This window comes from Ammospiza caudacuta, chromosome 4 (genome assembly GCF_027887145.1).
Source record: "Ammospiza caudacuta isolate bAmmCau1 chromosome 4, bAmmCau1.pri, whole genome shotgun sequence".
Classification (NCBI taxonomy): Eukaryota; Metazoa; Chordata; class Aves; order Passeriformes; family Passerellidae; genus Ammospiza; species Ammospiza caudacuta.
In genome coordinates this window covers 23,732,319-24,019,989 of record NC_080596.1, presented here as the reverse complement: position 1 = coordinate 24,019,989, position 287,671 = coordinate 23,732,319, and the positions used below count along the sequence as shown (strand labels likewise).

The 287,671-nt window shown below is 42.4% G+C and overlaps 5 protein-coding genes across 6 annotated transcripts in view; 3 read left to right on the top strand and 2 right to left on the bottom strand.

Moving 5' to 3' along the window:
- Positions 1-9,409: 9,409 nt before the first annotated feature.
- NKX6-1 (NK6 homeobox 1) lies at positions 9,410-12,015 on the bottom strand. Its single transcript, XM_058804144.1, has 3 exons — positions 11,406-12,015; positions 10,577-10,749; positions 9,410-9,661 (listed from the first exon to the last, which is right to left on the bottom strand). The coding sequence occupies exons 1-3, from the start codon at positions 12,013-12,015 to the stop codon at positions 9,410-9,412; spliced, it is 1,035 nt and encodes a 344-aa protein (XP_058660127.1).
- Positions 12,016-27,481: 15,466 nt separating this feature from the next.
- On the top strand, positions 27,482-56,643 carry CDS1 (CDP-diacylglycerol synthase 1). Its single transcript, XM_058803163.1, has 13 exons — positions 27,482-27,672; positions 35,644-35,771; positions 38,758-38,854; positions 42,026-42,123; positions 42,427-42,566; positions 44,107-44,165; positions 46,504-46,586; positions 48,040-48,127; positions 49,097-49,165; positions 50,088-50,240; positions 50,772-50,891; positions 52,672-52,775; positions 53,925-56,643. The coding sequence occupies exons 1-13, from the start codon at positions 27,595-27,597 to the stop codon at positions 54,052-54,054; spliced, it is 1,347 nt and encodes a 448-aa protein (XP_058659146.1). The 5' UTR covers positions 27,482-27,594; the 3' UTR covers positions 54,055-56,643.
- Positions 56,644-78,889: 22,246 nt separating this feature from the next.
- Positions 78,890-231,639, top strand: WDFY3 (WD repeat and FYVE domain containing 3). The gene is made up of 67 exons (XM_058804209.1): positions 78,890-79,080; positions 110,990-111,084; positions 129,498-129,708; positions 136,280-136,403; positions 144,073-144,182; positions 145,229-145,390; positions 146,467-146,659; positions 149,029-149,215; positions 151,883-152,049; positions 154,619-155,086; positions 156,441-156,539; positions 158,699-158,892; positions 161,034-161,491; positions 163,416-163,499; positions 168,767-168,944; positions 171,554-171,768; positions 172,926-173,038; positions 174,406-174,637; positions 176,176-176,276; positions 177,057-177,275; positions 179,391-179,572; positions 180,596-180,827; positions 181,450-181,610; positions 182,792-182,903; positions 183,318-183,508; positions 184,974-185,126; positions 186,726-186,799; positions 186,902-187,063; positions 188,443-188,537; positions 190,630-190,750; positions 191,517-191,734; positions 194,379-194,614; positions 195,843-195,977; positions 197,076-197,255; positions 199,240-199,473; positions 200,856-200,955; positions 201,641-201,801; positions 202,362-202,591; positions 203,447-203,556; positions 204,417-204,599; positions 205,504-205,661; positions 206,509-206,586; positions 207,311-207,538; positions 208,324-208,377; positions 210,194-210,362; positions 210,539-210,702; positions 211,471-211,619; positions 211,882-212,002; positions 212,341-212,426; positions 212,700-212,780; positions 213,182-213,236; positions 213,588-213,707; positions 214,400-214,517; positions 215,647-215,753; positions 216,281-216,434; positions 218,004-218,095; positions 218,422-218,634; positions 220,348-220,495; positions 221,309-221,463; positions 221,748-221,906; positions 223,210-223,389; positions 224,411-224,593; positions 225,222-225,318; positions 226,347-226,676; positions 226,870-226,981; positions 227,313-227,510; positions 228,026-231,639. The coding sequence occupies exons 3-67, from the start codon at positions 129,529-129,531 to the stop codon at positions 228,144-228,146; spliced, it is 10,584 nt and encodes a 3,527-aa protein (XP_058660192.1). The 5' UTR covers positions 78,890-79,080; positions 110,990-111,084; positions 129,498-129,528; the 3' UTR covers positions 228,147-231,639.
- A 2,709-nt stretch (positions 231,640-234,348) lies between these two features.
- On the bottom strand, positions 234,349-253,378 carry PPM1K (protein phosphatase, Mg2+/Mn2+ dependent 1K). Of its 2 annotated transcripts, none has more exons than XM_058803898.1 (7): positions 253,311-253,378; positions 249,883-250,391; positions 249,244-249,344; positions 241,150-241,315; positions 240,497-240,641; positions 239,536-239,670; positions 234,349-239,058 (listed from the first exon to the last, which is right to left on the bottom strand). In XM_058803898.1, the coding sequence occupies exons 2-7, from the start codon at positions 250,320-250,322 to the stop codon at positions 238,927-238,929; spliced, it is 1,119 nt and encodes a 372-aa protein (XP_058659881.1). In that variant the 5' UTR covers positions 250,323-250,391; positions 253,311-253,378; the 3' UTR covers positions 234,349-238,926. The 2 variants fall into 2 exon arrangements, with proteins under 2 accessions (XP_058659881.1, XP_058659880.1); XM_058803897.1 differs by lacking the exon at positions 253,311-253,378 and adding an exon at positions 250,549-250,648.
- Positions 253,379-282,655: 29,277 nt separating this feature from the next.
- The window catches only part of LRBA (LPS responsive beige-like anchor protein), a 370,657-nt gene continuing 365,641 nt past the window's right edge, over positions 282,656-287,671 (top strand). The window contains exons 1-2 of the mRNA XM_058804238.1: positions 282,656-282,843; positions 283,160-283,627. Of these exons, the coding sequence (XP_058660221.1) occupies positions 283,409-283,627 (219 nt within the window). The 5' untranslated portion in view covers positions 282,656-282,843; positions 283,160-283,408. The remainder of the gene's footprint in view (positions 282,844-283,159; positions 283,628-287,671) is intronic.

The window sequence follows — 287,671 nt, the reverse complement described above, 5'->3', positions numbered from 1 at the left end:
CAAAAAACTGAAGTGAGCTTCTTTATAAGCTTATTGATAAGCTAAGATGACTGGAAAGTCAAAGTCCTGTGAAGGAGCAATCCATGGCATGTGTCTGAATCACCTGCACTACAGGGAAAACAGAAGTGGGGCAAGTGCTCATTTGGATTAATGCTGATGGAAATATTGGGCAAGAATTTGTCTGGCCCAGTCAGCAGCTAGCTCTGGTCTGCAAAGGGTCTCAGGGCAAGATGAGAGCCTCAGGGTAGTTCTGGGGAGAGAGCATGAGGAAACAGTGATGTAGCATGCAGGGATAGTAGGACACCAGCAGCATGTACCAATCATACTACTTTAATAAAGCAATACATGTAACATAAAATGCTGTTTTAATAAAGCAATACAGTTAAAATACAGGGCAAACCCCAAATGCTGCAAGAGCAAGTCTCTCTCCTACTGATGTTTTATGCTGTAGTTGGAAGCTATGAGAGTTGGAAACCACTGTATCAAGACAGAAAAATATATACATAAAATAGCTTGGAATTTGATGATTGTGTTGTAACTTAAGTAACAGAACAACCAGATTTAGGAATTGAAGGCTCTCTGAAAAATATGTATTGATACAGCCTTGCTGCCTTTCAAGTGAGCAGCCCAAGGGAATGAAACTCTTCCATATAAAACTGGTTGAATTATTCATTATAAATAAATTATCCAATAAATGTAGCCCTTTCAGTGATCATAAATAACTAACAACCCAGTCCTGATTTGGGTAGATGTTTTTGGCACCCATAGGTATGTGAAGAAGGGCTATTTCCAGGCAGTTTCTTTTGAGGGTACCTCACTAGGTATTGTGCCATTCACACTCTCTTCTTTTAGATGAAAATAACATTAGTGACCAGGTGCTGCAAACTGATAATTTGGGGTTTTCATTGTTTTGTTTGGCACATAAGCTCCCCAGCTTTCTCCTCTTCACTTCTTCCCCCGGGTGACTTGCCTGGTGCTCCAGCTTGCCTGTGTCTCAGTATCTCCCAGCCCTCAGATGGCTTCCTTTCCTGGTGACCCCAGTCACACTTCCATGGAGAGTCAGACTGGGGGCTTTAGAGTGTGTCCTAGTGGTCTTGGGCAATTGTTTTGGTGAAATGATCGTATTGGAAGCATAAGCCACACCATTATCCCTGTGCGTCAGTGATTCATCCAATACCTGTAGTTTAATAATCAATACAGACCTTACTTCTGGCTTGATGTTCTGGATTGATTTTTATGTGTTGAACTGATTAGGAATTTTCACTCCAGTGCAAGATTTTACTGGAAAAAATATCTATCAAGCCATATTTTTCTCCTAGGAACCATAATTTGGGTTAAGTTCTCCCACAGAAAGTGTCTATGAAGGAGATTGGAATTATGCATCCAGTTTGGGAAGACATGAGGGATAAGAATCTTGATCAGCTAGAGGCCCATCAGTGAGGGTATTTTGCTAAAAAGAGGATATCTCTGCCCAGCTCTGGTGTAGTTGCTGACTCAAAGCTGAACAGCTTCATCCAGAGAGAAGTGCACACCAGAGTACCCTGCAACCAGGGCATTGCATGGGGGAAAGGAGACACAGGCAGAGGTCTTTGCTTTCCCTCACAAGGGATAATGAGGTTCAAACCAAGGTCTCTCATTTCCGTAGTCTCTTGTATCTGGATTTCTTTTGGGAAAAAAAAAATCTGGATTTTTCAAGTGCAGGGTACAAAGTATTATGAAAGCTCACAAACACTTCCAGATCAGAAGCTGCCTTTCCATTTGGCTCAGCACTGCTAAGCAAAGTATGGTGGAGTTTTCCAAATGAGGCTTGTTTTCTCTGTGAGCTGGCAATATCAGCCCAGGGAAAGTGCCTCACCATCCACGAGTCCTGCTGCCTTCAGTGATCACACATCCAGCACGCACATTTGGACATTGGGGCTGGTGTTCCTCAGGGCAGAGCAGTGCAACCCTGGGCTCCCTGTGAGGGGACAGAGGAAAGAGTAGCAGGAAACCCAGATGCCCCATCCTGCAAATAAAAAAAAGAGTTCAAACAAACCAAGAGCTGTATTTATGCCTTGCCAGTGTAACTCCTGTAACTCGATTTGTGAAACTGACAGCAAGATTTCGTCTCTGATACATACCCTATATCCTTATCATAAAGGGAGCAGTTAAGATGTGTGTAAAAAACCTCTGTCCTCATTAAAGTTGAATATAGTCTATTTTTGCTTTAATGCAGTGATCTAATTAACCTTTAGCCAGAATTAAAATGACCTTGAATTGGCCTTGTGACCTCCAATGCTTAATGTTGTTAACTTGAAACAAGCTTTTTGGGGTGGTCAGAAGCAGCATCTGTTAAAATGGCCAAAAGGTCGAATCCATTTACTTAAATACACCTCCTGCACACATTGCTGGTGGCTGTGCTGCCTGCATTTATAAAGGGCACAGAACACCTGCCTTTGAGGGAAAAGGGTAGTTTATCTACGAGAAACCATGTGAGGAGGGTGAAAAACGGCTCTGAAGGTGTGTTTTCACCATCTCGTTTTATTTTCTTGAGCAGTAAGCTGCTTCGGGTTTCCCTTTAAAGTTCTGCTAGGTGCAGATGATTACAGTGTGGGAAATGCTGCAGCTCGGTGGGCTCTGCAGCTGAGATTTCTGTTTGCAGAGGAACGTGTGAGGCCGATGGACACTTATCTGGGGCAGGTGCAGCAGCAGCGTCACGTTTTGGGCTGAGGTTTAGGTCCCACTGGAGTCCAAGAAATACGCGTTCATGTTTAAAAAGAAGGAGATGCTCAGTGTCTAAGAAGAAGTAGATGCCCAGCAGACTTCCTGGACCCCAAGGTCACTGGTGGGAATTACTTTAAAAAAAAAAAAAAAACAGAACCAAGCCACACTGTCAGGGCGAGGAATTTCAAAGGCAGCAAGTAAGGGTTTAGATGAGAACAATCGGTTCAGGCGCCTCCTCTGGCGGATGCTGAGGCCCTGGGACGTTCTGTACAGGAGTTGTTTTAGCTCCTGGCAGTGCCACGGCCGGGCGGGGTCCGGGCTGGGGGTGATGCCCAGCGAGGCAGCGGGGTCATCCCTCCCGCCACCGCGACAGCGACACTGCTGAGGGTAACGCTGTCGGTGTCGCTGTCGCCGTCCCGATTCCCGGAGCGCTTCCCGAGGCTGCTCCCTCCTTCCTTGCCGGCTGCTCGCGGCGCATTACCATAGTACATTAACATTTGTAATGCGGCCATTATTTTACATAATCGATATCATCAAGTTCCTTTTCTTGGGAGCCCTCGTGTTTATTTACACTTATTCCACACACGTCAGTTCCCATCAGGAGCAAAACCGATTTTCTTGTCCTACATCTGCTCTCGGGATAGCCTTAACTCACCGTAAATCCATGGGCGCTCCCGTTGCCGTGAGCCCGGTGCGGTGCGAGGGCGTGGGAGCGCCCCGGCTCCTCCGGCCCGACGCTGGAACTGGGAACGGGGCGGCCGCGGTATTAGTTGTTGTTATTATTGTTTATTGTTATTTATTTTGCGGCAGTTTCTGTTTATGGCGTGATGCATTTGAGCCCAAACACATTAGGTGCATTATTCATTGGGTACATTTGTCAGAACATGCATGTGTATAAAGAACTAATGATCCATATTAAATTAATGACGCTATAAAAAAGAAAAATACCCCATACATGGAGTTTATGACGGCAACTCCCGACTTTGATAAACCATCGAAAAGACTTAATCAGATGAAGCATTGGACTGTTCCGTCTCCAAAATTACATTTCTCGAAATGTGCTTGTACACAATGTTGGTTTTATTAAAACAAATTAATTCAGTCATTAAGGAATCATACGGCAAGTGTCTCATAAGTCAGGACCTCCAGTGTAACAAATTGATTAAATGACTGTGTAATAGTCTCTTTAAACAAATCTAGTGTAACAAGTTAATAGATCTGCTCAATTACCATGCTGGGGTGATGAGGATGTGGGCAACTCTCTCATTAAATCCGGGATAGCCTTGGGGGGTGCGGAAGGGGCGGTGCGGAGCTGCGTGTCTGTGGGGCAGCGCTGCGCTCCCGCAGTCCCGGCCAGGAGGGACCGGGCAAGGAACCGGAGCCGGAGCCGGGCGGGGATGGCTGCGGGCTCCGGGCAGGGCCGCCCCACCGTCGAGCCGGGGGGCTCCTCCTGACACCCCAGAGCCGGGGGCGCGGGCGGAAAATCTATTACCCCGCTGCCATTTTGTTAAGTGTTTGCTCCCCGTTGTGACCCCGCCACTTTATCTGTTGATTTTTATTTTCTGAGTGCATGTTGCCCATATGTTACTCTAATAGTTGCTATAATTCTTGAGCAATAGGGCTCATATTTTACTGAGCTGAATTAAAAAGAATGCACTTTAATAAAAAACCCGAGCAATACACTAATGGCTTGACATTGATGTATTTGCATAAAGATGAATTATATGGGCTCGCTTGACACGACTTTTAATAAATGATCGAGGACGTTATTACAGGGATGCACTTGCGTGTGCGGAAGCGGGTTATTGCCGCGGGGCCGGTGCCAGGCGCTCCCCGCAGCCTCGCGGCCCCGGAGGGCAGCGCGGGCACTGACCGGCCCTGCCGAGCGCCTCCCGCCAGCCCCGGGCCTCCGGGCAAGGCCTGAAGCCCCGGGGGATGCGGGGAGGCGCGGTGCTGCCTGCTCGTGCCCTTGTATCGATAACTTTGTTCTTATCAACCGCGCTCGCGGGTGCGGTGCAGGCTCGGTGCGGTGCGGGGTGCTTGGTGCGGGTGCCGTCCATCTCCGTCCTGGACTGAATAGCAATCATTATCATCTACAACCCTAAACTCACCCTCCTCAACTTCTACCTATACGCTGTAACAACTGCAACCGTTTTCCTCACCCCAAACACAATCAAAGTCCTAAAGCTATCTACCCTAATAACTGCATGGACCAAAACTCCGTCTCTGAACGCAATACTACTCCTAACGCCACTCTCTCTCGCAGGACCCCTCCCCTGACAGGATTCCTGCCCAAATCCTGGATTTGGGGAACCCAGGATTCCTGCGGGGTTCTCGGTGCGGGTACAGTGTGGGGTGCTCGGTGCAGTGTGGGGTGTGGGGCGCTCGGTGCGGGTACGGTGCGGGGTGCCCGCTGCTCCCCGCGGCAGCGCCGCCTCCTCCTGCCCGGCAGATGTTTGCATCCCTCACGGAGACTCGCAACCGCTGCTGGAGACAGCTGGCAAACGCCGCCAGAAACGCGTGTCTGGGAAATACCTATCGGTGCAGAAGGTAAAGGCGGAGCTGCAATTAGGAGGGAGCAGTTCATCTCACTTTTTAATTTGCGGCTGGCGACGCCGGCTCTGAGCGGCGGATCCTCACAAGCGCCTCTCCCAGCGGTCCCTCTGCCCGCGGCCGCGATGCTGGAAGGGACTCGGGGTGTCCGGGCCGGGGTGAAAGCCCATCGCCCTCATTTTAGCGCCCGGGTTCTCTGGCCTGATGGACGACTCATGTCCCGAGGCAAGGAGTGCCTAAAGCAAAGCCTCGGGACGGCTGGCAGGGATACAACGAAAGTCTTGCACGAAATAACATCACGGCAGCAAACGGAGGGAGAGCGGAGGGGAGACAGCGAGCGTGTTATATGGGAAGCGTTAAAAATTAATAGCACAGAGAGGTGATGGGAGATAACGGGATTTCAGGAGCTCATCACAGGGGACCACACGTGAGGGACAGAGCGGGAGAAGCCATCACTCGCTGAAATGGTCTCTCTGTCCCGCGTGGCTGCCGGTTTGGGCGTCCCCCTGGCAGGGTGTAGGCATTTCCCTCCTCGCTGCCTGCGCCGGGAGCTCTGTCTGGGAGTTGCTGTCGGGATGAGAGAGCCCGCAGGCCTCGGGGCTGTGACAGCGCTGCTGTAGGGCCTTGTCCGGGACCGGGTGACAGCGGCCTAAGTCCTGGGCTTTCCCCCAGCGCACACGCCCCGGGTAGAGCGACCCCTTCGTTACCCCGCGGAGAGCAGAGAGCGGAGAGCTCTTCCTTTTCCCCCTCCCTGCCAGCGGCCACTCCGGCCGTGGGCTTCCCCTTGGAACCTGTGTCCCCCTGTGGCACCGCGGTGCGGATCCTGCCCACGTCCATATGTCCACATCCATATGCATGCGTCCCGCGGGCAGCAGCTGCCGGCCGGCAGTGGGGTGCGGGCGGTGGGGTGGCCCCGGCCCCTCCTTTGCTTCCCGTACCTCCCTTGCCTTCCTTCTTCCCTCCCTCCCCGCAGTCTCGGGGTGCCCACGGCGACTGCAGGGCGCGGAGTGGGGCCGGCGCCTGAGGCGCTTCTACGGGGAAGGAAATTTTTTCCCCTGTCCGTGGTGACGCTCGCTAGGGCTGGAGACGGACCAGGCGTTGGAAAAGTAGGGAGGATGCTTCGGGCACTCTGGGATTGCACGGCCGGGAACTTCTCCCGCGATATCTTCTGCACCCCAGAGAAGGCACATGACAGGGACCGAGGCAGGGTAAACCCAGCCGCCTCTATTTCCCCCGAGCCGGGAAATCCCAGAAACAGCTGCTTTTATTTCCGTTGAGCCTGGAAGTCCCGCGTACGGAGGGGAGTGGGGTTTAGAACCGAGGGCCCTGTGACGGAAGGGAAGGAAAGGCAAAAGCTGTGTGGGAAGGGAGCTGTCGGGAGCGGCCCGCGGTGCTCGCTCACGGCTCGGGCAGGGCCCTCCCGCCCCGCTCCGCGCCCGCCTCTCCCCACGCGTGTGCGCAGCTGCTCTCTGCCCGCGGGGCTTCGGCCCGGGCCCGAGCGAGGGGCGGCTGCCGGGGAGAGGCTCCCATTCCCCATGGACGCGGCTCTGCAGCACTTTTTAAATGTCGTTTTCGCGGAGTTTTAACAGTTCCGTCACAAATTCCTGCCTGCACGAAGGACTGAGCCGAAAGTGCGGCGGATCTCGGCCAGGCCCCCGCGCACGGGGGGAACCTCCCGCCCCGTGAAGCCAGCTGACATTTGTCTTTTAATTGTTCACCGTGCTGTCCGTGGCAGCGATCCAGGGGTTAGCTATTGAATCTCTTCCTAAAAAGTCCTTTCCTGGAGGAGAAGGAGCCCAGCCGGCTTTGGCTTCCAAAACATGTCCCGAAAAGGGGGGGCCGCGAGCTCGTGTGAATCCCCTGCTCTTTCTTCCAGCGCCCCAGACAAAACCAGCCCAATCAAGCGGACAGCGCTGGGCTCTTTTCCCCGCGATTCCACTTTGACGGTGCCAACTGCAACTGGTGGCCAGCTGGGTCTCTGTGCAGGAGTAAATTAACTGGAAAGCCTCAGTCGGTGCTGCGGTGAACTGGAAAAGGGGCCGGGGGAGCGCTGGCGGCAGCCCGGGACGCACGGGAGGGCGCGGCAGGGCCGGGCCGGGCTGCGGGGAGCGGGACCGGCCGGGGAACGGGAACGGGGCCGAGGGTGCGCGGGCAGAGAGCCCGGCCCGGCCCCGCCCCGGCGATCCGGACCCCGCCGTGTTCTGAGTTCGCTCCCGCCGCCCCGCAAAACCCGCGGGGATATCGCAACAGGGCCGAGGCAGCTCCCTGGCGAACGAGCGGCCCTTCCCTTCCTGCCTGCACAACCCGTCGGGAAGGATGGGCTGGGGGGCAGTGTCGGTGGGCCATGGGCAGCCCCGGCAGCCGGGCAGGGAGAGCCGGGGCAGCCGCGCCGGGGCAGCCGCAGAGCGCCGGGCTCCCTCCCGCCTCCCGGCCCCGGCATTGTGTGAGCCGAAAGATATAAATAAAACCCTGTTCTACCTTTTTTTCTTCTTCTTTTTTATCCTGTTTAGAAAATTATCCCCAAATAGAATAATTCATTTATTTATTTATTTCCTCCAGAATAGCTGGCCCTTTTTCTCTCTCATATCTGATATGATATGAGACCGATATCTGATATGGTATGAAACCGATTCTGTTTGCTCTGCTGGTCCTTGGGAAGAAAAAAAAAAAGAAAAAGAAAAAAAAAAGAAAGCGATGTTTCTGGACTGTTTAGATATGGAAATGATCGCGTCCGATAATGAGTTTCAATTTAAACCAGTTCTGGTATTGCGTCTGTTTGTTCTAGACACTTAGCCGGGCTTTTATTTTATCCACTGTTTTCTTCTTGGAAAGCGGTTTATTTCCCATAATAATGGTAACACTCTGCCGTTAATAAAGCCCTGCATCGCCCGCCTCCGAGAAAGTTGAAACAGCCTAATTTAGGCTGAGTGGCCGGGTGGAAGCTACCTGCCCGCTCACGTCCCCAAACAACCACGGCTTATTTTATTTGTATCCGTCTTGAGTTCCCACAGCAAAATAGTCAACTTCCAATTAACAAAAAAAAAAAAAAAAAAATTAAAAAAGCGCTCAAACAACAAAAGTCTTCAAACAAACCAAACAACAACAAAAACCTTACTACTGAGAATCAACAAAAATTATCTCTTCTCTTCTTTTCCTCCCCTTTTCCGTGGTTTCATTATTTAATCTCTGATAAAATGAGATTATCTGTACCCTTTAGTGAAGGCAGCAGACGTCTTTAAACTGGTTTAATTGATTTATCGTTTTGTTGTTTTGTTTGGTTTTTTTTTAACAGAAAGTGCATTACATTTAACTGGTCTTGCAAAGGGCTTTTCTTCTCTTTACAAACCGAATTATTTTTAATATAAATTAATAAATGTTAAGATGCTATATCACGATATATCATCGTTATTAGCTTAAAAAAAAAAGAAAAACAATTTACATTCTCTAGTATTTCGTATGATACAAAAGAAAACACACTTTAAATTCAAATACAGCAACTAAATGAATTTTATACTTTGACTGACAGTGGTTGTGACAATTCCCACCAGCTACTTTTTCAACGCGCGGTTGATTGGGAACGGTGTAAATGAAAGCAAACTCTGTCTCTCCGCCCTCTCCCCCCCCACCCCTCCCTCCCCTTGCACGACGACCGCAACAGAAAGTGTTTCAAAAATACTAATAAATAGCACGCGGGGCCGCCGCAGTTTCGGCCCGAGGGAGGCACCGGCGGCGCCCACGGCGGCGTTTCCTCGGCGGTGCCCCCGGTGCTGCCGGAGAGCGCGGGGCGGGCGGGACGCTGCGCCCTCGGCCCCCGCTGTACAAAAGACAACAACAAAAAAAAAAAGAATGTATATTACATTTTAAATATTCACAGTAAGGAACGCCTACGGTCGCGGTGACTCACGGTTTATTTACAAAGAGCCGGCAAAGCCGCCCGGCCGGAGCGGGGCCGGGCTCGGGCCAGCCCCGCCGCTCCGCTCCGCCCGCCGCCCCACGGCAACAACGCGCGGCGCGGGGAGCGGGCGCGCCCGCCGGGCCCGCCGGGGCCCGCAGTCCTCTCTGCGCTGCCTCCGGCGTCTGCTCCTCCTCCGGGCGCGTAGAGTCTAGAAAAATAGATCTGTACATCTCCGAACGCGGCGGAGGGCGAAGCAGGCTAGACGGAGGCCTCCCCCTCCGAGGGATGCAGCAGCAGCCCGCCGCCCCCCGGCTTGTGTTTCTTCAGGAGCTGCGTGATCTTCTCATCGTCCGAATTGGGGTCCAGGGGCTTGTTGTAGTCATCGTCCTCCTCCTCGTTCTCCGAGGCGCCCTTCAGCCGCTCCGTCTCCGAGTCCTGCTTCTTCTTTGCCGTCGCCATCTCCGCCGCGTGCTTCTTCCGCCACTTGGTCCGTCGGTTCTGGAACCAGACCTGCCCCGCCGCCACCGTCAGCATCAGGGCAGGGCCACCCGCGGCGGCGGCACCGGGCTGCTCCCACCCCCGCCGCCCGGCCCGTGCCCATCTCCCCATCCCCGGCGTGCGCAGCGATGCCCGCTCCGCCGCCCTTGGGGCGATTTCCCCACAACGAAAGCGGCCGATCCCCGCCGCACCGCGCTCCCGGCCGCCGCCCACACCCGGCCCGAAGCGGGCCGACAGCCGCCCCCAGCTCCACCGAGGCTCCCTGCCATCCTGCCTGGGGCGGGGATACCCACATTTGGGGCCGATGCCTTCCCCAGCCCTCCTGCCCCGCCAGATGTATTTACTCTCCGGCAGGGCGCTGCCAGAGCAGAGGGGCATTTTCATTGTAGAAGCTGCAATAATTTATTCGCAGCCATCGGGACGTATTTGCCGTGACAAAGGAGGCACTGCAGATCAGACTGAAAGCGTGAGCACCGCCGAGGGGCCCCTCTGGCCCAGTCCACCAAGCAAACGCCTCTGCGTGTTCTCGGGGGGCTCAGCCCGCTCTCCCAACCCGTCACACCTCCGCTTTACCCAAAACACAGAGTTTTAAACCAAAACGTAAGAGTGCGGGCGCGGCAGCGCGACGCCCTAACATCCCCCTTTCCCGGCTTTCCCAGAATGCTGGCCACCCCCACGGTGTTCAGAGCTCCTCAGTCTCGGTTGGGTTTGTTTGGTTCAATTTGATTGGTTTTTAAAATGCTTTAAAACTACTTTCTCGGCCCCGTAGTGAGGTGATAAGGAGAGAAATGCCGGTGGTTGCCGGGGAAGCCCTCGCCAGCCCGCAGCATCTCCGGCTGCTTCAGACGGGACCCCGTTTCCGCGGCGGGGCCCTTTTGTTCCCCGCTCCTCCAGCCCCGCACCGCTCGGTGCTCTCGGTGCTCTCACCTTTACTTGGCTCTCCGTCATCCCCAGGGAATACGCCAGCCGGGCTCGCTCCGGGCCCGCCAGGTATTTCGTCTGTTCAAAAGTCTTTTCCAGAGCGAAAATCTGCTGGCCAGAAAAAGTGGGTCTTGTATGTTTTCTCTTCCCGTCCTTATCCAGCAAAATTGAGCCTTGATCTGGCGAAGGGAGGGGGGGGGGGGGGGGGGAGAGAAAGGGAAGGCAGGGACAGACAAGTTAATCTACGGATTTGGGAAAGCGCTTCACTCCCAAGCGGCCCCAGGGGACGGAGGGGTCTCTACGCGGGGGGTAAGAAAACTACTGCCGAAGCCAAGCGACTGCTCTGGCCTCTCGGCTCGCCTTGGTTATTTTTCCTTTCAGATCAAAAATCTGAGCAGGCAAATGATTTGGTTTTTTTTTTGTTTTTTTTTTTTAAAAAAAAAAGCCGCGGCCAGTGCGAGCGGGTAGTAGCATAAAGTCCTGCTCGGGGAAAGTTTGTGCGCGCCCCTAAAGCCAACCCCGGCCCCGAGAGTGCCCAGCAGCGACGGCGGCAGCGCGGATAATTTCCCCTCGGAGGGTTTCGCTTTTCGCCGGCGATAATTGGCGATATATTACAGAGTTTTGCGCTGACCGAGGGGACGGAGAAAGCAAAATCAACTTAAGAAACGAAAACAAAAGAAATCGAAGCAAAGCCAGCCCGCTCGGCTGCGGCCGGGCCCTGGGCAGAAAGGTCTCAGAGCGATGCCAGGGCGCTGGGGCTCCCTGGCACGGGGAGCGGATCCCACCGGGGCTCCCGCGCCCTCTCCCCCCCTGCCCCGCCGCGCCGGGTACTCACGGGGGGCGCAGGCGAGGCGGGCGTCCCTCCACGGCGGGCTCTGCATCACCCCCGGCCAGAAGATGGGCGTCCGGCCGGGCAGCTCGGCCAGCGGCTTGGGGTAGCGCCCGGCGGCCACGGCGGCCGCGGCGGCGGCGGCGCCAGGGCTGAAGTAGAGGGCGGGCGGCGGCGGCGGCGGAGGGCTGAGGCTGCCGAAGCGGGGCAGCCCGGCCAGCAGCCCGGCGGGCGCCGCCGAGGAAGCGGAGGGCGAGGCGGAGGCGAGCGCTGCGCCCGGCAGGGGCATGGAGGGCCGGCTGAGGATGTCGTTGATGCCGTGCGGGGTGGCGGCCGAGAGCTGCGGCGGGGCCGTGCCCAGCGCCGAGAGCCCGCCCGCGGCGGCGGCGGAGGCGGCGGGCGCCTTGAGGCCCGGGGAGCCGAGCGGCGGCGAGGGCGAGGCGGAGGCGGGCGAGGCGGAGGCGGAGGAGGAGGAGGCGGGCCCGGCGGGCAGAGGGTACGCGGGGTACAGCGGTGCCTTCATCTCGGCCATGCTGTGCAGGGCGGCCAGCGGCGGGCTGCCCAGCAGGAAGGCGCCCTGCCGGGGCGCGCCGTCCATCTGCCCCAGCGCCAGCATCCCCGTGCCGCCGCCGCCGCCGGCCGGGGGCGGGGGGCCCGGACGGCCCCTAGAGCCGCGGGGCCCCGGCGGCCGGCCCGGGGGTGCCGCCCGCACCGGCGACGCGCATCCAGCCCGCGGGGGCCGCCGCCTCTAGCGGGGAGCTACGCGCCCGAGCGGCGGCCCCGCCGTCCCGCCGGGCATCGGGGCTGCGCCTCGGCGGACGCTGCCTGCCGGGGCGGAACGCGGAGCGGCGGTGCTGTCGGACACGGCGGCTGTATACGCGTGTGTGTGCGCAGCGGCCGTGCCCGCTCCGATGGACCGCCGGCGGCTCACAGCGGCGCGGGGGCTGCGCTCGCCGGCCCTGCCTCCTCCGCGGCGCCCCGCATCGCTCCCGGCGCGGTTCCGGCGGCTCTGTCGGGGCTGCGGGCGCGGCTCGGGGCGCACTGCCGCGCCGCCCCGCTCCTGCCTCCTTTAGCGGGGGCACGGCCGGCAGCGGGCGCGGCGGCGGCGGCGGCGCGGGGCGGGGGCGGGGCGGCTGCCGGCCCTGCCCACCCTGCCCGCCCGCCCTGAGCCAACTTCGGGCTCCCCGGCTCCCCTCGCCTCTTCTCCTGGCTTTTCTTTTATTTTCCTCTCTTCTTCCTCTCTTTTTCCTTTCCATTTTTCTTTTCCCTCTTTCCTCTTCTTTATCTTTTCCCTTTTCCTCTCCTTTTCCTCTCTTTCCTTTCTCTTCTCCTTTCCTTTTACTTTTCCCTTTTGTTTTCCCTTTTTCCCCTCCTGTTTCTTCTCCCTCTTTTTCTCCCTTTTGTTTTCCTTTTTTGCCTCTCATTTTTTATCTTCTTTTTACCCTTTCTTTCTTGCTGTCCTTTTTCCTTTGCTTTTTCCTTTCTCTTTTACGATTTTTAATTGTAATTTTTCTGCATTTGATTTCTTTATCCTTTACTTTCTCGTTTCCTTTCCTTTTTCATTTTCTCTCTCCTTCTCTTTTCCTTTGCTCTCTCTCATTTAATTTCTCTGTTTTCCCCCATCATTTTATCTTTCTTTCTTTCTTTCTTTCTTTCTTTCTTTCTTTCTTTCTTTCTTTCTTTCTTTCTTTCTTTCTTTCTTTCTTTCTTTCTTTCTTTCTTTCTTTCTTTCTTTCTTTCTTTCTTTCTTTCTTTCTTTCTTTCTCTTTTTCTTTCTTTCTCTTTTTCTTTCTTTCTCTTTTTCTTTCTTTCTTTCTCTTTCTCTTTTTCTTTCTTTCTCTCTCTCTTTCTCTCTCTCTGTCTCGGGAGCGACTCCAGAGCGCAGAGCCGCCCGAGTCCCGGTGGGGCCGGGCCTGCCCCGGTGTTTCCTTGGGATGCGGGAGGTGTGAACAGCCTCGGCCCTTCCCGCACGCTCTGGCCCCTGTGGATGCTCTCTGTCCCCGCTGGGTGCGGGTGTTGCTGCCGCCGGGCCCGGGCCCTGCCCGGTGCTGTGCCCTCGCAGCCCCGATACCAGCGAGCCCCTGGGCACCTCTGCCCGGCACCCCGGCTGCTCACGGCAATTCCCGTAGCCTAAGGGAAAAAAACCCCCATTTGTCCCGTAAAGAGCATTCCACGGAAGAGTGATGCAAAATCACCCTGAGCAATTTTTACCCTGTGCTGTCTGTGCCCGTGTGTTGTACCTGTGGGGAACTCTATTTTCCTCGAGCGTGGAAAAACGGGATGATGCGAAAATTAATTTTATTTTAATTACGAATCTTAGCTAAAGCGGAGGCACGTTGGTCCTCTACCTGCAACGATGTTTCCTTCTATTTCTAAATAATCCCTTGTTGCTCTGAATTGTTTTAGTTTGAATTATAAATCTGCTGCATACACTTGGAGGAAGGGCGCATAGGGTCTTGCCTCGCCTTAACTTTGGCGCAGCCACACGAAGGGCACCGCCGGGAAGCTCGAGTTAAACCTCCGAGTCAGAATTTCTTTTTTTCTTTGTCCTCTTGTCACTTCGCAAATATTCTAAAAGAAACCCTAAAAGAAGTGTTTTCCTGCTGGTTGCGGAGGAGCCGGAGGCGCTCGGCCGCCTCAGCCCCGCACGGCCCCGCAGCCCCGGCTCAGCTCCGGCAGCGGCAATGGAGAGGGGGAGCCGCCTCTCAAAGGGAACGATTTGCATCTGAATTCAGGGGGAGAGAAATGCTAAACCGCTTTTGTAAGTGCTGAGGCAGGCGCGGAGCGGCCCCGCTGCGTGTCCAGCACCCAAGGGAGCCTCTTTTCCTCCCTCCTGCCGAGGACACGGCGCGGGGGCAGGGGCTCTCCCCGGCCCGGACCCGCTGCCTCCCTCCCTGCTCCAGCGCCCCAAGGGAGCTCTGCCAGCGCCGGGCAGCGGCGGCAGCTCCGGCCGCGGGTCCGCGCTGGGGCGGGGGCAGCGGGCCCTGAGCCCGCAGCGGGTCCTGCCGGGCCGGCCGAGCTGCGGCACCGCCCGGGGCTCTGCGGGCCCCGCCAGCCCCGCGCTCGGCCCGGCGGTACCGGCGGTACCGGCCCGCTCCCCTCGCTCCGCGCCCCTTTCCCGGGAGTTCGCCGCCCGGCACCTCCCGGCTTGTTTTCCAGCGGAAGCAAAACAAAACAACCCCTCCAGCACAAGAGCTTTTCCTCCTTTTCTACTGCAAGAAACTGATGGCGTATTGAAAAAAGAGTGTTTATTTGGGGGTCTCCTCGTGCAACTTCTTCCCTAAAGAGAGCATCGCAGGTGGGATGGTGCCCATAGGGCTGCCCCTGCGTGAGAAATGGATACAAAGGCAGACACCAGAATTACCTTCTCTCTGATTTTAACGACCGAAATATTCGAAAATATTAATATTTGGTTTCCTTTTCCATGCTCAGCTTCTGTTTTCCCTAAGCTAGGGCAGTCAGCTGAAGTAGTGAGGCAAAGTAACTCGGGAGGCGGCCGGGGCTGAGCAGAGTGTGGGACACACCGTGAGCACCCAGGGAGCGGCGGGGCTGAAAGCCACCCCAGCAACAAACTTCACTAAAGGGCGAGCAAGCCGCAGCCTGCAAACACCGCAGCCGAAGCACTCCTTGAGCAATGGGGCTGCTGACCGGACCCGCTGCAGCCTTTGGGGCTGCTCACCAATGCCCGGCTGCGTTTCACCACTTCCACGGGGTCTCATCGCAAGCGCTTCGCCGCTTCAAACAGAGCAACCACCAAGGAGAGCGGGGCCGAGCGGCGAGCCGGAGGGTGCAAAGCGAGAGGAGAGCAGCTCCCTCAGAATCCCTCAGAACCCCATCGGGGCCCCGGGAAGCCCGCGGAGCCCCGGGGACGGAGGGCGGCAGGGACAGCGGGGTCCCGGCTGCCAGGGGCGGGGGCTGCGGGCAGGGAGGGGCTGAGCTGCCATGGCCAGCCCGGCCTCCCCGGGAGGCAGTAAGGAAGACGTGAGTATGGATTCACAGGTACGCAGGAGAAGCGTTGTCAAAAAAAAAAAAAAAAAAAAAAAAAAAAAAGAAAGAAAGAAAGAAAGAAAGAAAGAAGCAAGCTGTTTTGCTCGTTCGAGGCTGAAGAAGTACGAGTACGAGTGCTGGAGCAGCTATGGCTCCAAAATTCACTCAAAATTCACTTCCACCAGAATGGTCCCAGTGTATCTGAAAGGGAAAGAATACCCCAACCAAACCATAAGAACACCTAAAATTAAAAGGTCGAACGTGCTTTGGCATTGCAGGGTCAGATGTTCCTCAAGCTGCCGAGACAGAGCCCGCACTGCAGCATCGTGCGGGGTGCTGCCCTCGAGGAAGGGCTGCTCTGCCCCACAGAGCTCTTCCAGCCCCCAACAGCAGAGACAGCGAACCCCACCTTGCCCGGCTTGTTCCCTAATAAGTCATCGTGGCTGTGAGAGGAGCCTGTCTGAACTAAATGAAGCAGTCACTTTATTTAGCAAATAAAATATTTTGCCACTACCATATGTTCCTCATTGCAAGCAGGCAGCCCGTTACTTTCCCAAAGTGGTGGATGGGTACATAGACACCTTTTTGTTGTAGCAGCACTGTAAAGCCTTTGAATCATTTGTCGTCTGCCCTACATCGTGGGAAGGAGCTGAGCCAGGAAAGCATAATGTTCTTCTGGGCGCTAATTCGAACTCTTAATCAAGATCTGATTACCAAAAAGGAAGACAGAGCATAAAAACGCTATAAAGATTGAATTTTTTTTTTCTATCTTGGCCATAACTCACCCCACAAATGTGTCCATTATGACATTCACTCTAGAGGAAAATTGTGATGTTGTTGCAAGATTCCCTACAGCGGAGCTGCTGCCAATGATGATGAATAATCTCGGTCCATATGCTAGCTCTATACATCTCTACAGCACCAGCCTGCTCTCATCCTCTTCCTGCTTCCTCAAAAACACGGAATATTTGAAGAACAGTAAAAGTTAATTAAAAATAGTTAATAGGTTAATCAGACTTGGTCTTATATTTATCTAATGCAGAGCACTGATTCTTTAGTGATGTAGCCTGAGGCATTACCACGAGCCAAGAAAATGAATCAGACATTTAATGGAGATGTGGAAACGGAAATTTCTTGTAAGACTACAAAATCGGACGCCAATAATACACTAAAATATAATAATTTTATCATTAAAATTCCACGCATGAAATGCCATCCTGTGTCCTCTTGCTAGGTGATAAACTGAGACAAAGCTGGCCAAAAGAATTTTCAGGAGACGGTCCTTTGGGTACATCTCACCTGCTTTTTGACATTCTTGTTGCAGAGTGTCTGCCCGCAGACCTCTGGTGACAGCTTAGGTCAGAGGCGTCGCTTAGCGGGAGATGCCACCGCGGGCTCCCTGGGCTGCCTGCAGAGTGCCGAGGACCACGAAACGCTGCCAGTTCTCTCTGGGATGTGCTGGCCTCGCCCTAGGGCCGGCACCGCTCTGCGTTACTCACGTGTGCCCGCGCAGGAATGGTTTGTGCGGGCAGCGCTTTCCCTGTCGGGCGGTGGCGATGCTGCGGGCTCGGCCCTCCCGGGCTCCCGGTCCCTCCTGGGGACGCGCTCCCGTCACTTGGCCCCGCTGCGCTCCCAGCATTCTGCCCCAATTTCTCTTTGCATTGACACTGAAGCGTACCCAGAGTAACTGGGAGCGGAGGCTGAGTGTGAACGGGACACGGTCATTGCCTTTTAAAAACAGCTGCAAAGAGGAGGGTGTCGCAGGCTGCTGCCTGCACTCACCTCTGTTACCACTTCAATATTTCTTTTGCTGTTCTTAAGTGAAATGCTCAAGCATTTTCCGTATCCTCAGGGACGCAAAATATTTTTCTCGTTTCTGGAACATTGAGAATATTTGCTGCTGAAACGGAGTAGTTACATTTACTTTTGATTTGTGATCGTTGGTTCAGCCTGACCCCTGCTGGGGGAATCTAGGAGGAGAGGATTACAAGCGCAGAGTCTCCATCCAGAACCCACAGGTTCACCCGAGACCATTCCTGTTCCGAGACCCATTCCCAGCCCAGACCCATGCCCTGCTCAGGCCCTGCCCACACTGCACTCTCCCCTCTGGGCAATACAAACTTTACCTGAAGTTTGTCCGGCTTCCACCTCCAGGACCTGTCACCACCTCCACTCTTACACCACGTTGTAGGAACAGCACACATCGATTTAATGTGGCCACGGGGATCTCCTGCAGGTGCACCCACCTCCCTGCTGGCATCCTGCCTCCAAAGCCCTGTGGCATTACTCTTTACTTGCCCCGCACAACAGATTTCTCAACATTCCCATATTTGTGTATTCCCGTGTGGTGCCCCTAAACACTGCAGCCAGCACAGATGTGCCCGTGATGTGACCTGGCACTCACACAAGGCATTTCCCTCTGACTTGCTAAGGACCAAAGTGCTTATGGTAGGGATGGCCCCTCTCTCCACCTGGGAGCAGCAGCAATGGGACTGCTGCTGCCTCTGCACACCTCAGTCTGTGCTGTGGTGGCTGGTGAGGGGCCTCATTCATTTCCAGCTGGGAATTCTGTGGGGACTGGATGCATGCAGCCAATCAGCCCCAGGCAAAGAAACTATTTTGGAAGCCTGCTGCAAACAGTGATGCCAAAGTGTACCAGGTGTGCAACAGCAGGGGCAAGAAACACCGGGGCTCCATCCCCTTCATTCATCTTTGCCTAAGGGCTGTGAAGGTGCCACTCTTCCAAAGTTACCTTCCTTTTCCCTTCCATTGAACATTGCTGCACAGAAACTTCCCACTCTGCAGTGTGTGTGCATATGAGATGTGGATAAAGACATCAATTAAATCCAACAGAAGTTCACCCATCATCCCCCAGCCCTGGCTGACCAGTTGAACAGGACAGTGAGTGCCCCCACAACAGCTGGATATGGATCCAGGTACTGCCCTGGCATCCAAGTGAGGGATTTATTGATGTGGATAACCACATATACTCTATGGCTAAAACTAATGTCTGGCTTTGCTTCAGTTCCATATTAGCAGCAAAAATGTATGGAAATCTAATTGGCAAAGCTGGACCTTTTATGCAGTTTCTTTCACTCTGTGAGACAAATCTATGTACACTAGGCCATGGCTGCTATTGATCTTTGAGCAGCCCCACCACGGAAATCAGCAGTGAGAGCTTTGCTTAGGAGCTGTTGGCACAGCGTGGTCCAGTGTCAGGGAACTGAAAATCATTAAACTGATGATCTAAATGGGGGTGGGAGGGGGAAAGCAGTGCGACGGCCATCACTATGTGCATAATTTTATGATTCTTAGAAAATCATATTTCAGCATTTTCCATCACATCAAAGGCTGACAGGGTCTCATTGATTAGCGGATTCAGCCCAAAGGATGGAGAAAACCACTGATAGAGGTATACTCCGTGTCAGTTTCGGTGTCACAGAAACGAGCCGAGGAATTTGGGCGGTGTCGGGAGCACGGGGAGCTCGGGGAGCGGGGCTGGGACGCGGGGCTAGGATGCTGGGGCCGGATCCCGGCGCTCCGTGCTCGCTCCGGCAGCTCCACCTAGCGCTGGCCGGTGCTGGAAACCGCAGCAAGGCACAAATCAGTTCGTGCAGTCAGGAGGGAGAGTGTGCGTCTGCCTGCCCCATGCCAGGAGTGGCTGTGGTGCGGCAATGGAAGGGGCAGGAGCATCTCCCTGGATGGGTCAGGGCTGGAGCTTCCACTGCTGCTTTTGGTGTGCAGAATTCCTGCCTTTGGAGCAGAACAGCCTGGAGCAGAGCAGCCTGGCAGTGCACTGAGCAGCAGGAAAGAGTTACCTCCCTCCCAGCCCTACAAACTCCAGCTCACTGGCCCCAGCAGCAGCCTGGGGGTTTGTTAGAGGTAATTAACAAGTTGAGTTATGTTTGTTAGAGGCAATTAACAAGGTGAGTGCTGTGTGCTACAGACTGAGGGGATGTGGTGGCTTCTGTCGGGCTCCAGCCCGTTCCCTGGCAGAGAAGATGAAGTGCTGTTCGGCAGGGGCAGCAGGCTCACAGCTGGGGATGACCCGGCGCAGGGAAGCACAGGATGGCTGGACCTGCTCTCCAGAGGTGTGAAGGAGCTGCTGAGGAAGCAGGAAAACCGCTGGTCAGGTTTTTCTGTGAGAAGCTGGATCCTTAGGGGAACTGTTCAGTGTTTTAGGGGTTTTTTCCCCCCTTGCTTTTCCCTCTCTAGTGAAGGATCAGAAATGTAGACCATTAAAAAGCCTGCATCCAGAAGGGGCAATTTCCTACTGTGAGAGTTTGAATCCCAGTTCTTGCCTCGGTTTGCAGTGGTAATGTCAAGAACTCCTGGGATAAAGCACACTCCTGTTTCTTGCCCCACAGAGGAAACTGTCATTTTTCTACATGTTTCTCAGTCCTCTCTATCAGCTCTTGCTCTGATTACACTCACACTTTCCTTTTCATCTCTCACAACCAGTGATGTCAAGTCATGTTGTGCAGCTTGCATCAACCTCTAGTGGCACTGGGGACAGGACAGCAGGGAATTCCTGGCTGTAATAAGATATCCAGGTAATTTCTTCCAGTACTATCTTTGGCTATGTGACATGAGGGCGTGAAGGATGCTGTTCAGAAAGCACCATGCTGGTACAGCAGCTGGCTAAAACCGAGTCTTCTTGTGCTGACACACAGGAAATTTCTTTAGTTTGCAATTACATGAAAAAAAAATTACCTGGATCAGAGAGTGAGCCTGAGGATATGGTTCTGGACTTCTTTCTCTTGTTTTGGCTTCACACTGCAGACTTTAGGTAAGCAGACATTTGTCTGGCACAACAATAGAAGCAGCAGAAAGCCCCTTGCTATTGTTGCTTTCCGTTCCCATTTTGGGTCCTGCTCTTCTGGCAGTAGCTCACTGCGGACCAGCCACTTTGGTCACAGCCCCCAAAAGAGCTAAAAATGCTAAAAGGTGGGACTGATTCTCTTTTGAGCAACCAGTACCCATTCCTCCTGGTGTTGCAGACCCCTCCTTCCTTGTGATCAAGGCAGACATCCAGCTGGGGGCTTGCGGGACAGGCAACACTGATGGAGCCCAGGTGCCTTTGCCCATTTAGCACACATAGCAAGTCTCTAGAAGAAGCTTTCCAGGATCAAGTGCTTTCCCAATAAACCTGGCATTTTCAGATAAGAAAAAGAGGGATAAGAAGAACTTCCCGGGAGCTGCTTCTGCATGTGCTGGTGACTTAGGGAGAAGAAAAGTGATATCAGAAATGGGAGTGCTATGGCAAATATCCAAAAGTCACTGGTCAAGATTTATTGAGAGGCTTTCAACCACAAACCTGGAAACACAAAGAACAAAAGAGAATAGGCCACAAGTCTCCATCTTTTGAAGCTCACTTTGTCTTGACTCTTTAACTACAGGGAAGATGCTTCTTTCAACAGGTATCCCCCTAGTAAAAACCTCAGGATCTCGTGTAACACAGTTCCAGTGCACAGGGTTTGGAAAAAGATGAAAAAGATGTATAACCAGCAGGTAATTTCTAGGGTATTTTTACCTAGAATTTTTACCTAGTATTTTTATACCTAGTATTTTTACCAGCTATACCACTGGAAGGCAACTTTCAGAGAATGCTCCTAAGTGAATATGTAGGAACACCTTTGTAAAGTACAAGATGTACTTCAGTCTGAGGACTACCACAGCAAAGTGGCAGCAAACCAAGACTTTACAGGGCAACCTTTGCAGATTGTGACTGTAATACTTGGCTTAATTGCATCCTGTTGGCTGCTCACCACTTATAAAATACACTCTGAGTGGGCCATAATGCTCCTCCTGTCCCTTGAGATAAGATAGTTAGATGGTATTGCTGGCAAAACAGAGTGATATTTCATAAACTGCTAAAAATCAATGGTGATATGCCTTATCATACCTTAGATGAACTTTTCTCATGAACTGAAATGTAATAGAGTGGGTAATACAGGAGCTCAATTAAATGAAATTATATGGAACGTATAGAAAGCAACACAAAGAGGAGGGGAGCAAATCCAGTGACAGAGAGCAGAGACAAGTGCAAGCTGTGCTCTGTGCACCACAAATCCGGTAAACAGTAAATACCTCCTGTGGAAGTTACTCTAACCTGAGGTTGGGAGATATTGCTGAAACTGTCAAAGAGCTTTTGCCTTGGCCTAAAATGGCAAAATTCCCACAGATGGGACCAGGGCTCAGCCTCATATCTGGCCTGTGGGGGAGCACGTGAGTATTGCCAGATGATAAAATGGGGATTGCTCATAGAGTGGTAGGAAAGCACTTTCCCTGAGAGTCTGTCCATCAGAGAGCGTCGTGGTCTGCTCAGTTACACAGGAAAAGCCAGAGTGAGCTGGGATTGAGGAGGGCAGTGAAGTTGGGGCACAAACATTGCTGCCTTGACCTCATACAGAAGGGATTATCTCTTGCAGCTGGCTGTGAATTGCAGGCAGTTGTGGTGTTAAGGCTGGTGCCAGCCCTATATGTGTTAACATAAATGGGCTCCACCTCCAGGGAAACCGCTGGGAAGTGGCACTGGGCACAATTTGCTTGGCCAAGCTTCTCCTGACAAGGAGGTGTTGCCAGACAGAGTGATGGGAGCTGTGTAGGAGGCACCCACTCTCCTCTTCCTCCTGCCCTGCCTGCTGCAGGCTGTGTGTTGGGGCTCCTGACCGTGTCCTGTGAGGGATGGGGTGTCCCTGCACCCCCTGAGTCTCCCCCAGGCTGGTACCTGAAGGGCTGGGGAGCTGCTGTGCATGGGGTCACCTGAAAGAGCTGTTGTGTATCCACTGAGGCCCTTTAAAAAGCACCTTATGCAACTTTTTGAACAATGGTTTGCTCTTCAGTCCTGCCCAAGGGACTTACCCTTGCCCAAGGGTAAGCTAGTTTCTCCAATTACTTTAGACTGAATTTGTTGGGGAACAGCTGATTCTGCCAGTGCTACATTTTGTGGGACTTGGCTAGAATGGAGCCAGCTCCTTCATTTTCTCTGGCAGCCACCTGTGTTTGACAGAGTGGTGCCATTTGTCCCTTTAAACAATCCAGTGGTTACCCCTTTAGCCTTTCCCAGCTGGAATTGTAAACATACAGTCCTTACCCCTGCCAAGTCTGTTTCCTCATCAGACTTGTCTCCACCTTTTTCCATGCCCACATCTCCTTGCAAAAAGAAGAGTTGCAAGTTATGGCATTCCAAAGGGAGGTTTGTATGACAAGAAAGAATCTGCATGGGTAATATAACGCATAGTGCACGTGTGATTGCACAAGGAGGGTGTGTTGCAATTTCATGGCATGTTCAGACAGCCTCAACAAGCTCAAGAATTAATTTCACGTCTAATGCAAACACGGCAGCAGCTTGCCAAGCACCCACCACAAATGCACAAATGAACCCTGGTTTGGTTTCTTTGTTTTTTTTTTGGAAAGAGTATGACCATCCCTGGGATTATGATAGGAATAAAGGCAAAAGGATAACTCAGTAGCTGTGCAATACTCAGTCAGTTGGACCAAACAGAAGGTGACAGCTGCCTAGGGCAAAGGTTCCTGCTGCCAGAACTCTCACAGTGGTCACTAGATTGTGTTCCTCAGACTCTAGTGCATAACTTGGAAATAATGAGGTCAGTTTGTTTTGTTGCTTTGTTTTTACTGGCATACAAGTGGCCTATTTTATAAAGTTCAAATGTACAACTAATAAGCAAACAGTCGACCACAAATGCCACAGACTATGAGGTTTTTATGCCAGACTAGCAAATGAAAACAGATTACACGACATATTAACTAAACACAAAAGAACAATTCAGTGCTGTCAGTAGATTTAAATTACTAAAATATAGATATGTATGCTCTCTTCAGGATGCCTTGGCAAAGTATCACTGGCTTTTGACCCCTGTTAAACCCAGTAAGACAGTATTACAGCTCATGCTCTATTCATTAAAGGGGGGGAAGCAACCTCATACAAGCCCATGTTTCAGTGCAGCTTTCCCTTTTTTTAGCATCTGAGTCTAGAGCCTAGAGCTGGAGGAGGATTCATCCCAGAGTGTACAAGTTGTGTAATAATGAGCTTCTGACCTGGAATTTCAGCTTTAAGCATATCCTGAGCACCTGGGCTCCCATGCACTGTCTCAAGGCAGCACCAGGCAGTGTTTTGCAGCTCTTGGTTTCGTCAGGGGAGCACAGGGTATTAATAGCTAGACTTGTGTTTGGAGAGCAATCATACAGCCTGATTGAGGCTGTTGTATCGCTGTTTCCTCTGCTTCTTTCTGACTTGGGGTTATCCTCTTTCAAATGATTTAGGGATGCAAAAAAAAAAAAATTGATTGAAAGCAGTGCATTACAATATTGTTCATAATTGATATTATTTAAGAGGATACTGAACTGTTGCTGACAAGGCCTAACATTGCTATCTGTACTGACCAGTAGGTATCAACATTTTCCACTTGTCTCACTTCTGTGCATTAGTAGGAATCCATTAAAAAGAAACCTCAGACCCTGCAAACCACTTCTGTTTCTGAGACTGCTGGCAATAGGGATCCTCAGTGTTACAACTGCACATGTGCCTTTCTTTCCAACACATGTTTTGAAACAGATACTTTCTGTTCCCCAGGTTCTGAGCAGACAGGGAAGCAGTTCCCTCCATTTCCTTCTGCTGCTGCAGCCATGAAGCAGCTCCACTCTGCCCCTTGCCATGCAAGGGCCTTGCTGCTGCTCAGGGCAGTCAGCAGCAGCTCTGTGCCCACTGCCTTTCCAGGAGCGTGGATGCAGCTTGTGTAAGGGCTTATATAACTCCTTTAATGTCAGGGCTCTGGTTCTGTGTCTGCCTGCAGAAAACTCCTCCTTTTGTACGCAGGTCGGGGCTCAGAGCAGAGGCAGCTCCGGGCTCAGACAGCAGCAGAGGAGGCAGATCTGCCTGCTGGATAACCAGGGTGCAGGGCAGGGGGCAGCACAGCGGGGCAGGTGATGTGTCCTAGCTTGGGGCAGAGGGGGAAGTGCAAGGATGTGCTTGTTAGAAGCTTCCCTGTGCTGCAGATAATGTTGAGTCGGTAGATGAGGTTTGGGTTGTGTACTGGCAGCTTTGAGCCACTAAATTCATGAGGGAACAGAGCAACACAGAGCAGCAGAAACCTCTGAGGCCTCACACCTCAAGACACTGAAATCCATCCAGGAGAGTTGATAGTATTTGAATATCAGGAGAGTCATCAGCTGACATGCTAATCCCTCTGTCCTGGGAGCACATGGAAGTTTCTGCCACACATTGTGAAACCATGCCTAGTCACAACATTTGCAGAAGTGATGTTACATTCCAGCCAGTGTAGTTACTTGCCCCAAAGGAACCTGAGTAACAGGGTGTTGACTTGGAAAATTCCCATCCGACCAGTCTAACCAGGTACCAGGCTCCCATGGCTGCAAGGCGCTGCAGCTGAGAAGCAGGACAACCACACTCCCATGATCTGCTCCATCCATAAGCCCTCTGCCCCACAACTCTTCTGGGAGCCCCTTGCCTCTTTCCTCTGAGGTAGAGAGACTTGAAATGCTTTGCTGTGATACAACTGTTTTTGCTGTCCCTTCTTGCACTTCTGAGCACTCTGTGGGTGAAAAGGTGGATGACAGGAGCAGGAACACCCAGTTGGGAGAGAGGAGCGAAGCTGGGGCTGGATTCCTGCCTGATCCCACTGGGGCCTAGTCCTTGTTTTTAATTTTCTCTCTCCCAGTGGCCCTGCCCAGAGGACTTCACCCCTCATCCCACAGTCACCAGTTGTTCACTGCTTGCTGTACACTGACTTATCTTCTTGAATTTGCCTTGCCTCTGCTCATTAATATGCATTGACTACTTCACCTTTTCCTTCTTTGACATTATTGCTTCTTTTTTCCAACACACCATTTGCTAAACAAATATTTTTTCTCCTCTCAGCTTTTCTAAAAAAAATTATCTTTCCCTTTACTGTTTAGGTTAGGGATGGAGCACAGATGTAGAAGAAATGGAGGTCCTTACTCTTCTCCTAGATGGGATGTGAAGATCTGCCTAATGATCTTTATACAGGTATTGAAGGATAGTCTCTGTCTCATTGACCACAGAAAGGTTTTTCCTGTGGCAAAAGAAATCTGGTCATTCTAGCCCTATATTTTTCACTTCAGGTTTACTAGGAAGGGCTGTAACAAGGCATGTACTTGTTCAGCTAGACCCAGCTGCTCCACGGTGCAAACAGGGCACTTGGTGTCCACCCCAACCCAGGCTACTGAGGAACATGTGGGAGCTGCATGCTGGGGGAAACAGCCTGGATGTCTGCTCCACGTGCTGCAGCAGCCATGGGAAGTGAAGGGGTGGGGACCAGAGAAACCACTCCTTATTCTCTCTGCACAGAGAAAATAAACGTCTATTCTTTCCCCCCTGACAGCTCCTCCCATCTGCAGGGCCAACAGGCTAAAGGCACATCTTGCACTTGGAGTAAGGGAAACTGGTTTCTTCTGAGAGCTTTGCTGGAGGAACACTCACAAGGGAAAAGTCAGTAGGGGAAATATATTGAAAAAGGAGAGAGTGGAAAGGATGCTTCATTACTGATCGGGGTCCCCTCTGCTCACCTTGTATGGTTTGGGTTTCTGACCTGCTGGGGATCTGTTTCTCACCCTCTCATACTCTGAGCAAGGAGAGCTGAAATTTTCCAACTCAATTTACCCCATTTCACTTATGGAGAAATACATCAAAATTATACTTAGGAAGAGTAAAGTGTTGGATTGGCCCGGCCGTATGGCCACATCACTGACCTGCAGTGGGCTGCTGCTTTCACCTTTCACATTATCTCACCAAGGGACATGATGCCAGAAACTGCCTCTGTAGCCTGTCGGGCCTAGCTGTGGGTCTCTGCTTTGCCTTGTGCTGGACCAGCCCTTCTCTTAGTAAATTTCTTCAGTTTTTTGGGGGATGCTGCAGACATACTACCCCCTGAGACTGTCTGCAGTGCACAGGTAAAATCTTTCACATAAATGGCTGTTTGTCTGAAATACTGAGGTGTGCCCACTTCCTGGCAGAAAGACTGGAATTGTTTTACTAATGTCATAATCCGTGTCCACCCACAGCATCAGCTCTGAACCATGATGTTTACCTTAAAAACATACCAAGCATACTTTTGGAGGGACATAATAATAATCTTGTTTATGTAATAAAGCTTAAAAAAAATGAAACAAAACCAATTAAGGTTGGTTAAGCCAGTCACCATAAGGACAATATAAATGACAGCAGGAGTGGCTCAGCACTGCTTCACAGGAGGTGCTGGCCCTGTGTTTGCAGGCACAGTGAGCTGGTGTGTGGACATGGAAGTGACATCTGGACTGCATGTCTTTGTGGGAATGCTCCCCGGCAGCCAGCTGTTGGCATGGCCAGGCTGAGAGTGGCCATACAAAACCGGTGGAGTGGCACAAGCACCGATACAGGGTGCTGCGGGAATTCAGCACTGTAGCTGGCCTTGCAGAGCGCTTTTCTCCACTGTGAGCTCCTAGTCAGGTGCGTTTCGTTTCTGTGCACTCTGGTGGCACCACACTTGGCAGGGCACATGGCATGGTAGGGCAGGGACGAGCCAAGCACCTGTCCTCATAAAGGGACACAGAGCAGGTGGCCATGAGTATCCCAGAAGGAAACAAAGCACTCTACCGAAACCCGCGGGGCTGCAGCACGGGCGCTGATGCGAAGTTGCCACCGGGGCTGCCTGGCGATGCCCGTCCCGGGCTCCCGGGGGATTCCCGGCGGGCTGCAGGCACGCAGCGTCCCGCGGCCATTCCGGCATCCAGGAGAGAACAGCCCGGAGCTCCCCGCCTGGGTCAGGCTCTTTGCGGCGCCCACCGCACGCAGCGGGCCGGGAGCCCCGCGGGCCGGGCGCTCATTGCCCGCCCCGGGGGCGGTGCCGGCGGCGGGGGCGGAGCGCCGGGCGCACCTGAGCGAGCGACGCCGCCCGCCCGCTCCGCCCCGCCCCAGCCGCGGCCGCGGGGACGCGGGGCTTCTCCGCTCCCGGGGCGCCGGTCCGGCTGCGGGCCCGAGCTGCGGCGGCGTCCGCGGCTGGAGCGCCGCCTCCCCGCTGGTGGGCACAGCGCCGGGCTCCGAACGGGAGGCGGAGGAAGGAGAAGCGGCGGGCGGGCTCCGCGGCGCGGCCTCCGCGCCCTCCCCGTCCCGATCGCGGCCCCGGCTGCGCCCGCTCCCGCCGGGTGGGCGCTGCGCTCCCGCGGCGCGATGTCGGCGCGGCGGCGGCGGAGGGCGGCCACAGAGCCGGAGGAGGAAGAGGAGGAGGAGGAGGCGGGTAGCGACAAGGTGAGAACGCGCGGGGGCGGCGGCGGCGGCTTTTGGGGCAGGGGGGCAGCTCTGCCTCCGCCAGGGCCCGGACGCGCCGCCCGTGGGGCTCCGCTCTCCCGGCCCCGGCACCAGGGACCCTCCCGGTGCCTCCCGGGCTGTAACGCGGCCGCGCTCTCGGGCGGCGGGAGGAGAGAGAGGGCCAGGTGCCAGGTTAGGGGGTGTGTGCCCACGCGTGTTTTACCCCATTGCCGTTCCCTGTGGCGAGACCGAAATGGGAGCGGCCCGGCTCTCTCCGGGCCCGCAGCGAAAGCCCAGCGCCGTGGCTGCGTGTCGTGTCTCACCTCTCGCCTAGGGAGCGGATGGCGGGGTGTGACCCCAGCGCTGCTGGGCACCCCCCGGCCGCTCCCTCGCACCCCTCATTCCCCCCGCCCGCTGGGATGGGGAGGAGAGCCGGGGAGAAAAGGTAAAACCAGTTGGTTGAGATAAGAACAGTTTAATAATTGAAATGAAATAGTGGCATTAATGAGAAGGGAGATGACAAAAAGGTGTATAAAACCCAAGGAAGTGCAAGTGGCGCAGAATGCAGTTTCTTCGCCACCTGCCCAACAAGGAGCAGCAATCAATCGGCCTTTCTCAGCCAGTAACCTCCAGGAGAGCCTTTGGCCAGGTCGGATCAGCTGTTCTGGCCCCTCCTGGCTCCTTGTGCGCTTCCTCACTGGCAGAGCACGCGAAACAGAAAAGTCCTTGACTTGGGCTGAGCAGTGCTCAGCGAAGCCAACACATCAGTGTGTTATCAACGTTATTCCCCTGCTAAATCCAAAACATAGCACCGTAGCAGCTACTAGGAAGAAAATTAACTCTATCCCGGAGAAAACTGGGACACCGGCCCAGGCCAAGAGCATGCTTCAGTGTGGTTGGGCCAGTCCAGTAGCACTGGAACTAACTCAGAACAGTGATCTGCTCCATTTAAAGGCTGTGTCAGCATTTCCTCAGCAACTCTTTCTGCTTTATGGCCTGTTAAGTGATAGGCATTCACCTCTGGCCTGGAAAGGACTTACAGTATGACATTTCTGCTAAGGCAAGAGGTTTTTGAAATACTAAGTCTATGCATCAGGTTCATTACAGTGGCAAAACAGCCACAGTGCTGTTCTTTTGTTTGCTGTGGAGTTAAGGCTTATCTCTACAAAAGTTAGGCACATCACCACATTACAGTTGCCAATTGTCTGAATAAAATGAAAGAGAAGGTCTCATTTGGGTAACTGGAATTGAAGTTAAGAAACAAGCTTTCTGATGGCTAAATTGAGGTAGCAATACTGTGTTTTTACTTGAATCAGTAGGTGCTTAAACTTGCATGGGTGTCGATGATGTTGCAGAGTGTGTAGTCTGCCTTAGGCATTGTGGCAAGGAACTGGAAAGTGAAACTCAAGACTTTTTATTCCATGCTTTGGTTGCTTTAATTCAAAGCCAATGAATTTGCAAATTTGTAGTGCTGTGCTGCCTTGAGAGCTGTGATCACATAAGATAGTGTTTAGACTATAGCTGTGCACATTATTTCTCTGTAAATGAGAATTAAATTTAAACATGATTTCTCATCACAGTGTGCTCCAAAAGCTGTTTTCCTGTGGAGATACTCTGGTTTGCTTTATTTTGCAGAGTAAGTTTATTTCTGAGGTGTGCAGTGAGTTGCCTTCAAAGAATTCTTGCCATTCAAAGCCTCTGCTACCCAGACCTCCAAAGGGTGCCTTTAATCTTGGTTTACCTGTGTGATTTTCAGAGGAAATGCTGTTCTTACTAACAGGCCTACTGTGGCTTTACTCCAGTCACTCAACAGCTTAGTGTTTCACCCCATTTCAGATGGTGTTGAGCAGACAGGAGGCTGGTGCTGTGTGTGCAGCCAGGATGCTGGTTACAGGAGATAGATTTCAATGTGCATACATTTGTGTTCACATGAACAGCAGATAGGGAAAGCCTTTTCCACTGCACAGGAGACTTTCTCATGGGTTATTTGTGGGACCCTCTGTGTTCCCACTGGAGTTGTTGAACCCATCTGCAATGTGCCCAGCACTGGTGACCCTTGTCGTGGCTCACAAGTGACAATAAGGATTGATTTTACATATTAAGTTGGCTTTAGTGCCATTGGTAACTGCAGAGATAAACCAGTATTTTGTACTGAGTTTTCAATCAGTGGGTCACAGTTTGGGACTCTGTTTTGAATATGAGCACACACATAATATCTGCTGTAGGTGATTTGATGAGTAGCATCTGGTCATCAGGATTCACAGGTGTCACATTATACAGCTTCCTAGATGGTTATCACTCTGCTCTGTCTCTTGCCTGGACTTTACAGCAAGTGGATATTTTTATTGTCCTCTGGCTATTTTGAGATGACCTTTTTCGTGTGGTGATCCTGTATTTGGACTCAAAACTGGTTCTTTGGCTGATAACTACTCAAGATAGCCATGATTCAGTGGGTTTGCACTGCTTTCTAGAATGCAACTCAGAAACATCACCCCCTTCATCACTTGTAATGAAGGAGAAAACTTGTTTCTTTGGGTTGTATGTGCTTTTTTCTGCTTCTGATCTTGTTGGCCCAAATCAAGCCTTCCATATACATAAAGGCAACATGCATCTTCTTTTGTCTAAGTAGAGAAGCCCTCTGTGTTTATTGAAGAGCTCCAGAAACACTAAATACGTTTGAAGGTTTTTCTGAATTCTACTTTGAGCCCTATTTTCAGCATGCTCTCTGGTACTTTCCGTGTTACACTTACTATGTCCATAGATGCTCATTTCCTACTGAATTTAAGTGAAGCCATTGGGGATTTTCTTCCTCATTTGCATGCCTTTTGTCACTAATTTGAAACAACTGGTAGCTATTTCTATATTGATGGAGTTTCAAAGGAAAGTTCAATTCCTTGGTTTTGTATGAAGGAATATGATATATCCTTTGTGAAAGCTTCTTGAAGTTCCCAAGCTCTGCAAGTCTTAGGGTCTCCACTTGCTCATTAGCTTATTGAGCTGGTGATATTTTGCAAAATTGCTGTGAACATGCCTTTGCTGTGTAGGGCCCTGCAATTCACAAGTTTGTTGTTTTCTTTGTACTGTCCTGTGGCATACAGGAGTGATGTTTTGGTTGTCGCTTTCTTACTTCCTGCTCCTTGCCCTGGCTGCTCTTTTCCCTAAGAATGTCTGGTCAAAGTGCCTTCATAAATACTCTGTGAGCATTGGGAGAAAGGGGAATGACTTGGCATTCAGATGCTGATCTTCATGTGTTCATGATTCTTTTAAAATTTCAATTGTTTGCTTTTTTTGCTAAAAAGCAAGGGACAGTGCTTTCAAATGCTTCCAAAAAATTAGCATATCCTGGAAGAAATCGTACAGTTATTCTTCTTTGTACTGTACAGAGTTGTCAGAGTAGGACAGGGAGGGGGAATTGTGATTGTATTGCATTGCTGGCTGTTAATCATTTATAACTACAAGAAGCTTGGAATCACTGAATGCTGTTTCTCTTGTGGCATTGAAAAAGCTGTTTCTGTTCCATGGGACAGCCCTTCCAAGGAATCAATTGCCAGATAAGTTGTTCAGACCTGTGAAGCTCAGTTTGTCACTTGTATCTTTAATGTCCAAAAGCTCAGAAACCTCCTGGGAGATAAACAAAATTCCTGACTGCAGTATAGACTATTGTGGATCTGTCTGTCTGCCATGGATCACTTCGTTACTTCATTGGGATTAAGTCTCTTGGAGTACCCCAAAAATGTATCAGTTTAATTTTCACAGAGAAGTCTAACCTCTATGCTTTCTGCTACATGCATGGTAATAATAATCAGGGCAGACTATTTCCAAGCATCTGTTTTCTTGGAAATGGTGGCAAATTAGTACTAATGCAGAGAGCGAAGGGTCTGTAGTTTCCAGTTACTGATTCAGTATGTGCAGGCTCTCACCTGAGTTTCTGCATATGCCAGGCTTTCATAGTTTGGAAAAAGAGGTTTCATTATTCAGGATCTTCTGGTACTTTGATATCTTGGCTTCAGAGGAAGGTATCAAAGTGCAACTAATTAAACACTCCACAATGTGCTCTAACTGAACTATTGACTTTACTATGGAACTTTTGAGAGAGACTGCAGAAAGATCAAAGATGGAGAAGAAAACATACTTCAAGTAGTACTTAGACTTATAAAATGACAATAACTAAATACTTTTGCTCATTAACTTTTTCTCATAAATTGTTGGACAGTGGCTTCATTTTTTTAGTTGCTCTTCCTGGGGATGTTACATCCTCAAAGAAGAACATATTTGCTATCTATTTAGGAGTTTCTTATGGTGTCCTGGGAAAATGCCATACAAGAGGAACATTGCAAGTGCCTTTGTAACCAGAATAATTCTGGTGCGTGGTTTGCTTGGCATGTATTAATTGCAGTGGAGGGCATGTGGTACAAAACAGCACTTCAAATGTGTGGCCTTTTAGATGATGAAAGATGGATTTCTCTCCATGACACACAGCTGTATTTCATGAGCTGTTGCAAAATAGTGGGCAAGCAGAAATCCACATGGACGCCTAATTTATGGCAAGATGTCACATGTTCTGAATTCCTGGTATGGAGGCTCAAGCTCTTGACTGGCTGGGTTTCCCCCTTTGTATGGCCAAGTATTTGTGTTCTTGTAGAGAAGATTTAGCACTAAGATGAAAGTCTTGTCTTTTGAGAATACTAAACTTAGAGACACTTTGTGTGTGAATCAAGCAGGCAGGAGTGGCACACTCTCTGTAAATAAATAAACAGTCCTGTGACCAGCAGTTTGAAAACTCTAGAAAAAAATCCAAACACCTTGGATAAAACACTTAATTTGGAGTGGGGTTGAAAGGTTTCCTAGGCACTTAGGACAGTACAACCTGTGCTGGTCTCAATTAACCTTTGTAAACCTCCTGAATACCTGCTCACAGTGTGAAACCCACAGCATTTCCCACGGACCTTCACAGGTCCTTGGTGTTACTGTGTACTGAGCTTGGCCACATCTCAAATCTGAAGGGCTGCTTGGGTTTGTGCTGAACTCCAGAACTGCTTCTACAAGGTCAAGCTGCAGTAGTAAGGCTCTTGATTTTGGGGTTTTTTTTTTTTTGGAGTGCTTTTATAGTGATTAACTTAGTGTTTCCTTCCATAATGATTGTCGTTATTTGTGGGTATAAACTGGAATGTTTGTAATCAATCACATAAAATAGTTTAGAAAATTATTAGCAAGGAAGTCTTGTCCCCCAGTGATGGGGTTCTAAGCACTTAAGGATGCAGAAGACAATTAACTAGATTTTAGTGAGCTATGTCCTCTTTGGCTCCTGAGTTTACAAATTAAATGCCTCATTCAGGAAATTGTTGTGGCTGTGATAGCTGTTAACTGGAAAATAAAACATTCATAGTAATTTTTGAGGTATGTTGCATGGGGAAGTCGAAGATAGTTGAGGTGTTGATTCCCCACCCCAGTGACTTTAGTAACATAAGGCAAAAAAATTGCACCAAGTTCTAAGCAACTTTGGGTTGCACCAGCCAAACTCTCATGAGCTGCTGAAAGTCACATGAGATAAACACAGGCCCCTTCTTCCAGCTGGTTAGATACACTGAAAAAAGCTGTGCACTTGTGAATTCAGATGTTAGAAGTAGCAAATTTAAAGTATTGCTGATAAAAGATCAGAAGGGCAAAACTAAGGATGTTTTTGTTCGTTTGTTTGTTTAAACACAGTTGTTTTCTGCAACACCAAAGTGGAATAACAAAGTTTGGGGATATTCTTAGTTCTGAGTGCTTAGAAGAGAGAACATCTCTGCCATCTGCAAGCAGGGATTAATATTAAAGACGCTAAGTCATGGTCTTAGGGCCAGGATTACTGCCCGTCATCTGCGCAGTGAGTGGTGTCTTGTAGCACTGCACAGACAGCTTGCTGCACTCCAGAGCAGGTCACAGGAGTTGAAATATGGCTTTTGGAGAGAGCTGGGATCCCCTCAGTTGCATCTATAGGTGGTTTCCTAGGCAATGGTGCAAAACTGTGAGAAACATCTCTGAATAGCAGGGTTGTGAGTGTGGTAATGTTTTATTTATTTATGTGCTTTTTCAGGTGTTCTACAGACTTTCTGAAGTCCGGACCAGAGCTTATTTGCTCTTGTTACTTGTATTAATTTTAGGCAGAGTCTGCCTAGTTATTCAGCTGTGGGGTTTCACAGTCTGGGGAAGCACTGATCCCCTTTTTGAAAGAAGTAAATGGTGTAAAATTGATGGTTTCATCTAGGGCATGTATGTAGTACACCAAGTGAATGAGAAAAAACCAGGCCTAACTTTAAAAAAGAGAGGACATACCTACCCACTTGGCTTGTGCATGTGTGCAGTGCAAGCACACTGTCTCAGGTTCTGAAAGGTCAAAAGCACAGTCTTAATGGGAAGGGTGGTGATTTTCCTCTGATCAGTGTCCCCGGGGAGGGTCTGAGGTTGGAGCCTGCTGCAGCACCCTGGTCAGCTCCTGACCCCCGGCCCCTCCACCGCTGCCTCTGCCCAACCCCGGGTGTGGGCTGGGCCCTTGCCTTTGGGCAACCAGCTTTGAGAAACTTTATTTTCTGCCTCGTGCTGTTTGCAGGGGCCAGGCACTGGGACTGAGCTTACACCGAGGTGCAGCCGCAGGGAAAAGGCCATGGATTATAGACAGAGTAACCACGCTGGGCGTGGGTGGGGTGACTGGGGGTGTAAGCGCCTGAATTCTGTGCTGTCTTGTAGTGGGGATGCAAGAGAGGGTGTACCTCTGATGGCTTAGAAAAAGTGACAAAAATACTCAGAACAAGGGAAGAAAGTAACATTGTTATGGAAGAGTAGGAAAGAAAAGCAGAAGTTTCTAATTAATGGAAATAGAGGAGAATGGAAGTAAGGAGAAAGAGCTGAGATGAGGAAGTTGGAAAGAGAGGGAGATGGGCAAATAGCATATAGCAGTGGAGAAGAAAGTTTTAAAGCACAGTTACTTAACAGTCCCCAGAATGACTAAGAGCTGATGAACTTGAGGCACCCGGGCAGGCTGGAAGCTGTTTGAGATTGTAAGAAGGTGAGCAGAGTCAGGGAGGTCAGGAGGAAGTTCAGGTCTCTAAAGAGCCAGACACTGAGCTAGAGATTGCTCTCTGCGTTACTGCTGTGCAGATTTCCAGCTCCCTGGAGCTGTGGTGTTTGCAACTTTACAATGACTGAAGTCACCCTTTGTGTTGGCTTTAACTGAGGGAAAATTAGTCCCGACATTGTGCTCTGAGAGTTGGTAACAGTTTGTGCATTGACACCAAAATATGTAGCACCTGTTTTGCATTTGGGTTAGACACGCAGTCTGTTTGGATGACGTCTTCTCTAGCAGTCCTCAGCAAGCACTGAAGAAAGAATTACAGTGTTCTAGTCATACACAAAATTATTTTGAGTAATACTCTGTCCGTGGGACACTCCGTCACTTCACAGTTTGGTTTTGGATTGTTCTTCTCAAGCCTGAGGTTTCAATGTACCATGTATAAAACTGCCAGCAGCCTCTTCTTTGTATAAAGGGACTGTTTTTTCACACATTACATTTTCTATTGTTTCTTCTTAATGTGACATTTAACTTTCCCCTTGTTCCATAGAAGGGTAGTTTGAGATGTAGATGAGGGAATGTGTAAAAGGCTTGGGGATTTCTGGTGAACTCCAGTATTCTGTCAGCTGAAGTATTTCTGGAAACAAATATCCATGAAAAAGTAATGCCTAGAATGGGAAGCTTCTTGAGTACAGCAGGTAATGTCACAACATCCAAGTACAGGCCTTCCTATAAACATTTACTGGCATACATTTGTCTCTTACATCTACAGTTTCACTAGTACACCATTGTTGTCTTTGAGAAGGTAATGCAGATATTATTGGTTCCTAATGTTTTACTCAGAATACTGTTTTCTGACAAAATATCTGATAATCTTTAATTTTTTCTGTTTTCTGATAGTTTTATTTTTCTTTTTGTGATAGGAAGTGGATTTGGAAGAAAGACTTCATGAGTTGGACCTTAGAGGTGATTCAGATATTCCTGATGTTCCTCCACCAACAGACAGCACTCCAGAAATCCTCAAGAAGGCTTTGTCAGGCTTATCTGCCAGGTAAAGTGAAAGAAAGATATCTCAAATTTAACAGCTGGTGGCTAAAAGTCTTACAGATTATGTTGGAGTTTTAAGTCTTACAAATTGTACTGGAATTTTAAGTTTCATATGGTAGATGTGAAAATTTCAAGGATAAATTGTTGCTGGATATTATTGATTTATTTATGCTTTGATAGTCCCTTCAGTAGACTATTTTTTGCATACACCTGTGTTTACCCATTGCATGCTTTTCTAAATGAGCACAATTTATATAAATATCTACTGAGTCTAAGCAGTTGCAATAACATGGCCTAAAGAATTTAAATTACAGAATTATTATTTTTGGAGGTTGTAATAAACTGATATCCTACCTCCAAGATTGAGAGGTGGATTGGTTTATGAATGAAAAGATGTGTAAATTCTCAACATAAGGTTTGCTAGATTCTTGTGACATTTCCACTTCTAAATAATTTACTGTACAGTTAAATACATCACAACTGATATGTCCATACTTTTTAAAGCAATACTTTTTTTTTTCTTGCTGTTTCTTTTCAAACTTAAGTTTCTACCTCCATCTTCCCAGGATCTTGATGGCCATCAAATGTGAGGGGATGTGTATATGTACAGATAGACAGATAGTCGTGTGGATGTGCATATTCATGAAGGCTGTTGGATAAAGTTCCTTGTATAATTTTTATGCAGTCCCTTTACAACACCTGATCAGTCAAATGCTTTAGGGGCAAGCAAGTTGCATTATGGTTTTTTCACCGACGCAACAAAAGAGCATTCATGTGATAGATATAAAAAAAACTACCTACTAAAATGAATATGGGTGTCATATTTATGTTATGCTCAATATAACAAATTAAGCAATATACAGTGTATATTTCAGAAGCAACTTCGGTCTTGCAAGAGTCAGAGAAGGATCTCTAATCCAGACTATAATTAAAACCTTCCAAATCCTTGTAATAAAACTGGTCTCCAGCAGATATCTCCAATAGCACTGTGAAATGAATTTTTGCTTTGCTCTTTTTCTAATCTGTTGTCCATTTCTGTTATGTCCATGAGCTATAAGCAGATGTAATGCTTCAGGTTTTAAAAAGCCTGTTTCTAAACTGCAGCAGCTGTGAGCAGAATGTGATATTCTCTGTTACCATCGCACTGCAAGGACTGTCTGTTTCAGAGTTCTGTCATTGTGTTAAATGTGGAAGTCTTGGGTCTCCAAATCAGACTTGTTCCAAAGGGCATGGTGATACCTCAAAGCCTGCAACTAAGAGGTGCAGCTGACATCTTTCCTGTTTCATGGCTTGAAATTCTTTGAGTGTTTGCACCAAAGTGTAGAAAGGGTGCTTTGACTGAAAAATCAAATTCTTGGTGCTTTATGAATGCTGAAGTTGAAATTACCTGCCAGTTCAGTAGCCAGCAATCCCAGCAGAGTCATTGTTCATCATGTGCAACGTGGGTGGATTGCACTGTAACTTTCAGAAATGTGGATACTCCTTGTATTTGACCTTTGAAAGTAATGGTGTCTATAACTTCCTAGCAGAGAGTTAGGATACAAGAAACTTGCCAGGTGGCCTCCTAAATTCTGGGGCTTCTTGTCTTACCGAAGTTGTCTTTCCAGTGCTGTGCTTGCCAACACCCCCAAGGTAACATGTGGTATTTTAACATTACTCATAAAGGAAGCTGAATTCTTCTGGAGGAGGCTTGCTCACTATGGATATGCCACCAGGGCCAAGCTGCTACTGTGTATCCCACATCATAGAGCATTATAAAACATGTTGTGATAAAGCCTCTTCTGCCTCTATTCTGATACTTAAGGCAAATCCAATTAGTAGCTATAGCGCCATTAACCTGTCAATGAGTCACATTCTAGAAAATCAAATTATTCAAGTTTACATTGGAACTGGAGTCTGATTCAAAACTAACACTGAACCAGGTGTATCTCCTGGTGAAGCAGTGAAACACAAGACTGATGCAAAGCAAAGCATTAGGAAGAATGTCTTCAGGCTATAGTAGGGGGCTTTGTGTTTAGCAGTAGCTTGTGATTAGTTGCTTCAGCGGACTTTTAGAGGAAACGGCCTCAAATTGTGCCAAAGGACATTTAGGTTGGATGTTACAAAAATTTAATTTAGGAAAGAGGTTTGGAGTTAGGAGAGGTTTAATTTAGGAAAAAGGTCAAGCATTGGAACAAGCTGCCTGGGGATCTGGTGCAATCACCATCCCTGGAGGTATTTAAAAGATGTGTAGATGTGGCATTCAGGGACATGATTTAGTGGTGGACTTGGCAGTGCTAGGCTAACAGTTGGACTCGATGATCTTAAATGTTTTTCCGGCTCAAATGATTCTATGACTGTGTAGTAACATAAATTTTTATTCTGTTTTCCTTAGGTAGCCACTAGCAGCTGCCCAGATCTACAAGGTCAAAGAGTACAGCTAGCTTGACCCATCAACCCAAACTGCCACATATTCTCCTGTCCTGGTTCCAGTGCTCACAAGAGCATAGGGCTGCTTCCAATAGATAACCCTCTACCTGGCAAAAGAGCTGCTTTGTTGTAGAAAGGAGGTTTTGTTCTGAGGTTCTGTTCTGTGTCTGTTACTCCTCAAAGAGTCATTTGCTTTTTGACTGGCAGCCTTTCTTTCATACGCCAGCCTTTGCATGGCTGGGCCCTCATCAGTCTTGCAGCTGATGTGATGATTTTTGAGGGTCCTGATGTGTTTTCACAGCAGCTTCAATGTGGAGTTGTACCAATTCATTGCAAATGACATTTGGCAGGGTTGAGGCAGCACGCAGGAACAAGAAAGGTGTCCAGCTTTAATTTCTGTTACTGTGCATCCTGTTCAGTAGGATAGTTGTTTGATCCTGTGTTTCTTGCTATGCATTGATTAACACAAAAACTTCTGCTTTTCCCACTGTTTCTAATACAGTTTAATCTCTAGTTAGCAGAGGAAGTGGAATTCATTTTCATTTATAACTGCTTGCTGCTTTTTTTTTTTTTTTTAATAGGTGGAAAAATTGGTGGATTCGTGGAATTCTCTCCCTAGCTATGATTTCTGGATTTTTTCTGATTATATATCTGGGATCATTTATGCTGATGCTTCTGGTAAGTTTATTTAAATGCATTCTTCTGTGCAAGAGTTATTTGATCTCTTCATCCATCGTGCCTGAGCTGAAAGGAAACTGCATGAACAATTCAGAGCAATTGTCTTTTATTTCTGTAAATGTAAATACTTCTGAAAAACACTTGAGGGATTAAAAACTGGACCTTACAGATTAGGGACTTCTTGGATGCTGTAATTTTTTTTCTTTAGGAATTAGAGTAGCTCCAAGTTGAATTACTGTTGCCTTGCTTAACTACTACCATCCATTTCATTAACTAGTTTGTATCACCTACTGTTGCATGTTGAAGTTTGTTTGAAAAAGCAAACAAATAAAAATCAGACCAAAACTAATTCAGGGGAAACTCCAGATCAGCGAACAACAGAAAAAATCTAAAATCAAAAAATTAAGAGTCAGGTGCAATTTTGAGGCTAAGGAAAGCAGGCAGCCCTGGCCTCCTGTCTGCAACTGGCATGAAAGGCTTTCCTCAGCCATGCTTGTTTAATTCCATATTTCTCTATGAGGCTTCATTGTGGCCTTGCATTTATCTGTAAGTTGGAGCGAGATCCCTTTCTGAGGTACAGACAAAGTGCATTTTTAGGTCATGAAGTGAAATACTGATAAGGATAACAATAAAGAAAAAGTTATAATAATCCTCATACATGCTATATAGCAGGTCAGATGTTACTGCTTCTGTGCACCATTTTAATTGCTGGTATTTTTATGGAATGATGGTTTAACTATCTTTCCCAGTCTTAGAAAGGTACAGACAGGAATTTAGCTTTTAATATGCTGAAATTGATTTTTCTAGGTAACTGCTTAGATTTTTGACTCTAAGTTTGTTCAGGTATCAAAATTTTTAAACTTTTTTCTTGCCTCCTATGAGGCAATTTTAGGATTGTATTCCTAAATACAATTACTAAAGGTTGGAAAATACCTTTAAAATAATTGAGTTGAACTGTTAACCCAGCATTGCCAAGTCCACCACCAAAACGTGTCTCCAAGTCCCCCATCTACACATCCTTTAAATATCTGCAGGGATGGCGACTCAACCACTGCCCTGGGCAGCATCTTGCCAGGCTTGACAGCCCTTTGGGTGAAGAAATTTTTGTTGATATCCAATCTAAACCTCCGCTCCCATCTAAACTGAGGCCATTTTCTTGTTACCTAGGAGAAGAGACCAAGCCCTGTCTCCCAGCTCAGGGGACAGGGTAACCAGCTCAACAGCTGGTCTTACCACTAAAGAGGCCAAGAACTTCAGCTTGTCCCTTGCTCTTTGTCACTGTGTTTCCTCCTGCAGCCAACAAAGGATGGAGCTTCTCCTTAGCCCTACTTTTGCTTCTGATGTCTTTATAGAGGTAGTTTTTATTGTCTTTTATGGCAGTAGGCAGATTAAGTTCTCATTGGGCTTTGGCCCTTCTACTTTTCTTCCTGCATAACCTCATAACATCCTTGCAGCCATTCTGAGTCACCTGCCCCTTCTTCCAAAGGTCATAAAATCCAGTGTCTTGAGGGACTGGAATGCTGCTTCACCAGCATTATGGTCTGCGTTACAGTTTCTACACCTGAATTAGTCTGGTTAATATTTCCTGTTTTCAGATGAATGACATAACAAACTACTAATTCATTGTCTCATTCATGGAGGATTTTCTTTTTAGTGTGTGAAGAAGCAGCAAAAAAGGCCCTTTTAAAGCGCAGGTTGCTGTAAAAAGATTTTTTTCCCCCCACAATCTATCCTTTAATAGTCAGTTACATTTGAGAATTATAATTACGAACAAAAAGGAACTAATTAATTTGCAGGGTGATTTTGTGTATTCATGGTATACTGTGAGATTGCAATCATGGGCAAGCAGTTAAGACATGAACCAAAAAGTAATCACAGTTAGTAGAGAATTGTAATAGAGCTCCTCTTTTGTGCCATAAAGCAAAAAGTCTGTCTTCTATTATAATGAGCTGGTAATTTAGTTGATATTTGAGACTACATAAAAAGGACAATGGAAGGAAAACCCAGTGTTGTTCATTAATTATTTAATTTGACTGGAATAAAATAGCTTGTATTTAAATAACAGTTGGTTTTAACATGACAACTGTTATTTAAATAACAAATCTCAATACTGGGACTGAAAATGCCCGGAGACTTGTTAGGAGGATTAATCCAGTGAGGTTTGGAGGACAAGACCTGAGCCTGCTCTACAGAGCTGGAATGTATGCTCTGCATTTGCTGCCTCCTTGGGTAACAGGCTCCCGTAGCTCAGACCCTGGTGCCCTGTTCCACCGTAAAGTGCAATCCTGTAATGTTGCTCTTGCCTGTAGCATTTCAGTTTTGTAAGGTTGGCCAGGCAGAAGAAAGAGCACAAGACAGGGGAGCTTCACCATGGACTCGCTGGGGCGGTGCAAGGCTTTGAGTCCGCACTCAGGCATTGAGCAAGGTGGAACGCGCTGAGGAGCGCCAGCGGTGAGGCCTGCTCGGAGCCCTGCGTGCTGGCACGTGCGGCATCACCCGGGCACCGAGTTTGGCAATTCCTTATGTCTGGTGATCTACTCGGAGTCTGAGGATTGGTCAGGCGTGGCAGAGTCCTTTGAGGCCCAAAGGCATGACAGGACACACTGCCCAGCAATGCGGGCAAGCAGTGAGGTCAGCAAAACAAATGAAGGCCTGGGAGGGTGTGGCATTCAGACCTGGGTTAGCTGAGCTTTGCCTCTAATCATAAAGGCTAATTACCCTTAATGAGATGCTTGCAAGTGAAAGACCAAGGTGTCCTGAGTTGCACAGCTAGTTTTTTCCATTGGGCAGAGAAAATATTTCTAGAATTAAATGTAAAGATAAAACTTAGCCAAAAGAAATAGGAGAGTTTTCTTTACAGGAAACACTTCTGACCTGCTGCTATCAAACTGCTTTAATGCAGAAAGGTCAGGAGCCTTCTCTTGTTTTGCAAGTATATTCTTGAAGCTAGCCCAATGTGAGGGTTTTTTTTTCCTTCATGTACAGTGGTTTGGAGATTTTTTTAAAGCTTTAAATGGAGCTTAGTTTTTCCTTGGATTTAATTTGAAGCTGTTTACTGACTGGAATTTGACTTCAGAATAATTTCTTCCTTAATGCAGGCTGCAGTGCTCCTTACTGCCTGTAAGAAACAACTACAGCATATTTACAAAGTTTTTATTTCTCTTATTTTAGGTCTTAAGCATTCAAGTGAAGTGTTATCATGAAATCATTACTATCGGTTACAGAGTCTACCACTCGTATGATTTACCGTGGTTTAGATCCCTCAGCTGGTGAGTAGCAAGCCAGAACATCAATGAGCCAGGATGTGATACTTAAATCATCTTCTTCCTCACCTGTTGTGGTGGAATGACAGCTTTGTGGGTCATGTGCAGACATAAAACTTGACGTCTGTGTCTAATACAGAATTTTGTAGCTGTGTTCCCCCTGTGAACTTGGACAAATCAGTTGGCATTTTATTACTTATTTTTTTTAACTTGTTATAAATAAATCCTTGTTTGTTTGTTTTGTTTTTAAGAATTTAATTTAATATATATTATCTTATTAAAATAACTGTTAGATGTTGCATATTGCAGGTACTTTTTGCTCTGTGTGAACTACTTCTTCTATGGAGAGACTGTAGCTGATTACTTTGCTACGTTTGTGCAAAGAAGAGAGCAGCTGCAATTCCTCATTCGTTACCACAGATTTATATCTTTTGCCCTCTATTTAACAGGTAAGTGCAGGAAATCACAAAAATGAAAGAACTTTGTGCTGCTTTTGCTCATTTAATTTTAAAATATTAATTATTCCCCACATTAATTAAAATATTAATTATTCCCCATCATTATCCACTTCCAGTTTCTTTTTCCTCTTAATGCTTGAGGAAATGAGGTGTTTGCAGTTATATTTTTTCCTGTGAAAAGATGAGTACAAATTTTGCATTCACTGAAAAGAAGAAAGCCTAAACAAGGGGATGATCTTGAGACAGTTGAGATAATAGTGCTCAAAATAGGTTGGCAAGCATTAATTTTGATTGCAGAAGACCTGATGCTATTTTGGCAGGCTGTAGAGATGACTTCTGTGTGTAATTGCTGTCCTGGGTTGATTCTTTACTGTGCGAGTGTTCTCCTAGGTCTCCAGTAATAGGATTTACTAATATATTTTTAAACTGATTAGTCAAAATGCCTGAGTCTTAATTTTGTCTGCAACATATTCAGATACTTTCCTCATGGAAAAATTTCCTCTCTGTCAAAAACCTTTTAAAAAGCCTTTTTTCTAGGAAGAAGAGACAGAAGTTGGTATTTTTTTGGGGTATTGCTTTGTGAACACATAAATACATTTTTTCAGCAATGCAGTTTAGCATAAAATTAAATCAGCTGAAGACTCAGATTGGTTTAAGGGACAGGGGCTTGTTATGCTACAAGTATTTCTAAAGTGTACTGAGAAATCTGATCTTTGTGATGATCTATCAGTTTTTCTAATTTTTTTTTCTTAAATCAAATAAAATTCTGCTCAGTGCTTAGATCACAAACTTGAAACCAGCTTTGCAGGACTTGACCTTTTTCAGCTGGCCTTGGCTTGGGGAAACTAACTTAAATAATGCCTTGTGAGCTGGTGAGGGGAGACATGAGACAAGCCGAGCATGAGCAAAGGGAGGAGGCAGGGCATAGCAGAACCCCCTGGTGTTGGGATTGTGGGGTCACTTGGGGCAGTCCCCGGGGTTCAGGGTCTTTTGAGGGCCTGTGGTCCCCTGTTGGTGCAGGAGGTTACCATAGGAGAGGAGGAGCACTCAATTAGCCACCCAGAAAATTCTCTTTGGTCAGCTGAATTCTCCAACACCTGTGCTTCACACCTGCATCGCCTGCAGTCATATGCCTGTTTGGGGGAAAGGCGCAAGCTGGTCTTTTCCTTTCATTTACTTTTGTTAAGTATTCAAAACTAGTTTGTTGACCTGGCTTTTGAGTGGTTTTTAAAAGTGATGATCTCCTTTGCTAAAAATTGATGTCCACAATAGGACCTGGTATGTGCCTAGAGGGTTGTTCTTTACTGATGGTTTACTATGGATGTTCTTTACTGATGTTAGCTAAATCTGTGTCAACTAAATCATAGTCTTGTATGAGAATAACTCTATATGTACTTTTGACTGAATATAAGCCAACACTTCTAGCAGCAGAGGGATTAAAAACTACTTCAAAGGAAGAGGATTACTGGTATATCACAGTTCAGTGTCATTAAATATAAGATGTACAAACTGCACTTGCTTTGTTTTACAGGATTCTGCATGTTTGTTTTGAGTTTAGTGAAGAAACATTATCGTCTGCAGTTTTACATGGTGTGTATTACCCACTTTGCTGTGCTCATTCACATTCCAAATGCCACTGGAAACAGTCATGTCCATATGCGCATAAAATAGTTCAGAAGAGTGGCATGGAAAATGTGCTTAAATTGAGAGTTACATGAAATCAAGTCATGCTGGACTGTATCTGTTCACCTTCCAAATTATGATGATTATTATTATATCCCAGGATGTGGCCTCTCAGTACAAGCTGTCCTTGGTGAGGCCTTGTGCAAGTCAAACATGATATGTTTCCCTTCGTGATAGGCTGATATGAAAGAGCTTCCTGGAGAAGGGAGGTGCATCGCCCTGCCAGGTCTGAAGCCAAACAGTTCAGCATTGTGTGGAAAGTGATTATTGGGATTCAAGTTTGCTTTTTAGAGGCCCCACTGAAGTACCATGAAGGGTCTTGATCTTAACGCCTGTGTGGAATATTTATTCCATGACATTTCACAGCTGTTCTGGTCTTTTGCTCTGCAGTGTCTCAATAGCTCATTGATGAATTAAAAGAAACCAGCATTCTCATCTCTCATATTTGTCCACCTAATAATCAGCATAGTAGCCAAGCAACAGCATGAACCTTTTTCTTATATGTATCTTATACGCTGAAAACTAATTCTGTAACACTACAGGTTAAAACCAAAGCAAACGCCCAAAACACCCCACTGACAACACCCCAACTCCCACTTCTATGTAGGAATGATTAGAAATCACAGTGAAACAACAGTGCAGTACAGCTCCTGTCTTGAAAGAACTTGAGCAATCGGGGCATTGCACAATTTAAAGATTTCCTAAAGCTCTGGCAATGCAGTTAACCCTTCTGTTTCTGCACTGCTTTTGGTAGCACTTTACCACTGAGGATTCCCACTTCTAGACCAGGGCTTAACTGAGCCTTATAATAAAAAGATCCTTTACTCAAAATAATATATCCTGTTTGTATGAGAGTTTACCTGACAGTGAGATGCAGATTTTCTAGTCTTTCTCTTCTAATCTGCAAAAAAAAAAAAAAAAAAAAAAAAAAAAAAACCAAAAAAACAAAAAAACCAAACCAAAAAACCTCATCTTCAGATTGGCACAACCTAAATATAGTCACTGGCCATTATTTTTTCCTTTGTCTTCTTCTGGAAAAAAGGTGAAAAACTGTAGGTCAGTCATGTGACTTGGTGTCTGCCCAGAAAACATGAAAATGCGACTACCCAGGAATTGCAACAAAATTAAGTGAAGCCATATATCTACTGTGTGGCAACACAGTGTTTAGGAAGAAAAGGAGAATCTGTCCCATCCCTGGAAGTGTCCAAAGCCAGGTTGGATGGGGCCTTGAGCAACCTGGTCTAGTGGAAGGTGTCCCTGCCTGTAGTGAGGGAGTTGGAGCTATGTGATCTTTAAGGACCTTTCCAACCAAACTGCTCCATGATTCTAGTAGAGTAAGCATTTGGGTTTAGATGGTGTCCCAATGTCACTATACAAATGCTAAAAACTTTGGTGCAGAGCAGTGTTAATTAACCAGCTGGTAATCCTTTCAGAAACCTTTTGTCATTTCTTGTAGCCTCCCCACTCCGCCCTTTAAGGCCTCTTGAGTTGTCTTATCTGGAAGCAGAGCCTGGCTGCCGTAGGTAAACACATGATAAGAGAATTAAAGAAGTAGGACATTTTGAGTGTAAACAGCCCAGACATTTAGAGTGCCTAAGTTTGGTGTATCATGAGAAAACTGCCAGTTCTTGATTTAAAAGCATTTGGAAAATAAAATCTGTTGCAGAATCTTTACTGGTAACCTGTTTGGAAACCACTTTATTGTACACTCGCTCTACAGATTAAACACCAAGTGCACACAGTAGTACTGAACGAAATGATTGTTTAAATAACCATGCCCTTAAAAACAAACACTTCATTTTTGCTAATCCTGAGAATTTTCATGTTTCATAAGTTATGAGACATCCACATCTGTGTAACAGTACTCTTTCATGAGTAGTTCATTGCCATTTTATTGTTACAGTTCTAACATGCTTGTTATATGTATATACAGAATATCACATTGCTTAAACTTCTTTGCTGCTTTCATGCTGGAGGTGTATGTCTTATTAAATCAGGTGTTAAAACAGCATGTTGAAAAATTCTAGGTGGAGGTAAGTGATGAAGAGACCTGCTGAAGTTTTAGAACTTGCCTAAGAAAGCCAGCTCACTTGTGATATACTGTATGCACTCATCTCTTGCATTATCACTAGAACTGGTCTTCCCACGGAGCTCCTCAGTAGCTCCTGTAGCTGATGTGCCAGGATTTATGGAGGTCCACGGGTCGGTGTTCTCACTAACTGTTGTGTTGTTGCATTGTTAACAGTTCGCATGGACTCATGTCACTTTGCTGATCACTGTAACTCAATCTCATCTTGTCATCCAAAATCTCTTTGAAGGCATGATCTGGTAAGGGGACAGTAACAAACTGATTTGTACCTCTATTGCATTGGAAGGTTGGTTCTTTTGCATAGATCTGGTTAGGGAATAATTGTGGGAACAGTTAAGCAGGATGAATTATAGGAGCATTAACGTCTAATTGGAAGGGGAATATGAGAATTGGGAGTGGAGTAAAGCATACAGGAGAGGAAGCAGAAACCTCTTTATCTAGATTGACAGACACAAGTCTGATAGTTTTGAACAATCACTTCATTTACTTGCAGGGAATAGGATTGATTGCATGCTAGATCAAATAGTTTCCACAGCATTTTGCTGAACAAATGAATATCCAGCAATTCTTTTGCAATTACTTTGGAGCTTCAAGTTGCTCAGAGCTATTGAAGTTGGACCATTTAATTTGAAATCTCTCATCTGGCTGTCTTCCCTGCAGCCTGTCCTGTTCAAATAAATTCCGAGTACTTAAAATACTTTAAGAGTTTTAATCTTGGTTATGATTGGGCAACATTTGTGCCTCATTTTCAGTAATACATTAAATTTTGGCAATGCAGTTAAACTTGATTATGTAAAGCCACTCCTCAGAGAGCGGGTGTGTTTTCCTCCCCCTCTCTTCTTCAGGGACAGGGTAAATTTCAAGTTGAGAAAGAAAGAAGAAGCATGTGGAAGATGGTTTGTGTTCTTCCAAGGACATAATGCTGAACGTTTTCCTCTTCCTGATATATGTACATCTGGGGAGATTATTTTAGACAAGACATATTTACAGTTAGAAAGAAAGCCCAAAGCCTTTGACAAAGTTTCTATATACAAATACTTTTCATAGTGATTATGTTCATGTGTCAAAAACTGAACCTAGTTCCTTTGCTAGCCAACTATTTCTTATTGCCACTCTTGCTAGACAATTCAGCAGGAGATGAAAAAATCTGACTTTTAGCTTATTAATACATCCCTGCTTTGAAAAGGGGGAAAGAAAAGAGAGCTTTATAGGCTTGAATAACAACTTCAGATGCAGTCTGCATGCAAAGAACATTTTAAAAGCTGCTCCAAACTTACAAAGGGAAAAAATAAAGGATAACTATATATTTTTTAAATTTAGCTGTCATTTAAACTTTTTGAGTAATTTGCTTGTTTTGATGTTACAAAAACATGTTGATTTCTTCTTACCTGTGGTACCAGTCTTTAAGCCTGATAGGAAAAAGCCAGCCTGTTCATGTTTTAAGCTCATGCATCAAAATAACACTTTAACTTGAACTAACATGAATCTGTTATAATGTAGTTTGGCTGAAGACTAAAACCAGTATAGCTGAGTGTGGTGCTCATGGGGAGCAAGGCAAACACATTATGAAACATAATTCCTTCTAAATACCACATAAAAATTTCTCAGAAAGAAATTTGGCTCTTTCCATTTTTGTCCAGTGTTTAGGTTCAGGCACTTTTTCTCTGTGAAACTTTTAATGTCTTTCTCTAGGTTTCTGGTTCCAATTTCAAGTGTTATCTGTAATGACATTACTGCTTATATTTTTGGATTCTTCTTTGGCAGAACTCCATTAATTAAGGTAGGTGCTTAGGCATTTCCTTGCTAACAAGCTTTTACAATTTATAGCAATTTTGTTACTTGTTCAAAAACATGTTAATGGAAAAAAATAGTTTACACTGTACTACATGATTCACAGCTTTGCTAAAAAAGCTCAAACTGACTATCCTGTTCCTGAAAGTTTGAATATGGGAAACTGGGATTAATGTGAATATGATATTGGTGTTACAGGATAATGCAGTTTGAGCCTATTGCATCATCATTTATAATTGCATTCTTTTTGGATTTCAGATGCATGTTTGGCTGCATACCTACTGCACAGTAACTTTTTTAAAATAAGCCACTAAGTTATATATACCTGCTCCTCTTGTTGACTGAGAAGGGCTCAAGCATTAATCTTCCTATTCTGGTAGAATATGCAAGACCCCACAGAAAGCCATGAATTATTTTCATGAGGTTGCCATGTTAACTTTTGGGGATTTAGTTGGTTCTGATACTAAAATGCTGTTAAATTGAAAATGTGATAGAATTTGGTAACAGCTTGTCACACTGGTCTCTCTGGTTATTTGCTGTACTGGTTATCCAATCTCTGTGCAGAGAGCTGATGTCTCCTGAGGAGCATCCCCAGCACTGGGTCTCCAACAGAGCTGAGGTGTGCTCCTGCAGGTCTCCCAGTCTTCTGCATGAAGGGGGTTCAGCTGCTTAACCTGGGTCAGCAGCAGCCACAGATGGGGTGGGATGGGAGCTCTCCCTTCCCTCAAATTGGCCACTAGCACCAGACAAAGTTGGTTGGTTGGCTTTTCCACACCTTGCCTGGAATGGGCCATGACCGTACTCTTCTCAGTAGCTGCAGCTGCTGACATTCAGTATTTCACAGAAACCTTTGAAGAACAAAGCAGGATGTTAATTTTCACAAACAACATCAAGAAATACAGTAAAAAAAGGTGCAATAATTTAACTGATGGACTAACACTATCTCTTTTGTGCCTAGCTGTCTCCCAAGAAGACCTGGGAGGGGTTCATTGGAGGCTTCTTTTCCACTGTTGTATTTGGATTTATTGTGAGTAAGCACTCTTAGAACCAAAGAATGGTCATGTTTGGAAGGGACCTTTAAGATCATCTCTTTACAATCCCCCTGCCATGGACAGGAACACCTTCCACTACCCTAGATTGCTCAAAGCCCATATAAACTGGTCTTGAACATTTCCAAGCACATGGGAATTTCTTTGTATAGAATCAGACTTCATATTTTTATTTGAAATATCCAAATTTATAACTAATTTTATCTCAAACTCCTGAAAGCCTCAGGGTTAGGATGTTTTTTTGCTTAGAGAATTCTGCCAATTCATAACTAGCTGCAAAGGATAGGCAAGGTTTTAACCTCTACTGAAGAGATCATATTGACCATTTTCTGGCATTTCTGTTACAGTATCTGGAATAATTTTATCTATTAGTTGCATCCCCATTTTGAAATTGAAGTTTACCAGTAGCATTATTTATACTTTGTGAAGTAGTCCCTCTGTGTTACATGCTTTATAATGATATTTCTCCTGGAAAGCAATTTACTCTAATGACATGCACAAATGATAATACTATCAGAAATAACTGTTGTGATAAGTAATTTGTCACCAAGGTCAGCAGAACTCATAATAGCCAAACTTAGTAGAGGAAATATTCAAGTTTTAATGGACAAGTGAACTGCAAAAAAATTATGAGTGGATGACATTTTTGGATTTTTTAATACAGAAGATAGAAATCTGAGAGATAGAAAAAGGAAAATAATTTGGGATATCCTCACTAAGCTCATGGAACATCTGCCTTGTTGAGGCACTCTAGTTAAGGCAGGCTGATTTTTCTCCATTCGGTGTCTCTTATTAGAAAGATTTTTATTACCCTGAGCTTGTGGTGATAAAGCCATTTACTGTGGGGTTTTTGAGTGTAATAACAAATGCCTAATTCAGGTGTTCTTGTTTGCTTTTCAGTTTTCCTATTTTTTGGCTCAACATCAGTACTTTGTCTGCCCTGTGGAATACAACAGTGAAACCAACAGATTTGTGACAGAGTGTGAACCTTCAGAGCTCTTCCAAATGAAGAAGTATTCTGTGCCACCATTGCTTCAGGCTGTGTTGGGATGGGTAAGGTTAAAAAACAGGCTTTGGTTAAAATTGAAATCCTGCTTAAATGGGTTTCCAAATAATTTTAGAAGGATATCTGAATGCTGGTAAAGCTTAACCTTAAGAACTGGGTCGATACCATGAGCCCCTCCATTGCTCCTACAGGGAATGTGGTCACCTGAGGGAACCTGCCCGTGCTCTTGAGGCCTGTGCTCTCTTTGTGCTGCACATGGATGCCACTGAGGCATTTTGCAAACTTATTTTTGAAGAGCAACCTTCGAATTTTCTGTGGGAAGTGGACAAGGGCTTGTTATGGCTGGAAATAGTGGCAAGCTGAAGTAAGCCTGTAGTGTGTAGCTGCTGTTAGGATTGGAGTTTTACTCTCTTCCCCACACAGAATCCTGAATGTTAGTGCCATTACTTCCGTGCTGTGTGAAAAAGCACTACCAGCATTAGTTATATGTAATGTACTCTCTGACCCTTTAAATATGTAAGCTAAAGATGCCTACAATCAAACATATTGAAACACAGTGTTAATTATTTTTCTTGTAGGAAACGGTGAATATGTACCCATTTCAGTTGCACAGCTTTGCACTGTCAACATTTGCCTCATTAATTGGGCCATTTGGAGGATTCTTTGCCAGTGGATTTAAAAGAGCTTTCAAAATCAAGGTATGTAATGAATCCTATAAGCCTCTAAATTGTCTTTTGTTTTTCTCTTTGGATTAGATAAATTGGTGGGTTAGGGATTTTTTTAAATCCTTCATTACAATTGTATTTCTACTGAGTTGCAACAATGTTTTGGCTGGTTTTTAGTATCAGAAGCAGGACTTAGTTTTATCAGGTGTGTGTGTGTGTGATATTCTTCAAACTTTGCATAGTCAGCATGTGACTTCAATGCTGGAAATCTAAGAATAATTTGGTTACATAATTTGGACAATAATTATTCTTCCAAATAATGTTGCAGAAGTGGTTTAGACAAGCAAGATGTGAGATATTGTACTTGACATGAAGGGCAATCTGTAGACACCTCAAAAGTGCTGACAGTGGTTTACCCTTCAGATTTTGGCTGGCTGGTTTTTACAGGTGGCATTGGTGTCACAGGCAGATGCTGGTGTGTCAGGCTCACCAAAGCATGAGATGTTTGGCTGCCTTTGCCAAACATCTGCCTTGTAACAGGAGCGTGTACTGGCAAATTGTGTGACCTGCTACCCTCTGTTTATTGCAAGGTGTGCGCTGTCGCTTGTGGCAATGCTGTCCTTGGCTGGTATTAAATGGCAGCAGGAGTATGGCAAGAGGGCAGCCCCAAATTTCTCCCGATCTTCTTTATGTCTTGGTAGGACTGCTGTAATTCTTACCCTGTTGCTTGTTGTTCATGTTGTTGTTCCGTATGTCCACCAAGCCAGCGTGTGCTTTGCACAGAATTGTGTAAACCTCTCTGTTTGTGCTGAACTCCTGTACATATGCTTGTACTTACCCCTCTTTCTCATGCTGGTCCCAGCAGCTTGCCCAGCACTTTGCTGGCCACAGCACTCTCATTCCTGTACAGCCACATAGCAAAAGACGTTGTGTGAAGAAGGAATTCGGGGTGAAAAAAATGCTGCTGAAAAGCAGCACTTATTCTTAAAGTGATAAGTAAAAAAGTAGATTCCTTTTAATACTTCTGGGCCCCAAAGTGATGACTTGAGGACTGACAGAAGTCAGGGATGTTGTGGAATTGCTGCTGAAGGCAGTGCCCTCCATGCCTGCTCTGCATTGGGCAGAACTAGTTTAACTTGCTGGCAGTCATCCCACATGACTAAGGTCAAGGTTTTCACTCAGAGAGGACATGAGTGAGTGTGGCTGACAGAAAGGATGTCTGAAGGTATTTTTATTGATAAACCTGTTCTATAGATGAGCTAGGTAACACAAAGGTAGTGTATCAAGGATTTGTTTGCATCAGAAATTTTTTTTTCAGTAGTGATAATTTTTTCACAGTGTGTTTTTTGATTCTGTTAGATGAATTTATATTATTTGCACATATTATGGTTTTTAGCTATGGTAGATGATAAAGCAAAAAAGGTCTTAAAGAGGAGAATTAGATTCTGCAGAGGCAAGAAACAACAGCCAGCAGCTTAAGAGGTTTGCTACAAAACAAAGTGTATATAGGCACACAAGTGTTCTCAGTACTGGCATACCTGCTCCTGACCTACTACTGTCCTCTTGTGCAAAACTGTGGACAAATTGCTGCTTCTCTTCTTTTTCTTCTCACCCCTTGGCTTGCCTTTGCAGTTAAAAACTGCTTTAGCAAAGGAGCCTCTTGCTAACTTTTGGCTCCAGGCAGTGAAACCATGGCTTACTTGCAGCCCTAATGTGCTGCTGCCAAGAGATAACATCATTGGTGTGTTTCATGGGAACCACTGACCATCTTTTTTTTTTTTTCTTTCCCCTTCTTGTCCTTCACACCCAAAAGGATTTTGCAGACACAATCCCTGGGCACGGTGGGATAATGGATCGCTTTGATTGTCAGTACTTGATGGCCACTTTTGTTCATGTCTACATCACCAGTTTCATAAGGTATGGACTTTTTACAATATTAATTACTGAAACATGCACAGGAGCTGTGCCATAATGAATGCATAGGAGTTATGTTAGCATAGCAGAGATTGCAGGTTGCTAAATAGCATTTATCCAGTCATTTCAAATACAGGACTATTAAGAAAACATTAAGTGTCCCTACCTAGGGACATTCTTTCAGGTTCAAACTATGCCTGAATGTTTCTGTGACTTCTATTGAAGGTAAAAATGTGTACTTGAAATACAAGAAAGTTTTGTGTAGCAGCCTAGCAGAAGTTTTACTAGAATTTACTGATTACAGAAAGGTGTAGGATGGGGTTTCAGGCAGGAGGGTTGTGCAGCATCTGCTTTCCCTGTGTGCTTCCTAAAGAGCTTGTAGATTGAGAGACTGCAGTTCTTCCCATGAGTTTCAGTATTTCTCAGTTGCTTGGCTTTGGATTTTCTGTTTAAGATGAAAATGCTATAGTTAAAGAAAGGAGACAACTTCCTAAAATATTGCTCATCTTTCCTGAACCACACCAGCTTTCAAGACGAAATCATGGGAATCACAATTCTCTTATAACAGACATTTTAGTTTCTGAGGCAGAGGTGGTTCAAGGGGCCAAATCAAGACATGCTCTTAGTTTTGTAAATGCATATGGCTAAATAATTACTAGATACCTAATCAGCAACAGATTCTTTGCCTTATATTTGGTTCATCTTAGAAGTAGATTGTAAATGGCTAGCTAAAAATGTGGCTGATATTTAGAAAAGCTTGGTTTAATTTGCAGTTTTCTTTACTGACTTGGCCGATTTCGCATTTATTTCAGTAGTACATAGCTTATCTGGCAGACAACAGAAACTAAATAAGGCTGTGCTAATAAAAAATTTATTACAGTGATAAAAGACGAATCAAGGAATCTTATTTGTCATAAGACTTCTTAACATCCCCATTGGACAGCAAATAGAAATGCTTTTAGTTTCTGTTTATATTTAGCTAAGAGTATGCTTTGCCAGTTATGCTGGCCCATGCATCCTGAGGAGACAGATTGGGAGAAATCTGTAACTTGGTGCCCTCAAGACAGGGAAGGCATTGGTTGGGCAGCAAGAGGAAATCTAAAAGGCTCATTAGAGCTGTGGTCACAAAACAATTTTTTTTTTCATTGACAGGGGTCCAAATCCCAGCAAATTACTGAAGCAGCTGTTGATACTTCAGCCTGAACAACAATTAAGTGTGTATAAAACCCTGAAATCTCACCTCGTTGAAAAAGGGATCTTGCAGCCATCTCTAAGAGGGTAGTTTGTCAAAACAGAGGACTAGAAGAAAACTCCATCTACCAGAAGCCTGTGGAAAAACATTGCAAAAGTGCACATAAATAATGGCTAAAGGAAGAGTAGTTTGTAGTCTGGAAAAGGTGAATGTTTCCTGAAATGAATGTGAATGCTATGACTTCCTACTAGGACACTAAAGATTTCTTCTTCCTAAAATAATTCAAATACTTACAGAGTAATGGTACACATGCTGTGCATTTTAGTTCCTGAGATGGATGGCAGCAGTCGTTCTTCAACACCCAGCCTACTAGTCTTTGTATTTAAGAAAAAAAATTATGAAATTCACTGTAAGTTTTTAATTAATTATTTAAAGCTGTATATCTTAGCAATACCTTTTGGTCTCCAATGGTTAATGAAGTGTAAACATGTCAGGAAGGCAGTAACTTCTGTATAGGCTGATGCTGAAATTACTATTGGCCAGAAAACACTTGTTAGCCTGGTCAAAGAAGTAGTTCAAGCCTGCTCTATCAGACTACCTGTATTTACTTAGTTGTTATGAAGATTAAACTTAGCTCTGTTTTTAACAGCTTTCTTATGAAACCATTTCATGCTTTCAAGAGAAAAATACATTTATGGAAATACAGCTGGGCATTGAAATACAGTTGGGTAGTTTGGGCTGTGAAGCTGCTTTTTTTGTTGTTGTTGCTAACATTACACATCATAAACAAGTGTGTACCTCCAGGAGTAGAGACTACCTGAGAAAACAGAATTCTCCAGCCCAATAAACAGATCAGGGAGAATCTGAAGCTTAAGTCCCTAGTTCCCATGGCCAGGTCGGTGTCTGAAGACAGAAATTCAAGCCTTATTCCTTGTGCCTCCTAACTGCTTTGTAGAACCGGGGTATTTCCTTCTTTTTAAAAGCACTTTGAGGTCCTGACTAACAAGTGAGGTTTAAGTGGTGTGTATCAGTGTGTTACTCAGTGAGGGCAGAAACTTTTATCTCATGAATGTGCACAGTGCAAGACAGGATGCGTGGTTCGTCTGCTGTGTATCTTTATTTATTAAGAAGATCCTCAAGCAAGCTTGGGTAACCACAAAGGGGTTTGAATGGAGAATTTTTATAGAAAGCAACTGTTCTGTAGACTTAGTGGGATGTATGAGGAGAATTAATGCTCCATTATTCTAAATCGTAGTTGTTTTACAACTTTTTTCATCATGTAACATGTCTTGATGCAAATAAAAATATGAACTTTTTTTGAAATGACAAAAATTACTGCTGTACAAACAGAAAGCACAAATGCCAATTTTGTCTTCATATACTGTAAATTGATACAATTTCATTTTTCCAACTAACTGTAAATAAGTTTCTCCACATACCGATGCCATATCTATGTGTGTGTATATAAATTATTAAAAGATGTATGTATATATACTAAAGATTAAAATTTAAATGGTTGGTGCTACTTGAGGATACGATTGTGGAGAAAATTTGGGTGTATCAGTAAAATTCAAACTGCTTTTTATTGAACACCACGTAGCTGAGACCACCGTGCACTCTGTTTTGCACTTGAGCTTGTACAGCTTGTGTATGGAAAGGCAGCCCCTTGTAGATTCAACAGAATCCAGGTCTGAAGTAATTCCTGTTCATGTCAAGTATTGACAGACTCAAATTATGTCTGACTTGGAGATTGCAGTACTGTATTGAAGGAACACTCCAGGAGAGGAAAAACATCACCTGCTGCTTGTCCATCAGTGGCTCTGTGACTTGGCTTATTAGTTGGAGGGGACTGAAGTTCAGCCCTCACTCCAGGTAGAGCACAACCTGAAGTTAAAAGGTAGCACAGCTGCCTTTGGAAAGATGATTTAAAAAGAAGGGAAGAAAAAAATGTGAAGGAAACCAAAGTAGAATATCTTCAAAACTAGCTTTTAGATGAGGCTTTGGTTATGTATGGGACTCTGGTATATGTTATGATAAAATGCAGCCATACTGGAACTAGTATAGCTTTATCCTGGGTATTAAAAAAAATCTAAATATTTTAAAAATATAGAGAGAATATATATGTAAAAGGGTAATTGTTACTTCAGAAACTTGAAATTTTTAGTGTAATTTTATAGCATGTACAATAAGGAAGTTAAAATATATTTTAGTATTTAATACAACAGAGCATATGAAATTAATTGCTGTCAATGTGCACAATAGAAAATTCAACACTGCAATTCTGCTTTTCAATGTTAAAATGAAGATGGGATCACCTGTGAACTCACTCATCAATTTTCTAGGTAGAGTAATAGCTTCCTTCTGGTTTAGGCTTGGTGATGACTGAGCAGGATCTGTCTCTGTGAAGTGACATCCATGCTTGGTTACTATAAAGAGAATTTACCACACTGGCTACTTCTGTTAGTTCAAGCATTGCAACATGATCAACAGGGAAGCTAACTTTGTACATCAGTGATTCCTTTCACTTGCACTTTTGTCCCAAGTGGCTATAATTACCTGCTGAGCAAAAAAGAAAAATGTATATTCTGTAAATATTGTAAATGGTATGAGCATTTAATGTCTGTTTTAGTTTGACTGTTTCAATCTTTCATTGAAGCAGGTCTGTAAAAAAAAAATAAAATTGGGACAGAAGTCCTCCTGTCTTTTATTTCCTCTAGTATGTATAGTGGGTGGAGTTTTCTTAACAAGAATTTATATTCCTTTGATTCCTTACATTTATGTTCTTAATAGAAAGTCTGCTATTAATTTCCAACCTTTTGCCCCTCTGGGCTTCAGACTATCCATGTCTGTTGCTGAAAATTGTACAATGTGCCTCGTGTCCAAAGATATGCAAGCTTGTCATCTTTTCCTGAAGGTGCTCACTCCAACAATACTGATATAGGCCTATCACAATTCACCATTTGTGGTGCTGAAGGGGTGGCAGCTGGCAGCTACCTCTCCCTGCTTTCCTGTTCCTTCCTTTTTAAGTCTTGGATTTGAGGCCCTTCACCTCCTGCAGCCTCAAACAAGCCAGGTAAAAAATGCATCTTTATTTCTAAATTACACAGAGTGTAACATCTGTTAAACACTGACTCTCAGCCAATTGGGTGTGTGCTGTGCACCTCCTTGGATTTTAGGAAACTTGTGGAGAAGCACAGAGCTTTCCTGTGGTCCACATCTGCTTCCTAATGGTCTTCTGAGGGAAGGAAGGGGAAAATTAGCAGTGAGTTTTCTCCTGCTAAACAGGTAACGTTTGGGACTCACACAGAGTCCTTTTGTCCAGCTGGTACTACTACCTAAGTTGCAATTTCCCTTTCTCTTGCAAGTAGTTTCCCAATTATAAAATGGATATTCAGTTCCTTGTTCAGCAATTTCAAATTGCATGAACTTAAGCATGAGTCCTGTATATGACAGGATGCCAGAAACAGGTGGGAATGTGTCACCCATAAACACATACCCAATTTAGGTCAGAAAATACCCTCAACATGATTGAGTCTAGCCATTAGCCCAGCACTCCAAGTCCTCCATGAATGTACAGCTGAATACTACAGACACTGGGATTTGTTCATTGCATACATACTGCACCCTGCCCTCTCAATTCTGATGCTTGCTCCTTGGTGAATAGAGGGACATATTTTGATCCCTCAAGGAACAGGTGATGACAAAGACTGCTTATTATAAGGATTTTGTTAGCATGCACATATCCTTTGCAAGTGATTGTGTAAATATTTTCACAGGGAAGTCAAGGTTTGGCCCCCTTTAATTGCCACCAGGTGACTTGCACTTGTCTGTGTTGAGGTGCAATAGAAGCAATTTGCTTCCTCAAGTGGTTGCTGCTCCCATATGAAGTGACTGGGCCAGTTGTCCCCAGCTCAGCAGGAACTCGAGTTTTGAGCTAGTCCCACGCAGTTTTCAGAGCAAGAGGCTGATTTTCACTTCTGCTGTTGGGACCCTGCTCTTTGATTGCAGGAAGGGAAATACTCATGCTATCTGGCAGATATGCACACCTCTAAAGAAAACATACCGAGAGCTCTTATTGCCCAATAGTGGCTTATATTGCCTACCTAACTGAGGCTTATCATTGAGGGTTGTATGTACTTGGAGGGTGTGTGTAGCTCTGCATACTTTGACCTTGTTTTTGATGTGACAAAGTGTGATACAAGCATGGGCTGTTCCAGGACAGAGAGAAAAGCAAGCTCTGCCAGACTCCATGCTGTGTCATGTCCAGCTGCACAAAACAAACTTCTGACTTCAGATGGAAGCAAACCTATAAAAGCATGTCTGTTGGCCCAGCTGGTCCCATGGACACCAAGGATGAGCCAGCCACATGCCTGAGTCCAGTGTTGTCCAAGCGAGGGCAAGCCAGGCCCAGCCATCACAGAGAGCAGCACTGGCCAGGCTAGCTCAGCACCCTCACACCCACCAGCACTGGCCATGCACCATCCCCTCCTTCCTGGGAAGATCCCCCAGTGCCTGGAGAGCAGGTGGGAGCTTGTCTGATGTCCACACAGTTCCCATGACAGATCTCCTCCCCTGTCCCTGACATGATGGCAGCAACAGTCCCTGTTCAGGAGGGCACTCAGGGCTGTGTGCAGGGCTTCCTTGGCAATGACCTGTCAGTGTCCTGCTCCCAGTGCCAGGCAGGTGCCTGGAGACAGCTGCTCCGAGCCTCAGCAGCGTCCTCTGAGAGAGTGACACAGGGAAACACAGCAGGGATGGATGCAGGGACAGTGCCCCAAGCATCTGGCTGTCCCCAGGCCATCCTGCTACCAGACTGTTCTTGGCCATGTCTTCATGACACCAGTCTGTGACTCCCCTTCAGACATTATGATTAGATCTAGTTCATTTTTATCACACACATTTTGCAAACAGACTGTTTTATATGTGTTTGTATATAATATAATTTTTCTTCAATAAAACTCAGTTTAGCCCAATTACCTAAATTGTGTACAAAAAAAATTGATTCAAAACCAAAAATAATGTTTTTATATGGTCTCTTATATCTTCCATGGAACACATGCACTGGAAATGGAATCAGGTACCAGGGCTTTGTGATGAGGGGCTGCATCGTGCCCAGAGACCACTGTGACACTTCAGGGCCCCGCTCTGGCTGTGGGGGATCGAAGGAGTGCAGAGCCCTGCAGTGCCCACTCTCAGGAAAGCCCTTCCCGCAGGAGGTGCATCTCCCCTGGAGCCCCAGCAGCAGAGAGTGTCAGAGACAGACATGGAGAGCTATGTGAAGAATGCCAAGTGCCAGATACAGAAGGGGCTGCTGGGCCTGGTCTGGATGTGCCAGGTGAGGGACAGGCCGGCTGTGGGATGGGGCTGCACGGAGCTGCCTGGGGGCTGGGCTTGCTTGGCACTGTGAGGGACACTGTGCCAAGGCAGCTGCCTCCATCCCACTCCTCTTCCTTCCTGCAGGGGGGACAAAGGCAGCCAGAGGCAGTGCCTCCAGACACCCAGCCCCAGGCCTCAGACCTCAATGGAGACAGGCTGCCACTGCTCCCACGGAGCTCTCGGGATGGCGGGAAGCACCCCAGCACCCTGCCAAGCAAGAAGGGCCTTCCTCAGCTGCTGCAGTGGAATGGCCGGGCCCGTCCCAAGCGCAGGGCTTCAAGGAGAAATGCCACCCTGCCATGGCAGCAGGAGACACTGAAAGAGAACTCCCACAGCAGGAAGAGCAGCTTCCAACCCTGACATGGATGCAGGTCTTGATGGATTGATGACAGCCTGGACATCCTGCTGTCAGACTACTCTTGGCCGTGGCTTTGTGAGACCAGCCAATGATTCTCCTTCAGACAGACTATGATTAGATATGTTCCATATTTTTACTACAAATGCTTCACAAATAAAATTTATTGCACATATCAATATAGTAAGTGTTCAATTTTCTTACCTAAACTGTCAATTTACCCAATTTATTTGAGTTGTGTGCATACAAAAAATTGGTTCAAGTCCAAAAAGCTGAAATAAAGTACAGTTTTAAATTTCACAGGGTATTCTTATTACCTCTAAGCAGGTGACAGCTCCTGCAGGCATCAGAACTATCTGTCTTATAGTTCTTATATCTGCTTAAGGTATAAGAACTGAGGGATAAATTTTTTTGTATAATTTCTTCTGTCTGCCATGGAAGATGTGCACAGGCAGTGGGGCCTGGGTTCAGCTGCCAGGGCTTTGTGATGAGGGGCTGCATCGTGCCCAGAGACCACTGTGACACTGCGAGGCCTGGCCTTGGCCGTGGGGGATTGAAGGAGTGCAGAGCCCTGGGGTGCCCACTCCCAGGAGAGCCCTTCCCGCAGGAGGTGCTGGAGCCCCAGCAGCAGAGAGTGTCAGACAGACATAGAGAGCTATGTGAAGAATGCCAAGTCACAGATGCACAGGAAGCTGCTGAGCCTGGACGTGATGCACCATGTGAGGGACGGGGCAGCAGGGACAGGCCGGCTGTGGGCCAGGGCTGCACGGAGCTGCCTGGGGGCTGGGGCTGGGTTTGCCGGCACTGTGGGGGACACTGTGCCAAGGCAGTGCCTCCATCCCACTCTTCCTCCTCCTGGTCTTGCTTCCCAAGGGTCCGTCACAGGCTGCCAGAGGCAGCGCCTCTGGAGAGCCAGGCCCAGGCCTTGTCCCTCCATGGGGGCAGGCTCAGACCGCTCCTCCACCCACAGAGCTCATGGGATGGAGGGCTCCCCAGCCATCATGTGAAGTAAGTGGAAGCCCTTGCAAGGGCTAAAGAAAGCTGGCCAGGCCCATCCCATGTGCAGGGCTCCACTGAGGAGTGCCAGGAGGCAAGGAGCACTTGCCTCTCTGACTTGGTCTTGGTGGCTCCATGGCAGAGCCAGGGAGGTGACTGCATGGCAGAGCCAGGCAGGTGACTGCCATGGACAGGACAGGATGGGACAGGATGGGACAGGGGGATGAGCCTCCCTCTGACCAGACCCGGCTGCTGCACTGCACCTCTGCAGCCCCATCCCCCTCCCACAGCACTGTTCCAGCAGCTGCTGCTGATAGGTCTCCAGCAGGTATTTCCTGGAGGAAGACAGGTGACCTTTACAAATAACAGAATCACTGAATCACATAGAATCACAGATATTAGGATTAGAAGGGATCTCAGGAGATAGTCCCGTCCAACACCCTGCCAAAGCATGATCAACTTGAGCAGGTTACATGCAGAAAAGTTCAGGTGACTTTGGAATGTCTCCAGAGGGGGAGACTCCATAAACATCCCTGGATAACCTATTCCAGGGCTCTGCCATCTCAATGTAAAGAAGTTCTTACTCAAGCTGGGGAAGAACTCCTCAAGAAATACCCTCTCTCCTTTCTCACCTCCCAGGGGAGCGCATCTCTCAACCTTGGGCAGCCATTGCCAATAGGTCTGGAGAGGTTGGAGGCCATTTCGAGCAGGCAGAAGGTGCTGCAGTGGCTTGAATTCTATGTTCCCAGTGATCCACAGACCTTGGCCAATGAGGAAGAGAACGGTGAAAACGAGCTTGACAAGAAGCAGTCACGTGAGACACTGGAAGAGGATGTCACATCTCCAGTGCCCTCAGACATGTGGGAAGAATGCAGCCAATGCCAGGAGTCCCAAGGCACATCAGAAGTGTACAGTGACCAAGAGCTGTTTCAAGGGGAAGAGGATAAGGGCACAGCAGGAACAGGAGAGGCTATCAGCAAACTGCAGAGCACATCTCCTGACCTGTCTGGTTCCATGGACACCGAGGATGAGCCAGCCATGTTCCCAGCTCGAGCATCACAGCAGCGAGGGGAGGCCAGTGGCACCAGACCCACAAGAACTGGCCTTTCTTCCTGGAAAGTGCCCTTCGTGCCAGGAGGGCAGGCAGGAGCTTGCCTGTTGCCCTCACAGCCCCCTGGAGACAGCTCTCCTTCCCTCACAACCAGTCACGCCACAGTGCAGCAGCAGGGACAGTCCCTGTTCAGGAGGGCACTCAGGGCTGTGCGCAGGGCCTTCCATGGCACCCACCACCCACGGGAGCAGGAGCAGCAGTGTCCTGCTCCCAGTGCCAGGCAGGTGCCTGCAGACAGCTGCTCCAAGCCTCAGCAGCGTCCTCTGAGAGAGTGACACAGGGAAACACAGCAGGGATGGATGCAGGGACAGTGCCCCAAGCACCTGGCTGTCCCCAGGCCATCCTGCTACCAGACTGTTCTTGGCCATGTCTTCATGACACCAGTCTGTGACTCCCCTTCAGACATTATGATTAGATCTAGTTCATTTTTATCACACACATTTTGCAAACAGACTGTGTTTTATATGTATTTGTATATAATATGTTATAATTTTTCTTCAATAAAACTGTCAGTTTAGCCCAATTACCTGAGTTGTGTGTACAAAAAAATTGGTTCAACACAAAAAGCTGAGAAAAAGTACGGTTTTAAATTTTAAAAGCAGGCAATGGCTCCTGCAGGCATCAGAAATATCTGACTTGTAATTCTTATATCTGCTTAAGAAACATCTCCTGTAGTAGGAGGGCAAGGAGCAGCTCTTGCCTCCCTGACATGGTCTTGGTGGCTCCATAGCAGACCCAGACTGGTGAGTGCCATGGGCAGGATGGGATGGGAGGGATGGGATGGGATGGGATGGGATGGCATGGGATGGGATGGGATGGGATGGGATGGGATGGGATGGGATGGGATGGGATGGGATGGGATGGGATGGGATGGGCCTCCCTCTGCCCAGGGCCAGCCACTGTGCCACAGCACTGCAGCCCCATGAGTATAAGGCATGTCTGCACCACACTGACACATCCTAAATGGACAACAACAGTACGTGGCCTAGCATGAGCTGAAAATTATGAAGTCAAAAGAGTATTTGGAGTGTCCCTAAGGAAGGCTCTGGCCTTATGCTTTTGATGTCAACTGCTTAATGTCAGTGTTGGACACCGGACATTAAGATGAGGCTTGATTGGATTGAGTACATCCTGTTTTTGAATGGACCCTCCTCCTCTCTAACAGTTAATCTCCCTCCTGAAGCTTGATTTGTAAGACTTAAAGAGTGTTAGGCTAAATAATTAAGTGTGCATCACTTGCAAACAGCCACGCTTTGTGGACCCGGTTTTGTGACAATTACACTGAACTTGTTTTTTCCCTCTTTTGAACAGAGCGGTCCAAAAATACTGACTTTCCTTTTTCCACAAGCATTTCACCAGGTACCTGCGTGGGGCAGCAGGACCCAAAACCTCTCCCGGCCGGGACTCGGTGCCACTAGGTGTCCCCGCCGCCCGCGCATCCCGCCGCGCTCCTCCTCATCCCGCCTCATCCCTCCCTCATCCGGGAGGCGCTGCGGGAGAACGCGCCTGGCGGCCGAGCTGCGCGATCGGGACACAAGGGACACCTTATCCTGAGAAAAGGGTGTAGTGAGGTGGGGGGAGTCTCTTCTTCCAAGTAGCAAGCAACAGGATGAGCTACACTAGGGGAGACACAGCTTGGGTATTAGGAAACTTTCTTCACCGAAAGAATAGCAAGGGACAGCCAGCCGTGGTAGAGGTCACAGGAATAAAGGACAGCTTCTACTGAGCAAAGCTGTGTCTCAGCAGACTTCCAGTGGCACCAGGGATACACTGTTCTGAGGCTAGAAATCTGGATGTCCTGATGTGTTTTGTCCTGATGTGATTTCAGGATAACCTTGGTAACAGGCATTTTTAAAAATGTTGGTAAGAATTGGGTGTTTCAGAATGAGGAGTTGGCAGAGTCAGCTGCAGACAACTTCCTGTACATCCTAGACCCCTTAAATTTCTGGTCAGAATTCAGTGTCTTTGGTACTATGATTTATAGTGAGGTACCTCCTGCTGCTGAAAAGAGAGAACAAATTCTTCTGTCTTGAGAGCCAAGCAAGGACCATCATTCCCTCCGCAACCAGCAGCAGGGCAGGAATGCAGCCATCACCCCTCCTTGTCTACTCCAGTGTACAATAGTGGCCAGCTCAGGTTCCAGTCTCCTCCTTGTCTCTAGAGAGCACCTCTGTACTATGTCAGGAATGAAATCCTGTCTCCCACAGTGGCTGTTTGTAGCAGAATTCTGTGATGTGGAGGTTGTCTGAGAAGGAAACTCAATGCTTAGTTATCCTAAAGGGACAGGCATTTACCTCCAAAGCTGCAGGTCCCAATTCCCAGTGCTCTCTCTGTCTTGGGAAGCAATCATGTCTTTCTGGTCTCTTCTGGAAAAAGCTGTCGTTGGCAGACACTGCATGCCAAGCACCTTAGAGGGGAGGATGTGGCAAGCTGTGATCTGGGTTTGGTATGTTCAGGATAAGCATGGATATGCAGGCTAATCCTCAGGCTGAAAGAGACATGTTTTGAGTAGTCTCAGAAGCAGAAGTTGGTGAACCTGGGGAGCTTTAATTTGAAAGCTTGTAGGCATTTGTGTTGTCAAAGAATTTCAGGATCAGTTAGCAGGAATCCTGCAGAACACGTATGTGGATTTGGGTATTTAAATACCCCCTAACCTTTCTGTTTGTCTGAGCAAAAGTGACTTCAAATGTATTTTGAGATTATGGCTTCCCAAATATGCAGCAAAGGTTAAATGAAACTCTAGATTTTGCATTAACTGGAACAGGCTTAATAGAAAAATACTGTGTTGATCTGAAAGATTTTTTTTTTTATCTCGATGGATTTTCTTCTAGAGGCTTTTATACCCAGGCACTTAAGCAAAGTGGCCAAATTGTTCCTACCCCATGCAGTCAGTACTACTTCAAGGCTAAGCATAGTTAGCAAATAGAAGGGAAAAACTTAGATTTTCAACTTGGGCTCAAAGCTATCTGACACCTTGTTACTAAACAGTTTTTCCCACACTTGAATGGCCCTCCTCTCTTCAGCAAAAACAAATTTCCAAACCAGTCCCAAACTAGCTAATTTCAGCTTCAAACAAAAACTAGGGAGACTACTTGGCAAAGTGAATGGACGTGAGGGGAAGCTTTTTTCTCCATTTGCAGCGTCCTTGGCTCTTCTAATGCCAGATGTACTTTCAAACACAGCATGTAAATTTGACCTTAACCTGCTCTGCTGTAAACTGACAAATTATAGTTATTATGCAACTAAAGTAATTTCACGTTGCAAATATACATGTTTACAAACACTTCTGATTCAAAGGGAAAAAGAAGGCTTAGCTAGAAAAGAAGTTGTTTAAAATCTTAGTGGGTGACGTGGACAGGGGGATTGCATGCAGCCACAGCAAGTTTGCCAATGACACCAAGCAGTGTGGTGTGGTGGACATGCTGGAGGGATGAATGCCATCCAAAGGGACCTGGGAGAGTTGAGAGGTGGGCCCATGTGAACCTTTTGAAGTTCAACAAGGTGCAAGATCCTGCACCTGGGTCAGGGCAATCCCAAGTACAAGTACAGGCTGGGCAGTGATTGAGAGCAGCCCAGAGGAGAACTGGGGTTGTTGGTGAATGAGAAGCTTGACATGACCCAGCAATGTGCAGGTAAAAGGAGATGATTCTGTCCCTCTACTCTGTTCTCCTAAGAACCCCACCCTGAGTACTGTGTCTCCAACATGAGCAGGACATGGAACTGTTGGAGGGAGTCTAGAGGACATCACAAAGATCATCAGAGGGCTGGAACACCTCCCCTGTGAAAATTGAGGCTGAGTTTGGGTTGTTCAGCCTGGAGAAGAGAAGGCCCTGAAGAGGCCTTCTAGCAGCCCTCCAGTATTGAAAAGGGCTATGAGAGAGATGAAGTGGGACTTTTTATAAGGGCAGGTAGTGATAGAGAAAGGAAGAATGGCTTTAAACTTCCCATGCCTGGAAGCATTCAGGGGCAGGTTGGATGGGACTTTGAGCTCCCTGCTAGGGTGGCATTGAAAAGAGTGCTAGTCTGTAGGCATTGGTGTATTTGACCTAATTTTTAAACCAAGGACAAAGTCCTCTGAAGCTTTGGCTAGAAGACAACATAGTATTTGCCTTCTGCCTTCTCTTAAACAATTTGTCAGCATTGAGGTTATCATGTTTATTCATCTGATATGCAGCAAGTGTAATGCCATCCTTTTTGAACAGAGGCTGTAAGAAAAAACAGCTTGTAGATTTCTGCTGCTTTTAAGCTTTTTTTCTGTGAAAACCCCTGTACAGCAGGAAAAAAGAATGGTCTGTCTTCTTCAGATGGCATCATCCCTACCCATCAGATCACAAAGTGTGTCTACGAGAAAGCCTTAAGTAATTTTTTATTTATTTACAGTGGAGGAATTCACCACAATAGGTCAGAAGGAAGCATTTGCCAGAATCAGAAAAGGTCCCTTTGTGTACTTCATGGTTTTTAATTTGTGCAGACATTCGGCATGTCTTCAGCACAAGAATTCTGATAACACTAACTACAAACAAATTCTTCCGGTTCATTGTTGTTTGGTTTGGTTTTATGACCAGAGCATCTGTATACTCACAATATATGAAAAAGATCCCAATTTTCTGATAATTTGAATGTTCTTTGGCTAAAAACTTTGAAAACTTGTAAAACAGATTCGAGGCAATTTCATCCAGTTTCTTTCATTCCTGTCCCTTGTCTGTTTGAAGGGCTCATTTTAAAACAATCAAAAAGGGAATGCTGCCCAAGAAACATTGTTTTTTTCTCAACTGTCTCACCTGGAAGTTTTGTGTAATTAGCTGTGCTGTAAGACAGAAACAGCTTCCAATTTACACATTCCCATGCTTAAAAACTTCCACAGGGAAGCATTTATGCTCAGTGATTTTTGTTTCCATGCCAGTGCCAGACAAAGATATTTGGATGATAAGAATTTTGAAAACCTCCCCGGAAGAATCTTAAGAGATAAGAAGCCAAGCAGTGTAACTGAGCAATGATTTCTACATGATGTAGCCCCTCAGTGTTAAAACTCAAGGCAGGCAAACCACCACGAGGGTGCAGTGGTAAGGCAGCCTTTGCTGGCAGTGCAGAAAGCTTTAATTTGCTGCTCCTGTTCTGAGGAGTCAGATGATGATCTCTACAGCTGCACACTAAAGGAAATAATTTAAACATAATTAACTTGAGCTAATACTGAAACTCTTGGGAATGTGATGGTGTTCAATGCAAGGGGAGGTTTAACTTGCTCTTTATCAGGGATGTGATATTACTGTTTGAATTAAGACAAGTCTTAATTAAACTTGACCTAAGTGAGAACACAGTTGGGTGAATAATATTACACTTGCTCAGACTGTAGTTTACTTCTAGAGTGGAGAAGGACTAAACTATTGTTTTACTGAGGATTATTATAGCAGGTTTTTTATTATTTTTAAATGATGTGCAATTTTTCCATTGCTTAAGCCTGATTCTCATATTCTTCTTTCAGCAATTGTTTTTTGGGAAAATGCATTATAAATCAACCTTCTCACCATTCAGCTTTGTTCTTCATCTAGCCATCAGTAAACAGGTTATTTTATGTTTGTCTTTTTAGATGTAAAGATGAACTTTTGTTGGGGGGGGGCTAATTATTTTTATTTTAAAAAACACACACATAACCCTAAAGCAGAAATCTCTAAAGCAAGACTTATGAGGGGAAACCTGGAAATCCAGTGCATTCTCATAGGAAGAGATTGGCAGCTGAATGCAGTATTTTGAAAAACAGTACTTGTGTCCTGGACTAAAAAACTAGAATATATTTTGGTAGTTCAAACGAAACCTGTCTCCTTTAGACAAAAGGACCAAGGTAGCTGCTTTACCTGCTTCCAATGTCTTTAGAGAACAGCCCTTGTTTCCACAAAACCAGACTAGTATTTTTGAACACTGTCTGATTTGACAAGTACAGTAAGAGAGAAGAGGAGGAAGTTTGCTTGTGTGCCTGTCCCTAGAAGAAGCTGCTTGCCGCTTCACAGGAGATACTGATTCCCTCCCCCTTGCACTGTCTGCAACCCACAGCGCTCCTGCAGCATCCACCGAAACACAGATTGCACCAGGCATCTCCTCTGTAAGGTATTGTAAAAAACCCTTCAACACAGAGCCAGAAGCTTGAGAATGGGCGTTTTTCAGGTGCTGGGGGTGACATTCTCATGTTCCAGCCGCCCTGAATGCAAACCTGCAGCCCTAGGCACTGAGGATGGTCTTGCAGAGTGCACCTATCTGGTGGTCCCACAGAGCCACAAACACCTGATCCAACACCCACCCAGCTAAGAGAATGCAGTATAATGCCTAAATTAGCTGTATTCACAGACCAAACTCCCCAAACCTGAGGGAAAGGTGACACTTTGCCAGAACTAGCTATTTAAAACACCAAGTGAGTTTCTACCTTATGACTTCGTCTAGGTGTAACAACTTGAAAATCAAGTAACAACTAAGGTGCCACATCTTTTTCACAAGAGCATGCAAATGCTTCCTGCAATTTTGGGACAGGCAATCTTTCTGAATTGGCCACTTATGCTTCTTACCTGCTCATTGAGCAAAAAAACCCAAAAAACAAACCAAAATCTAAAAGAAGGCTTTTCTGTATTTTGGAAAGACAATGATAGAGGAAGCAGATGAAGTTTTTTCTGAATGGACTGCAATGACCCGAAATGAAAGCAATTGTGCAAAATAGTCAACTCTGAGATCAGTCTCCATGATCAGGAAGGAGCACACAACATTTCCTAACTGAAGGTGGCCATACTGGTTGGACGTGCTCAAGCACACAAATCATATTCTTCAGGCCATGTTCATTAGCAAACACTCCCATCCTCCAAAAGCTCTGTCCCCTTCCTGGCACCTGTCTCTTGCAAGTAGCTCTCACCCTCTGCAATCCACCTTCAAAAAATCCTCTCTGCAGCCTGCTGGACACAATTCCTCTTGCTCTGAATCACTTTGTGCAATTAAGACAAGGGCTGGCCTGAGTTTAGCCTTCTGGCTGGTGGTGGGATGCTGTGTAGCCAGAGATGGTGTTTTGGTGAGCTTTGGCTACATGTGTGGCCATGCTGCATTGCCCTGGAAACGGTGAGAAAGCCCTGCTCTGGAGGCTGCCGCACAAACGGCTGCTGGTGGCAATAGGACATCTGGAAACCACGTGGAAGCTGCAGATGGTGGAAATGTGGTACGTGGGAAGCATGTGAATTGCTCAGTAAGCCTCTAGGAACAGTGATGGAAACTCCTACATGGTAGAGACCTTCCCTGGGTGTCTCAGGAAGGATTTTATCATCACACTGCAAGCTGGAGCTTATACCCCTGCAAAAAAATATCAACGTTATTTCTGGATAGGGAGATTGAGTCACCTTTCAATTTTAGGAATTCTGCTGGGCAGTTTGTGCAACAGAGAAATAGGAATAGAATGGTAATCATAGGTCATGTAATACAATCCCCTGTGGCAGGTACAACTACATCATCAAGTCCTGATGACTAAGCAATCTCACCTTTAATTTAGAAGCTTTTTTACTGCTGGAAAATTGTCACAGAAATGTGATTCTCTGAGTATTAGGAGTCAGTCATGTGAGCCAATATAATTTGAGTTTTTTGTTTTTTCTTGCCTTCATATAGTCTTTAGACAGTCATGAAGGAAAAGACAAATTGTGTAACTTAACATAATATTGATTCTTTTCCCCAATTAATATTTCTCGTTTCATATTGCATACAAAGGTTTAAATCTCTTAAATTAATCCAATACTGCGAGTCTATATCACAAATTCTGATCTTAGGATGAACTCTGCTGTGAACACAGGATGTTGTTCTCCACTTTAGTCACAGTATTTGTTTAAATTTTCTTCATTTCTCCCTTTCAGTCACTGTGCTAGTAGAATCCGAACTGAAGACCACTTCCATAGGAGTCTTATCCTATTGCAAACTGGCAATAGATGGGTTTATGAACCAGCTGTGATTCCCAGGTGAGGAGAATGAGAAGGCTCTGTATCTGAGGGTGATTCCCCAGTGAGGGGAAATGAGAGGAATGTGATGAGTCCTGATATCACAGAGGTTGAAGGGCAGCAGCTTTTCTCTTACAGTCCTTATCTCTGACCAAATGTGAATCATTTTCATAATAATTCAACATTGTGTCACAAATCACAGAATAAACTAGATCAACTACTTCCTTATGAGAGATAACTGAGGTTTTGGTGGCCAAAAGATTGGCACCTCTCGAAGATGCTGGAGAATGGAATTACTGCAAAAATTGTTTCAGCAAACTTTACCTTCTACCTCTTTGGCTTTAGTAAGAGCAGATAAGCAGGGCACTCTTCTGCTCCTAAAAATGTGGTTTGTGGTTTTTCTCCAAAATGGAAAGAAAAATCTCCTTGCATGATTTCTTATTAGGTGATAGGGAGAAGGAACAGCTGAAGTATTTTCTGCACAGGTCCTTCTTTGTAATAATTAGAATCAATTGAGTTGACATTCATTATTTTCCTCATAAATATCACTCCTTTACCTTGATTTCCTTCCTGTAGCCTCTGCTGGAAATGTAATGTTTCAGATGTACTAATGGATATCCAAGGTGTTTCTTTTTAGGTGTATGTTTTGTTTTGGTTTTTGTTGTGCTGTTGTTTTGGTTTGGTTTGGTTTGGTTTTTTATCTCAATGAGCAGGTGAGAGGTTATTCAAGCTCTGTTGGCCACTTTCCAGAATACAGATTTTGCATGAACTGCTGTCTCTTTGCTCAGCTGTGAGAGTCAGCATTTTATGCTGATGACTTGACAAGAGAATATTCCCGTGCCTTTCTGGTCAGTGCCTGAATGAGGAAATAAAAGCCAGTTGCAGGGTTTGCAGTTTATTTCTTCAGAGGCCATAGCAGGAAATTATGAGGAGAGCAAGCAAATTTGTTGACAGGAAAGATTTGTGCTACAAATGAAGGAATACTCTCAGGAAGAGTTTATGGGAAGGGACTGTTTTCTAACAGTCTTCATGAGACATTTTGAGAAAGCAGAGTGGTTCATGCAGAGACAACAAGTGTGCAATAACACTCAGGACTGCCTTCTGTCAAAGGCCCATGACATTCTGGAGGTTCCTGTACTTGGTTTCTTACTGCTGACAATGTACAAAGCTGTCAGGCGTTTTGAGGAAGAAAGGATCACATGGTGGAGGAGAATAGATGAGAGGATTAAAATGAACATGCAAGCTAGTTTGTGTACTTTTTGATCAGCTGATTTAATGGGGAGGGAAAAAAAACAAGCTAAAAATCATGCAGGAAACTGCTGCCTTTCAGACCCAAGTCTTATTTTCAGGCATGTTATCCATCTGCAATAAAATAAGTGCACGTGCTAGCCACAAACATTATTAGGATGAATGTGCATCTGGCAAAGCAGGGCTCTAACCCCATCCTGTGTGATGGGCTATGTGGCTGACTTGAACTTCAGAAACAGATTACATCAAGCTGCAACCACTTCTGCTTCAGGGGGTAGCTGAGGGGTCTGCTTCATTTTCAGAAGCCAACATTCTGCATCTGACAGTGGCAATTGGGTGTTGAAAGAAGAAGCCGTTCTTTAAGGTAGCATTTATGCATAAAAAATTCTTTAAAAAGCATAAGGAAGCTGATGCCCATGTACTGAGCTGGTGGCAGTTTTACTATGGAATATTTGCACATTACTTTCTTCCAGAACTGGTTAAGCATCCATTTTGTGTATCAAAAAAACTTCTTTGCAAAAGCTGGTTGGCTAAAGTGATGACATAAAAAAGCCAGGAGTCACTGCTTTCCTCTTGTGACTGAAGGCAAAGTGCCATTTTTACATGTTTAAAGTAGTGTATGCTAGTGCACAGATGGACAATGGTGCTGACAGATAATTATCTGCACCCATTTGCATAAACCAAGGAAAAGCTAAGACATGCTATATCTTTCTCTTATCCCTGCAACAAAAGTTTTGAAATGCATGAGTGCACTGAGCAATGATTGTAGGCCGATGGCTAAAGCATTCTGAGAAACTAATCGGGTTTGTAAGGACATCTCATGGTATGGTGGCCACCTGGGCCCAGAGGTTAACACATCTAGTCATTTGGAAAGCATTGGGCAAGTCATTTTAGAGACCATGAGGTGTGTTTTGTTATCCTCAAGACCCCACATATACACCAGGGCTGTAACTTTACTATAATTCCACTTCTCTGGGCCATGGATATCTGGACCCGACCCCTGGTTATTTTAGCCTGGTGTTTTCCCACTCCTTTCAAAAGGCAGGAACCTAAAGAGTGATCCAGTGGAGATGTGGAGCCTGTAGACCAGGTTAATACAAGCCTACTGACAAGGCACAGGCTCTTTCCAGCCATGTTTCCCACAGCTTGCTCAGAAGATTGTTTAGCCATTTATCAATCTACTACAGAAAACTCCCATCAAATCCCTTGGGAGTAGACAAAAGTTTGGCTACTAAGAAATCTCTTTGGATCACCTTGCTGGCATGATTTGGTTACTCTACTTGGAGGTGGAAGTTGTGCAAAATCACTTTTATGTGCGAAATGAAATGCTCTTCCCAGACTGTAACGTGAATGGCGACCGACGACTGAAGTGGCTGTCAATAAGGCTGCCACAGACACTGACAAAGCTTTTTTGTTGTTTCCTAAACATAGTTTTATATGATATGGCTAAGAATATTAGAAGGGCTTCAAGTTGCCTGATTTGTTCATCATCAAGGGAGGGTCAAAGAAATTACTCCTCTATCCTAAGTTATGAACACACCTAAAAAATTCAGACTCCCTCCATGTAGCCACAAGCAATTCCAATGCCGTTGGAGAGGAAGAAACTCCAAGTTCTTTCAATGTAACATTGATGATATAAGGATCTAGCTCTGTTTTGAATGAAAATGTAGGGATTTTTTAGGAAAAACATGTATAAGGTGGCTGCAGATACATTAGGGCTGGAAACTAAATGGGATGTGTTCCTTTTCTTTGCTCAGCAGAATTGTACAATAAATCCTTTTCAAGACTTTCTGGTCCTCGGGTTACCTCATGAGTTTGAAGCTGTTCTTAGACTAGAATATCTTCCTAGGAAATGTATGGTGTTGCAGGAGTTAGTTAATCTGCAAGAGTGAATTTCATTCCTGAGGTTTTGTGACTACTTTGTTACAAAAATGCTGTGTCTAAAAATGAATATGGTATATGAACCACTTTACTCAGTTTACTTCCATGCGGAAGCTGACCTGTGGCCCTCAGATTTTTCCCTAGTCAAGGGATAAACAAATTTAAGTTCCCAGAAAGAGCTATCTTTATTACATCTAAAATAGAGCAATGTATGGGGTTTCATTTAATCAGTAATTTCAACCTCTCCAAGCTACCATTATGGCTTTCTGTGAAAGCTTGTAAAAATAAAAATATCTTAGACAAAAATAACACTGCCTCAGTCTAAGACCGTGGAGTGTCTCAGTACATATTTGGCACATCCTCTGAGGCTCTATCAACAACAATCCAAAATAGGCTGATGTAAAAGGCGAATTATAAAAGTAAGTGGTGTTTAGTGTCTGGTCCTGTATCCTCTGAGGCTTCTAACATGCAGTCAGTATAATCTACAATGCTCATAAGATAAAATAGTGGGCATTAGAGGCTGGGCTGGCCAGTCAAAGTCAGTTCTGCAATAGAAATGCATTGAATTCCTGTTCTGTCAAACTTTTTCACTCAACTTGATAGCAAAATCCAGCATCTCCATTCTCTGTCAGATATACTTTACAGAGTACAAGTTTCTTCTGCTACATAATAGTAAAATAAATAAATATATATATATATGATTTGTGATAGGAGAGCATTTTACAATCTCTTGGTGTGAATATGCATAACTTCATCATAATAAATAAAGTCTATGTTATTCTCAGATGTGACTTTGTTTGAAACCATCTTTCTTAAAATTGCCTTAAAGACTACATTAATACTTACCAATATTCCTCTTGTAGGCAAACCACTGTAAAATGCACTTTTTCAGTGTGTTTGTTTAAAGCAAGATTTGAAGAATGGTAACACCTCCTAACAACAAAAAGACAGCTGGAGGTCTGCTGGACTGAACCAGAAGCACTGATACCACTGCAGATGAAGCACACCATCAACATAATCCTTTTTTTTTTCCTTTTTTTTCTTTTTTTTTCTTTTTCTCCAGAGGCACCAGATGGCAGCATTTTTCCCTCACTGAGTGTGATCTCATCCTCTCAGATTCACTCCTGGGATCATCAGGCTTTGAGGCTTTGTAAGCCACAATGACCTCAGCTGAACTGTACCTTCTCTGTTGCCACCTGCTCCTTTTTCCTACTTGTATTGGACATGCAGAGTCACATTCAAGTGGCCTGAACAGAATCCAGGCCCTTGAAGTTATGGCTGCCTTTTGTTTGTGCAGGTCTGAGAGTCTTAAAAGAATTATTAGCAAACAGGTACGCAAAAATTTAGACCCACAGAATACAGCTCTGACCTCCAAATTTTCCACATCCTCTAAATATTAAGTATCATGAAGTTTATTTGATGTTCTTGTTAACTACATGCTCTTTTCCATATACACACATGCCCAATGTAATACTTGTCACCAAGCAAGTTTGGCATGTGTCCTTTTCTATTGATGCTTTATTCCTTGAATAATATTTCATTATACACAACTTACATATGACGAGTTATGTGCTACTAGACTTGTAACCTCCATTGCAAGAACCCAGTTCTGGACAAATAATCTGAAGCAGAGCAGGGATTTTGAGAACTAAACTGCAAGCTCTGGGTTTTTTTACAGTTACAGACATGGCCTAAAGCTTTGCAAGCTGGGAATTCTGTTATCTCACCATCCTCTGTCCTGCTTCTTCCCTTCATCCTCATGTTCTTGCTTACAATGCTGCTTTGTTGGTGGTTTTGTCTCAGAAGAAAAAATCCTACACATTATGTCCAGCTATAACAAACTATTCTTAAATTATCTACCTTTAAACTTGGATTCTGCAGCACTGGGATGCAAATGTTTTTTTTTATTTGAACCATGTGACTAACACTGACAGCATAAGAAATGCTGTTTATCCAAAGTGGAGCTGGATTGCTGGGCCCTAGAGGGTGGAGGGGTAGCAGCCCTGGCTGCTGCTTTCTTTGTTACTCTATCAGGTTGCTGGTGTTTCTGCTGTGGTGACTGTGTTAATGTTTTACAAATGCTATGAGCTCAGTAGTAGACTATTTGGGGATTGTATAATTTATTAACTTATGACAAGCAGGCCATTATTATTCTGAAGAACATGTGTGACAAGGGACTTATTTTATTTTTCAAATTTCAGCCAAGTTCAACATGAGTGTCACAGGACAGGGGCACTAGATCCTCAACAGCCCCACCCTTCCTCTTATTTAATACTGAAAACTATCTGTAAACAAGCAAGGAGGGAAGAGTAATTCTCAGAGGAAGTATTAAGAATCCTGTATGATTAAAATATTAGGCTGTGTAAATTAAGGAAAGAGTGCCATTTTTTTTCTGTTAAATAATTCTAATTAAAAAAAAAAAAACCAACAAAATTCCTTCTACTTTATCTCACTTTCTCATAGTAATTTCTTTCCAGTTCTGGATTTGCCTGTACTTTGCCTTAGTATATGCAAAGAGGACAGATGTAGCTTTATGTGCAAGATGCGTGAAACAAATGCAATGGAAGTATATGAGCATCTCACCTGAAAGTGGAGTGGCATTGCACCGCTGAAAGTCAATTGTGCTAGTTTCACCTTACCCTCTAAAAAAGAAGGGAAAGACATTTAAATATATCTCCACTTTTTTAATGATTGATGCAATCCCTTGTGCACAGTTGCTTTGCAAAGTGGAAGAAAGATGAACTGTAAATACTTTCTTTTGTCTAACTATAGCACTGTAATTACTATTTCACACCTTCTTTGAGAAAGACAAGCAGGTACCCGTGATTAGCTGTGTGAGAGGAGAGATGCTGAGAAGGTAAAAAGAGTGTCTGGTGTCACTCAGTATGGAACATTACAGCTTGCCATTATTTATTTTGGAACTGTGACAACTGACCAAAAGATGGGAACTATAAATAGGAATGCAATGAACATTAGCTGTGCAAGAAGAAAAAAACAGTGTAACTTGGCATGCAGCAAAAAGTATATCTGGCATAGCATACAGCTGTCCCTGGAACTCCCACTGCCATCCTGGGGGATTTTGCTGATTTCCCACTACTTACAATGAATTAGGAATAGCACCATCTCTGTTAGCTTTGATTCTTACTAGTAGAGCTCGCTCAGATAGGTCCTGATAAAACTTTACCTAAGAAAGATACAAGTCTCCTCCTACGCGTAAATTACAGGGAGAAGATTGTTTGTTTTGTAAAGTGTAACTGCTATGTTCCATTCACAGGCTGCATCTTGCACAGTAAGTGAAATAATTGTTGGAACAAGCTGATGGAATCAGTGCTTGCCTTTGCTGCCATTCAGAATGAAAACACCAAATGGGGCCAAATTCTGCCTAGCAGAGTTCATTGTGTTTTTGCTTCTAGACTGGCATGGCTGGAGGATGCATCCATAAAAATTCAGTGCATGTTAGCTTTGAATGGACTGAGAGACCCCAGCAGTTTTGTAGCAGAAACATATTTGCCACTGACTCCTGGGCTTAGCCTTCACTCAAGGGGTAGGTAAATCATGTTAGTCTGGTATGTGATAGCAAGCAGCCCAACACACCTACTTTCCTTTCTGCCTATACATTGCTATATGATGCCTACAAAACATGGTGAGTGCCCCCAGAAAGGCATCCCTGTAGGGGGATACAGTGTGGGTAAATGAAGGTGGTAGAGAATGTAATCTTACCCCCTAAAGAGTTGCAGCTGAACCAATTACTAAAGATCAGGAGCAGGCCTGATGTTAACAGGCCACACCTGTAGCCAATAAGAACAGTGTTATAAAAGAGTGGATTGGTGGGATCTGGAGTCAGATGGCTCCTGCAAGGACCAGGAACAGTCAGTGCTTAGAGGAGATGCCTGTGAGAAACATTGAGGAGGTACCAAACTCTGATGACATGGAATCCTTGCTGTAATGATAATAGAACTGCCTATCCTTGTAACATTTCCTATATGGCCTTAGCCATAGACAAATGTTTTTTTTTTTCTGTAGCAGACAGTGATAATTTCAGGTGACATGGGAATGGCAGGCTGCAAAGAGTGGTTGGGAAGAAGTTGTTATAATGCTTAATGTTTAAGAAGTAGGCAAAAGTAAGCATTTTATTAGGAGGGGCAAAACAAGATATACATGGAATAAAATTTAAGTTTTTCTTGGGAGACACAAGAATACCAACTGCCTTAAGATCTTCTGCCACTGATCATATTACAGTTGTTGGGACAGGACTATGGCTGATATACTGTGCATGATTTCTTTCTTGGTTCTCCACTGACTGTCCTGCGCAGAAAAAAAAGACAGGTATTGCAAAGGGAGAGTTAGCTCCATTCCAAGCCAAACTATAGCCTGGAGTGTTCCCCTGAGCTGGACTAAATGTTGCTTCTGGCCACACAGTGAATTTTGAACACATGAAAATATCTTTAACAAGTAAAGATGGCACTGTGTTGTGTAGGCAAGGATGTTACACACTTCTCCTTGTTTATTTTATTTTTCAGTTGGGAGAAGTAGGCTTTCTTTGTCTGGAGTTATATTTTTGTCTTCAGTGAGTGCTTCATGGGAGTTGGAGTAGAGCTAGCCTCAGTCAAGACATCTGTAAGTTTTAAGCAGTTTTTCCCATCTGAATGGGACTGGAAAATTTCCACTGCCAGCTGAACAGCAGAACATTAGCCAGAAAAAACATTAAGTGCATTTACATGTTTGATGCTAACGGCCAGAGAAAGAAGAATGGATAAATGGTGTTTACTCCATTTATCCTCAAGCACAACAGAGTACACAGCTTCACTTAATAAACCCCTGTAGCACAGGCAAGAGGCAATGGTCCTGGTTCCTGGTGCTTGTGATAATTTGCCAATGAAACATAAAAGTCTCAGATGGTTTGTGCATTTTTTATTGCAGCTTTTACCCCTGCAGCCAGATTCTCCAAACTGCTATTTTGTTTTTTCAATGAAGGCTTCAGAAGGGATTTTGTAAACAAAAAGAAAAAAACAAACCCAAACAAAACTGCTAGAGAATGAATGGCTGCTAGCAGCTGATTTCTTAGAGGAGGTAAGTTTATAAGTGATTGGAAAAAGGCAGAAGGATATCTGGTCACACACGTGTGGACACACCTTTGCACTGCTCCTCAGGAGCGTCCAAGTGGATGAAGCTCCCCTCCGGGGTGCAGTTACACCCTGCACTCTGTGCCCAGCACAAGGCTAAAACGAAGTTTTGTCCTGCGGACAAAAGGAGTCCTTCGGCTTTGGGAATTTAACAGGAGTTCTGGATTAGTAGGAAACGGGTAACTAATTCTGTTTGAACATCTGGATCATACAGATGAGAGTGGTTGGTCAGCACAGGCATACAATCCTCTCTGTGCTTGGCACTAGGGATATCCAGAGGACTTTCCCTAGATGTATACTTGACAAACAGCAAAAGGGAAAGCACCTCAAGCCCAGCTCAAGGGTGGGTTATTTGCTCCGGCATTGACCTGCACTCCCATTCTCATGACACATCCAGGTCCCTGCTTGGGACGGCTTCTTCTCGCGGGTCAGCAGCTCGGGCCTGTGGCGGCGGGGCAGACGGAGAGGACACGGGCGGGCAGCGCTAGAGGAGTGGGAATTCTGTCACAGAACGGGGAGAAGCCAAACCCACCGCTCCAAAAGGTAAGGTAATTGCGATAAACCCCAGAATTAAGAAGCGGGCCCACGGCCTGCCAGGACCAAGCGGCTCTCCTCGGGCGGCCTCGCCGGGCCGCGGGAGCGACCGCAGCCAGCCGGGAGCAGTGGGAGGAGGAGGAGGAGCGGAGGGAGGAGGCAGCGCTGGCAGCCGGGCGGGGAGGGGGCACGCGGCGCCGAGGAGGAGGACTAAGATGGCCACCAGCCGCCGCGGGGAGCGGCCCCGCTCCCTCCGCGGCCCCCTCGGCGCGGCCCGGCCTTGATGGGGCCGGGACGACCCCGGCGCCCGGACGGTGCAGCAGCGGCGGCGCCTCCCGCCGGAGCCCGCCCGGGAGGAGCGGTCCTCCCGGCCCGGCCTGCACCGCCCGGCCGCGGCCGCCGTGCCGCGTAACCCCCCGAGCCGAGCGCTGCTCGCGGAGAGAGAGCGCAGCGCAGAGAGGAGAGCGAGGAGGGACGAACCGCCCGCCGCCCCCTCCCCGGGCCGGCACAGCCGCACCGCCGGGACCTCGCTGCCCCCCGGTGAGTGCCCGCTAGCGCTGCCCGCCGCCTCCCGGGCCCCGCCGCTTTGTTGCGCCGTCGGCGGGCCCGGGCAGACCCGGCGCCCCCTCGGCCCGGCCGCAGGCCCCGCTCCCCGGGGATGCCGAGCGGCCGGGCCGGGCTGGAGGAGGGGGCGGCGGCGCAGGTGCCGGGGGCGGCCGATCATTGTCACTGCGCGGGCACCCCCCCCTCCGGCTCCAATGCAGAGGCCGCGGCCGGGGGGGCCCGGGGGAAGCCTGGGGGTCGCGAAGGAGCCCCGCGAGCGCTGGGCCGCTCCGACCGCCTTTGTTGTGGCTGGGTCGGGCGGGTTTCCCGCGGGAGCCCCGGCGGGGTGCGGGAGGGGCCCAGCGGCCCCGGCCCTGGGGAGGCCTGCAGGGAATGTGGGGGGGCCGCCACGGGCCCTGGGCGGCTCACAGGCGGTGGGTCGGGTCGGCTTTCCCCCCCCACATTTTATTTTGATTTTTCATGCGGGTACTGATTTTGGCGGCAGCCTGGAGCTGTCGACCCCGCGGTGCGGCAGGGACATTGAAGTTACAGAACCCGACGGGTTTGTCCCCGGTGCGTCCCTGGGGACAGGGGAGTCGTGGCCCCTGGAGGGTTCGGAACGTGGTGTTGCGGGATTTGCGGGGCTGCTGAAGTACCTGCTCCTTGTCTTGAGCGTGGTTTTCGCCCTGCAGTTCTGAGATAGTCCACTCAAAGGAGAGGTTTGCATAGAGAGTAGTCAGTTTCAGCTGGGTGCTGAAACCCCGTGTGATGTTCACCTTGAAATGTTAAGTTTATAATTTCTAACTGTGCCAGCATAGCAAAACACTTATGGAAGAAGTGCAAAGGACTAGATGTATTTATTTTGACCTAGAGTTTCATGAATGATTTAACTGACTTTTTTTTTCCTAACTAAAGTAATTTGCAAGATTTCAGTGTAGACCTGTGAGTCCTGGCCTTATTTTAATGACTGAATTTTGGTTTCTTGGTAACGTTGGTTTGTGATGAGGTCCATGCGTGTCCATGTATTGGACCATGAAATTTTACTACGAAAAACAAGTGGTGGGTTTCCTGTTAAGAGAAGTAATTTTTGTGTGTTGTAGCTAACAGAAGTTATTTTTCTTCACTGAAGCAGAGTTGCTCCCTGATGCCTGTGCATGCTTCTGTGCCCAGTTATGGCTGTACAGCTGTAGGATATTCCTGAGCTCACAGAATCCTATGGATTCTGGCTCTGCAGAGAGCCAGCTTGATTGCATCCTTGGCATAATTTGGTGACAAGCTAGCAGTATCTTGAAGTAGGCTATGTGAACAAATTGTACAGTCTGTGTGAACTGACATTTCTGCAATATCTCATTCATCCTGCGCCATCTTGGTAGACATACAGCATTTGAAGATATGAACTTACCTGCTGTGGGAACTGGTCAGTGGCAGTAAGCCAGCTAAGTGTCTTTCTTTGCTTTTAGATTGTAGGCAGGCATCGTGTCCTGGAAGTGCGTCCATGTGGCATTGTGCCTTTGTTCCGTGGCCCTGGTCAAGATGTGCTGGCAGTCCAAATTCAGTTGCGCATTTGGACTGTGAGTGGGTGTCTCCTCACTGTGTGGTGTGGGTCTGTTGAGCTCATTTGGAGCTAGCTCTGGAATACTCAACACTGTTGATAACAAGGTGTTTTGGGTAGAAGAATCCCTCAAATATCAGATTGGAGGATGGTATTCTTCACTTTGGTATGTGTTTGCTATGAACTGGGCACATTTGCTTTTCTAGTTGGGCAATTTTAGGCTTCTAGACTTGGAATAAAAATGTAGTATGTTTTGGTTTTTATGGTCATATTGCATCTCTTAGCCAGCTGATTATCTAGTTAATCATGATGCTGCTGTGACTTAGTATCTTCAGCACCCATTTGAAGATGTAATATAACATTTCTGTATCAAGGTTTAAGTAAGGGTTGGTGTGTCCAGTCAGTTGCTTGTTTCCAGTTCAATACATTGAGATCAGCTACTTGGTAGTTCTGCTACCACACAGTACTAGGGAAGAGAACAGGACTGTGGGAAAAGAATGCTTGTCTTTTTGTTCAAAGTGGTAGCAGAAAGATGCTAAATGTAAAAATAATTATGGTAACTGATAATGTAGCCTTGTTATATCAAGGTTGAAATTATACGTCTTGGTATAGGAGTGGTCTGAAAAGGTGATCTGACAGCTGCCTGTGTGGCTACTCAAACCTTGGTACTTAATTCTGGCTTAGTGGAGCTAAACTGGCACAAGTGTGCAAGGTGAGCAGGTCTTCAGGATGTATTGATGTGTGTTGCTGTTAGAGGAATTCAGCAGTGTGTTTCACATCCAGCAACCTTGCATTAACTAATTCACAGTTTTCCACTAGTGTTCTGTGGGCTTTTTAGCATTCAGGAGACTTTCAGTGGTGCTTTATGTGCAGGGAATGGGGGTGAGTGTGGACAGATGTTCTGCTTACCCTTTGAAATGCTCAGGACTGTCATGAGATTGTTTGGAAACTTTGGTGTTGTAACATGATGTTTCACTTCCCAAATGTTGATATGAATTGTTCTGTGGCTGGATTTTGGGCCTTCACTTGGGGTTCTGAAGATGTGCTAAGCTGAAAAATGTAAAGAGAAAAAAGTGATTCCCTCTTGGGTGGTTAAATTGACAGAGGACAAATCTGTTCCTGTTAATTAGCAGTTTTGTTCATGTCTGTAAGTGATTTTTCAGTCCCTATTGCAAAATAGTGGAAATACTGTTTCAGCAGTGGCCTTTGACTTGCAGGACTTCCTGCCATGAGGAAGTCTTGTGTCATTTGTCCAAAATAAACAGATTTTGAAGAGTTCCGATAAAGTATGCTGTGAGAAACCATGCATCTAAGTCACAATTTACCCCCTATTGCTTGATTACTTCTCTGATAATTAATACCATGGAAGTCTATTCTTATGATATGTTACTAGGATGTAACTTGCATTTTGTAATGGGAAATAGAATTTTCTCTTGGTCCACAGTACAATTTCTGGATATGTGTGTAGGTGGAAAACAAATTATTTCCTCATGGCTTTAATATAGAAGCTTTTAACTTCACTGGTTTCCTTCTTGATTATTTTTTTTTCATCTTGCTGGTGTTGCTGATTGCAATAGTACACTATTGGAAATGTCCAAGTTATGACAAATACATACAAATGTCAGTTTCTTTGTGTTTGGAATACTGGTTGCTTTAAAAAGTACTTTTTTGTTACTTATCTGTCCTAAGTGACCAACAGCTTGAGTCTTTAGGCCTTCATATGTTGAAGGACTGAGGTGCATCGATGTAAGATTGTCATATCTCCTAGAACAGCTCTCTTTAACTTTGTCATTTCATTTACAGTTTCATAATGTGAGAGTGAAACTGTTTATCTTCTGTTGGAAACTTTCATTGTGCTGCTGGGCTGTTCATACCTTGTCCAGGCTGGGGAGGACATGATAAGGCTCCTGTGTGCATTTGTTTTAAGCTGCTGTCCCACAGACAGCACAGAAAGTGTTGCCATGTCCTTTTGTTGGTACAAAATCCTGCTGGCAGGATGTAACATTTTAACTGAAGTCACTGCTGGGGAGGTGAGAGCGCTGCAAGCTTTGCAGGCCTGAGTGTGCCTTAGTGGTGATCCAGCCTTGAGTGCATCTGTTTGGCAAGCGACCTGTGTTTGATGGGGCAGCAGTGCAGGCTTTGGCTTTTTAGGCACATCCCCTGTTCTTCTGGGTATTACAGGTAAATGTGTACAGCAGCTCCCTGGTACAAACAGGGGCTTGGTGACTGCTCTGAGCACTGAATAGCAACATCTTGCTGGGGAGGGCATGGCATGGTCTCAGGTGCTAGTGTCACTGTTGGGGGAACTTTCTTATTCCAAGAGCTAGGAGCTCTTGGCTGGTATCAAGGCTTTCAGAACAAGTGAGAAGGGCTGCTTTGTCCAGTCCAAAGAAGGAAGAATAGGTCTTGTTCCTTTTCTATTTGCTTTGCTCTAAGTATGCAGGAGATCTTTTTTTATTTCCTTCAAGTCTTTTGTGAGTGAATATGACCTACATCTTTAGTTTTTTCCCATGAAAGCTCTGGGGCAAAATTTTCTGATGTTTGTTCTGTGTGCAAATGTGCAATTGACATGCTTTTTGACCATTGTGCTGATGTTTTTGAAATTTTGAATGACAGCAGGGAATATTTTTGGCTTTTTCTTATGGTGTATTTTTTTCTTTTTTTCTCTCCCTACCTGTTGAGCAAAGCTGTGATAGTGGAAGTAAAACTGTATTGAGATTTTGGGGGGGGGGGGGGGGGAAGTTTGATGTTTTGGAATTACTTTATTCCAATGAGAACTACATGCTATCTTTTGGGATCTTTCTCCTATGAGGGAAGAGGGGTTTGACTGCTTTGCTGGTTTTGGTGTTTCATCACTTGCCTGTGATGGATTTCTGCCTGTCTTAAGCATGTGACTTGTAATGCTTCTCACATATCACAGAATAGGAACAGATTTGCAGAACTTGCGCATGTAAAAAAATACCTTCTGAAATTTCAAATGCACTAGAACAGTATTGTGCTAGGAAAGAGGGAATTGTGTGGAAGCCATAAACAATAAGGGATGTTGAGTGGTATGAAGGCAAGTAGCTTCTCATTTCTCGGCAAATTTTAAGAAATGTCAGTGAAAGATGAGACGGATGCATCTGAATTATAACATTCAGAAGTGCATTAATAGGATCTTTAGTTCTTACACCATCGCAAATATTGTTATTTCCATTTTTATTACAATATGATGTGGAAAAAGCTTTGATCAGGTTGGCTAATCTAATGTACAGACAATAATAAATTTGAAAACACATAGAAGAAGTGGATTTTCCAGGTGGCTTATTTCATCCCTTTCTCTCTTGCTCTACAGATTTTTTTTTTTTTGGTTGCACTGTAAGCATGTAAGAGACAAATTCCTGCTTTTTCAGGCTGGGTGAGTATTCATCAGTTCCATGGGTAACTTAAGCTTCTTTTTCCAATTCTAAGACATCTACCTTAGAAAAGTCAGACAGATTTAACTATAGAGTTGGTCCCTCTATCAAATCATACATTTTCTTACTAATGGCTGAGACACTTTTGATTTTGAATTTGCATTTGAGGATTTGTAGTGAAGGATTTCAAAACTGAGGAGTTAGCAACATTGATCCTTATCTTAAACCAGCTATATCAAATAAGCAAATGGGAAAAAACCCCAAGCCTTCAGAGCTGACAATTTGGTAGTGCAAAGATAGACACATGGCTAGAAGGAGAGGATACTCCTACACGTTCTTAGGTGTTTTGGGTTTTTTTTGGGGTCTTTCAATTTTGGAATGTGATGACTTCAGTGAGAGTGTCGATCTGTAGCTCTTGAGAAAAATGTACATCTGGCTTTCTATTTTACTGCAGCTTTTGTCAGAGCAATCACCATGCATTGGATATGAGAGAGTAGCTCTACCTAGTGCTGCTTTTCTCAGTATCATTCTGCCAGGTGGAATGTGGGTGCAAGTGAACCACGTTTTATGTTCTTACATTACATTTTCATCTGAAGACATGGTGAAAATCTCGCTGTTGTCCAAAGCAGGATGGTTTGATTTGTGTGAATAGGTGATGGCGTGTTGTTTCAGCAGGTGGAATGTGTTTGAATGCCATGGTGATAAATAGTGTTGCTTTTTATCCCTGGTTCTTGTTGAGAACCAAAATCTGAGCTCACCGATGGGCTGTAACAGGAAGAGGGGATTTGTACAGCAGGAACTTCAAAAAGTCTCTATTTGGTTGTTTGGCACTGTAAGCATATCCTTCTTTTTTTTTTTTTTTTTAATTTGAGATACAGGAAATAGTAGGAGAAATTGCAGGGCTAAGCAAATGCTTAGGGTGTCCAGAAGATATGTTATTTAGAGGATAGAGGGGGATAAAATAGGCCAAAATATCAACTTGGGTTGGTAATAAAACTTTCTAAAGACTTTTAAAGTGCTTGGATGATGGGCAATCCCAAAAGGGAGAAAGACAGACTGTTCAGAGTGCCTTAGGTGAAGTTCCCTGAGAAGGTTAATCAGATGTAAGTGCACTTGGCATAATGAGCCTGAGCTTTTGTCTGAAGTTTATTAGACCAGTGGGGAGTATCAGCCTGTGGTAGAGAGCTGTTCTAAGGGAAGCTTGTTTTTATGATAGGGAGGCATCAGTGGCAGTACCAGTTCATGTGATTCCTGCAGCCAAGGGATGCAGAGCAGGGAGCGTGGAAGCAAGCTCAGAAATTATACTTAGGTTTAGGGGAAAAACCCCAAGAAACAAACAAAAAAAACACCCCCAAAAAGCCCCAACAAAACCCCCTAAAACAAAAAATCAAACTGAACAGTTGCCTGAAGACAACCAAAGGAGTATTGGAACCAAGAGACAGGAATTCACCACCTTGATAGCATTGAGTGCCATTGATGGTCTTAGGATTTGGTTCTGTGTTGGTATGCTTGCCAAGGCTTGTTTACTTCTAATGGCATTTTAAGGAGGTCCTTGGGTCTTCAAGTGAGAGCCAGGAACGAGGTGAGGCCTTGGTTTGTATTTGCATGAGTGCACAGAGTACAGAATGTATCACATGGCAGAATGACAGACAAAACAGCTGAAGAGTGCATTTCTTAATGTGAAAGTTGGGCCTTTTGTTGTTCTCAGAGTTGAAGTGTCATGGTGTAGGCCCTCAGTAGAGAGATTGGCTCAAGTTACGGCTTTTAAAGCATTGAAAGCACAAAGCAAATTGATTTCTTTTTTCTTTTGAGCCTTAAGCATGCAGTTGTCATTTTTTCCCCACAACTTGTGAGGGCTATGTCATCTTTGAAATCTTCACATGGCAAAATTGTCTGAGCTGGAGTGCCACAGGTATGAGACTGAGAAAGCTGTGATCAGAGCTGGTAATATTCTTGTCATCACTGGTTTCCTGTCTGATAAGGTGACTGAGGAGGAGTGAAATCTATTTTATTTGGGAGTTTCTTTACACTTGCAGAAGAAAGAATGCCTATCTGAACAGGCAGAAGTAAACATTTGTTATAATTTTATAAGCAGTCATGTGGAATAGGCATAGAAACCGTTTTGGTGTTGCATCACAAGTTAAATACTGATACTTGAGTCAGCAGTTGAGCAGTGAGCCACAGTACAAATGTAAAAACAAAGTCTCTATGGATATGGTCTAAGAAAATGATAATTTGCCTGTTAATTAGGTTTGCAAAAGTTTCTTTTTAACAGTTCTGAGCAGTGAGCCTAAGCTAGTGATGAATACTTAATTTAGATTTTGAGTGGGTCATGAAGTAAGCAGGGAGTATCTTCTCAAGCTTTTCATTATTAGAGTGTGTAAAGCAACATGTCTTATGTTGACTGTAGCAATTTCTGGAGACAGAAATATTTTGCTTGCATTTCTTTCCAGCAACATAGCCATGTTCCCAGCAGTGTTGGATCAAGACAGGGGAGACCATGGCTTCCCTGCTGTCTGTTGAAAGCCCTTGTAGTTCAGCTGGTGGTGTTTTTGTACAGACAGGACTCTGGATGTGCTGTATAAGTAACAGGATTTTTTATTTTTTAATTACTTGTACAGTGTCAGAGTTTATCCCCAGCTGGTAACTAAGCCCCATGGAGCCACTTGCTCACTTGCACTGCACCAAGAATGGGGAGGGAGTCAGAAGGGTAAAAGCTGGGAAACTTGTGGGTTGAGATCAAGGCATTTTAACAGGGAAAGCAAGAGCCACACACACAAGCTGAGTGAAACAAGGAATGGATTCCCTGCTTCCCATGGGCTTTCTCCAGGACAGCAGAGCCCCATCATGCGTAACCATTTATTTGAAGGACAAACGCCATCACTCCCCTTTCCTTCTTCCCCTCACTTTGTATGCTTGGCATGATGTCACATGGTCTGGAATATCCCTTTGGCCAGCTGGGGTCACCTGTCTGGGCAGTGTCTCCTCCCACCATCCCAAGCATCCTCAGCTTCCTTGCTGGTGTGGCTGGTACAAAGGGCAGGACAGGCCCTGGCTCTGTGTAAGCACTGCTCAGCAATAACAAAAACATCTCTGTATTATCAACCCTGAGTTCAGCATAAATCCAGAACACACCCCCATACCAGCCACTCTGAATAAAATGAAGTCTACTCCAGCCAAAGTCAGCACATAAACTTCCCTGCTATGAATTGGGATGGCCTACTGATCAGATAAACCCTAAAGTTATAACCTGGTTTTATTTCATTAAAGCACATATACACATATTGTATGCTTCAAATACAGATTATGTGAATGTTTAGGTTTTTTTGTTTGGGTTTTTTCTCCTTTTTAATAAAAGGAAGCAGAGGAGGTGTGTGTACTGCAAGTAACGTACTTGGAAAAATCTTTTTAGTCTAGCTATGTGTCTTTGCATTGTGATCTTTCTTTAGAGGAGGAGATCAATATAGTTGATGTTTGTCTGAAGTAGCTCAGATTGAGTAGAGAATATACCAAGGTGAGGGTTTAGGTTCCTCTGGAACAAACAGAATAAATTTAAAAGATGAAAACACTCTTCTGCTTTCCTGTCTATCCTCTTTTCCATGATCCTTTGCAGGATGAAGTTGAACTTGCCACCTGAGTAAGGATAAACATTTCAAATGAAAACATAATAGCACAGAGTATGAGAATAAGCTTATTTAAGTAGTTTAGGAAAAGAAAAGGGTGCCATCATTAGTAGGTGTTCATATTGTGTGGCATTCAGCCTAGAGTGTGTTGTTGCATTAAGCTGAGGGTTGTGGTGCTGAGGTGAAAGTCCCTAGACACGCTTGTTGTCTGCCTTTGAAATACTCACAATGAGTAGGGAAGTGGAGCACCTCAAGCACTGCAGGGTCATAGTAAATTGAAATGCATTTTTTTGACTTGGGTTCAATAGACTGCTGCTGTCTCTGAATACTCATCTTTATTATGTGAGGAAGGACTCATCTTAAAATTTAGGTTCACCTGGAAAAGTTTGAACACACTGGTCAAATTTTTGTTGGAAGGGACATCTGTAATCGTGCTTGAAGCAGGACATTTGCAGAGGTTGGGAATATGGTGCTTGAGGCCTGACTTGTTACAGAAAGTGGTAAGGGTGTGGGACAAGCTTTTTTAATGCTTTAAATAGCAAATGAAGACATGGGAATATTTCATGTCCACTGTGAAGCCCAGTGGCAGATAGGCAGAGAGTGATATTTTTTTTCTCTTTTTTTCCCCCACATGATACTGAAGGTAGTAAAATATTTTTTAATGTGGTAGGCTATCAAAGACTGGATATTTTACTGTAACTGTTTTTTTGTCCACTTGTGGGCTTATAACTGGTCTGTTGCTCAGACTTCTCTGTTTGCTCTTGGAGTGGTGGGCAGCAGTGATGTGCCAGCAGTGGCTGAGGGAAACCTTGCTGAAAAGTGAGCACAGCTTGCAGAGGGCTCTTACCTCTACCCAGGAGAAAGCAAGCTGCTTTTGTAGACTTAAACAAATTAATTACAAACAAGTGCCCTTTGACCCTTTTACTTGGCTTAGGGTGGGTGTTCAAAGAAATGAGCCTGCACTTAATCAGGTGGAGAAGTACAGGAGCTTGGTCAGGAGCACCCTGACTCGACTGAAAGTTTGCTATTAACTTGGAGCACGTAAAGAACACTGGTCAGAAGTCACACTTTCTTGTTAAAGCATTAAATAATGTTGGAGAAATCTCTGAAAAACCCATGTTTTTAAAAGAACTGCACTGTTTGGAGTTCATGAATGGCCTTGATATTTAAAGAAGAAAAGTAGGTGCACAGTGGTGCATTTTCTTACTAATGTGTGAAGACTGTCTTTGAGTAGTTTTCTGTATAAATGTTTCAGGAAGATTGCTCTGTCTACATGAATGGAAAATGGAGGCATGATGAAAACTTTAATTTTTTTCTATGCTATTTTCTCTCTAATTCAAGTATTGCGGTTATTTTTTAGTCTGGACAAGAGGTATTTCTGTGTGTCTTGAATTTTGTAGAATTCTTTTCACCTTCTTTTAAATTTTGTTGGTATGGTGATGTCCAGTTTACCAGTTAACAAGCAAAAATCTACCAATAAAAAGTAAAACCAGCAAAATAAGTCCCTTTCCCTCTGTCCCTAGCTTTTTTATTAGCAGCATGTAAGTAGGAGAAGAAAAACCACAGTCTGACAAACAAGACATGAGGATTTTGTTTTGACCATTTTACTGTAACTCTTAGTCTTTGGGTTAAAAATAATTTGTGTTGCCCTCCAGCTCTCCTCTCAGGTACTGTTAGAATAATGCTTAGGCTGAGTTGTGTGGAGTGTATGTGCTTACAGATATTGCATTAATACTGTTCCTTACTCCTCTCTTGCAGAAGGAATGTGGTGTTCTCACCCTCCCTTTCTTTTTTTCTTTGCTTATGCTTATGTTGATGTTAGTTTATACCATTTGTAACGAATACTCCTGAGATGGGACTCTAAGACGTCAAAGAAAATATTGAACAGGTCTGGGAGGATGGTGGCAAAGCTTCATCATGAGCTGAAGGCTTGTACTAAGTATGTAGGCTTGTACTACTGTCTCAAAATTTATACCTCTTAATAGGTTACTCTCATTTTCTGTTTGTTTTGAAATGTCATGTTGATTCATCTCGAAGAATAGCTAGCCAGGTCTAAATTAGCTTTTATTTCAATAAAAAGGCATGGTAAAGGAAGAGGTAAGGACAGAGAACATGGGCGTTCCGGAGCAATATCTGGAAAACATTTGTACTGGAGCCCTATAATTACAGTATGTTACATCTTTTCACTCTGTGTGGTGTCCTTTCTTAGTTGAAAACAACTGCCTTTTGAAGAATCTGTTGTTTCAGTTGTGATGATCAGCTTTGGATGACAGTTTGTAAGAAATTATCTACATAAGCAGTGCTGCAATGGTTGCAACATCTTTTATTTGAATGGAGGTGTCTCTTTTAAAAAGATGTTCTGTGTAATTAATGGCTGTGAGTTAAGGGGGAAATCTTACATGGTTAATAATCTGTTCTCCTGGCCAGTTACCAGTCCTAAGAGGTTTCATTTTCATACTGAAAGTGAGTTTGCTCACTTTCCAGTAGGTGTTGTAATGCCATTATCTGCTTGGTCCAAGAGCCCTGAGCTGTATAAATATGATCTGCATGCAGAGATGCCGACTCAGGCTCTTTTTAGCTTTATCTTGACCTTCAATAATAAATTTAGCTTTCAGTAATAAAATATATTTAAGTGTTTGGTAGTCATTTGTATTCTGGTTGCTCTCTTGAGCTATAAGAAGGCTGACCTTTAGATGTCTCACAGTAGTCTGTTGATGTGCTGGTTTATGCAGTAATATTTCTTGCCTGCTTTGAAGTCCTCCCCTCCTTCCCCAATTCAGGGATGCCTCCTGCTGCCCTCGAGGGTCATGTAACTTACATCACCATGGGCGTGCTGGTTCCTTTGGGATTTGTTCTGTGTGTTCAGATCCCTTCTTCCCAATCTGGTTTCTAGCACATAGCCATGCATTTGGAGGTACTAAAATGGGTATGATTGGAAGATGCCCTGTCTGCAAAGAGGTGCAAATAATTGTATCCAAATAATTGTTTTGTAATTACCATCTACTCCTCCAGGGTGCTCATCCAGGTACATGAATTACTGGCTTCTATTTCTCATATTAGCTGGTGTACCTTTAATGTGATTAAAGGTAGGTTGCTGAGCTGAAGGTATCAGTTTAATGATGCTGAGCAGCATGTGCCAGCTCTGGTAGTGACTGAGTATATTCATGTGAAGATACCATGCTTATCTCAAAGTGATCAATTTAATAATGCAGGTGAGATAGCATATATAAATGTCTCCGAGAAAGATGGCTGGCAAATCTGAACTAATATAGCTTGTCTAAATAACATTATCATCATTATCATAGTCACAATTCAGTCTCAAAATGGTGGGAAATTAATTATCAACCCAGTAGGTGAGGGCTTGGAGCGAGTTGGGGTTTTGTCTGTTTGTTTGGTTTGTAAGGTTTGGTGTTTTTTGTGGTGCTGTGTTTTGTTGTTATCGGTGTGAAGGTTTTTTTGTTTAATTTCCCCTCAATAGTTTAAGCATGCTAGAATTTCAGAATATGAGGTCCTCCCGGTACTAAACCAGTTTGTTTCTTTCTGGCTTCTGGTGTGCTGGTTGTATTGTCAACAGGGCAGGGAGACGGAAGTGGAGACAAAGCAGTGCTGGTTGTGCAGCAGTAGGTCTTGGAAGACAGTTCAGAAGAGAAACTATCTTCATAGATCTGCAAACTTAAGAAAATTGTGTTGCAATCATCATGCAAGGCTCTTTTCCTCATCATCTTTCAGTTTAGGGAATAGCACTAGTCGGTCTCACTTGGACATTGACAGATTTGTCCCTGCTCTTTAATTGTATGAGAGTTTGATTAAATTTAAGAGGGAATATTTCTTTTGTACCTCTGACACTGTTGGCTCTTCAGTCACCCTGAGTGTTTATTTGTACTCTTTGTTGCCTTCCTCCTTCTCATGGCTGGTTAGTGACACCTTTTTACCCTTGTGCCCTGTTGAGTGCTTGTTGCTTCATGGTGGAGTTCTCCCTTTGGGCTGGTAGAGGAGGAGGTGCTCTCTGAAGGTACTTTAGATTATCAACATGGCTGTAGGTTTTTCAGCCACTTGCTAGCAGAATGCTGACAAGTCTGGACAAGCAGACAGAAGGAATGTGTCATCTTGCCACAAGTAAGAACCCAGCTGAGTGACCCATCTCTGTTTCACAGTTAGTGTTTCTCTTGCAGTGTTTGTTCTTGCAAGTCTGGCATGTAAGTGCTACTGTTGCTCCTGGGAGTGCTTTAAATGAAACAAATGCATTAATTCCCCTTCCTGGCCCAGTGTGTTTGGTTTGTTTGTCTTTTAATATTTTGCTCTTCCAAAAATGCTGCTTATGAGAGCAAGCAGACTTGTGTGTGTCTGTGCTGGTTTGTCAGAGCATTCATTTATCCATTCTGCTGGTTTGAGAGATTTTTTTGGGGGTCTTTTTTTGTGCAGCATAATCTCAATTGTACAAGGATCCTGATCTGCCCTTGAAAGAAAATTATGCTTTATGGACTTTCTGCAGGTCTGTTGCTGATCCAGACTGCTGGGCTTCTGTTTTAGAACAAGTGCTTTGGAATCATGCCAAAATATTGCTTGGAAAAAGATTGCTTCAGAGAATTCCTCCAGTGTCCTGCTGAAAATGCATCGGAGCAGGGAAGAAACCACAGATAGCAGCATGGGCCTTATGCACTTGGACCCATCTCAAAACTTGCTCCTCCACCCTTTTTTTTTTTAATAAGGAGACCTTATCATTAAAAATCAGAGGGAGAATAAACTGAAGACTAAATAGATTTTTTTCTCCTCTTAATTGCTTCTAGTAAGAGCATTAGTTCACCTAAATCCAGGATATTGTTGTTCTAAATAATATTGCTTTTTTTTAGGCAAATAATTTGTTGTTATGGTTGTTTCAGCATGTGCATGCATGGGTAATTTGGGATTAGCATAATTGTTTCTGATTAATAGAATCTGCAATGGCTTCCTTTTGTCCATAGGATTGGTGATCAGTGAGTTAACTTCAGTTTTATGCAATATATGTAAATCCTAAATCCTAATTTTGTTTCATGTTCATTTCTTGTTGACTAGGATGATGTAAGGATGATGTTTTGTGGTTTTTTCTTTTGGTGGACAGGAGAGTTGTTGAGACTTGACAGGTTCAGGAAGTGATATATTCTTCATTGCATTTTTTGTAGGCCAAAACACAGTAAGCTTTGGGATTTCCTAGATTATGCTACTGACAAAGAAGGCAAAAGCCTTTTAATGATTTAAAAAGAAAAACAAATGACAATTATTTTCATTATTTTATGCTATTGTTGCCTTCATTTTGTGACCTCCTCCAAAACTAAGCTTTAGGGTTATAAAGCAGGAATAATCAGATTTGAACATCTGCATTTGAGGTTCTCATGGTTTAAATAAATAGGTTTTCAGGACTTGTGTGTCCACAGAATTGTAGTCCATCTTCCATTTTCCATCTCCTTCATGCCTTCTGGATGCATCTCCTTTTTTTCCTCCTGCGTCCAGAACTTGCCTGCTCAATTTTGTCAATTTTTTACAAGTCGCTGATAATTGCCTTTTGGGTTTTTCTCCTCTTTCTTTCTAGTTTGCTCTTTTCTCTCTCCTTCTTTGAGGAAAGAGATAGATGTAATGTAATGGGGAAAATTTTTCAGGACCTAGAATGAGTCTCAATTACATTTGCAAAGCCTGAAGACAAATTATCAGGATGTAAAAAGCCTGGAGTCTTAGGAGGGCTTCTGCAGTGAGTCTGAGTTAGTTGTGTGTCCATTCTTTATTGGAAAAGAGATCATTATAGACTTGAAGTATCTGATAGTGGATGGTGGGTGGATGATTAAGTTACGAGAAACTGCTCATCAGCTGCACAGAGGGCAGAATTCACCTCTTGCAAGGGTGCGAACCCAGCTGTCCAAAATCAAGATAGATGTGCAATGCCCCTGCAGCCTTGGGAGGAAATAATTGTCTTTTGCAGGTACTTAATTCCCATTACCTTAGGTGTTGGTTTGAAGATCATACTTTCAGAGAGCTATTCAATCAGAAATTACCAACTCTAGAGCAACCCTAGCCACCTAAGAAGTGTCTTTTGAGTAAATTATGTTTGGTGTGTGAGTTTACTAATAAGACACATTTTTATATAAATGTGTCTAATGAAAGTGAGTAGCAGAGTGAGGAGCTTTGGAAGCTTAGCTGTGAGATTTACTGTTTACTTAGCTTTTAGCATTTTTACTATGTGTCTTGTAAGTAAATTGCTTACAGTGCCAGATTTTTTTATTGGATTCTTGGAGCACTTCATGTTTTGTGGTTTCTCTCCTTCTGCTCCTTCTTAAGCACCACGTCCAAAAAGAATGGGAGAATGGATGGGATTTTTCGACCTTCCTTTCTTTTCCACAAGGAAGGGCATCGTGCTCTTTATCCACAATAGCTGTTCCAGTTGCACTTGGATTAGTGTACAGTAGTGTCTTGAGAGTTGCCTGGTGTTGCTTTACTATTTGAGTAGGTAAAATGGCTCCCCTGAGTCCTAAACATGAGAATTGTTCAAAGCATTTGCCAGAGTCAAGAGGGAAATGAGTGGACTGCTGATGAAGTTGGTGTAAGGGGTGCTTGTTGCAGAGCAGGTCATTAATCAAAATTCTGAATTGTTGCAGAAGCATTAGGAGAGGTAAGTGGCTTACTTAATTCAGAACTGAGACATTATGGATAAAGCTATCCTGCTTTGTAGCATATTCACAGTAAGGGGCTTTAAGGATTGAATTATTGCCATCTGCAGCAATCCCTGATATGAAAAAAAATATAAGGAAGATGGAGTTGGAATGTGCTGCTCTCCTGTTAAGGTGGTTGCTAATGGAATGTGGCTGTGACCTGGCCACTGGTTCTGGAGTTGTAACTGGTCAAGACAATCTGCTGAGTGTAGTGAGGCTGGTGAGACAGAGCAGCAGCTGCTGCATTTTCCTGAGGCAAGTTCAGCACTTGTGAGTTAAGCAGAGAGCAGTGTGCCTTGCTGCAGCTGCTGGTCCCTCAAGTTGTATATACAGAATCAGTGCGTGGCCAGCATATTCCTTTGTGCAGGCTTTCAGGTTAGCAGCCTCCTTTCCCTCCACTAGGGATGCTGCCATGCTTATTCTGTTTGCTTATCCAAGAGCTGACAGGCTGGAGTGGAGGCAAGAGGAATACAGGTTAGGTGTCTCCCTTCTTTCTGAAATTGGCCTGTACTTCCACTGCAATACAGATCCTGGTATTTCCACTTCTCTGCTAATTTCTGCAATTGTTTCTGGAAGTGGTGTGCGCAGAGCACAGGAGGTAACGTGGAGTTTTAGGGGTGAGTAGCAGAATACATATTTGTTCTGTCTTTGCACAATCAGTGAATTTTGCAGTGTTCTAGATGCTAGCTGGAAAATAGCAATGGGACATAAAGTGTCAGGATGGCCATCTTAGTGTCATTGTGGGTTCTTAAAATTTTTTTCTGAAATGCCATGGGCCTCTGAATTTTATCTGGATGGCTTTCAGAGATTGGCAGCAATGACATGTACTTCCACATCCAGAGAAATTCAGGAATATTGCTGCATCATGTCTTTGCTGGTCCTGCAATGCAGTAGCTTTGGGCTGTGAGCCCAAATCGTGGTGAAAAGATGCAAAACTTCTGACCCAGAGGTAAGAGGAATCAAATGGACAAGACTTGGAGCAGAAGAGAGGTAATCACAGCGAAATGCAAATTTTAGATGAGGAGATAGAGCTGTTGTTCTTTTGGCCCAAGTCCTTAATGAGAGAGCTGTAATTAGGCTAGAATTATCTTTATGTATTTAGTGCTGGCAAACTCAAGTTCAACTGCCTCTTAATTAGCATGCAGTATCTTTGTGGTCTTTCACTCTTGAATCGGACTTCACTCTCACTCTCTGAGCAATGCCTCAGTGTCAGGTCTGCACAATACATGGCCACTCTGGAAAACCTCTTTCCTGCTCATTCTTCAGTGAGGTCATTCCTCATAAGTTCATTTTTCTTCATTTCTCTTATGTTACACTGGTTCTCCTGTAAGTATCTGCAAAATATCCGGTTAGACAATTAAAATCATGTTAGTGCTTGGGATGTTTCTGTAGTTTATTACTTTGGTTCAAATGCCACAATAGCCAGAGAATTCATAAAGTTCTACAGCAGGAAGAGAGGTCACGTATCATTCAAGTTGGCCTTAGGGACAGCTTTCTCCCATGCAAACGTGTCTTCTGAGAGCCGGACTGGAAAAGCCAGGTGGGAAATTCTTGTGGCTTGACACTGGCTTCAGGACATGTTGCTTTTAGGAGAAATAGATGTTTTTAGCAAGGGTCAACATACAATTTGATGTTTAATGTTTCAGTAAGCTAAAAAGTAGTGTTTGAAACTACAGAGCTCCTCTTTGGCAGAACTTTACATGTGGTATTGTATTTATTAGCTTCTGTGCCCCAAAAATACTTTTGTTGCTTATTTGTTTTCTTAACGATGAGAAGGGCAGACATTGTATAACTTCTCAGGCAGCAGCAATTATGCAACTGATCCTGTTATTGTGGAGCCAAAGTCCTTCCTAGTCCCTGAGCACCAGCTGCTTGTGTTCTGGTTGCTGCTTTTTCCTTTTCTTTCTTCCCCCCGTCCCTGCCCTGATTTGTTTGTGAACAAGTTTTTTTTTTTTTTTTCCCCATGCTGCTGTTTCCTTATTTTTCCAGTGCCAGTGAGACAGTGCTTTGTTTGGGTTCATTCTTCAGTTCACTATCTGCAAAATCAAACTGCCCATGTACATCATGGGAAATCTAAAATGTATAGGGAAATAAAGTAACTTGATACTTTATGGGTACATAAGAAAAGGCAGTTGCTTGGATCTAAATGAAATATTGCAGATGGCCTTTGTTAGATTTCAGGTCAAAAGTTCCAAGTTCATGTTCTCATGATTTTAGAAACATGTAAATAACTGCTGTTTGTTTAGTTCCTTGTTTTTTTTTTTTTCCTCTTCCTTCAAAGGGTGGGCCTGTGACAAATTGTAATTTTTCCCCCTAGTCCTGCCCTGGGATAGCCAAATAAAATGTAGTACTCCTGTATATAAGATGAGGTAGCTGTAAATCTCATACTTTTACAGCCAAGTGATCTCACTGCAGTATAATAAAGGCTGTTAATATATTGTAAAACTGTTTGCCCTATTCACACTCCATTTTCAGTTCTCAGTTTTATGTCATGTCATTTCCATTTCATGTTTCATGGCTTCCTGTGAGCCTAAGTGACCAAGGCAGGTTGTTTTGATCCTTGATTAAACATTTAGGGATGGGAGAAGAGATGGTAGACTGGTAGACTGCAGTTCTATTCCCTGAGTATACCATCTATGAGTCCCAGCAGAAGGAAATAATAGTTGGTCTGTGCTACCACACTGTTGGCTGCACTGCTTGTTGCCATGTCAAGTGTGATCTGCATCAGTCATAAATAGGCTCTAGTGCTTAGTGTCCTATATCAGGAAATAAATTGGGGCAAGGGTTTAAGGTCCTTATTTAGTTTATAAGTCTTATGCTAAAGATGTCATAGGCAGTGCAAAGGTTGTGTTTTCTTGCTCACAGTGTCTGTGTTGTAGATCAGGTATTGGAGAGGTGAGAAGATGCTGTCATTTGTAGAAAATTGGGTCCTTCCTTCTGGGCTCTTTTTGTTGGAATTTCTTTTCCTTTAGTGGCAGTCTGTCCCTGTCTGCTTTCAACAGACCAGGCACACAGAAGATATTTTCTTTTGCAACCAAAAGACTGGATATATATAGTGTGTTTGCTTCAGTCTTGTCAACTTACACCTCTCCCCTCCAGTTTCTCATGACAGAGACACTGAGTTCTGGCTTGGAAGAGAATGTATGTTGTAGCCACATTTATCACAGACTTAACTTGATTATTTCCATTGTTAGTGAAGGTTCTGCTAGAGTTCTTCCCTCAGCCTCGCAGTTCTGGCACTGTGAATATGAGAATGTTGTACTTTATCAGAGCACCTGGTACTGGAGAGACCCAGAAAGTAATGATGAGAAGGGAAGAGTTGTAAAGATTTTTCTGGAAAAAAGCTTGATATTATGTCTAATTCTTTATCAGCATGGTGGTGCTAATGCCCTGGTCTAATACAGAATTCACAAAATCAGTGTTTTTGTAAGGCAGAAAACTTTAATTGGGAATTTTGAAATTGCTTTTCACACCTTAGTGAAATATTCTGTGGTCCTAGTAGTAGTGTCTGTTCCTGGGATATTTATTGTTTGCTTCCATATCTCTGCTTTATATATGTAGTTTTTCAATTGATTAATCAAGGGTTTAAGTGATATGATCCCTGAGAAACATTTAATGACTCTTCAGCTGTTTCAATGAACATGTGCATAAATTAGTGTGTGACTAGATGACCATGATAACTTAGACTTGCTTTTTCTTACTATTGGTTTTGAAAACTATTGAGCAGTTGAGTTCAAAATCTTAGGAATTGAACAATTTAGGAGGAAAATCTTCCCTACTTTGGAGAAAAGCTTTTTTGTTTGTTTTTAAATCTGGTGGTTTCTTTTCCTTGTTGCCATTACCTAAATCTCCTCTTAGTGCAGTGTTGAGTTTGGTTACTGGAAAGTTTCTATTCTGTTGAAGACAATCAGAAATGATAATTCTACACATTTCTGTTGAATTGCAGGTGAAGATTGGCACCAATTTACAATGGTATTAGGAGCACACTGGAAATGAACAGCAGCTCAAGTTCAGTAATATTCTTGAAGAATTTTGTTTTTTGTCTGTTCTCTTTCCTATTAAGCACTGTTTGGATTTTCTAATTAAGTACTAAGGACATATTCATGAAATGGTAATTCTCTTAAAAGAGATTTCAGACTAATCTGTCCATTGTACCTTTATTGTTACAAGAGGTAGATCTCAATTGTGTTACCTAGTAAGGAGAGACATGAGAAGAATTTTGATCAAGAGTGGTGCTTGATCACAGTTCAAACCCTAGGTCGAGAAGAGAACTGAGATGGTAACTTTTCACTGCAAATACAGCAAAGTATTATTGCCTGAAATGGTCTCTCTAAAGAAACTAACTCCAGCTTGACATCTCCTGACAGACTGTGGTTGCAATATGAAAAACAATTTTGTTTGGACATGGAAAAGCATGAAAATCTAGTATCTTATCTTGGTTACACTTCTTTTTCTAAAGGAGAGCTGAAGCCCTTATCTATGAAGATGATGACATCAATAAGCTTAATGACTTGTCTCATACAAGAGAAGTATATATGGTGTTTCCTGATACCTTTCTTGAGCTCTGTTTCACCAAATCTCAGTTTTAAATGTGTTTATTTTGACACTCTGCACTGTTCAGCAGTGCAGCTCATTTTGCCATGGCAAGCCTAAATATTTCTGATTATGTCATGAAAAGCTCAATTCTTTCAAAAATAACATCACATGAACTTTGGTTTGTTTTTCAGTGACATGGACAGCAAACCAAATGTGACATTTCTTTACAGAATGAGTAGGAATCTAGAGTCATCAAATTATGACTATCTGGTGTCATTAATGATATTTTTCAGAGTAACTTCCTTTCCCCTGGAAAAATATATCCAGGGAATATACACAAATAAACAACAGTTTAAATAGTTTTAACAATATATACACAAATATTTCCAAGGGATATACACAAATAAACAACAGTTTAAATGCTCTTAACAAGTAGCTTTCATATTTCACCAGTTTTTAGCTTTTTTTAACTTCTTCACTTATTTCTCATGTAGCAGAATGATAATGAAACTTTACTATATGTTTGGGGGTTTCTTTATTTTTTTTCTCCATTATGGACATTGTTTTTTTGTACACATGGTTATAGTACACACAATTTTAGCCAGAATCTTGCTTTTCTGGTTTACTTTGATAGTTCTAGCACAGACTTTTAAAATAGTTTTAACTTTTCAATAGAAAAAATAATTATGGACAACTTAGATTGCATTTAGTATAAGTAGTAGGATTTCTTCATTTGGGAAATACTCCAGGCAGGTAGTAGAGGGAAAATTGCAAAAGAATGATACTGTTGGTGGCTCACAGGCAGAGGAAGAATAAGTTCTTCAACTTATATTTGCAGCAAGTTGAGTAAGAATGTGTTAAGAGCAAGGAAGGATCAAGATGTCATCAAGTAGCTGTTGGAGTCCTCTTCCTAAATGTTGTCCCCTTTCCCTTCCTCAGCAAAAAACCCGAAATCAAGGCAGAGCACCTGCCCCCAAAACAGAGTAAGACAAAAATCCCTATGGAAACAAAAACTTCATGCATACACAAGCTCAGTAACTACAAATCTATTAGAAATATGTACAAATGAAGATATGATTCTGTGCTTGTGTAAGAGGGAGAGCTGGATAACTGGAAAAAGAGTTAAATCTCTGAACTGTTGATATTTTCTCTTGCGACATTTCTTCATGATTTGTCAAGCAGATCATGCAAATATTGAGGTTACTGGATGATTGAAGAGACATTGTGATTTCATATTGGCAAGTTACACTTCCTTAAGTAATTCAGTGTCTTTAACTTTTTTCCTCTTGTATTAAAATTCAGCCATTGAAAATTGTCTGGATCTGACATTTGCATCCATGTGTTTTTACAGATTTTGCTTTGAACATTTACCCATGGATTTTTATGTAAAGACATCATGTGTGAAGTCTTGGCAGGAGGCTTTTTGTGTAGAATGACAGAAAGAAAACATGGAAAATTAAATAAATTCTGTGTTCTACAATTTCAACTTCTTAGGACTGCTAGGCAATACATCAAGTTACACTGTAACTTGGAGAATAAAAATGTATTTATAAAAATAAAAATTAGTATTACTCACTGATCTGAATGTGACTTAATAATGATCAGGAGTGGGTATTGAGATCTTTACTGGCCTGTGATCTCTCCTGGATCTGACATCTCAGAAAAAAAGGAAAAAGGAATGATGAGTTGAGGAATGAAGGAGTAGTCAAGGGAGACACTCTTAAGAAACAGACTGGCATGTTTCAAGTAGTGACTGCTGTTGTCTCAAAGAAGAGAAAGAAGTACATGGTCATAATTTTTGCAGATGATTTTAAGAGTGACTCCATTTAGACATTTCTTTTTTTCTTGTAGGACTTGTTCTGCAGTACCTTAGTTTTCCCTTTAGTTCAAGGAAAAAAAAACTCAATTAGCTTTGTTTATTAAGTGCCAGTGATAAGCTGCACAGGGAGGTCTGACCCTCATTTGTGAGGAGATATCTGTTTAACTTGGGGGTTGCTAAACAAGAAGGTGGCTTTTTACTTTGGACACTCTTTGATTTCACATTGCAAACTGAGGCAGTTATTGGGATAGTCAGTATCAATTTATTCTGCTGATCTTTGTTGGGATTTTAAAACAATTTATTTCCTATATTTGTATTAACTGGGCAAGATGGGAAGTTTGATTCAAAATGAGATCTCTGGCAGCCGCCAAGAAGGCAGAATCCAAAGATGTGAGGCCTTTGCAGGCAGTCTGCAGAACAAGCTCTCCCAAGAACACCATAAATGATCTTGGATGTTATTCAGAATATGTCTTCTATCAGGATTGTGGCTGTAGTTTAGTGGATTTCTTTATTTCCATGCAGTTACTAGAATAAAGCATCATCTAATTTACTATCAGATGCTGGAGTAAAATTAGCATTTGCGGAAATTGTTGTCCTAATGTTCCTTTTCTAACATGCCTTGTTACTTCATTTAATTTAGAAATTGGACCTGGAGAGAGCTGTCCAAATATATACCAGCCTTGCAAACTTGCAGAGCACAAACAATTGGTTATTAGTGGGAGTTCAAGGAGCTGAGTAAAAAGACTCTTCTGTGAGATGAGAGAGTTCTGCAGCACTCTCCTGAGAGGTGAAGGCTGGCAAATTGTAGTGATATGACTAGCACCACAATAACTACAAAATGTTTTATAGCTGTGCATGGGCCTTGGAAACAGAATCTGGGAGCTTAAGATTGATGGTAGAGTGTGTGATAGAATAAAGAAATCTTTATTATTAGTATTCCTGTATATCATCAACTTTGACTTGTTCAGTTGCAATGTTGAACAGTATCTTCAGGCTATTCATAAGCATTTAAATACATACTGATCTGTTCTTTTGGTGGACAGGCTACTTACTGCCTTAGCTCAATCTGAGCTGGCAAAATTCTCTGTCAGAAAGTGACATGACCTACAGACCTTCTCAGAATGGCAACATTTAATTTAACAACAAAGAAACAATTTATTGAAATACATGCCCTTCAAGGCTTGGAGTCGAAGGTCACTGACCAGAAGAGACTTCTTGTAGAACAGAAATAGCTACCTGGAAACCCAGAAATGGAAGCTCTGCTGCAAATCTGTTTCTTCTGATCCCTGGATATACCTGGACAGCAGCTGTGCAGCCCACAGCCTGAGAGCTGTGTGCTGAGCCGAGGGCAGGAGCACTGCTGGGAAGTGTGTGCAGCCTGGCTGGCCGCTTACCTGGAAGTCGTCTTCCTCTCTGCCAGCTGCCCTAATTTTCCTTTCAGCACACTCTGAGTGAGTGGCCCAGTGCTGTGTTTGAGGTGAGGATGCTGTTGAGGAGGTGCATGTGGGCTAAAGCTGCTCTCCAGGAAGCACAGCTATGGCTCCATTAGCTCTGGGACAATTTTTCCATGGACAAAAGCGGATATTCACACATGCAAGACAGCTCTTGCCGTTATTAAAATGTTACCTGAAGTACAGCACCATGCAAGTGGTTGTGCTGCTGTCAAACACAGCTCACCATGACAGGTGCTTTTGGGTAGTACCCTAGTCTTGACTCCAGGCAGGACCACCAAAATGTTATGCTGAGATTCTCTGTGATCCTTTTTAAGGAGGAGTTGTTAGCACAGGCCAAAATGTTACCCCCACACTGCAGGAGGGGGAGAAAAACTTGTCACAGGACTTGTGTGCTGGACTACCCAGTCTGGTAGGGCTCTGGAGGAACCTGCTTGGAACTTGTAGGGCTGGATGTGAGTTAAATACAAAAGGCTTTGCTATTCAGGAGGTCTGCATGCTTGGGGGAGGACCTGTCCTCTGCCCAGCATGTTCTATAGTCTGTCTGCTTTCTGATTTTTCCTGCTGTTTTTCATGTACTCCAGATGTGGTGACTAGTTTTCTGGCCTTCAGGTAGATGCCTGGAGAGAAAATTATGTCCACTGGTAAAGGGTTACCTTCCCTGTTGTGAAGTGTCAGGATAGGCAGGAAGCTGAAGGCTGCAGAGGGAAAAGAATCCATGCAGTTGGGAGGTTTGGGAAAGCAGGGCAGCAAGGCAGCTGACTTTGCACATTAAATACTAGAATGGGACACTGGGATTAAAATTTGCTCTATACACGACAGTGGGGAAGAGAACCTCTCAGGATCTCTCAAGCTGGGGGAAACTTTGGCAGGGCTGTAGTTCAACCTCCTGCTCACAGCTGGACCAGCTGAGATGGAACCAGGTTGTACTGGGCTGGATCCTGTTATGGCTTGAAAGCCTCCAAGTCTGGAGACAGCACAGCCTCTCTGGGCCCCATTCTGGTGCCTCTCTGTCCTCAGTGGAGGAATAAAGCTTCTCTTATGTGCGGTCTGAACCTCTCTTGTATCAATTTATATCTGTTGTCCTTTGTCCTCCCATCATTCAGTGCTGTGAAAAGCCTGACTTCCTCTTTGGTTTGCCAGTAGCCTGTGGCATCTTTTAATATAGGTCAGCCTTCAGTCCTTGTTAGGAAATTGTAACTTTGTGATTAATTAAAGTAAATAAAAATGCTTATGAGCTTGGAATTAATGGCAGGGATAACATAGTGATATATTGATTACATTATGCAATATAGCATCAGTGAGTGTAGCTCTATTGAGCAAGCTAGCATGTAGACACTAATTGAGAGGGAAAAATCTTTATTTACTTTTGAGTGTACTATTTGTAACAACTTATACACTTCTCTTTGTAAAAGAAACAACCATACACCCATCAATGGGGGAATTGAACTTAGGTTTAGAATTGTGTTGGAAGCCTTCAAATACCAAGGTAACGGATCTGTTCTTAGAAATGCCAGAGCATCTGTCCTCCAGGCAGGTATTTCACTTTTGGATTTCAGAATTTTAGATACCAGTGATTTAGATAATCAGGGTTTGTCTCTATATCCAGAGGGTTTTGTTCATCTTATGGAAAGCTGATAGTAGTCAGGCATTAGCTTCCTGAAATAAAGAACCCCTCTTTATTATTCTGGTCTTTATTTCTCATTTGATGAAGCAAAATGTTATGTATGTTTATTTAGGTTTATTTTATTCATTCATAAATAAAATAATGTATAAAAAAGACTTTTACTGTATCAATGTGTACCTGACTGATCTGATTAAGGGCTCTGTCCTCAGATATCTGATCAACTTATAGAGTATCTCTGAGGTCACTAATCTGTAATTCAGAAGAGGTGACCATTGTAGAAATTTCGACTGTCTTCTTGGAGATGCACAGGGATAAGATGGGAGGCATTGGACACAAGCAGCACAAGGCCAGTTACAAGTAGGGTAGAAATTTGTACCATGAAGGTAAACAGCACAGTTGGTTCTCTCAGGGGCCGTGGGATTTCCACTCTCAGAGATGCTTGGAGCTCACATGAGCAGCTGATCTGAGCTGCCCCTGTGCTGAGCAGAGGTTGGACAGCACTGAGCTTCACAGAAGTCTTCCATCCTGTGTCATTCTGTATTTGCATGCAAACAACATCCAGTGTTTCAGTGACAGAGATCACAGTGCTATAATGTTAAGACCCACTTGCTTAGTTTGAAAACCTCTATGTAAGGACAATGCTTCTTATCAAGAATATAATTAATGAAATTTTATGTCACAGGTGGCCTACAAGTCAGTTCAGCATGTCTGTGTAGGGAGCATCTGGAGTTTAGCACTGACACATTGTGATTTATTTCTAAAAGAAGCACTTGTCTTTGCTGTTAAGAGCAGAAGACAGTTTATAGGTGCCTGAATTAACGCATCCTTGGCAGACTTTTGTAAATTGAGGATTGAGTTCGGCAGGTGAGAGCATTCTGAAGACAACTTGAAATAAATTTTTCTAATCTATTTAAATGTACGTAGTTTTGATGGTTCATTTGCAGAGGGAATTAGCATTTATTTCCATTTGGAGCATCAAATTATAATAGTAGATATTATCAAAGCATGCAAATTTAATTAGAGAGTAATTAAAAGGTGAAGTAACATGAAGTGTGTATGACAATTTTCTTGTTCCTCTTTCACACTAATTTTGGCTTTGACTTAACATAAATGCAGTTTATGGAGCATTTTTTCTTTCCAGTGGCATAGAAATCAGACCTCCTGACTTCCAAATGACTGCAGTTACACTGAAGCAAGATTTGGGCTGTCTAAAAGAGCTTGCCCACAAATGAGACTGGATTTATTTCCTTGACTCACTGTCTTGCTTTAAAAAAGTTTAAACTGTTGGTGTTAAATTTTCCTTGCTGGTAAATTGCACCCAGTGCCAGATTGTTGAAGTTCTTGTTTTGCATTGTGCTTTTCTGTGTAGAGGATGCTTCTGGAGGAGATGTGAATGCAGCTGCAGCTCAAGCCATTTCTCTTGGGTGATGTCTCCTTTTTTTGTGTCTGATTGGCCATTTGCATCTACATCTTCTCAGGCTTTGCTATATTGGGAAAAACCTGGCTGAAAGGCAGATTTTTTTAGATTAAGGAGGAACTTTAAAGTGCATGGTGCCCAGGCAATCTAGCAAGTGTCTCTGTTGTTTGTGTTTGGCTCTTGGACAACTTCAATGAAGAGGAACAACATTAAGAGTTGTATATAGTAGGGTGGCTGTAACAGTCTGTCATTAAAACCCCTTTTGTGAGGGTACTTCCCTTAGCTCTTGAGTGTGAAGGTATTTTGAAGATTGGCTTGGAACTTGGCATGTTGTTGCACAGAGTAGGGTATCTTCATCTTCATTTTTTTCCACTCAATTAATTTTTACTTGTCTAAACATGATTAGTTGTTGGGATTATTTATTCTCCCTCCACCTTCATAAAGTTGCATTTAAGCTGCAGTGGTGTTTCCTCTGTGCTCACTTCTGGTGTCCTCTTTCTAGTGTTTCCAAGCTGTGTTACACTGGGTCTTCGGGACACCAAGAACACAGAGTTACGGATGTTCAACCATATTCTAATTTGAAGATGGATGGAATAATAGTCTGAAAGTTTTTAAGCAGTGTGTTTTGACAAGAGTCTGTAGACTTGAGTGTGCCATTTTTGCTGTTTTCTACCGTGAACCTCTGCAGTTGATCTCTGAGAAAGTGAAGTGTGTGCCTTAATGCATTCCTTCATCCTCCCTGAGCAGCAGGAGGTAATGGAGTCTTCACTAGGAAGCATGCATTCATTCATTTGGAAGTATGACAAGAGTGCTGAGAGTTGGATTTATAAACAAAAAGCAAAAGAATCCAGGAATGCTAGTGAGGAGAAGAAAGTACCCAGGTGCTGGAGTTGTGAACTTTACTGGAAACAGATGTGGTACCTTTCTTTCCTTGTTCCTGCGTGCAGTTTTGCAATACTAGAGTTTGTTTTAGCAGAAGTAGTGAATAAGAAACAGTAATGAAGAGTGTTTTCAAGGGAGATAGAAACTAGTTTTTTACCTGTTTGAGGTTTTTGTTTGTTTTTTACAAATGAGTCTGACCCTTATGTTGGCTTTTAAGGTCTTGTCTTTGCAGGGAAACATCTGGCTCTTCCATCCTGATCCTGTTGTTAAAACAGCTGGGAGTACTTTTACAACATATTGCCCACATTTGTGTTTCTTCTCTCAGATTTTATGTACAGCAGAAATATGTTGTTGCCAAAGTTATTTCTTATCATAGTGTGAATTCAGATCCAGGCTCTTGCTGGTCTATGGTCCTGACCACATCTGACTGAAGGCGGGCTTTGACATCCCTTGCAGTGTGTCTGAAGGTGAACCAGTGAGGTTGAGAATGCATGCTGAGCACACATGTCTGCTAGAAAAGGTGGAAAATATACTTGGATCACATAATGTTTATGATCCCTTTGATTTCTTTTCATCAGAGGCAGGATTTTTTTCTTTATCCATTGTGGAGTAAATGATAGCACTCAGGTACTGTAATTCCTATTAACAACAGTTTATATGTAATGTCTTCCTTGACTCCCCTTTGATGTAACATGTGAATGAGTTTTGTAACTTTGCAAAATGTGGAAGCAGGGAGGAAAATGCCTGGTTTGATGTGAATAGGTTTCTGTTGAATACTTGTGTGTGTAGACACAGAAGAAACCTTATGCTCCTGTAGGGCTTTCCTTTTTTGATATTCTGATGGCACCAGTATGGTGTGCATAAAGTTGATAAACATAGTTTATGCACAGAGGAATATTTGGAAAATAAATAAGGGGAAAGCAACTAAGATGGGAGTCTGCATAACATTTGTATTTCTTTTTCAGAAATAAGATGTACCTAAAAGCAAATTTGAATGGTGTTACTTGATCAGTTTTCCTCTTTGTAGGAACCAAGTGGTTTGTGATTGCTGAGGTTTTGTTATTTAGCACTTTTTGTATGATGTCTGTTGGGTGTAGCAATCAAATCCTATTTGATTTGTTAAGCTCTAGAAGTAGTGAGTACAGATATTGAGGCAAAATAAAAAGAGACCTAAAGCACCTCATTGAATACCTAGTCGGATATAGGTCTGGAAACACTTGTTACAGCAAGCAAATTATTTAATTCACAAGAACAAAGGTGTAATGGCAGCTAAGAGAAGTTATTCAAGTCATAAATACATATTATTGGAACTTGATTTAAACTTTTTTGCATCAGTTCTGAAGAAGTGTGATTGGATAAGAAATAGCTCAACATGTCTATACAAAAAAAAACCCCTTATAGTTCCAGAGTGCATTTGTTATAAAACACATGTTCAGCCAATAAAAGCCAAAAAGCTTTTATTCATATGATGGAAAAATATTTTTAATTTTAATATTTAATATTTTAATTTATAATATTTTGCCTTATGTAATTATGCAGATTACCTAAATAAACTCTTAAAGATCTGCCTGTAGATAGTTACTTGTCTGAAAAAGATAATGTCTGTTAAAATTGATGGTAACTGTGGTGAAGTGTCACTTAGGTTTTTATTGGTCATGCTCAGGCTGGCCACCCTAATATTACGTTTTGAGAAAAGAGTTGCAAATTATACGTTACAACTCTTTGAACTGAAGGAAAGCCCTTCAGTGCAGCAGGGAGCTTTATGTAAGCCATGGGTGGGGATGTTTTTGATGGCTGAGACTTGTTTGGGGAATGACACTTGGAAATGTGCTGAATGACACTTCTGGAAAGTAATAGATGAGGCTGCTGCCAGGGTTCAGTGGTGGGTCATGAAAATGAGGTGATGCACGCCTCATCTGCACTGCCGTGGGCTGAGTCAGACGCTACCTGTGCGTGCAGCATTCTGGGGAGGAGAAATCTCCACCCTGTTTGTTTTGCACTGCAAGTGGAGCCACCACAACTCCCTGTTGTATTTGTTACTTATGGTGTACTTTTTCATGAGGTAATTGCCACTTGGGACACTTTGGAAGCGGTCAGGAGCAGACGCCGGATATGGAATGGGCAGTTTGGTTCTTTGCTGTGCTGCTTTTCTGTTGTGGGTTTGAGCAGCTTCTGGGTAGTGTGTGATCTGCAAATGGGAAAGCCATTAGCCAGAGAGCAAGGTGCTGCCTGTCTGGAGAGCTTCGGCATGTACTTACATTCCTGTCTGCACCCTTTTAGTGGACAGAGATGGACAAGGAAGCCTGGAGGCAGCATAGCCATGGAGTACTATATTGTCTGTGTGTTGCCAGGAGATCCATTGTCCCTGTGGAAAGTCAGGAATCTAGTTCAGCTGGAGAGAGAGTGAATACCCTAAGAAATCATCTAGGAAAGCTAAATCTGAATCTTGTCTGTACAACATAATCCTTTTGTCCAGGAAAGGTTTTGTTGAACATGCCAGTCAGTATACTTCCGAGAGATATTTCTCCTTTACACTGGAGATTCAATAAGGCAGAAAGGTGACTAAGCTATGCTGCCCTCTTGACACTGACCAGAACTGGTTCTCCTTTCTCAGAAATTGCAGTAGAGTTTTTGTCAGAGTAGCTGCCATTTCTTCTTGAGGGCTCCTGTGCCTCCGCTAGACTGGGGATGTGAAGAGACTGGAGTAATTTGAAGTGTTTTTGGTGCTTCTAGAGTTTTGCTCTTGACTGGTGGATTCAAAACTAACCTGTTTTGTTGCTTAGTTTAGTTGCATTTCTTTGGAGGATATTGGTGTTTTGGGATATTCCAGGTTGAAAACATCTTCCTTTTTCTCATTGCTGTAGTGTAGATAGTGTGTGCTATTGGTCTTGCAGTCACTTTTGCTAACTGATGACCACAGGGAGAATTAAAGCTTGGGCAATGCTGAAGATTGGTTGATGGAAGTAAGGTAGGAGTGCTTCATTTTTTTGGCACCACAGAAGGCATTTAGTTCTTGTTAACTATGTTTAAACAGGACCTCCTGCTCCCCTGTGTTTATTGGTTTTCAGACTGCAAGTCAAAACAATTAACTTTGTACAGATACATTTGATAAAGTCTTTCTCAAGCTGTTGTGACCCTGACAAAATATAGAAGTAGGATAAATGTAGGGGAATCAGGACTTAGAGACAAGGCATTCTAAATGTACTATGGGAGTATAGATAAACCATAGATAAACTTCTGGTTCAGGACCAAGTAAATAGCAAATATGAGAGAGGGTTGCAAGCTGTCTTCAAGGTTGTACTTCCTCATGACCTTTCCTACAGTTTTAGCTGGAAAAGATGATGATACTACCCTTTAATTTCTGCTCAAGGAAGCTTGTGGGTTTTGTGTACTTGTAGTGTTATTGGTCATTTGAGCTTTGCTAATATAGTAAGCATTAATTAAGTTCAGTGCAATCACAGTCTGTTCTGATTTGGAGCCTGAAACCTCCACTGTCTGTATTTAAAAAACAAAAAAATATAATTTTGAACCTGAGAGGCATTTGGTTACATAATAAAGTTCTTAATAGGGTGAAATGAAGATAGCTGAAACAGCAGTTCCTTATTTGTTTTAAGGTTTGTCCAGTAACTGTTCCTATGACAAAAGGACATTTGTTTATCATCTTAGTTTAAATATTTACTTGCTTCTGCAGAGATAAAATCAAAGTGCTCTCCCTACTTTTGGAATTTCTGAGTTCCATGGTCCAATTTCTACAGTTTTACATGCTGTGTGCACAGGTGGTATTTGGTTGTGGCTGATGGTTCCTTACTCTGCCCATGAACTGATAGAACTGGAGGGAGAAGATTTCATGGTCATGGATGATGGAATTAAGAGAGAAATTCTCCTTTAGTTGTTAATGCTGAACACTTGAACTTGCTAGCAAGTTACTAAAGATTTTAGAGCATAGAACAACATCATAACAAAATTTTAACCTCTGCAACATCGCTGTGAGCGAGATCTTCACATTAGTGCCATCTCTTACAAAGCCTTTCAAAGGTGTCTGATGCTGTACTGCTTTTTTTACCCAAGCCAGTTTCCCCACTCCAAAATATTATCTGTTTCTTTTAACGTAGAAAATATTAAAACAGTAAATTATATAAGTAGTATTATGAAGTTTTTCCAGTTGCTTCAGGTATGTCTGTGTTGTGTGGTGCTCGGGAGTGTAGGAGCCCTGTACTAATAGTGCCAAATGGGACTGACTGGGAATCAGAGGTAAAATAATCAGAGGTCTGCCAATTCATGGTTATAACCAAGGTGCAGCATTTCACCTAGTTATTTGCCAGGTCCTACAGTTGCCACTGCTGGGTTTACTGCCTCTATCACCTGTCTGGGTTAGCTGGAGAACCTGGTGATGGATTCCTGGAGTTGTGCTGAAGTGAGCTCACACTTGATGCCCCTTGTTGGCTTGTGTGTGTCTGCTTGCAGGTTCAAAGATGAATATTTTATAACTCTGAAAATAAAGAGGCAGACAAACTAGGGGAGAGGCCAGGGAAAACTGTGTTCAGTAGCTTCGCAGTTGCTCAGCTAGGTTAATATCAATGTAGCTTAGTTCTTATTCCTGTGCTGTAATGGTGGGAAGTCACTTGCTTCCTCAGAGGGGTGCTCTTGCTGATCATGGGCTGTCAGTGCATTAATTACTAGGCTTGTGCTTTATATTAACTCTTTTAGCACTTCATATGCTCTCAGTGAGTGTCATTTAATCAGAGAAATACTGCTGTGTTGTCAGTTTCTAGTTTGCTACTGTTCCTTTTCCTAGAGCTATTTAAAGGATTTCTTAGTTTGTGAAAGTCCAGTTGTCATAGGAATGACTCCTCTTTCATTTCAGAAGAGCAGAGCTCTGTGACTTCATTGTCACATTTATATTCTAACCTTTTTCTCTTTTACCTAGTGAGAGAGCAGCTTTGGTGTTGAAGAGAAACCTCGGAAAGGAATGGGCCCTGTTCTCTTGAAGCTGTTTGCTCTGATCCCAGGAATGCTGTAGAGGTTAGTGATGTGAATGTTGAAGAGCTTTTGTGGAAATTGCCTTTTGATTTGTAATTGGCACACCCTTCAATAAATTCTGTAGGAAGCAGTTCATTTGCCTGTCACAGAAAGGGAGTTAATTCAAGCACTGTCAGAATACAGTCAGCTTAAAATTGCTCTACCCAAACAAAATTTAGGATTCTGTTTATTTGTGGGGATGCTGTGGAAATACATTGCTGAGTGGTCACAGAAAGTTGTGTGGGTGTGATGCATGCTTAGAGACAAGCTGCATTAAACGTGGAGGTTTTCATCAATAGGTTAAAAAAAACCCAGTAAGAATGATCATAATACATGAGTCTATAGTGCCTGATTCTTCTTTGAATTTCTCAAATCTCTAATTTTTACTTTGAGAGAAGAATACTCCTGATCTTCAGTAGAGTTGACAGGCTAGGAAGGGTCCATTCTGTATCCACACAGAGGTAATGCTATCTCTGCTTCTGCCTCAAGTGACTTGTATTTCAGTGTTAAATCCTGGTTTACTTGGGTTTGTACAAACTGTACAGACTGCTTGCTGTGAATGTTTTTCCCCAGAGCTCTACAGTCCTTCTACAAACATTACGGCCTACAAGAGGCTTCCTTTTGCAACTAGAACTTTCAGTCTAGCTTCCATGTTTTTTGGAAAGTTGCCTATGATTAAGTAGATTTGTCACCTAGTGGATTACTTTTTAACTAGTGAAGTAAAAAAAAAGTGTAGCTGTTAAATTCAGTAAGGCTTGGTTTGCTGATGAAAAATGAATGTAGCAAGTAAAATTAGATGGAATAGGGGGAGAGGGAAGAGGTAGGCTGGTTGAAGTGCAATGCTGAAGCAAAGAGGTGAATTTCCATTGGAGCAGTTGAGTTAAAATCTGTTAAATCTGTCTGGCTTTTTAGAATCTGTAAAGGATTCTAATCTTTGTTAGCTTACTTTACAAGCATAGAGGTGTGTGTGGTGTGGCTGCTGAAGAGTAATGTCCAAGCTTTGCTAGGACACCCTTTGACATACAGACCTGTTTGGAGCAAAAAGAAAAACAACCCAGTGGAAAAAAGGCTGCAGCATGTCACAGATGCTGAAAGTGACGAAGTGACCCAGTGGGAAAAGACAAGAAAATGTTAGTTGGCGTCACTCTTTGAGGCATGAAGAGCTCAACAACTGCAAGTGCTGCCACTTTCTTATCAAGAGCTGCAGCCATTGATGTATTCTCGCCATCTTTATCTTGCTTTATATGAAAGTGTGAGGTATCACTTCTAATTTAACAAAAGTATAGAGAAAGACAGAAACCCCAAAGCACATCCTTCCATGTGAAATCCTGCACTCCAACATCAGTACTTTCATTCTAGCTCTGTGCTGCCACTTTTGTTTCCAATGTTTTATTCATTAACAAAAACCACAAGCCTGCCTACGAGGGGGTCTGACAGAAATATGCCTTTTTTTTACTTTAATAGAAAATACCTAGCTCCCTTGAGCCTATTGTGTTTAGATTTTTTTGAGACATATATACTACTTTATGGAGAATAAAAGAAGATGAAAAATTCATCTCTTCTCATGATAGTCTCCCTCTTGACTTAGTAAAAGCAGTTGGTTTCAAGTGCCTGTTGAATGCAGACTATTTTGTGACTCTGTGAAGACTGTCTTGTTAGAATCCTGATCTGCTATTCAGGTACTTATGTAGTAAATATTTCCTTGGCACTTCATGCATCCTGTTCTTTCAGTTCTGAGGACATGCAAGAACTGGCAGAACTGAACATCTTGGTTTTAGGGTTTTAGGTTACGTTCCTTTCAGACCCAAGCCTGCTATATTTGATTTGGTTGAGCTCTCCATGGGGCCATGTTGAGTTTCTCTCCAGCTGTGGAATGACTTACCTGCAGCTACATGGATAATAGTAAAAACTGTGATGCAGTTTATGAGTGCACAGGAGATAATGAGATAAGGGAAGACAGCCAACCAACATAAATTTGCTAGGGAGAAAATTGTGTCAAACTGATTACTTTGCTTCCTTGACAGATGAATTAGATTAGTGCATAAGGGAGGCAAGGGATAGAAGTGATACAAATAGAAGTGTATAAGGTTCTGAAGGATGTTCTTTTGAGCCTAATATGTGCAGTGTTTTGGTTTTTTAAATGGGATCTTCTTTAAATTACTATATTGCAGGAGCAAAAATTATTAACAATGGTTCTGTGGAGCACTTAATAGGGATTTGAGATCACTTGGAAAAGCATTTGAAGTAGGCTTCCATACTATACTAGCTTGTCATGGCTGGGTTTGTCAATGGCACCCATTATTTAGATTTTAGTACATGGAGTAGAGTTTACTTACGAGGTGTGCAGGTGAGGTCAGTCTGGGAGTAGACAGAATGTGCAGCTCAGAGGGTTGATATGAAGCTGTTTGTCACTGGGGTAAGCAAAGTGTGTGTGTTGGCTTGACCTGACTCACCCTGTGTTTATTTGTTATACCAAAGGAGCTCAGTCAGTGTGTGTAACCTAATTATGCTGAGTTTACGGCACTGGATGGCCTCTTCCAACACTCACAGCACAGCTTGTGGTACTTTTTTATCCTTTAGAAAACTGTAGCACTGAAACCTAGAACTGGAAAGGAAGTCTTTGTTTACTTATAGCAGTTTCTTTATTCTGCCACAGGGAGAAAAATGTGTGAGTAAGGAAGAGTGACCATATTTTTAAGAGCTTTTGTAGAATAAGATATGAAATATGGAAATGATTGTTGTCTTGGGATGGTGTCAGGGAGTCCGTCATACTGCTTTGTTTTAAATTCCCTGTGATAGAAAGGGGTGTTGTGTGCCATGCTCTTGTATACACAATGCTCTTCTCATAGTTGTCAGGTTATCATGAAAGATTCATTTCATGGCTCCCTTAGAGGTAAACACTAATATTTCACACTGGGTCAGTAATTTTTGCTCGCAGTAGATTAATGCCTAAAACTCCCTTGTCTGACATGTTCCCATCTGTGATGCCATAGTTTCTTATGGAGAGGAAGCATAGTGAGGCCAAAAAAAAAAATCTCTATTTAGGTTATCTCTGTGGGGATGCTGTTCTCTGTCTCTGTGATCCCTGCTGCTGTTTTCCTGACTTCTTGGGGTATGGCTTTTTCCTTGGTATCCTAGAAAATGTTTTTCTAGTAAAACTACAAATTGAGAAGGTACACCTTAGCAGCAGAAAGTGGTGCACCAGTGTTGTAATTGGAATAGCAGGAGTGCTGTGAAGGTTTCATGCCCCATCTTCTGTCCCAAAGGGAGGGGAATATTGGAAGAGCCATTGCTGATAAGTGATAGCCTCTGAAAGGCAAACCTTAGGCAGTCCCTTGGAAAGATTTCCAAGTCCCAGGAATTGAAACAAACTGGAGGCATGGTAAACCTAGTTTTAGCGCTTTCCCTTGTTTGATTTTCATTTCAGGAAGTTGCCTGGGAGAAATCTCAAAAGCACATTCCTGTAGGTGCAAGAATAACTGTTCAAAGTGCTGGGAGATGAAACTGATGTGCAGCAATTTTTATAAGTGAGGAAATAATAGTGCAGAAGTGGGCTACCACCTGCCTGTGTTGCAGTGAGAGTATAGTAGAAGTGCTGTTAACTCTTTGGTATTGTTAAAAGGTCACCTTAGGAGAAGACAGAGAAGTAAAATCAAACTACAGAAAGAAATGTACGATGAAATTGTGAAGGAATATATGGATGTATAAGAGAAGAAGCCTTTGCTTTGATTGTTGATTTCAACTACTGTTGCAATTAAATCTTAGTATTGAGTGTTTATTTGCCTAATTATTTCACGTGTCTTTGTTTGCCAGCATGTTGTTAGGTTTCACTCTGTTTATTGCATTGTGTTTGTCGTAAAAATAAACAAGAAAATAAGAGTAGTTATCCTCATTCTGTACGCTGCTTACTGTCTTAAAAGAAACACAAAGTGAGAGAAAAGGGGTAGCAACTGAAAAGTCTTCTTTTCTCTCTTGTGAGGAGCAATGTCTGTCCCCAGGTTCTTTGCATCCAGAAACAGCCAAGCACAGTGTAAGTCATTTAGGTGAGGCTATACACTTTCACAGATGCACTGCAGAAGAAAGGACTTGCATTAAATAACTACTCAGTGATTTATGTAAATGACATTACAGTGCATTTGATAGACAATTACTCGCTCTCTTTTTGTTCTCTTCTTAATGTTTTTTCCTCCAGCAAGGAAGTCTGTTTCTTTAGTGTGAGTACTGTGTGTATGCATAGGTGAATCCAAGGGAAAAATGTGAATAAACTCCATTCAGTAGTTGTGCTTTTACTAAGTGGATGCTCAAGCTCTCTTCTGGGATGAATTTAGTTGGAAAGCAGTGTCCACTATAGTAATTTGAGTATCATTCTAGGAAAATTCTTTTCAGAGAACTGCAGCTTCAATCATAATTTGTTTTCTGTTCCCTTGGTTATTACTAGGGGTAGGGGCAAGTGTAGTGGTGAGACATAACGTGTGAGTTTGGATAACATAATGGATTTCGTTGAAAATGCTACCACTTCTGAATAGTTTTTGTTATTGAAACAAAACACGTGGCAGTTCTAGAATATTGGAATATGAATCCCAATATTACCAGGTAGATTGTGCCTGGGCCAGTCTGACCCTTGCTGCTGGGCCAAAGGCAGCAACTGTGGTGTATCACCCCAGAGATACCTTTAGCTTGCTGGAGATTGCAGCTGGGCACTGAAACAAGTCCAGGCTTGGTAGGAACTCCGTTTACCTCAGGAGGGAAGGCTTCAGGCGATGGTGAGGAGGAAAAGGAGACGGATTCTGCCGGAGGGTTATATCCAGAGCTTTATTCCATGGTCACAGAGGTCTGAATCACAGGCAACAGCTCCAACAGAATAACGAGCACATGGTCTGATTACTTTTTTAAGCTCCCGGGGGAGGGGGAGGGAAGGGGCAGGTGAGCTACCAACCAGGTGGGAGGGGCAGGGTCTCGGGGGAGGATGACACCCAGACAGGCCAATGACCTCTGGGCATAGGGGCATCTTTTGAACTTGACCAACCACATGATGACCTTCCTGGAATGTTAAGCCTGATTGACAGGACTCACTCAGCAAGGGGGCGAGGGGGAAGGGAGAGAGGTATAGGCATACCTGGGAAGGGACCCGGAAGTTTATAACAGGCTATTACAACTCACTGCAACACTAGATTGTATGGTGCTGTGCATGAAAGTAGCATTGCAAGCTAGAATAGTAAACAGTGTTAAAAAAAGACAACAAGCCAACTAAGCCCTGAAAAGCAGAAGAGTTAATCAAGAAAATCCACATTACATCTGATCCACACAAGGAGTGTCTCTTGTCCTTAGTTTATTATTTTCCCTAGAATAATTAGTTCTATTGTAACCAAAATTGAAATGTATTTACTTTCCTGTGTGATAAGAGAAGCAGGAAAATGTCATCTTGCAAATTAATTTGTAAGCCATGATACATCATTCTCCTTTGCGGTGATTGCGCTGCTGACCAGATGTCAGTTTACTTGAGCACACAGTTTTTCATCTTGATCCGGCGCTTGTGTGAGTTGGATTTATTCTTTGTGAAGCAGCTGTATCAGTGGCTGGGGCCTGTGCAGTGGGCAAGGGCTCCCTTCCCTCGGGAGGGAGCAGCTGCTCCCTGCTTGCAGTGCCTCCCGCCTGGGCGCTGGTACAGGCGGCCCCGCGCGGGGGCTGGTGGCGCAAAGCCCGGCAGAGCCGCCTGACTGCCGCAGGGATGTTTACTGACCCAGGGCTGGCAGCACCTTGGAGGCACGGCAGCTTGCCTCCTGTCTCTAGGGTCTTACAAGGGCACCACTTGGAAACTAAGATGCTGGCACTGAACTTCAGGAATTCCAGGTAGGATGAGACCTAAATGAATCCTAGCTGCTTTTAATTCTTTGTATGATAGTTTGCCCCCACAGACTAAAATTTAATTTCATGACTAGCACGTGTGAAGTTGTACCTCTTGTTTTCAGACTTGCTGCTATAGGAGAAGTTGAACCAAAGCTGTGATTGATCAAAGGTTTAGTCACAGTCTAGTGATATTTTTGAATAAAATGAGTAATGTACCACTGCATGATTTTCTGTGTTTAGGATGTTGGCTTTAGAGAAATAAGTTAAAAGTAGGTAGTTGACATTTATGATCCCAGCTAGAAGAAAACAATTGATTTTAGTTTGTCACATGGGTAGTTTTCAAAATACAACTAATATGAGCCCTGAGTGCAGTAGTTTTGCTGTGAAGCAAACTTGTTATCAAGTTATGTTACATGTGTTCTAAGAAATCTAATAAGTTGGAGAAAATAATATTAAGGTAGTATTTTCCCTGTCTCTTGAGTGCTATAGGCTTCATTTTTCCCCTTTGAATAAGAGAAACTCACTTTTGGGGGGATTTCTAGCTGTCCTATTTAATCTTGTAATACGCTGCAAACTGGTGTTGAGAAATCATTTATTCATTGTGAAATACAGCTTTTATTGCCAAACAGAGCTAGAACATGAGTAATGAAGAGAAAAACAAAAATAGTTTTAAAAGTAGTTATGGTAAATAGTAAATAAACCAACCTCTTTATCAGCAATCAAAAATGAGCAAAATAAGTATGGGTTTTCTAAAATGTTGCAGCTTTTTCCCTTTATGAGAGACACCAGCTTTAATATACAAAAATATCTATGCCCACTTTGATCATTTAATACGTGTGCCATTGAAAAAAAAATTCACTGGAGAACTGGAGGAATCCATTCATTTGAGTAATTAATATTGCTTTTAAAGTCTGCAGTTTCAGTCTGCTTTGTAGATTTGTGTTTTTTCTTGTTAAGTGTTTATTTTGTGGGGGTGTGTTGTCTTTCCCCTCTTTGGTTTTTTCCTGTTTAATCCTTTATCTGACACATTCGCTGCTGGAGATGGAAACCTTGTAGCTCTGATGGGCTACTTTTAAATCCAAACAGCTAAGTCCTGCCTTGGATCTGTCCCAGGCTTTCTCTGCAAGGCAGTGTTCTGGGAGCAGCAGTCTCTTGTGTTACTGAGGAGCTAGAGCTGTTTTTTGTAAGGAAAGGTCCACAATCAGCTCTTTTGTCTTTGCTCCATGTGAGGCTCCTGAGAAGTGTTTCCATGTGCAGTCTGGTGGAGCTGGATCCAAAACCACCCTGGGAGTCCGGGATGTTAATGTAGCTCTGCCTGCAGTCCTCAGGAAGACTGAAGATGAGACTGAGAACGGTTGAATTGCTTTTATCTGCAATTTGTGACTGTAATTCCCAGAGGATCTTCTGGCACCCAACAGCGGTCAGGGAAAGGAGGAGCAGAAGAGAGGGAAGGTGAGGAGAAAAGACAATACTTTTCTCCCATTGTTACAATACTTGTTTAGTTACACAAAGCATAGCAATCTTTACTGGTTTTCCCACTGGTGGTGCCTCTTATGAGGAGCAGCTGAGGGAAGGGGGGACTGTTTAGCCTGGAGAAAAAGAGGCCTGAAGAGGATCTTACTGCTCTCTGCAACTACCTGAGAGGAAGTGCTAGTGAGGTGGGTGTCAGTCTTCTATGCCAAGTAATGGGATGAGAAGAAATCACAGAATCATTAGGGTTGGAAAGGACCTCTGGAGATCATCCAGTCCAACCCTCCTACCAAGGCAGGGTCACTTGTATGTAGCAGGTGACACAGGAGCACATCCAGGTGGATTTGAAATGTCATCAGAGAAGTAGACTCCACAACCTCTGTGGGCAGCCTGTTCTAGGGCTATGCCACGCTCAGGCTGAAGAAATTCTTCCTCCATTTGAGGTGGAACTTCTTGTGTTTTAGTTTTTGGCCATTGCTCCACATCCTGTCACTGAGCAGAGAGTCTGGTACCATTCTTTGGGCGCCCATCTTTGTGGGCAGTAATGAGATGCCCTTCAATCTTCTCTTCACCGGACTAAACAGGTCCAGCTTCCACAGTCCCTCCTCATATGAGAGGTGATCCAGATCCCTCATAGTCTTTGTGTCCTTCCTCTGTACCCTCTCCAGTAGCTTCTTGTCTTTCTTGTCCTAAGGAGCCCAGAATTGAACATGGCACGCCAGATGTGGCCTCACCAGGGCTGAGCAGAGGGGCAGGACTGCCTCCCCCATCTGTCTGATGCACCCCAGGATCCCATTGACCCAGCCATCAAATGAGTGGATATTAAGAAAAAGTTCTTCACAGAAGGGATTATCAAGTACGGAAAGAGACTGCCCAGAGAAGGGGCTGCTCCAGTCATCATATTTAAAAGATGTGCAGATGAGGCAGTTGGGTACATAGTTTAGTGGTGGACTTGGCAATGCTGGGTTAGACGTTTGACTTGATGATCTTAAGGGTCTTTTCCAGCCTAAGTAGTCCTTTGGATCTGTACTGTATGGTATGCAGAACTTGATTCCAGTGGAGCTCAGTTGATGCCTTTGGAGCATCCTAATTTCAGGCAGTAGATAACATGTATGCAAGTATTTCTGCTGCTTTTCCATTAATCTCTGGATTGAATTGCTAATTATAAGGTCTTGGGCTGTTTTATTTTGTTTTGCACTTAGAAATACTATGAACATGCAGCTTAAAACATTGGGGTTATTGACCCTTTCTCACTTCCTTTTGCTTCAAAAATAAACAAGCATTTGTGCCCAGCCTTTAATGCTGATTTAAATGCAGATATGCTGCTGGTTTTGTTACAATCTTTCTGCTTCGATGGTAGCAGAGAGAGGAATTTTATTACATCAGCCAAACATGTGCTGGTAGGATAATTTTGTTGTTTTTCTTATCCGTGTTGTTAGAAACAAGGGTGGCTCTATGGAGACAAATTTTACAGGTAATGGGCTTCTACTTACTGCTCCTTCATATGCAAATTTCCTAAAGGCAGAAGAAATGTTTTCTTTTTGGTGTATAAATGGCTGGGTTACATGGCTACAGGAAGTTTTTGCTTTAGATTTCTGTTGAGAAGAAAACTCACTACCACCAACACCACAAATGGGGACCGTGCTCCCTTTAAAAAAGTTCGGTGGCTTTTTTACCTAAATGTGAGAACCGTGCTTAGGGTCACTATTGTCATTACTGAACATGTCCTGTTTGGTGCTTCTTTGCTTCCTGCATGGCCTTACAGTGAGGGTATACAGGCTCTCTCCTGTTCCAGTTTCCCTGGTTTCCTTCCCCATCTTCCCCACCGCTCCCTCCCACTCCCCATTACTTCGAAAGGTGAATAGACCAAAGCATCTTCCCCGTTCCTGATGGTGGCTCATTGTTCCACTATTGGTTCGAATGCAATAACTTTCCTAGGAAGGCTTTTTTACTTTGCTTGTTTACTGTGAATGCCAGTGCCACTCTCCAGAGCAGTGTTATTATTCCTGTGCATTTGTTGATGTCTGCATTCCAATGAAGCACACGCTTGTCTCCTCAGATCCCAGATTATTTTGCATTTTTGTTTGTTTTTCTGTGTGTCCCCTACCCTCTCATCCTCTCACCCCTTTTTTGTTTTTTAGGGGCTTCTTAGCAGAATTTTCTCTCCTGAATTCATGGTTTAGTCATTGTCATGCAGTTTGGGACTTCAACCTAAAATTTCAGTTCTGCTATATGTCCAATGGGCTCTAACTAGTATCCTGTTTGTCCAATTAATGCAAATCAGTTTATTTAGGCCTTTTGAAAACAAAACAACTCAAACACAAGAAAACCAGCATTCAAAGATGCTCAAGTTGTTTTTCCATGGAACACATCAAGAATTCAATTAGAAGTTGCTCTCCAAGATATTGAGGAAGCAAATAGTCTCTTTTATTTTAGTTTGAGTTTCTTAACCAGTTGTTACATATCTTTGTTGTATTCTGTGTATTTTTTCTGATGCTGCATAGGTTAGTTGGTTCATAAGCTTCTGATAAAATGTTCCAATTGATTCCTCCATTTCAGGTAATTTTGTTGAGCTCCAAATGTTTCTAAGATGTTACAACTCTGCCAGCATATGTTCAAAATTAAAATGATGTTTCAGTATTTACTTTTCCTCGATGTGTTTTTCAGCTACAGATGTTTATAGCAGTATTGAGGTTTACAGGATAATATGAGTTTGCTTTCCACTGTCTTGTCAACCAGCAGGTGCAAATGGGGGTCATTCCTACCTCAAATGTCCAGTTACACAGTTCCAGATTAACATTAATCTGACAAATTATAGGTTCCAAAACGAATCTGCTGGGTTTATAATGTATGCATACTGGTTACACTGAAGAACAGAATTTCTGTTCCCTCAGTCCAAAACCTGTTAACTTACTAGGCATCATTTTTCTATAAATAAGCGTTTCAAAAATACATGTTGGTGAGCAATGTCTCTATTTTTGTCATGTTTTGTGTCTGCTTCAGCCAAGTTGGACTTTGCTTCTGCCTGTCAGGATTTTTGTGTTACACATATTTTTGTCTCCTCGGTTAGCATATTCTTCTGGTAAAAAATGTCCTTTGCATTCCTTGAGTAGAGGAGGAATTGTATGTCCAGAGCTAGTTCAGACTTTGTGGCACTCGGAGCTGGATTGCCAGCTTTGAGACCACATGGGAACAGGTTAGAGGAGTGGAGAAAATGTCTCAGTGGTATGATTGCTCAAGCAGGGGCAAATGGTTTCTTGGAGCCTGGATGTCTATGAATGAACGACCTGAAGGTGCTAATGCAGGTGTCTCCTTTCTAACATAATACCTGCATAGAGCCCTATACTTTGATCTTCGCTGTAACTGATGATTAGGGGTAATGAAACATGGCAAGATTGATTTATTTTCTGGAATGACCATTTCTCATCTCGTAAAGCAGAAAGGTTTCTGTTACACATGAAGAGTTTGTTTGATCCTCAGCCCTGCAATCGCAATATATTTCTGCCATGAACAAATTATTGAAAACCTTTTTCTGGTGTAAATATTGTCTTTTTTCTCCAACCTAAGCAGATACCATGGAGCAATTTTGAGGTACGGAATTTTCCACCTTTTTTGATGGCTAGCAAACCTACACTGGTTTTCTGGAGATCAGATATGTGTTTATATGCAGATGAGGTGGTTTAAGACTTTGCATTGAAATTCAGAGATGAAGGTGTGTAGAATGCAGCAATCAAATATGGATTTCAGGTAGCCTTAGGATTTGTTGGAAGGTATTTCTTGGTCTTGTGAAGACATGAAGGACGATCTGTTACAGATACCTCAAAGATGAGGTTTTCTGCTCTTCCTAGCTGGATACAATATTCATTGCATGCTATTTGGCTTCTGAAAAGTGAAAATTACTCATTCAGTTCCAGTGATGTTTTTCAAAAGCTGCTTTTAAACAAGTGGTGGATTTAGCTATTCAAATGTTTACAACAGCAGATTTACCTTTTGGTTCTCAGGATTGTGTGTGATAGTTTGAGACAAAATAAGAATTCATCTTTCATTTTAATTGAAAAAGATGTAAAGTGTAGAAAGGCAGACACCTTAAATCAACATGTCTCCAGTTTAAATAGCCTGTATTTGAGCTTTCTGGCAGTTTGTTTTTTCAGCTTTTTCAATTCTTTAGCTTGGTTATCAGTTTATTACTGAGCTGAGAAAATGGAAGTCCTTAAGTCTTAAGGGCTTCCTTAAAGAAAAACAGGACTGAGAATTGGGTTCATGGTGATGACAGATCATAATGAGTGCTAAATAAAGATGTAGGAAGTGGAATTGTCATCATCCAGCCAAAAATCACCTTCTAGATGCAGTGTGGACAGATTTGTTCCATGTAGGAAAAGGTGGCACACATTTGCTTCCTAGTGCACTGTCTCGTCTTTACTCTCTGTAAAAATAACTCGTAGTTCCCCTCTGTTTCATCAAGGTTTGAGTTCTGTACACCATCTCCAGATGTCTGTGGGCAATGATTGCAATCACATCCTTTGCCTCCATGTGTGAATGGGTAGTCCTTCATGCCAGGTAGCTCTTGTCCTGTGCTATTGCTCTGAACAATGATGTTGAAGCAGGCTCTTCAGTCCCAAGGGCATTCTGGATTGTGGGACTGCACTCCTGGTATCGAAGTTGTCTCTGCTTTTCTTGCACGGAGATAGCAATGAAGAAAAGTGATGCAACTTCAGCTGCAGTTTGGAGAAGTCCTACACACTATTTTCAGCTGGAGTAGGTAGGATTTAATACTTTGGATTACAGGCTTTTGTTTTGGAGATGGCAGAAGTGTTTGTAGCCTCGAAATAATTTGTTATAGCAGTGCAAGTAATTTTGGGAAATGTGGTTATTAAAGCACTAGAAAACACAGTGACAGTTGTCTTCTAGATACAAGCTTTACATGGTCACTCAGGAAAAAAATAGCCTATTTGCAGAAGTCAAAAGCAGTGCTTTATTTTCTTATTTGGAAAAAATGAAGTGCAAAAAGTTGATAGAACTAAAGGTCATTTTCATTTAAGTTATCAGTAAGTAAGAAAATGTGCATTATTAGTCTTTAGCAAGACTGCTCTCCTCCATCCCAGCAGCATAGGTCAAAAGTATCGCTGTTATTTAATTGTTGTCCTTTTACACTGAATATAAAACATTAACCTTCAAGAGGGTACAAACCACAGGAAATCTACTCTATCAGCACTTGCTATTATGTGTCATTATCATGAATAATTTGTGGGAAATCGAATAAGACTGATAGTCCATGTTTTATAGCTTTATCTTTCTCAATAAACAGTTACTAAAGTTCTTCATATTTGTTGAAGCATTAGGAATTTTTGTTTTTGCAGAGATTTCAAGGCATTAAGGTCAGATTGAGTATAAGAATAGCATTTCTAATATTGCAAATAACAGAGAAATTTTATCTTTAGCTGTCATCTGACTGGAGTTCAGAGAACAGGAAAAACATGTCCTGAATAAGGATAGCAAGGCTTTTTTGTTTATTTCTTAGAGGTATTAAAGCAAAAAATAGCTGCATTGAGTTCTCAGATTTGGATACTACCCTGTGAACTGAGCCACTTCTGTAAACAGCTCTTCAACCTATGGAAACAGACCAGTATTAGTTCTTTTTTCATCTAAAGAAGCCAAGATTGTTTTTAGGTGGTAACATAAGGTTGCTCAAGAAATTTTGAATTTTTTCAGTGCAAAGGAGGGAAAAAGCCAAACCATACACACAAAAGTCATGACTTTGAAATAGTAGTGTGACTTTGCAAATCCTTGCCTGCACACCTTCCTTAACTTCCTTAATGATACTTAGCAATATTTAAAAGGTGGAGTGGGAGTTGGTGGTGTTTTCATGTTGGGGAGGTTTCTTAATGAAATAGTTCCTGTTTCAGCCAGATGACTGGATACTTAACTGGAAATCATAGTATGGGAATAAGCACTTTTATTACTGGGGCAGAATATGAGATTTACTTCAGGCTCTCTTCTACCAGGCAACATTCCCCAAAGGCATGCGTGCCAGTTCAGTCTGTCAGGGAAAGCTCATGGCATCCTTTTCAGCAACACAGCTTGCTTGTGCATGATTTTCTTTGTGTGTGAGTAGTTGTTTTGTGTTTGGTGGCAGGGCTGGTGGGGGGGAAGGGAATGGGAGGAAGTAGTTGTGTTCCTTGCTTCCCCTCCTACTGATGTTTTTGTCTACAAAGAGAATTTTTTATTCCTGCTCAGTTCTAAGCAAAAATGGATGTGTATCTAGCCAGTAACAGCTCTTTATTGTTCGCTTTGAGGGCCAGACAATGTTCTTTTGAATAGTGCATATTGATGATCATCCTCAGAATGTTAGTACTCACTGCATGGGTAGGGAACCTGAAATTCAGGGAAGAAGTAACAGACCTAGTGGGGAGGGAACTAGCAGGTGTGGAATTTGCTGATCCTGATGGACTTCTGAGACTGATTATAGGAAGAAGACTTAAATTTAATTTTCCTGAGATAGTTGGGGTGGAAGTGTGTACTAGTGTCCCATTATAGTCTGCAAAGAGAGAAGTTGATTCCTGTTTTGCTGCAAAGTTGCTGATGTAATAACAATATAGTGCCTGGAGAAACAGGCACTTGTGACTGTAATTACTAAGCAGTTAATTACCTAGCTGCTTATTTAAATAACATCCTTTTGGAGCTAGATGCAGAGCTTGGATTTATAATAGCTGTTGTGAAAATGAGTGTGTCTCATGCAGCTTCTGTCTACTTTTTTTTCTTCACAAATGTTTTGATAGCTGTAGTAGTATTACCCTCACATTATCATACCCTAACTCGTGCTAATGATTATGTGTGTGTGTTGTGTTTTTCTTGTAGTGTCTGTCTTTGAGCTTTGTAAGTTGTTGTTATTTTCTGTAATGTAATTTCTTATTCTCTTTTTCAACAGCTTCCACTAACAATAGAAAACACTTTAAAATATTTTGAAGGGTAGAAATTAGCTCTTACACTAACTCCTGTGAAACTTCTGGAGAATCTCATGGGTTCATCTTGTGAGATTCCCATATAAATTTAACAGGAAAGTTAAGAACCTTGGTGAATGGCTTTATATTAGAGCTGCTCAAATGGATCAGCCTTGCTTATGCTCATGGGGAAATGTGCAGCCATCTGACAGCCTGTGGGAAAAAACAAAGGGCAGTTTTTAAAGTGAGTATGCTTATGCTATGCTTTCACTGCTTGCTCAATTTTTCCTCACATAGAGATTCTTCTGCTTCTACCACTAAGAGAAAACTGTAATGTGTATTACAAGAGCAGTAGTTTTATTGTACATGTTTGTAATCTACTCATCAAGTGTTTTATTTTAGTCTTGGTCCATACAGAACATGATACTCTGCAACTGCCATTAATTCACATTTTTAGCTCTAGTAGCTAAAATGGGTACAATAGGCTGAAATGCTTCAACCCTCCTGATAAACTACATGCCTGTCGCGGTGGGTTGCGTCATAGAACTTCCACTTGTTTAGTTTGCTTTTTCAGGAAAACTTCTTCCTCAGTTTAAAAAAGCCAAACACCCAACAGCTGGAATGTCCAACTTACAGGTTCCCTATGAGGAGTGTGCCTGTTTGGACCTGCTGGGGGAAGTAACTCATCGGGGCTATGTAGTAAAGAATGTGGGGCAGCAGTGGGATGTACGTGCCAGAAGAGACTCCTGTGCTGAGAACAGGTTTCTGTCCTTGCCACTTCCACAAAACTCTTGAGGTTTTTGGAGCTGCCCTCCAATTGCACCTGAGTGTACTGGGTGTTTAGCTCTGAGATCACAAGCTGAGAGGAGAAGAATATCGCTTGTTGTCTCTAATGGACACAACGCAAGCAAGCAGAAAGATTGAAGCATTGCAAGAGTGAAGGATTAGCTGCTCTCCAAAGCATCTTCAAATAGATACCATATTATTAGACATGATCAATTTTAGCATAGGAGAAGATGTGTGTTCGTTGTATGGATATTGAGGCTGTTGCAGTGCCTGTGCTGTGGGGCATATCTGTGAAAGGAAGTTGTGATGCATTCTGATCCCTGAGGAAATGCACTGCTGGGTGTGCAGAGCAGCCTTTCAGTCCAGGTTGTAGGAGCCAAGGTGTAGCATCATGCTCAGAGGGATGAAGTAACAAAATAGCAACCAGCTGCTCATGAAGCATCTGTTGAGAGAGGCAGGAGGCTCACTGGGGACTGTAGGAAGTGAGTGTACAGTTTAAGACTCTACTGTAATGCATGTGCAGAGCCAGGCCAAATTCAAGCTCTACAATCATTTACAAGACTGGTGTTCCCTAACTTTTGAATTTGCTTGTCTTAATTACTGTGCAGGGTGCTTGATTGTCATGTGCTATAAACAAGCAGTTGTGAGCAGGTGAAGTAGCTGTTTTACTGAAAATACTGCAATCTTTTCATTTTTGACATTAAAGGATCTGCCAGGTCTTAATGCTGAATTCAAGTCTCATGTGATGGTTGCAACTGACTGAGGATTGTGAAGATGCTTTCACTTAGAATAGGAACACGCTTTTTTCTAGATACTTTTTGCTTATAGTAAAAAGTTTAGGTATACTGCTTTCTCTTCTGCAGGCCTAATTCTAAACAAAGAAAAGATCAGTCAAAATATTTGTACAGGACAAATAATAATACAACACTGTTCTTTCTCTGTTCTCTTTCACATGTCTAAGATTTGGGCCTAATGCTGGAGATCCCAGAGCTGACAGCCCTCTTCCCATAGATAATCTGTGCTGTGATAATCAGAGAAAATATCACTGGATTTGGACAGGCAGAAATAAATCACAGAAATTCTTTCAGCTTCTATGTACAATATATTTCAGATTACGTTGCTTGGAGCCCACACTAGCATTTTTTCTAATAAGAGAGAAACACAGTACGAGTTTCTCTAAACTCTGGAATAATTCCAGATGTAGTATCTGCTTTGGAATTTGGTTACTTCTGGGAAAAAAAAGAAGAGGTATTTAATTGGGATGACATCATCTTCCCTCCCCTCCCCGTGGTGGGGAATAGATGGGAGGGACCATGATTGTGTTGAGGAAGTGAGGACTATTGTAATTGTTTTCTTTGTTTGTCATCCCTTGGAGTTAACTGCCACGGTGGAGTTAAATAGACCAAAGCTGCAAATGCTATTCCAGTAGGGTCCTTTACACTGGGAAAATAGTGTGTAACATTTCTTTGGACTTCTCTGACTATACAAAACTTGTCAGATCTATAATTACAAGTGTGTGGCTGAACCAGTGTAAATTTCTGGTTTAGATGAGTGCTTAGGCTGAATAAAGCAATAGAATTTAAAAGAAAAATTGGCTGCATGAGCAAAGTCCACAGCAGTCATGAATTTGATGACAATATGAATTTTGGGTGGGTGTATAAGTTCTCAGCATTTTGTGAATCATAAAAAGAAATTTAAAATATTGTCTTTAAAAGATTTTATTAAAAGTGAGATGCAGACTTTTTTCCTGCTGCTTAGGCAGTGAAGGTTTGGGTCTTTGAGCTCAGGTGTGGTATTCTGCTATTTAACCTGTTACAGCAAGAGAAGCATCCTCAAACTGAGGAGTTTTGGAAAAGCTATGGGTTTCTGGAGGAAACTGTGTTTTGTTTTTAGCTGCATGATTAATACTGATTTGAAGTGTTACCTGTGTTATTTCTTAGGGATGACATACTAAAAGACAACACTCATTTCTATCTAATTTTTCCCCAGTTGTGAAAAGCCAGTGCACATTTCTGGCATGGACTTACAGTTGCTGGCTTGTAACTTAGATTAGCTTTTTTGCTGACTTCTCATTTCATGAATTACAAAAATAATGGTACTAAAATGTTCATTAGCCTTAGTTCCTAATGTTTTACTATGTTTTAGTAAAATACTCTATTAATACATTTTATGAACATGTTCCAGAGAGGTATCTTTTTCTTGTGTTAGAGAGAGAAGATTTTTCTTTTATTAATGTTTCTTATTGGTAGTTAATTGCCTTCACTTTTACAAGCATAGCTCCAGTTTGTTATTTATGTTGTTTTCCTGGCTTTAGCATCCAGCTGCAGTCTTTCATCACAACTTAATCTTTGGGTTGGAGTTCTCCAGTAGTGTCTACTTTCTCTTTGTTACTCTAATTACAGCACCTTTGGAATCACCACTTCTCCTTTTATTAATTGACCCTTTGTGGTAACCTCTCTTTTTGACAATTTAAATAATTAAGTTCTTTAAGTTTCTCACTGCAAGGCATTTTCTACTCTTGAATAATTTTTACAGCTGTTACTGACCTTTGGTTTTTCAGCTACATTTAAGCAGTGAGATGTAGCCATGGCAATTCTGTGGAGTATTTAATTGTTGGTGGTCTTTATAAATGGAGCAGAAACTGTTTTCCATGTATTCCCCTTACTCCTTCCCTAACATGACTCTGGTTGTGAGATTAGTCCCTTTTGCTGCAGTGGTTACATCTGTTTAGGGATTGGTTACTTCTGTTTAGGGATTTGTGTGTTCTGGCCCTCACACCTCTCATACCAGGTCCTGCCTGATAGACTTCAGTCACACAGCTGGAACACTTGGTCCATGTTGTTTTGAAGACTGAGGTGTTATTCTGCAGAATCAGTATCTGAGGGGTGAGATGAACAATAGCTCCACTGGGTAGCTTTGTCTCTTGCCACAGGAAAGTCAGGAAAAAAAAAATCTGTTTGTCTCTGTGTGATAAAGCTGATGTCTGAGAGAGTTGGAAGGTCTTGTGTGATTAGATTTTAAAGTACTGTTTTTATTCCAGAATTAATTTGAGACTATTTTGCATTAGTTAGATAACACTGTTGTAAATGCTGTGGGATGCGCACCAAAGGATCATAAAACTCATCCAATAAAAAGTACCAAAGCATTTTGCAGTGTTTAAAACCTGGCCAGCCATGCTTTCTGCTGGAGAATATCGGATGTTTTGCTTTTCCAAGTTGTTGGCCTTATTCTCCTAATCAATGCCTGGTGTATAAAATTAGCTGATGCTCTTAACTCCAGTGTGGTACTTACTGTGAGGGAGGGTGCTACGTAGGCTTTGGTGGAGTAATGCCTCAGTCTCCTGTATTCAGCAGGTTCCTTTTCCTTCCTGAGCAGGATACGAGGGAGCTTCCAGAAGTCAGCCAAGATGAATATGGTGAAGAGGATCATGGGCCGGCCCCGGCAGGAGGAGTGCAGCCCCCAGGACAACGCGCTGGGCCTGATGCATCTGCGGCGCCTCTTCACGGAGCTCTGTCATCCTCCACGGCACATGACACAGAAAGAGCAGGAAGAAAAACTCTACATGATGTTACCTGTGTTCAACAGGGTAAGCCAGGCAATTTGCAACAAGTGTTGTCATTATTTGAATTGTTTGCTCATATTTTGTATTCCCAAGATCTTTTGGTTCTAGCACAACCAAAAGCTAGCACAGATTTTCTCCCATTGGCATCCTTTCAATTTTCTCCTTATCCTCACAGGGTTTTGTGTTAGGGGATGAACTTACCTTTGGAGATTTCCTTTTCTTATCACCTTTTCTCAAGTGCAATCCACATGCATGTGAATAGATGCATGTAGCCTGACAGCTTTTCTGCAGTGGAATCAGTCATCTGATTTCCAACCTAAACTTCACAAGCAAGTTTAGACCCACTTTTTTTGTGTGACAGCACTGTCCTTGAGTCTAAATAGCTCTTCTCCCTTCTTTGCATTTATTGTACTGATGCATATTTAGAGATAGCAATCATAATATGTCCTGTCAACTTGGTTTTTCTAGGCTACATGAGCTGAACAATTTTTATTTCTCATGTGTTCTTATCACCCTTATAGGCCATTTTCTATGTATTGAGTCTGAATCTCCCTTCATGGACAAGGGAGATTTTGAACAAGCAATCTGTAGGGAATGTATAATGGCCACTTTTACTGTGGCATTCATATTTCACTACTCTCTTGTACTTAGGCACTCAGGTTTTATTTTGAAGCAGAACTGTGGCAACTGTCACTGGAATTAATAGGAACTAAATCCTCCTGATGTCTTATATCAGTCAGTTAACCCACCAGGTTATTGCGAATAATGATTTTGATGGTAGTTTTAGGGTCATGAAAGACCAGACATATCTAGCTTTCTGGTTTTTTCCCCACTGTGTGCTCTTACTCTTTACTTATTGGGTGATAGATTTGTCCTTGTATATGCTGGCTCAGAGAACTGGAATAATCCAAAAACTAAAAGGATGTTTTGTTGAAGGTATGGCTGATGAAGGTGTTAGACACGGAGCTGCTTGCATGCTTGTGCTGGTTTTGCTGGGATAGAGTTAATTTTCTTTATAGTAGCTTGTATGGGCTGTGTTTTGGATTTGTGCTGAAAATAATGCTGACAGTATGGGGATGTTTTAGTTGTTGCTGAGCGGTGCTTTCTCAGAGGCACGGCCTGTCTGCTCCTCACCCCACTCCACCAGTGCAGAGGCTGGGAGTGCCAATGGAACTGGGAGAAGACTCAATGACCCCAGCTGACCCAGTGGATATCCCCCACATATGGTGTCAGGCTGAGCATAAAGCAGGGGCAAGATGAGAGGGAGGTGGAGGGGGTGTTCAAGTGATTTGTCTTTCCAAGCCCCTGTTACCTATGATGGGGCCGTGCTGTCCTGGAGAAGGCTGGGCACACTTGCCCATGGAAAGCAGTGAATGAATTCCTTGTTTTGCTTTGCTTGCTTGCATGGCTTTTGATTTCCCTATTAAACTGTATTTATCTCAACTCATGAGTTTTCTACTTGCTACCTTGCTGTTTCTCTGCCCTGTTCCACCTGAGAGCAATGGGCCAGTGTAGTCCTTAGCTGCCAGTTGAGGTTAAACTACAACAATGCTGTATAGGAAAATTAATCCTAGTCAAGACACAGTGTTACTGGGATTTTCAGTCTACTAGGTAGTGTGCTTTAGTGGATGGATTGCTTGAATGCCCTAGGTCTTATTTCTACTGGTAACCTGTTGTGTGAGTTTGGGAGAAGTAAGCTCATTTTATATGCCTCCTCTTTAATTTATCTTAGATTATATGCCTTTTAGTTATGGACTTTTTTGATTTGTTTTTACAAATAAGCACAATAGAGTCTTAATCTTGCCTTGAGCCCATGAAGGTTATTTTGATGCAGGTATGCTTAGAAATCTCCCTCTGGTGGTTACATGAGGCTGATGCTTCTGGAAAATAGAATGCCCCCACTTGAGCTTCTTCAGCACTTAACTCTGCTGTGCAGGTGAAAAAGAATTTTTTCTTAGCCTTTGTGGTAACTACTGGCAGAAGCATTATAGCTATAGAAATTGCAGAGGTGATATTACTGTTTTTAAGTATCAATGCATGTATAGCAGTCTAAGGAAAGACTTTGATTAGACTTATAAGGTGAAAAAAAAATCCAAGTTTTAATTTCTCCATTGTTTCTACGTTTTCTCTTTTTTGTTTTCTTTCTTAATACTCATCCCCCCCTCCCTTTACACCACTTGCTGGCTTTGTCCTAATTCTCAGCTCCTCCTCTGCACTCTGCTGAAACCCAGTTGAAGCTACTTCATGTCTCTGCACCATATGTTCTAACTGTCCTTCATTCAGCTCGTGCTGAAGCATTCTGAAAACCAAATCAGTAGCCTCAAGTTTTCTTCTAACTTTGTGAAAATCAGCTCTTGTCAAAGTAATCTCAGGTACCATTTGTATTCTTGAACAGATTGTTGGTTTCTGTGATTTCTATTTGTATAAATGTGTCTTGGCTACTCTTTTCTTCAGTTTTTCTCTTTTTTGTAGTGGCTTTTCCTTCCCCAGGTTCCCCATGTCTCTATGCTTTTGCAGAATCTATCTAGTTTTGTTTATGGGCTCTTTCTGTGAGTCCTAGAGACTCTTTTGTACCCTTCTTTACTGAAGTGAACTTGGTGCTAAAGGCACATTCTTACATGTTTATCAAATGTTTTGTTTTTCAGTCCTACTTCTGGCTGTTTTCTTCTTCTTTCCTCATTTTTCTCCCCTTCAGTTTCCTTGTTTAGTTTTAATGTTGCTGTCCTCAAGCTCTACTTTCTTTGAACTTGTGAGCTTCTTGGAGCTGTCCTTTGTGCCACAAATACAGGGTCTTGCCAGATGTTGTCAATTTAGTTTTCAGTCTCTAAAATCTGGATTATAGCTTGGTATATTGAGGAAAGCAGGTGTTGTTTCTGCTCTTTCACTTCCTTTCTTGCAGACCTTGATAACTATTATCAGTCATTGATGAACTGGGATAGTGTAACCCAAACAAAACTGGTTTTTCCTGATCAGTCAGATCTTATCCTGTCTCTGTTACAGGGTTTTTTTTTTCCTTTCATTTCATGTAAAGGCATTCTTTTCCTGTATTCAAGAGGCTGAGCAGTTGTGATGCCATCTATTTCTACTTTTGCAGTTTACCTCTTTAGATTCGTGTTTAATGCCACCTTCTTCTTTTGATGTTCACATACAGAGTCTGCTGTGGCTTCCTCAGTTTATTTAGTTTTATGTCTTCTGGAGTGTCAACTGTTGATGGTACAGGTTGTTTTGGAACAATCCTGCAAGCTTAGTAATGCTGCAGGTCACAGCAAGACAAATTGTGATTGGAATAAAAAATAGTACAAGAAAAAAAATATCATTTTCCAAAGAGTCTTGGAAGAGATTTTCAGTGGCAGATAGGGTGAATCTTGGTTCACTCTAAAATTCTGACACAACTTTTCTCTGAGAAGGGACCTTTTACTGTCAGGAAACACTAAAACATTATTAGAAGTTCCTTTCTAAATTTTTTTTTGTTTCTTAAACTTAATCCTTAGCTGCTGAAGTTCAAGTGATCAGTTAATAGCTTTGTTCAAATTCAGACACTGAATCCATCCATCAGTTAGTTTCCATTGTTATCTTTATTCTGTCAAAGACTTTGAAGTGTGATAGAGTCCTTTTCCTGTTACTGCCTTCAGCAAAGATTATGATTATAAAAGCATTTTCTGTTAGAAGATAGGGATGGTTATGTTAGGAGGAGAAACTCAAATTGTGAAGCTCAGATCAAAACTTCTGTCATGCCTTTATGTGTAGTCCAGAATGTCTCCTATACCAGAGTGGTGAGCTGTTGGAAGTGGGAGCTGCATGTGTTTGGCTGCAATCTGTGTGTGTGTGCACACAAAATGCAGTAAGGAGTCCTGGGAGAAGCATTATTTTTGCTGACTGCAGAGATCTAGAGTGAAGACGGTAACTCTGCTTCCCAGAGGTATCCAAGTGGCCAGCAGCTGGCAGCCAGTTAAATAACTGGGGTATCCAGGAGCTCTTGAGACTTTCTTGCTTAGCCATCAGGTTGAGTTTTTTCCTTTCATCAGAGGTATCTCAAGTTTTGTGGGAAATGCAGCTTCATTTCCTTTTCACTTTTTTATTTTGAGCATTATTAATGAGTAAATTCAGCAGAGCTAAAGCATTCTTAAGTTTGGTTTATAGACAGAGCATGTCTCAAATCTGCGTGGATAAAACCATCTTGCTAGTTCTGGTAACAAGTGAGTTTACAGACCACTTCTTTTTCTTCATTGTTCAGGGAGGCTTATGAAATGATGAATCACATAATTTATATATATCATTATTATAATGAAAAGCTAAATTGGTGCATAATTAAGAAAAGATTGGCCCTGTGGAAGAGTACTCAAAAGGCTCCTTTCAGAGTTCAGTGAGTTTGTGGAAGCACTGCTCTACCAACATGATGGTAATGCTTGTGCAGTATGTGAAAAAAGTGGATAGAATGATGAAGAGGCTGGTTTTGAATAAGTGTTTCATTACCTTGAAAGAGCCTTGCTTTTCCATATTAAAAAGATAATTTACTGCTAAAATGTGTAACATCCTGTCTTGGTTTTTACTACCACTTTTAGTCTAAGGGTATATAAATATCAATGGAAATGCTTATTCTACATAGTGCAAACTTGGTTATGGGGCAACTAATTAAAATCCAGTTGACCTCAGTTAACCTTTTACAGTAACTTTGAGTTCTCTGCATTTCCTGGTAACTACTGACAAATCTGAGCAAGCTCAGGACAGGTCAATAGTTTTTCGTCTTCACTTGGTCTGGGTGAAAGAGCTTTAAACAATTAGTGATGACAAGATGCTAGTGTGCATTCTGGTCTAGATAATCTTGCTTAAGTTATGTGAGCATGCAAACCTCAAGGCCCTCTTCCCTTCTTACAGCTTTGTGGAAGTTAGGGGCTCTTGGATGAGTTGGGAGCTGATGCAGACAACTGCAAAAGGAGGTCTTGTGAACTATTTAGGGAAACTTGGATTGTCTGTACTAGGCGTGTTGTGTAGTCTGTAATTCAAATGAGGGGTATTTTTCTTGGTGTGCAGAAAACAGTTGTCTGCCTGTAATGTCTGGTCTCCCATTTGCTTGCTTTAATGATAATGGTGGTTGATCTTTCCAATATGAGAAGTACTTATGCCTTTGGTGAAAATTACTTGTATTTTGAGGAAGCTGAGTGTTCCATTTCAATGTTGTATTTCTGGCTCCATTTCATCATGACTTTGCAGTGCAAGTAGACAGGAGAAATATTTTTGGCTGTTTTGTGATGTGCTGGAGCAGCTGATAATAAGGGAGGTAAGAAGTCAAACTTTGACAAAGGTTATTCTTTCCTTCTTCCTTTTAAGTCATCTTCAGTGACTTGGGGGTTCCAAGGTTAGCTGCACCACAATTACCATGCATCCTTGCTGGCTGTAATAATGGATTTCACTGGATGTCCCTGGACTTGAGAATGACCTCAGCCAAGTATGTCAGCAGTTTAGCTGTAATAGGATAACTGGGTCACCTAGAGAAAGGAGACAGGGGTGAAGCAGCTGTTGAGTCCAAATCAGCTGTACTGTTGTAGAACACATCCTCCTTCTGGGAGGCCAGTGTAAGCTGTTGAACTTAGGTTTTGCTAGAAAAATGCTCTCATCTTTTATGCTCATCAGGGACACTACTGAAGGTTGCATAAATATCTATAAGGGAAAAAAAATTAAACAAGCAGAGACTGTTCAGGTGTTGAGCAGGCCATTCTGTTTCTTCAGCACGAACACAAGTGATGATACCATAATTGGGATTGCATGCTTTGTTTGATAATGAATATCGTGGGTTTATTGTGACCATTTTAGTGCAAGTTATGCGTTGGAAATGTGGATAAAGACTCCATTTTTTGTGCAGTCTTGAATGAAGAGTAAATTACTGCAGCAAGTAGCTAATCCATTTTGAGATTGTGTTCCACAGCTTAGTGTAATACCACAGAGTTAACACATTTTTCCCTATTTTATGTGATCTAATACATTATTTAATAACAAAATCAATGCTTAATCATGAAGAATAAGTTACTAGAATTAAGTGACAATTTATAAAAAAAAAAGCCTGCTGTTTTGTTCAGGGAGATCTCAAAAGAGGAGAGTAAGTCAGGATATCAGCAACATGGGAGACTTCCTGGTATTGTTAGTTTATTGATGAAGGACATAACAAGGCAGTTCTAATTCTTAGTCCTTTTAAAAGACTTTACACGTGTCATTATATTTAGTAGATAGTAAAGAAGTAGTAGGCAGTAAAGGAGTTTATCTTAAAAACAGAAGTCCTGTTGGAGAATTTGGTCTGGTACCTGTTCTTTACCTCATTAAGTGCAATCTCAGTCTTTTAGGGATCTGCAGGGTTTTCATCTTGCAAGAAAACTTACAACTCTCTTTTCCCCTCCATTCATGAGATTTTACCTCCCTGAATGAGGTCTGAATTCCAACCCTGACATATCTTAGAGCATGCACTCTGCAAACCAGTGCAGTGATGAATGCTGCAGCATGTAAAGAAAAATTTGTAATCTTCATAGGAATACTTCTTTGCAAAAGAACATTGTAGTGATCCTTGTAAATTGAGTTATTTTAATGCATTTTTCTCTTGGTTTAGGTGTTTGGAAATGCTCCTCCAAGTACAATGACAGAGAAATTTTCTGACCTCCTGCAGTTTACTACTCAAGTGTCACGATTGATGGTGACTGAAATTCGACGGAGAGCATCAAATAAGTCCACAGGTATTGCATGGGGCACAAGGGTGGCCATTTCCGTATCTGTGCATTGTGATTTTCAGATCAGTCAGAACACTAAGAGCTGCCATTCACAGCAAATGTGCAGGCGCAGAAACTGAGTTTTTAGCAATGAAAATGTGTTGTCTTTTTTGTTCCTTTGTACTGAGGGAGGGAGGAGGAAGAGGTTAGAGGTTTCCTCCCTGGATTACAGAGAAAGCTGAGTTCCACAAAATTTCAACAGATGCGACAGAGAGGTGTGAACTGAGTTGCATGACCTACTAGGAGAAGGAGGCCAAGAACATGCATGTGAACAGCTGCTGTTTCTTGCCTGAGGTGCCTGTTGGTGGTGTGTTGTGTCACTTGGATATGTTAACATTCTAAAACTATGCATCTTAAATTAGCTGCTGGCCAGGAAGCTAATAAGATGTGAAAGTACAGAAAATCCCCCATTCAGACCAACAATGCCAGCCCTAGAAAACTGTCAGTGGACTCCTCTGATTGTTAAATGTCAGGGTGAGATTTAATTCTGTTGATCTCTGAATGTATCAGAACCTGATGTTGTATTGGCAGTTGCATAACTGAGGACAGTGCACCAAGAGGGCAGTTTCATTAGTTTTCCTTTAGTCTTCCTTTTCTGAAGAGGAGTGCTTCCAAGAAGTATCAAGTCTTTGCCTACTAGATAATTTTAAGATCTGTGCTGTGTTCTCAGTTTTGATTTGGTGGCAAATGAGGACTGGAAAAGGCTCTGAAAATTATTGCACAGGAAGTCAGGAGTCACAAACTATGCCAATTACAATATATTTCCATTTTAAGTGGAGTGACTAACAGTGAAGCAGTGAAACATTCCAGATGGCTAAACAGATATCATAGACCAAACCTGTTCTCTATGGGTAAACAGGCGCAAAATGTCTTTTCTTTGAGTATTAGGGGGAAATAAGTGTCCAACAGCCGTGCTGGCAGAATGGAGGTGTTTGCTTGACCTTTTTTCCCTGGGAACATCTGTTATGCCTGCTAGTCAGTTGGATTCTGCAGGGAATAACAGTTTTTGTGTTACTTCAGCCATATCTCTGCTTATTGCTCCGAGATAATCCAGTTCTTAAAACCTTGCAAGTCAGAGTCAGATTTTTGTTGATGGTGGTTGTTTGGGATATTTTTCATGTTTTCCACCCCACTTGGAAACTTGACCACAATGACTAAAAGGATAGTTTGGTGCTCTTCTAAGCTTTAATGTAATGAATACCAATGTTTGTATTAAAACAGAAAGCAGTCATTTTTCCTCTGTTATCAGGATTGCTGTTACTCTGGTCAGTAAACCTTTTTTATACCTCAAGACCCATGGACATGATGGGTCCATGTTGTGCAGTTCGATTGTGACTCTCTCAGTGGGACCAGTGAGTTGCAGTTTTCTCTCCAGAAATAACCAATAACATGCTGTTTAAACTCAGTTTGTAGACTTCTGTGTTAAAATTATTAGAGCTAGATACACACTTCCTGTGATGCTGAGTTAAAAAAATATAAATTATTGGCTTTTTAGAATATGTTTTATGTTAAAGACCTCATACTGTGTCTGTGGATTGTGAAGATTCTTCCATAATTTTTTTTAGAACTTCCATTCTTTTTGTGTCTCAAACACAAAGATATAACATGCCTTAATAGTTGCTGACAGATAATTATATCTCCTAACATGTTTTTAAAAGTAAAAAAACTTCAGTAGCAACAACATGCAGGAAATGTTTCTGGTAATATACAAGTGCAAACTCCTGATGGTGTGAAGTGCTCCATGTAAGTCAACAAAATAGCTGAGCCTGTGTTAGAGACAAGCTTTCCATACAAGTAAACTTTTGATAGTTAATGGCAGGGAAGAAATTTTGCAAGAATTTGATTTCTATAAATGTGTTGGCAGTATTTTACAGTGGGGAATGTGGTATGGTTAAATCTTGCCTGTCAGTATGTTATGGTTGTTTGGGGTTTTGGGGGATTTTTTGTGGCTTGTTTTTTTGTTTCTTTTGTTTTTTTTTCCTTTGCTTATTCTTTTTTTTTTCCCTACTCCATCTGATAATGGAACACAGGGCAATTATTTTCATCGGGCCTTTGAATATTTTTGCTAATAGCTATGTGAGTAATGCTTGCCATGGTGGAGGCATATCTCAGTTATTCTTGGCAGGCTGTAGTAGTTTTCTCAGAATAGTGTTTTGTTATTCTGTAGTAACTGTGCCAGCACCCTGTCTTAAGTGGTCTCTGAACATTGCCATTGAAGCTGTGTGTTCAGCTACATTTCAACTGCTTTATTTCCCTGGTAGGGACAGTAAGAAAAATTAAGCAGTTACATCTGAGCTAAATTATCTTGCAGGTTTCAGTCTTTGCTGTACAATAGGGATGATTTTCTGGTGACAGCAGTAACTGTTTAGGAGGATTAGTGAATAGTTTCCCTTGCCATGGACTGTCTAGTCTGTGTAGAAGATGGTGGAGTCATGGGTGAGATAGCTCTATATACTTGAGATTTTTAGCTGCCACATTTGTCACAAATAAGTCCAATTTTGTGTCTGAATTGATCAAAAAGTTGTGGTAGTACTATGTAAAATATATGTTCAAACATCTATTTCTAATACAGTCTCAGTTCTGAGATTAACTTTTCTTTTGGGAGCAAGTGCATCTGGCTCAGAGCTGAAATCACTTCTGAAAAAAGGGACAGGCACAGCTGAAACTTGGTAGAACCAATGTGGCTACTAATGACTACTTTGGCTAGAGAGAAAGCACACTTTCATTTAATGTGTTTTTCTAAAGACATACTCTGGGTGAAGTTGGTGGTTCTGTGATTTTGCAGATATTCCAACAGCATGTCTTTAAACTAAAGTTGCTAGGGAAGGAATTTGAGAGTATTCTGAGTTGGAAGGGAGCCACAAGGATTGTCGAGTCCAGCTCTTAGGTCAGTGGCCCCTGTGTGAACTGTACCCACAACCTGTACCCATACCCTGGTGTTATTAACACCAAGCTCTAACCAACACCTCTCTTTCACTCTAAACAGCTTCTCATACTTCATCAGTTGAGGGTGTACAAACCTGTGATTTGGCGGTTATTGGTTATTATTTGTGGTAGTGATTATTCCATTTTTACTAAAATGGGTTTCTAACTCAGTACTCTCCATTGTCTGCATCTCGAGCACACCAAATGACATCTAGTCAGGGCCCATTATTTAATGCATTAACATTTATCCCAGAGAGATTCAGAATGATTTCCTAAGTGATGGGCAGTCCTGCTACCTGGAAAGCCATGCTGTAGACAGAATATGAATAAGTAGTTACAAGGACAAGTGGAACTGAAGAAGGGTAGAAAACTGAACAGTGAGAAAGCGAAGTGGTGCATCACAGATCTGGAACTTTTTAGCCTCCTTTCAAAGACAGTTTCAAAAGTTTGTTTGGTTTTTTGGTGATGTTATTTGGATAGCTAGTGTACATCACTGCACCTTCTAAGGTCAGTTAAGCTGTGTCACTATTAATTTCAATCAGTTTTTAATTTCATATTTACAACATTTTTTGTTGGTGTTTGTTACGGTATTTACTATTGCATGCTATATTTATTTTTACTGTACTGCTAGGCTGTTCAGCTAATCCTTCCTACCTCCAGCACTTTCAGTTGTTGTTTATATTGTCTGGCCGTTGAGTGATTTTGTCTTTTTTAAAGGGTTATTTTTGGGGGGTAAGGAGGGGCGAGTTGGTTTGTTTTCAGTTTGAATTTTTTCCCCCCACCCTTCTTTTTAGTTTTTAGGGAGTTTTTTTCTTGGTTTGTTTGGTTTTGGGTTGGGTTTTTTGGCGTTTTTATTTTTTTTAGTTTGTGGGGTTTTTTTGGGGGTGGGGTTTTACCCCCAGTTTTTCTTTTCCTCCTAATTTCACAGCTTTGTTCAAACTGTTTCACCACTGAAAATCCTTTTAACCTCCTCAGGCATTTTTCTAGCAGATCTGCTGAAAGACTATCATTATCTCATCATCAAATCATTTTGGGAGATCAAGTTGATAAACATTCATCATCATTGCAGAAAACCACATCAGTGGTTGATATTTGGCCTCTGAGAATGCCTACCTTTATTCTTCTTAAAGATTCATTAATCTGCAAACTCTAATGGGTGTTTTGGGGGTTTTTTTTGGGTTTTTTTTTTTTTTTTTTAGTTAATCTCTGTCACATCAGCAGAACTAATTTTATGTTTATCCTCAATCCACAGAAGTTAGTATAATTTGTTTAAGTGTATCTTGCATTTGGGTGAATTACAGATGATAATTGAAGGGATCTTCTACTAAGGTGCCTTTCAGGCTCCTTAATGAAGTCTGAAGTTTTCCTGATAGGGAGGATCTTTGTCCATAAAAGAAGTGCACTTAGGGGCTGCTTTCAGACTTTTTTGGGTATGTTAACTTTTCTTCTGCTGAGAAGAGAGTGTTGGAAATTATTTTGCATGCTGGGATTGCACATCTTTTCATTGCATATATATGTTCTTCCTGTTCTGTGGGGGACTTTGCTTTACAAGGCGATTCTGGTTTGTGTTTATTGATATTGCTCTAGAAGGGAAAGTGTCCTGTCAGCTACTATTCATTAAAAGCCAGTTCTGATCAACAACTCCTATATCTTATTACTTTTGGTCAACTTTCTGTTTGCTTTTGGTGCTTTCTACCACCCCTTATGTAAGGCAAGTGTAGTACAATGTAGCGCCTTTCCAAGAGATCCTAGAAAGTGTTCTTTTATCATCTGCATTAGGGAGGCTAAAAGCTGGCACAGTTGGGTTGTTGTATCTTTGGATGAGCAGCCCTCCATTCCTGCATGCTGCAAAGGCATCAGCCACTTCATATCTGCCACGTGTGATGACAGCCCAACTCTGCTCCTGATGATGGAGGGCAGACTTTGTGCCATCACGTTTTTATTTGGGTTGATACTTCTCTCTTACTGTCTAGGCAGTTGGAATTATTTGTATTCTGTAACTTTAGATACCTGGCTGTGTCTTCAGGCGTTTCCCAAAAGAAGAAGCAGAGACTTCTAGAAGGCTCCGTTAGAGAAGAGATCCCTGATTTCACCTTTACCACCTCCTGACACACCCATCCATACCTTTGACTGCACCTCCCCTCTCACTCTTGGCAGATGAACAGATATTTTTTCACTAATATTCCCCTCCAGAATAATCTTTACAGAAGTCTGATTATGCTATTTTATGCTGTTTATGGTTCTCCATCATCTAACTAAAAGCTTCTTGTACTAAATTTGCCCTTAGTGCTATTGCTATAGGCAACAGCATTGCTTGCAGTGCTTGTAGTGTGATTTTTGCTACCCATCTGAATGACTCTAAATCCACTGCTTGCTACCTTTTGGTTTTCTGAAGTCCAGGATGCAGTGCACTTCTTACGCATGAAAAAAATTCTGTTGTTTGATTCTACCAAGCCTCTATCCCATATATACTGAATTCATGCTGGAAAATCTGACTCCTGTGTTTTAACCATGTAACCACATAATCATGGTCATACTCGCATGTACATACTTGCACCATTGTCTCAATAGGTATATTTACATCTTACTTTATAGGTTTTTCTCTTTGCCTTTTTGCTCTTTTTACTAATTAGCATATCCTGCTCCTGAACTGGCTTTCTTCTGCAGCAGAAGTTGAAGGGCTAGGGACATCTGAGTGGGGCACATACAGGATGTTATATTAAATGATGTCTTGGGCTCTTCAAAAACAGGGGAAAGGTACAAGGAATAAATTAAGACTAGTGCTGATGATAGAAGTTAATCTTAAATGATAGCGCTATCAAATTTGCTCAGAGCAGATGACAAGAGAACGTGTTCCAGCACTTAAAATGCTGTCTGTGTTTTAGGTAGTGCTTAATTAAGAGTGACAGTTTTGAAACTGCTATTTATAGTGTTCAATTGCTATGCCAGGATGCCAACAGCATGACAACTTTTTCAGAAGCATGGACTTAACCCCTGAGTTTCACTCTCAAAGATGACTGAACCAGCCCTTATTCCATAGGTGGCTTTGGAGACTGTGCCCAAAGGAGGCTGTGCACACCCAGTTTGGTGTGACAGTCTCTTGTAGGCAGAGACTGATTGCCCAGCTCTGTCTGTGGTGGAATAGAAAAATAATAAGCCTACAAAATCACTCCTTATGCTGTGCTAGTGGGGCACTTGTAGCAGCAGTGCATGCTTTAGACATGCTTGGCTCTCAGAACTGAGAAAAAACAGCTTTTGTCAGGAATTCTGGCATTTTGCCTATGCCTTTAGTGTAGGGAATGCAACTGTGTCATGGCTGTTGTGCTTTCTAAGTTGGCCTGTTCATATACACAACCATCTGACCAGTGCTTTGCACTGATAGTTTCAGGTCAGCATGCTGGGAAATTCCTACTTGTCCTTGTTTGTGAGAGTTTTATAAATTGCCTTACTTTTCACCTTGGTATCTCAAACTTTATCTCAGTTTCATGGAGGGAAGTGGTAGGGGCCTTTCCTTACTTTAGCATCAGAATTGGAAAACCAGCCGTTTGTACAAAAGTTTGTTATGGAAAAAAATTCTGCCAGACAAAAACATGAGAGAGGAGCCATTGAACAAATGAACCAAATCTGCACAGCTTACAGTGTGATGCTTCAGAAAGTGATCTTCTCACTGTAATTGATACTACAAGTTTGATAAGTACTTGGCCATATGAAATGTGCTGCCTTTCAAATAAACTTCCCAGGTATGTGCTGGGAAATCTTAACAGCAGATGAAGCAACCAAGCCAATATTAAAAAAGGATTTTTCTTCAGTTGCAGATTTATTCCTCCATTAGTAATTCCTTTGTAATTTCTTTTTTATGTGATATTATTCACCTTCCTTTTCTGCCCTAGTTGACACTAAAAGCACAGGAGATGATTTATACACAGTTATTAATGAAAAATGTTTTTAGATGGCTCTTAAAGGTAATGGGCAGGCATCACAACTGGCATTTTAGACTTCTTACTTAAGTGTGTATTCATGCAGCAGTGATATAGGGTTGCATTTTCTCTTGATTTATTTATTGAGGCTGATAACTTGTTTACTAGTTTGAGTATTTCTCTTTGGCTCTGACTGATATGGAATAGCATCCAGAAGTGGTTCTCAATCATAAGAATTATCTGTAAGCTGTTACTGTCTTCATTTTCAAAAATGTGGGATGGGGATGTGGTAATTGCTGATCATACTCTTAATGTTACTTTTTTTCCTGTTTTTTTAATTCCTTTTGTCTTTCAGCACTTCTCCTTCCCTAAAATCCCCATTATCCATACTGTTGTTACAGTGCAGCTTTTTTTCCAGAAATTTCAGCTATTTCCACAGAGGCCACTAATTGTTGGTGACTTCATGTCTTTCGAAAAAATATATTGTATATTGATAAAGCAAAACTACTCAAAGAGATGTTGCTGGAGTTGCTCAAATCTGTCTGCTGGTCAAAGGATGATGCATGACCAAAGAATGTACTTTTTGCAGCCTTACCAGTGGCAAAGCCAAATGTATGTGCAAGATTGGAATGTGTGTCTGGAAGGCATAGGCCTAAGCCTAGTCCTTTTTTTTGAAGTAGTGCTGTAAAGGTGAATTTATTCTCAGTGCTTGGGGCTGCTGAGAGGATGTGTTCCCTTCTGCAGACTAGCAGACTGAATTCTTACTGCTTTTTTTCTTTTCACTGCCCCTACAGAGGCTGCAAGTCGTGCCATAGTCCAGTTTCTGGAGGTCAATCAAAGTGAAGAAGCAAGTAGAGGTTGGATGCTGCTCACCACAATCAATTTACTAGCTTCATCAGGACAGGTTAGTCTGAAACAGCCAAGTTAAAGATAAATTATGGAGTGGAAGAGACAAAAGCAATAATAAAATGAACTGCATGAACACTCACCAAAAGATGTAACTATATTCTGCTTTTCTGTATTAAGATGCTCTTTCTCTTGTATTGCCACAGGACTTATGCTTTAGCTCCTTGTGGTTTCAATTGCCTGAAAAAAAGAGTAGTTTTGGGACTTTAATTTATAATGCTCTTTTGAATAATGCATGCAACTTTTATTGCTGCCCAAAGACTTCTCTTGCATACTGCTGCTTAGTGCCCCCTGAGATGCATGGCACATAGAGCACCTAAATAGTTCAGACCTTGAACTTCGCACACCTCACTGGAGGAGGGCCACAGCAGTTGCAAAAGCAAGGCCTGGAGCAGTGATGAATGGGGGTGGTAGTGAATCATTCCTGCCTCTGCTTCTGGTGCTGTGCTCCATCACAGATCTTTCTCTGGCAGGATACTGGGCAGCTCTGTGGTTTGTTATTTCTGCTCTAATCTGCCTTTGTAATTCAGCACATCATCTTATCTCTGTTTTAGTATGTCACCAGCCTCCACACCAATTTGTCTTTTCTTCCTACTGACGCTTTCATATTTTCTACTACCTTGCTTCTTACAGCTCCTTACACCTTCTTGCCAAGTGAGAGCATAAATTGAAATGTCCTCCTCTCACTCCCATTTCTCCTATTACAAAGACTGGATAGCTGATTAGGGCTTGGCTGAAGGTCCTGTAATTAACTTGTTAACTTCTGTTGGCAGAGACTGACAGGTTTTGTTTCTGTCCTGTGCATTGATTGCTCTGAACTGTGGCTGTGAGGTGCTGTTGTCATGTGAATAAATCATCCTGTTTTAAAAATTACTGTTTGGATAGGCGCTCAAGAATAGATGGTGAATCTTTACTGCTGTGTCAACACCTCACCAAAGGTGTGAGAAAGAAAAAACAGCATTTCAATCAACTGCATTATTATTGATGTTTGGAATATACAATATGCTGAACTGGTGTTTTTTGCTGTGTTTTCTTCTTCCTCAGAAAACTGTGGACTGCATGACTACAATGTCAGTGCCTTCCACACTTGTTAAATGTCTGTATCTGTTTTTTGACCTTCCACACGTGCCTGAGGTAGTTGGAGGAGCACAGAATGAACTACCTCTCGCAGAGCGCCGAGCGCTACTACAGAAAGTCTTTGTACAGGTAAGAAAGGTAAAATAGGTCAGGGAATTTGAAGGAGGAATGTAAATACTCCATGTGAGCAAAGTCTAGGAACTTTTCACTTGAGCCAGGTTTTACTCTTCCTTGATTCTTAACTGATAGCTAAGACAGAGGTGGATTTTCCTGCAAGCACAGTTGAGGTTAAATTCCCACTCCTCTAGTTTTTGTCATTGACAAATACCTCCTGCGCAGAAATCTCTGCAGCTTTTCTGCACAGATATTTAAAAGGAGCAACGTGTGAATTACTATTCTGTTTTCATTTATTGGTCCTAGTACTTGTTATCTTTGGCTGTTACTGATTGAAATAGATATAGTAAAAAAGTAGTGATAATAAAGTGGTGCTCTCAAATGAACTGACTGGAATTAGTGAGGTTTCAGACCTCCCCATCCAGTTGCAGACAGCCTCTCTCCAGTTTTCTGAGAGGGAGCCTGAGTTTTTCCTGCATGAGATGCAAAAAATCAGACATTTCAAAACATGCAGAAAAGGGAGTGTGATGTAGTAGCTTCACCTACACAGCTGCATTTTGTCTTGGTTTTGGTAATTAGGAAATTCAGACCAGGTGTCAGTTATTCAGGTATGTTTGCAGTTTTGCTGTAGCCTTTCCTGACAAACTTAATTTGACCAAGATGTTATGGTTGCTGCTCTGCCAACAACCCATCAATAGCCTTCTTCCTGCATTAGGAAGGAATACAGCAGTTTGCCTCACGAGGCTTCTCCCTCAGTGCAGAATTTAAACCTGCAAGTTAGGCAACTGTCAGATTCTCCAAGAATGGAATATTCTGGTATCCATGCAAATATGCCGTGTCAGCCTAAGAGATTTAAATTCTGCTTGCAGTCTTCTGGTAAGCATTTTAAACTGAACTGGGACTTGAAATAACCATGTGTCAAATAACCTTGTCTTGTGTTCAAAGTATAGGAACATACAAAGAGAAAACAGCAAATTACCTTTTTTAATGTGTTTCCTCAGTGGAAGAATGTTTCACCTTTTACTAAGTCTAGGCAAAATTTTCAGTGATAAAGGTATTAATGCTAGTTGTTTAATGACTTCCCATTTCAGATCCTAGTAAAGTTGTGCAGTTTTGTGTCCCCGGCGGAAGAGCTGGCTCAGAAGGATGATCTCCAGCTTCTGTTCAGTGCAATAACCTCATGGTGCCCTCCCTATAACCTGCCTTGGAGGAAGAGTGCAGGAGAAGTACTAATGACCATATCTCGTCATGGCCTTAGTGTCAATGTAGTGAAGTACATCCATGGTATGTGTCTTTCTTTAGTATTTTTTATTGGGATGTTTTCCTGCTCTTCTTTCAGAGTTTTCTTATTTGGGAAATAGGCATGAAAATAATAGGGCTTCTAGGCTTTTAGTTTGGGCATGTGCTTATTTACATGCAGATTGCATTTCTAAGCTGTTGTGTAGTGAGAGAGCTGAGTCTCTCATTCACATTTCAGTTTAATCTGGAAGGATCATTTCCTCTCATGTTTTTCTGTAGTGTTCATGATAACCAAAAGGAAAGGCTTTCAGTAACTTCACTAACTGCCTGTATTGAGAAATATTTGCTGTGAAGATGCATTCATTCTTAGCAGGCAGCTGTCTTCCCCCGCTGTGGTCCAGCCCAGCTTTCCCAACCCAAGGATGTTGTTTCTAGGGCCTGGCCCATGGAGGCTCTTTGCTTGGCTGAGAACCATACCTGTGCTGGATGGGTTTGGAGCCCTTATGTTTTCCCTGGTCTGTCACTGACTGGATTGACACTTCAATCAGCATGCATTTCTTCTGCCAGACCCTCTTCTTCCCCACCTTGCTTTTGATTGAAGATTTTGTGCATGCTGAAGGCCAAGTTAAGTTATCTCATGGGCTTAATCCAGCCTGTAAGGTCACTAAATGAGTGAAGCATCCAGAATCATTCCAGTTTGTCTCCTGTCCATTTTTAAGACAAGTAGATCCTGGCTGTTGCTGGCATGGAAACTGTACAGGGACATTTGTGTAGCTGGTTACAGATTTTGGTAGCTAATGAAAGTAGTACTTTAGTCATCATCTGTCTTTGCAAGGAGCTGGTAAAGAGGGAGGTGCCAAGCTGGTTGACAACAACTTGCAGATGAAAACCAGTGTTGGAGAGGATATTAGCTCCCTGGAAGCAGCTTTGCGTACAAATTATTCTTTTTGCACTAATTGAAAACCATATGAGCGTTTAGGTATGCAGGACTTGAGGTAAGAAATCTGATAAAATATGTTTCTAATATTGTATTTAAGGCCTTTAGACTGAGGGGCAACATAGGAAGCATTTGTAGTTTTTAATTGGACTGGCTTGGAGTAAACTAACATCCTAACACATTTTAGCAGTGTACACCTGCTGGAAAAGAAGAAACCCCCAATTTTGGGTTGCTCACACCCTGAGAAGCAAGTAGCTACAAAACTCTATATTGATGGTTTATTGAATACATCACCCTGCTCTCACATATTTCAGAGAAAATTTCAGTCTGTTTTTTTTTCTTCTGCTAGCAGTGTGTTTCCAATTCCAGTCAAAAAGATGCGAATGTACAGTGTCACTCAAAGCACAGCATTGTCACCAGTTGAGTGTTTTTAGGACTTAAAAGGTGATAGGCTTCTGGTGGGCTTTTGATGAGTGTAGAAGGTGTATGTACATGTGTGAAGCTGTTATTAAGTGCAATGAAGAAAGTAAATGGAGTTTTGACTGTCATTTGGTGTGTTACAGTTGCTACCATTATTGCTTCTCTATGGGCTTGATCCACAGAGGAGGGAAGCTGGCATGTGAAAAGATACTCTAGGTTCTTTAAAAAGTGAAATGGAGTTTTAGAAAGAAAAGCAGTCAGCATTGCCTCTTTCTTTTTGATTAAAAAAGTGAACCTGACTTAAGAGATAAGAACATCTGTCACAAGACTCAACTTATATTCAGTAAAAGATATTTCATCATATGCAAAGGAGCATCCTTTCATGCTCTCATGCTCTGATTTAACCTCCGGAAAATTATGTTATCAGTCTAGCTAGAAAGATTTGTGCTTGTGTTGTGCGTGCTGCAAAGTTAAAATAGCAAATAATTGAAGGGAGCATCTTTAAAACAGAGTGCAACTTAAAATCTCACTATAGGTTTGAGGAAACTTTGTTACTGACCTACTGAACTGATGGAATATGAGAAGTATACAGGGCAAGGCAACTATGTCTCTTGGATGCCAGCCAGAGAAGGAATAAGATGACATGGTGTAAAGGTTTATATGTATGGATTTAATAACACTTTAAGTCAGTGCTTTGTATAACTTTGTGTTTTAAAAGAAAAAATATGGTTTAGAATTACTTACAGTTGCCATATTTGTCTTTTTATTTTGTTGAGTTATCTGGTCAGACTTTTTAGGTAAAAATTAGTATTTATCTACAGTTTCCTCCTTACAATAGTCAAGGTTGTAAAAGAGAGGAAGAGGTTGGCAGAAAGAGATTAGGGTTCTGATCCAAAGCCGTTTGAGAATCCTTCTCATCTTCAAGTAATATTAAGTGTTCTGTGACAAGAGATACTTGAATAAATTACTTTATTGCTGTGTTTTGTATGTTGGTTATGGCTCTTGCTGTCATTAATGTCAGTAAAATCCTAAATTTCTCCACTGCAATTCTTTTCAGAAAAGGAATGTTTGTCCACGTGTGTCCAGAACATGCAGCAGTCTGATGACCTTTCTCCCCTAGAAATAGTTGAGATGTTTGCTGGACTTTCTTGTTTTCTCAAAGACTCCAGTGATGTATCCCAAACATTGTTGGATGATTTTAGGATATGGCAAGGATACAACTTCCTCTGTGACCTTCTCCTCAGGTAGGCAAAAGTGCTTGAAGAAGTGCAGACAGATCACTGAGAATTTTTCAAAAAAAATTTTCTTAATAAAGAGTAGATGAATAGGTTTAAACAATAAGTGATTATAGATTGTTATGGAATTAAGATATTAAGACCAAAACATTGAATTCTGTGGTTCTTTCCATTTATTAAACTACATTGTTGAACTTATTGCTGTTTAGTACTGGTTTATTAGTAAGTGTTTCTTGTTTTGGAAAGATAGCAGTTGCTTATAAAAACTGGTACTAAATATTTAGGGAGAATCCAGAACATAAAATTTTGGCTGCAACTAGTGATTTTTGAGTGGTTGGCGTTGGTTTTGTTTTCCCTAAGGGTGTGGTTTAGTGGTGGGCTTGGCTGTGTTGGGTTAACAGCTGGACTCAATGATCTTGAAGGTCTTTTCCAACCTAAATAATTCTATAAATATAGTCTTATCATGTTATCATAATGAAAAATCCCATATGTAAATCTGGTGAACCCTATGAGGGAATAGTTTTTATTTTCCTAATTAAAAGTACTTCTAAGCTGCTAATGCATTAAAAAGTATGGTAATGAAAATGCCTGCCCAAAAAACCTTTGGTATATGATTTATCCATGATCTCTTTTTCCTTTCCATGAAAGAAACTTCTTTAATTTTCTGAGAAAGAAAAGAATGTCTATTGCTTTATTTGTGTAAAATCTATGGGCAGTCTATGTTGTTTTGTTTGAATATGAAGTTCTGAAGAAGAATGCTTAGCTGTTACTGTTATATATATAAAAAATATATATATTTTACAAATCCAAGGTACATACTGGGTAACTGTAAATGTACACCTTAGGAAGTATATTTGGGTCAAAGATGCTTAAGACATTATTACTGAGAAATGCTAATATTATCTCCCTGTTTTTGGTGTTAGTATGCTGAGGTTTGGCACCCAAATATTTGAACTAAATTTTCCACTACATTGTATACTTCCGAGGGGGATTTTTGTTTGTTTTAAATGGATACCAGACATAGACATGGCATTTGACATTTTTAATCACACTTAAAATTACTCATAAGTTACCTTTGGTGCCACAAAAGCTAAAGCACCTGTTAAGGAATTGTTATTTTTCTTGTTCTAAAAGTGGAGTTTTGGAGTATGTTATATTCACTAATGCATTAATTCAAAGTAGTGTAATTCAAATGCAGTTGTTTTCCAGAAATTGTCAGCCAGAGTTTAGGAGAAATAGGAGGGGAACATGCTGTCACGTTACATGTTGAGGTACTAAAGTGATTCTCTGTAGATAGAGTGTTTTCAACAAATTCTCCTCTAAGCTTAGATCAAAGAATGGGGGATCCCTGCCAAAGGTATAGTAAGCCTAGGGATTTGAATGTCTCATTGAAAAAGGAGGACACCTGGGATCATCAGGTGACATCAGTAAAGGTTAATGGCATAGGAATGTGTTATCCTCATTTCTTCCTGAGGGGGTTTTCTAGAAGAAAATAGTTCCTTTCAAGAAACAGTGATCTTAAATGAGCCCATGCCTTGATCAGTGATGGACCACAGTTTTGTATTTTCCCTGTTTTGGCTCAAACCTGCCCACAGAGACATGTTCACTCTGGGGCACTTTTATGATGATAACTCATCGTGTCATGTGAGGGTATGAAATCTGGACACTGGGTCTCTGGCTGCAAAGAAGAAAGGCTTTGGAGCTGGAAAAGCAGAAGGATGTGTGAAGAAGGTGGCTCAGTAAGAAATTGCAGAAGATCTGTGGGGGCAGGAGGAGCACTTTGGTAATTTCATCTGGATGATGTGAAATGGCAGAGCATGTGGAGGATTAGTAGAATGATACTAGGTGAGCTCTGTGCTTCTGTAGTAGTGACTGTTTGCAGGAGGTTCTTGTTTGAAGGAGGTTCCTGCCTCAGCCACATCTGCCTGAGAAGAAGATGGAGGATGCAGAATGAGCTGCTTGTAAAGGGCTCCCACAATCATTTGTCAGCAAGAAGCAAAACAGCTTGTACTGCCTGAGTCTATAGAAGAATGTGGACCCCAGTTTACAGTTAGTAAATAATTAAACATGATTTTATTTGTGGTGAAGTAGCAGGAAAATGAGGATGGTGTTAGGATTCTGAGTCAGTTTTTAGGGTTTGGTCTGATGGTGTGTTCCTGTCAGTAAATGGTTGGAATGGGATGTTAGCATTTCCATTCTCTTGTGTTCAAAGTGGTAAGAGTTTGTAGTTCTAGTGAGCGTGCTTCATCCCGTGCTTGAGAGTGCTATCCTTTACCAAGATACCCTTTCCTTAGCACAAAATATTCACTCCCAAAGTGGCAGATGTAGTCTAGCAAGTTAATTGCAGATCTATTTAATTACAGACTATCCTATACTTTCCTGTACAGTATTTTCATGTCTGTGAGAGGATTCTTAATGTAATTTTTCATGTCTCTCTGCTGACTGTTGAGTTCAAGAAGAGATTTATGAGGTAAATTCCTATGGCAAATAACTGTTTGCTCTTTTAAGTCCAATGTTTGAATAATCTAATGGTATGACATATGGACATGGAAAATACTGCAGGAATCGGGCAGTAAAATTAATCTCTAAACTGATAGAATAAACCAGACCTTACTGAAGTGATTTGAGTTCAGATAAACTAGTGCTGCTAACTTGATCCTATTATATTTTCTTTAGGTTAGAACAGGCAAAAGAAGCTGAATCTAAGGATGCTTTGAAGGACTTAGTTAATTTGATAACTTCCTTAACAACATACGGTGTCAATGAATTAAAGCCAGCTGGTGTTACCACTGGAGTACCTTTCCTGCTGCCTGGATTTGCAGTCCCACAGCCTGCAGGCAAAGGTGAGTTTGCTTTCTTTCTCTCTTTGTTTACTTTTTTGTTGTTCTAAGTGCAAGTGACAAGATACAGAGCCAGCTGTGTATTGGACAAACCCTTTGCAACTAAGTCTACGTTCTTTACCTAAGATTCTGTATCAAATACTCAGTTATTTTGGTCTCAAGTATTTTATTTTGGGGTTGGTACCCAAAGAAGAAAGCTTAGGGCTTTTGTCTTTGGGGACAGGTCCAGCCTCTTCACTGTAGAGCTGACAGTTTTCTATGTGGAGATTTGAAGAGATTATCTTATTGGAGAGATGCACTGATTTGATTTATAGTGTTTTAAGCTGCTCTCTTACTAAATTGATATGAAAGGCTGATGTGCTGGCTTGATTTTCTTTGTTGTTGTTTCTTTGTTGTTTGCTTGTTTTTTGGGATTTTTTTTTTTTTTGTTAAATCCTTCCCCTTCTCCTCTTTGCTTTCTCTTAACTTTTGTCAGCTCAGGCAAGTGTAACTTGTGAGCTGAAATCTGTGATTTCATCACCACTGCAATCAGAGTGATAAAATCTGTGATGTGTTTGAAACCAGTCAGTTACAATTTGGAGATAAGGTTGAGGAAGTCTTGAGGGAGAAAGGGTTGTATAAAAATAAACTTAGGTTTCATATCCTGTTCATAAATTTAAAATTCAGGTTAGTCTTCTATGTAACTAAGGAGTTTGGAATTTAATAGTGACTGTGGAGCTACTTTGAACTTTTATGAGATATACCACTGCACAAGAAAAGTTAATTCTAGGATTCCATTTACAGATTTATAGACTAATGAATATACATCCTAGGTTCCTTGGACAGTGACTTCCATTCTCTGGTATGGAGAGAGAGTTCATTGTTCTTAGGAATTGTTTTTCTTTTGCACTAAATAGAGAAAGAAGGTGAACACTCAAGAGTTTAATTTCTTCATGTTTTGATAATAATATTTTTTTTTTAGGTTAATCAGCTTGTCTGATACAATATTATGAGAAAACCATGGTCTGTTGCAATCTGCAAAAGAGTTCTTGAACTTTGTGGTGTTTGTCAGGACATCTCTGTTCCTTTTACTTGCTTTTCATAATGTTGGAAAATTGTCTTTTTATGGAGACTGTGTTTTCTCAATTTACTAATTTCTCAGTTATTTCCATTTAAATCATTTTAGTTCCTGAACTCTGAAAAGCTGGTTAGAATTTGGTTTTTTCAGGGGTCCTCCTAATAATCAAAAATAATTTATTAATCTACTTGATTGCCTGGAACAATTGTTGATACTAAGTTAGAATATTAATAGTTGTATCTGAAACTATTATGTTCCTGTCACATTTAAGAAGCTCTAAATCCCCTCATTTGAACATTTTCATAATAAAGAAAGCATGCAAATAAGGCCCTTTAGGAACAACTGTGTTGTAATGTAACTAATATTCTTCCAGATGTGAAATTGTTCCAATGTTCTTTTACTAGGGAGTTTTCTCTTGCCTTCTGGAGAAATACTGAAATGGAAGGTGGGGAGGCTAGGCATGAAGATAATTGAATTGAATTTACTGTTCAGTTGGACAACTTAGTTTACAAAAATGAAGAGAGTAGTGTGCCATAGAGAATACATAATAAATAAGAATTTTTTGTTTATGAAAGGGTTTTTAAATCAGGTTAAAAGTTTGCATATACCTTTATTGGAAAAAAAATTATTGTTAAAACATCCTAAATGCTTTGTTTAGATTGTCTTTAAAGTTCTCACTCTTGATTGTGTATTTTGTTGGTTATGTTTTACCATTAGTTGTTTTCTGTATTGTGGGATCTGTCCACTGTGTCTTGTACTATTCCTACAGAAGTTTAAAAAGTTGAATTTAAGGCATCTTTTGAGTAGAATAAGAATAATATTTGCCCATTGAAAATTTTGGGGCACACTCATAAATGATGCATTCTTTAGCTAAGTGAATGAGACATCAGTGAACTTGAAGGTACTTACAATAGAAATGTGACTGAGCTTTAAAGCTGTGAGATATTTGTGTGCTAATATTATAGCTACTTTATGCTTTACAACTCTTTCCCTGTGTTTTAATTCCTTAATTGTTAATAGTACTGGACCCTGCCATAGCTTTTTTATTCCCAGCTGCAAGGGCTGTGTTCTGCATTACAGAACATAGAATGTATCACTGTTCCTATAATGAGTTCTCCTATGGTGTGGGTACATCCTGAGCAGGCTTTGTTTTGTCTCTAGGACTGTATCCCATGTACATTTTAACACTAAATCAGTGTACTTATCTGTTTTAAAGAAATTATCTCTGATCAGCACCTTTAGCTGCTTACATAAACTCTTACTACCAAATATATATTAAGATACCATCTTAAAGAATAGTAGGTTGTGGAATTCACAGTGTAAGTGCATGTGCAGAGGCTTTTTTGAAATTAATTTTAATGATGTTTTTATTAAAAGTGACCATCATACGCTGTTATTTTATTCCTACTTATTAAAATGCATGGATCATTATTAATAAGTGCATTCATTGTTTACGATGATTAAGAATTTTTCTCTTTCCTTTTTCCTCCCATCCCACTTTATTTCCTGATTTAGGTCATAGTGTGAGGAATATTCAAGCATTTTCTGTCCTCCAGAATGCATTTTTGAGAGCAAAAACCAACTATCTAGCACAAATCATCCTTGATGCCATCACGAATATTTATATGGCGGACAGTGCCAACTACTTCATTTTGGAATCGCAGCACACATTGTCTCAGTTTGCAGAGAAAATTCCGAAACTTCCAGAAGTGCAGACCAAATACTTTGAGATGCTGGAATTGGTTGTCTTCAGCTTGAATTACATACCCTGTAAAGAACTGATCAGTGTGAGCATCCTTTTAAAATCCAGCGCTTCTTTTCAGTGTAGCATCATTGCCATGAAGACACTCTTGAAGTTCACTCGTCATGATTACATCTTTAAGGATGTCTTCAGGGAAGTGGGGCTTCTGGAGGTGATGGTAAATCTTCTTCATAAATATGCAGCCCTTTTGAAAGATCCCACTCAGGCACTGAATGATCAAGGTAGTGTGTCCATTTCCATTTTTCTAATTCTTGTCTTTTTTGGCTGGAAATAGTGAAGTCTTGCATTTAGGAGAAATGAGAGAGTCTGAACATGTACCTCAAGGCCTGAATTCTGCTGAGGATTGCTGTGCCATCTTAAAAGCTCATTGGAATTGCTTCTCTCAGTTTCTTGAGAGAAGCTCGAGGCTAACTTTAATGAATGATGCTGTATGAATGCGAAGTAGTACGAGCTCATATTTTCCTTTGTAAATGATTTCTTGATGTACTGGTTCAATATTTGTTACTTAATGTGAAAAAAGTATAGGGACAATGCACACCATCAATGTTCTTCCTAACAAAAGGTATTTTGTAACTTCGTGTTTAGCCCCAGATTTGAAAAAATTCTATAGAGTACATATCTGAGCTCTTAATAGGAGATTTTTTTATAAGCTGGGTCTACATTTTTCTAAGCATTAAAAAAATAAATGAAGGTGAGTTGTCTCCAGACTGGAGCATCCCAGATAAGCTCTAGCTACTAGGCCTCCAAGGCAGGCTCTGCCACGTGCCATAGGAGCCTACGTGCACAGACAGACAATTTCTTTTGCATTCTTCATTCAAACTGCAGTCAAGCTTGTGTGCATCAATGACACAATTTTTAACCATAACTGCTGGATGTTTCACCTGGATTTAATTGTATGAGGCTTCATTAGTGAGTGATAACTGTAGGTTAGTTGGAAAGCTTTGTTCCCTTCAACTCCATTGGAAAACACGTCAGTTCTTATGTTCCTGTAAATAAATGGATGTCATCTAATCAGGGTGCTACCTGGGTGCACATGTCCTTGTGTTGGGTTTTATTTTTTGTTAGAGTAAGTTAAAATAACCAAACCCCCACTGTTTTTCCTGGAGTGTTTCTCTGTGTGTACTATGCCAATTGCAGTGTTGGTCTGCCACACCTGTTAAGCAATCAGCACGTTTGCTGTAATTATGTGAGTGTAGTTTTGTGGGCTTTGTGCGGAATTTCTCTTTTCAGGTACTGAAAACTGAACAAGAGCAGATGCAGTTAATCTTCAACTGGTGTCATTTGTGGCTCAAAGAAACAATAGCTGCAATGCCAGGCACTCACAGTGGAGCTCACAGTGCTTTAAAACCTCAGTTTATATTACTGTCTTTATAAAATTAACTTTTTGTATGATTCATAGTTAAGCTTTCCCAGGAATGCATGTGTAGACTAAATCACAGCTTGCTTTGGAAAATGGTGGGGTTGCATGCTCTCTGGGGAAGCAAATAAAGTAAAAGTGTTGGTGGACAGTATTGAGAAACATCTTTGAAAAGAGTGATATTTTCTATGACTTTAGCTTCTGAAATTTTTTTGTAGTGGATTCAAGAAATAGTTCATTTGAGGACCAAAAGCAGCTGGCTTTATTGGTTATGGAGACCCTGACAGTACTACTACAAGGATCAAACACAAATGCAGGTGAGTGAAGAGATTGTTGTCAAGATATGTATGAAGAAAATAATGTCTTGACTTTCTATCTTCAGGCCAGTATTCAACTACACTGAAATACACGTTCTCTCTGGCCAAGTTTTCCTAGCAAAGAGAATAGACAGCATAGCCTAGAGTGCATAACATAAGGAGAACAAGATAGTGTTTAACTTAAATTTCTTTCGTATTGTTTACTTGAAGGCAAACACCAGACCCCATCACTCTTCAACAGGTCTATAATAATTCATGGTAGTGCTTGTAAGACTGTTTGGATATTCAAAACTTTAAGCACATAATTAGAAATAGTAGTTCAGTGTTCACAGTGTCATGTCTACATAATGTAATGCCTGTACCTTTAGTTAAAGTTGTTTTTTCATTTATATTAAAGAGTTATTCCCAGTCAGTATGTACACACAGGGCTCTGTTACAGTTGTCCTTTTGTAAATGTAAGGCAGTTTTGTATTATAGTTCATTAACCAAGACTTAGTGATTTTGAGACTGTGGTAGCATCCACCTGCCTTGCAACAAACCCTTGACTGCTGTTAGATGGCATTCCTGACGTCACCTAGGAAGCATCAACCAGGCATCAGGACCTCCTTGCTGCTTCTCAGGACTGATTTCATATCTGAATATCCACTGGAGAAACAACAGCAGGAGTGTAAAAGACATCGGCAATTTGGGATGATGCCACAGATGATCTTTCTGAGGAATCTTGGAGAGTTCAAGGGCCTCATTTCATCAGTAGGTCTCCCAGTTCTGGAGCAGGACAGAGCATACAGGAGGAGCTGAGAAACTATTTCTCAGAAAGTTTGGCCACTGATGTGAGTGCAGTGGTGCTGTATCCAGAGGCCAGCAGAGGTTATAGGTCATCACAGAAACATAAGTAGGCACAGCCTTGCAGTGATTCATACCACACTCAGTGCTTGGTGTCTGATCTTAAACCAGTCTCTGATAAGCTTTCCAGAGTATTGCAGAACTGCCAACTACATTTCAACAGGAAATTTGGATGTCAGACCCACACAGGTTTGCTGGATAGTTGAGAACCTACACAAAGAGTGGGACAAACATAAAATGTTATCCCAGTCTCTATGAAAACCAAAAAGGAGATGGACTTTACTTGTGAAGGAGTGCAACAAGCTCATCTGTCTCAAGGTCTGAGGTCTCTCCTTTTGCACGGAATCCATCTCTGATCCAAAGGACATCAGAGAAAGCAGGAGGCAGGAAATGGATAGTGGTATTCATGTCTGTGTGTATATATATATGTGTATATATATATATATGTTAGAGGGAAACAACTTATCAACTTGTTAATCCTGAACTTGGTCATTTAAACTGCTCTTTGAGTTTATCATCACATGGAAAATTATCCCTTTTGATGCAGTAATACAGCATTGATCCATTTCCCCAGTCAGTTTTCATCTTCAGTAATTAACATAAGAGCAATGTTCTAGGTGCTGACACTGTACTAAACACACATTATATATGCCATATATATACACTTTGGGGTTTGTAATGCTTTCAGAATAAATTTTCATATAACTTTTGGTTATCGCAGTAACCAGCAAACTTGAAAAACTTAGTTTGACTTATGCTTAATCTCTACAGGGATAGGTCTTGCCATAAAAAATCTGCAGAATCTTACAAATGATGTGGATAGACTGAACCACTTCTCAACCAGTGCTCATGTCCAGAAACATCCCAGTTATATTTTCAGTTAATATTGCATTTAGGTTATTACTAAATGTAAGATAATACTACCCTAAACCAGAACAGTATATGGTCTTCACAAAACATGGAGGGTTTGGTACATTTTTATTTCATCCTGAGACCCTTTGACCTCTAGCCTGTAAAGAGTAACTGCTGTTGGAGAAACAGAATTATTGAGGAAATTCTTAGAGCTGACCTCCATCCTTGTACACAATGCCTTTAGTGAAAAATTTTGTCAGAAGACATTGAAGTTCTATTTTTGTTTGTGTTAGAGGAGGAAAAATAGTAGTAAATCATTACACATCCATAGAGCTAAAACTCTGCCCTTCATTCTGTAGAACTGAAAATTAACACCTTTGGTGTTGTTTTGTTGTCATTATTTTCCACTGGTTATATTTTGCTTGCTGTTGAAGTGCTTACTCTGCCACCTTGTTTCTGAGCAGGCATTTTCAGGGAGTTTGGTGGCGCCAGGTGCGTGCACAACATTGTGAAGTACCCGCAGTGCCGCCAGCACGCGCTGATGATCATCCAGCAGCTGGTGTTGTCCCCCAGTGGAGAGGATGACATGGGCACCCTGCTGGGGCTGATGCACTCGGCCCCACCTACGGAGCTGCAGCTTAAAACTGACATCCTGAGGGTAGGTGAAGGGTTCTTCTGCACTCCTGCCCCTACAGTGTGGTTCCAAGAGAGAAAACACTGAGAAGGGCATTGGATTGAGCTGGATTGGATGGGTGGTGTTTGCTTAGTACGTGGATTGTCTCTGAAGTTGAAACACATATATTTGATCCATGGTTTTATTTTTCCTTTCTGCCATCTATATCAATGGTAAGCTTCAGAACTGGAGATGTAGGCTAGTGAATATGTTTTTAGCATCATCATATTTGTGGATAGAAAATGAGGTTCTACAGTTATGACAATTTTCCCTGCTGGGGTCTTACTGAGTTAAAAATAATGGGAATACATACAGGAAAAAAAAAGCAAGCAAGTAACATACATTTATTTTTCAGCTCTGGCTTGCATTTTCTGTGGCATCTTATTTTACCAATTTGTATCTATGAATGCTGAAATAATTAATATAAATGCAAATTGTAGTGATCATAGTAGAAGATAAAGCTGAAGAACTTGCTTAAGCAAAATAATGGAATAGTAAGAAAGTAAGGCTTGGAGTGGAGGAAGAAGCAAGAAAACTCTTGTCTGTTTCCTGTTGTATTAAGTGTTTCATTTGCTAATCTAGACCCACAATTTCTCCTCAGAGTAGCTAATGTTATTTTTTAAATTGACAAAATACTGATTTATTTTAGGGTAGAAAAGCTGAGGCAAATAGTAGAAAGCAAATTAGTCTTAAAGAAGACAACTCAGACATCAAGGTTAATTTCTGTTCAAAGGAGCTGTAGTATTTCTCTGGCAGATGAACATCTTCATATTATTCCAAAAGACCCAAAGGAAAGCTAGTAATAAAACTATTCATTTACTGTGTAATGTCTGGGAAGGTTTTCAGCAATTTTTGAGCATGTGTTATTCACCATATTTATGGGGAAAGAAAAGATATTGGAGTTCCCCAGAGGATTTAAGAGAAAATCAGGATTTCTGTCTTTCTCTTGACCTGTTGTACTTGTCCTCCCTTGATGCTGTTCTCAGAAGTTTTGGTTATGGAACTGACAGCCCAGAACAGTGTGGTGATGTGTCTCTTACTGTTTGTTCAAGTTTGTCAAGAAAGGAGATAGTGCCTTCAGAGGAACGACAGTCTTGCTATTTCACTACCCATCTTCTGAGTGCTTAAAAAAACAGCTTGATTCTGAAGAAGTAAACTTTCAGTCATGGAAGATTCTCTCTGGCCTATATTTCTGTATCAGTAACATTTTTCTGTTGTTTATGATGCTTTCTGTAGGGAGACTTTTTCTTCTTTATTCACACGTGGGTCAAACTTCCCATGACAGGTATCCTTTGCATATGTTTTTGGCTGTACGGAGGGGCTTCTCCACCCCCTGATTTCACAGATAATGAGTATTATTCTCTAGTACCTAAGTTCATGTATTTTCTGCTGTTTATACCATGGCTTTGCATTTATTTGTTCAGCAAATAAGGTTTTATCCCCTTTCGTTTCTCTTTACGGCTTACTTTTGAGAAGAAACTCTTAAAATATAGTCTCAGTCCCAATTCAGAGATTTATAGAGGAAAGCTAAAAATAAGTGGGCGTATTTGGCTGATTTTTTACTGCCTGGATTTGCTAACTGAGTTGTTATATTTGAGTTCCATTGTGGATTCATAGCTGCCAGGTGCTTCCACATTGTTGATTTCTAGGAGACTGTTAGGATGCTCCAAGGTTTGGAATTCTCATTGCTGAAAGAAGTCATTTGCCTTCTCTTGTTTGAAATTGTTTGTGAAGTGGGATGGCAGAGAAGATTCCTTTCTAACAGAGATACTCTTCACCTAGTCACTAAGACAATTACTTGGCAATTTTAGGTTCCATTCTGGGCTTGGTCAGGTCTTTTCTGTTGGAAGGTAATTTCTTATTTCTAAATAAGGATCAATGTTCTACTTTGCTCCCTATATTTTTATTTATTTTGTAAACTTTTGAGTTTCAGAATTTTTGTAGTAAAAGTTGACCTTCAGAGATTTCAGGCATTACCAAGTTCTGACAAGTTACACGAGGATTTTACTACCACAACGATGTTTTGTGAACAAAAATGTTCCTACCTTTTCCCAGGCTGTTTGTAATGCTGCTGCTGCTTGTTGTTGCTGTTGTTTCCCTGTTTTGATTGATTGTTTTGTCCACAGGCTCTACTCTTGGTGCTGAGGGAGAGTCACCGCACAAGAACTGTTTTTAGGAAAGTCGGTGGATTTGTGTACGTCACATCTTTACTTGTTGCCATGGAAAGATCTTTGTGCTCACCACCTAAGAATGGCTGGGAAAAAGTAAACCAGAACCAAGTGTTTGAACTGCTTCACACTGTGTTCTGCACATTGACTGCAGCTATGCGCTACGAGCCAGCCAACTCTCACTTCTTCAAGACAGAGATCCAGTATGAAAAACTGGCAGATGCTGTTCGATTACTTGGCTGCTTCTCAGACTTGAGGAAAATAAGTCCCTTGAATGTCTTCCCTTCAAATACACAACTCTTTCAAAGGCTTTTGGACGATGACCTAATATCCCTGGATTCTGTGTCACCTACTCTTAGACACTGCAGCAAACTTTTTATTTACCTCTACAAGGTAGCAACAGATTCTTTTGACAGGTATGACCTTTGCTTTTTTTCTCTTCCTTTTCTTTCATCTTCTCTGCCTGTCCCACATCCGTGTTCCCCAGAATAGTTCTCTTCAGATACCTTCATTGCTTTTGTATTTCCATTTTAATCTACTTCTTCCTTCACTCTACTGAGAGGAGGATAAGGTGTCAACATCTGACCACATAATGACTTAGCTTGCTGGTGCTCTCCAGGATGTACAGCATTCTCTCTGATGTTGGATGTTTTTATCGTGGCAGAAGTTAATATAGAGATATCAGTTCATGGTTATATTTGATGTGTTGAAGCAACCTGTTGGTTGATAGGCTGACAGATTGCATTATCATAATTAGAAAAACTATATTTTTATGCTTTTACTGAGTGAAATGAAAATTTGGCTGTTGAATGTCATACCATAACTTCATGTCTCATTTGATATGGAACTTTAAATGATTAAAGAATACCATGATTAATTTAAAAACATAGGATCATTTTGGTTGGAAAATACTCTTAAGATCAGGTCTAAGTGTAAATTTGGCACTACTAATCAACCACTAAACATGTCCTTCCGTGCCACATCTACATATATTTTAAGGACCCCTAGGGATGATGACTCAGCTCCATCCAAGGGCAGCCTGTTCCAATGCTTCATAACCCTTTTGGTGAATTTTTTCTTTCCGAATATCAAATCTAAGCTTCCCCTAGTTCAACTTGAGGCCGTTTCCTCTTGCCTTTTGGCTAGTTACCTGGGAGAAGAAGTGGACACTCTATTGCTATGACCATCTCTCAAGTAGTGTTAGAGATGATAGGGCCTCCCCTGTGCCTCTTTTTATTCTTGCTAGCACATAAGATAAACATCTTTTTTTACATGGATTTGCTTGTTCTTTAAAGTTCTAGGTAGTCTGTAAATTACTGTTTTTGTTAAATTTAACTGGGAAACACTCCCAGAGTGAAACAACTTGAATTTAAATTGTAATGAGACTCAAAATGAACAAAAGTGTGTTTTAAAGGTTTAAAATGACAACAAAACTTTGTGAAATATGTATTGAAGATTGGCTTGTCTTAAAGTAGTTTTTGCCACAATTTAAGGTTCAAAACATGAAACACAGACCTAACCTTCGTATCTGGGACCTTTAAGCTATTTATACCCCAGCCTTTGAATGTATGTGACCCTGTTATAATAAGATGGGCCATCTTGCCCCCAAGCAAGAGATCTTTGTGCTTTTCTTTTCTTTAATGAAAATTTTAACTAACAAATCAACAAAAAAATGACCCTAATACGCACACACATACTCTGACACATTCACCAAAAAGCCAACTTCAGAAATCAGTTTAATTGATCTCATTTTGAAGTGTTATGAAAGCATTCAGATAGCAGGAGGACAGTTTGTATTAAGAGTGTGTTACTCATACTGTAGAAGTTGACACTGGCCAACAGTAGATAATGAGGAAACAATGGAGTAAGTAAATCACATGGTGATGTTGCATAAGATACCTCACTAAGTTCCCTTTTTTTTTTGGCTGTTATTTTCAGTGATTTTTTTCTTCTTTAAATTTTCTGTTCATCATTCATTATTGAATTTACATTGACTTTATTTCTTATTCCTGTTGGTTATATCTAATTTACTGAAGCTTTACTTTCTCCTCTGAATTTCTGCTGTTGAATATTAAAAGATGTTCTGCTTTGCTGGTATCAGTAACTCTCAGCAGAGCACTGAACAAGCAGTGCAGAGTCACACCACTAGACCTGTGCTCACTTTGCATGTCTGTGTGTTCACCTGAGGCTGTTGTTCAATTTGTCCTTTGTCATCCATGTTGTTTCTGAAGGGTGGATCCAAGTAACAATTTTATTGGTGCTTTTGTAAAACTAACAAGCTTATGGCCTCTGGTTTCTTCTCTAACCTCTCTGTCCTACCCCTGTCTGTTTTGTCTGTAGTCGTGCAGAACAGATCCCTCCTTGCCTGACAAATGAGACTTCTCTCCCCTCTCCTTGGGGTACGCCAGCTTTGTCCAGGAAAAGGTACCGACCCTTCAAAGAGAAGCTGATCTCCTTTCCAGTTTTTCTCTCTTGCTGTTGTGTTTCTTTGTTTTGGGGGAGGGATGTTTCTCTTCAATTGCTATTCTGAGGAGTGCATTTCCACTTGTGTGTTTACTGGATAAAATATGTAAAGGCATGTTTCATAGTGAATCCTAGGCAGCGATGAGATTAGAGATGTCTCCAGATTCCCATAGCACTTAAAGTTAGGCTTGTGTTTCAAAACCAAATAAAGCCTAGCATAAGAAATTATCTAAGGGAGGTATATATCACACTCTCAGGAACAGTTCAAAGGGCTTCAGACTGTGCTAGTACATCAATGAATACAGCAGGATTTCTTTTTTCCTGACTAATTTTTCAAGAAAGCTTACTTTTGGTGGAAGGTGGATGCTTGTAAAGGTGCTCATTTGTTAGTAATTGCAGAGAATAAAAAGTAAAGAATGAACCTGTCAGTACTTGACTACCAAATCATGTGGAGACGTGCTGAATTAAACTGTTTGGAAAGAAAGCACAAATGGCCCAATTCAGGAATCCAAGCACCTGCTTTCACTCCCAAGCTACAGTCTTTTCTCATGCATCTTAATGTATTTGGTAGACTTTAATATTTTTTTAAAATAAAGGTTATTGTATGAACTGTGTTATTTACAGGTTTGTGCAAATGCGAAAAAAAAAATTTCCTGGAGTCCCCAGGGAAGGGAGCAGCCCTTTGCTATCTACAGATGGAAGTTAGACAGAGGTTTGCTTTTGAGAGCTAAAAAGGCATTTGAAAGACACAGGCTTATCTGACATGCAGGTGCCATGTGTAGAAAATACGATCATTTTTGAGTGATATGCTGCTTAAGATAGGACATCAAGCTTCATGGTTGGAATGTAAAATATTTTGCAAAGGAAAACAACCAAAGATGCTTTTGGAAACTGATTTGAAAGGAATGTGTATACTAAAGCAGGTTAATAAAGAGAACCTTTTTTCTTTACTGAGTGATGTTACCCAAGTCATACCTGGGTATTCTACAGGGGTGGCTTGGACAAAGGCGCCTGCCCAGTAACCCAGAACCTCTTGATTGTAATTTCCTTTCTTTTCTAACACTGAGGCATTTAAGAACAAACATTATAGTTTAGAGAGAAAAACCTTAGCTGCCAAAGTATTTTCCTGTCATTTACTTTGAAGAAACATGTGAGAAAACAGTGTGTCTTGTGGAGGCTCTTTACAGCTTCAGCCCTGCATTAAGCTCTAGTGTTGCAGATTGCCCATCCCTTTGCTACGTTCTGCTGTCCTCCCAGGTGTAGGTGGCAGGGCTGCTCAGGTTCACTGAATTACTCAAACACACAGCTATGCAAAGGCCTGCAGCAGAACCCAAGCCGTGCCTGCCAAACAGGAGCTGATTCCAGGGTGTGATGAACAAGACTGCCAGATGGGTGGCTGACGCAGCCTGGAAATTAAAATATAAATATAGCTATATATGAATAGATACATTAGGCTTCCCTTGGGTTTTTTTTGTGGTACTGAAAATGCAAGCAGTTGCTTGAAAGCCCAAGGTAAAGATTGGGTAGTTTAAAAAGTCATTCCCTGTGGGGTGCTTTCAGCAATTCAGGTAAGCTCCAGTACAGTAATGTAGGTACTTGCTGGGGTTAAGTGCTTTTGAAATGGATTTTCACAAACAAAAAAAGCCTTTGGATTGTTACAAATTGTGTAAGACTCAAAGTAAAAGTGGACAGAAAGAACGATCATGCTTGCTTGGGTGACTTTCAGATCCTTTCTGAAAAGCATGTTTTAAATTAAAAAAAAAACCCTAGGCATTCCAAAAAGTCTGTTTGAACAGCTGTCTGCTTTCTCACAGCATCATGTTTGTCATTCCTAGTGAATTCGGTGCCAGTGGCTGTGATCTTTCTGCTTTCAAAAATAAGCAGCTTGGGGTTTGTAGTCCAATATTATTTTTTTCTCCTCCTAAATGTCAGATACAGTCAAATTCGGTCAAAGTTGACTCTTCCCACAGAAGTGTTTGCTCTTCTCTTATTGTTTTCTGTCTCCTTTGCTTTGCATCCCTGGGATCTCCCTTGTTGTGGCCTGGTTTTCTGCCTTTTGACTTCTAAGATAGATGCCTAAGGGAGAGCCCTCTGTTGTTTGGCTAAAAGAGCAAGCAGACACTGTGCACACAAATAATTCTTATAAACAAAAATAGCACAGTTCTGGTTTCTCATACAGTCTAGAATAGTTTTAGATGCACTGATATGCTAATATTCTCTCTCAGATATGTCTCAAAGCTGTATTTCCCTGTGGAGTGCTGCCCTCCAAGTGTTCTCCTTTATGGAAGCAGAGTAGGTGGGACTCCCGCAGCATGGGTTGGGATGGCAGTGCATGGCTGTCCTCCCTGTTACCTGAAATGCATTGTTCTTCCACACCTGTGCAGTTTGAATCAAGAAATACAGCTTTTTCCACTCTTTGAATGCTGGAAATTTTAGCAGAAATAAGCATTCTCTCTTTCTTTTTTTTTCTGTTTTTTTTTTCTTGGGGATATTTTGGTCCTGACAGGGTAAAGTAGAGAATAGAATGTAGCTTAGACTTTTTAGCCATTATTTTTAAAAAGTTTATGTAGTGATCACTCTTGGGGAACGATATGCAGAGGGTTTATCTACAGTAAACTTCTTTCCAGATCAAAATGCTGTTGTAATTTTCATCATTAATTACAGTTAATTATATAACTAAAGTTATATTAATTAATTAATTTCTCTGAAATTATATATTTTATTACATTAGATGAGACATACAGATGCATGTCATCTTGTGTACACTGCCTTTTTCCTTTATCTGCTTCTTCTTCTTCCTCAAAGGAGGCATATAATACTATGGATGTATGGCTAAATTAATTTATTGCAAGTTCTACCCTGACCCATAGATCTATAACATTTAATTAATATTTTGGAAGGATTTTGTAAGATCTCTTTTCTTTTTCCTGTGTAGAGATATCTTTACAAATTGGTTTTTTTTCCCTCCTGAATTGATACAAATTCTCCTTGTATATGTATATGGAAAAACTAAAAATAGAAGGTATTTTAAAATTACGTGAAAAACTTTTAATAATATATGCTTTAAAAAAAAATTTTCCTTAGTCTGCTAACAGGAAGCCTAATCTGGACTGTATTGCCTGTTCAGTTGTGTGGAATGTTGCAGTCCAGGTGGTTTGAGACCAAGATCATATTTATGCTTGTGGCTGACAGTGAGCAATGCTTTTGTCATGTTCTCTGTGTCCTACCATGTCTTAACCTCATAATTTACCTAACAAGGTGAACGTGATAGTGCAGATCAGTGTGCTTAAAAGTAAAATTTGTACTTAAAAGTGGACAGAATGTCTTAAGGAGTGGACTTTTGCTAGACTTATGAGAATTCTTAAATCTAAATGGTTATTTAGTTTTTTTAACTGCATCCTGTAAAATTTGCTTTAAGATGCTCAAGGTGACATTGGAAAGAGTGCGCTTTTCTCCTTCAGATGAAGAGCAGTGCTTTTAGGATGCATGAGAAACAATTGCTTGTATTCCAGTTTCTGCAGTAAGTTGGGGCAGAGGCTTGAGATTACATCTCTTTGTGATAGTATTACCAGTTGTTACACTGTTCTTAATTCCATTCATTTTAAAAGCAACAACAAAGCCTTTCTTACCTGCTAGATGTTTCCATAAGTGGTGGGGCTGACAGAGAAGTTTAGAAAATTAATGGCTTAAGGGTTGATAAAAAACACTAGAAAAATTCATTTAGGGAGATCTTTTTCTTAGCAATTGGTTTCAGTAGAATTGCCGTATTACTTTCTGTTTCCTGTAAGCATTAGCTAAATGAGTAAAGCATTGGTAATCTAATTTTTCTTAAAAACTCTCTTTTGAACAGTACTCTTGGGTTGTTCAGGTGCCAGGTTTTTGCTGATTTGCCATAAAGCTTTTCAGTAGGAACCTTTTTATTGGAACATTATTTATTGAACCAGTTTTCCAGCCAGCACAGAAGATTGTGCTGTGCTTCCTGTTGTCCCGTTTTAGGCTGAATAATCCAATGTCTCAGCCTTCCCCCATAGATGTGTTTCTTGCTGGGGGATTGGGCTTGATGGCTGTGTTTAGCGCAGAATTGTGTTTGCAGCCTTCCTCCTTTGCCATCTATGTCCTGTTTTTCCCAGGACAAAGGGGTTGCCTTGTTGGAAGTGTCTAGAGGGTGAGGAACAGCCAGTCTCAAAGTCTTAACTTGTGCTAGGGTCAGGGTTTGAGTAAATTTCTGTCACTGAGAACAGAAGAGAGGAAATAGTTCTTTCAACTGATATGATAAGAAGAAACTCTTCTTGTTTTGCTGTATTCAGTTGTAAAACAAAGGACAATATGTGATCATAAAAAAAATTTCTTACACAGAGTTTGTTCTATTTCTTCTTACACATGAGCATATGATAAATACTGTGGGCTATGGCGATTTGGGTTGGGGTTGTCCTGGGTTCATGAGTTTTTTTCTTTTGGGGGTTTCTTGTGTGTTCTGGTTTTCTTTTTTTTTGTGGTGAGCCCGAGTCTTTCAATCTCACTTTTGCTTCTAAAGCAGCATCTTGAAAGCATATGTTCAGTAAGCTGCTCATGCTGTTTGTGTGTTGAAACCCTTGCTGAAAGAAGAGTGGCATCAAACTGATACCTCCAGGAGTTTCAATGAAGAACATGTCTGCATTTCTCAGCACCAGTGGTTGCTTCTAAGTCAGTGTGTCAAATCCTCTTTTCCCTGGGTCAGACTAAAGCATCTTCATGTAAAACCAAATGGCTGTAGCAGTCATGGAAGAACTGAGAACATACAGATTGCTGGCATGAGCACAGAGACCACCTTTCTATTCCCCTAGGCTGGGAGTTTTGTGATAATACATTTCATAACCAGTTGTTAATGAAAAGCAAATGGGGACACACATCCAGAGAACAGGAGCAGTGGTAGGTTGCTCACTGCAGTTGTGTGCCACCTCTGCAACTAGAATGAAAAGAGGGAGGCAATAAAAACAATCTCTTAATTCTTGAAACCATGTTTCAAGACACTTCCAAATTCAAGAAAAGTTGAGATACTGAAACCTCTCCAGGCTGTCTTTAGGGAAACATGCCCAAAAGGTTTGAGAAGAGGAACACTTGTCTAACTGAGGGAAGATAAAGGAAAAGGGAGTAACATCTATAGGCCAATATAATTTTACAGCTGTTTGAAAAATGCAGAGCTTATAGTAGCTGGGTGTTGTAACCATGGGATGTTTTCTGTCCTGCAGGCACACATATCATTCTGTTTCAACACCTCCTGTTTGCCCTCAGAAAAATATAGCTGATGTGAAACTCCAGACAGGACCCACATCCATACAAAGCTCTGATGCAGTCATTATTCACCCTGGTGCTATGCTTGCAATGCTGGATCTTCTGGCCTCTGTTGGATCAGCAACACACCCAGAGGTAAGGGAAAAAAATGTGTGGTCTGAAGCTTTGGGAGTTGCTGGGGGAAGGAATGGCTGTGGGAAATAGGAAAGCTGGTGATGTCCTCTCATTTTGTAGTGAAAAACTAATATATTTCACAGATTGAATTGTATAACTGGTGGCATAGAGATCTGAAAGAAATTGCTTTGTTTCATGGGCTTTCTTCTGTTTATCTCTTTCAAACTCTTGTTAGTAATGTAAGTTTAAAGAAAGGTCTGAAGTGGCCATCAGATAAGTTTCCAAGCACTGTGATTAATTCATGTTTTCCCTGATTTATCAGGTATTAATGTATACTCTGAGGACACAGGACTGAACATCATATCTTGGGCTATGTACACTGAAGGAGCTAGAATATGTTCTAGTTCTAAAGTTGTTCTAGTTAAAGTTTAAAGTTGTAAATATGTTCTAGTTCTAAGTTATACTGACTGCTTTGTACAATTCCCAGCCCAAAGTGTCTTTGTATATGAAGGATTTGTTGGACAGTTTTGGAAGTTGCTTATGGATTTTTTGTTTAAAATGTCTTCCCTGAAAAATACTTTTTATTAAAAAAAAAAGTTCTGAAAGCTTGCATGAATTACTGGATTCTTCTTTCTTGGTCTCTACTGGTCATGAGTGTGGTAACTTTCTGCCTTCATGACATAAATTTGACAATTGTGTTGCATACGTCTTTAGTTTTTTAGAGGTTATGGTGGTGGTGGGGAGCAGAATGAAGCCCATATAATCCAAGGGGAAGCTAGTTAGCAACCTGATACACAAGTTAAACACTCACAAATCTTTGGGGCTGATGGATTCTGCCGAAGGGTGCTGAGGAAGCTGGTGGAAGTGCTCACTGAGCCACTTTGCATTATTTACCAGCAGTCCTGGCTAATCAGGAAGATTACAGCTGGCTGGAGTTTAGTCAATTTGATGCCCATCTACAAGACTGTCCTGGAAGATCAGGGGACCCACAGGCCCCTCAGTCTGACCCCAGTGCTGGGGAAGGCTGTGGAGCAGATCATTACACCTCCCATGCTGCAGTACGTACAGAACAGTTGTGAAATCAGGCCCAGCCAGCATGGCTTTATGAAAGGCAGGTCCTGCTTAACTAGCCTGGTCTCCTGTGACAAGGTGACCCTGTTGGTTGATGAGGGAAAGGCTGTGGATGTTGTTTACCTGGACATTAGTAAAGCTTCTGACACTGTTTGCCACTGCATTCTCCTGGAGAAACTGGCTGGTCGTGGCTTGAGTGTTTGGAGACTCTGCCAGATTAAAACTGGCTGGGTGGCCAGGCCCAAAGTGGTGGTGAATGGAGTTACACCATTCACCACCAATGACAGTGACCAATGGTCCAGATCTGTTTAGTTACCTGTATTGATCTGGACCAGGGAATCAGGTACACCCTCAGTCGGTTTGTGGATGGCACCAAGTTCAACCAGAGTGCTGATCTGCTGGAGGGCAGGAAGGCTCTGCAGAGAAATCTGGGCAGGCTGGATTGATGGGCTAAGAGCAGTTGTGTGAGATTGCCAAGTGCTGAGCCCTGCTCTTGGGTTGCAACATCCCAGGCAGTGCTACAGGCTGGAGTGGCTGGAAAAGACCTGGGAATGCTGGTCTGCAGTATGAGCCAGCTGTGCCCAGGTGGCCGACAAGGGCAATGGCATCCTGGCCTGTATCACCAAGTCTGGCCAGAAGGAGCAGGGCAGTGATCATACTTGGTACTGCTGAGCCTGCACCCCAGATCCTGTGTCCAGCTCTGGACCCCTCACTACAGGAAAGATGTTGAGGTGCTGGACCCTGTCCAGAGAAAAGCAGAGGAGCTGAGGAAGGGTCTGGAGCACAAGTCCTGAGAGGAGTAACTGAGGGTGCTGGGAGTTTTAGCCTGGAGAAAAGAAGCTCAAGGAGGTTCCTTACCCCTCTCTAAAACTACCTGAAAGTAGGTTATTGCAAGGGGAGGGGCCGTCCCAACAAGTCAAACAAGTGATAGGCTGAGAGGAAATGGCATCAAGTTGTGCCAGGGGAAGTTTAGGTTGGATATTAGGAAAAACTTCTTCACCAAAAAGTTTGTTAAGCACTTGAATGGGCTGCCTAGGGCACTGTTTGAGTCACCAGGCATGGAAGTCTTTAAAAGACATGTAGATGTGGCACTTGGGAAGATGATTTAGTGGTGGGCTAGGCTATGCTGGGTTAAAAGTTCAACTCAGTGATCTTAAAGGTCTTTTCCAACCTAAATGATTATGTTTCTAAGTTACTAGGAATAGCTTAATAGTCACAAAAATAATAGTTTCTAGTTCTCTCTAAGCTGGCTCTCTTTGCTGGTGAAAAGTAGAGGTTAGTTTAACCATTCTTACCTGAATTATTTTTCTTGACCATAGTTCTGCTAATCCTTTGTCTAACTAATTACCCTTTTTTGTGCAGAGTGTTTCTTCACACAGACATGTGCACGCACACACACCCTGAAAACACACAAGAGCATGCATGTATATTTAAGTATAGTAAATTTTCTGTATTTATTGGTAATGGTAGTTTCTTTTCTATTATTATGTATAAAGCCTTTCTTCTATTTTCCTCCTCAGTTTGCACTTTCTCAAGCCCTGTGCTGTTCTCTTTTACAGCATGCGCTGGATCTGCAGCTGGCAGTGGCCAACATCCTGCAGTCTCTGGTGCACACAGAGAGAAACCAGCAGGTCATGTGTGAAGCTGGGCTCCATGCACGACTTCTGCAAAGATGCAGTGCTGCTCTGGCAGATGAGGACCACTCCTTGCATCCTCCACTCCAAAGGATGTTTGAAAGGCTGGCCTCCCAGGCTCTGCAGCCCATGGTGTTGAGGTCAGGATAGCCCTGAAGTTCACTTGGACTGAGGCCTGCAGCCTGCACTGTCCCTGGCTCTCTGTAAATGGCTGGCAGTGGTAGAGAGCCTTAGGGACCTGATGTGGTAGAGATAGCACAATATCCCATTTTTTCTCATCAAATAGGTTGTCTCTTGACAGAGAGACTTTTTACCAGGGCCTGTAGTGACAGGAGCAGCGCTACAGGTTTTAAAGTGCAAGAGGCTGGATTTAAATTAGACTTGAGGAAGACCTTTTTTATGGTGAAGGAGCTGAGACACTGGAAGAGGTTGTCCAGAGAAGTTGTGAATGTCCCATCACTGGAGTTGTTCAAGGTCAGGTTAGACAGGGCTTTGAACAACCTAGTGTAAGTGAAAGCAGTACCAGCCCACAGCAGAGGGCTTAGACCAAATGACCTTTAAAGGTCCCTTCCAACCCAAACTGTCCTGGGGTTCTGTGATCTCAGCTGTAGGAGGGAATGTAATTGTATTATTTCCTATGGATCACTGGCTGTCTGACCTGTAGCCAGGACAGCTGCTCGGTTCCCCTCAGTGACATGTAGCTGTGTCAGAAGGGATTCTGCAAGGAGCCCTTTAGCTCATAGTCACATTACATTATCAGTGTCTCTAAGCAGAGACACTGATAGCCTGGGTAGCTCAATAGTGAGATAGTGTAGTTATCTAGAGATACAGGTGTTGATAGCTGTGAAATGATTCCCCCAACCAAATAAGACACACTGGTAAAACAATTCTGAAGTCGCTTACTTCTGTCTATGATCTGCCTCTCATGAAGAGTCCCCTTGCTGGACATGCATCATCAAATGTCCTGATGTTCTCCTGCAGAATGCAGCAGCCTCCTTTCAAATGATGAGCAGGGAGTTATCAAAATTGCTTTATTTTATGAAAAAATTGCTTTATCAAAAGTGCTTGATTATTCAACATAGTGTTAACTTTTGAGAGCATGTGTTCCAAAATTAAATTGTTTTGAATGGAACAAATATGTTATGGATCATAATTATGCATTGGATAATTTTCTTAGTTAAAAGATATGTTTATTGCAAGCAATTACTGTCTTTTTTAAAAAGTGCTATTAGATTTGGTGCCACTATAGGCAAAGAAGTAGAGAAAAATACTTCCAATGTTTTTTTCTCTTTCTTAGGGAATTTTTACGCTTGGGAAATCCTTTGAATTGCGGAGCCTGGGACAAAAAGCTGTTGAAACAGTACCGAGTGCACAAACCCAGCTCACTGAGTTTTGAACCAGAAATGAGAAGTAGGTGCTGAAGTGCTAAAAATGTGTGTAAATAATGTTTTGCTCATGTGCCCCAGTTGCATACCTATTTAAAATTTTTAGATAAGCATTCATAGCAACCCAACTTTACCCCTGCTTTGTATGAATGTGAAATCATCAGCACAGTCAGACTGGAAAAGTTCTAAAACCAGAGGGAATGTAGTACTTATATTGAATATATATCCAGCAAAGATTATTACAGGTTTTTTATTTTAGGAAGTAACTGTTAAATATGGTAATAGTTTGTTTTTAAGTCTTGAGTAGGTCCTGCATTTGTAGTTAGTTAACATTATTTTTTTCTCAGCTACTTTCATGTGTACATAGCAAATCATTATATCTGTGTAGTATCTCCCATGGGTTCAGTCAGGTGTCAGATAAAATAACTGCTTAATCCCCTATTATTATCCATGACTTGTAGAGCTTGGGAATGGCTGTTCATGTAGTATAGGAGAATCTCAGTAAATTATAATACAAAGAAATTGTTGTAAAGTTTCCAAAGCACAAAATATTTATTTCTGTGTGTCAGCTTGGTCATTGTATGGCTGGCTGTAACATATCATTAAAAATACCTTAGTTGAAATTTTTGAAATACTTAAAAGAAACTAGAAAGTATCTTAGATGATACTGAATAAGCATTAAATCATGAAATAAATAAGCAAAATAAATTAACTGAATTCATGGTATATTATCACGTTCAGTAGATTTTAAAAGAAGGGAGAATAAGAGATTCAATTTATCTCTTGACCAGTGTTCTATTTATTTATATATATATATATATATATATATATATATATATATATATATATATTTGCATTAGAGTATTATCACCGGGAAAAATAAACAATGAGAACAATAAAAATGGGAGACTAGAAAGTTTTTGGCCTAGGAAAGAGAATGCAAAGCTACCTCCTGAGTACCACAAGTTATGTTAAATTGCCTAATCTAAATTTACTTTCTGTTCACTAAGAGCTCTGAGACTGCATCTGAAAAAGCACAAAGCAGAGTTTTCCTGGCTTGTTAAGTCAGGTAGCAGGAATGCATCTGAAGAGGAGCCTCTGCAAAAAGGACACTGTGCTGACATGTGATAATGGGGAGGGCCTCTTGGCTTTACCACAAACTTTCCTTGGCATTTTGTGCAAGATATCCATCTTTTTGCCTTGGTTGAGCATTTTTATAATCAAAGCAATGCTGCCCAGCTCATTATCTTATGAGAGGCTGAACTAGCTGACAATCTGTGGACACTTTAGCTATTCCACCAGACTTGAAAGGTCCAAATAAACAGCCTGAAAATGCCTCCCTTTTGCAAAGCTGTATTGCAGTGCTGTGTTGTTTCTTGGCTTCTCCTGCAGATAGCATGGTCACCTCCATGGAAGGTCTGGGTCCCGACAGCGTCTTCGGTGCGCACGAGGACAGCCGCTACCGGATAAGCAAGAGCCTGCTCAAACCAGCAGAAGGGAGCACAGTGCCCCTGACCAGAGTCAAGTGCTTGGTCTCCATGACAACCCCACATGATATCAGGCTTCACGGATCATCGGTGACACCGGCGTTCATCGAGTTTGACACATCTCTGGAAGGGTTTGGGTAAGGTCCTGCCGTGCTCTCATGTGGCGTGGGGCACAGTGCAGTGTTTGCTTACTTCCTGCTTTCCCAAAGGAATGCTTTTAAATTTTAATAGACTGTTTGCAAGTGAGGAACAAATGAACTCTTTAAAGAGGAGAAAGGAATGCTTTGAGTCACATAAATTTCCACTTTCTCATTCATTAATATCTTGATAAAAAATGCTTGCTTGCCATGTGTGAAAGTGAAAAAAAGAAGTATGTGTCATTGATGGGACCCGCTCAGTTCTGAGTTTCACAACAAAGGAATGCCAACATACCCTTGAAGGGTTGCTGTCATTTATGTATGACATTTGGATGGCACAGGTATTCTGAGACCCACTTAAAATTGCTGAAAAACATGAAAATGTGAAATTGCATCAGAAATACAAATAAAGCAGACAAGGCAGCTATGATGAGTTCAGAGAACTGAAAGAAACTTAGTATTACTAACTGGAGGCATAGCCTGGATATCATGCTTAGCTAATTTTTTTTCTTTTAGCACCACTTACTTGTTTTTCTCTCTCTAATTAAACACCTGCTGAGTGAAGCACTTTTTTGAGGATCGTGTAATATGATTTAACTATTCAGAAGATGAAAGCATGACACCATTCTCAACATCTGTTTAAGGAAAATTTTGGTTGTAAAAATGGAACAGAAATCTTGAATACTTGGGAGCTCTGCTGCTGTCTGCATTCTGTTTTCAGCTCTGTAAAGCAAGGATGTAGCTTCCGTTTTCCATCTAGCCTTAATATCCAATACAGTCAGGGACAGACTTATTTTATTTAGTAAACAAATGTTACTCTAATCTGTGTTCTACATCCTTCATAAGAGAGAAGAAAAGAAAATTGTCTGGACCTAAGAACTTGAAATAGGCTGGCAAAATGAATTTTCATTGTGTTTGCTTCAGGAGATTTGTGGGTACAGGTAACATGTCCAGAAGTAACTCACATAATGCAGTTGTGACTTCTTGTAGTTTCAGCAAGTCAACTAAGAAGGCTTCTATAATAAATTAAAATTAAAAAATTAATAACTTTTTTCCTTATATTGATTTCCATTGTGTCCACAGCATCAGAGGCTCTTGTAAGGACCAAACATAGTTAAGTTGGAGGAATATGATGTTAATTTGAGAACATACTTTCTTAAGATAGGAATGCCATTGTCTGCAGTTGCCAGATCCTTTCACTATTTAGCTGATCCAGTCTCTTTAGAAAGTTCAGAGCAACTCAAAGGCTGCTGCAAGATGCAGGTGCCCACAAGGGAACATCTTAGGCTATGGAGCCACGTGGGCATGACTCTATACCTTCACACCAGAGGCTTACACTGCCAAAGTTCTTTGTGCCGGAGATAATTTAGACTCACAATAAGCAATCTGGAGAATTAATTCCTATTTTTCATTACTGCATAAGCCACAAAGCATGTGTGCTTATGGTATGTTTTCCTAAGCCATGTTTTGTTTGTATTGAGCTCCATTTACACTGACTTCCATAAACTCCAGTGTGTTACTGGTCTTGTGTTTAACAGCTGCCTGTTCTTGCCAAGTCTGGCTCCCCACAATGCACCTACAAATAATGCTGTTACTACAGGACTTGTTGATGGTGCCGTTGTGAGCGGAATTGGAACTGGTGAGTATCCAGTATGACTGGTAACAGAGAGTGTTTTGTGTCTGATGTTTAGTTCTCTTAGACTTCTTGGTTAGCCGTGAACTGATAGTATGGTGTTGGACACTGTGCACCCACAATCAGGAACTTCTTGTGTCTTTTTTTTTAATGTGTTTCTGTTGCCCCCAAGACAGTGAAAAGCAATATAAAATATAAATGTGTGATTGCTTTAAAATGCAAAGCTTAAAGTAGAAGGCTAAATTGTTATCAACCAACGTGTTTGAGTAATAAGCCAGATGCATTAAGAAAAAGTGGAGGTCGTAGTGTGTAGAGCACATAGGAAATGTGGAATGAATTGTAATGCTGTACTTGTGACTTTGTTCTGCTGAATCCTTGACTGCATTTATTAAAGGTGTAGTTGCACACACCATCACAAAAGCCCCATCTAAATTGTTTGCCATTGCTTTTACATGTTGTTGTGGATTATTCACCCTTCCGGAACTGGAATGCTTAATTAAAAGCTGTGGGATTAATTGAACATGGTCACTTAGTTGCTAAGTCTAAACAAGTTGTTAAGTCTAAAAACTAAGGTGAAGGCTTACTGCAGTAAGATAGAATTAGTGGGAGCATCCTGGGATATCAGGTGGAGTTAGATGTATGTGGTAGACAGATATTCCCTTAACAGGGGCTTCTCCAGCATCTGAGAAAACACAGCTAGTATTAGCTGAGCTGATATGAAAAAAGGAACAGGATCAAGTAGGTATCCTGACTGCAGCTATGTAATGGGCTTCTTTTTATTTTTAGGTGAAAGGTTTTTCCCACCGCCATCTGGTTTAAGCTACTCAACTTGGTTTTGCATTGAACATTTTAGTACACCTCCCAATAACCACCCTGTGAGACTCCTCACCGTAGTGCGGCGCGCCAACTCCTCGGAGCAGCATTATGTCTGCCTTGCCATTGTCCTCTCAGCAAAGGACCGCTCGCTGATTGTTTCAACTAAAGAAGAATTGCTTCAGAATTATGGTAGGAGTTGTGCCACATCATCAGCTAATGCTGACAGTATTATAGGGATGCAACAGCAAGTTTACTTTAAACCCAGTATCCAGAAGAATTGTGTGCTGGAACTTTCATTGTTGCTTCACCAGTTCCTCATTTTTTGACAATGGAAAAAAGCAAACTGTAAACATTAATTTATGGAGCTTTTATAATTTCCAAAGAAGGTTTGATTTCTGTATATAGAAGAAAAAATTTTGCCAAAACCCCAGGTAATAAGTATTCAAGGGAGGGATTACATCATTGATTTTGAAAGGTTTTGCCTTTGATTTATATTGCGTCATTCATTTTAGACATCATCTTTTGAGGTCTTGATGTGCAAATTTTAACTGTCTTTGCTTTGAAGAAGTTTGGAAATAGTAATCTAAATAATAGTAAACTAAATAGGTTGAAGGCTTTTTCAGTCTGGATTGTCCCAGTACTGGAGGGATTTTTGAAGGCAAGCAGTCATTCACTTTATGTTCTAATGCTGTGGTCAGTTTTCAGAAACAGTTTATATCTCCATTCAGTATTTGTGACCAAAGGAGGAATTACAGGAGGTGTATTGAAGATCTAAGTGAAGCTGGTGATATCAATAAATTTGCTAGAGAGCTATCAGTGCACTCAGGGGCTTGAGGATGAGCTGTCTCCAGCCTTGTCCTCCATCAGAGCCTCCAAAAGTGGTTGGTTCTGACAGGCTCTTGCACACTGAATCTGTGGAGGAGCTGAGAGGAGCAGGCAGCCTTCTGCATGTGTTTCAGGCTTAGCTCTTCATTGACCAGCCCAAATGGATGTAAAAAACTGTTCCTGCTCCTGTTCTTTACTTCTGAGTAGGCAGCACTAATAAAGAATTTGTACAATTGTTGTTATTAAAAAAAACTCTCACAAGCAACTAAGCAGACTGTTACCATGAAAGTAAGGAATAATCTGTAAGCAGACATTCACATCATTAACTGCAGCACTCTCTCTTAGTAGAAGTCAAGTTCAAAACCTGAAACTTGGGAGTTGAAAACCCGTAGTGTAAAGTAGGAATTAAACCGCCTAAATTACAAAGATACTGACAGTGCTTTCTTTCTCAGAGGACCAAATTCTTAGGGAATGAAGCAAGTTTATCTTCACACTAACTGTTTTAGCTGCACTGAAGCTATAGTTCATATGTTTTAGTTTAGTGTGCACCTATAATCAAACTCCCTGAAAGAGATTGGATTTGAAAAGGCTTTGTAAGAGAAGATATGAAGGTTTCTGAATATAAAGACTGTTTTTTACTTCAACCAGGACACTTTGCTTCACTCAAATTCTACCCTGTTGTGTCTAAATCGTAGTCGGTGGTGTACTGTTGAGTGCTGAGCAGGTATGGACCTGAAGAACTGAGACTGGAAGTGCTGTGCACAACACAGGGATTGAAAGTGCTGACAGTCTCTTGTAAGAATAAATGGGGTGATTTAAGGACCCTTATTGAGAGCAAGAATTGTGCTTAGAGATGTTTGGCCAAGAAAAAGAACTTGAGATTATTTCTGTATCTGAACCTTAGTTCTAAATACTCTGCTTTTAACATTTTCCTTGTGCTGTTTCTAAAGAAATTAGTGTTCTCCCTGTGCAGGCAGTTCTTGTGGTAAGAGCATTAATGGTTTCTTTTCCTTCAGTATGAAAGAGTGAAGAGAGATCTGAAAAGTTCATGGTTGAAACATTCCCTGGGTTTTGGGGAATTTTTTTTCTTCTTTCTTTTGGAACAGCTTTTAAGTAGAGTAAGGGTCATTTTTGTGATGCAAAAGTGGGAATAAAAAGTCTGTGAGTATGGGTATCATCCTCTCCACAGTGTGAGAAAGGTGAAAAATAGCTCTGTGGGTTTGGGGACACATCTGTTGGTTCTTGGTGACTGCTACTGTGGAAAATTCTTTAAGAAAAGAACAGAAGATCTTTCTGTGACTTGCATGGCTGCAAGAGAAAGTAAAAACTTGAGCCAACTAGTAATTCCAGCTGAAATTTTGAAGGGAGGGGAGAAGGTGAGAAGTAAAATACAATTGTCAAAAGTCTGAATATATCCTGAGATTTTTAAGCTCTTGTAACATTTCTGCTGGTGCCCACTAACTGGTGCTTTTCCTTTAGTTGATGACTTCAGTGAGGAATCATCATTTTATGAAATTCTTCCCTGTTGTGCCCGTTTCCGCTGCGGTGACCTCATTGTGGAAGGCCAGTGGCATCACCTAGTTCTGGTCATGAGTAAAGGCATGCTGAAGAACAGCACAGCTGCACTCTACCTCGATGGACAGCTTGTTAACACTGTTAAGGTAAAATAAAATTTTCAATTCTCATTTTGAGTGATTTTTTTTCTCTGTGCAATAAAAAAACCTCACAAGAAAAAAGTGCAAAATAACCACCACCACCCTGTCCAAAAGGTGGTCACCCCCAACAGAATAGAAAAAAAACCCAACCCAAGCAACAAAACAAAAAACAACAAGCAAACACCACATTTATTTATAAAGATCAATACCTCATTGTTAGGTGGAAGAAACTGCAGCGAGCAGTGAAGAACATTGTGGACCTGTCCACTGAGCACAAAATATTCCCAAGCTATGTAACAGATGTCCAAACATCATTTGACAACTGGCAGGTGTGGGCTTTAAGGTATAAATCATAACCTGGTGTGGGGTTTAAACTAGCTAGTGTTATCGTGCTGCTGTAGGTAAAACAGCACATTGACTTCCAAAGTTTACCTCCCAGTATTCCTTTTGCAAGAGGAGGACTACATTATATTATGCTGACAGCTGTAACACATGAGTGTCTCTCTGGGCATCTCTCTGGCTACTCATGACTACATTTAATAGCTACTAACAGAATTTTTACAATGTAAATAGAAAAAAGCCTGTGAGGTTGTTATTGTCTTTATATATTGGTCAGGACCTTACTCGTGTATTTGTTTAACCATTTGAAAAGTCTTGCTGAATTTAGTTCTTCACATTTGCACTTTAGCTTGAAATGATTTAATTTCCAAAGGCTGGGAAGGAGAAACAACACTACTTTGAGCACCATGCCGTTAGAATCAAGATACAGCTTCTTAAGGCACAGAATTGTCATGTTTTCCTGTGTTTCCATACACATCTTCATCTTTTGATAGCCACTTTTGATCTTCACATTTCCTTTCTGTTTAATGTTCTTCACTGTCTAGTTCAGTAGTGTCAGAATACCCTGTGTTACATAGCAATCATTTGGTACCTCCCCTGGCTTGCAGAACAATTTTTGGACAAAATTTCTGATTTTGTCACGGTACCCTTGCTCCCTCACTAACTCGCCTGTGCTTTGTTCCCTCACAGCTTCACTACATCCACAGCAGCCCCAGTGGCTCTGGCTCTGCCAACCCGCCCGTGGTCAGCACGGTGTACGCGTACATCGGCACGCCGCCCGCCCAGCGCCAGCTCTCCTCCCTGGTGTGGCGCCTGGGCCCCACACACTTCCTGGAGGAAGTGCTGCCTGCCCCAGGGGTCAGCACCATTTACGAGCTGGGACCCAATTACGTCGGGAGCTTCCAAGCGGTTTATGTTCCATGTAAGTACAGGTCAGGTGGCACCTGGTAACTTGGGCTGGCTGGGCTGGAATTCTTGTGTGCGTACTGAAGAGGTGAGAGAGTATGCAGGAGAAGGGAGGAAAAGCTTGCTCTTCACAGGAAGAAGATTAGTAGCTGCTGTTGAGGAGGATATGATAGGAATCCAAATTCTTGTGCTGAGATAAAGTAGTAGTGTTTGTATTACTCACTTTGGTTTTAAACCAGTTAGAAAAGTCATTATTCATACTGTATGCAATATTTATCTGTAGAAAGTGAAATCAGAAAGGATACAAAAATTTAAAGATCTGGTTATATATTCTATTTGAATCTTGTGTCTCTCATACCATTCCAAGGCAGCTTTCCTATCAAACTGTAATAAAAAACCAGTTGTCACAGGCAAAGATGCAGATTTACCAAATGCTTCTCTGGCTTTTGCTTGCTTTATTTTCCTTCAGAAGAGAAGGGAAGTTTACAGCCTTTAGGCGGGACAGTATCACATCTCAGCTATTTGCAAAATCTTTTTTTTTATACCTATTCTGCAGTATAAGTTGCTTAAGGTTTTACTGTTCAAATTAAAAGAAAAACAGTGCCATTAATGAAGGGAACTTCTGTTTTGTCTTTAAGGTAAAGATTCAAAGTCTGAAGGAATCAATCCATCACCGGTGTCTTTGGTTCCAGAAGAAAAGGTCTCCTTTGGTCTCTATGCACTGTCAGTTTCTTCATTTACAGTGGCAAAAATAAGGAAAGTTTACAACAAGTTGGATAGTAAAGCTATTGCCAAGCAGGTATGTTGGAAAGTCAAGCAGTAAATGTGTATGACTTTTTCCTTTCTTTTAACTTACTTCAAGACAATTTGCTCAATGCAGCCAGGAACAATCTAGTCCGATCCCCCTCCTGTGGGCAAGGACACCTTTCACTGTGTCATGTTGCTCAAAATGTATTCCAGCCTGACCTTGAATGCTTCCAGGGACTGAGAACTCACAGCTTCTCTAGGCACTAGATGGCCTTCTGTGGGGCCTTCTATGATGGGGTGACTGCATCAGTGGATAAGGGGAGGGTTACAGATGTGCTTTATCTGCACTGCTGTAAAGCCTTTGACATAGTCCCCCACTACATCTTTCTCTCTAAATTGGAGAAATATGGATTCAGTTGGTGGGCTGTTAAGATGTATGAGAAAGTGGTTGGACAGTTGCATGCGCTGGGTCATGGTCAATGGCTCAGAGTCCCAATGGAAATTGGTGACAAAGTGCTGTCCCTCAGGAGTCCGTGTGGGGGCCAGTATTATTTAATACCTTCATTAATGACAGAGAGGGATCAAGTGCACCCTCAGCACATTCACTGATGAAACTAAGCTGAGTGGTGCTATTGACCCACTTCAAGGACAGGATTCCATCCAATGGGATCTGGATGAGTTCCAGGGCTGGGCAGGCCCGTAGAAGTGAGCCAATTGGAAGCTCATGAGGTTTAACAACACCGAGTACAAGGTGCTGCACCTGGGTCAGGGCAATCCCTGGTATCAATCTAGGCTGGGGATGAGGAGGTTGAGGGCAGTCCTGCTGAGAGGAACTTGGAGGTGCTGGTGGAAGGGGGGGCTGGACATGACCCAGCCATGAGCATTCACAGCCCAGAAAGTCAGATGTGTCCTGGGCCGCATCCAAAGCACCGTGGGCAGCAGGGGAGAGAGGGGATTCTGCCCCTCTGCTCTGGTGAGAGCCCACCTGCAGTGCTGCATCCAACTCTGGGGTCCCCAGCACAAGAAAGTCATGGACCTGTTGGAGTGAATCCAGGGAAGACCACCAAGATGCTCAGTGGGATGGAGCATCTCTCCTGAAAGGAAAGGCTTAATCTGGGTTTGTTTTATGTTAGTCCTGATCACAGTAGGAAAATTTGTAAGTTATGAATTTTAGGCTTGCATAGAAATAACCTCTTCCCTTCAACCCCTGCTGTTTTTTCTTGTTTTCTTCAGCTGGCAATTTCTTCTCATGAAAATGCCACACCTGTGAAGCTGCTACATAACTCAGCAGGACATTTGAATGGACCAGCACGCTCCATTGGGGCAGCTTTGATAGGGTATTTGGGTGAGTTGAGCACTTAAGAGTTATTATGCTTTAAAGTTATTAATTACTTGTCAGTAAGAACTTAGGTCTAGATAATAAATCATGTGATTGATGAATGTTAATGGTGCATTGTATTTATTGAACATTTTTATTTTTATGGATTTACTATTATTTTTTTTTTGCTTACATGGGCATGGATGCTTGTTTCAGTTTATGATTCATTAATATGAAAATATATTCAATTACTTTACCTTAGGTCATAAACTATTGTTATATATTTCCTTTGCTTTCTCTTCTAAGGTGTCATAATTCTTCTAGTAACATTCTTTTTCTAATTCAAGTAATGCTAAAATGAAAATTGCTTTCACATTTTCGCAATTATTTCTTGCAAAAATTTGATTTGAATATATATTCACTCTCTCTGTCTGTGCTCAGGAGTAAGAACATTTGTCCCCAAACCTGTTGCCACTACACTTCAGTACATTGGTGGGGCTGCTGCTATTTTGGGACTTGTAGCCATGGCATCAGATGTGGAAGGGTTGTATGCAGCTGTGAAAGCCTTGGTCTGTGTGGTAAAGAGCAATCCACTGGCCAGCAAAGAGATGGAAAGAATCAAAGGTTATCAGGTATGTTAGAAATGTCTTAAAACAGACTAGGCTGATTGCATTGAATTGCACTGTTTGTCATCACAGTTCCCATGGAAATCTCTTGTTGTGTTGTAACCCAAGTTTCTCTTTAAAAGTTTCTTGAGGTCTTGGTTAATTAGCATAGATGAATTATTTACAATGTCTTTTAAAGGAGAGGGTGAAAAGTTTTTTGCTAAGGCGCTGTGCATATTTAGCTGCATTGCTGAAACTGAGCCTTCAGTAACATCACAGAAGAGCACAACTGTCATATTTGAACGAGGCTTTTCTTGTGGTTTTGAACACACCCCTGCAAGCCCAGGAGCTTGTGTCTCTGATGTGTCAGCAAGAGAGAGGATAAGGATACACAAAAAAAAACCCAAACAAGTGAACTCCTAGAAGCATCCTTTTAAAGAGACTGCATGGATTTTGTGGTTAGTGCTGCTGTTTCCTTTCAAGCTGAAGACATAATTCTCCACTGGGATGGGGAAAAGGCAATCACTTATGCAGAAGGATTGGTTGACTGATTCAAAGAGGTCTTCACATGAGAAATGTGTTTTATGTTTCTCATGGAGGTTGCTTTACTGAAATGGAAAGTTCTGTGGTTTGGGCTGTGTATTTACAAACCTTGAAATGCTAGTGCCTGATGCAGATATATCAAAATGTATCATTCCAAAGAGCCTGGTGCAGACCTTGACTTACTGTGAGCAAACAAGTCTAGACAGTGTCCTTCTTGTATCATGAGTGGTCAGTGGATCGTCACAAATGACCTTACATTCCACTTGTATTGAGATCAGCAAATAGTGTGGTTTGAGGGAGATTCCCAGAAATCTGTGGTTTTTTAGTGTTTCAATGAGGATGGTAAAGCTGAACAGGCCAGAATGTTGAGTGTTTAAACAAGTTTGCTTCAGAAGAAAAGAGACTGTAACAGTAAATCTGGCAAATGGTTCTTTCCCAGCCCAGGTTATAAGTTAGAGCACAAGTGGGGATTGCAGACATGCCTGGGGAACAAAGCATAGCAAGAAAAAAAGAGGCTTATTCATATTTATGTTACTTTTTTCAGTGCCAGAATACCTCTCATTTGAGCATGCAGTGCTTTAGGCCTGCTCCATTTGTCTGCCATGTCCATGATTGCTGTCCAGCAACATAACTGCTTAAGGATGTGCTGTCTTACACTGACTGACTGCCAGCGAGCTGAGAGCAGTGTGTGTGTCCCTAATCCTCTGGGCCTAGATGCTATCTGTGGTGTAAACAGATGTTTTATGAGCTAGAGAGTGTCCTGGATATGCCACTTTTGTAATGAACTGCAATGCCACTTTCAAACTCTTTCATCAAGAGTATCAACCAACAGACATACTTTAAAGGTCTTCTCAAAAGGGGCACAGGCATTTCATCTGTTCTCCAGCATGCTTAGACAACATTGCTGTGTGCTCACAGGACTAATTCCTTCTCTGTTTGCTTGTTCAAGCTGCTGGCAATGCTGTTAAAGAAGAAGCGGTCCCTTCTGAACAGCCACATCCTCCACCTGACCTTTTCCTTGGTGGGAACTGTTGACAGCGGACACGAGACATCCATAATCCCAAACTCTGCTGCCTTCCAGGACCTGCTCTGTGATTTTGAAGTATGTAGCGCTGCACAGAAGAGTGATTATTATGCTGGATAGTGATTAAGTCAGATGCTGATAGCGTACCTTAAATATTGAACAGTAGCAAATTAGGCTGTTATACTGAGAACATCCTGTTTCTTATATAGTACAGTGGAGCAGGTGAGCAGCAGGATTATTGCTAACTTTTCCTGCTGAAATGGCTTGAGTCACTGCACAAACAATGGATGGGTGCCACAGGTGTTTCTGCTTTTTGTTGTTTTAGAAGTCAACATTCTGTAGTTTTCTGTTCCTTAATTTCTTTTCACCTGTGTGTTCTACTGCAGTACATATATCAAGATACTTATATCATATGAAAAGTGCCCTGAAAATAAAAGTAGAAGGTAAACTTCAAACATAGCACATGGAAATCATTTTATCATACATCTGCAGGGCTATTAGTAAGGGAGTTAAAATTCTGTTTGCATAACCTGTGAAATACTTAAATGTTGTGTTAAAGTAAGGTAAGTAGCAAATTTCAGAGGGAAATGCTAATGCAGTAGAGGCTGATAAAAGATTGCCAGAACTTACCCTTTGGTATGTGTTCCTTTGGCATTATCTGTGCCTGACATAGACTGACTAAAAGAATTCTGACTCATGTACATTAAAGTAAGAAAGCAAAAACCCTACTACCACTGCTAAGCCAGCTATAAGTTGCTGACTTAATATTGCAAGTCAGTTTTGCACAAATAACAATAGACTTAACCATTTCCTTTTTTTAGATGTCTGTTTGAGTATTTCAAAGCACCCCTGGAAACCCTATTTAGGAAGAAAGTCTGAGATTTTGGCTATTGTTTTTTCAGTTTTTTGATTGTTTTAATTATTTACTTTATTCAGAAATCAGTGACCCAAACATATCACTTAGTTTGGATAAATTAGATGTTCTTACTCATGCAGAACAGGGAAATTAAAATATTTGTTCTTGTCATTTTTTTAAATTATAAGATTAGGAGAAAAGCAAAAACTAGAAAGCTTTTCATTTAAGCCAGTTTTATACACCAAAATTTATTTGCTATTGATCGAAGCACAAATATTAGTTGTTCAATAGCAAATCAATTTTAAGATTTGCAGCTGTAACTGTGAGCTTTCTGGCTTTTATATCTTCTATTATTTCTGTTGATTGAACAACTGATACTTTGGGGGTATTGGTAAAGAATCTAAATAATTTAAATGCAGGGAATGCTAGGTAAAAAAAAAAAATCAGGGAAGACCTTGAGTTTAATCTTGGAGGAAGGTAGTAAGTTAATTTTATGAAGACATAAACCTTCACCTAGATGAAATAAATTTAGCACAGCCTTGTAAATCCCAATAGCTCCTTTGGAGTCATTGCACTGTCTATTTAAAGTTTGTGCAAAAAGACAAAGGTGTGTGACCTTTTGTCTATATCCCTTTATAAGTTTTTAGCACGGTACCCTTACAGAGAATATTTTTTGAATTGATGTGTGGTTTGTCACGCCCAGATAAACAGTCATGTATATGAATGATTTTAATACCTTCATAACCTTTGATTTATTAATTTTGGTTTTAACCTACAAGTTGATTTGTGTACAAAAAAATACTGTTTTTTCTGTATTTCAGGTCTGGCTTCATGCACCCTACGAGCTTCATCTGTCATTATTTGAGCACTTCATTGAACTCCTCACTGAGTCAAGGTATGAACTGATGAAAGCCTGGTAATGGGATTTACAGGATTAGATGATATTTAGAGGATACTCCAATTTAAAACAACCATCTCATTTCTTTTCTTCTTCCAGTGAAGCAGCAAAGAATGCAAAGTTAATGAGGGAATTCCAGCTCATCCCAAGACTGCTGTTGACTCTTCGAGATATGTCCCTGTCCCAGCCCACTATTGCTGCCATTAGCAATGTGTTGAGCTTTCTGCTTCAGGGCTTCCCCAGCAGCTATGACCTACTCAGGTAGCCCACACCTGGATCATTTTGTCTTTCTTGGTTCTGTTACCTTGGTCAAAAGTACTTCATGGTCATACTGCTGAGGACTGTGTGACATGGAATGCTCATGTACTGATTTTATTTTTTCTCTATGAACTAGATTGAACTAGACATTAGCAATATATTGAAGCCTTGATTTGCATGTGATTTTCAATTTGTATCTGACCAAGCATGGTTGGATGGTCAAACTGGCTTAATGTTCTACTGGTGAAAAGTAAAGGTGCTGAGCAGCCCCTTTTGTTCATATAAAGCACTAAGCATTCCTCCTGAATACCATTGAATATTATTTGACATGGGCTAAGAAGATAATTCTGGTTAAAATGCAGTTTTGATTACTGTCTTGAATGTAAGGTTTAGTTCCAGATTTTTTCTTAATCATCACCGTATAAAAAGGTATTTAAGGATGTCAGATATAGTGCTACTAATTCTGACTGATGAAAATTACACTAGTTACTGCAATTCATATGTACAGGAGTATTTGAAATGCTTTAAGAATAGTTTAACTCCTTGATAACTTGATTTTTTTCATCTCTTATTTCATTATAATGGAAATGGATAAAATATTGTGGGGTTTAGGAGCTCTTTGCATATGCATAGTCATGTTTTCAGCTCCTTACTTTTAAGTACAATCAAAGGTATCAGAAGCCTCAACATGAGTATCTTTCCTGTCTTTGTTTTAATTATACAGGGAAAAAAATATTCAAGAATAAAACTATTCATTTTATGCTTAATGGTTACAGAATAGATTGTAGACCAGTGTTCTCTGTTCTCCTTCCTGGAAATAAAGAATGAAAAATGTTGCATAACTTGGGAGAAGTTGCACTAGCTAGGAGCCATTTCAGTTTAGCTGCAGAGGAAAGAGGAATATATTGCATCTCCTTTCTTGGAGTGGTACATCAGTGTCTTGTCATGGAAAGCCATGACCCTGTGTTGCATAACCTCAAGCTATAGGCATAAATGTTCTTCCAGAGTTGAGTAACCACTGTTTTGATCTACTAATTTTTCAGCTGTAAGGAGTTGAAAATAATGTTTTGCTCTCCTTTAACTTGAGGTGTTCCTTTTACTAGGACTCAGCAGTATCTCCCAGTTCCCTTTCCTGAATCCTAGCATTTTCAGGGCTCCTTACCTTGTCTGCAAGTATTCTATTAATTACTACAAATTAATTTGTGTTTTGGCCAGTGACCTTAAATGAAGACCGTTTTTATCAATCTTCAGATGTGAGGAAGCTGACATTTTTGGGTATCTCCCTGTCGCTGGTGTCATGGTTTTATATTTAAGGTGAATTATTGATAGATGAGAGTGCATCTGTCATATCAATGAGTGATGTTTTTTCTGTATACATCAAGGTTTGGACAGTTCATCTCTTCCACTTTACCTACATTTGCAGTCTGTGAGAAATTTGTGGTCATGGAAATAAACAATGAAGAAAAGCTGGATAGTGGTAAGTGTTGGCAGTACTTAGAAGCAGTAGAATAAAATACATTATAGTATCTTCTGAGCTTGAATACAAAAAAATGTATAAATAGTGGCATGAACAATGTTACAATATTGTTATAACCTGACTGCCAGTTAGTGGGGCTTTAGTTTTCAGTATTGAGTGCAAAGCAGAGCAAAACCCTTTTTTTTTTAATTTCCTTCATTTAACACTGTATGGTTTTGTTCTCTTTCTTCCACTTGCTCCCTCCAATCAGCTGTGTATCTCTGCTTCTTTGTGGAAAAAGGAAAAACAAAACCAAACAAGTGGTTGCTGGGTGTGTCAGCCCTCCAGGTGTGAAAGAATTAGCTACGACTGCCTCGTAGCCTTTTTTTAGGCAAAAAAAGAAATGTTACCATCCTTCAATAATTCTTACATTGAACTGATTTAAGAGCATTTCTACCCTTATTTGCCTTGTGCAATTGCATTTTCAATCTGTCTCCCTGAACAGAAATGTTTTAGTCCCACAGTGGATGTCAGCCAAATAAATAGAAGGATTATCCAAAGAACCTCTGTTTCTACATCTCTTGGGAATATACTGGGACAGAGGGACAAGTGAGAGAGACATTTCTTCTTTTAGTTATATTGGTCTGGTGTCACAAATAGTTAGTTATATTGGTCTGGTGTCACAAAACCCAGGGTTTGGGCAGTCTGCACGTTCTGGAGAGGGACTTTTCACAAGAGCATGTAGTGATAGGGTGATGGAGAATAACTTCAAACTGAAAGAGAGTTGTTTAAGGTTGGATATATGGAAGAAATTCCTTACTGTGAGGGGGTGGTGAGGCACTGGTACCAGTTGCTCAGAGAAGGTGTGGATGCCCTATCCCTGGATGGTTTGGTTTTGGATGAGGCTCTGAGCAAACAGAGGAAGTCCACTGGAAGGTGTCCCTGCCTGTGGCGGGGGGGTAGGAACTCGATGGTCTTCGAGGTTCCTTCCAGCCCAAACCATTCCATGGTCCAGTCATTATCTTCCTGTGCCTCACCTGTTCCTTCTGAATAGTTTTGGCTTTGTGGTCTCAAAGATAATTAAATTTGAGATTTTAGTGAAAAAGAGGGTATTGGAGAGAGATCCAGATTGGTCTTCCCACTACAGGCCATGAATTTTGTTTCACTTTTTTTCCTCTATGCTAACAGCAGCCTGAGCTGGATTTTGCCTACATAGGGGACTGAAGAACCTTGGGGAGAAATTCAGGATGTGGCAGAAATGAATAGAGAAACTTTTGAGGCAAAAGGCATGAGATTTTTAGGCTAGTGGAGTTCACCACTTTTGCTGGGTTTCTGCCATAGAAGATCCTTTGTGTCTATATCTTGTGCACAAAACCATGGTCCAGAAATTTTCTGTTTATCTGTCTTCATTTTTATATATGTTGCCTCAAGCTATGCTGCCTTTTTTTTTTTAAATAATGTAAAAGCAGGGTCCTTCTTTGACAGCATAAGCTACAGGAAGAGGGGTTTGCAAAACAGCTGTAAAGTTAGTCCTGAGCTGCATGGATTGCCTTGGTTGCAGTAAATGTGTTTTTCAACTGATTATGAGCTTGGGGATGTGTTGAAAGAAAAGGAAACTAATTTTTCTCTCTCTTTCTTAGGCTTGGAGGGATTTGGGAAGTATCAGGGTCACTTCCTTACAATTTCCACATCCCCCCAAACCACTCTGCTTTCAAAATGCAAAATGTTTATTTAATTACCGTGTCTTGCAGTTTTGAGAGAAGGGAGGGATGGGAAGGAAGGGTGACAGATAGTGACCACCTCAGTTCAGATTATTGTCTGAGAGGCTATGATTCTCTTTTACCTGTTCTTCAAGCTGCCTGAAGTCTGTAAGACAGTGATGAGGAGGCACCAGACACTTCTCGGCACCATATTACAGGCTGCTTGCACTTTAGCACAGCTTCCTTGGAGTCTGAGTGGGGGGTCAGGTTGTATTTGCTTATGTATGGAATTTATGAATAGCCTTTAAAATGCCCAAGTTCCAAAATCGTGATTTTGCCTCTTTTTTTTTTTGTTGTTGTTTTTTTTTTGTTTGTTTGTTTTGGTTTTTTGTTTGGTTTTATTCAATATTTAGGAACAGAGGATGATTTTGGAGGACTTGTTTCAGCTAATCTTATTCTACTGCGGAACAGGCTTTTAGATATCCTTCTGAAACTTCTGTATACATCTAAAGAAAAGACAACTGTTAATTTACAGTAAGTACAAAAAAACCCTTGAAGCAGAGAAAGGATATAATAGTTTATTTCAAGGGGAAGAATTATACAGCCACCCTTCAAATCACTAGTTGAATTGCATCATTTTATAGGAAATGTTGAATGATTTATGCAGATGTCACTGAATTACTCTTGGGTATGCTAGTAGAAATGGGATACATTGTAATTTTGTTGTTTTATCTCAACTTCATGTGTGGCTATAGAAAAATAAAATCTGTCCAAGAGAAAACTTTTGATTTTAGAGAAGTGGGATAATCAGCTTCTCATTTGGTTGAGATCCACAAGATTCAGTAGGGGTTATCATTAAGATCGTCGGCCCTAGAATGCCCCTTTAAATTGCAAGAAACACATTCAGATGTTCCCAAATAACTCTTCCCATAATAAAAACAAAGAAAGAAACAATCTTCCTTCATTTTTTAATACCAGTTCATTAAGAAGTCATGTGAAAACTTCTTGTTCAGCAAGATGATTTCAGTTCTAAATTCCATATTTGTTATCAAAAGTAGCTATTGGAGAAATCTCACGCAATGGAATTAATCCCAGGAGCTGTATTTAGTCCTTCCTTTCTTCTAAACAAATGCACGTAACCTGTTTCATATAAAGAGTTGATAAGTGGTATTACTTGTTTGTAGCAAACTTAACTAAGAGTTTGCTCTTAAGGTTTTCCCTGCAGTGGAGGACATGGATTTTTGCTGTGTAGTAGAAAACTAAATGCTGTAAAATGTGACTTATTTTTCCCTTCACGTAGGGCTTGTGAAGAACTGGTCAAGACACTGGGTTTTGATTGGATTATGATGTTTATGGAAGAACATCTTCATTCCACCACAGTCACGGCAGCCATGCGAATTCTCGTGGTCCTGCTGAGCAATCAGTCCATCCTTATTAAGTTCAAGGAAGGTCTCAGTGGTGGAGGCTGGCTGGATCAGACTGATTCTGTCCTGACCAATAAGATTGGCACTGTGTTAGGTAGGCATCTCAGCCCCTCGGGGCTCAGGGGGCTGCTGGGAGCACCTGTGCTGGGGAGTTGAGCTCTGGGTTATTGTGCGGGTCCTGTCTGGCTGAGGCCTTTCTGTTGCTCTGTCTGTGCTGCCATCAGATGCTTCTGACTTCATTTTCTTACAAGCAAGAGTTAGGGTTTCCTAAGCAAAAGGGAGTGGTTGTACAAAGCTGCCTGTAGCTGACATGACACAGATGTCATTGTAGCTCAGTTTTGGTGCATCATGTGTAGCTAATTGGTTTTTTTGTTTTACCATCAGGGTGAGGTGAAGTGTGTCCCGTGGGCAGGCATGGCTGAGCTACTTGCAAAGGAAGCATTGAGCAGCACTTTATGCACACAGCTAATAAAGATGCAGTAAAATTGGCTTGTTTGATTACGTTTAATAGTTATTGTGCAGCATTATATCTGAGCTGCTTTGACTAGTGAGTGCTGTCTCCATCAGATTTACCAGTTTGAATTTTTGCTGTCTTGGAAATTTCTGTGTTCACAGTATAATCTCAGCATTTCTTTTCCTTTCCCTCACTGCTTTCTTGTGTACACAAGCACACTTTCTATTAAAGGCTTTTTTTCCAGGTTCTTAAATCCTCTGTTAGCCATGTTATCAGACCTTTCAGTTACCCCTAGTGACCTAGAATTCTGTATAAGATTTTAGTGCTACAGAGCCCATTTTGAGCATTTCTGAGGTACTTGAAATGTATCTCCAAATGTTTGAAATGATGTTTGTCAGCTCTTTATAGAGAGGTGTAGCGGCAATTTCCCACCAACCTGGTTTTTTTCCCAGTCAAAGTAAAATAGTGCTTTTCAGATGAATGTCTATTCAGGCTCTGGTGCAAACTCATTGACATTAAATGAGGGTCTTTCATAAGCCTCAGTAGCCTTTAGATCAGAGCAGTGGTATCAATAGTACTTCATTGTTGTAAATAGCTGTTCAAGGGGCCACCTGTCTGTGTTGTACATGATCTGGTACTGCACTAAAAGTTTTTTTGAATTGATTTACTATAAGGAAGTAACTGAAGTCTTGTTGAAGTCTACTATAAGGAAGTAACTGAAGTCTTCTTTCATGAAGAGGGCTCTTCCTGAAATGAAAATACAAAAATATAAAAAAAATTTATTTCTGCTTTGTATCTTTGATAGGTTTCAAATATAGTATCTTGTTATTTTTTTCTGAAAGAAAACTCTCCTTTTACTGTTTCCCACAATACATCCCTCAGGATATTCGGCTACCAGCATAGGATGGTTCTTTGCATTGCCATGAATTAGGAGGATTAAAGAAAATGGTTTTTCAGAAGCTGTAAAACACATGCAAATATTTTATTGTTAAAATAAAAAGCATCTGTCGTTTGGCTCATTCTGATTAAGGTTCTGTATTTTATTTAAGAAACAATTTTGCACATGCATTTCCTTTGCCTGGTTGTGCTTTAAAAACTTGAAAACCATTGGCATTTTAGGGAGTAAACCATTCTTTATTCAGTATGTACTTAAAATGTCCAATATCATTAGCATTTCCTTCAGTCACAAAATCTTTCTAAGTAAGATTTTGATTTACAATTACATTTGAAAGTATTTTTCAAGTTTCACTGTTTTTCCTATTATACTATCACTTCAGTTATATCCAAACTAGGCCATGGTGAAAAAGATATTTTTAAACTTGAGTCTCATAACCTGATAGTGACAGATAATCTAATTTTTGTATGCTGTGTTTTTTAAGAAATCATAACATACTGGCTCCAAGATTTCTCATGAAACCAAGTATGATGAATTTTGTTGAAGGTTATTGATGGAATTTCTGCAGCTGTGTAGCATAGATTTCATTAATTTGATTCCTGATAGAGGTTTTCTGTTTAAAAAGTCAGTTTCTGGTGGAAAGTGTATCTGTATTTGAGCCTCAGAAAAACTATCTGACCACTGGCAGTGTCAAACCAATGTCTCATAGTGCTGATGTGGAGACTGACCTGTCTTCCTGCTTCTTTCTTTGCTTGAAAATAAGTGCTTTTGCCACCCAGTGTATTTTTTTTTCCTTTAAGTAGGAAGTTGAAATACATAGGTAGAAGCATGGTCACAAAAAGTGGTTCTGGCAGCACTTAAATAAAATAAGGCTGTTTAAGACTTACTACCAGCTGATTAATCATTAACAAAATATCTGAAACAAAATGTCTGTGAGACTTCTCTGGACACAAATTAGCTGCCCGTTGACTTAAATGGACCATGGGTTGCTGCTTCATTATGTAAATCTGTAACTGAGATTAAGGTGATATTTCGCTCTCAGCCAGCAAAATACCTGTTTTCAGAAACCTTGGTGTTTTAAAAGTCAGAAGTTATGGTTACAGCCAGAAAATGGATGTTGTGTAAGCAATTATATTAAGCAGTCTGTATGGAACAGTCATCTATGTGGTACTGGAAAGCAGTAATTTCCTTTATTTTTTAATTGTTTAAAAAAAATGAGACATCTGAAGCAGAATGGTGTCTTGTGTGATAGACTTATGTGCATGTTTGTTCTGTACATCATTAGTTTCTGAGTAGGTTCCCTTTTAATCTCACCAGGTTGAGCAAGAAGGGTCCTCACCGGTAGTTCCCCCTTAACCTTGTTGCTTTGTGCCTTGTTTTCTCCCCCAGGGTTCAATGTTGGCCGGAGTGCTGGTGGCAGATCGACAGTGCGGGAGATTAACCGGGATGCTTGCCACTTCCCAGGCTTCCCCGTCCTGCAGTCCCTTCTCCCAAAGCACACCAACGTGCCTGCACTCTATTTCCTCCTCATGGCCCTTTTCCTGCAGCAGCCAGTCACTGAGCTGCCTGAAAACCTGCAGGTCAGTGCGCCTGTCATCAGCAGCCAGTGTAATCAGGGTGCCAAGGTAGGGATTATCCAGTAAGATGTGAATGCAATTCTGTCTGTCGTGAAAGAAAATAATGAATTAACCAGGCCCTTTCCTTCTCTGCAGCTGACTCACTGCCATGATGTGGTGTTTAGTGCTAAGCCCTTTGGGTTGGGAGTATGTAGAAGCCAGCCTGCTGTGGCTTAGCCATCACTGGTGTCACTCTGGTCCATTTTGGGGTCAAATGAGAAGTAGATCCTTAGTTCAAGCTGGCATGCTGTGGGCACTGAAGGGAACATAACCTTTTACTTACTTGCTTTGGTTGTGAGGTGGGTTTTTTGGTTTTTTTTTGTTTAAGAAGTGGGCAGTTGCTATCTTAAAGAGAGTTCACAGGTTACAAGCAAAACAATGTTGCTTTTATTTCAGAAAGTCTCTGTGGTTTTGTAGGGAGACAACTCAGTTGTTGCTGAAAAATGTTGATTGTTCTTATTCTGAACAGGTTATTTTGGGCTTTTTTGAAGTGAATAGATACTATATGACCTACAACAGGCCTAGGAAACCCCAGGGAAGAAAAGCCACACACTCCATTCTAGATAGACAGGGTGCCTATTTAGAATGGGTGCAGTGCTGACATCATTATCAGTGAGAACTGAAAAGTAAAACTTCAAACCAGAAGATGACTGCCTTCTTTCTCAAGAGGAATACTTGGCACACATTCAGTACTCTGCTATCATGAGGTAGAGGCATGAAACTCACTCCTCTGCCTACAGCACTGAAGTATGACACTGTTAAAGTGAAACTAAATTCAACTACTTGGCAGCACTCTTAATGCTAGAGGTGGACGCTTGGTTCCTTTTTATTTTTAATTGATTTAATTATTTAGACTTGCTGGAAAATACAACTTGATTTGTTTGTGTTGTTCATTTTTTTTCTACGGAATACCATGTGGGTTTTACTGCTGCATGTTGGTCAACTAAGTTGATTGTGTGGCACGTGTGCTGACAATTCTTTTGTTTGAAAACATATGCATACTTTATGAGAAGTGAGAAAAAGTGAGAAGAGAGTTGCAGTTTCATTAGCTTATGGTTAAAAGAAATTTTCTTCAGTGACATGTGACCTTCATATTGCGTTTGATGATTAAGTTTGGAGGATGTAAACTAATTTTTTATCTACTGCAAAATGAGTATATTGTATCTGTAATAAAAAGCAGTATACAATTGTCCAGGAGAAAAGGATCATTTCATGTCTTCTCTTTCACCTCTTGCAGTTTGATTTAGACTCCATTTGGACATTCATATTTGGAGTTCCTGCCTCCTGTGGCACTGTTACCTCCTCAATACACAGTGTTTGCACAGAAGCTGCCTTCTTGTTACTGGGAATGCTGAGGAGCATGCTGAATTCTGTAAGCATTGGAAATTTTGCTTGTATTTCAGTATACTGTGTTGTTCAAGTTTTCCACATGGTTAAAAACCAAATTAGAAAGGTCAAGTTTTTGTTAGTATCATGACAAAAATTGCCTGTGAGTTAGTCTTGTAATACTTGGGTGGAAAGTGTAATTTTCTTGAGTTTTTCTATGTTACTTTTTTTCCCTGTATCTGTAGAAATATTAGTGGCCACAAAATTATCACTGTTTTTCCACAAAAAGGCTGAGCTTTCTGTTTAGCTACAGTTAAAATGAAACAAGAAAGCAGAAGAATACAATGTCCTTGTCAGAGATTATTCCCTTTCTTTCCCAATTAACATCATGGGAGAATGTTTGAGACTCTGTATCCCATCTGCTCAGAGCTTTGTGAGTTGCAGATTTCGTTCATGAACCTTCCCCATACAGAGAAGTCCCTGACTATGAATAGCCCCATGCCAGAAGAGATTAATTTACTGCCAGAGAAATGTGTCATCCTCTCATCTTTGAATCTAATGTCAAGAGTAGGGAAAGTTGGTTTCTCAGTGGGAAAATTATTTATTTCCTTGAAGCCAGAATGTGTTATCTGCTGAGAATTGCCTCCTGTAGTGCTTGAAAAGCAGCACCTGTTTGGTTGTCACCTGTTGGATCATCATGTGTTTGTGATATGCTCTATTGCTTGCATATTTCTCCCAAGGTAACATGTCCAGAAGCATCTTCTGGACAAGTCTACCTGCTGCAGAACCCATTCCTGTTGTCACATGTTCTGTCTCTCTGCTGGTGACCGACCATTGTGTTTGGTCCTCACCTGTTTGGATACACTTCAGACATGCTCAGAGACATGTGCTGTGACTTGTGTGCTGACACCAGGCATGTTCAACTGTGCCGTCACATTTGGGGTTGGCTTCAGTCTGGTCATGTTTGCCAATATTTCTGAGTCATTACATGACAGGGCACACGTTTTAGCTTATGGTCAATGATGTGCTGTAAAATGCTGTTGGTCTCTTGTTTGAGAAGTGCTTGAAAGCGTGCTCTTCCTTTCTGGAGCGAGTATTCAAGTGCTGCAGTCTGTGCTAATCTGGTGTTTGTTTCCCAACCCAGCCCTGGCAGTCAGAGGAAGAAGGCTCTTGGCTTCGGGAGTATCCAGTCACCCTGATGCAGTTCTTTCGGTATCTGTATCACAATGTACCTGACCTCATTTCCCTGTGGATGAGTCCAGAGTTCCTGTGTGCGCTGGCAGCAACAGTGTTTCCTTTCAACATCCGACCATACTCGGAGATGGTAGGAAATCCAGCTGCTTGCCTTTTTTATTTTTCACATGAGTTTTGCTTTTGAGGATTTATCAATTACCAGTCGCACCAAGATAAAGCTCTACTCACTTGCACAAGAGGTCATCATCAGGGCTGAGCTGGATCTTTTGTACTTGGGTTGTGGATCTGATAGAAGAGTGTGTTAAACTGCAGGGCAGTTGTGCAGGGACATCAGAATCAGCATTTTAGGGGCAATAAACTGTTTGCTTGTTTTCTAGAGGACATCATTTTCAATCAAATGAAAAATGCTAGCTCAAATTTACACAAGCAAAAGAGACCGTCAGCCCTCTGCTCTGGAGGATGTGATGAAACCTAAAACCTCTTTTTCCTCACATTTCCCATTTCTATTTCTGGTTTTGTGGCTTAACCACAAAGCAGTGTTCTTGTATTTCCTGAAACTACTGAGCTCAAGCCAAGAGAGGGTGTGAATTCAACTTTGTTTGCATTGCTGGCTGAAGTTTTCTTTGAGCCTAGTGTCATTTTCAAATTATACTATTTCTAGAATATGAATGGAAAGGAAAAAAAAACAGATATTGTTAGCCAGCATCTAAAAGTAATTTTATTAAGAACATGGAAGGATAATTAGTCTAGCAGTTGCCAAATGCTAGAACTATGGAGAGTATGATAAAAACCTTCAGGAAGTAATAACTTGTGGTGTGCTATTATTTTGTTGTCAATAAAAGTGGGAGACCAATTTTTAACAGTGCCTGCTGGTGAGTCTCTCATAAAGACATGGGCTTTTTTGCTTTTTTGTTAAACTTTTATTTCAAGTACATACTAGGAACTTGCTCTCTCAAAAAAAGTTCCACTTACAAACTGGTAATGCTGATTTGGCATTTACCTGTGCAGAGTTTTTAGAGGAGCCTTGTGTCTCTAAGCAGGCTTTAACTGCTAGATCCCTTGAAATTCTGTGTTGCTGCCTGGCAACTTGAACTCTTTGCTGTTTGAGGGTGCTCTTCACTCCAAATAGATTTACTCCTCCTGTGTTTCTGTTTGCCCAAATGTGTAGCACTCATCAGTGCCTGGTGAAATAGCTGAATCACAGCCAGATTTCTGCAACAAAACATTATAATTTAAATTCAGCCTTGAGAGAAGATTCTTAACTTTTTTAAAGGTCTTTCAGCTTTTCTGAGATTGCTCTTAAAAATAGAAGGAATACATATTTGGGCTTCTCTTAATTTGTTGAAAACACTCTCCTGCTAAAGCAGACCAAATGTTCAAAACATTTGATTACTTGACATGTAAGCTGGCGATGCAAGAAGCCTGTTGAGGGAAATCATATTGTCTCCTCTTTCATTTATGGAAGGGAGTTGCATAGAAAGAGTCAGTCTTCTGGATTTGACAGCTTTCATTACTGTTTGTGCTTTTGTTACAGTCCTCTTTAAGAGCTAGCCTTTCAAGGTTTCTGTTCATCAGAAATGGGAAAGCTGTGGAGACCCTTTTTTTTTTCTTCTTCTTTTAGAGATTTTTGGGAAACCGGCTTACCCATAACTGCACTCTGATGAAGGTATTGTATTAAAAGAAAAAAAAAAGGCTCAGTTCCTTTTTTATTTTATGTTATATAAGCTTGATGGCCTTTTTTAGTTGGCTTCTGTCTTGATTTTATTTTAACAGCTTTAGTTAATAACTTTTTCAAAACTTTTCTTTTTCTTCTTTTTTTTTTTTTTTTTCAATGACAACATTTATTTTTGCCAAGTATCTAGAATTCATCCAATTCTGTTGGTCAGGGAGCATGAAATGTAACACATTCCAGATCATCATTTGCCTTGAGAATCCAAAACTGGATGTTTCCATATTGGAGAACTGATTCTGAACATCATAATTTTCTAAAAAGGCTTCTTAAGAAGCAAAATGTGCAGTGAAATACCTTTAGAAAGACAAGCAAAGAATAGAGAAGTGAAGAAACTGCCATTAATTAGCTGATATCTGCAGTTTTAACATGCTGGTTTTTACAGGTCACTGATCTCGATGACGAAGTTGGGTCCCCAGCTGAAGAGTTTAAAGCCTTTGCAGCTGATTCTGGCATGAACAGGAGCCAATCAGAATACTGCAATGTGGGCACCAAGACCTACCTGACCAACCACCCTGCCAAGAAGTTTGTGTTTGACTTCATGCGTGTGATGATCATTGATAACCTATGTCTCACACCAGCCAGCAAACAGACTCCACTGGTAGACCTTCTGCTAGAGGTACAATTTCATTATGGTTTGTGTTTTAGTTTGGTTTTGTTGTTTGAGCTTAGTTGTGACACCTTATTTTCCTAAAATGTTTTTTCTTCTATTGCCTTACAAAGTTAGGCTAGTGATGACCAGAGATTCAGTGGAATTGTCATGAAGTAAGAGTGGAAAAAAAGAAGAAGCACTAATGTTTCATAAAGAGTAGCTTGTTCACCTTTCTTTGATGGCTTGGAAAACCTTTCTTTAATGGCTTGGAAAACCAGCATAAGAAGCTTTCTTCAAGTTTTATTTTGTGGAGTATGATTCAGTGGTTAAGCACCTTTCCAACCATGACATCTCTATTGACTTTGTTGAAAATTTAAAACCTCTGCAGAAATTAGGGTTTCCGTTCTGTTTGTATTAGATAAAAAGAAATTGTGCCATAGATAGTATCAGTTAGATAAAAAGACATATGGGATCATATACTATAAAACCTCACAAAATAACTGTGTTGTCTTGCTGTAAATCAACTTCTGAAGTTCATGACACTTGAAGAAAGCATTGTCCTGCTAATGAGGTGAGGCAGGGAGGTGAGGAGTTCAGTTACTGTTTAACTGCCTACACCTTCAGACAGTACATTTTGAAATGTTCACATCACTTCTCATTCACCTTGATCTACCTCTTAGTTACCTCACCTTATGTGTTGCTGAGTCTCCCTGAAGTTTTTTGAAAGCTGCAGGAATTTTGGGCCATACTTGCATGCTTGTATATTTCCTAACAAGTTTCCTGGGGCAGTTGGGCCCCTCTTTGCTGTCACAAAGCAAAAACAAATGAAATGTCAGAAGATGTCAGTTATGCACAAACCCAGGCGCATATTTGAGGTCATGTTCAAGTGACTGCAGTTCTTCACAGCTCTTTTAACTTGTTATCACTTGTCAGTGTTACTTGCCCATTAGCATAAATAGGATTAGGTAGGTACACGCTGCCAGACTTACTGTTATTTCTCTTTCTGCAACTTTAACGTTTGATCATTTGCTCATTGTTTACTGAAGGAGGTGACTTGTGTCAACTGAAAAAAGTCACAGGTTGAACATATGTTTATAGTGGAGAGTTTCATGTACCTTTTCAGTATGTGTTCTTTTCCAGTACCTGTTATGGCAGAAGATAAATTTCCTGGATTTAAAAAGGAATAATGCCTGCTTTGCAAGTCTGCATGCAGCCAGTGTATACTCGATGTGCATGCTTAGATTTTTGATAAAGCCAAAACTTTTTACTTGAGACTGAATGTTAAGAGGAAAAAAAATGTAGTTCATGGGAGCTGAGGGAAAAGGAAATAATGCAGAACACCATCCCTCTCCCTCTTTTTTGTTCAGAGATATTAATTATCTTAATATTATTTTAATATCATTTTTTAGGCTTCTCCTGAAAGATCAACACGAACCCAGCAGAAGGAGTTTCAGACATATGTTTTGGATGGAGTGATGGATCACCTACTTGCAGCTGATGTTTTATTGGGTAATATAGGAAAGTTTAATAGTCAATCTCTTGATCAGGACACCGGGTTTTGATTCTGTGACCTTTTTCTTTTTTGGTGGTCTGTTTTGTTGCACCTTGATCATCTTAATTTTTTTCCCCTGCCCTTTCCTTTCCTTTAATGTGTAAATGGTGTTGATGTGCTTGCATGTTCCCTCCCTATCTTGATTGTGCCAAAGCTGTAAAATAAGTTATTCACAACAACTATATGGCTTAAGGAGTCCAGTCACATTTCATGGTGACTTGCTGGACTTCCCAGGAGCTCTTGGGCTGCTCTGCCTCCATCCCAGGTGTCATAAGGAACTGTATGCATTTCTGTTCAGACTTCCTTGTAAGGCTCACCATTTCTTGCCACAGCAGTAATTTAATAAATTTAATTTAATAATAAGACCCACAGTCTCCCTGTGGGTGCAGTGCATTAATAAAACAAATCCAGAATCATGTTTTAAAACTCCAGAATGATTTTTTAAAAGATAAAATAAAAGTTCAGAGCTGCAGTTGCTTACATCAAAGGGAAAGTCCTATTGTAGGGAAGCCACGAGGTTTTAGCTTTCATTGAATCTCTTTCTCTTTTATGGAAGTCTAGAAAGCATAAACTAATGTGAATGTATTTATGCAGATGGAGTTATTTGATAAATGTAGAAAACTTTGGGATTTTATTACCTAGGTGAAGATGCATCTCTGCCTATAACAAGTGGAGGAAGCTACCAAGTGCTGGTGAACAATGTGTTTTATTTTACACAGCGTGTGGTAGATAAGCTTTGGCAGGGCATGTTCAACAAAGAATCCAAGCTTCTTGTGGACTTCATAATCCAGCTCATTGCACAGGTAACAGGGCTTTTTGTTGTATTACCCTGCCTGAAAAACCATTTTTGTAGATTATGTGGAAATGCATGGAGTGATGCCACTAAACAATCTGAGAGTGATACATGTTTGGGAAGAGCACAGAATATGCTTTTCTTTCTCAGGCTCACTCTCTCTTTACAGAGCTTTCTTAGCACATCTTTCTGTGAAGAGCAATTGAGTAAGAACTGCTCTCAGATCACATTATTTTTTAGAAATCTCCCCAAAATAAACAATGAAATATGCCTCACATGAATTTTGAGAAGCTCCTTAAATTCACGTTGATATTTTTGGGGACCTTCCTCACACACTTTTATTGGAAATTGTTAGAAGACTTACTGTTAGAAATCAGCAGCATCTTTATAGATGTTAAAATTCTAGGTGTTTAATCATTAATGTCATTTTAGTCCTTGAAATTAATGGAATTGACACTTACAGTAAAATGCTAATTCTGGAAAATGAGCTTGGATCAGTTCAAGGGAAGTTGTGTGCCAGTAAAATGAGTTGCTGCTACTTCTGATCATGTTTTTTTTACTTCCCATTAGTCAAAAAGAAGATCTCAGGGACTCTCGCTGGATGCCATTTATCACTGCCTGAACAGAACCATCCTGTATCAGTTCTCAAGAGCACACAAAACTGTTCCTCAGCAAGTGGCTCTCCTTGATTCCCTAAGGGTCCTTACTGTAAACAGGAACTTAATTTTGGGACCTGGAAATCATGATCAGGAATTCATCAGCTGCCTAGCTCACTGCTTGATTAATCTTCATGTGGGAAGGTAAATATGTCAGGCAGAAGAGCAGTCCACAGCCAGGGCAGGGAAGTACTAAAATGACCCCTTTTTACTCATCTTGCAAATAAGTCAGCAAATTTTGGAGGGCTGTTTATAATTTTCCAGCCAGTGAGTTGCAAGCAAGCTTAAGAAATTCATTTTGAGACAAAATTAGATTTGAAGATCCTGAAAATAGAGAACATTTTTATCTCCTGTTGTAGAGGTATTTTAAATACTGACAAATGTGTTTATCCAGCTATTTCGTTGTTGACCTTTTATAAATTGAAATGTTTTAAAGATAGAAGGAAGAACTGGTGCTAGGTAATTAATAGTCAGAGAGTCCTGTCACTGGATTTACTGTCTGTTGAATCATTCCATACAAGTTCAATATCTTGGTATTTGTTCTGTATAGCATTCAGTAAGGCCAGTCATGCATTAAATCAGGCATCCATGACAAATGCTGTAGACACCTCCTTTCCTGCATTGCTGCAAATGCCAGCCTGGCATTTTCATTTGTTCTTTCCAAGAAGAGCCGCAACTTGTGTTTCATCCAAGGATACTTAGTAACAGTCATCAAACCCCAGTGTTCTCCGTTTCTGACCTCGTCTGTTTTGTGTTTCTTCAAATATCACCATCTTCTGCTAGTGACACCAATATCTGTGGCACATCATCTCTTCATAAACCTTCAGTTCAGCTTGTGACCACAAATTGTCAGAACTCAAATGGACAGAAGTGAAGATGCTTTGCTGTAGTAGTGTGTATTAAACTTTGTGAATCTGATACAAAATCAAATGCTTCATCTTGGCTTGGGTTTTTGTGTCTTTTTATTCTGATGATTGTTAATCCATTGTGTCTTTGTAGCAATGTTGATGGGTTTGGATTGGAAGCAGAAGCCAGGATGACAACGTGGCACATTATGATCCCCTCTGATATAGAACCAGATGGAGTCTACAGTCAAGATGTCAGTGAAGGTAATCTGAGAATGACAAAGCCACAGATCTCTCATAATGCCAGTTTTGTATTGTCATCACTAATCTTTTACCCTGGTGACCCAGGGCAGGGTCTTGTGGTATGTGTGTGTTACCCAGTTACTCTCTGGAGTAATTGGGGCTGTGTGTGTATAAAATTACATTAAAAATAGATGAAAAGACTCTTGGAAGTACCAAGATAGACACATTGAGGATTAATACATGTTTTGTTAAAATAGTAAGAGCTCTTCATTGTTTTCTGGACATTCTCCAGAATTAGAAAGGCAGTTTTATGTGCACTGTTTTAAATGCAATAGAAGTGGCTCATTTTAAGATAAGAAATATATGGGATAAACTATACAGCTACTATTTTGTGGTATGCTTATCGTCTTTTGCTCAAAGGAAATTTATGAACTTGCTATGGAAGAAAGTATTCAGTGATTCTTAAATGTGTGTATTTAATATTGACACAGGTACTTAGGCACACGTTATATGTAAAAATGATGAAGCACAATGTATGTATAGAATTGTATAAGAATTATATATATATTTATAGACACAGACTCCTATAAGGTTTTTTCAGTCTCATTTTGTTAATAGATGGGTGTGGGAGATGAGTCACAACTAATCAGAGCCAGTGTTTCGAATTCCCAGAGAAAAAACTACCAAAATTAATTGTTGGACTTTCTGATAGCATACATAATGGCAAAAACAGGCACTCTGGCCAAAGGCATTTCACACATCATGCAAGGGGGGGAGAAACTACAGTGTAATCATAGAAATTATTAATTTCCTTACTGTAAAAATGTCAGCGCTATGAGCACTGTAGAGAGCTTGCTGTTTGTGATCTTGTACTTATGCAGGTCGCCAGCTTCTTTTAAAAGCCATAAACAGAGTGTGGACAGAGCTGATCCACAGTAAGAAACAGGTTTTGGAAGAAGTTTTCAAAGTGACACTCCCTGTCAATGATCGTGGCCAAGTGGATATAACTGTTGCCAGACCTTTCATTGAGGAAGCGAGTTTAAAGTGTTGGCAAAACCATTTGGGTAAGTCCTGACTGAGGATTTGTCTGTCCTGAAGGGTGGATTTTCTCAGCATAAACTCTGTTAACTTGCTGTTTTAATATAGGCTCAACTTTTTTGTAGCTGTAAATACTCTATAAACTGGCACTGTGTAACACAGAATCCTTCAGAAACTGGACCATAAACAGGATATTCTTACACTCCAGTGCACAGGGCCCTTTCTGAGTCAGCAAAGAGCATATTGTGGGTTACAATGGTAGAAGCATTGAGCTCCTCCCCATGAACCCTTGGATTGTGGTGACCTGTATTACCATTCCCAGGATTAGATGTACCAGGCAGGTAGGGGGATCCTCTTGAGCATGTGTGGGTGCAGCCTGGAAACTCTTGGTCTGGTGATGAGATGGGAAATGGGTGGCTGAGCAGTCCTCCTCTAGCAGCAGTGATGCTATGACTAATTCTTGGCTAGGAAATATGTTCAGCATAGGAAGCAGTTCTGGAGAAAAAGGACCCAGGAATCCTGGTGGACAAGTTACAGGCAAATTAGCTCTGCATCCATGTAATAAAGATCAATTGGTGCTTGACTGAATTAGCAAGAGTTTAGACACCAGAAATTACAATTCCATAGATGTGACTCATTTGATGATTTCACAGTTCTGAAGTAATTGAGGTTAACCTGGATGTAAAGAAAACATATTTGGAAACCTGGAATACTTGTTTTTGCAGTATCTGTTTTTCTATGTGTTCCTGGCTGATGTTTGTTAAGGTTTCCAATATCTCCCTCATGGCCAGTATATTTGCAGAAAGCATTTGAGTACAGCTACACCTTTTCTGAAGCAACAGAAAAGGTCATTCTATCTAAAAAAACAAGTATAATGGGGGAGGGGAAAAAAAACCTTCTAAAAAGTGCTCCCAATACTTTGTTTTTCAGCTCATGAGAAAAAATGCATCAGTAGAGGAGAGGCTTTGGTTCCAACCACACAGTCCAAACTTTCAAGAGTCAGCAGTGGATTTGGTCTCTCTAAACTGACTGGTTCCAGGAGAAACCGCAAGGAGAGTGGGCTGAGTAAACACAACCTCTCCACACAGGTATTTTCTGTCAAGAAATAACATGCAGTCTAAAATTCAGCAATGTATGTTCAGGATTTGTGTAAATATCCCAAGGTGGGGGTGTCTTGCACAGTGTGAAGCATTATCTTATGCTTGGTTTTCTTTCCCTTTTTTGACTCTCCAGACTGGACATCTTGCTTCTGTGTGTCTAATTTAGTAGGTCCATCTGCATATCTGTAACCTTAAGCTGAGAGTCAACCCTTCATTGTTGGTGAGACTGCTCAGCTGCCTCTGGTTCATGACTGTGGTTTTCTAAGTTCAGTTTGCAATGCTGCACTGAAATGGAAGCTGTGATACAGGTGTTGAGTTTTTCCCCATTCTGCCCTCAATTTGGAAAGAGGGGCTTAAAAATTTTGTGGAAAAATATGTTGCTAGTTCTCTTTCTGAGCTGAAAATTAGTCAGTGGAATTGAGAAATGAATGAATTCTCAGTGCTCTCAGTATAATGAAGGGGAAAGGGAAGAATTTAACAAACGGAGCTGACAGGAACTGTTCCTGGTTGTATCAGAAGAGGAAGCAATAAATGAAAACAGAGATATCATGGGACAAAGTGAGGAGGGGTGGGTGTCTTGAGGATTTCCAGCAAACTAGGCACCATCCACAAAATATTACTTGAAAGGAGGAAGGGAAGAGTACTCTTTCTCAGTGCCAATCTGTTGGGGAATGTTCTAAATGTTTATTTTAAGGAACAATTCTTTGTGAGCAAGTTTAGCAATGTGGTGTATTCCTAGGCTTTTCATTCAAACAAACTCGTGTTTATAAGAACAAACTCTTGTTTACATAACAAACTCTTGTTTATTCTGTTTGTCACCTTGTTTTTGTCTTAGGAAATTTCCCAGTGGATGTTTACTCACATTGCAGTGGTTCGGGACCTGGTTGATATGCAGTATAAAGAATACCAGGAGGTATGGATGGCTTGCAGTGCTAATTACCTGACACTGATACTTTGGCCTGTTAAGTTATACCAAAGCCATTTCTCAGTATGAGACTTGTGAAATATTGGGCTCTCACAGGTGAAATGCATGGATGTTTCCACACAATTGTTATTTTTATGGGGTTTTTAGGTACAATCACATAAACAAATGGCGAAACTCATTTTGATCTGGTTGTAGATGAAAATTCTTGTAGCAATATCACATGTTAAGTGTGAATTTTTTTTAAGAAGCTTAAATTCCTTACAAGTGTAAAAAAAACCAAAGCAGGGAACAAAAAGAGAGTGATTGGAAATACACTGTGTTTCTAGAGCATTGTAGAAAAACAAGAGGAAATGTGGAAAAGCATTGTGTCTAAATGCTATTTTCATAGTAACACAAAGAAAATTTTGTGGCGTCATCCATAGAAAGTGGCTGGTCTGTGCCTTCCAGAATGAAATTGTTCCACCCTGTGGTGTCTGCCAATTGTTCCCAAAGGCATTTCATTCAACACTGGTTGCTGAGCTATGTGCTATAAATCTTTAAAAATAACCTCTGAGAGAAACAAGTCATTCAAAGCAATTTGTTTACAAAAACCCGACCACCAAACTTTGCTTCATTGAACTTCTCTCTCCTGTGCAAATAAGGACAGGAAGGCTCCTATCTGGTTTCATTCTTGAAATCATTTTCCAAATTGCATGCATTTCTTTGTGCTCAGCGTCAGCAGAACGCCCTGAAATACGTGACTGAGGAGTGGTCTCAGATCGAGTACGAGTTGCTGCGAGAGCGAGGGCTCTGGGGGCCCCCCATCGGCTCCCACCTGGACAAGTGGATGCTGGAGATGACTGAGGGGCCCTGCAGAATGAGGAAGAAGATGGTGCGCAATGACATGTTTTATACTCAGTATCCCTACATGCCCGAGGCTGAGCAGGAAACAAACTTGCTGGTAAGTATTCAGGAGCTTGGGATGGGTGATTACACCTTGTTGCAAAATGCTGCCTTTTTTTTTTTTTCCTTGATAAGTTTTTCTTAAGAAAGATGTTTTACTCTTTTGGTATGACCTGATATTCTTCTGTCTGTCCTAAATGGTTGGTAAAGTCCAGTTGTTCTTCATGATATATTTAGGGAAGGGACTGAGTCACTTGGCTCAAAACCAAGCAAATTTGGATATATTGCAATATCATGTGAGGTGTGCTGAGTGATCCTGCCAACAAACAGCACTGGCGTCTTCACAAGCCTCCAGAGACTGAAAGTTCCATTATTGTGTGAGGTTCAGTCTGGGTTCTTGTCCTTAATCTAGATAATGTGGAGAAGGTGATCTGGAAAAAAAAAAAAAGGAAAAAAGGGCTACAGGCCTTGGTTTGGGTGCACTTCTGAAATGTACTTTCATCAATCCATGAAGATGAAGGTGGGCTGTGGAGCAGAAAAGTTTGTGTCCTTTGAAAGCTTTGCAGTTAGTTCCTGTTAATTTTGGAACACTGCTTTTAAGAAAGGAAGCAGTCTTTATTATGTCTTTTTAAGCATGTGTGTATGCATGCAGGATTTTTTTCTCCTTTGAAGTCTGTCAATTTTAAACTATTAGATATTTTTGCCTGCTTGTGGTCTGACACACAGTAGCTGTAGTGACAGTCAAATGCACATGAAGTAGAGAACATGCCATCATACATTCTTCTCAAAAGTGTTCTTTCTCTGATGTAATTGATGCTTATGTAATTGATGCCCTGTTTCCAGTCTGACTTCTCAAACAGACTTCCTGAGCCATCTGATGATACCATTCCTCAAAAGGTAAAGAAACAAGTACACTGACTGAAAGAATGTAAAATAAATACAACTTCTGCATGTTAGGCAGTCTTAACAAGGCTTCTACGTTTGGCTTTCAACTTGCTCTTTCAGTAAACAATTCCAGACCTAAGGGTTTTTTCAGTAATCACATTAGAAGATGTTACTGTGCTGTCCTCAACCTTCACCTAATAAAACTTTCTGTAGACCTTCCCTTCTCTGCTGCACACTAACAGGCTGTGTTGGGCTGTGCTACCACTGTTCTCACTGTGTGGAGTGTTGTGGCTTTGGGACCTGAAACTGTTGGTCAGTGGAACACATTTAGTAATGGGCAACACATGGCTTGGAAGCACTTACTGAGAAAGTGTTTCCTTCTAAGAGAGGATCTGGGGGAGTGTTTTTTCTCCTTTTTGTCCATAATGGGCTTTAAAAGGCTGACTTTTGTTAAAGCCAATATTAATTTTGTCTTAGCTGACTCTTCTCTGTTTTGCTATTAATAAAATGCACACATTTGCTTGAAAAATATGAATACTTTCTTGAAAAGAGCAGACATGCTTGGAAGTGGCTTCTCTGCAAGCATTTCAATATTGTGCCTTTCTCTGTTAATTAGAGTCGCAGTCTTGCCCATCACTAAGTACAGTGTGTAATGTGCATTCACTCATTTTGAATTTCCTTCTACAATTATCTAATTCATATAAATGCAAGTAATTATATTATACAGAATATCTAATATGAATTGTTACTGTTTTCCTTAATTCCTTCACCTTAGCAGTGCTATAAAGGATTTCTCTTTGTAGGTTATACATAAGTTGTTTCCACAAATGTTTTAAGCATCATTTAAATGCTGATGTTTTGTGCTGATAAGGCATGAAGATTGGTTAAACATAAGTCAGCAAATTTAATTACAGCGCCTTAAATTTTTGATTTTTGGGAGCAGCCAATTTGACCTGAATAATAAATTTCTGTGTTGCTGATCTTAGTGTCTTTATCATCCTGAGCATCAATTTGCAATAAAGCTAGTTTGATTTCTGTTCTGAATGTTGCTTCCTTAATTAAGTGAGGAACATAAGAATTACCCTGTGATGGAGGTTGGATCAGACAAAGAGGAAGGAAACATTACACACAGGAAAAAAAACCCTGAATCAAAACAACAAACACTCAACAAGGCAAAAAAACCCCACAAAAAAAAGACCAAAAGCGCCACACAAAGGTACAAACCATGCTCAAATATTTACTTCAGGTACATGCATATTCTCATGCCGGTCTCCTCCCCATAAGCCATCAGAAACTTTACGAAGAAAAGAAGCAACTAAATTAATGAAGAATTTTTGAGACTTAAAGCCAATCCCTGAGTGCTTTTAGTTCATACCAGCTTCCACATCGTTGTATCTTCTTGAGGCAATTTTTTGTTCAAGTTACTGCCTAACAGAGAATTCAGCTGGCTAACAAATAAACTGCATATGTTGGTAGGGAGTAAAGAGATGATAAAATGGCCTTTTGAGCAATGAGTGTTAAGCACAATAACCCCAGCCTTTTATGACAGTTCATAACATACTGGCTACACCTACTCCCCATGTTCTAGTTTTATCTGCAGGCTTTTCTGCAACCTTGTGTTTGCTTAAATGGCTCTATAGCTCCTTGCAAATTAGCCAACAGATCAGATCTCCTGAAGAGTCTCTGTTCCTGTCTGTATTGGTATATGAGCACGCACAAAACACTCAGTGGGCATGCACTGTGCTGCACACCCTGTTCCTGAAAGACCTTCACTGAGGGCCTGAGGGAGGAGATGGCTGACCAAGCGATTTCTTCCATTATTCCCAAGAAACCTGCTCGCTACCGGAGAGCCATCAGCTATGACAGCAAGGAGTACTACATGCGCCTGGCTTCCGGAAACCCCGCCGTCTTCCAGGACGCCATCGAGGAGAACACCGTTGGGGAAACAGCTCAGCAGGAGCCAGAGCACGGGGAGGACACTATTGCAAGAGTCAAAGGTTAGATGGTTTGCTTTGTCATCCTCTCATGCATTTGCATTAAGACAAGTGTAAGTCCTGCAGGACTCTTGTTTTTCTCTCTTGGCATTGGATCAGTAATTTAAAAGATTATAGGTCTGTGAAGTTATTTTTTTTATGTCTCTTTATGACATTTATCTGTCTCTGCTCTTTTCCAGGCCTGGTGAAGCCTCCCCTGAAACGATCTCGCTCTGCTCCTGATGGAGGAGATGATGAGAACCAGGACCAGTCACAGGATCAAATTGTTGAGGGGAGTTCAATTGATGAAGAGGAGAAAACTGACAATACAACTTTGCTTCGACTGCTTGAAGAAGGAGAGAAGGTACTGTTTCAAACACACTAAGAATTTGATGTATTGGAATTTCTTCATTATGTGTCCCAGACATGAATAAATGTCCTATATATCTTCCTTGGTCTGTACATTTCATCGGCTTCTTCCTTATAATGTGTACTTTGTGTGCCTGACCCTAAAAATGCTGTACTGGAAACATTTTGGTTCTTTTTTTTACCTTCTGCCTGCAAGGGAAAATTTCACCTGCCCTGAAATGAAGGCTATGAGCTATCCCATGCTAGATTTATTGTCCTGTCAATTTAATGATCAGGATAGAAAATAAACATTGAAAATGTAAGCACTGAATTTAGCCCACTGTTCCTAATTAATTGTTGCCTTCATTAGAATGTGAAGCCTTGATAAAGTAGTATTTTATACCCAAGATCAGTGGTGATTTACCATACTGTGTATTTGGTATTTCAGGCTTTGTCTGTCTGAAGTATACCGTTAAATAGCATTGTGATCTATTAGACCTGATCTCTGACCTGAGTAGGCTGCAGGTTCTAAAATAGGTTCAGGCAGTGTAGTGCAAGTGGATAAACTGGTAAATAGATACATTTATATCATACCAATGAGGCTTTATCCAACTTCCTCCCCAGTTACTAGTCACTAGCATTAGGTCTGATTACAGGAGAGACTGACAGGATTTTTGCTGTATGTGCAAGTGATACTGCAGTGTCTGAGACTTGTTCTAACAGAGCAGTGGTCTGAGCCTGTGCTCCTTAACCTGCTTTCCCTAAGCATCTGCTTTCCTCATAGATCCAGCACATGTACCGCTGTGCTCGGGTTCAGGGCCTTGACACCAGCGAGGGGCTGCTTCTCTTTGGGAAAGAGCACTTCTATGTCATCGATGGGTTTACTATGACAGCCACCAGGGAGATACGGGACATTGAGACGCTGCCTCCAAAGTGAGTACATTCCTAGAGTTTCCTTGATCCTTAGAAGCTGAACAAGAAGTATTCAATGAGGTTTTTGAGGAGTCAATTCCAAGATAATGTAAGATGCTGGAAGACCTCGGCGTACTGAGCTATTTGTAGTATGGTATATTGTGAAAATATGTTATCAACTGTTTCTGTAACTGGACTCTCATACAAAATTATTGAATAATTTTTCCAAGAAGAAAATTTCTTTTTAATCACTTCACTTAGGCCTGTTTATGTTCCTTTACAGGATGCATGAGCCAATCATACCTAGGGGAGCAAGGCAAGGTCCAAGTCAACTCAAAAGAACTTGCAGCATTTTTGCATATGAAGATATCAAGGAGGTACACAAAAGGAGATATCTTTTGCAGGTAACTTGGACACTATATTTGGAGTGTTTTGATGATGTCATTTTTAGAAATGAAAATCAATACATAACTGAAGAATATGTGGAAAGAGAAGCTATTGACTATGTTGAAATTGAAGCATTTAGATTGGGCATCCTTGTTGCAACTTACCCAGATTTAGTTTATTGGGCATGTTAGTCAATGTCAGTCGTCCAAAAATAAAACATTTGGTTGCACTAAGTAAAGTCTGCTTCACTGTAATTTAGTGCCACATATAGCATGACTAAACTGGTCTGTGCCTGGCCTTCAGAGGTGACAAGAAAATAAGTTATTATTGACATGGATTTGTCCTCTGTTTTCAGCCAATTGCAATTGAAGTTTTCTCAGGAGATGGACGGAACTATCTTCTAGCTTTCCAGAAAGGGGTTAGAAACAAAGTTTATCAAAGGTAATGTAAAATAAATTAGAGTATTTAACATGAATGTTTGCAAATACCTATGTGGAGGATTTGTTTGGTGTCTGCTAGCACCTTACTGCTGCAGGAAAGAGCCACTAGAAGGCACTACATGCCTTCAGTGAGAAGAGGCTCCTGCGATTTGTTTGAGATGTTGTGGAGCTGCTCAAAAGGAAGTCTGTAACTGTACAAAATGCACGCTGCTTTTCAGGAGATGACATCCAGAAGGCAGAAACACTAATCATATTCTTTTAACTGCTGCTGCAGGTTTTTGGCTGTGGTGCCGTCTCTGACCGACAGCTCAGAGTCAGTGTCTGGGCAGAGACCAAACACCAGCGTGGAGCAAGGGTGGGTGATTCTGTTCCTCACAACCTCTGTGGCTCATCAGTTTCCAATAAATTATGCTTGCATTGATATCATGATTATCTGGAGAATATCAGAATTAATGTTTTCGGTATACTGATGCATTCTGAAAGGTATTGGAGTGCTGAAGCCATCAGATTTATCCAAGTTGTTAAAAATATTTTACTCATCAGCCACCACTTGCAATGAATTGCATAATTAACATGCAATTTAATTTTTACAGTGTGTGTTTAGAATTCTAATAAAAGGTACTGCAAAAGGAAAATATACGTTCTTCTAATGGTTGCAATTTATAACTTTTAATGTTGAAATTTTGGGTTGTCTTGTGAAAATGTAACCCAGTTCTTACTGCAAACTCAAGAAATTCACTTTCTTCTTCCTGCTAGGTCTGGCTTGCTTAGCACTTTAGTGGGAGAAAAATCTGTTACTCAAAGATGGGAAGTAAGTATGAAAATTCTGGGATATTTTTTGTATTAAATTCCACATTTTGTAATGATACATAAATAATCAATACACATAAGTTGCATCCTCTTATTCTAACAGGTGGAACATACTGTTGTAGAAAGAGTATCTCAGCATTTAATTTTTAGTGTTTCCTAGTATCATCATCAAATAGGAAATGGTTCTACTGTTGAATTGCAGGGGGAGGGCTGTAGTAAAAGTAGAGTGAGCATTGCAATGTTGAAGTAAGTTTTTATGTTTGGGGAGGGCTGCACTTTGACAGTCTGGCCGGTTGACATTTGATTGTTGTAAAGTGAAAACTTTACTGTGCTGTTATCTGTCTGTCTTAAGAGAGGAGAAATCAGTAACTTCCAGTACCTGATGCACTTGAACACCCTGGCTGGCAGATCCTATAACGACCTCATGCAGTACCCTGTCTTCCCCTGGATCCTTGCAGACTATGACTCAGAGGTAAATACAACATCTTGTCAGCCTTGATAGTGATCTTGTATAAGTTGAACATTTCTATTGTGTTTCTCCCACTTCTCAACAGGGAGGGTATTAGAGAATCTTGGCTGGGCTGGTTTTACAGATGTTGTTGACCTGTGCACAGCTGAGGACTGGGATCCAGATAGAGACATTTGCCCCTCTACCTTGCAGCAGTTCCTGTAAATGTCTGCATTAGCTTTGAGCTGTGTATCCTGAAGTATGCTAAACCCACAGAGAAGGTGTCCCTGTTCAGAAGACTGTGATAGGGGCTACTATGAAATCTGGCCCCATGGTGAAAGAATGTGCTTTTGAAAAAGATGAAACATCCTATTGATGCTTTTGTGGACAGCCATTGCCACCAACCAGACCATTACTTAAAATATTGTTTGGGGACTTGTTGAGTATTTGTGGAAAAATTAGGGGGAACTGGGGACAGGATCAGAGGAGCAGGGCAGAAGTTGTGCAGAGCCCAGATGTGATTGCAGATAAAACACGCTCGCTGTCTTGGATCAGACTGAAGGACTGTTTTAAGCATATCCAACATTGCACTTGCTGTGTCTGTAGAAAGCAGGGATAACAACCTTAAGAGGTAGGTGGTGTTAACTGTGGAAATCAGCAGTTTTCAGAGGATGTGTTTTGGTTTTATAAAATCGTTGTCTGATTTATTTTTAAAGGAACTGGATCTTACAAATCCCAAAACATTCAGAAACCTGGCCAAACCAATGGGAGCTCAAACAGAGGACAGGTTAGCCCAGTACAAGAAGCGATACAAGGATTGGGAGGATCCCAATGGTAAGTAATAATCCATCCTATAGAAAGAACAGAGAAACATGTGCCTGTCATCATAGGAAGGACTCATGGATGTTTTTATAATGTGGGTAAAGAGATTTGGATATGGATGTGCAGAACTCTACCATGGGTTTTTTTGTGACCATCCAACAAAGTCTAAATTAGAACAAATAGACATTGACTTTCTTTCTGTGTTGTTTTAATTCTAAATAACACCTTTGTTTATATGTAAAAACAAAGACAGGACAGTGGCACGTTTAGATGAGTTTAATATTATATATATATGGGCAGGCACATGAAGCACACAACCAGCTGTGTCTGCTAACACAGTTTGATTGCTGCTGCATGAAGATTAGTAATACAAAGACTGCAAATGCTTCTGCATTAGCAGTATTCTAGTTTTTTCATTTCTAATCTTAAAGTGTGATTTTTGACTAAGGAACCAGCAGCTTCTTAACTAAAAAAGCCTCAGAGTGACATTCAGTTAAGTTACCTAGTCATGATTTTAGAGCTAGCTTATATTTTGAAAATAAAACTTCTGTGTTTGGCAAGAAAAGTTTTCTTGTGTGCTTTCATTGAAGATAGAAGCCTGTTTAACTACTGCAGTTCTGTTCTGTGTCAAACAGCAGCAGGTGGCAAAGACATTCATTTTTAGAAACAAATCAGTAGTTTCTAAGTGTGCTTGTGCAGACATTTTGCCAGGAAATTAAGAAAGTAAAAGATGTACAAAATCTGTAGGCAACAGTTCTGATACATATTTCTGCCCAAGATTTTAAATCCATAGTACAAAATAACACCAAAAATTAAAAAAGAAAAAATTTTTAGAAATGTTTCTTCAGTTGAAATCACTGTAGTTGCACTGCAATATCTCAATTAGTTAAAACAAAAAATGAGTGACCATTCAGTACTGCTTTGCAGAACCCTATTGAATTAGGGCTACTGTATTGCAGCCAAACTCAAGTGACAAAACATAAAGCTTTCAGAGATCTGAGAATGAAAATTACAAATTCCAGCTCTGAAGGTGTCCAAGGCCACAGAGTAATTAAAATGCAGTGTTAAATTTTTTTCCATTAGTACTGATTCTGTCATCTAACGACTTTATTTCTCTATGTTTATGATTTTTAATCTGCAGGGGAAACCCCAGCTTATCACTATGGGACTCACTATTCCTCAGCCATGATTGTGGCTTCCTATCTTGTCCGGATGGAGCCTTTTACTCAGATTTTCTTACGGTTACAGGTAAAAACGCACTTCAGGTTTCTTGCCTGCTCTTATTTCAGACATGACTGGGAAATAAGATCAGTCAGCTTTGTTTTCATCAAATATCATGGAAGAAACACCTTTTAGCAGAGTTCTTATTGCCTGGCAGGTTTTTGATATGTCTTTTTAAATGATGTGATGGAATTCACCTTTTTTTTTCCCCTTGTAGTTTGAACATTTTCCTAAATGTACACAAAACAAAGTAGCAGCAGACAAAAACCAAAATGAGTTCTACTGTGAAAAATATTTTGCTGTTTCTCTGAAAGAGACTAGATTTGAAATCAGACAGATGAGACTCTTCCTTAAGTTTTGTATATGTGTATCTATATTTTCTGTTATCATGTACCTGAAAGTAATGCAGCTGATTAGATTGGTTGCATTAAAAAAAGAAACGTGCTATGTTCTAGTGTCTTGATTTGGCAGAGGATGTTCTGATTTGCCTTCCTGGCAAAGCTGCCATGCTGAGGGATGCTGTGACACTGACATGCCACTCTCTGTGCCCCCAGGGCGGGCACTTCGACCTGGCTGACCGCATGTTCCACAGCGTGCGCGAGGCCTGGTACTCCGCCTCCAAGCACAACATGGCCGACGTGAAGGAGCTCATCCCAGAGTTCTTCTACCTCCCCGAGTTCCTGCTCAACTCCAACAATTTTGATCTAGGTAGGCAAAAAGAGCTTGATAGCAGCACTGTGGGTGGGAGAACAGAGCCAGACAGACTTCAGGTATTTTCTCAAGCTGTGAGTGTTCATTGTAAGCAGTTTAATACAAAGTGTCTTCTGAGAATTGCAGAACTAGTCCCTGAAAAGGCTTTTGTTTGGAGTAGTGTATTTTTGTCCATTTGGGCTTTTTTACCAGTTCAAAATGCACAGATAATAATAAACTTAGAATTTCTCTGCTTTGCATTTTTCTCCTTGTAACCTATTCCATGATGGTGTTCACCATCTTTGTTGTTTATTTTTTGAAGCTTCTTAAAATCTGTTTGACAAATCTTTGCTTTTAGAACTTCATTTGAAAATATTCCTAAAGGTTTTTCGAATTGTCACAGCAATTGTGACAGTGATTATTCAGCAGAAGTCATGTAGGAGACCTGTTTGTTGGAGATGAATGTTACTTATTATATGTCACTCTTAACACTGGTGTTAAGCTCTCATATTCTGAGCTCTGTGCTGTGAATCTATTACCAACAATAAAGATTAATCAAATCATAGGTTTTAGTGGCCTGCAAGCCTTTATTCAAAATCTATTGTAACAGATTGGAAACCCAACTTTACAAAAAAAGAAAAGCAAAACCCAAAGAACACTTTGCAATACCTCTTCCATCAATATTTTACACTAAAGAATATGAGTGTTACTGAAAAAATGTTGAGCTCTTGTCAACTTATCTTTGTATCTGATAATTTTAGACTGTAACCATTGGAAATTGTTCATTGAGCATTTGGACCAACAGTAGAAAGGGCTCTTTTAGGAGCAATTGTCAAACACTGAGGTAATTTGTAGTGATCCTGCTTCCCATCCTCTCACCTGAAAAGAAAGGAAGATTTGAAGTTTGGTGATGCAAGTAAAGTTTCTCTTGGAGTGTTGCACTTATTTTTTGTGTGCCCCTGTAAAGTTGGAAATTTGGAGGTGTTCCTCTGAGTTAATAGGAAGTGTGGAATTGTCTCTTGACAGCAAGTGACAGAACAAGAATATAACCGAGGAGTTTTACCAAATATATTTTTGTTGATCACAACGTGCCACTGTTTGATGTCCAGAGTGAGAAGGGGGCTGTCCAGGACAGAGTGAATGTATTGTGCCCAGGCCATGGTAAGATCAGGGAATTGCCAGTATCCTTGGTCATGGAGCTTGTGGGGCATGCCAGTTAGCTCTGCACTGCTAGGAAATGAGTGTTTGGCTGCACATCACAGGAGTACGGGCTGTTCTCAGCAGTAAAATGACAATTTCATTCTATGATGAAATGCTGTTTTCCTCTTCAGAAGCCTTAGTGAGGAGTATTTGGATTCTTTCTCCTGAAAGCAATCTTACATGAACAACTGAGGCAAAAGTTTTCATGTTTTATTGCCTGACATTTAAAACCACAATAGTGTTTTAAAGAAAAGACTGAAATGGCTTCCTTTATACATATGTGAACTTTGATTTTTTCTCTTTTTTTCCCTTTTTTTTCACCTTTCCTGTTGCCGTTCAATTTCAGTGCTTCTGTCCAAATTTTTTCCTTCTTTTTCTTTTTATTAGGTTGTAAACAAAATGGGACTAAACTTGGTGATGTAATACTCCCTCCATGGGCAAAAGGAGATCCTCGTGAGTTTATCAGAGTCCATCGGGAGGTAATTTGAATTTTCATGGTGACAGTAGAATGTCTGTTGGGACTTCCCACTGCACTTTAATCTGTGCTCAATTTGTGCAGTCACAGGCCAGTCTGTGAGTTCAGGGTTGGTGTCTGATTGTTGCCAAGGTCTGTAGGACCAGTGTTTCCTCTCCTTCCTTTTTGGCTACAGAGTACTTTGAGGCCAGACTTGCTTCAATAAAAAGCTTTGTCAAAATGTGACAAAAATATGTCAAATCATGTTCTGCATTTCTTCTTGTAGCAAGTGTAGTAAATTCAATCAGTGAGCAATTCAACTCATTTTAATGCATGCCTTCTGAATTTCAGGCTCTGGAATGTGACTTTGTGAGTGCTCACCTGCATGAGTGGATTGACTTGATCTTTGGCTATAAACAGCAAGGCCCTGCTGCAGTAGAAGCTGTAAATGTCTTTCACCATCTCTTCTATGAGGGACAAGTGGACATATATAACATCAACGATCCTTTAAAAGAGACAGCTACCATAGGATTCATTAATAACTTTGGACAGATACCAAAGCAGGTATACCCTTTGTAGAATTCTTATTTTCCAGTTAACACTCAAATTGAAATGTGTTAATATGAAACAGGAAGGTGTTTTAGGAGTGAAACTTCTTGGGAGTGTTTTTTTCCTAAATATTCTTCCAGTGAAGCAAAGTCATTTATGTTTCCATCATAAATTGAACAAAGATGGACTTTGGGCTTTACTTGTGAGGTTAGAAATGTCTTTTTTCCCCTTTACATCCTTAAAATAAAGGCATGGTGAATTATAGCTCAACTCTTAAAATCAGCATTAAAAAAACCCAGAAGTGTGTTCCTGCTGCTGAGTCGTAGGGGAGGAATGAAAGTGCAACCTCAAAGTAATGCCCAGTGCTAAGGTATTTGAAGTTACCCTGTAATAAAACAATTTCTATAATAACTTCTTCTTTTTTTTTATCCTAGTCTCATGAGTGATTCCCTCTTGTAGGACAGCCATAGTTAAGAAGATGTAAAGACCAGGTTTTGGTGCAGCTTTAAAGTTTGTGTTCTCTTTAAGAGACTACATTAAATAATTCAATGTAATATTAAATCTGGGGGTTCAGGTTTGGGGGGAGTCTCAGTGTTGGTGGTTTTGATTTGGGTTTTTTATTGGGCATTTCTTTGGAGTCTTTTGCTATCCAGTGAAAATCTTAAATGTCTTTGGTAAATATTTCCAATCCTAGATCTGGTGGAAACCGCAGATACCTTCAGCAATTGGCTGGGAGCTCAAGCCATGTGTTGGAAACTCTAAACTCAACTCTCAGCACATAATGTTTCAGGACAGCCACACAATATTTCCTGTGGCAACCCATTTAGAGCTATCTGTCTCTCACTGCTTGGAAGGAAGGCTAAGAACTGCTTATCTGTCTTCTGTCACTTTTCTCCTTTCCCTTCCTTGCTCTCTCTCAATAATCTAATTATGTAGTGGCTGTAGGGTTTTCTCCTCTTATGTAATAACCAATCCCTCTGCTGTGATAATAATCAGACGTGGGCCAGCTAAAGCCAGATGGACAGACAGGGACTGGGGCAGAGGACAGGGCAATAGAGAGCACTGCAGCTGAGTCCAGAGCTCTGCCTGCATCCTCAGATGCCTGTTAGGTACAAAGCTGTGGTGAAATCTACCAGGAATTGCATGATGCTTTGCTGGAGGAAATAGACTGCAGTAAACTTGGGAAACTCAAAACTTCCTTAAGGCTTTGTTGAGGGTGAGTGCTCTTGGAGCACATTTTTATGTAACTGTAGAGTCTTGCTGTTTCCCTCTGTTATTTCCTATGGGGGATCCAGGGCAGGCTCTCTGTGACATGGCTGCTGTGCATTTTTGCACTCCTTTCCCGCACAATGTAACATGCATCTTCTTTGTCCCACCTCTTCCACTAGTAACATGCCTGGCAGTTTGGGTTTAAATTTTAAAAAGTTATGATGTAAAACATTGCAGAGCTGGTGGTATGTTTGGAAGAGGGCTCTCACAGACTCCATGAGGGTACCAAGATGCCACGGACTGACGGGGCAGAGCAACTTTGCTCCTTGTTGGTTTTTGTATTGTTTAAGGTTTTTGAAATGTTCATCATGAGTTATTAGTGAATACTGAGAGCAGTAAAGCATTTGCTTACCTGCAGAATTTTTAGAAGATATATTGGACAGACTTATGATCTTTTTAAACTAGTGCCCTTGTAAACCTGTAATTTTTGATGGTCATTAGTTTCTTGATGAATTTCAGCTCTTCAAAAAACCCCACCCACCAAAGCGTGTTAGAAGCCGTCTGAACGGAGAGGCTGTGGGAACCTCTGTGCCCCCTGGTTCCACAGGTGACAAGATCTTTTTCCATCATTTGGACAACCTGCGGCCATCTCTTGCCCCAGTGAAAGGTAAACTTTGAACTCACAGTAGTTATTGCTGTTTCTTTGCCCAAGCATTCAGAGTTTCAGCAAGATTGTACTTTTCCATCTTTTCCTTACTTCTAATATTCTTATTGCCCGTAGTTTTGTGAGAGAGACAAATTCAAAATATCCTAATGGTGTACAACTATGTTCTTAGCTACTTTAAAGGATCTTAGGAAACACCACAGCTGCACAGTTTAATATGACATTTTTTAAATAGAGGGATAAAATGGAGCCCAAGCACCTCTTTATAAGTTTGAATTTAATGAACAACATTCAGAGTACGTTGTTTCTGGGCCTGTGATAGCCTCTGTTTTTGTGATTTTCACAGCAAAAGGATTATTTATCACAGTGCCAAGAAATACTAAGGAATGTTGGCAGGAAAGTATGGTGTTGGTAGCAGCACTGAGACAAAAGAAAGTGGTTTTTTACTTCAAATCTGACATTGGACTGAACAAAACTTAATTGTCTGCAAGGCAGGTAAATGCTGTACAGGGATTTCTTTCCTAGCTGAGTAAAGCAATCTGTGGCTCCCTGCTGTAAGGAGAGAAGACATGCTATTAAATGGGGCATAGCAGGGCTTAGAGAGAAGACTAAGTCAGGAAATTAGAAAGCACTAATCTATATTTGGCTCTGCATTTGTTAGGAATGGAGCAAAAGTTGCCATCACTGCAGCTGATGCAAAGAATGTAAAAATAGCCACTACAGAGACCTTGCTTTGGAAGAGCAGCAGGTACTTAAAGGGATCTGATAGTATTTGTCTCTCCCAGCAATAAAACATAACCCCATCTTCTCTTCCAGAGCTCAAGGAGCCTGTGGGGCAGATCGTGTGTACTGATAAAGGCATTCTGGCAGTAGAACAGAACAAGGTTCTCATCCCACCCACCTGGAATAAAACATTTGCCTGGGGCTATGCAGACCTCAGCTGCAGACTGGGTACCTATGAATCAGACAAGGTTTGTAATCTGAACTTTGTTCCAGCAATCAATACTCAATAGTGAAAAAAACCATAACAATGGACATTTATTTCACACATGAATGAAATAATCTTCTGCTGCATCAGGTTTTTTTGCTCTCTCTTGAGGGTCTTCACCAGGATGTTGACAGAATAATATTAATTCATAATAGTTTTTTACCAGGTCTTAGTGACCTAATGAGTGCAAGGTGGCAGCCAGGTTTATATTTTTTATCCTACCAAGTACTAGTTCTGTAAGTAATTCTTTGTGTTCTGTATTTTTAGGCTGTGATTGTTTATGAATGCTTGTCAGAATGGGGTCAGATCCTGTGTGCCATTTGCCCCAACCCCAAACTAGTTATCACTGGAGGAACAAGCACAGCAGTGTGTGTGTGGGAAATGGGTGTCTCCAAAGAAAAAGCTAAAGCCCTCACACTGAAACAGGTAAAATGGAATAAAGCTGTAAAGTAATCTTATAAGATCAAAGTAATTGTGTAATGGGTTTGCTCACCTTTGAAACCATGAGTCCAGCAGATCCCCAGAGAATGGAGTAGTTGAGATGGTGATCTGCATTGAAAGTGGGCAAAATGCATCTTTAAAATTGCACTGTTTTTGAGAATAGTGGGTCACAAGGAGCCTTCTGGAGATAAAGGGAATTTGATAGTGATGTTAACAAAATGATGCAGGTGGGTTTTGTGAAATGATCTGCCTTGTAGTATTACTTGTAATGCCCCCAACTAAAAACTGTGTCAGGAAGGACATAAAAGGAGGCTGCCTTAAAGGTTAATTTTCCGCTTGTAAAAAAAAATTAATTACTTTTATTATAGCACTTTTTAATCTAAAACAAGCACTCATGCTTTAAAGTCAGCTGCAGCTAAGTGCAAAGTAAGTTTTGTGTGTTTACTAAGGAAAAAACAAACCCAACAAATGTAACCAAAAAAATCCAACCACAATTAAGTCCATATATTCTAGCAGCTGTGTATCATTGTTAGAGGTTCCATTAGCATCTTCATAGAAGGACTGCTTTTTAGAGGAAGTCTTTTCCTCAAATTTATGAAAAGAAATTTAGAGAATTATTCAGTAATTTCCCTTGTACAGTAATCAACTGTCCCAAGCTGCTTTTCTGAACTGTACATGATAAAACACTGTATCTTAAATTTTGGGGCAGCATATTTGAATACATTTACTGCATTCAGTGAGTTTTATTTTAACTGAATTCATTTTAACTGAGTAAGGTGCAGTAATCTGACTGTATTTCAGACTCTTTCCAATAGATTAAGCCTAAAATGTAAAAGTAGGGCCTAATATGAGTAGATGCTCATAGTTTTCTTCTCCTTCCAACAGACTTTGTTTTTTGGCTGCAACTGTTTCATGTCTTTTTTGTCTTCTCCTAGTCATCAGCAGTTACTGTAGGAGTCAGGATGTCATTTCAGGTGCAGCCTGGAACACTTTCTGACCTTATAAACAAGCGGTACTGATGCAGAATGGGGTTTTCTTCAGTGGAAGGATCTGTAACATTAGACTCTTGAAATTTTGTTCTGTCAGAGCTCTTTTTAAACTGAAAAAAATATTACTTTTACCATTTTCAGTTATAGAAATAGTTATCAACTGAAGACTTATAAAGTGGCTGCATCTTCTGATGGGACATTCTGGTTAGGTTATCTGAATCTTTCAGGTAAGAGGCTTTGATGTGGAATTTTTTGCTCTCTCCTGATTCCCACTTTTGCTCCTGACTTGTGTTTTGCAGGCACTGCTGGGTCACACTGACACTGTAACGTGCCTAACAGCATCGCTGGCGTATCACATCATTGTGAGCGGGTCCCGGGATCGCACCTGCATCATCTGGGACCTGAACAAGCTCTCCTTCCTCACACAGCTCCGGGGGCACAGGGCTCCCATTTCAGCACTCTGCATAAACGAATTAACGGTGAGAGCCAAACCCTGTCCACCAGGCTGCAGTGGGAACAGTAGCAAGAGTTGGAAATCATTAAACCAAAGGAAAAAAGCCACTGGGCTCTCCTGTTAATTTGGCAGAACTTGTATAACTCATCTGAAAACTGATTAACAACTGGTTTAGGAATAATTTGTGTCATTTGTCTAGAGCCATACGTGGGTGCATTCCATGCAGAGTGGCTTGAGCTCATAGGAGGTTATTTATTAACAGTGCTGCAAGCACTGTTAGTGTGACATTCCAAGTGAGATGCCAGATCTGCCACAGGAGCCAGGAAGAGCTTTTGATACACGACCTTGGTCGGCTTCTCTTGTCTTAAGCTGAATTTAAAGGAAACAGGGGGATACCTTGAGTGACAGTGCAGTGCCAGTTGTAGTGGAAACAGATGTATCCTAAAAGCTTCTGTCCCTGGTGGTCCTGTGAGTTACAAGTCACCATTTATCCAGCTCCCATGCTTGGCTGTCAAGGCTGGATGGACCCTGTTGCAGCTGGAGCAGATGCAGTGGTAGAAATCAAGACAAGAGAGGGCTGTAATGCAAGCAGGGGGTAGCAAGTACAGTTTATTAGCTGTTGGTGGTCTGGCTGTAGTGCTGCCAGTGCTTTAGCCTGCAGCTCCTGTTTCCCTCTGCACTAGTTTGGACTGTTCCCAGTAAGGAAGCAAATGAAATTTAAGGTGATACATATTTGTGAAAAAGAGCAGTGTGAACATGAACAGTCTTTGGAAACTGGAAGTACTAAAAATAGGCTGTTGGATTGTTATGCTATGAAAAGCAGAGGAATTGGTGAACTCATTCTATGCTGTAAATAGAACAAATTGGTGGTTATTAAGTGTGGTTTTCTAGGTCCTAAAGGCTTCTTCAGCTGGCCAGACGCCCCTTGAATAGAACTTCCTGAAAAGTGCCAGCAACTTGACTTATAAATGAGCTTGACTTATATTTTTGCTGAAGAATACCTGCAGCTTCGTATTGAAATCTGGAGGTGTTATTTGTCTTTGCAGGGAGACATTGTATCATGTGCTGGCACTTACATCCACGTGTGGAGCATTAATGGCAGCCCTACTGCAAGTGTAAACACCTTCACTGGCCGAAGCCAGCAAATTATGTGTTGTTTTGTGTCAGAGATGAATGAGTGGGACACCCAGAATGTCATTGTCACGGGGCATTCGGATGGAGTTGTCCGGGTAAGTACCAGGAGTCACTGCCTGGAAAATAAAGCTTGTGCCTTGCTGGTGATAGTATTTAGAAAAGTCATGCCTATCCAGGAGAACACAGTGTCCTGACCAGGACCAAAAGCAGTCCTGCTTTACTTGGGAATTTCATCTGAACACTTCTTTCTCCTTTTTGGTGCCCCAATTGGGATGTGGTAACCAGCAATAGTCAGCAGAGCATGCATTTTCCTTCCTGCTCTGTTTTGGTCACCAGCTTTCATACCTGGAGACTATTGCTTTGGTTCACCATTTTAATTTCACACACCTTGAGACAATTCATTTTGCTTGGCTAGAAAGAAAAGAGAAACTTAGTGTCATCTCTGATCACTACATGTCTAACCCTGCCTGCAGTACTTTTGGGTGCAGCTTTAACCAGAGTCTGCTGGTCAGACAGCTGTGTGGAGTGGATTCAGGCATGAACACAGATGTCCTCTTATAGTTTCTAGTCCTCAAAAACAGAGTTAAGTATGGAGATGTGACCCGCCTTGCATGCTACCATTGTGAATACACAGTTCTACAAAGCCATTTTAACTCTTCAAGTAGCTCAGGAAAAAGGCAAGAGTTCAGTAAGTGCCACTCTGCTTATCCCCTGTCCCTCCAGTTCTGGCGGATGGAGTTTTTGCAAGTGCCAGAAACACCAGCTCCAGAGCCTGTGGAGATGCTGGAAATGCAAGAGGACTGTCAGGATGCTCAAATAGGTATGTCTCCTGACAAGTGTTTGGTATTTCCCTGTTCTATCTGATCTTTGCTATAGGGAGGTCAAGTCCTGTGGTTATACAGTGCAGAATGGAATGATGGAGGTTTTATCTCAAAAGGCAGTAGATACACAGTGGCACAATGAACAGAGCATCTGAGTTCTGTGTTCACCACCTTACTTAAGGTAGCTTCATATTGCTACATGTAAGAAAAAATGTTCCCATCATAGCTTTTTGTTCTGTGAAGGCGAAACTTTTCTCTGTTTGTTTTGGCTGTTGGCACGCTCAGTGGATTGTCCAAAAGCTAGATATATTTTAGTGTGAAATGGAATTATAGCATAACAGCCAAGTTGAATCTACTGATGGAACAGCTTAAACAAGACAAGCAATGATTTTCTTTTCCACTCTTGGAAGAGTTTGCTCTGTGCCTTATGACTGTTTCTTTTAGCCATCTCCTGCACTCTTCATGTTGAAGATATGATCTGGATTGGGATCTGAATCTCATTTTTACTCATAAGTAATTATTATATAAATACAGCTTTTGGTTATTTTCAGTGTCACTTGGAGTATAAATGTCTTTGTTAATTGCTCTTTTGTATTAACAAGTCCTGTTATTAACAAGTCTGCATCATATTTTTCAGTCAGTTTCAGCATAGCTGACTGTGCTTCCTTGTGTAAGTTTTGCTGAAAGGTTTTGCCAACTTGAGTGTTTCTGAAGTGTTTGCTCCATTTGTCTATCATAGCCTTCCTCAGAGGGACTGTTGTAGGAAGTAGCTTCAGCTAAGGTGTGTCATTCTCTGGCAAAACAGAAAAAAGTGCAAAAAAAGTGCAAAAATATGAATGGTGTGATTCCTGGCAGGAGCTGAATCTCTGAAAAGGCTCCGAGATGCCTGCAATGCCTGCATGCACTGTCTCTCTCTCAGCAGTTGGTGCCCATTGGGTTTCAGGCAGTGCAACAGCAGAGCAAGGAAAAAGCTCAGGCCATGGCCAGGTTCACTAACAGTGCCTTGTTCCCTGCTGTGCCCATCCAGGGCAGGAAGCCCATGAGGAGGACAGCAGTGACTCCGAGGCAGATGATGCCTGCATAGGCCAGGACACCAAAGTGCAGGAGAGCCAGAGCCAGCCAGGCAGCACCAGCCACAGGCCCCGCTCATCGTCAGCCAGGGCAGCAGCAGCGTGGTCAGCAGACAGCGGCTCCGATGACTCCAGGCGTTGGTCAGATCAGCTCAGCTTGGATGAGAAGGATGGATTTATCTTTGTCAATTATTCGGAGGGACAAGCAAAAATGCATCCCCATGCTCAGGTTAACCACCCCCACCCCAGCTATGCTGAAGCACGGCACTACAGCAAGCTCAAACCAGGTAAAAGAAACCATGCACAGCCCTCAGTTTTATTTCTAAGTGAAATGTTATAGAAAAAGAGAAAAACTTCAATCTCTGAGGGAGATTTTGTTCGTACTACAAAGTTGCAGTTACAGGTGTGTTGGGGGAGGAGGCAACAAAAATGAGAATGACCAAATTTACTTTATCCCCTCCCACTTCCACTCCTTTGTAGGATACAGATGGGAGCGTCAGCTGGTGTTCAGAAGCAAGCTAACTATGCACACGGCATTTGATCGCAAGGACAACGCACACCCAGCAGAAATCACTGCGCTCGGCATCTCCAAGTGAGTAGCTCACACTTGAGCACTTCAAACAGTTTCGGCTGTTGTCAGCAGGAAGAGGTGCCATTGTTCATAACTCTGTTCTGTGGTGCTTCTGTTTGGGGCAGCCTTCTTCAAGAACTGAGATAAAAACACTAGAGAGGGAGAGCTGTTCAGCTGCACTGTGTTACACAGAGTGTTGCAGATCCATCTCTCAGTTAGAGCAGGGCAGTTGGGTTAGTCACCACACCAGTGCTTTACCATTTTACATTTTCTGACATTTAAAATTGGCCATCGATGCTTGTGTGTTACTGTGCCAGAGCTGTTGCAGGAATGCTTTTGCTTTCCCTTGCAGGGATCACAGCAGGATCCTGATCGGGGACGGCCGGGGCAGGGTGTTCAGCTGGTCAGTGAGCGATCAGCCGGGCCGGTCCGCGGCCGACCACTGGGTGAAGGACGAGGGCGGCGACAGCTGCTCGGGCTGCACCGTGCGCTTCTCGCTCACCGAGAGGCGGCACCACTGCAGGAACTGTGGACAGCTCTTCTGCCAGAAGTAAGCAGCCAACAGCCTCCTTTGGGCTCTTTTCCACACAGGATTTTAGGTGGGGCAAAGCTGTGACATACCACAGAACTCTTGTGAAAGACTGAGGCTGCCTAAACTGTGTGCAGGATGGCGAGGATGCTGATTTAGGGGCCGCTAGCTGGTAGCCTCAGACAAAATGTATGACATAAAGGATGTGTGTGAGCTCTCCTCTCACCCACAAACTGAAGTGCAAGTCTCATCTCTGATCCCCTGGGTCAGAGATGATATTTCTAGTTTTATCTGTCTGAGTCTAAACTGGTGACAACAGCTGCTGTTGAGCTGTCACACAGTTTCATTGCGTTGAGTCTGTGGTGATCATTTGAGTTAAATTCTGCTTCTGCCACACTACATTGCATCTCTATGTTAAGGTGAGTTAGGACAGTTTTCTGGTGTTTGAAGTCATGGTGATAATTCCCAGAGCTCAATAGAAAATGGGTAGAAATGGAGAGGACCTGTGTTCAGTGATGGTTCTTTATTCTCCACAGGTGCAGCCGGTTTCAGTCCGAAATCAAACGGCTGAAGATCTCATCACCGGTCAGAGTGTGCCAGAACTGCTTCTACAACCTGCAGCACGAGCGGGGCTCAGAGGAGGGGCCCAGAAATTGATGGGGCCTGGCAAACCTCATCCAGCCCCGCTGCCACTCCAAGAACCAGTGAGAGCATCAGAAGGAATTGGAATATTGTCTGTTTACACTTATGTTTATACTGCATTCTAAGCACTAAGAGTAAAAAGGGATCATTGCATTGGTTTGTGCTGACAGAAGGCAGACAAGGCGAACAACATAAGGAGAAGAGCAAGGCCCAGGAAGACATGGTTAATAACTACAAACCCAACAGAACTGGCAGCCCCTAAGCCCATGCTGAGGTGGCTGTCACGAAAATCCTCGTTTATCGTAAACACCCCTTCTTGTCTTGTTTTTGTAGAGTTAGTCATCTTAACTGGGGGGAGGGAGGGCAAGGCTTTTTAGAAGATAGTTGTAAATCTGCCTTCTTCGCAAGCAACTGTGTATATTGTAAATAGGTATAACGGCCTTTTTATCTAAATATGAACTTAACTGCCTGTTACATGGGACTACAGATTAACCACTGTACTTTGTGTGGCATCTTTATCTCATCTATCAATTTAAATACGAATGTTAAAAAAAAAAAAAAAAAAACAAAAAAACAGAAAACTCAAAGGCATTATGTGTATTTCTGTTAAAAATCCAATCTGTGCATGTTTGTTCTTTCAGTTGCCCACAGTATCTTAATTTAAGTGAGGCTATTCATAGAATTACACAGATTTTTTCAAAAGAAAACATTTTTGAGAATAGGAACTTGGAGTATTTTATTCTAGCTGTAAGATAACCAGGAACTAAATTGTACACTTGTGTTGCATTTTATACCAAACTATTTACCACCTCAGTGTTGTTCATATTTAATAAGGCCTCTTTTATACATATGTCAGAGCTGCAGTTTTGTTAATTACTTACTGTTCATTAGCAGCTGATTCATGCAGTGCAAGAACCAGCTTTTACCTTCTTTAGTCAATAGCAATTGGCTTTTGCATATAGGTACAGAATTAATTCCTTGTGCATAAAATTGAACTGCTGTTGTCCCCTAGCTTCTCTGCAAAAAACCTTTTTGTAACAACAGGCATTGCTCTAAAGCAGAGTGATCTTGGTCATGTCAGAAGTGCTCCTCGGAGCTCTCTTTGTCTTTCAGCACACACCATCAGCTTGAGGACAGCAGTAGATTTCCATTATGGTTTTTAAGTTTCAATATGAATTTAATTGCAGTATTTTTTTACTACTCTGTCATTTATTTTGCACTACATATGGGATGAAGTAGAGACACTGATATCTGCTGGGATTGGAGCACGTGCATTGGGATAGGCCCATGGACCTAATTTCTGCATGAGGTCTTGCCAGTGGGTTTTTGTTTGGGTAGAGGGAGGGCAGCAGGTGGTGGTCAGTTTGTTTTTGTTTTTTAACATATGTGTATATATTTTGTAAATGGGTGACAAACTGATCTAGAGCTAGGTATATTCACAATGGATTCTTTTAAATAGAGGTAAGGATATGACCCAGACCAACAGAAGACAGGTGGCTCTGGCAGTACTTGAGTGAATGTTGTCGCTCAAAGGGATGAGATTATCCTTCACTTGGAATGACTTGGGCAGGCTCTGGCCCAGGGACAGCAAATCCTTAAAACCAGCATTGTTGTTGGAATTGCACCATCAGAAATTCCAGGCCCTCTCTGTTGGGGTGAGCTCCTTCCAGAGGGTCCCTGGCGCTGTGGGGGCACCCCTGTCTTCTCTTGATTTGAGCTTTTAGCAGTGAAAAATTTGTTAATTCTGACCACTTACTATTTACCCTGGTATCACATGTTTATGCACTGAAGGTTAAATATGTATTTTGATACTTGTTTCTTTATTATGTGTGTGCTGGTCTGTAAAATGAGATATATTCCTGTTTTGGTATGTATACTAGGTCCCCAAATGAACAGAAAGGCTTCTCTAGAGCCCTTGCACACTGTTGAATAAATTCAGGTTTGTTGAGCTTAGCTGACCCAAATTTTGGATCCAAAGAGTGATGGTCAAGTAGCCACACTGACTCCTGGCTACCTGGCAGATTTGACCCTAAAACCAGGAAGAGGTCCTCGGTAAGCATGTGCAGAGCACTGGAATTTCTGTGTTCAGCCGTTCTCTCTAACGTTGCCTTCACCCTTCCCAAAATGATGCAAAACCAGCATAGTTCAGAAGACAGGCTAGTGGCCTTAACGTTTTCTGTTTGAAGAAAAGGCTGTTTTAACAACTCTAAATGCCTTTGAGTCCACAGTTTTTCTCCCCTTGCCTCCAGATTTCCAAATCATCCCCAAATTTAAGGAAGCGTTCTTTTCTGTGGACTGCAGCTTGTACAGCCACGTGGTTAAGCCCTAATAAAAGCAAGGCTATGACAGCAGCACTGATGAGGTCCAGCCCTGAGGCCAGGCCAGGGCCCTGCTGCGGCTCCCGAGGACGGCGCTGTCGGCCGCAGTTGTGTCGTGCGGGTGTTGTTCCGTGCCTGCGGCGCTGGCAGCGCGCTGAGGAAATCCCCATTCCTTACAAATTCTGCAGTGTGCAGGTAGGCCCGGTTTACATTTTGCAACCAAACCACCACAGCCCTCTGACTTAATGCTGTTCCCAAAAAACCACGTTTTTGCTTGTTGGAGGCGGAGGGGGACAAACACACCTGCTCGTATTCCCTCTGGCAGCTGGTGCTGTGGGCAACTGTGGTGTTCACGTGGGAGTGGGGTTTTTTTCCATTTCATTCGAGCTTCTAATGCAAATACTTGCTTTGTTTTCCATGTAAAAATCTGTTGAGCAAAAATATACTCATTTACACTAACATTAGTAGACTGTATTCTCTGCAAGTACCTCACATGTCTTCTCCTGCCTTGTTCTTTGTAGTAAACTTATCCATGTACTCCTAACATTCGTGTGTAGTGTGCAACTGTAATGTCATGCTTTTGAGAGGGGTTGGCTGCCTCCAGCCAACATTCATCAGTTCAATAGCAAAACACTTTAGATAAGTTATTTTGCACTTTCTTATGTATAAAATTGGTAGAAACTTATATTTGCTTTGTATCATTAAAGACTCCTTTTGTTTTGGTAAATGAACTGTGTATAAAATACTTATGCAGTTAAAACTGTTTTTAGAAAGTATTTTTAATTTCAGCAAGTTTGGTTACTTGTTGCATGACTATTAACACAGCTGACTTTTTGTGTCAGTGCAATGTATATTTTTTTTGTCCTGTTATTAACTTGTAAACCCTAGTTAAATGGCCATTTATTTGTACAGCATCAGGAGTAAATTGAAGATAACTGGCTAAGACTGGAGTGTGGAATTTTGTACTATATTGCAGAATCCAATATCTGTTTTTTGGTGGTTACGTAAAAGGCCTGACGATTTACTATCTAGTGTGCAATCTGTGATATCTGAATGTTCATTGTATATTTGTCTCCAATGCAAAAAGGTAGAGTAACACAATTACAACAATACATGATTAAATGCAATAGTTCAGGTACTGAAGTATTTTTTTTCATTTCAAATAAATACCTGCTATTTACCACCAAAAAGCTGGTTTGCATTTGTTGGAAAGACAGATCATTTGCAGTTGAATAAACATTTTTAACTCGGGAGCAATAGCTAATGAGTAACATTTTTCTGTGTCATCATGAGAAGTAAGTTCCTATTACTGCTCGCATTTTTGCTTTCTGAGTGTGAGTATGCCCATCCATGTTGGTGCAGCATGAAATCATGTGCATTAGTTTGTTCTTTTTTGCTTTAAATTGTAGAGTGTGAATTCAGCAGAATGTGGAATCCCCTGATACCATAGAGGTTTTCCCACCTAGGCTGATAGAGAAGACTTTGTGAAAGAGAAGACATGATGCTCTGCAGCACTACTGCCAGTCTACATCAGATTGCCTCCGCCATTGGCCAGCTGACACTGCCCACCCCAGTTATTCATTCCTCATTCCCCTTACAGGTTGCTGCCCTTTGCCTGCCCTGTGCCCTCAGGTCATTGGTCACTGAGCTTACACTTAAGTGTCCACAATGTCCCACGTGGTCCCTTGCTTAGCCATGTCTTGGTTATATAGGGCGGTAATGTCTATTTTGCATAGGTTCAAGTATTTCACACTTGGCCATTTCCACATTTTAAATCTTTCCACACACTGAAAAAAAACCCCAAAACCACTTTCTCTTCAACAGTTTTGGGGGAGTTACTGTGCTCAGCAGCTGCAGACACATGACAGCTGCAGCCTGAGTGTCCCTCTGCTGCCAGGGAGCAGGTCATGGGTGAATGTCACTAAAGCTCTGAGCCAGGTAACCGTGCCAACTCTGGGCTATGGGATCTGGCATTGCCTCCCACTCTTTCTGGGGAGAGATTTCCTGCTAACAGCAGCTCCAGGCTGCTCTGTGCAGCTGGGTCAATTACTATATGCAATATTTCAAGCTCATTTCCTAGGCATGGTGGAGAGCAGCGGTGCCAGGAACAAGCATTGGGAAGTGGTGGAGCTCACAATCCTGATGGACCTTTTTACTGGGAAAGTGCAGTCCCAGCCCTGTAGATCCCAACAGGCATCAGCTGGGCGAGCAGCCAGTTTGGGAGTGAAATGAGGCACTTGTTGAGTGACAGGGCAGCTCCTTGCAAGTGCCCCAGCCTTTGGCTCTGGCTCCACCACAGTTCCTGCCAGGTGGAAGCACTGCCTGGGACCAGGCTTTCCATTTAGCAGGTAAAACCAGATTTGTGGCCAATTTGCTGTGACCAAATTGCCTTTCATGACAGGTGTAGTAACTCAGTTCAGAAAGGTGAGGCTGAGCTGCTTTCCAGGCTCAGTGTTCTGTATAAAATGTATGAGTGTTTTTAAGGAATTCCTGGCAGTGGGACACATCTCTCTCCATGTCAGGATACAGATTTGATTCAGTAGTGAAGTGTAGGGAGGAGGAGGGGTAAGCAAGCCCAGGAACAGGGCTGATGTGCTGGGAGCCAAATCCTGCCCTTTCTTCCTGGAGAAGAGTTGTGTGGCACTGCGATGAATGTGGGCCTGGCCCCACAAAAAAGGGCAATTTGTAAGGAATGGCACCAAAACTCGGTCGTGGATGAACCTGAATGCAATCCCCTGGTGCCGGAGCCGGGCAGGAGCAGACAGGGTCTGGGTGGGAGCGTTTGCCCTGCCCGCGCTGAGGGGGGGAGCTGTAGCGAGGCTCTGCCCAGCAGCAGTGATGAAAATCCCGTGCGGGTGAGGGGCGGGACATGGTACTCACACGAGCTCTGGGAAGAGTTCCCAGCCCTTCCCAGGCACAGCCTCTGAGGCTTTAAGCTGTCCTAAAAGCTTGGCTGCTCTGCCCAGACCATCTTGAGGCTGGGGAGTGAAACCACCGTGGTGCTGCTGGTGCTTCGCTGCCCTCTTCTCATAAAGCAGCCGCTCACAGGGATGCTCATTGCGGGATAAATGCTCCAGCTGCAGAGAAACCTGGGAGCCATTTCCCAAGTCCTGTGGAAGGGCAGAGCTGGCCAGCAGGTTTTCCAGCACACCACCCAAGCTCTCCAAATTTACCCATGTGAGCAGCGATTACAAGACTGCCATGGGATATGTGCATATATCCAAGAGCTGATCCAGCTCCAAACTGAGCTGAGATGTGGATTGGCAACAAAGGAGAGCACAAAAGGACTCTGCTCCTAAAAAGAAATGCTGGAGCTTAGCTGTAGGCAACTAAGGCCTCATTGAAGTCAAGGCTGCTGCCTTCAAGGGAGAGAGAGTTAAATAGGTTTGAGCCCAACTGTGAAAAGCTATATTAACTAAAAATACCAGTGATCTCAGGGCTACTTTGAGTTAAAACCCTTGGCTCTTACTTTTTCCTTATAGTTTCTTCAAGTGTAACAGAGCAGCTTTGAATTCATGCAGCAGCAAAACTGTGCTCCTGCAGAGGCCCAATTTGTTTATTTGCCCTGTGTCACAGGCTGGCATTGCTCACTGTGACAGCCACCCAGGCAGACAGAAATAGCAAGTTGGAACATTACATCCTGGTGCAGCACAGCCCAGAGGTCCTTTGCACAGGAGGTGCTTTGCACTGGTTATCACTGGGAGAGTGTCTTTGTAGCCAGAGCCTTGGTTATCAGAAGCTTTTTACGGCAAGGATGAGGCCCAGGGCTGACAGGACAGCTGTGACACAGCTTGAGAAGCTGCAGCTTTTCTGGTTGTTTGCAATGCGGTGGTGGAAGAAAAATCCATTTGTAGTGACACAGCTTCTAGAAGCCAATTCTTTATTGAAAGATCTGGTAAGCATTCCAGTACAGACTTAGCTGCTCTACTGTAGCTTTGAGTTTATGAAGATGAAAAAACATTTTTAAAGAAAAAAAAAAGCAAGATGGGCACCTCTATAAAATTTCATAGTAGATGAAATTCAAACACTGATTACACCAAAGATAAACATCAAACCACAGAAATTACACACAGCCCCAAGGCAAAGCATGTATAAATGTGCACAATTGCACTTAAGTCTGTAAGAAAGTTATGACAGGCACCACTGCCCAAGCACTCCATATCCCGGGTTGAGAGGGCACCTGATGGGTATCTCTGCATTCAGAACAGTAGTTTGGAACCAAGGAATGCCCAGAGTGTTCTTGTACCGCACTTTGTCTTCTTGGGTGAGTGAGCAATGACCTGGCCATGCCCAACTGAAGGTTTTTTAAAATAAATTATTATTAAACCAGTTTCACTCATAGCTGTTGTTTTGTGCTTCTCCCTTAGCCAAGAATCCCAATGTCTCTGACCACTGCATATCCACCACCTGGGACAGAAAATGTGGCTCATGGAACCCTGATCCCAGGGAATGCAGCAGAAATCCTGCAGTGAGTCTAAGCTCCTCTCAATTTCCAAATATGTAAAAAGCAGTGATATTGCTGATTTCTCTCCACACCCCCATTTTCAGATGCTCCAGGATTATTCTCCAGCCCTAAGCGTTTCAGCCCAAAGGGACTAACTGTAATGAAGGCCTATATTCAGTTAATTACTGTATCTCTGCCCCACTTCAGTCTCCTGTGCTACGTTCATCATCCAGAGAGACCAGCTCTCCTAAATCCAGGCTGCAAATGACTTTTTTGGGAGTTCCCTCTATAAAGCATGAAACCCCCATCTTTGCAAGGGGCAGGGAGACTGAAGTTGGAAATCCATTTGCAGCCTCAACACCTCTCCTGGTAAATCCAGCAACATGAGGCCACCCCATGCCTCCCATATCCTCACAATAAAAATGAATACTTAGCTGGACAGCATTTTTGCCTTTCTGCACCCACAGCCCACCCTCCTACAGTGCCTGTACGGAGAGAGATTCCACTGCTCCAGGGGCCACGTTCAGGCAGGAAAATATTCATACCAAATCCATTGGATTTCAGAATCCATCCCCTAAAAAGTAGAAAAAAGTGAACATTTTTTACAGCTTGCTCAGGAGGTCACCCCTAATGTTTGGTTCAGTCTGTCATAAACAAAAATACTCTTTTTGTTGTAACCTCAGATGCACAACAAAGACAGTGAGCTAGAGAGCAAACATTCCATTTTGTTTCATTCAAAGTGTAACATCCTTCACGGTCCTGGAAAAATAAACCTCTCTGGCAGGCAGCTGTGGTTTTAGAACAATTTGCTCTCTGTCCTCAAGCTGAAGGAGCTCTGCTGTGCAGGAGGATCCTGCCAGTCCCTGGGGGGGTACAGTGGAGCTATAGCTTGCAGAGCTGCCTTGGGCTGCAGGAGGCCTAGTGACCAGACGGAAAACCTAAAGTGTTTATTGGGCCTGGCTGGGATGGAGCTCCTCTCCCCACAGCACCCTCACAATGCTGGGCTGTGTATTGGCACCTGAAAAGGGGCTGGTAACACTCTTTATTAATTATCTTTATCTTGACCAGGTTTTGGGGTCTTTTCATTTTATTTTCTGCCTCCGGACCCCATTTTGCTGTGAGGGGGAGTGATAAGAGCAGCTTGGGCAGCTGATGTTCAGCCAAGGTTCATCTTCCATGGTCCTTTTTGGCACCTAACAAGGGGCACAGACAATGGCAGCTTTGTATGCAGTGTGTTATTGCTGCAGCAGCCACAAGCTCCTGTGGGAGTCAGGGAGTTTGCTGGCTGCACTGCTTATCCTCTATAAGGCTGAAGCTGGGAATGTGTTTGTACAAACAATGGCTCTGGGCTGTGTCCTGGCATGGATGGCCTTGCTGAGCTGCAGGAACTGTCTTGTCTCCACAAGAGGATGAGGGAATACATCTCCCTCTCCTCGCTCTGGATTGGTGTGGATGATTGTCCAGGGTCCAGGGGTCCTTGTTCATGCTTACATGAGCTGCTAATGCTCCTGACACTGTTGGCACATCACGGGGTTGCTGGAATCTGGTGTCATCATGGTACAAGAGAAGATTTCTGGGTGAGGCAACACTGAAATGCACCCTGAGGCAGCTGTTCCCTGGCTGGCAGGGTGTGTGCAAGGATTTGGGCAGGTTCCTAGCACAGGTATCACCACCCAGAGCCTGGGACTTTACACCTGAATGGGCTCCAACCCTGGCAAACCGGTGTGTCACCTGATGGAGGGGTTCCTTGCCCACCCCAGTGAAAACCAGCAGCTTTTGCCCCACACTGGGGCCTGGCCTGTGCCTACCAAGCCTCAGTCCAGTGCTCTGAGAGGGCTGGGCTTGGGGCAGGACTCAAACAACAGCAGGAATGACAGGAATTGCCCCAGGAGTGGAAAAGAAACTGGACAAAGCAATGGATCCAATAGAAAGGACTGGAGGTGAGATGGTGCCCAGGAGTCCTTCCCAATCCAAGTGTTTCTGTGATAGTAGAGAAGCAGCAATAGCAACCACCAATGCATCAGAATCTAATCATCCTCTGCTTCACAGAGCTTTGTCCTATCCCTTCCTTGGTAAAATTTCAAAGTTATGGATGGATCCTTCCCCCAAGAAGACAACTGTGCTGTTAGGAGAAATAAAAACCCCCAACAGCAACTATCCTGACCTCAGGTGAACACTGAACCCAGACTCTGGGGAAAATCTGAGGAGAGAGAGGGAATTAGGATTGTAAACCAGTGGTGTGCTCACTACACAGGCCTGGGCACCAGCACCCAGTACAGCAGAGATTTACACACACCACTGCAGTCACAACCCAAATAAGTGCATTGTGCTCACCACACCAAGTGATGGCACAGACAAACCCAGGGCACTCTGCACACCCAGTGCTTAATGCTGTCAGTACCACATAGTGCTCTGCTGGTGCTGCTGGGCCTTCCACCACAGGCAAGGAAAAACTAATGGACTGACTGCCTAAGGGCTAACCCTGGACTAAAGGAAAGGGATAAAAGTAATAAAGATATGTACTTCACAATGGAAAACCAGAATCAGTCCAGGCACCTCAGAATTCTTTTTCTTTTTTTACAAGGTAATTTAACATCAGGCAACTTCTCTTTCATTTTGTTTTGTTTTTACCATTGTGCTGTTGGAAGCATCCATAGAAGGAAAAATACTGTGGCAAGTCTGAGAAAAGACCAATTCTTCTCTGTCCATATTTCACTGCCACAGGAGCTGACAGCTGACATGGAGTAGAGGAAGGAAGAGGTCTGAATGAGGCACACCAGGACAGATGTGCCAACATGTCACCTGCAGTCCATGTCACAGCAGTGATATGAGCTGGATCAGAGCTCTGGTCCCCCATCATGTACACTGGATACAGATTCCCCTCCAAGAAGGGAAGTGGAAACACTTCCTTTAAGGATAATATTCCTTTCTGGTATCTGAATATCTGATATCTACTAGAAACAACACCCAAAACTTACAAAAATTACCTTACATTGTTACAATGCTCTCTCCTTTCTTTAGCTAGTTTGGGGCAATTTATACCTCCTTGTGTACCATGAAGAAACGTGAGAGATCACAACTAACTCAGACAACTTCAGCAGAGGGCAGGAAAATCCTCATGTATGTATGAAGAAATAAACTGTGTTAAGCATCAGATCTTGAGGAGTAAACTCTTTGAAATTAGCTTATTTTCTTTATTAAAAAAAAAAAAAGAAATTCAAGTTGATAAGTCTCTGATATCAAAACTGTGCGTCTTTTTCCCTCCTCTGTGCTTCTGTCAGGCACTGACAGCAAAGAGAAGACAGTGCAAGGGGCTGCTGCATGGTCCACAGAGACTGCACAGGCTTTGGACCCAATGGAGAAAGGTTCCCATCTGTCCAACAGCACATGGCTCCAGCCTGGTCTGTCTCCTTGGAGCTAGAGGATCACAGATGCTGGCAGTGAGAGCACAAAGCAGCACTGTCTCAGGAACTTGTACAGCTACACCAAATGCCACTGGCATAGAACCTAAACATTCTAAAACTTCTCCTTTATTTTTCACCCACTTCTCCTGGAGCACAGGGGAGTTTCAGGTGGCTGCAGCAGAAGAAGGAAACAAACCCTCTTTCTGTCTACCTAAGAACATTGTGCGTTTGTTCCCCCATGTTTTATCGGACAAGGAAGCCAGCATGTGGCTCAGGGACCCAGCTGCCAGGGAGCTGAGGGTCCTGAGGAGTACAGGTAGGCATGAAATGACTGTGCACCCCCTCCAGCCTCAGGTGAAAGCCCAGAACCTCGTCTGTGTGAACAAAGTGATGTGTGGAGCTGCTGGGGCGACAAACCCAGGACGCTGCCGGGAATGACGCAGGCAGCGAGACACGGTCAGCCGTAAGCAACAACGGGCACTACGCACCAAGGGAGCAGTGGCATCTTCTAACACTGGGAACAGAAGAGATGGACAAGACACTGAGTCAGCCTAGGAACAGATGGAGGTGTTCTCCTGTAGCACACTGTGTCCAGGTGATGGCAGGAAGGGATCGCTGCGCCCTTGTCTTCATGCCCACCTCCCGCTGGAAGCGAAGCTGCGGCTGAAGGAGAAGGTAATGTCCCCGTTCTTGTACTTGCCCCAAGCTCCAAATGGCACTATGACAACTGTGCTGTTGTCTTCAGTGCCAAACTGCACTGCCTGAGAGCAGAAACGAAGTGTCAGCATCGGGGTCTCGCTTGGAAAGAGAAACAATGTCTGGCTTCACCTGGGACAGCACACCCTGAGGCCAGAGACTCCCTTGCCCCTTCCCAGCCCTGATCCTCCATTCTGATATGCCCCAGAGCTTCCCATAGGATATGCTACCATCCAGAACCATGGTCAGAAACTGGCCATTTCTGTCTATGACAGTGACATTTTCAGCACAGGCAGAAGCTGCAGTTACAATCCCGTGCAGTTCAGTGGACAGTGAGCTAAACAAGCTCATTGAATGATGCCTGGCAAGGATGTGGCAAGACCCAGGGCAAGGAAAAGGCTGGCCAGCAGGAATAGTGAATGTCTCAGCCAGCACCATTCAATTTAATTGAATGTGTGGTACTGTATAAACAAAACTCTAGTTTTTTAAGCCAAACCAGCCCAAGCAGGAGCCCTTGGTGGCCAGAGCAGCGCTGGCATTACCTGCTCAGTGACCACGTGGGCAGCCTCAGCAGGGTCATGGCACTGGCTGATGAAGTTGCAGATCTCCTGGCTGTTCACTATGAAGTTGATGCCGTCGGTGGTCAGCACCAGGAAGCTGTCGTCTGCGTGCTGCAGCTGCAACAGAAGCACACGGGGTGCATGACCTGGGTGAGTGCTGCAGGGCAAGGCAACAGCCCCCATGGTTTTACACTCTTGCAAAACACTTTTTTATTTTCTTGGGGTGCTGTGTGCTCTCCTGCAAAATGTCTCCTGAAGCTGAGGGTTTCAAGGAAGACATGATAACACTACAGTCATCTCCCTAAACCCCTTGTGGGTGGCACTCTATTGGGACTAAACCAATGGAAGTTCTTGGGGCCCTGGGAGGTGCATTGGGGAAAAGTAACAAACAGAATATGAATTGACAGGAGAGCTTCCTGTCAAAGTGGAGGTTGAATACCTTCTGAGTGTTTGTTTTCTAGATGACTACAGAGCCACAGTAAGATACATGCAGCTGTCGTTTCCTCCTCCCCCTCTTCCTCTCAACTGTGCAAATCTCTCTACATCCTACTTTTTTGATGACAGCCCATCCATATCCCACCCAGTTCTCAGTGATGGTTTTATACCAGCATTAGCCCCAAAATTATTCATTTGACCACAGGACCCAAACAGACTAACACCTGTAATACATATCATGTGTTGTCTTTCTTCCCTCATCATATATTTTGCTGTGAGAAGTGAGATTTAGAAGTTGATCTGGTTGAATTTAGTACCAGATTCCTTTCTGCCCTGTTAATCTGAAACAACTTAATGAGAGTTGTTCTCTGGTTATTTCAGTAAAAAACAATGCATGGCCATCAGGCTTCACCTGGGCTTGTGTTGTGTGGGTAGCACCACTGCATCAAATACCTATGAAGCCCTTAGTCCAAGTGCTGCTGTCCCTGTAAACCAGACCATCTTTTACCTGAACCCTTTTTGTTTCTGGCTGGGCTATCACACCACTGTTTTTAAGATCCAAATCTCCTATGCTCCGCGTCATTGCAAGTCTACCATTCACATGAGGCTGTCCCAAGCTGTTCCAGGAAATGAAGCCACCACACTTCTTAATCCTGTCCAGAAGCACAAAAGAAAAAGCAAATGAGTTACTGCTTCACACCATTACCCCTATCTCTATCCTCTATTTCTGTCAGTAGCTAGAATGAGGAATGATGTATGGAGAGCCTATGCTGGGGGCTGAGGGTTGGCTTTATCTGTTTGAAGGGCTCTATGGAAGTGATGTGTCTTGGTGGGCTGAGTCCTGACCTGGGAACCACAGTGCATTTTCTCAGGTTCTGAGTTGGTTCTAACTTGGCACTTTTGTACAAGTCTAAACCTTGTGGTCAGAGCTCTGTTCTGAATTTCAGTGATGCTGATCTTACTGCTGAGATCTTATGCTCATGGAGGTCTTTCCACATCCCTGGTCCTCTAAACGGGACCCAGTGGCTGGAGCTTACTGCCAGCTCAGAGTGGTCTAAGGGCTCTGTGTCCAACTCTGCTTTCTTTATGGCCCAACCCAGCAGCAGTTGGACTTCTGCTGTCCACTGTGCTCAGGAAGCCACATCATCAGCCTGCAGGTACCTCTCCTTCTCCTCCTTTCTCTCTGGAGTGTGGTCAATGGTGAGTTTCACGGGCTTTCCTTTCCGGCACAGCAGAGCACGGCTGTCTCCCACGCTTGCCACAACCAGCTCAATTCCATCCCGGAGCAGAGCCACTGTTGCAGTGGTCCCAGAGCTCAGCAGAGTTGCTACAAATGTCATCAAAGAGAGAAGTTTTAGCACTGCCTCAAAGAGTGGAGTCCTTTAAAACAGCAACAATTTCAATTGGTAAAATAAAGACAACTTGTGCTCTACCTAATCAGCAAGTAACTGCTTTGAAGTTAAAACTAAATTTACACATACACAAAAAAAAAGCAAACATTCATGCATGTAGGAGTGGAGAGGAAGAGAGGGGAGGTGGGAAGGATGAAGTGTTTCTGTGTTTCTGTGCAACAACATGGCTCCATGCAAACAGGGCAAGTGGAATAAAAGCAGTACAAGGTACAGTAGCTTCCTTTCAGTTTGTAGCCGTTTTCCAGCCCCATGAGCTCACCTCAAGTTACAGGGTTATTGTCCTTATCCCTGGGCACAGTGACTGCACAAGTAGGTCACCATAAAGCTGATGGCTCTTTCTTTCTTTTAGGTGGTGAAGCAGGCAATTATATAGTAATTGATAAATTATAGTTACAGTAATTGATAAATTATAGTTCCAGTAATTGTAATTCCACCAGAGGGAAGCAGTAGATCAGTCTGTGGCATCCTTCTGTCCCTGTCAGAGCTGTTACTCCCCCTCTGCTTGCCCCAGAGGGGGATTCAGCCTACAGGCTTCCTGGCTTTTTCCGGAAAAGGTGCTCCCTGTGAACTTGTTGGAGGTCCCAGCGCAAAGGTGAAGATGGATTCTGGGATTCAGCCTTGCCTTGTGCCTGCAGACTGGTGCAGGTGGCAGTGGCTGTCTGGGAACCTCTGGGGCACTGCTGAGATCAGCTGACAGGGTTCACTGTGAGTGCCCAGAGGGCAAAACAGAGCCCTGGTGCTGCCCTCCTCTACAGGGCAAGGGAGGGAGCTGGGCTGGCTGACTGCACCCAGGGACCTGCCTGGATTCACTCATGCAAGCAGATTTGAGGGCTTCTCATTTCAATTGCTACAATGGTCTGGAGATAAAAAAGAAAAAAAAAAGAAAAAAAAAAAAGAAACTCTTGAAAAAGAGAAATGCAAGTGCCTATTTTAGGAAAAAGATCTGTTGTATCATCTGCAGTGAAGAAATACCAGAAAAAATGCCCAGCTTGCCTCATTTTCTTTGCTTTTTGAAAGGGCAAGTCCCACTTTACAGTTGTTATCTTCTCTTCCTGCAGATTCTGCAGAGGTAACCCAGCAAGAGAGGCCTGGAAAGCTCCTGCTAACCTGAGCTATTATACCAAAATATCTGGACAGGACCGGCTACTGCCTGGAATACATTTGCATCTACAGCCAATGCAATTTCCTTTGAAAGGGCCTCTGTAGGTCACCTGCTTTCTGGGCTTTTCCAGTTGTTCTGGTTTTTCAAAGCAAGCCAATTTGAGATGAGATTTGGGCTTGCTTAGGAATGTGACTCCCCAGTTATATTCTTGCTTTCATATGCTAACAGTTAACATTTCATTGTCTTTCCACCACTGCTTCTGCAGAGATCAGCTACAACTACATGTGCTCCTACCTCTGGTCCTGCAGCCCTGCAGCCCTGGGGACATGGGACAGATTTGAGACAGGACTTTGTGTTTGACCCCAAGGAATGCCAGGCAGCCCCAAATCTGACCACATGCCAACAGGTAGCAACAGAAATGCAAGAACTGTGAGATCTTTACAGCCTCCTTCCCCAGTCCTGTGAGGTCTCAGCACCCTGTAAGTCAAATGGGGCTGGGAGCAAACTGAAGTCACCAAGCCCTGGAAGATGCATTGAGCCTTGTTGTGCAGTGAAAACAGCGAGTCCATGAATCAAAAAAACCCAAACACAAACCCTCACAAACAGGTGGGTTAAGCTGGTGTTAGTATTTAAAACAGGTATTATTACTGCAGCCAGGACTGGGTTTAGCTGAACGCTGAACCAGCAGGTCAGGGGTGACCGTCAGTGGCCATGGTCACACCCTGGGCTGTGCCAGGGCCATGCAGGCTGGGACACTGGAAACTGGATGTGGCAGCTTCTGACTGGTGGCACTGGTGGGCACTGACATCCTGTTTCTCATCTTGTCCTGGGGTGACGTTATGATGCTTGTATCCCCATTTATCTGTTCTGTGCCTTTAAGACTGTCTCTGAGGAGTGAAAGTTTTGTTTGGGTTTCTCTTATCAGGGACACAGAGACGGGCAGTACATAGGGCTGTTTTGGCTTTTTGCTTTTGGCTTGCTGCTTTGCTTGCTCTCTTTCTGCTCTTGCTTCTGCTCTGCTTTGGCTTCTGCTTATTAGCTAGTTTAGCTAAACAGTCCAAATTCCTTCCTGGACTGTTTCTCCTCTCCTGTTTCTGTGACCATCTCGAACCTGCTCCGGACTGGGACCTGGGAACACCGAGGGTTTGCACCGTTCGGCTGCAGCAGCTGCCCAGTGCCGGAGGGACTGAGAGCAGAGCAACCACCCCCGAAAGAGACTTTCTGATTTTGTCAACTTTCTCAGAGCAGTGTCATCGGGTATTGTTCATTTTATGTGCTGGGGGATGCTGTGCCTGTTAAATAAACAGGTTCGTTCCACTTCTCTCCGAGGAATCCTTCCCAAACCGGTTGCGGGGAGGGGACGTGTGGGTTTGCTTTCTGGAGGGGCCCTCCTTTGGAGGTTCTCTACCAATTGCCCTAAACCAGGACACATCTGAAGCAAGAACTAGCCCAGTGCAGGGTCACTTTGAGGCACATTATGAAAATAAGATATTAAAAAGTACCAGTGCAATTAGAAATTTTAGTAGAACCAGTAAAATACCTGTTTTAGCCAACAGTTAGAACAAGTGAAATAGAGCAACCTATGTTAAACTACCTATTTATTTTACAGAAGATACCTTTTATATAGACATTAAAATTAATGCAGAACTGCTGCTACTTTCCCATTTCATTCTGTGGTTTTAGAACTATGCTGAGAAACATATGAAAAGTTAAATCACATTCTTCAATTCACAGAAGACTGGAAATATTTGGAATTCGGGTGGATCTGCATCTTTTCAGTGCAAACTCCCAATGACAAGAGCTGCTATCACAAAATCAAGGGCTGGCACTAAAGAAAAATATATTGTCCAGAATTGTGGTAATGAACATAGTGACTTGAACTTTATTAGTTAAATAGCACTCCTAGGAAAAAATACATGCTGCTCACAATCTCTTCCTTGGATCCAGTTCATGCTCTGAGGAGGGATGCAAGAACATGCATGAAGCCAGATGTAGCATTATGTGATTTCTAGCGCAGCTCAAAACCACAGGAATGATGATGGGATTGCATTTCTAATGCTTTTCTACAACTGCTACTAGTTTAACACAAAATACGTTGCATCAGCACATGTATTGGTTTTAACAATTAAAGAGTTTGTTTTCCTAACAATATCACTATAAAACTAAGATCTTTCAATAGGTTCTTAACACTCACTGGACAACTTCTACTGCAAGTCATCTCAACTAATGTGACAAAGAGGATGTGGAAACCTTCCAGTAGTCCAGGCTAGGAACCGCTGGACTCCTTCACCTGGGACAAAATTAAGCAGATCTCTTTTTCCACTGAAGCCCAGCTTAAAGTGTCCAGGGCCTCCAGTTCTAGAGCTGCTGACCAGGTACAGTGTCTGCCACAAATAACACGCACACAGAGGCAAATAGGAAATTCACCCAGGGACTTTGTTCAGACAAAATAAACCTGCAACACTGGAGATGTGAGAATAAGGGCTGCAGAACAGGAGGTGGAGTCAGTCACTGTCAGGTCTGCCTGCACTGCCCTGTGCAGGTCACGTAGGAAGCACCTGCATCTTTGGCCTTGGTAAATCAGCCTTGGTATTTCTGGGGAAATACTGGCCAGTGTTCTCACCTTCTCACTAAAACTGTGTGACAAAACCAGTTTAAATTCAACCCAAATAAAATCTAAATTTAGTTTCCCCTATGGAGATAAGTAACCAACCAACCTATCAAATGAAGAATTTTATCAATGCTAGAGGACCAGCTGTCTCATAAATGGCAAGAGTGGCCACTGAAGAACATCTGCTCCCTCAAGGTAATTACACCAATATGGGGAGTTCAAACTAGTGCCAAATGAAATGGGGCCACCTTAAAGGCACTGGATAGAAGTTTATGAATTGTTCTGACTAATGGGAAATAGCCAAAACAAACATACCTTTAATATTGTAATTAGTATCTTCTAAATTGATGAGGTTATAATCAGAGCCCTTGGATAAAAAGGCTGCCTTTACAATGCTGATAAATTTATTAAATACTCAAGTACAATTTCTGCAGCTCTCCCTTTCCCTCAGTGTTGCAGGTTAACATATTTAAAGAAATGAAAATCATTTTTGAACGGTAACTTTACAAAAGCCCAACAAAACAAACATTACTTTAAAAATAGAATTACTTTAAAATAACTTCAGCTGTTTGTTGGCATAATAAGATTCAACAGTAAGAATGCTTTCAAACATGGGTAGACAAGTTAATACCTGGTTATGTTTTAACAAGATGGCTATTCCAGATGTGAGTGGCCAATGTGATTAGAGTTGGATGCACTGAATGTGGAGGTTGATGGACAAACTCCCTCTTGTTTTCTCTGGCTCACAGTGAACAGAAGCAGTAACAATACCTGATAGGATTCCAGTAGGCCAAGAAAGGCTTTGTCTCACATTTCTTCAGGAAAATGCTCAAATTTCCTCAAGCAAAGAATTTAATTTCTTATTTCTATCCTTGCTGAGCAAAGCTTTTCAGCCTTTACATTTTAGTTTTTATGGCTGGTAAAAAATAGCAGAAAATTCTGCTCATCTCTAGGGACATGGATAATGTCATTTGTTGGATGTGAGCTTCCTTTATGGTCTATACCTAACTTTAGCAGTGATTTGAAAGTGACTGGCCTGTATTTAAATGCATGGATGTGAATGAAAACAAATTTTTGAAGAGGTATCAAACACCAAGCTTCAGGGTTCTAAGCTGTTAATGATTACACAGGATTCAGGCAGAGCAGAGATTATCCCAGACCTGCCTACAGCAAGTTTCTTATGCTTTTGTGTGAAACAGCAGGTATAGGTCACTGTCAGAGGGGTTACTGGAGCAGGCCCCAGCAGGCCAATAGAGCTGGCAATAGCACTGGTGAACTGCATGCCAGACACAGCAGCAGTGCCTGGAACACACACATAAACCATTTCTATTATTGAAAGCTCACAGGAGCTACCATGCTATGTATTTTCTATCTATCATTTCAAATACTGTATCATTGTTAAGTGACCTACAGAGGGCCATGCCCTTGAAGACATAGCTGGGGTCCCCCAACAAGGAACCTCTCTAGTCCTGTTAAATTTATGCCTTATGTAAGGTCTTACTCCTTAAATAGTACTATAAGCAATGCCTCAAACCTGCCATTCTGGCTACAGGGATTTGTCCCAGGGTTTAGTTTCCTTCAAACACCCAGGTACAAGTTTTAGAGCTGGCTGTGTGTTAGTAAAGAGCTGGACATCCTTAACGTGCACTGGTTTTTTTTTGCAGACACAGTGAAAGGAGTGAGTCCTGGAAGGGTCATCTGCTGGAACAAGTCAAAGCTATTATTTTGCACTTCCTCAGCTATGGCCAGGTTTCAAAAGGAGTCAGTCTTGGGGAGCTTCCAGTGTAACCCAGATACACCAAGTTACACAATCAACCACCAACTTCAAGACACTCTAGCAACTGTATTGACTGTCACATCCAGAACAGCCACACTTAATCAGAAATTTTGCTGGCAAACTGAATCAGTTTGGAAGCAGGATTCTAACAGACACATGCCAAGCACTGAAATTTTATGAAACTTTCAAAACATAAGCAACAACAGAAATATCCACACGAAGCAATCAACAAAGTATTGAGTTACTTTAACAACAGATATGTGACAAGTTTAATCTGTTCAGAAATCCAAACTTGACTTTGCACCCTGTTACTCCGTTCTTTGCCTTAGAGCTTGATTTCCAGCCAAGAACAATGGGCTCTCTTAGATCCCTGATGTTCCTGCAAGAGCTTGCAGGTGCTCAGCCTGAGAAACACTGAGTGCCTGCCAGAGCGTGGCCCCTGTGGATGTTTGGCAACTCTTTTACCCTCTATTTTGCTTTTTTAATGAAGGGGGCTTGTGCAGTATCCTGGTAACCATCGCATACGTTTTCTGGCATTAAGCAGCACCAGTTAATTGGTTATGAAAAAAATCCTACAAGCAGTTCTAAAATGCTCTGCTTGCTGCACACTTTGTCAAATATTGTTCTTATCCAATTCTGTAAGTCTCACCTACCAAGTGTTATGATTTGAAATAGTTTTCAGAAAAAAACAGAATAATACATCCAGTACAGTTCTCAATCCTTCTCCTCAAGGAGCTGCTCTGACACAGAGGTCACTGCAATGAGCCAAACCAAGAGCTGTCTTACATACAAAGGGGCAGGGAAGGGGACAATTAGATCTGAAAATGAAATGGCCTGATCCAGGGAAGCACACAAACTTGTACTCAAATATGTCTTGGATTTGGATTGGTAAGAAAATACATTTGCAAAGAGGCTGTGGGATAAAAAGCACATCTGCTCTGCTGATGTCTCTCAAGAGCTCAGCTAAAACTCAGCTCAAACTCAGCTCATAGGTCAAAATTAACTCTGGTCTTTTTTACAACATGAAATGCAATGGGAAAATTACCTTTATAGATCTGATCCTCCTTTTTTAAGGGCTGCCTCTCAGGGCTTAAGACTTTTTTCCCAATCCTTGATGCAGGCTAAGGTAAGAGGCAGTGCTGCAGCAGTCAGGCTACCCGATCTGCATTTGAGCCTACCTAGATTCATCTAGCAATTAAAGTGCAGAAAGCCACTCCATTACTTGATTGTACTCAACAATGCTTCAGAGAAGCAGCTTGAGAATCCAGTATCACTTCAGTCCATACAGGGTTTCTTGGTTTCCAGTCTTTCTTGGAGAGAAGACTTTTACAGTTTCTGTTCTTGTGGTAAAACCTCAGGTGTTTTACCAGTGCGTGCACCACCATGGGGACAAGTTTTTTGTTTGGTTGTTTGTAGGGGATTTTGTTTGGGTTTTTTTTCTGTTGTGGGTAGGTGTTTGTTTTTTGGGGTTTTTTTAGTTGGGTTTGTTTGGGGTTTTCTTTTTAAAACTGGCTAAACTGACTCTCAAAATTGTATCTCATAGCTGAGAAAGCTCCTGTGACAGAACTGGAACAGGGATTTCTATCTCCCTTCCTATGTTACTTGCTATAAGCTCTGCTTGCTGCAACTGCAACTTCAGAGGTATTTAGTCTCTAGACACATATACAAGAACTTCATTAACAGCCAGGATTAAATGGGAGTCTAAAAGAGCTGGTACCAGCTTTACCACAGCCTTACCACGGCCAAACTTGTTTTCCTCTTCACTGCTTTTTTCCCTTTCCCACTCAGCTACTCCTGTGATTCTGTTTGTACAGAAGCAATATGGATTGCATTAATTTTGGCTTATGTTCCTCCTCAGGTGCAGCAGCCAAGTTAGGAAGGGGAACTTTGACACTGTTGCTTTTAATCCACGGGATTTACAGCTTTAAAGCAAACATATAAAAGCACCCACCTCCACACTCCTAAAATAATTTTTAAAAAAAGAGAATCAAAAACACCCCTCTCCACATTTCTTACCAGTAAAATTATGGTCCTTGCAAATCTAAATCACTCTTTGCTACCTTGAAAAACATAATCCTTTTTAGAATCACATTAAGAGAAATTCATTGATGATTATGCTAACATTCAGATTCATAACTCCTCCAGTAAATTTGACTGAGACTTACAGTAGTTATTTCATTTGTAGGAGGTAAAGCATAATTGTTTTATTTGCAGTAAGTGACCAGAGCAAAATCCTGTGTTAAGTAAAATTGTTTTCAAGCCAGTCTTCTGGACATTTTACTGCAAAGCTACTGAGCAAATAAAACAAACTTTCTTCTCCACATTTATATGAGTAGAATTTTTTTTTACCTACCATCAGCAGAGACATTAGCATGCCTTTCATATGCTTTGTCTATTTCTACAAAAGCTTTGCTCAAAACATTTTCCAAGTTCTCCTCCTCAGCAAGAAATTCCCTGGAAGCAAGCAAGTAAACAAAGAAATTAAACGTCTTTCCAAGAAATAGACATCCTGATCAATCTGTTTCTCAGTCTTATCTCCTCCCTGCACCCAGTGAATCATGCTGGACCTGAGTGGCAAGGTAATGTGATTTTACTGTGTGCACTGAAAGCATGATCCTCCAATTTTGGAAATATCTAAGTTCCTTATCCAGCATTCAGGGATATGATAGCTACAAAAGAGTGTAAGCAAACCACAGGTCAACAATTACAGAGAGCCTGTGTGAAAACAGTCCACACTCTCCCTGTGTTCCAAGACCTTTCCTGGACAGGGACACAATTGTGCTTTTGTCTCCTGCAGTTTTGGGCTTGCCCAATGGAGCAGGCACTAATGCATTAAGTCATTCATAGCATGTCTGTTCCACCCAGCGCTCCTGCTGTTCCATAAGGACAGGCGGCTACATAACCTGGGAGTTTTAGCTACAATGTACAGCCCATGAAAGAAGGAATCTCGGTTGTAATTTATTTGACATACATTGCCTTGATGAGCACTTACTTAATATATTTTTCCATGTACTTATGACAGAAGTCTGCAGCTGCCGCCCCGCCGTGCCCATCGTACACCGCGAAGTACAGGATATCCTCTGTCAGCTGAGCGTAATCGAACCGGTCCTCATTTTCCTTTCGCTTCCCGATGTGGCTGGAGCAGCCCACGTTGCTCAGGCTCACCTTTGGGATGGGCTTGCCGTACTTTATGCTGGGTGGGAGGAGAATGGGTTCATCGATGCGGTTGTCCCAGATGCCGAAGGTGTCCCATGTGGTGGGCCGCCCGCTGCCGTCGGGGTCGAAGCGGGAGGCGCGGCGCTCGCAGGTGGAGATGGAGCAGGCGGCTGCGGGGCGCTTCTCGTCCTGCAGCAGCCGGGACGTGAGCGCGGCTCTCCTTCTCACCTGGAACCCTCCATTCCGTACCAAGCTAATTAGGGTAGCTGTGGACATCACTTGTCTTCGCAGAGATTCGCCGGGGAAAAGGGACCAGGAGCAAAAGGTGCGCAGCTGCTGGAATGCCTTAGAGAATGAGGGAGAATCGATCAGGAAACAAGCAGCACGGGAAAGGGAATTTTCAGTTGCATCATTCGGGAAACAATGTCACCCTGAGAGCCCGCTAAGCGTGCGGAGCGCAGCACGCCCTGGGAGCCACTGCAGCGGGATGTGCGTGACTCACCGGGAAACTATCCCACATCCAGCCCAGCTCCGCCAGGGAGGCACACAGCCAGGGAGGCGCTTCTGCTGCCCCTGCAGAACGACAGCCCGAGCTTCCAAAGGGGTGGAGATGGAGCAAATGGGAGTGACGACAGTACTAAAATATGAATATGTGAAAATATGAGATAAGGTTGAGAAAATGAGCTTATCTCGCATGGTCTGCAAACCCCAGCTGAGATATCTGCACTGTGACTCCCAGGGGAAAGGGAGGAAAAAGATACATGCTTAGATTTTAAATTTTTAATCTGTATGTGATATTTGTTTCTGTCACATTTATGGAGATCCTGAATAATACTTTTTAACAGAGCTGTTAAGTTAATTGTGATTTTTTAAAAAATTCTGATAATGATTACTAAGAGTGTATCCATGGACATCCACAACTGTACATACAAACTTCCCCCTCAAAAAACCCCCTGCAGCTATTTGCTGTTTTGTCTGGCTTGAGGCTCTCTGCCTCCTAACCCTGAAATGGGCTGACACAGGCAGACAAGACCTGCTACTGGCTTCTCAGATCTCTTTTCCAGCCCAGATAAATTCAAACACATCCCTTGGCTCAGCACAGACAAAAATTCGCTAAGGATGACTCACCTAGCATGCTGAAAAGTGCAGAAAGATTGGATTATGTGATCTTTTGTAGAATAACACCCAACTTCACCCAAGTCCAGGGATGCAGTTTGTAATAATTACATGTGCTTGCAATGGAGTAATTCAAACTGGACCACACAGATCACTGTAACTAACCACACTAAAAATATAAGCCCAGTGAGGAATTCCTAATTTAATTACTTAAAAGTTTGCTAAGGGCAAAATTATGAGTGAGAAGTATTATATGACAACAAAAGATATAAATATACCCTGGCTTATGGTGAATGAAAAAAAAAATAATAATTTATTATTATTATTAGGGTGTAATAATAATTTGGGTGATCTGATATAATTGAGCAGCAAAGAGCAGCACTGGTACCCCAGAGACACTTTAATTCTGGGCTGGAGTGCCTTGCTGTTGTCCTCTGCCCAAGCCAATCACAACTGCATCTCTACATCTGAAAAATTTGTTAAAACTATGTTTTTAGGTTGCTAGATAAAAGTCTCTGACCTCACAAAAAACATGCAATCAAAGGTAAATTAGTAATGGGTTGCTTTAGTAGAAAAATGGCAGAGACAGACCTTTCAGAAGGCCTTCAATATACATGTTGTTCCTAGCTCTAGGCATGTTGCTTCAGATGCTGTGGGCTTATCTTTCATGCAATTCTTAGGTTGCATGAAAAGAGGAAAGGTTTCTTTACTTAGCACTTAGAGGTTAACTGTTGGTTTGATAAAAGGCTGAATGTTCTGGAAATCACTGCTGTTGCACCAGTTGAATATGGAACTTCTTGAAATCTTTGGATTTTCCATTCTACTGCAGGGTGATTGCAATATCACACCCTTATTTTAGCATACTTACAGGTATTTAAAACCTGGTTTACTTCCTGGAGCTGCTTTTTCTTTCATGCTATCCTTGACTTGCACAGCACCAGGTTAACTTCCTTCTGTGAAGCACAGCAGGCCCAAACTAAAAGCCTGTCAATTAGCAAAACCCATGCTCGCTTTCACTTCTGTCAGCTTGAGAAGAGAACATGAAATGCTTGCTATATTTAGACTACCCTGTATCCACAGCATGAATCAGAGGATCAATCCAAACTCACAAGCTAATTAATGCATTTGTTCCCTATCAAATTCAACTCTCACCAGGCAAGTAAAAATAGTGACGATAGTTTTGCCTTCCAAGCGTCTCTGCAAGACAGAAGTAGGAACCTGCTCTTTTAGTTTGTTATGTAAACAGCTCTGGACACACAACAGTCTGTGCTTTCCCAGCCGGTATGCCTACAAACACCGGGCAGTCAAAACTGGGCAAAACAAGACCGAGGAAATGAAAAGGGGGGCACAGGTGTGAGAGACAAAGTGCAAGATGGACAGTTCTAGATAGAAATGTGCTTTGAGGTGCTCCATCTGATCCTGGTCATCTGTCCACGTTTTCCTGGAGGGAAACAGTTCCTACAGACAGGCAGGGAAGCACAGCACTTAAAGCGGGATGAGGTGATTAAAACTGTGGTTTTACAGGCTGCCTGCTCCTCGGAAGATGGAAATTTTCCAGGCTGCCAGAAGCAAAGGGGAAGAAAAGGAAACCCGGAAGAAAGCGAAGGCATGCCTGCAGCCCCAGGGGATCCGACGTATGTGAAAAGGAATGTACAACTCCAAGTGCACTTGCCTCCCGTGCCTTCCCAGCCCCACGGATGTGGGCAGGACCGTACGGTTCTGGCTGTTAAGCTCGCCATAAAGCAGGTGCGTTGTTGTTTTGTTGTTTGGTTTTATTTTTTTTCAATCCGTGACACGCCTCCCTGCCCGGACAGCAAACTGGACGTGGACAGCAGCAATTTAAAGGTGTCTCTGCTGCAGTTTGCGTATCACGAATTGCCACAGACCGCGTTTATTACGCGCATATCAAGCTGCGGCGTCCCGCGGCAGCCCCTGCGGAGCGCCAGCCGTGCCCAGCCCCGCTCCGTGATGTGCCAGCCCGGCTCCCTGACATTCCCAACCCCGCCGCGGCCTTTCCCGCCCAGCAGCCACGGCTGAAGGAGAAGGGAGACCGGAGCGAGCGGAAGGGGCAAAAGAAGGAAACGCTTGCGAGCGCGGCCCCTCACCCTCCCTCGCCCCCGGCCCATGCCCCGGGCGGGCGGCCCTTACCTCCTCCCGCGCCTGGGCCCGGCGGCGGCAGCGCCTCAGCGGAGCGAGAGCGGCGCCTCCCCGGCCAAGGCTGCAGCGCGGCCCCGCCGCCGCCGCCCGGCCCCGCCCGCCGAGCCCGCCCGGCCAATCGGCCCCGGCGGCGGCGGCCGCGCCGGCCGAGCCTCCCCCACCGCCCCCGGCCCTCCCGCCGGCCGCGCCCGGCCCCTCACACGGGCCTGGGGCCGCGCCAGCAGCGGGAGCACGGCAGTGGCTGTGGCCGGGGTGACCCTGCCCGGCCCCTCACACGGGCCTGGGGCCGCGCCAGGTGCAGGGACACGACAGTGGCCGTGGCCGCAGTGACCCTGCACAGCCCCCGGCTTCACAGAATCACAGAATCGCTTAGGCTGGAAAAGACCGCAGAGATCATTGAGTCCAACCGCACCCAGTCTTTCTTTGGATACGTCCAGAGAGGGTGGCTCCATCACCTCCCTGGGCAGCCCATTCCAATGTCTAATCACCCTTTCTGCGATGGAATTCCCCCTAATTTCACAGAATCACGGAACTTACTGAGTTAGAGAGACACACTTCTGGCCCTGCACAGATCCAGCCCAACCCTCTCCTGGAGCAGCTTTAGGCCGTGTCCTCTTGTCCCGGGAGAGGAGCCCGGCCCCCACCTGGCTCCAGCCTCCTTCCAGGCCTGGGTTCGGCAGGTGGAAGCCCGAGGGCCGGGACAGCCAGGCTGTGCCTGCAGCTGCTGCCCACAGGCTGCCCAAGAGGCCTCTGGAAGCAGCAGTGATGCCTTTATGCATCAAATATCCAAAAGATTTAAAGCACGATTGTGTGTGTTGCTCTGAGGCAGCTGTTTCCATGAGCAAAGCCCTGCTGCCTCCTGACGAGACCCATGTCTGATCAGGATTTTAAAGGGATCATTTGCTCCACACTGTGCTACTGCCAGTCTCTGACCTCTGATGCAATTTGGCAAATCAGATGGCTCTGATTACAAAAGCCTTGAAACACGCTGTTCATTCCATTTCGTGCTGTCTGCTGGAGACCAGAGTACTCGAAAACAGACACCTGAGAGAAAAGTCAGAGCCAACACAATTTCCATAGGAGGTTAAGGAGGTTGCTGTCAAGTTTGTCCTATATATTTTTGAGGTAAAGAAGCTTTTGTTTTGTTGGAGTGAGGTTTCTGGTTGCTGCAAAACCTGGTCAGAAAAGTAGCAATAAAACCTCTCAGACCTCTCACTGTACAGCTCTACTTGTAGAAGAAGGGGTTAGGTGAACATGGCAGCACGTACCAGATTGTTCTGGTTTCCAGATGTGTGGTGTCCCACTCAGCATTTAGAATGGAATTTGTTCCTGTTAGTCTTTTGGGGATAGCAACAGTGTCATCTGTCGCTGCAAGTTGTTCTCTGGTTCCCGTTTGTCCTCAGTGAGACAGGAAAAACAAAGCTCTCCTGCCAACTCTCCTGGCATTGGGCAGAGAGCAGCAGTTCTCCTGAGCACAAAGGATTCATACAGGAGTGTATCACAGTGAATTACTGAGAACGAAACCAGCATATTATCTGTAAAACAGATTTACAGAGCAGCACCAGTGGGGTCTCCTCAGAAGTGTCAGGGTCCTACATGACATGGAGGCACGAGTGCTGGGAGACAATTTCTGCCCCATTGAGTTGGCAGTGAAAGGCCAGCATGGAAATGATAAATGTTTCATGTTGAGCACTTATGTGCAGTAGAACTGCTCTTATCTTTACAAGGCTTTGGAAGGCAAGTGGGAGGCATCTGGAGAGGCAGCAGGAAAAAATGAGGCAGTAAGCATAAGAATAGCTTTGTGAGAAGGCAGAAGACTTGAAGACAAGACCAGGGCACAACAACAAGAATACACAGGTCAGAGGACAGGGCAGGCAGGATGAGCTGCAGTGCAGCATTTGGTGCTTTGAGGGGCCTCTGATAACACTTGGAGAACAGGCGGCAAAAAAAATCAGGAACACAAAAGGCAGGAACTTGTACTGTGCAATATTTGGTTTTGACTTCAAACAGTTAATTTGGACTTTCCTCTCACAAGTTTTTTTCCCCTGAAGGATGAGGTAAGTATTCCTAGATTCCAGCTCTCCTAAAAGAATCTCTGCTCCTGCAAGGTTCTCTCTCTCTTCTGTCTTACTGCCTCTGTTTTTGCTGCTTCTTCTTGTTCCTGACCTTTCCCTCCCTTGCTTCCTATTCTACTTTATTTTTTCTCCTTTTTATTCAATTTTATTAATGATTTGCACATATTTTTCTGTGTTTCTCTCCTGCTTCTTCCCGTTTTCACTCATCTTTCCTGCAAGCTTCCATCTTCAACTTCTAAACCCTTAATCTGGGACTGTCTTGTGTGACTGGAAAACAAACCAAACTCCTGGGGGCAGGGGCAGGTTGGTTTTCTATGTGCTGTCCTGCCCAGCATTGTAACTGAGCAAACAGCAGCTGGAATTCTGGTTGGGGGGAGAAGAAATGTCCATTGTAATATCCATGTATCATATCTCACACCAAGCTATAAATGCACTGCAAGCTGATTCTGAGTGCCAGGCTCTTTTCACCAGCACATGATGTTAAAAGTTGGAGAATTTACTCTTACACTGTAGGGGGATACAGTATGGGCAAATGAAGGTGATATAGAATGTAATCTTATCCCTTAAAGAGTTGCAGCTGAACAAATTTAAAGATCAGGAGCAGGCCTGATGTTAACAGGCCACACCTGTAGCCAATGAGAACAGTGTTATAAAAGAGTGGATTGGGGGGATCTGGAGTCAGATGGCTGCTGCAAGGACCAGGGATAGTCAGTGCTTGGAGGAGCTGCCTGTGAGAAACATTGAGGAGGTACCAAACTCTGGGGATATGGAGTCCTTGCACTATAATGATAATAGAACTCTTGATATATAAGACAACATTGCATCATGCTTTCTGTCCTCATAGGGTTTTTGGGTTTTTTTTGTTGTTGTTTTGTTTTGTTTTCTTTTCTTTTTTTTTTTTCCTTCTGGCTGATTATCTGCCTGTACAATCTAGGTCTCTTAGCTGGTCAGAAGAGACCAGAAAACAACCTGTGACTATAGTGAAGTGGCCACTATTTTAATATCAACATTCAAATAACTGGCAAAAGCTATAATTTCTCACAGTACTTTTCAAAGGCAGCCCTTCAAAATCAGGTAAGCTACTGTGTCACCCCTGGCGTGGCCATTTGACTGCCTCTCAGTAGCTCATGGACAGCTCTGGATACTCCAGCTCTCAGTGTGGACATTGGTGATGAGAGAAGAGCAGCAGGAAAGCTTATTGGGGATCTCTTTTTCCCAGGATGAGAAGCCAAATTTAAGTTCAGACCCTTGCCTTAGCCATGCTGTGGGTGTGCCTGGTCAATGATCCTGTGCTTCCCTGGCTGACAGATCCTCAAATCTGGCTAGTCTCTGTGGTCAGGCTTGGTGGTCCCTGGACTGCAGCTGTCCCCCCTGTTGCTGGCCTGGCTCTCCTTAGGTGCCATGGAGCTGTCAGGGAAGTCCCTGCCTGCCTCACCATCTCCCTTATCCCCAGCCCTGGTGGAGCAGCCATGCTTCTCCATGCTGATGAGGGCTGCACACAGTCCTCAGGGTGTGGGTAATAAGCAGCTTTTTTCTTCCAGTGCTTTTTGGTACTCTTGCCAGGTATTGCCCTTGTATAAATAATCACAGTGTTAACACTGAAACATGACTAAGCAAGCTAATAGGCACTCTGTTTTGAAACAAGAATTAAAAACATTGGTTTTGACACTGCTCAAATGATGTGCAACACTTAATTCTCAAGCTCGTACTCTATACTTTTATGGGTGATGTGCAAACCTTCTGTGCTCAGACTTTGGGATATGGTAGTCTTCCTCTGGTTATCCTACTTAATAAATTTCTACTTCATTTGGGACTCATGGTTTACAGAGAGACAGAAGGCATTCTGAAACAGAGGGGCTGTGGTGTAGCTTAAGCAAATTCCCAGGACCGCCCAGATCAAACTGCCGGCTCTGAACCAGTTCTCACTTGCAGGGAAGGTGGGAGTCAGTTGTACATCTGTTCTCAAAGGATTCCTCTCAATTCAGATGACATGGCTTGATTCTGTCCTGGTGAAGATGGAAAATAAACTCCTGTACCAAAACACTGTGCTGGGAAGGGCAGATCAAGAGCCTGCCTAGAGGATTGGCTGTTGTCATTAAAATCAAAGTCAGCTTTCATTCCTTGGTCATCCCTGGCATGGTGGGTTGCCCCTGAGCAGCCACCTAATGGAGCCACTGTCACTGCCCCTCCTCAGCGAGCAGTGCCAGCACTGCTCAGCAGCAGCCAAGCCACTGCTGTGTTTTCAACACCACTCCAGCAACTAATGCAAACCGCAGCACTGAGGACTGCTACGAGAAAGTTAACTAACCCAACAGACTGAGTTTCCTAAAGTAAAAGAAAATGGTTGAGTTGTTTATCCTGACTTAAATGGCTTCAGAATATTCAAGCAGTTTATTTGGAAACAGACAAAAAAAAGGCTTGACTGAGCTTTTTGTACCCCTTGTGAAGATGTCATCTTAAATGCAGGGAAAAGTGAGAACAGAATGTTCCTAGCCCTTCACATTGTGCCTTTGGCATTCTCCAATTACAGCGTGTTAGCTGTGTAAATTGAATTTCTCCTTGAACTTTTCCAACCTAAATGATTGTATGATTCTATTAGGAAGTATCATAACTTAGAAGTTGTGATACTTCAAAATATGAGGATGCCATGCATGATAACTTTGTATTACTTGTATATGAAATTGAAAGATCTGATTTTTGGGCTGGTTGCACAGCAGCACAGCTGATTTTGTTTCAGTGTCACAGCTTTGGTTTTACAAAGATAATATTTAATGTTCCAGATCAGAATTTAGTCATCTGCCTGCTGAGAAGAACCATGTGACTATTTCTGCCTTGATGATTAAAGAATATTCCAAATTATTTTTGAAGAGCTGTTATAATTTGACAGCAGGAAATGATTGTGGCTTTTGAATATGTAGCAAATATTTTAAAGCAGGCTTTTAAGTGGTTTCCTTGGCAACCACTCTTCTTTAGAGATCAATCCATGCTGTTAAGTATCCTGCTGGACTCGGATCAGCCGTGCAATATTAAAGGCACTTGTTTCCAGCACTGCTGGGTCATGCACAGTTCCTCACTGCCCAACAGTTCAGAGGGAAGCTTGCTGCCTGCCAGGCTTTATCCAGACGAGCAAGGACACACCTCTTAGCTGGCATAGGCTTCCAGAGGGGTGGAGGAGCTGTCCATGCTCACATTGGCTGTGCTATCCAACAGCCCCGAGCAATGGGGGGTTTATTTCTCATTTGTCTACAGTTCCCTTCCACCACAAGACAATTTTTGTGACTTGTGGTTCCCCATTAAAAGAGAAAGCAAGCACAGTTCTTAGCTGCACAGCCTGCATTCTTTTATTTTTTGTTTTACATCTCAGCTGTCTGGGGCATCACATAATTTATCCTTCGACCCCATATTCAGTATTTATGATCAATAAGAATGTAAAGCCGATTAATGATGGAGAATCCTGGAGGCATCATTAACACAAAGAGTATCTCCTGCTCTTCTCCAAAGCTTTCCAGTTATGTATTCATTCTGATTTGGATTGGCTTCCTTATTTGCTATGGATATCTGGGATTTAAGGCAGCTTTAGCAGAACTGAGCTGAGCATCTTCAAGAAAACAAGTGCTGCTCAGGGGAAATGTGCTACAGTGATCCGAATGGAGGGCACTTGCCTGGTGTTTATCAGCCCTGTGGGAGCCTCATTGCGTGCCCCAGCAGTGCTGGGGTCTCTGGGGGCAGACTGGGAAAATAGGGCTGGTGAAGAGAGGCAATTGCTGACAAGCATTCTTTAAGAGATTCTCATACTTGTTTCTTTAGGTAAGCCTGATGTGTAGGAGTAGCTTCTTGCTTGGCCATGCTTTTCTTTCTGGAACTCTCAAGAGTTTCTAGAACTGACACAGAAAAAGAGAGTGCTTTCTGAAAGCAGTTGCTTCTTTGGATTCATGGGTTTGAAGGCAGAAATTAGCACAAATTCCTCAAAGTAGAAATCGTGCAGAAAACAGCTCATGTGTGACCCAGCCTGTGGCATTACTGTACTTACTAGCAGTTTTTGTTTCCCTTTCCTTTTTATTTCCTACTCATCTTTACTTACCAGTTGTTACTCCAATCACTGCCTACTGTTATGGAAAGGGTTACTGCTTTATCTTAAGAGCAAAAAAGAATAGGATAATCAGCATTCAGAGTTGTAAATCCATGACCCTTCTGTAAGACCAAAACTGAAGCAATATTCCAATTAAATTACATGTTTATATAAAACCAGAAAAACAGAGCCCACATGCAAAATGAAATCGTCAAGCATCATTTTGAAATGCAAACAATTTAATGAAATCTTGTGTTTACAAGTGACCCTGGGAACTTGCAGATCCTGACCCATAGCATATGGAAATTTTGGAGAATCCTCCAAATTTTGATTTAACATGGATGGCACTGAGTCTACAGGAAGATGGATGCATTCAAAATCATATCCAGCATTGAATGGAAGCTTCAGCTGTGTGTAATCTTTGGGTTTGGCATGAGAATATCATGTAGAAATATTCTCTGTGTGTGATCTGAGCTGCTTTGCCCTCTGCTTTTTGTAAAGGCCTATTACAGGCACTGAGAATCTGGTGTTCTTGTGGTTCTGCACTTGCAGAATATCTTCTTCCATTTCTGATTATTCCAGAACTCTACATTTGTGCTGATTGAATAACACAAATTTTATTGTCAGCATTTGAGGAAATACCTGCTTAGTTCTCAGAACAACTCAATACAGGGAGAGGAAAGAAGTAATATTTGCATTTAGCTTTGTTCGCAGGGTGGAGGTATGATAGTTACAGTGTTAAATGTTACACTGTGCTTAACCCACCTGTGCAGGATTAACTGCCTAGGATGATCTTTAGGAATGTTATTTGAATGTTTCCAAAACCAGGTGGAGGGTCATCCAGAGGGCTATTTTAAAAAGAATTGTTTTGAAAGAAATGATAGTAAATATTGATGAAAACAAAAATGAAGTATGGCCTTACCTCTTGCCTTTACTGTGACAGGGGGTGGCAGAGCCTACCTGTTTTTTCACCCAGTTAAGAGAATGGTAATTTTGAGCAGGTAGGCACATCCTGTTTCAGTCTGTCACCTAGTGTATTCTAACCCTGGGCAAGCCTGGCCCAGCTGTAGTTCTGAATGAAAACATGTAAAGTTATCCCACCAGATGGGAAAACCTCAGTAAACACAAGTGTTCCCTCACAGGTTCTCATGGGTCCTGACTCCATGTGCCTTTGGTCTCTGCTCCTCGAGACTCCTGTTCAGCCTTTTGCCTTTCAGGCAAGCCACTTTGCACAGTTGCATCCACGCATGATTTTGTTCCTTCTCTCTCATTTTGGGTTTCAGATTGCCCCCAGTCTGTATTTAAGTTCTCACCTTTTTCTACACCACTGAGAAATGACTGTTGTTCCAATGTATTGAAATAAGCAAAAACATGTTTTATGCTTGGTGCTGCAAAAAAAAAAGGCTCTTCCTGTAGCACAGAACCAGCCAAAATGCTTTGTGAGAGCACATTGAATCTCTCCCTTCCATGGCCCCATTGCCTTCCTCCCTGTGATCATCATGCTCCAGCTATGGTTTGCCAGAGTTCTCCCTTGCACAGAGCACAGTGTATTGCCAACACCACTGTTGTTTGCAGATTTACAAGGTCTGGTTTTAAATGTCCTTGTGACAAACAAAAACATGTACGTGCTGCTTCTGTCTTAACAGCTGTTAACCCTAAATCACAGTGTGAACAGCCAATGAGATGCTAGAGTGCATCTTTTCCAAAATGCTGCTTTACATCTGGGCCCAAACTGCAGAGCTGGAGTGGAGGATCCTTTCTGCACTCAGTGCCTGTAAGCTGAGGAGGAAACCCAGCTGGTTCTGCAAGGTACCTCTGCAGGGGCTGAAAAGCAGCACCCTGGCACAGAGGAGACATGGAGAGACACAGGCCCTGGGTCTTCATTTCAGGGGAGTCAAGGCCAGTTCTTAGGGTCAGCATTAATATCCTGTGAAAGGTGAGTGGAGTTCTTGTTCCTGCAAGATTTATTCCTCCTCTTCTCCACAGGCAGCTTGTCACTTTTTTGCTCTGCCTCCACTTCCCACAGCAGTCATGATGTACCTGTTTCTGAGTTCAGCATGTTCTGAATTCTGCATGATCCTTTGGAAAAGGAGCACTTTTAGATTGTCTTTTAACTGATGCATTTTAAACATGGCTTATCACTTATTGACCACATAGGAACTCTTGATCTTTGCATGAACTGCATTCAAAATGTTTGATAAAGCCATGCAAAATATTCTCCTTTCTAAAAGATCTGACTATGAGCAACAGAGAGTAGATAAACAGGACTCCATCCAGCATGACCTGCACAGTTAAATGTCACTTAATGCAGACAGTTTGTTGCCTTCCATTTTACATCTTCTTTCAATGACAGCTTTGATGGTGTAAGGCTGGAATAAAGAAAAGGCACAGTGCCCAGTACAACACAGTGTACAGCAGCAGCAGCAAATTTGATTTGTTTGCCTCAAAGGGCAGGTAATGCATTTAAGTAATTGTAGCACAGCAAAGTCAAATTTCACAGAGCTCAGCGTGTGACAGTCAGAAATCAGTGACCTGGCAGATGCCCCAGCCCCTCACTGGGTATCTTCCCAACATGTGTAAGTTGGGCAGGTGGGCATCAGTCACAGGTGCACAATCCAATGACAGGACAGACCTCAGGCTCTTTGGAGTCCAACACAATTAGCTCTGACACATCTGACAGCTTCATATCTGTGCACACTTCTCCATAATATGACATGGGTTCAGGTTAATATAACAGCCAATAAATGAAGGCACAAGCCTCTTTAACTAATGTTCACAAGTTATTTCCAGTATGTCAACACTCATCCATATACCTGAATTCAAGTTCTCTGACAAATCTAAAAGAGCATATTCCAGAAAGATATGGTTAGTAAGTTGCAGAAAAGAAACATAACCTCCAGCAATGTTTGATGACAGTGATTTGTAACCTGGTGTTTCAATTTATACCTTGATAGAGGTTTAATTGCCTGACACCAAGAAAACCTGTCTCTCATGCTGTGTAGGTGTTTATCTGGAATGAGTATAATGCTGAGGAGATTTTGAGGTAAACAAATAAAACCCATTTGGTTTTATTTGCAGCCTTGCTGGGTGAAGATGTGGACTTTTGATTGTGTCTCTCTTGGGTACTAAAGGAAAAGGATTGGTTAGGAGGACATTGTGGTTAGGGGACCTCCTTGTTCCTCCTTTTTAATAACTGGGCTCTCTCATAGAACCAGTCTGTGCTGGTTTTGGCTGGGGGTAGAGTTACTTTTCTCCTAGTAGCTGGCATGAATTGTGTTTTGGATTTGTCCTGGAAATAGTGTTTATAACACAGGGATGTTTTTGTTATTGCTGACAGGCCTTACACAGAGCCAAGGCCTTTTCTGCCTCCCATCCCACCCCAGCAGTGAGGGGGCTGGGGGTGTGCAGGGAGCTGGGAGGGGACACAGCCAGGACAGCCAACCCCAAGGGACCCCAGGGATACCCCATAACATATGGAGTCATGCTCAGCATGTAAAGGTGAGAAGAAGGGAAGCACACTCAGAGTGATGGTGTTTGTCTTCCCAAGTCACCTGCTCTCCTGGGGGTGACTGAACACCTGCCCATGGGAAGTAGTGACTGAATTCCTATTTTCCCTTTGCTTGTGTGTGGAGATTTTGCTTTACCTATTAAACTGTCTTTCTCTTAACCCATGAGTTTTCTCACTTTTATGATTCTTTCCCCCTTTAACCAGGAAGAAGAGTGACTGAGTGGCTTTGTGGGACTGAAGTGCTGGCTGGGATTAAACCATGACACAGAATTACAAATGCAGGACCACAGTGGATTTTCATCATGTCCCTTCCTACCAAAGTGCTCATAGACATCTTGGGCAACAGCAAAAGCTGGGAGTGAGATGGCAGGTGAGCTGCAAAGTTATTCTAATGTCCTTTCCCCGCATCATGACATGGGCAAAAGTCTGTCTCCCCACACAGTTATTCCCTTGTGTCTGTGGCTGCACAAGGCAGTCATCACCTGTTCTATTGGAAATGCAATATATCTGTAAATACTGACAAAATTACTGTTGTGTCCTGCTGCTCATCATCAGGACCAGCTCTGAAATCAGCAGTTCTTCTGAGACCTGTGTCTGCTCATCTGCCTGCCTCAATCCCAGCAAGCATACAAAGGGCATGTTAAATATAACCTTGGCCTCTGGTACAGAAATAAATCACGAAACATGACCCTCATGCCAGTTAAAGAAGCAGCACTGCAATTCCTACTGCACTGATTCATATTAGTGAGTATTTCCCTTTCCTTGAAAGGGCACTGTGAGTGCCAGCTTCATGAAGATGAAGAGCACAAAACACGAGTACCAGCCAAGTCTGCTGAGACTCTGCAGCCTGTGGGTGACAGATGAGATCTTTGCTGTTGTGTCCTGTGTTTGGCCAGGGCTGTGGTTTCCCCCATCAGCAGCGCTCACAGGGATTGTCTGCACAGCGTCACAGGAGCCACTAGTTGGAAAACACGTTTTAAATTCCCTGCTTCAGTTTGGTCTCTGAGGGAAACCCACAGGAGGATTACTGCAGGCAGGAGTAGTTCAGGTATCTGGGCTCCCAAGGTATCCCACTCCATGGCGAAACCTCTGCATAGTGTTTCCATCTGTGCATGGGGAAAAAAGTTCTAGCAAAAATGGGAATTTTTCAACTCCTTAACTGGGAGAGGGACCAAGATGGTAACAGTAAGTTGATTTAAGTATCTCAGAGCAATTGCCGGGTAAGAACTGCCTTCAACACTGTAACACTTGGTCTGCCTTGCTGAAGGAACCGAATAGCTTGGAGGGTGCTTTCCTGCAGGGTCTCTCCAGTGCCTCAGAGTAAATTTTATCGGGAGCTTGTTAACTGGGACAAAACCCAGTGTATTTCCTCCTCAGAGACCAGGATGTACGCGTTTGTATTTGTTTCCCATTATGATGTCCAGCAAAAGTACCTCTAGTGTACTTGAGTTACGTGACCACCGTGAAACCTGAGCCTCAAGGCGCCTCATTCCTTTCCTCTCCTCTCTTGGCCTTGGGAGCTATTCCAGCCCGGAGGGGGCCATGAAACAGCGTCAGCTGTGATTTAATGTCCCGCGCTGGGCGCTGGCAGGAGCTCTCCGTGTCAGTTCTCTGCAGTAGCGCACATCTCCCAGCGGGATGAGTGCAGGGCAGGCCGGAAGCTGTGGACCACCGGGATGCGGCGAGCACAGGGCGATCCAGAGGCTGTGGATCACCGGGATGCGGCGAGCGCAGGGCGATCCAGAGGCTGTGGATCACCGGGATGCGGCGAGCGCAGGGCGATCCAGAGGCTGCGGATCTCCGGTGCCGCTCCCGCCGAGCCCTCGCTGGCGCCGCCTGGTGCCCGGAGCGCGGCACGGCAGCAGCGCCCGCCCGCACGGCGGGGAGCAGGGGGGGCAGAGCCGCCCTCGCTGGCGCCGCCTGGTGGCACAAAGGATGCACTGCGGCACGGCCTTGGAGCGCGCCTGATCCCGGCCCCGGCGCTGGGATTCACGCGCTGAGTCACGGAGTCCTGCGGCTTAGAAAGGACCCTTAGGGTTAATGGTGCTAACCCAGCACTGCCGAGCCCACCACTAGACCATGTCCCCAGGTGCCACATCTAAACTGCAAAAGCAAATGGGTTGTATATGGGTTTTGCATGCCTCCACGGATGGTGACACCACCACTTATCCACACAGCCTGTTCCACAGCTTGACAACCCTTTCAGCGAACATATTTTTCCTAATTATCCAATCTCAACCTCCCCTGGCTCAGCTTGGGGCAATTTCCTCTTGTCCTGTTATTAATTACCTGGGAGAAGAGAGCAACCCCTATCTGGCTACAATCTCCTCTCAGGTAGTTTTAGAGAGCATTAGGGCTCCCCTAAGACTCCTCTTCTGCAGACTAAACACCCTTATCTCCCTCATCAGAATTCTGCTCCAGATCCTTCCCAAGCTCCATTTCCTTTCTCTGGTTCACTCCAGCACCTCAATGTCCTTCTTGTAGAGAGGGATCCAGAACTGAGCACTAGATTTGGGGTGTGGCCTCAGCAGTACCGAGTACAGGGGGGTGAACACTGCCTGGGTCCTTCTGGCCACACTTGCTGATGCAGGCCCGGATGCCATTGACCTTCTTGGCCACCTGGGCCTTCACAGTTCTCCAGGTGTGGCACCAGCAGTGCTGAGAAAGGGGCTTCATTAGGCTGTGGTACTTCTCTGAATAGATCTGGCTTCACCAGAGGCTATAAGCAGCAGAGGTGTTGCTGCCCACAGTCCCACCAGACTGGCCCATGAGGGCCCTTACTGCCTGGCAGGAGACAGAAGTGAAGGTAAGCTGTGAAATGTGGTTTTCATATCCACCATGTCAGACAAAATTATTTCCTATGGTCAGAACTAGTTATGAAATGCATGTCTGCACTAGAACTGGGTTTAAAATATAAGTGTAAAGATAATAACTAAGGGCTAAAGAAATTCTCACTTTAAATGCTGAGCTCTATTTCATTTCTATTGCTAGCTGAAAGGTTTTGTGAGAAAAGGAACTGTTTGTCTCCTTATGAAGACTTGTAACCCCCACCTAGGAATAAACATGATTTCCTACTTCAGAAGCCAGGATGTTTTATGTAGCTCCTGGTAAATTTGTGGAAATAGAGGAAGCCAAGTCTGACCTCCCCTCCTCCTTAACTGTTTTGAGATCTTGTCTATACCACCCAAAATGACTGGCCTTTGCAAAGAGTTTCCTCAACATGAAGTGGTTCTCTAGTGCCCTTTGCTAATAATCACGATGCAAGATAAGGACAGTGGAAGTGCCAGAAATTTCCTTTTCTCAACTTCCCTAAATCAAATAAAATCAAATCAGTCCCAAAGATCTTTACACAGGTTTGAGAAAGAAGAAGTCACTTCCCATATCACACACTGCAGACAAAGAATAGGGCACCTTTAAAGCCAAGGAGAACTGAGAGTGCACAGCTCAATCAACACTTCAGGATATTACTTTGCTCCTCCTTTAAAAAAGGAGCATGAAGGTCTTGTTCAGTCTTGTCCTTTCAGATAACCAGTCTGAACAAAAAGGATTTCTATTAGTTCTCTTTAAATGATCAAGCTTTGAACACTTTCTTATTGCTACATGTCAAAGATATTTTTAAATGTTCTTAATAAATGTAACCTTGTGGTATTTTTTTTAAGCCACCAGTGAAAACTTTCAGTTCCTGTCAAAACAGACTCTTTTCTAGAAACCGATTTTTTATACATTGACCATACAAACTATGATCAAGTAAATCAACATAAACTGTGCTTTATTCAAAATATAATTTTTAATCTACTAAAATAAAAATAAGGAACTTTCTTCATAAATCTGACAGTAATGTTGGGTCTTTCTTTCTTTGGAAATCTATGCCATCCATTTATTTAAATATGTTTAACTTCTGGATAGAAATTGTTTTTAAATTTCCAAGAAAGACTACTAATTTATTTTAAAAAAAGGAAAACCCAAGAGACTGCAACAGCTTTTGTTGCTTTCTGTAACTGCGATTCCTTTTTTATCTAATATTTATGAATGTACTGCACAACAAAATCAGTATTTCTGTGTAACTTATTTATGTACTCCATGTTTGAAGGAGGAATTATCATAATTTTATTTAGCATCTGAATCAAGAAGATTATTCTTTACAGATGTAAAAAAGTATCTTTCCTTTTATTTTAGTTGTCATAAAGTATACATAATACACATTATCCTGAAATTTCCCTTTGCTTTTACCTTACAAGCAAAGTAAAACACAAGCTCTTTGTTTTAAATCCTCCTGTCCCCTTCTCAGATAACTCCTACAACTGTTTTTGCACTTCTAGTTTAGCAAATCTTACAGGCAGGGTATATCTACAGAAATAACTTGCTTAGCAAAAAAGCCAAACCAGCTCTGTACCTCAGCACTGCCAGATCCTGATGGCCCACTTCCATGGCAGATTCACTTAAGTTTTTATTAAAATACTCTAATTTAGGAAAAAATATTTGGTTTTGATATGTGTAACACTTTATTTTTGCCTACAACAAGCAGGTATTAAGGAATAGATTAGTCAAACCTGAATTTCATTGGGAGTAACATTAGTCAACAGCTCAGGTGTAATTTAGGCAGAAAAAATCAAGGTCTGAGGACTTTGTCACACAGTGTTCATTTTTGGTGAGGATATGTTTTTCTATGGCACTTCTTCAGCCTATTTAATACTCTGCTTTTGATTTTCCTTCAAATTTACATTCACCCAAAGTATTTACAGCACTCTGTAAGTGCAGATGCAGGCAGCCTTATACCTTATTGGCAAGATTTTCTGTTGAGCCCTGGCTGAGAGAACCTCCCTGCTGTCCTATTTTCTTGCATGGATATATAATTCTTCCTTTATGGGTCCTTGTTAATTAAAAATACTTGAAATAGTTTGGATCCCACTGTAGGAAAACACCATGGCATAGCACATAAATTATGAAGAAAAACTACTGCTAGCATGGCTCACTTCCCAGCATTTGTAATAAGAGGGAGCACAGTGAATTTCCAGTCCCTCTCATCTCTCCTGTTACTCCCTTCCCTGGGAGTGGCCACTCCTGCCTTCTCCCCCAGAATCTCCATCCATTTCCTTCTGCTGCAGCTTTGGAGGGCACAGGCAGAGCCAGAGTCCTGAGAGCCCTCTGGTTGAAAGAGCAGAAAGCTATTAAGACAAAAAAAATGATCTCTTAGTGTAAGTACAATTAAATGTGGCCTCTGTAGGGAAAAGAGGCCACTGCCTCTTAATTTTTCACTTCTGCAAATTAAACAGGGTGAGGGCAGATAGTGCCTGTGGTCCATAATCCTCTGCTCTTTTAGGTCATGCTTCAGTTGATTGTTCACATTTACCTGCTTTAGGGCATTTTTGTGTATTCTTTCTTCTTTTTCCTGTTTTCTATCCTAAGCAAAGGATTGATTATCAAGATTTTATTTATCCGTCTGCTTCCCAATTCCCTGGTGTTTGTCCCTGATGTTTGATAGAACAATCTGGAATCCATAAAATTGCTGGTGAGTTTTCCTGTAACTGGAATGGTATGCATCTTTTTATATATGCTTGTTTTAGCTCATTATTATGCTATTCTGAAAGATCTGATTCTCCTATATTATTTTGTAAAAGAGCCCTAGTGAGGTAGTTAAGAATTTTCTTTATCAGTTATTGCCCTCCAAATTTGCCCATGGTGCAGCTTAAAATCTCCCCTTTTCTCCTACCAACTGAGCTATAATCAATCATGCAACTTAGTCTAATGATAATTTATTCCACTTAATCATGCATGAAATGTAAAAATCTCAGAGGAGGAGTTTGGGCAGCTGGAAATTAGGAAGGGGAAAAAATCCCAAACCAAACATTCCCACCTTTTTTCCTTGCAAACTCAGCATATCCTATGCTGAAATTACTGAGGCACCATGGTGCCCCGCTTTTTTCACAGTCTCTTGGTGCTGGAATCACACTTTAAATCATTCTCCAAAAGCATGACTTAGTTAACACTTCATTATGCAAGAAGATTTCCACTATGCTGTAGTTGGCAAAAAAACCTGACTTTCCTCATGCATTTTATCCAGCACCCACTTCAAATTAAGAAAATGAGACTTTGAAAGTTTTTGTCTAAAAGGCATTTGCCTGACTGTCTATTTACCCAATCATCACTTTTACTGGGTCCATATGTTAAAAATATGAAAGATCAGGTACCACAGCTAAATTGAGATATTTCTGTGACTTTTTTTTCCTTTCAAGGAATAAATATTTCACTGTACAGCATTATTTGAAGAGTAGCATGTTTCATCTCAAGGACCACGAATGGCTTGCAGTGTAATTTTACAACGTGGCCCATTAAATTAATTTAGTAAGTGGAGAACATGATTATTTGCTCACATAAGAGTTTTCAAATTGTGCTTTTCAGACTACCAGCTGTCTGAAGTGTCATAGGAACTGCTGTATATGTGCTCCCAGGGCCAAATCATCCCTTTCACAGCTTATATTAAGATGATGGGAGCCTTCAAAATATTTGAGGAAAGCAAGGGATGTAGGAAATCTGGCAGCCACGATTTTAGTGGAAAATTCTTTTCCAAAAAGGAGCAAATAGACTTATCACTAGAATGATACTATATCCAGTCCCCAACAATATTCACACTCCTGTAATGCTGGAATTCAAGCCTTTAGAAACATATGGGTACTTAGAGTTATTTTTTATAGCTGAATCCCAAACCCTTTGTTCAGTTTTTGCTTCTTTCTTTAAGCAGGACTCACATTTGCTGTATTTAGTAAATTTAAACAGTGAGATTACATGCTAACATTTGATAACACCTATTTTAATTCTGTATCCTTTTAAGATACAAATTTTTAGTTGAAAAAGAGATTATTTTGAAATGGATACATATCCTTGCCATTCTACTGGAAGTGTACTTAAAATATAAAAAGGGGAAAAAACACCCATGACATTTTCATCAAAAACCAGTCCAGCTGCAATACCAGATCATGTAAATCTTTATATCTGCACTTAGGGCTGTTTTATTGGATCTTTTTCAGCTAAATACAATGATCTAACTAAAGGGACCTCACCATATTTCAACATGCATGAACTTATGCAGAAAGGCTTCTCAACCCTGGGCTTACGTCTGTAGTAGTGGGATATCCTGACAAAAAAAAATCACACAAATATTTTACAGGATGTGCCATCAAGAAGTCATCTGGTTCACTACACTGCTATAAATATTTTTAGATCCATTCATTTATATAAAATGTTATATAAAAAGTGCAGTGATTGTTATAGAAAATTCCTTCTACTCTTGTATTCTTTATTTTTCATCTTACTAACAACACATGGATTTTTTTCTTCTGATTTGACTGGCAATCAGAAAAAATTTTTAGAAATTTTCTTTCTTTAATAACTACCAATATTCAAAATGAGACAATTTTTAACAAGAACTTGAAGTACCTCTCATTTCAAAATATAATATTATACATTTATAAACTGCCTGTGCACATAGAAATAAACAACAAAAAGGTAGACTTTAGCCTGTATTTCTATAGAAAAAAATCAGTTCTACCCTACATTTTATCAGGATGTTCATCGATTCCATCTTTAAATCCTCGTAACAATGCAGATCCTGATTCAAAATCTGACATCCCCTTCAAGAAAGAAATGCATATACTGGTACATACATGTCACACAAATTGAAAAGAAAGACTGCCAGAAATGGAACAGTAAGGATTGACTTTAAGTTAGGTTCATTTCATATGACTAAGTTAAAATGGCAAGTAGCCTTTCTGTAGAGTAAACCTCAGATGGACAATGCCCTGAGGAAAGTGGTATAGGCTGGCCTGTTCAACTCTGATTTCTGTAAAGAATATAGAATCATTAGTAATTTAGGTTGGAAAGTTCAGTCAGGCTGCTCAGGGTTTTATGCATTCAAGCTTTTTTAATTTAAATTTTCACGGCTGTGGATTTGACATCCTGTCTGGCAATGTGCAGTAGCAACACCCAACTCCATCCCTGCAGAGCCACAAAAGTTCTGTTTCTGCTGCTCAGCCCAGCCCCACTTCCGGCCCCAGACACTTCCTTGTCACATTTGAACGGAGTTAGGAGTTTCCTGTTCAACCAGTCTGGCTGCCTGCTGTGCGCACCCATTTTCCTGCACTTCTGGGTGGATGGTCCCTGTGCTCTCAGGAGGCTGGCATCCCACACTGACCGGTCTCTGTGGCCCTTTGCCCTTCAGAGTACCCTGCCATGAATCACAGAATCACAGAATGATTTGGGTTGGGAGGGCTCTTAAGGATCATCTCATCCCAGCCTGCCTGCAGGGACAGTCTCCCACTAAACCAGGTTGCTCAGAGCCCCATCCAGCCTGGCTTTGAGCACTTCCGGGGATGGGGCATCCACAAATTCTCATCATCAGGACATCCTGTCTTCTGGCTGCCAGAACAAGCAGAAGTTCAGTTTTTAGTCTGCCACTACTACTTCTACTCTCTGCTTCTGATACTACTCTCTCTCTTCACTTTTGAGGAAAAAAAAAATATAAAGGGAAGAGCCAGTAAAGCACAAATCATTCAAAACTGCACAGTTTTTAAAGTTTTGAAAATAGCTGCTGCATAGTGTCACATCCTGCTGTTTTCAGACTATAAAGGTGATATACGCCTACTCCTTGTTTTTCCAAGTGTCAGTTTCCTTCAGAGAGAAAAAAAGGTGATGAAACAGCTGCCACATTATGTCTGTGATCATGGCATAGGTGCATATGACCTGGGAAAGAGGAAAAAGTGGCCAGTCAGATTCTCCATTCTTTTGTATCTATGCTAGACACAAGGCTATGGGTATTTAATTTATATCTGAATATTTTTAGGCTGACTTTGAATTTCTAATACCCTGAGATATGTCAAGAGATGTGCTGGCCATTCCTTGAGTTGTAACACTTCCCAGCCAGCTTCCTCCACTGAATTTCAGTGAGAATAGAGCAGATCTGCTTCCATTTTCCAAAGGGAGGTTCCCAAAATTATCCTCTGCTTTCTGTCCTATGATATGCCCCAACATAATTCCAACTGCTTGCTCTTTTTTAACCCTCTCTCTCTCCATAGAGTATAGGGCTGGTTTTCCTCCTCTCTTCACTGTGGGTTTGTGTGTTGTCCATCTCTCAGGTTACCTCCAGAGAGGAAAGATTTTAGAGGGAAGATTTCAAATATAACAAGTTTTCATTCTCAGACTCAAACCCCTCTAAAAATAAGGGTGCTTTCCATCACCATTGAAGGATTTTTTTAGAAAAATCTATGTAAATCTGAGTAAATTTACACATCTCAGGATTTGAAGATGTGTCTTTTAAACAAAAGAAGCAGGCAATTAAAAAAATAATCCAAATGCTGAAATTTGTAGTGAAAAAACTGGCATTTTGTGAAATACAACCATTTGAGGCTTCTCTAAGTGACCAGTTAAGCATTTAAAATGTACTCAGCATTTGAGCTATCTCCATAAACTTTGACCACATGCTAGAGAAACCTTCCTGTTGTGATTCCCAGGGACAGTGCAGTTTGGATTGATTCTTGGGCAGTCCTTCTGAGGATCAGTTTACAATAATTTCCCCAATTGCTGGTGGCACCCGTGGCCACCAAAGCAATCCTGGTGTAGGTAACTTAACCACATTGCACCAAGACTGGTGCAACTCAACTGCCTCCGGCTGCCACAGGACAGCTGAGCTCTGCTTGCTGTGATAAAAGCAAAGTACCAGGGAGGAAATGTCAGAGACAGACTTCTGAAATTTCTGCAAGAAGAACGGTTTCACAGAAAGAAAGGAATGATTTCACAGAATATTCTGAGTTGGAGCACTCCCACAAGGATCACAGAGTCCTACTCTTTAGTGAATGTCCCATACAGGGATCAAACCCAAAATATTGGCTTTATTAGCACCAGGCTCTGACCAACTGAGCTAATCTCAGAGTTTTCATTTCTAAACTTGAACTCAGTAATATTCTTCCTTGCATTGTGGGTTTTCCATAAGGATCTACCTGTTTGCTGAAGGGATAACCAGGCTTGAGAGGGAATGGCTGAAGGTGGTATAGCAACATGTCAGCCCCCTTTTTTCCACATTATAAATTCAGCTGCTTTGGAGGAAACCACCCCATGACTTGGAGTACTTTTGGGTAAACATTAATAATAACAAATTCTAATTGGTCATTATTGCTTGAACAGAAAATATCAGATTTCATTTTCACCAGGAGGAAATGAAAATGTCATGTACTGTAATATGACAGGCATGGAATTTACAGTAGTGATATGTACTTGTAATTACCTTTATATGTGTAAATGCACACAAGCAGAACACCAGGGACGCCATTTTACAACAGATTTAATCAAGAGAACATCCACGTCTCCTCATAAACTTACCTAACCAACTTTGAAAAAAGAATGGAGTTGATTAGACAGGTTAATGGGGTGATGTCTTTATAAATGACAGATGGCCATGTTAGAACAGAAAGTTGTTCACTCTCCATTATTTACTTTATTTTATGAGACTATTTTACCTTTTTTTTTTGTTTTACTTATGAAAGCATTATTCATACATTTTTGATTAGCAGTGCTTAACTGGAAATAAAACCCCAATTTCCAATGAAGCTGGACTTTTAACTGGATGGATGTTGTCATTACACTTAAGTGGTAGTAATCAAAACTAAAATACAAAATGAATTTTTTGAATTCCAGGTCTTTATAAACATCCTGACCTCCCCCATTGGCCTGCAAACAGAGAAAAGTGCTTACAGATTTGCAAGCTCATAAGAACATAACAAAGAAATGGAAACATGCAGAAGAAAGCTAGCTTTTTAATGTACAGGGAACCCATTAGTGATGAATTTGGCAGAGTAATTTAAAATTGCATTATTTTTAAAAAAGAGACAATTAAAAATAATTTTAAAAATTATTACAATGCAAAATTAGGTGTACTTAAAAAAGTAATAATATCTACCAGGGGCACTTGGAATGACCGAAGTGTAGGACATGGATAACCTAGACTGTTCATCTTCCCTCAGATTTACAAGGTGTCTGGAAGTGAATGACACAAAAAGTGCTAACTGCAGGAGGATTCAGGTTCTTCACAGACGCCTCTGCCTCTGTGCTCTGGGATCCCTGGGCAGGCCCAAAGGGGAGGATGCAGGGGATACAGTATGGAGGTGGTACAGAATGTAATCGTCTCCCAAAGAGTTGCAGCTGAACCAATTACTAAAGATCAGGGGCAGGCCTGATGTTAACAGGCCACACCCGTAGCCAATGAGAACAGTGTTATAAAAGAGTGGATTGGTGGGATCTGGAGTCAGATGGGTGCTGCAAGGACCAAGGACAGTCAGTGCTTGGAGGAGCTGCCTGTGAGAAACATCGAGGAGGTACCAAACTCTGGAGATATGGAATGCTTGCACTATAATGATGATAGAACCCTTGATAGATAAGGCAACAGGAGGACGTGCAGCACCTGCTGTTGCTATTGAAAGCCCCTGAGGCAGCAGCAGTTCTTGGCTCTTTCCTGAACAGCACTTGGCAGCGGTCTGTGTGCCACCACTGGCACGTGCCATGATTTGGGAAGCTCTGTCTAAAGATGCCCAGTGCCAACTTGGCTGTTAAATAATCACAGTCATGCAATTATTTCTGCAGCATTCTCCCATCTCTCTTCTTTTCCCATATGAAAAGAAATCCATGCCTTAAATAGACCAAAAATCAAAAAAATATGATATCAATTGCTAAACTTTCCTCCTCCTTTGGCATTTTTCACTGATGTGAAGTATGTGGCTTCTTCATCTGATGCAGAACAGTCTTCACTGATTAAAACAATCCTATTGAACATCTCTCTAGCCTTCTGTGCATGAATGTGAGAAAACCAAAGTCTCTCAGGAATGTTTTCTTTTGAAATTTTCTCTGTGAATTTAGGATTTATGAGAACTACTGGAATAAGTTTTAAAAAATACTCTGGATCTTTGGGGCCTTTTTGCACTTACTAGGATTGTAATACCAGAGCAAGAGTGAAACAATACTTAAGTACCTTTGTGAAACTCTGCAACAGATAGCAGTAATGAAAAGTAATTCTAGACAGGATAACGTTGCTGCAGTGCATCATAGTCTGGGTCAGAATTCTTGCAATATTTTCAAGTGCTAGGATACTGCTGGGGCTTTTAAATGAAATTGCAATAACATACCACAAGTTTAATTTCATTTATCTGGCCATATGTAAATCAATAATTTTGCAATGGTGTCTAATCCTCATTAACAGGAATGGATCAGTTTATCCCTTAGGCAGGTGAGTAGGTGGCTGGCAGCTGCAGAGATAACAATAGTCTTGCTTTTACTAATAACATTTGGGGTGATCACTTGCCATCATATTTAAATCGCCACACAACTCCATCAACTCATCGCACAGTTCATCTCTTATCAACACAAAGAAGATGAATTTCACACAGACCAGTCATTGAGGTAACAGCTGGGACTGGCTTCGTGTCCCTTCCTGCTCCTTCCACAGATGAATTGCTGCAACATCAGTAGTACTTCTTATCAATGTATTACCATCTGGTCAAGTGTTATCAAACCAAGATGGACATCATGCAATGCAGATTGTTTAGATCCAACTTAGCTCAATTAATTCTTCCTTAATTCTATCTCCTCATTTTGCCTTAATTCCATACCCTAATATAGGGTCCCTGCTACAGATTTTCTTCTGATCTCCTATCTCCCCTGAATTAGCTAGATGTTTACAGAATTTTGAGGTGCAAGTACTTTTTTTATTTTCAGTTGGTGCTAACTGGAGTAATTGGATCAGTGGCAAATCACTGGTTTCATAAATTTAATGGGTACAGCATATAGGGGATAATACAGAAAGGATTATGTAAAAGATTTGTATCTTCAGGAAATGCTGGCTTCCACAGTGCCTGATGCTTAACAATAAGCTACTGTCTCAGAGCACCAGGCTGCTTTGCAAAGTAGGCAGTTTGAGTGACTTAATATGTAAAACACCAAAGCTAATCCAGTCAGACAATCCTTGATCACTTTGTGACTCCTCAGGTAAATAAGTAAAAGAATGTTCCTTGGTGCATGTCTTCTAATAATCTAATGAAAGACACTGAAGGTTGGTAAAACTGCAATCTTCTAAATATTTTATTCCTGTTTCCATTCTGTTCCTAAAGCAGGAACAGATTCATTACTGCTCTGTATGGACTGTCTCCCTGGGCGTTTCCTTGCCATTGATTCCTGTTTCTCTAAAACAGGCTCTTTGTCTCCATTCCTTCCACTTTCTGCTGTTCCATCCTCTATTTAATTCACCTCATTATTTTGATATTGTCCTTCTCCTTCCTTCTAAAATGTGATCACCTTTTCTTCCTTGACCTGCCCATCGTCCTACACAAAGCCCTATTAAATTTCCTCCCTCCCACAGAGCCTCCTCCTTCTGAATCCTAAAAAAGCATCAATTCGGGAGGAGCTACATTGAAAATAAAATGAGGTAGCAAAAATATATGTGTGACAGAAAAATATAAGGAATTAGTAGCTATAATAGAAAGGTTTCTGGTGAGCCAAAATCAATATAGCATCCCAAATGTACATAAGCTATTAAAAAAAAAAGAAAACCAAATACAGCACGAATTTTCAGAGACACAATCTCCCCCTTATTTTTTTTCCTTTTTGTGTAGCCACCAGTTGCTATGCGGTCTCTGGGAAAAAAATAACTTTGCCAAAATCCTCAGGCTTGTCTGTTCTCTTCTGTTTTTGATTCAGTGTTGTGATCTAGAGGAGTACTAAAAGCCAGAGGGGGATCATATGGCTCCTGTGTCCATTACAGGAGCATCTCTCACCTTTGTAGTTCAATCTGTACAACAGAACTGAAAGACTGAAGCATCACCATATCTACCAACTGGGAGCTGTTTTTAAATAATAATAGCAATCATTCAAGCTTTTGTTACTCATTCCTTGCTGTGATGTAGCACAGGCCAGCAACTGCATTTACTCCACAGATCTTAATCCAGCCTCTGTGAGAAGCAATTTGTTGGGGATTTCAAAACATCCGCTGAGATCATACGAGAGTTTTATGCAGAAAACCTCTCATAATCCCTCTCAAAACTCGAATATGGAGTTATTTCTGGATCTTATGCTTCTTTTGGACCAGGCTTGGCTGGACAGTTTGAACAGTATGTTAAAAACAACAGCAGTGCAAGCTGAATGTGATGAGGGAAGGGTTGGGAGCAGCTACAAATGTGTGAGTGGAAGAAAAAGGCTAACAAAATAATGGTGCAGAACTAAAGGAAAAGTAAGGACTGCTCATTAAGAGTAGTACATAATGAGGTGTTCCATAAATTTATTCAGAATTTGCTGTGGTAAAACTTCATGAGACATTTCCTGATATAACCTACATAGTGTAAGGAATTACAATGACATTTTGAAGACTCCTTCTAGGTTAAGAGAACCAAAGAAACAAGGCAAAGCAGTTTTTTCAGCTCAGTGCCTGCATAAATTCCTTAGAGAATGGAAATGCATTTTCCAATGCCACCTAGCTGAGACTCATTAAACATTCATTTATTAATTCTGTATTTTTAAGAACACTGATAGCAGCAATCTACCAATCATGAACACATGATGCAGACTGATGCAGACAAATTAGGAGTTAGACTGATTACCCTTGTAAAGAAAAATGAGAAAAAAATCACCATCTGCATTTTAAAAAGTACATTATAAAAATTTAAAATCCTACATTATAAAAATGCACCAAAATATATCAAAAAATGAAATAATGCCATCAAACACATACTGCAAAAACCTTCACACCTAATCAAAAAGAAAGCAAGCTTTCTCTTTAGGCAAGGCTGATCTTTGCTTTGGGATGACATTGCTTTCTTGATGTACTATGCTCTCTGTAGAAACTGAGGAGACCTGTCATATTTAAGGTGAACCATATTTAAAAGAGGCTTTTTCATTTGAATTTTAATATCCAGGATATTAAAATAGTAAAGGATTTTTAAAGAAGCTCTAAATCATAGAATCATTTAGGCTGGAAAAATCGCTCTTAAATCATGGAGTCCAACCATCAACCCAGCACTGCCAATCTCACCCCTAAGCCATGTCCCCAAGTGCCACATTCACACATCTCCTAAATACTTCCAGGGATGGGTGACTCCACCACTTCCCTGGGCAGCCTGCTCCAATGCTGGATAACCCTTTGATCCTAATATCCAATCTAAACCTCCCTGGCACAACCTGCAGCCATTTCTTCTCATCCATTGCTTGAGATTAAGAAGCATTTGGTCATAAAAAGTTATAAAATCATGTATTACTTCTCTTCCCTCATTTTGCTTAAAGGCAGAGTATTAAACTGCTGAAGTATACTTAGTTTAAAACTTTTTTTTGATGTTACTAGGTGTCATGAAACCCCCTCAGACCCCACGAAATTTACTTGCACTGTGAAAGCAGAAGAAAGTTATGAGGTATTGTGGACCCTTGCTTTCTTCTCCTTTATGAACTAAATGGGAGCTTTTACTTAAAAGATCTGATTCCTGTGCACTGCTCAGATTTATCTGCAGCAATTTAAAGGGTAATGACTCCAGCTGCCAAAAATTACTCTTACAAGAGATGCAATGGAGCTGGCCATGGGTCTGTTCCTCAGCTGCTGTACTTTACTTCTCCACCAGCTATTAATGCACATTGAAATGACCCCCAGGGCTTCTATGCCTGGCTCCCTCAGGCTCTCCTCCTGCCAGATGCTTGAGTCTCGTCACCATCTCTGGGGCTGCTCCAGGACCTGCTCCAGTGTGCCCAGGAGCCTTTGTACTGAGGAGCCCAGAACTGGACACAGCATCCCCAAAGGGTCTGACCAGTGACAAATAGAGGGTTCAGAAGGTTTGAACAAAGCTTCTAAACCAGCACCCACGGTAATACTTCAAGGTTATTTAAAGAGAAAGTATAATTTTTTCTTCAAATGGGGCCCAGAGACTTTGCTTGTACTTTCCATAAGATCTTGTGGAGTTCATTCCTAAGATGGGGTTTAAGTCAATTTTTAATCCACACTTTCTGATTTTTCTTTTGGGGTGTAAGGTTTACAGAAAACTTCTGTCCTTTTTTTATTCCCTTAGCACAACACTTTCAGTTTGCTTGTGGGAGGCAGAACCAGCACTGGATGTGTAACCACACTTGGGGAGCTCAGGACCACAGGGTTTGCTTTTAACTCTCAGCTATCTTTTAAATAACTTTTTTTAATCCAGTCTAGTCTGTTTCTCCAGATCTTTGGTGATGGGTTTTTGGCATGGTTGCTTGAACATAAACCCAGCTCAAACTGAGATCAACAGGTCAGCTGAAGAATTTAACACTGATTTTAGCTGGTTGAAAAATCATTTTTAAACAATTGTCTATGGAACTCTGAACTGGCAGTCTTCTGAACTTTACTGGCCTTACTCATGCACATACCCCACTGCCTTTAACAATCAAGGCCACTCAGGGAGTATTTACTTATCTGTAAGGAAATACAGGAAGATCTGACAGAATTCAACGTGACAGTGCTGCTTTTCCTGGCAAGCTGGACTTGCTGGCTATTGGAGTAGGCAGTTTAGATGAAAACATCTGAAATCCATTAAGTTGGATTTTTGCAATTATTGTATTTTATGTATTTTCTTTCTAGTGAGATGTTAAAACAAAGAAGAAAGCAGAAAAATATTAACAATAAATGTTACATTCTCTTTGGATAACAAGAGAGGCCACAAACAGAACACATACTCCAAGTCACTAGGTATGGAAAAAATTTGAAACATTATTTCATTTTTGCTTTTGCCTGGTGGAAAATAGCCTGATGGAAACCTTAAAGGCTGTGGAGAGAGGGTATACTTAAAAGCAGGCAGATAAAACTAACATGTTTGTGTACTTAGCCAGCTTAAAGGCTCAAATAAAAATGGTATGTCCCTTACAAGAGGGAAGGTAATACTTCAGCAAACTACAGGTGACTCAGAAAGACAGGGAAGATCAAGCAGTAGGTGTAAGGAATCCAAAACATGCATGGGAAATGCTGGCAGCAGCAAACACTAAGATTAAAATGTCAAGATTACACAGCATGTGTGTAGCCACACAAGACACTGTAGCTTTACAGAGACTGACCATGTCAACATTACAGTCCTAAACATTTCTCATTCTGAGGAAGAAACTGCAGATGTTTGCTGCTCAAATTAGAGACTACCATCTCTCCCTAATAATGTATATGTATGTATGTAACGAAGGAAAATGAGAAATGGAAAGAAAGGAGCTTAGTCTTTTCTTAGGACTTGGAAATTCAAAGAGGAGAGCAGCTATGAAATGTTCTAGTCTTGACATGTTCTCTATAGATAAAAGTAACGATGTGAGAAAATTACGTAGGAAGAGAATGGAACAGGCATAATGGAATGTGTCTTGTCTTGAGTGCCTCATACTTTTTGCCCCAAAACTGTGGGAAATTTGATACCTACACATACTAAATATGGCATTCTCAAACTGGGCCACAGGCAAGTTAAAATTTTATACGATGTTGATAATAATATTAATAGTAATAATACAGTTAGTATAATAATTAATATTAAATAATTGCAATAATATATAGTATGCTTATAAAGAACATTGCAGATCGCTTCAGAAAAGCATTTTCCAGAAAAACTGCGGTTTGAATTTGCTTCTACCTTTTTTTGTCTGTGTAAACACAGGGAGGGGAGGGGTACATTCAAATGGTTCCATCCCGAACATGGTGCAGTATCAGGTTTTATTTCCCATACAAATGCCAATTGTCCTCCTTGGAAATTCTTTAATGCTAGATCTCAAAACACAGAAATTTTTACCATTTAAAGATTCATTCCCTCCCCCTCCATAGAATTACATAAATGACAGCTTTTTATGTCAGAGAGGATGTGAAGGGTTAAAAGGTACATCTGCTTATATTTGTTTTCCATATCTGTCTGCAGGTTACGTTCACATCCCTGAGATGATCCTTCTACTGGAAATCCTTGATGCTGTCATGTTGGCTGTGATACTTTATTAACAAACCTCAAACACTTGTTTGTGTGTTAAACAGCTGGTACAAGACCCTACAGCCTTTAGGAGTGTGTCTAATCCTTACTAACACAGGCAGCCTCCTTAAAAACGCACAGTTGAAGACTCCTTGAAAGAAGAGCTCGGACGAGCAGACCGTCCCACTCTTTTATTAACAGATACTCTGATTAATATCAAATAAATTCAAGTAAAAGGTCAAACAAGAGACACAGGATGGGGTTGATGCCTATTTATAGCTCACCCTAGGAGAGAGCACAAAAAGGGCAGCACTTCTCGTGCTTTACCCCAGCTGTACGTGCAGGACATCGGGGCACCGGGCTTTGGCACTGCCGCCCCTTTGGGGAGACTTTTTTGGGGCTGGGGCGCGGCTGTGACCGCGGCTCTGAGAAACCCAAACAGCCGGCGCCGCCGCCACAGGCTTTTCACCTGAAGGAAGAGAGCGAGTTTTCCTTCCCTCATCCTGCTCCCTTTTTCCCTCAGCTCGTCACATCTGGGTGGCGTCTCTCATGGCCCACATTGCGCTCTCCAGGGAGCAGCAGCAGCAGGAGGAGGAGGAGGAAGGACAGCGCGCCCGCCCATGCTGGAGGTTTGGGTGGCAGAAGCGACTCACCCGGCTCGCCGGGATCGTTCTGGCAGCAGCAGGAGCCGGAGCTGGACCATCCAAACAACCTCCGCTCCCGCACAGCTGCGCCTTTCCTCCGGAGAGGGTCCGCGAACGCCGAGCGCCCGCCTGGGGGCCCGCTGCTCGCACTGGGTTTCTGTGATTCTTAAAAAAAACCCAATCTCTCCCCCCGCCCCCCCCCCCCCCGCCTTTCTCCAAAACCACCCCTCCGAAAAGAAAAAGAAAATTGCTTCAAGAAGGGCAGACTTCAGTTATTGAACAGCTACAGAACTCAGCCCTAGTGAGGCCACGTCTGGAGGGCTGTGTGTGGTTCTGGGCTCCTCAGGACAAGAGAGATAAGGAGCTGCTGGAGGGGGTCCAGGGAAGGGACACGAAGATCACGAGGGGTCTGGAGCATCTCTCTCATGGGGAGACTGTGGGAGCCGTGATATCTTCAGTCTGGAGAAGACCGAAGGGGATCCCATTACTGCACATAAATATCACAAAGGTGGGTGCCCAGAGGATGGTGCCAGACTCTTTTCAGAAGTGCCCAGCAACAGGAACAGGACTAATGGGCATAAGCTAAAATACTAGAAGTTCCACCTCAGCATGAGGAGGAACTTTATACTGAGGGTGACAGAGTGGGATCTGTTCAGGGAGGACTCTCCCTCTCTGGAGACATTCCAGACCCACCTGGACGTGCCACCTGCTCCAGGTGACCCTGCCTTGGCGGGGGGAATGGATCCCATGATCTCCGGAGGCCCCTTCCCTACCAATTCTGTGAACAGTGCAATAGTCTGGGACAAGTTATTGCACACAGCCTTTAGGCCGTCCGGCCCACGCGGGCGCTGCATCCCCACAGGTGAGCGGCGTCCCCGGGCATGAGGGGCGTGAGGGGGACGAGGGCCAGGGCGCGGCTCGGGCTCACCTGCGCTCACCTGCGCTCACCTGGGCGTGCGCAGCACGCGCCTCCCGCCCCGCGCCGGGCCCCGCCCGCGCCCGGCCCGCGCAGGCGCTCCGGGGGCTCCGCGCTGTCATGGCGGCAGCGAGCGGCAGCGCCGGCAGGAAGGAGATGGGGCTGACCTGGACCGCGCTGTGAGGCGGCGGCAGCAGCGGCGGGAGCAGCGGCGGCTGGAACTTGAGGCGCCTTTGGGCGGGCGGAGTAGCGGCCGGCGCAGCCCAGCCCAGCCCGCAGCCGGGCAGTGCAGTCGCCTCCGGCCCCGGAGCCGCGCGTCGGGCAGCCCGCGCCCCCTGCGCAGCCCGCGGTGAGTGCGAACTTGGCGGGGCGCTGCACCTGCCCGGGGCCGTGCCCCACAGAGCCGGGGCCGCGGCGGGCAGCAGCCGGGCGGGAAGGAGGAACGCGTTCCCTCTTGGTAAAAAGAAAAAAAAAAAGAGAAAAAAGCAGATTAAACCCGTGAGGTGGGGGCTCGGAGCGCGGCGGGTCCGGGAGCACTTCCGCGGGGAGAGGCGCGAGCGCTCCCAGGGCGGCTCCCGCCGGGAGCGGGGCAGGGGCCGGGACGCGCGGGCTGTGGGCAGCGCCTGAGGGAGCGCGGGCTGAAACACACTCGGGCTGTCCTTCAGGGCTGCGGACACCTGCCCGGGGGCAGCGCTCTGACAGACGCCTTCTGCCGAGGAGAGAGCCGCGATTTCCAGGGCGCGTCCTCCCCGGCCGCCTGACGCCCTCCCCCGCCGGACGCCGCTTTCCTCGGGAACCGGAGCCCAAGGGAAGGAAGCAGAGGCCGCCGCTCACCTTCCCGGCTGGGCAGCGCTTCCCGGAGCGGCGAGCGTGTGGAGCTGGCGCTGGAAGCCGTAGCCTGCGGTGAACTGGCCATGGCGAGTGAAGGCAAACAAGTTGTTCAGCCAACAGGTGATGATGGAGGAGGAGGAGCGGGAAGAGAAGGAAATGCTGCTGAAGGGGGAAGTGTGCTGCAGCCTTTGAATCCAGGAGTCCCCATCCGAGGCATTAAGATGAAATTTGCTGTGCTGACAGGACTGGTGGAAGTTGGTGAAGTGTCCAACAGAGATATAGTCGATACCGTGTTTAACCTGGTAAGTTGATTGCCTGAATGAGGGGAGAAAACAGCATGAGTGTGCAGAAGAATCTGCAGGGTTTTTGATGCTGTTTTTCTGTTAATATTTTTTTTTCACCATGCTGGATTTCAACCATATTCTTTTTACTTACCTCAAAAGCTGGGAAAAAAGCATATCAGCCTCTTCATAGATACTCTTATACTTGAATCAGCTGTAAGCATCCTCCTCCTTCGTTTTCCTCAGAGAAATTGTTGCTTTATTTAGAAATGAGAAATGTATTGTTATGTTTAAACATTTAACGTTTACTCAACAAGAAAGTTAAGTGTTAATTTAGTAACTCAAACTGTCATCAAAAAACACACACTGTTTTAAGTCAAAGCAGTTTTCCAAAGATGTTTACGTCCCTTCTTGCTTCCTGTTGGTTTCGGAAGTAGGTAGAACTTTCATGTTCATGTGCAGGGGGTGAGGATGTCAGGGAGTAGTTAATTCAAACATGTTTTACACAGTCTGCTTTTTGGGAAGACCAGAAGACCAGAATATGGTTTGTGTCCTTTTAAATTAATGAATTAGGGACTCAGCTGCTATTTTTTGAATGCTGTGTGGCTGTATCTAATATTTCATAACTCTCATCAAAGATTGAGGATACAACTTTTCCTTGTTGAAACTACAAATTTAATATATACCACTGAACTTTTTGGGCCAGTTGCTTTAAATTGCCTGATTTAAAGCAAGTAGACTAGTAAGTAATGTTTCCTTGATGCAGGAGATCAAATATTAGTAGAAAAACCCTCAAGTTTACAAAGATATTCTGCTATTACCAGAGGTCTTAAAACATCTCTAAAAACAATTGTTGTCCCTCCTCCTTCCTTTGAGTGAGCAGCTCTGACTGTAAAACAATGTGGTTTCTGACAGACCAGGAAGTGAGAGCATTTAATAATTTAAAGCTCAGTAACAAGAAAAGGTGAGGCAGAAGTCAGACTGGTTTTTTATGCTGTTTGCATTTCAGTCATTTTGGTTTTGATATTCTTTGCTACATGCAAGTTTCAGTGGTCACTAAATACTTGTGTGCAGTGTCTGTTTAATGTTTTTCAGTGTTATCTTCTTGGGTTATGATAAATATTTGTTTTGGAATATTTTTGCATTAAGAGTGTAGTGCCCTAGATTGTTTGGATGAAAATCTCAATACAGGGGAATGGCAGTAGTGACAAAAATAAAGTGCAGATCAGAGGTTTCATGGATTCTTCAGGTATGAGGAAGTGATTAAAGGTACTTGGAGTCCACTTGACAATGCCCTGGACTAAACAGAGTGCTCACATATATAGACATGAGGTTCAAAAGGAAATTCTGGTGATAATTTAGAATTCAGATGCTTGTGTGAGGGGAAGTTGTTCATGAACATTTTAAATTTTACTTTGTTTCTAGTGTAGCCTATTGAGTGGTGTGCTGGAGGTGTATTTTGTGGTAGCAGTGCAAAGAGGTTCAGCAGAATAATTAAAAATGTAAAAGCTCTTTGATTCATATGATTCCTCTTTTGTTCCATTTTGGAGAAAAGAGGACCAAAAACTTCAGCATGATTTAGAGTACACTTGATTTTAGATTAAGAGAATTTGATCTGTGGACTGCATTTTCTTGGATCTTCATTTCCCAGATAGACAGGAGAGATTTTCTGGCATTGGAAATTTTTGAAACTGTGTTCTCACTCTTTCTACAAGTGAAACAGCAACCCTGACCTCTCTGAGAAGATTCCTCAACCGTTTCAGCACACCTGCCTGCATGTGGGAGGCTAAAGGTCATGCTTGTGCCCCACATTGTTTTATTAGCTGTTGGGTGTCATGACATAGCCAGCAGTTTGGTAGTAAGGACACTTTACCTGGATATGTGAGAACAAAATCCAAATTTTGGAGCCATAGCAAAACCAGTAGGCCCCTTGATTTCTTTGAGACCTAGGGAAACATCAGCTAGCTGGCAAACCAGCTATTTTGGAAGGTACTGAAATGCATGAAAAAATCAAGCCAGCCAACAAACTTATATTTTTGTTACAGAAAGCCATTGTTTTCTAGATTTTTTTAAAATAAAAACTGTGAAGCTGACTTTGTGATGTACCTTTTTGGGATGTGAGGGATATGAAGTCTCTCTTCAAAGCAATGCTCATTCATCTGTCACAGAGTTCTCTGCCTCTGTGAATTTGTTACCTGGGACCATTTTGTCAATTAATACCTCTGAAATCACACTGACCAGAATTTAGGTGTGACAAGTACTGGTTAGCAGTGGTGTGCTTGGTTTCCTCTGTGTGGGTGCACAGAAGATCTGTAACTTTTACCTGCAGAGGTGACTCTCCGCTCTGGCTTTCCTGGCTCATTGTTTCCCAATGGCTCTGGGAGCGTGTTTCCGTGGGGGTGAGCGGGGGCTGTGACACTCACACCCTGATCTGCTCTTGCCTGATGGGGTTTAGCCCTGTGTCCCCTCCTGTCTGGTTTCATTCTGTGTGCTGACTCACAGGGATGGGAGCAGAGATCTGCTAGCCTGCTTCTCATGATTTGGAAAGAGGACACCTGCACTATCTGGGGTTTCCTTTGGTCACTGGTTTGAGGCATCTTTAGACCAGAGTGCAAGGAGGGCTGAGCAAATCTGGGTGAAAAGGTGGCTTAATATATTTATTCTTTCTAGCACAACCACCCTCAAATGTGAAGAGATTATTTTTAAAACAGGAATGTTAGGTGCCCTAATTTGAATTTGTTGAGAAAACATGTTGCTCTTAGTTATGCCCTTCCAACTTGCTGTAGCAAAAGGAGGTTATCAAGAGAAGACCAAAGTGCTGTCTTGATGTTTCTCATCTTTAAGAGATGATCACATTCTCTATGTGAAAGACTCAGGAGGTCAGAAATCTAAAGTGCACAGTAATTGATCTGCTGCTTACTAAAGAAATGTAAGCCCCTGTAGCTCTGATTACTCGAGCAAATAAGTTGTTCACTTCAGCAGTGTTGGATCTTGGAGAGCCTCCTCTGACATTTTCTCTGTCCAGCAGTGAAACAAAGTGCTTAGTGAGCTCACTTCTAGCATCAAAACTCCACTAGTCTCATGTTGTCATCTTTGGAAATTCTACTCCTAGAAACATACAAGCTGATCTGCTTTGTTTTGGTCAGTTTCTCAATGAATTCAGCTTCCCAGCCCATGTTGAAAATTTCTTTGTGTATTTCAGCACCTCTTAGAAGTGAAGAGGGAAATAGGAGCTTTCAAGAAACTGATTATTCTGTGGACAACTTTGAAAGCATGTTCTTACTCAAGTATTAATCTGTTCTGATACTTTTTTAGATAGAGCAAGCTAAACTATGGATATATATTCCTCATGCATTGTGAATTTTATTTTTAATTGACTTTGGGCAGCAATAACTCCTTTAATTGCCTTTGCATACAAATCAGGTGAATTCCTGTTCATTACCTCATATTTGTCCCCTTAGTTTATTAAAATAAAAAAGCCTCCTGGTTGGAGAAGTTGATAGAATGAAAAAATAAATTACTTTACAGTGGGATCTGTTACTAACTTAAAATAGTTGTAAGCCAGTTTTGTTTAAAAAAGCTTTAGTGCTTCAAACTGTTTTATTGATTATAGTATAGATTGTTACTTGATTTGGCTCATTTTTTTCCCCTCAGTCTGTGTTGCAAAGACTTTTTTTTTTAATTTATTTTCTCTTTGGTGAAGATAATGTGTAGTTGTTTCTGATTCTATTCAGGGATTGTGAGATCCTCACCAAGAGTGACAAAGTGCAAATGAGAAAAAAACACAAGTTTTTATCACCTTTGGAGGAAAAATAATGGGATCTGAGGAGCAGAGGCTTAAATTGCTTTGTAAATTTAATTTGTCAGCTCTTTCACTTCTGCCAGACAAACTAAAACCACAAACAAAAAATCAAACTGACTTTAAAAAATTCTTACAATTATTTTCCTGCTGATACATCGTCATATTTCTAATTTGGATGATTTGGGCACACTAATGCAACTAGAACCCTGTAACTCATAATGGTTTTAATGAAGTCTGAATTCCCCTTTTCTCATCTCTTGTCA

Bases quoted from the DNA above. Each gene is read 5' to 3' on its own strand.
- CDS1 (XM_058803163.1), top strand. From the start codon at position 27,595: ATGTCGGCGCGGCGGCGGCGGAGGGCGGCCACAGAGCCGGAGGAGGAA. The intron at 50,241-50,771 runs GTAAGGTTAAAA...TTTTTCTTGTAG, and splicing joins TTCAGGCTGTGTTGGGATGG to GAAACGGTGAATATGTACCC. The intron at 52,776-53,924 runs GTATGGACTTTT...TTTCATTGACAG, and splicing joins TACATCACCAGTTTCATAAG to GGGTCCAAATCCCAGCAAAT.
- NKX6-1 (XM_058804144.1), bottom strand. From the start codon at position 12,015: ATGCTGGCGCTGGGGCAGATGGACGGCGCGCCCCGGCAGGGCGCCTTC. The intron at 10,750-11,405 runs GTGAGTACCCGG...TCCCTTCGCCAG, and splicing joins CCGCCTCGCCTGCGCCCCCC to ATCAAGGCTCAATTTTGCTG. The intron at 9,662-10,576 runs GTGAGAGCACCG...GCGGCGGGGCAG, and splicing joins TGACGGAGAGCCAAGTAAAG to GTCTGGTTCCAGAACCGACG.
- PPM1K (XM_058803897.1), bottom strand. The intron at 249,345-249,882 runs GTAAGTGCTCAT...GCTTGCTTCCAG, and splicing joins TACATGGAAAAATATATTAA to GGAATTTCTTGCTGAGGAGG. The intron at 239,671-240,496 runs GTAAAAGATGGT...CTTCTGTTGCAG, and splicing joins CAGAAACAAAAAGGGTTCAG to CTGCAGCACGCAGACGACAG.
- WDFY3 (XM_058804209.1), top strand. From the start codon at position 129,529: ATGAATATGGTGAAGAGGATCATGGGCCGGCCCCGGCAGGAGGAGTGC. The intron at 181,611-182,791 runs GTATGTTGGAAA...TGTTTTCTTCAG, and splicing joins GTAAAGCTATTGCCAAGCAG to CTGGCAATTTCTTCTCATGA. The intron at 216,435-218,003 runs GTAGGCAAAAAG...TCTTTTTATTAG, and splicing joins CTCCAACAATTTTGATCTAG to GTTGTAAACAAAATGGGACT.